Raw genomic sequence first — 288,358 nt, 5'->3', positions numbered from 1 at the left:
ATTGTTAAAACAGATGGGACTTCCTTATTTTGCTAGTTCAGGTAAGCTGGGCCCCTTCTATTAGTACTGTCACTCTTGTTTTTTTGAAAATTGGTCCACTCAGAGTTGATTGTGTGGCACCTAGTCGTGTTGCCTAGCATCAGTGACTGAATTCTGGTTTTGTCTGGTCTTTTGGGCCTAGTGAAGAAATTTGGTCCAAAACAATGCCCTCCTGTAAATTTCATTGATCAAACCCATGTTTTTAAAAATATAAATGTTAACACTGAAATAGAATAAGCTGAGAGACTTATATTAAGAATGCTGACAAACTTTTTCATTTGTAAGCACAAACTGATTATTAAAAGAAAAAGCACAGTGGGAAGGACGTAAATGAGCTATTAATTGGAAATGGAAACATTAAAGAAGGCTACAAGACCTGTACCTGTCCGTGTGACTTTCTACTCTGCTGTTTCTAAGACTAATGTGTACCAAAATTTATCACTGTAAATGAAATTAGTAGAATAACTACACAAATGGAGACTAGCTCTTCTCAAGAAGTGTCCATTTCATCAGGAGTTTTACCTGGGCATGCCAAAAGATAATCTCTATTTAAACTTTAAATAGAGGGCTGTATTTAAAAGCTACTATGTGAAATTTGTTTTCCTGGCCATCCCTTATATAGATTAGATGGGTAGCTACATAGCCAGATAGATAGATATATAGACACATACGTAGATACACACATAGATATGCACATAGATACATACATAGATATTAAGCAGGGAACAATGGATACTTTTTAAAAAATGTTATTTTGTCAATAATATTTTGGGACTTTTCCTTTCTTCTTGTGTTCATAAATCCAGTGAATATGGGATCAATTAATATACAAAATGTTTTCTTTCCTCTTCGCACCCCTAAGCCAACTTCTAGGCATTTAAAACAGAAAAATAATCACAAAATTAACTGTTTTCACCCTTACTTTTACCTCTGAAGTTACCCAAACAAAATCACATAGCTTGAATGCTAAATATAATCAATAAAGAAGACAGTAACAGCATGTTCCTGATTGTCCATAAGAACAGCCATGCCACAGGTTGCTGCTTTCTTGGTACATGTTTACCAGGACAAGAAATGGGCTGGAGACATTGTGGTGCTCATAATTCTCAGGAGACTTTCTGGCATGGAAGAATGTTTTACTGTGCTCTAGATTTTGGAGAGCAATCATGCCATTTTTTTCTTATTACATGTGAATTTACCTGTAAATTCTTTTCCCCTCTAGTGACAGTGCAGTCACAACACATTTAATGTTTATCACTGCAACTATGTATCCTTCATTGTTAGCACCTCTGTGGTTTGTACCACCATAAAAATAATGGGATTAAAGTTGACAGATTCAAAAACTATGTAGAAAACATAATAGGGAAAACTATTTAGAAAACATAATATAGCAAAAGAGAATATAACAAAATATGAAAAAGCCACATTCCTGAAAAATGACAGTAATATATAAATCCTGGCATATTTAAAACAATTACCTGGTAGTGTCATGTGAATCATGTAATCATATATATTAGATTTTTGTTCTTCAAAAGGAATTAGTAACATACAAGAATTTCATGTCCACATAAAAGAGGGTAGAAGAAGGTATCTCTTGCCAAAATCAACTCTGCTACATCTGACTTCAGCTGTTTAGTGTAACTATACTAATTAGTAATTTTGTTAGTGGTTTGTAATGCCTTAGCAGAAAACTGAAACAGGACCCAAAGGTTTTCAGCTTGAAAACCGTGGTTTCATGCTGTTATTCTGCTAAAGTTCTGTGCTTGACCATAGCCACCACTTCTTAATAGCAGTGCTGAGATTTAAAAAAAAAAAAAAAAAAAAAAGACTCCTGATTCCAGTCTCAGACAATGTCTCCCATACTGCGAGGATTCCTTCTCAGTGAGCCTCATAAGGGCCTTTCATTAGGGAAACTTTAAATGCATTATGTAAGTGTGAATGCAGTCCTCACATTTACCTAAGTAACAAGTACAATTTGAATTATGGTGAAGTGGATCTAAATCAGTACTGAGACCAGTCTACTAACCCATGTCTACCTAAGAATTCATTTTCTATAAGCTAACATCCAAGTTAAAATGAGTAAGTTTATATATATCGTTAACAATTCAAATCAGCATTAACTTTCTGGCAGGGGAAAAACAAAGATTGACAGAAGAGATTTAAAATAAATGTTTATTTTGTATATTTTGTTCTCTGGGTTGCTATTATATATCTTTTAGAAAAAATAATAGGGGCCGGGGTAATGGCTCATGCCAGTAATCCCAGCATTTTGCGAGGCCAAGGAGAGTGGATCACAAGGTCAGGAGTTTGAGACTGGCCTGACCAAGAGACCAGCCTAGCCAATGGTGAAACCCCATCTCTACTAAAAATACAAAAATCAGCCAGGCATTTTTGTATTTTTACAGGTGGCAGGTGCCTGTGATCCTAGCTACTCGGGAGGCTGAGGCAGGAAAACTGCTTGAACCCAGGAGGCGGAATTTGCAGTAAGCCAAAGATTGAGTCATTGCACTCCAGCCTGGTGACAGAGCAAAATGGTGACTCACACACACACAGAAACACACACACAAAAGAAAGAGAGGAGAGAGAGAGGGAGGGAGGGATGGAGGAAGGGAAGGAAGGGAAGGAAGGGAAGGAAGGGAAGGAAGGGGAGGAAGGGGAGGGAGGGAGGGAGGGAGGGAGGGAGGGAGGGAGGGAGGGAGGGAAGGAAGGAAGGAAGGAAGGAAGGAAGGAAGGAAGGAAGGAAGGAAGGAAGGAAGGAAGGAAGGAAGGAAGGAAGGAAGGAAGGGGTAATGAATGAAATCAGTAAATTACACAAAATATAAACCAAGGGCACTTTTTGTTTTGTTGTTAATATTCCACAAACTGATTTTTAAGTTGTACTAGGAAGTTCTTATTGTAAGATCTTTCCTTTTTTATACAAGCATTAAAAGTCCTGGGAACTGAAGAGTTTGCTTATTTTTTTGTTTTTGCTGTTATAACTACTATTACCGTAAGCTTAAATAAGAGTAATAGTACTTTTTCTCCAGGTAAGTACATCCTGTTCATAGGATTCATGCTTGCCGTGCACACAAACAAGTTTGTTTTCATTAAGACAAATACTGTGCGCTTTATTGATCCTGAGAATTAACATTTCCAGAATCTGAGATGCTCTTTTTCACATAAGAAACTAAGCAACATGGGTAATATGGTTCAGAATCCTTAGACAAATTAACACATTAGTCTTATGCAGAGTCTAAACCATATGTTAGTGTACATTTAAAACAGGAGCCTATTATGGTATAAAGGATGATTTATAGAATAGTCACTCATGATTTTATTCATTAGTATACCTCTAAAATGTCGAGAACAGTAAGACATTCTTCCAGGCCACAAAGTCTCCTGAGAATTTTGAGTCCCACAATGCCATCTGCCCATTTCTTGTCCTGGTAGACATACACCAAGAAAGCAGTAACCCAGGCCCAACTTTGAAGTGGAGATGGAAGTGGGTGACGGAGGAATGTGGAAAGAGATGGGAGAGGAAAGAACTCTGTATCAAGAGCTGCTTTACCTGAAGAAAGCTAAAACAGATTCATTACCTTGACATGGCTACCTAGGCTGCTCTAGGCAGCTCCTGAAGTAAGCAGGTGATATTCATATTGAGACCCCTGCTGATTACCAAACTTAAAAATGAATTGGGCTATTAGAGGGAAAAGAACTCAAATAGCAGCTGCCACAGACACAACACCAGCAATATTTGGCTGTGCTGTCTTGTAACAGGTCTGCTTAGAAGGCCTTCTATTGCTAGTAAATAAAAGAAGGGTATTCTTGTGCTGGTAAGTATACGTTTAATAGAAGGAGAAGACTGCTAAACATAGTTGTTATAAGAAATGCTACCTTTGGAGATAGCATAGACTAGCAGAGTACTCTTGGTTCTGTTTGGTAAACATGTAAAATTGGTATAAACTTAGCCAAGGAATACATAGTCTTGTCCTTTTACAATCCTTTAACAATTCAGGAAAATCGAGGTTTGCAAATGTTAATTTTTTGCACTTTCACAGAAGATTAAATGTTTAAATTCACCAGTATAATTCATATTTTTGTTCCCTATTTTGCCATTTTATTTGGAAAAGTTGTGTTCCTTGGTAAAATTCTAACACTGTATTCAGTAACAAACATGTTCAATAGTCCATACTGTGGTTTTTATTTTGTCTTTTTATTACCAAGTATTTGTCTTTAATTATATTATTTTCTTCGATTGCACTTACTTTTCCTTTTATTAATTTTCCAAGCTGCCAAAATGGTGTTGAAATTGCCACTGAATATCAGTTATGCAGCACTGATTATCAGTTATAGAAAATGAGAAAAAAACTAATTTGATTAAATATATTCTTATATATTTTAGTAGATTTAATATATTTATATTTAGTAGATTGGTTTTGTTTCATTTGTATTTGCTTTTGCTACTAGAATAAAAGAATTTTAGACCAATGGAACAGAATAAAGAACCTAGAGATAAGCTTGCACACTTACAACTATCTGATCTTTAAAAACCTGACAAAAACAAGCAACGGGAAAAGAACTCCTTATGTAATAAATGTGCTGGAATAAGTGGCCAGCCATACGTCCAAGACTGAAACTAGATCCCTTCCTTTCACCACACACAAATATCAACTCAGGGTAGATTAACAACTTAAGTGTGAAACTAAAAACTATAAAAAGTTTGAAAAACAACCAAGGCAATACCATTGAGGACACAGGCACAGGCAAAGATTTCATGACAAAGATGCCAAAAGCAACTGCAACAAAAGCAAAATCTGACAAATGGAATGGATTAATCAAGACAGCTTCTGCACAGCAAAAGAGACTATCAACAGCGTAAACAGACAACCTACAGAATGGGAAAAAAATTTACAAACTACGCATCTGACTAAGGTCTATTATCTAGCATCTACAGGGAACTTAAACACATTTGCAAAGAAGAAAAACAACTCCATTAAAAAGTGGGTGAAAGGCCAGGCGCGGTGGCTCAAGCCTGTAATCCCAGCACTTTGGGAGGCCGAGGCGGGCAGATTACGAGGTCAGGAGATCGAGACCATCCTGGCTAACACGGTGAAACCCCGTCTCTACTAAAAAATACAAAAAAACTAGCCAGGTATGGTGGCGGATGCCTGTAGTCCCAGCTACTTGGGAGTCTGAGTCAGGAGAATGGCGGGAACCCGGGAGGCAGAGTTTGCAGTGAGCAGAGATCGCACCACTGCACTCCAGCCTGACAACAGAGACTCTGTCTCAAAAGAAACAGAAATACCATTCAAGCCAGCAATCCTATTAGTAGGTATTTATCCAAAGGAATAGAAATCATTCTATCATAAAAGCACATGCATTAGGTTCACTGCAACACTATTCACAGCAGCAAAAACATGGAATCAACCTAAATGCCCATCAACGATAAATGGATAAAGAAAATGTGGTACATATAGACTGTAGAGTGCTATTACGTAGCCATAAAAAAGAACAGTATCATATCTTTTGCAGGGACATGGATGGAGCTGTAGGCCATTATCCTTAGCAAACTAATGCAGGAATAGAAAACCAAATACAACATGCTCTCGCTTATAAGTGGAATCTGAATGATGAGAACTCCTGGACACATAGAGGGGAGCAACACACACTGGGCGTTTCAGAAGGTGGAGGGTGGGAGGAGAGAGAGGATCAGAAAAATTAACTAATGGATACTAGGCTTAATACCTGGGTGATGAAATAATCTGTGCAACAAACCCCCAGGACACACATTAACCTATGTAACAAACCTGCACATGTATCCCTGAATTTATAATAAAGTTTGAAAAAAAGAAGAGAAGTATTTTGTTTTTATTAACTTTCATTAGTAAACCATGCTCACATGAAAGTTAAGCACACATGCATAGCCAGAGGTTGCCTGCCTGACAAATTTCCATAGATCTACATCTTAGGAAAACGAGTTTTATCGATTATTCTTTCATTGGAGGAAAGCACTCCTACCTTTGGGTGAACATTTTTCCTAATAGAGATTTTTAATATTGTGTTTATTGTAAACCACAGTGAAAATACTGTGCTTTTAAGTAACAGCAAAATGTATGTCCATATGATGAGGTGATTATAAATTAATAAACTATCTAAACTTTAGCAGTTAATAGCTGACATTGTAAATTTAAAGTAAACTACCTAAACATTAGTAGTTAATACCTGACATTAAAATAATGCTATATCCTATTTGAAATTCCTGTAGAAGATATTAAAATGGGTAAGAAATTTCTCTCCTTAGCTTGTCAAGATAAACAGATTAAGTTCTCAACTGTTTTGATGTCTGCCCATCTCCATTGGAAAGATGCTAAGAAGAATTAACTCAGTCTCTTAGTCCTCATCATTACACTTCTGATCTCCTTTGTATACGGCTGTGTCTAGATTCTAGGTTTAGTGACCTCAGTGTCATTATATCAGGCTCATTAGAGACTCTTATCAATAACAGGCCACAAACAAGTGTAAGAATCCTAAGACAGTGTTAAGAAGTACTGCTGCAAAGTATCTGAAGGCATCAAACCTTTTAATTTTTCCCCAAGAATCTGTCTCTGTCGACCAGGGACACCATTTTTTGTTTCCCCATTGTTCTATTTCTTCACTGTAGATTTAGTATTCATCAAATCTTATAATGACCAGTATCAGTAAGACAAATTACAATTCAAATGTTTTTCAAGCATTTTCTATACACAAGGTACTATATCAGTGGATGGACTATAGTAATAAGGCAAGTTCACATTCTAGTCAAGGAGCAAATGTTGACCAAGTAAGTATTTAATCATTGTACCTATACATCTCTATTTCTATACTTCAGAACCAGCAAAATAGCTTTTTAAACTTCCAAAATGCATCCCCTGCTTGAGGTTCATTGTATATAACTGAACTTATAAAACATGTTGAATCTTTAAATAGGAAATGAGAAAAAATTAATTTGTAATGCAAAAGTCAGATATGTATTGGTACAAGTAAAACTGGGCTCCAGAATTTGGTTCCAAAGAATTTTTTGAATATAAGGTATCAAGCAAAGAGTCATGAAAGACCTCTGTTAGGAGAATGAAGTTAAAGTAGGTTCTGGGTCTTCTTGTTAGCCTGACTATAGAAATACCAACGAGTAGCTTAGATTATAAAAGCTACTGGTAACACGGCACCTCTCATGGACTTATCCTGATTAGTTCTGGAACAGACACAGATAGGCCTGGGCGTTGGAAATGTGTTTGCTAAAGAATGTACATTCTTTTTCTACTTTGTCCACATCCTCCATAGTATACTTCCCATATCCTGGAGATGACTAGTAATGCACATTGAATAGTTTCTATGGCCAGTGTTTGTTGTACAAATTTGCCATCATAGGGAACAATGTCTCCTTTGTTGTGAAATAGGTTTTGTCTCATACTTACACATAATACACTGAAGTTTGATTTTGGCTAATTCTGGCAATGATACAAAAACAAATACAAAAAGATAACAAATTCAACTGACTTCCACAGGCTGCTTCTTTCCCCTTTGCTCATTTCACCTTCAATCCCTCATCCTGTGGAATGAACCTCTTCATCACCTGCAAAGGGAGTCCGAGACCTTAAAGGGAATATATGCATACTACTTTGATCTAATAATTTTCAACAATAAAACTGATGAAAATGATTAGACATCTGGAAGAAGCTGTTGAGTTCATAGGCACAGACCCTCCATTGGTCCCAATCTCCTAGAGACTAGATAGCTGAAGGATTTTAGTATAACTAGAAATCATCTCTTCCCTTGTCATTATCAGTCCTGTTTCAGCAGGTCTAACTAGAGACTCATTAGTTATAGTGTTACCTAAATTTACAATTATTGTCATACTCAAAAAAAAGAAGGAAAAAAAAGTAATTTAAGGAGACCATATATTTTAAAATTAATTCTCCTAAACTTTAATATATATTTCAGTGTACAAATTATTCAATTATTTGGAATGATTAGAGATAACTGGAAATCATAGCTTTTTATTGTCAAGGCTCCAATAACTGCACAAAATAGCTGCTTTCTATAATCCATATTATTAATAAAAATTATCTTTTATTAATAATAAAGTCTTGAACTGAGAACACTGCACTTTTTAGTCTGATTTTATCGATTAAAAGGTTTTTCTTAATTTATTTCAAATAGTGATAAAGTTACAGCATCTTAAAAAATTTTTTTTTTCACATTCTTTCATGTAACTTCCAGATGTGTTAATATAGTCTCTTTACAATACTCTGAAAATCTTTTAAAGATATAAAGTTGAGTCTTGAGTAACGCATGTCAGATCACTGTGCCTGTACCAAAGAAGAAAATCTGTAGTCTTTTTAAAAAAATACTTTCTATCCTTATTCTAGAAACAAAATGTATAGTCTTTTATCAAAGTATATTCTATCTATGGCATACTCAGTGGATATAAAATGTCCTATAACTAAGCTATAAACCCATAATCTCTTAAACTGGGGGAAACCTTTTTATAACTTACTTTTACTACTAATAATTATATAGTGAAATATATTTGTAATTTTGTCTCAATTTCATTTTTGTAAGATTTTGCTTTTTTTTTTTTTTTTTTTAGACAAACTCAGGCTGGAGGGCAGTTGCACAATCTCAGCCCACTGCAACCTCCGCCTCTTGGGTTCAAGCGATTCTCCTGCCTCAGCCTCCCAAGTAGCTGGGATTTCAGGCTATACCACCATGACCAGCTAACTTTTGTATTTTTAGTACAGTCGGGGTTTCACCATGTTGGCCAGGCTGGACTCAAAGTCCTGATTTCAGGTGATCCACCCGCCTCAGCCTCCCAAAGTGCTAGGATTACAGGAATGAGCTACTGTACCCTTCCAGATTTTATAATTTTGGAACTTATTATCTGAAAGTAATATTTTAATTAAGCAAAGAAATGCAGATTTTTAGTTGATTTTTTTTACTGCAGCTTCAAACCTTTGGGCTTAAGCCATCCTCCCTCTTCAGCCTCCCAAGTAACTAGGACAGGCAGGCATGAGCTACTGAATTCAGCTCAGATTTTTCGTATTTTAACACAAATCAGATTAGGTATTAGCTCTCAACTGAATTACTCCAAATAATTCATCTATCAAAAAATGCAAACTTAAAATTAAGCTAGGAGGACAGTTTGAGTAGTTTTAAAATATACATACTTACTCATGTGTTCAATAATTAAACATAATTGAGTTCTTCATTTTATTATAGATACATCTAGTTTTACCAGCCAATAATCTTTTATATTTTAGAATTTGTTGGTGATCCTTTAACTAACAGAAGACCAAGGAATGAATAACAGTTGGCAGGACAACAAAATAATCTGAAATAGCACAGTTTGGGTTACTTGTAGAGTTGCTTCTGTTCCCTCTTGCTTTATCCTTGATACAAGAGAACAATCATTTCATATTCATTTAGAAACTGTGTCATGATTTTAACTATCCTCCTGCTGTCAGAGGCATTCAAACCAGAGTGACTCCATCTTGAGCATGGGCTGGGTAAAATATTTTACTCCCTTCATATCCCTGTGTCATCAACCTATAAAACTTTTAAGGTCTGGCCATGTATTCCCTTCCTTGGTGCCCCACCTTCCTCATGAAGTGTGTCACGGTAAAGAAAACTTTTCTTTTTGCTTGTACTTGTTGCCAAATCCCACAAGACAGTTGAGATAGGGCCAATATGAGTAATTTCATAATTCTCAACTACTGCAGGCTTTCTTTCTTTCTTACACATCCTGGAATTTTTTTTGCCCTGAGATGTGGCCAAAAAAATAAAATCAATTTCTCATAGGCTGCCTCAAAGCTTGGCTACATTTTGATAAGCATCTCTCATCACTTTCTCTGCCAGATATCATTAATAAACCTATTTTAATTTCTAATCCTATGCTTTTCAGAAACAGACACATAACTTCCCTGGACCTCTCATGTCACTAGAGAGCTGCAGTCTATCTAGGTGAGGGCTCTTAATTCCTAAGGGAAGCTAGAAATCTCTTGTAATAGTGAACAAAATGCTATGAGATGAGAGCATTGGGTCATTCTAAGACAAAGGTGGCACCACATGAGGCCACTGAGAATTTTATTTGAATTAGAGAATCCACATGAAACCCCATGATGTAGCATGTATTTGCTTCAGTCAACACCTACCTTATCTAGGTCCAATAAAAGCATCAGAGCTTAAACGTATGTACAATGAAATTCCTAGGGCTTCAGCCTCACTTCTTTGGTTTGCCAGTAAAAAACAAAAACTGACAATCCAGCTTGATAGATGATGATTACATCCTCGAGGAGCAGTTTCTAGCCTGCTATTAGCACCCCTGCACCTGGCACTGGCAATTCTTGAGACCCCATAGCATCATCAAGGATGACAATGATTGGGAAATGATTCAGAAGAGTGTCTGATGCTCCACCACCCAGATTGCTTTTGGCCTAGTCATGTGGAAAGAGAGTATTATTTTCCAGGACAACATACTGGTTGACAATTTCATCTCACAAAGAAAGGCAGCTAATATCACTGTCCTCTTTGCCATCTCTGACACAATGGGCAGGCAAAAATTATCCAAAGAAGAGCTGGTAGTACCAACAGACAGGTTCTTAACTTCCTGTGCCAATGTTCCTCAATGGTGACATGGAGCCACTAATACTACTGATTTCCTAAGTTTAAGACGAAATACAAAGTTCTTAGGAATGCTAGAAATATTCCACATATTGATCTAACTGTGAGTTTATAACAACAGTGTATTTGCCAAAATTCATGGAGCTGTTTATGAAAGGTTTTATAAAATAATACTTTTGGGGAAAAGTCATCTACAAAATACATCTGGTAAACAGAAACATGCATGCATAGTAAATGTACGGCTCAATGAATTACAAGGCGAACATCTATCTCTGAAGTATACCTACAAAAAGAACATCACTTATCGACACCATAAAAACCCTCTTTGTAAACATCCCTTCAAGGCATCTATAATGATAGTTTTACCATTTAAACTTTCTATACATGGAATCATACAGTATGTACCATTTTGTATCTGACTTCCTCAGCTCATTAGTCTGAGACTAACCACATTATCAATCCTCATGAATATGATGCAGGAGGGGTGGCGGGGAAGTGCTGGGTAGAGAAAGTCGGGGTCCCTGGTGAGGGCTCCACCTTCAGGCCTGTGCCCATGAATCCAGGTGAGGACCAGCACTGTTTTCATGCTCAAATGTTGCATTTTCCAAGACCACCCTGGCCCACCACACCCCTCACACTGTGCCTACAAAAACTCTGAAACCATAGTGGGGATACACACAAGTGGCTGGATGTCAAGAACACCACACTGGCAGAAGAACACACAAACATCAACAGGCCATCAACAGTGGAACAATGCAGACACTGAGGGAAATTCAGCCAAAGGCAGTACAAGGAGAACCAGACCAATGAGTGGCCCGACTCTAGTGGAAGACCACCTTCCCACTCCATCCCCCTTCTGGCTCCCCATCCATCCCGAGAGCTACTTCCACCACTCAATAAAACCTTGCACTCATTCTCCAAGCACACGTGTGAACTGATTTTTCCTGTGGGCTAGGGAAAGAACCCCATGATATAGAAAGCCCTCTGCCCTTGCAATAAGGCAGAAGGTCTTATTGAGCTGATTAACACAAGCTGCCTGCATACTGTAACACATACCCACTGGAGCTTCAGGAGCTGTAAACACTCAGTCCTAGACACTGCCACCATGAGGTTGGACCCCACACTCCCCACAATCTGCCCATCTCCATTCTCCCACTATGGGTTTGAGCTGCGTTGCCACTGAAGAGGACCACTCCCCGAGTCTAACACCCTGACAGGGGGATAAGGGAACTTTTCCTGTTTCAACTAGGGGCTCATCTGGGATCCCAGAAGGTGAGAGCAAATGTGAAACTGTCAGATCTGCCTTTTTTCCAAAACCCTGCGACCTCTCTTTCCTGCAGGTAAAAGGATGTTTCAAGATTTAACTTCCCTAACTGGGCTGGTCAAAACCCCAACTTTGTCTCTTCTCTCTCTCATGGTTTGAAACGGCTATTATCTCTTCGTTTATAATGTTGAAGAGTTTTGCTACAGGCTGCAGCAGTGCTTAGCTGCCGAAAGTGCAAATCAGACAAATTATTCTTAGAGGTGCCATCTCTGCCTCCACCCTGACAGGTGCAGACACAGGCAGCTCAGGGAACCTCCCCTTTCTCCTCCCAGCTCAGGCACCTAGACTTGTTCACAGCATGCTTAACAGCCACCAGCTGAGGTAGGTGAGAGAAAACCACAGTGGTAGCCGGGACCTCACAAAGTGGGCACTTCTGGCCTGTCATGCCAACAGAACCTTTCTTTTCTTCCCCTGGCCAAGGAAGTCAACACAGCGTGAATATGGAAAAGGACACAAGGATTAAAGGGAACGCCTTGCACTGAGCAAGGAGTTCTTTCCCCAGGACATCCCCCTTTTGACCTTTAAACAGTTTTTCCATTTTTTTCCTTTTCTAAGTAAGAGGACTCCCTCTTCCCAACACTATTTCTGATAGGGAAGTTAACAAAGGAACATCCCTTGCTGGCTAATAACTGCAAATTCAGCAGCATTCATTTGAGACAATATCTAAACAGAAACAGTCTCTGAAACACCTTTTCAGCCCCAATCCTGATTCTGAGCTTCAGGCTGAGACCTTAGAAAGACCAGGTTGGAGGGATCCAAAGCCAGGCAATAGGCACAATGTAAATAGGCAGGACCAATTCCTGTAGACTAAACCCTCCACCCATGGAAGGAGGCCATACTCCATGGCATAAACAGGCCCAGGGAACTCAAAGTTTGCCAACAGCAGGGAGAAAGAGAGGCAGAGGTGAGGGTGATTAATTCCTATTCTTGAGGTTTTCCCTGATTCATGGGTACACACCACATTGGTACCTATGGCCAGCACTTGCCAAGGTCTCTGAGACTCAGGGTTAAGAGGTGGAAGGAAAGCGAAGTCGCTAGCTTTCTTTCTCCATCACACCGAGTTTTTGCTTCAGCAAAACCAACGAAAGGAAATAAATGCCTCTATTTCCTGTCTTTCAGAATGGGCAAACAGTTCTCTTCACCAACCCAGCTTCTATTCCTCTGCAGTGTGTCCTGAACCATTGAGACTGCTCTGACCCTCAGAATCTGGAGGAAAAATGCCTCATATCCCTTTGCACAAAGGTTTGGACAAATTATAAAGGACTGGGTTGGCTCCAAGAAGAAACTACTCACCTCTACCATCCAACAGTTGGAAATTTTTTGTAGACGTGAGGACATACGGTCTGGGGCCCCACACATGCAGGCTTTCTGTACCTTGCAAGGCAATCCAAACTTTGCCAACAGTGTAGGATTGATCGCCATCTCAGGGAAGGCTAGAAGGGACAAGCCCAGGGAATTAAAGATCTGAGTCCCAGAAGCACCCTCTGCAGAGAAGCCACCTCCCTCCAGTTCTGCTCCTCTGGGTACACACCAACCTCCCTACCCAGCTTCAGCCTCTCACTTGCCCCCTCCTAGAAATCCTTCCACTGAACAAGCCCCAGTCCCACTCTTGCCTCTCCAACAGATGTCCAGTGAATTTGGCCCCATTAAGGTGCAGGTCCCCTTCTCCCTATAACACTTAAAGCAAATTTTCAGAATTTCACCCAAGTATTTGAACTCTCCTGGACAGACATTATGTTACTTTGGAATCAGATCCTGATGGACACTGAGAAGCAGGCCGCTCTGCAAGCAGCAGAGAGATTTGAGGATGAGCTTTGCATTACATATAGTGTCAGGGAAGGGAGCAAATATTCAACTGTAAGAAAAGCAGTATCAGTGAATGACCCTAAATAGGATCCCAGTGATGAGATGAGAGACTGGAAAAGGAGATACTTTCCAGTGTGCATAATGGAAGTCTTACACAGGATGAAGACCAAGCCTCTCAGTTATGCTAAGTTGTCCATGACTGACCAGGGATTTGATGAAAATCCCACTGCCTTCTTCGAAAGGCTGAGAGAGGCCTTGGTAAAGCACACCTATCTCCTGATTCAATCAAGGGACAGCTAATCCTAAAGGATAAATTTGTAACTCAGGCAGCCCCTGATATTATGAGGAAGTTGGAGAAACAGTCCCTGGAGCCAGGTAGTACATTAGAGGTCCTCCTGAAAGTGACCACCTCAGTCTTTTACAATAGAGAAACGGAGGCACAAGAAAGAGGCTTTAATGACCACCAGACAAGCCTACAAACACCAGAATTTCCAGGCAAGATACACTTGTTAATTGCTAAAGATATGGCTGCAAAGCTACCTCTCTTACAAAGTTTAACTGACCCTATTCAAGATTTAATTTCTTTCACCAGGGTAAAACAGCTTAGGATACAATGTTGTTAGTATATTTCATTTCCTTTTTTTTTTTGAGACGGAGTCTCACTCTGTAGCCCAGGCTGGAGTGCAGTAGCTGGATCTCAGCTCACTTCAAGCTCTGCCTCCCAGTTTTACGCCATTCTTCTGCCTCAGCCTCCCAAGTAGCTGGGACTACAGGCACCTGCCACCTCTCCCGGCTAGTTTTTTGTAATTTTTAGTAGAGACGGGGTTTCACCATGTTAGCCAGATGGTCTCGATCTCCTGACCTCGTGATCCACCCATCTCAGCCTCCCAAAGTGCTGGGATTACAGGCTTGAGCCACTGCGTCCAGCCCTTCTCTGTAATCTTTGGCATTAAATTTTTCCTTGTATAATACACATGTAACCCATGCATACTTAACCTTACAAAATTTTTTTTCTCTCACACACACAGAGGCCATCAAACTCCAAATAGGCAGGCAACCAGAGCCTCAGACAATGTGAAGCCTTAGACCCATGTCTGGGAAGAAATGACTGCTCTTTTCCCAAAAATAATGCCCCATCAGCAGGAAGCAGCTAAGACTGGTTGTCTCCATATTTTAATGGCAGTTAGATGTACCTCTTCAGACGGGTGAAATGATACCAGAAAAGGGCAGAGAAGTGCTGGGTAGAGAGGGGCAGGGTCCCTGGTGAGGGCTCCACCCTCATGCCCACAGCCCTGGGTGAAGACAGGCACTCCTGTTTTCACACCCAAATGTTGCATTTTTCCAAGACCATCCTGGCCTCCCACTGCGGGCACCCCCATCCTGTGCCTATAAAAACCCCCAAGACCATACTGGGCACACACAAAAACAGCTGGACATCAAGAGGAATACACTGGCAGAACACAGATGGCAACAAGCCACTGACAGTGGAATGACATGGACACTGAGGTAAATTCGGTAGATAGGGGTCAAAGGAGAGCCCAGGCACTGAGCAGCCTGACTCCAGGAGAGACCATGTTTCCACTCCATCCCCTTTCTGGCTCCCTATCCACTTAACTGAGAGCTACCTCCACCACTCAATAAAACCTTGCATTCATTCTCCAAGCCCACATGTGATTGGATTTTTCCGGTACACTAGGGCAAGAATCCAGGACACAGAAAGTCCTCTGTCCTTGCAATAAGGTAAATGGTCTGAGCTGATTAGCACAAGCTGCCTGCAGATGGCAAAACCTAGAGAACACACTGTAACACACGCCCACTGGGCTTCAAGAGCTGTACACAATGGGTCACAGCCCACACTCCCCAAGATCTGCTGTCTGCATGCTCCCCCTAAGATGTGGAGCTGCAGGACACTTAAGAACTGAGCCACTCCCCAGTCACACACCCTGTGAGGGGGATACAGGAACTTTTCCTATTTCAAATACATAGTATCTCATTATAGAAATCTACTCATCCCCCGTTGCAACTATTAAATAAAAGCATCATTTTGAATACGCTCATCTCTGTAAACATATTCAATGATTGTCTTTGAAGTTCTAAAAGAGCTCATTTTTCATATAGAGAACTGCTACATAGCACACATCAACACCATTTCAAGTTCACATTTTCTTGCAGGACAGATTTAACTTTTCTCCCGACTGCTGTAGAGATGTACCCATTTCATTTGTCCAATAGAAACGAGATCATTCCAGCTCTACTTCCTGCCATGGACCGCAGTTCCTAACTGATCAATTATTCTCTGAATCTAAAGAACTCATACTTCTAAAAATGGGCATTACACTACTGTGGTCTTCAAAGGACAAATACACATACTTGGGTGCAAACACACGCACACTCAATTTCTCAGCCCTAGGTTCCAGAAAAGACATATACAACGATTTAGTGCAAAATCACACCTAAAAATGGCCTGAGCAGGAGGGAAGGAAATGGGAAACCATTTCCATTGGTAGAAAGAGTTACCATAATTTGGTCACTATTTGGCTGATTCACTGCAGAATTTCCATAGTATGTGTTCTACAAATATTATTTACTAATCTTCAAACATCAATGTAAATTGTTCACTAAACTGTGCTACCATCAACCAACCTGAACAACTTGATAATTGCAAATCCAATTTTACCTACATTGTATCTTTTATCCAGAGATTGCAGTTCCCAAAAATCAGATCATTTACTAAGTATGCCTGTAATTGATAAGGACAAATTCTTTTTAACTGCATGAACCTCAACACAGCTCAAGTGTTAATCGTTAGTCATCACGATGATAAATACAATTTAAAAGTTAAGATAATAACATACCTACTTATATAAGGTGTGCAAGAAACCAAGTAATGGTGAGAATGTAGAGCAACCAGAAATGAACTGAGACAAAGTGCAAAATGGCGTTAACAACTTCTGAAAACCAGTAGTATCTACTGAAAACATGTAGGACAGACAGGAGCACTGGCATTTACCAAAATCACGAGAAGTTTGTTGCCGCTGGGCATGGTGGCTCACGCTTGTAATCCCTGCACTTTGGGAGTCCAAGGCAGGCGATCACGAGGTCGGAAGATCAAGACCACCCTGGACGGTGAAACACCGTCTCTACCAAAAATACAAAAAATTAGCCATTAGCCGGTCGCTGTGGCGGGCGCCTGTCGTCCCAGCTACTCGGGAGGCAGAGGCAGGAGAAAGGCGTGAACCTGGGAGGTGGAGCTTGCAGTGAGCTGAGATCATGCCGATGCACTCCAGCCTGGGGCACAGAGTAAGACTCCATCTTAAAAAAAAAAGTTTGTTGCTGCTGCTACAAACCAGAAATTAGGTGCTATTTACACAACAGGATTCCACACAGCAATCAGCATGTTACAATTCGAATCCTAAGTAACAATGTAATTTCATCTCACAAACACCACAAGTGCAAGAAGTAACAACAAAATAAGCTGTAGATTTCATTTACACCAAGTTTATCAGACTAAATCTTATGTGTGCTGTTAAAAGAACAGTGCTTACCCTTTGCAGTTTGAGGCTGGTTGCCAAAAGGGGACACAAAGGGACACTGAGGTTCTTGACTTCCCTAAAAAGACCTATATCAAACGTGCAACATTAGATCATTTTGCCTATGTTTGCTAACTGGCACTAACTGCTGCAATGTGTTGATGGGACTGTCAGCCACCAGAAAAAAGAAGTTGGACAAAAGGTGTGTATGTGATTCTCAGCTATCATTAACCTACTCCAATTAACTCTTGACCTTCAGTAGACAACTACTTACAATCAAATAGTAATTTGTTGGGCAACTGACTTTTTACCCAATTCATTCTTACTTCAGCCATCTTTCACATCAAAAATGCTTAAAACCACCATCACACTCATATTAAGTTGCTTAGACCAAAATGCAATACATGCTGCGTGTACAGACCTTTTAGTTTTCCATCAGTCAGAATAAAATCCTGCCTCTGTACTCCAACCTTCTACCACCTTCATCATTTATTCAAACATGTAAGGCAAAGTACTTCCAGCCTCAGGATGTATTTTGCAAACAGCTTTGGTAGTCAAGAAATCAGATTTCCAATCTTCAGGTTAGGAGCACAAATTCATCTTCAACTCAACATTAAGCTACAAGTGACAGCAAAAAAGATTTTTGAACTTTTTATTTTAGTAAAATCAGAATAAACAGAGCACATGCAGTGCCAGCATCTAAAACTAATACAATAAGCAATTACTAAAATTTTACAGTGACTCGAGGTTCAACGGTTACATTCAGCAATTCCATTCTTTACTGAAAATACTGCTGGCTGATAAAACTGAATGTAAGTCACTGAAAAAATAACCACATGTTTGAGGACTGTAAATATGCCAGACAATCACCGAAGATCAAACAAAACAAAACAAAACACATAACAAAACTCAGAAAACTGTTGTGGATGTGGACACTTCCTATCAGCATTCAGAAGTGTTTCATTAATATCTTAAGACAAGTATATCAAAACCTTGGCATGTTTTAGTTTCAAGTTGACAATTTTGTCTTAAATTTTGTCAGAAAATTACAGCTACATTGCCAATGCCAGGTCTGCTTAATTTGACTCAAGTTTAATAGGACTTAACATTAAAAGCTCACACTACCCCGAAATATATTATTTCACATACGGTGACATTCAACATTCAAGTGCCAGTGTGTTTTTGTACTGTCTTTTGGTCAAGTTTCTTTAAACTTTCAAAGAATCATTTTTAGGCTTACAAAAATAAATATTTGTCAAAATTTTCAATAAATATTACACAACTAGCAGCAAAAAGTATCTAAAATCTGTTGTGTGCAAATAGTTTTCTTCTCAACTACCATTCCATGGTCCCCAATAAAATTTTAGAATCTACTGCTTCACTGGCTGCATTCAACAATCTCCAAGAAACAAAATAAGACTGGAAGGTCGAGGACACGCACACAAGACATATATATATAAAATTCTCTGAATGTGCAATAAAATAAGTACTTTGTAAAAAGTTACGGGAGAAATGTACAAGAGTCTAAACCTATACTAATTGAAATAGCACCTTAACAAATGACCTCAATACTGTCAAGTGCACCTACTTGTAAGTTTTAGAACAAGGCACAATACACTTGAAAATCTATTGCACTTTAAGAAATTTTTGCCAACTTCTTATGCCACTGAAAAGATGTTTTTAAAGATCATTGCATTCTGGCCACAAAATCAGTACAGAATTCCAAGTGGGAGAGGCATTTTTAGTGGTGGACAATCATCTTTGGCCAAATTTAGCACAAGAGACTATAAATACCATGGAAACCTATGCAACTAAAATACACTAAAACTGCACATAGAGCATACACACCTTGTGCAGTTTAGTACATATTTGCAATCTGTGTGATATCAAGAATTTGTTAGTCTCAGCTTTACAAAGTCTACAAGTGTAAGCCATTTTAACATTTCAATGCAGCTTTAACAGCGCAATATGACTCTACATTAAATTAAAGCCTGCTGCATAATCCTTCCTGTTTAAACCCTTCTTGACCAAAAAACATCAACACTAGCATGCATAAAAGACCAGAATCCAACCAGGCCTATAGTGAGGCCTGGTCACTGCCATGGTCAGCCATTCTAACATTTCAAATTTTTATAGCAGGCATTAAAAAAACTATGAAATCTCCCCCATTGTATCAAAGCTTTAAATCTTTCCTGTGATAGTATGCCCACAGTTGCCTAGCTTAGAATAAACTCTCTAAACATTAAATGAGAAATTGCTGTATTTACTTGAATTAACCTAAAAGAGCTCTTTCAAAAATATTAATGGGTATATTGATACATTCCACCTCGTCATGACTGGAATGGCTTAAAGAGTGTAAGTTTCTAAGTGCCTATCCAGGATAGAGTGAGCAAGTCAGAACTTTAGTACAGGTTGGCCATATAAAAAACTATGCTTTAATGCTTTAAGATGTTCTCCCAACCCCCAAGTCTGCAAAAATCCAACAGTCCTAACGCAGGCTACTGCCTGAAGTTTTTTTTCCTTTTTATATTTATGGATGAATTGATGATTCCTGTTAAAGTTGTATCATACCTGTGTGCCAAGGTTTGATTTTAGGCCAAGTTTAGTAAATTTATTTTTGTCAAAACAATTGGTATCGTGAGCATTACTGAGCCAAAAGGACATCAAAGTAATAAGTTGTCTAAAGTTAAAGTCACAGTACGTTAACAAACGAACGATCCTCAGTCACAAAATTATAAATGCAGTTTGGGGTGGGAATAAAGCAGGAGGGGAAGAGTTAAATCCAAACTATAGCAATCACATCTTCAAACCAATTTCTTAATAGGGCTGCTGTTTATTCCTTTCATTTTTCTTCTTGTGACTTTGAGCTCCCTTGAATTATCAGGAGAATCATAGCTGGTAATGTACTGCAAGTTCTTGAAGCTACACGATACAGTCTGGCTAAGTTACATGTGGTTTCCATATTAGCTTGTTTGTAAGGGTGACTTTGCTGCAAAGCAGATTCAGTTGCCCCACCAGTCAACCCCCTGGGAGTTATAATTTCCTCCATATCCATCACTAGTGTAGAAGCCTCCATAGCCACCTATCAAGAAAAATGTTTAGAAAGAAATTAAGTCATCCATTAATACCTTTTTTTCTCAAGTACTTCAACATAAAACCAGTAAAAGAAATCTAGTGTTGGATTTTTGTGTCCCTCAGAAATCAAATTTCCCCAATAAATTACTCTTTGAAAAAGAGAACTCGTAAGAAAAACAAAGAGCCCAGGCCAGGCACAGTGGCTCAAGCCTGTAATCCCAGCACATTGGGAGGCCAAGGTGGGCGGATCATGAGGTCAGGAGGTAGAGACCAGCCTGGCCAACATGGTGAAACCCCATCTCTACTAAAAATAGAAAAAAATTAGCTGGGCATGTTGCCATGCAACTGTAATCCCAGCTACTTAGGAAGCTGAGGCAGGACAGTCACTTTCAGTGAGCTGAGATCAGGTCACTGCACTCCAGCTTGAATGACAGTGTGGCACTCCATCTCAAAAAAAAAAAAGGAGAAAAACAAAAAGCCCTTCCTAAAAGAAAAATTAACATTAATTACCTCCACCAAATCCTCTGCTGTTGCCGTAACCACCTCCACCACTGCGGCTGCTGCTTCCACGACTACTACTAAAGCCAGAACTGCTGGAACCACTACTCTGTCGATAGTCTCTGGCACCAAATCCTCCACTGAATCTATTATTGTAAGCAAAAATATGGCATGGCAGTGTTAGTATAAAGTTCAATTAAATTGAAAATTCCTGCTTAAACTTTGCAATTCCCAATTTGATTTTTCAGTTCAATTTCATTATGTTCCAATGGGAACCATCCCATTAACGTCCCAACGTGTTCTAACAGTGTTTCTAAAGGACTCAGCAGTGAGGAACTGACACTTAATTCCTTGTCACCCTTTCTAATAATCATCCCTTGCCCAAAATGTTTATGTATTATTGTTAAAAGTAACTGTTTAATACTTTTAACTCTGAAAGCTTCTTGCCCCTAGTAAGTAGTAACAAGAGTGAAGGCTCAAAACAGCATGTACCTTTTAGATCGTCCACGATTGCCACCCTTGTAGTGGTGTTCATAAGCCATATTTTCCAACCAAGAAGGCACTTCTTGTTTAGCTTCTACAAGAAGATCCAACAAATCCTTTGTAATATTCATATTTTTTTCATTAAAGAATGAGGTGGCAAGGCCTAAAGTGTTCAAAAAAAGCTCATGAAGTTTCCATAAAATAGTGGGGTATTCTTATATACCTACATAAATTATAGTAAGAAACTAAAATATGATATTGTAATTTGTAATATAACCACATCAAAGAGAGTGGAAGAAAAACTTTTACTTGGCTGATTAATATAAAATTTTTCCTCAGAAATAAAGGTTCTATTTTTAAGATTCTGTGTCAAATCTCGGCTATATGCATCATAATTAAAAAAATGAAACCGTCGGCTGGGCGCGGTGGCTCACGCCTGTAATCCCAGCACTTTGGGAGGCCAAGGCAGGCAGATTACGAGGTCAGGAGATTGAGACTATCCTGGCTAACACGGTGAAACCCCATCTCTACTAAAGATACAAAAAACTAGCTGGGCGTGGTGGCGGGCGCCTGTAGTCCCAGCTACTCTGGAGGCTGAGGCAGGAGAAAGGCATGAACCTGGGAGGTGGAGGTTGCAGTGAGCCGAGATCACCACTGCACTCCAGTCTGAGTGACAGAACGAGACTCCGTCCCCAAAAAAAAAAAAAAAAAAGAAACTGTCTTTAACAAACTCCTTACCCAGGTTTCCTACACGTCCTGTACGGCCAATACGATGAACATATTCTTCAATATCACTTGGCAAATCAAAATTGATAACATGTCTCACATTTGAAATGTCTAGTCCTCGTGCTGCCACCTGAAAAATAACTTTTATTTAAAAAAAAAAACAAAACAAGCACTATACACACATGATTAATTAGAAAATAAAATATACATACAGCTGTAGCCACTAGAATTGGGCTTTTCCCTGAGCGAAACTGGTGAAGGGCCTCCTCTCGATCTCTCTGTGACCGGTCTCCATGAATACTGGTACAAGCGTATCCTTCATGGTATAAGAAATCCTCCAGGGAATCTGCTCCCTTTTTGGTCTCCACAAACACTAAAGTCAGCGAATCCCTCCCTGAAAAATTGTAAGGCTTTGTTTACTCATAGAGAATTAGCATCACTACTTAATCTAAATTATTAACTGGCTTAATTCTAGTCCTCGTGCTAGAATAAATCTTGGAAGCATGCAAACAGAGCCACTTAATGTAAGCATTGTTTTATCCATGTTTAGAAAGAGGAGAAAGACAGGAGGAAAAGCCAGAAAATACGTAAAGAGATTCTCTTCACATGTAACTGACTATTCTTATTCATAATTTTACCTGTTGCACCTAATAGGTCCAGCAAAAATGACCGTTTATCTAAGTCTTCCACCCAAACTACTTTCTGTGTGATGTTCTCAGAGGTAGAGCCTACTCTGCCTACAGCCAAAAAGATATATTCATCCAAAAAGTCACGAGCAAGCATCTGAAATGTGAGAAAAATACTCAATTACCTATTTTAATACATAAATTATCTGAATATAATGAATAAACACAAATGTTCTGAATAAAAGTTCAAACATCAAATAGTACCTGTATTTCCTTAGGAAAAGTAGCACTAAACATCATGGTGTGACGAACGCCCTTTGGTGGCATAGTATCTTGTTCAACTATACGACGTATCTGAGGTTCAAATCCCATATCCAGCATCCTATCAGCTTCATCCAACACTAAGTACCTATTAGAAAATCCCTCAGTTGATACTGGATCATTAGATCTGAGAAACTAATTACTATATATAGTTGTATAATTAATTACACTCATGTAGTCACTCAAATAGTAAATATCACAGTGTCACAATTTGACACACTCAACAAATGCATATATACATACACACACACACACACACACACACACAAAATCATGAGATAAAAAGCTCAAGGTGACAACCAAATTACCCAGGCTGACTGTTAAAATGAAGCTCAGCCTCAATTAAAATTTCACTTACTCTTTAACAAAAACATTAACTGCAATTTTCAAAACTATATAGAAAATTAAATTATTAAAGCAGTACTAGTAAAATACAAGAGTAATCAACTTTAAATACAATGAAATATTTTTGTATAAAATGAAATATTTCATATTATATATTATTTATGTATATATAATATACATTTTGTATAAAATGAAATATGAAAACTGACATACTTGCAGAAGTCTAATCCAATCTTTCCTCTTTCCATCATATCCACTAGACGTCCTGGAGTGGCTACTAACAAGTGGCATCCACGTTCTAAGTCCCGAATCTGCTGACCAATATCAGCACCACCATAAACTACACAAGGACGAACTCTAGATCGGTAGGAAAACTATAAGCAAAGAACATGTCAGTGGCTATAAAAACATCATTTGATAAATGAGAAAAGCAGTAATCAGTAAAATGAGTATTTTACTTTTCTAGCTTCCTCATAGATCTGTACAGCCAATTCTCTTGTTGGGGCTAAAACCAAGGATATTGGGTATTGTTTGCGGCGCCCATACCTTCCATTTTCCTAAAAAATAAATACAATTTTAAATTTTAAAACCCAAAACTTTATTTGTAAAAATTCACTCTCTCTTTATAATTTACAGATTACATCTATAAACTTATTTTCAGTGGGTGAACGGGGTAAAAAAAATGAAAATAAGGTATACCTGGCATTGGTTAGAGAAGTCAACAGCGCTTTACAAAGCTTTATAAAACAAAAATGTCTTATTTTATAACAAGACCTTTACCTTTACAGCCTTCAAAGCTTCTCCAGGACCATCTGTATATATCTGACTCAGTATAGGTAAAAGAAATGCTGCAGTTTTCCCAGATCCTGAAAACAAAACAATGACTTATCATTTCTGAATATTAATAGACAACAAAGTGTTCTAAATGCCCTTGGAATGTAAGAAATTTTTTCTTACTTTATTTCCAATTTTCTAGGAAGTTACAGTAAATTTATATGGCAAACCTAAGATTGTAAAGTGACTACCGTGCTTTATCTTTAAACAATGCATTTTAATTTGAACAAAACACAAACATTTTTTCTGAAAAGTGGCATCAACTTTCAGTTCAACATTTCTTTGTAATCACTATATACTATTGCAATGTAAAGCAGGGGCCAGTAAACTTTCTGTAAGGAGTTACAATGGCTCTTGCAGGCCAGTCTCTGTGCCACATCTCTGGCTAATCTCTACAGCAAATGGGTATGGCTATATTTGAATACAGCTATTGAAAAATAAGTAAGTGCTAGGTTCGACCTGAAGGATGCAGTTTGCTAACTCCTGTGGAGTTAACTGCAAAATATGCAATTCTATTTCTTAAATAAGAATTTGCCATAAGCTTCCTCAAGATATCCAAATGAAAACACTAGTTTCATCCCAAGGATCCAAAGGTAGAGACAAAAAGACACATCCCTAGCTAATCTTTACCTATCTCAAATGCTAAACACAGGATTCAGACATCCCTTCAGAACATACTACTTTTAAAGTAAGTCCAATCAGGTATTCTTAACTTTTACTTTGTATCAAGCAAGCTTACCTGTTTGGGCACAAGCCATTAAGTCTCTTTTTCCCTTAATAATAGGAATGGCATGTTTTTGCACTGGAGTAGGACGAGTATAGCGAGTAAGTTCAATGTTCCCCATGATAATTTCTCCCATGTCAATATCGCTAAACTGCAAAGAAATTCAACCAGGTTAATCAAATACAACTAAATACAGAAATAAACATAGCAGGCATAAAACACCGTATCTGTTGCAATTTCTGTTTTATACTAACATATTAATGGAAGTAACCAACTGTCTGATTTGTTTTACAGATGCTATGATTTCAGTAAAAGATTCATGGCATTTTTTAAGAAAATGCCTGGGTTTGTTCTACACTGAAAGAAGTTTTTGGAGGCCGGGCACGGTGGCGGATGCCTGTGGTCCCAGGACTTTGAGAGGCTAAAGGCATGAAGATCACTTGAGATCAGGAATTTGAGGCCAGCCTGGCCAACATGGTGAAACCGTCTCTACTAGAAGTACAAAAATGGGCTGGGTGTGTTAGTGCGCGCCTATAGTGCCAGCTACTTAACAGGTTGAGGTGGGAGAATGGCTTGAACCCAGAAAGTGGAAGATGCAGCAAGCTGAGATCATGCCACTGCACTCCAGCCTGCGAGACACAGCAAGACTGTCTCAAAAAAAAAAAAAAAAAAAAAAAATTGGATGCTTTTAATTCCAGGATTATTCTTAATAATGACATTAATTTTCTTCATAATCCAATGGGTCTGCATTAATAACTTTAAAAGTCAAACAAAACACTTACATTTTCAATATGTGGAGGACAGTTACTGCCAGTTGCCTCTACTGGTATATCATCGTATTTCTCAAAGTTAATCCCTGTGTTTCCTCCAGAAAACAGTTCTCTGAAATCAAACAATTATTACATATATGTTATATTAAGCAATAAACTTCATAACAATTAACATACATTTCAAAAACTTACTGCTCCAAGCGTTCACTTGGTGGAAGTGGTTTTGACCAATCATCTTCATCTGACTTGTCACACCACCGACTGTGTCCACTCCGTTCAAATCTGCCAAAGCCAGTTCTGTCACGACTGCCAATACCATCATAGTCACTCCGTCCACGATCATCAAATCTGAATGGCACAAGCAATCGAAAGTACATGATTTAGCCAATGTTAGATTATCATCTCTCTAGAAATGTACTCGGGTATCAGTACATTTGCTCAGTAACTGAGCAAAACCATCCTTCAAAGATACCAGCAATTCAGTATTTGTTTCTCATGTGAAGTAAGGACCCTAACTAACTAGTATTGATGTGTAATTTATGTCTTCGTTTTTAAGAAAATTATAAAAATTTTTATAAAATTCACAGCTTTAATCTCACATGCTAAGAATCAGGTTTTTAGATACTTATAACTAGTACGTATTTTACATCTTCATTTAAAATAGTATCATCTAAATATATTTACTGGTAGGAAAGCAGGAATAACACTTGAGTTTTTCCTTTATATAGAAGTAGACATGTGAGAAGAGAGTATTTTTAGAGTTTTATTCCTATTTGTGAAAAACAGAAGACAAGATTAAATATAGCTATTAGGTTTTTAAGATAGACTTATAACATACATCAAAAATGAAGTGTTTAAAGCTGTCACTACCTGTATCATTTAAGTTGAAACAGATTTCACTGTATCAAATACCATATTCATCTAATTTAATAAATTAATTTTAGCAAAGACCTCTTACTGCTAACAAAACAATGAGTAAACCAACATTCTGCTTTAAATCCGTTAGTAGTCTGTCAAAAACATGCTTGACCATTCAAAGTAAGAAGAATGAGAACTTACCAAATTCAGATTCTTAAATTGCTACTGTACACACATACAAGCTGAGATTTACCTTCCCCTTGATCCACTTCCACGTTCACTGAAATAACCAGACTTTCCTCTAGAATCTCGAGACCCAAAACTGCTATATGCATCCTTATCTTTGCTGCAACTCCAACCTGAACTGTCTTTATCATGGAAGCCTTCAATAAAAAAGCAAAAATTAGAAAGTGACAAGACTTTTACATAATTTGCATCTTTCCAAATATGAAGTCCTTCACATGTAGTCTTCCTTTATCTTATGGGACCAAAGGTCAACAGGTTCCATAAGCAGAATTTTTATTCTGAATAATACAAAAGGTGTTAAACCTAAACACTTAACATATGCTATATATAATACACATTTTGGGAAGGCCCAGCTAAACAAAACATTACCTCAGAGACTGTGGGTTACCTAAAGAAAAGCTTGAACTAAGAGAAGAGATCTACATAATCAGAAGAAATATGTCAGATGTATTCAGACAGACATGGCTCACACCTGTAATCCCAGCACTTTCAGAGGATAAGGCAAGCGGATCATGAGGTCAGAAGATCGAGGCCATCATGGCTAACACAGTGAAACCCTGTCTCTACTAAAAATACAAAAAAATTAGGCAGGCGTGGTGGCGGGCACCTGTAATCCTAGCTTCTCAGGAGGCTGAGGCAGGCGAATGGCATGAACCCGGGAAGGTGGAGCTTGCAGTGAGCTGAGATCGCACCACTGTACTCCAGCCTGGATGACACAACAAGACTCCATCTCAAAAAAAACTCCAACTCTATGCACTTTATGACCAAAAACTACTCATATGTAGTAGTATGTAGCAACTGTATGTAGCAAGCATCATGGTAAACAAGGACTCATCAATGAAGAACCTGGAGAAGGCAACTTGCTACCTATCAACATCAGTATAAACAGGACTAGTTAGCTGAGCATCTGAATGCATTTTTTTTCAATCTAGCTTTGTCTAGTAACATCAAAAAGAAACAGATCAACTAAATGGAAACAGTCAATACAAAACAAGGAATTTCCATGCTGTCTACTTTGCTCCACCAGACCTCTAAGATAGCCTCAAATTCTAAGCGTCCAAAAGCAATTGTGTAGTCTTAATATGCTCAGTGAGAATAAAGCATACTTGATTTAAAAAACAAAAACAAAAACAAAAAACCCTCTATGTTGCCTACTTTTCCAGGTCTACAAACTGATAAAAAGAAAAATTACAAAAGTAAACTTGCTCCACAACCACACACTTGCTTAAGCTGAGGGATTACCTAAACTCAAACATTTCAATAAATGCTTAAAGTTGCAAGTTAATAAAGTTATTTTCCCCTGCTTTTAAATCTCCAGTATTAGACAAATGAATTGTACTTCCGAAATCTAGATCTATTGTACTAAATCGACTGTACTTCCCAGATTTAGGAATTTAGACGTTTAAGGTCTCTTCCATCCCCCCAAATACTAAAATATTGCTAACTCTCCTTAAGGCACTTAATAAACCTTGGATGCAATTCCAGCCAGATACAATACTAAGAATACCTGTGATAAAAGAAAATTCTGCAGTTACTCTGAAAAAAGAATACAATCAACAGCTAATTGGTCTTCTGATAAACAGACTTATACAGAGGCTACAGACTAAACATAGAAGTACAAACCCACTCCACACCCCTTTATTATCTTCTTTCCTTTTGGTTTTAAATACTTTTCCTGACCTTTTCTTCTCCTAGAATTTTTTTGATGTATACGCAGCACTCAAAACATCACCCCAATTAAACTTTTCTGAATTACAAATTTAACAGTAAACAATCCTAGGTGTTTTAATGTATTTCACACAACACCTTTCAAATGAAGTTATTTAGGCTGAAACCAGACAATCTCACCAACTTACTTACTGGATGTGGCCAAAAGTGGTAATCTTAACAACGAACTGTTAACTAGTTTGAAAAAAAAAAAACACCCATTTTCACTGTGCCAACTTTTCAAGATGGCATCAAGCAGGACCTTATCACTATACAGTTTATATTACATAAGGCATTCCCACAAATACACTGGTTTCAAATTTCAAAACATAAATGTTCACAAACAGATAAAGCACTATAGTTAACCTATATAAAACCCAGATTTTTTGGGCTCAATTTGCCAAAGGAAGCAAGAACTATCCATCATTCAACATTACATGAACTTTTCCAAAAACAGAAAATGTTACTTCTTAAAGACAGTCCAAAAGAGGCACAGGAGGGGACAAAAAACGTTTATAGACTTACTAAAGTTACTTTTTTCCCTAGGCTTTGATTACCTGCTAAAGGTTAGGTCTACAAAGTTGCCTTAAAGACGTACCTTTAGATGCTTCTCTGTTCCTTAAGTGAGGAGGTATATAGCGCCCTTCTAAAAGAGAAAATGTAAAATTAGAAGCCCATGACATCACCAAGATACTGCTTTTTTAGAAAATGTCTATTAAAAAATAGGTCCTGGAAAACAAACTTTTAAAACCTACAATAAACTACTTTGCAAGAGAAGGCGAAAAAAAGGTTACTCTAAAATACACTGCAAACCACATATATTTCAGTAGCTAATGGCTGTTATTTAACAATCATGTTTTAAAAGGCTCTATTTCCAGTAACTGCTACATGAATCAACACTGATCATTAAACATGATCATTACTCCAATATAACAGCCTACTAGGAAAAAAAAGACTATGGACTATACTAAATTACCCTGTAAAAGGCTTTTTAAAAATCTGTACTGGGCTGGGCACAGTGGCTCACACCTGTAATCCCAGCACTTTGGGAGGCCAAAGTGGCCAGATCAAGAAGTCAGGAAATCGGGACCATCCTGGATAACCCGATGAAACCCCATCCCTACTAAATACAAAAACTTAGCCAGGCATGGTGGCGGGTGCCTGTATTCCCAGCTACTGAGGAGGCTGAGGCAGGAGAATAGCGTGAACTGGGAAGGCATAGCTTGCAGACAGCGGAGATCACACCACTGCACTCCAGCCTGGGCACAGAGCGAGACTATGTCTCAAAAAAAAAAAAAAAGAAAAAACAAAATCTGTACTGGTAAAGTGATACCATAAAAACACATGAAAAGTTGGAAAGTGAAAATGATCTGGAAAACAAATTAAGGGTTTTAAGTGAAATTAACAGCCCAGTCTATGATTAAGAAGTAAAATAACTTATCAAGCAGATGGAAGTCTACTTAACTGACCACCTGATTTTCCTACTCAAAAATCCAAAAAAATCCAAATTTGAACTAAATCTCCTACTTTTAGATTTAACTAAATATCCAAAACTGTCTCTACCAGTTAAATCTCTATAATGTTCATATAATGACAAAGTCTAAATAAATTAATAAAACTTAAAGTGTTTCGTTTTGTTTTTTCAGAGCATACCAACTGCTTTCCTTGTTGAACAACAGGAAGAAACATGGACTCAAACCAGGAATACTACCAAACAATCACCAACCTTACCCTCCTATCCAAATACTAACCACACAAACTTCCAAAAAGAAATGAGACCAAGTGTTTCAAAAAGTATTTGTAACTAATTTTCTTTCAAAGAAATATAACCTATCACCTTAAAATCAGATGAGCTTGGTTTTATCACTGAATATTAGGTTCTTCAAGAGCAACAGCAGTAGATGCAGCACATAAATACACAGGTTTACTTTATTAGGTTTAACACAATGCAGGTCAATTCACAAGGATGGGCTTATACCCCATGCTGGGCCAGAAATGAATGGCACTGCTTTTCTAAAAATAATGTCTATTACATTAAGGTCCTTGGTTTCTGGGTTTTTTGTTCTTTGTTTTTTTTTTTTTTTTGAGTCAAAGTCTCTGTCACCCATGCTGGAGTGCAGTGACCTGATCGCAGCTCACTGAAGCCTCCAGTCTCCCAGAGTCAAGCAAACTCTCCCATATGAGTAGCTGGGACTACACGAAGGTACCACCACGCCAGGCTAATTTTTTGTATTTTCAGTGGAGATAGGTTTTGCCATGCTGCCCAAACTGGTCTCGAACTACTGGGCTCAACCGATCCACCAGCCTTGGCCTCCCAAAATGCTGCAATTACAGGCCTGAGCCACCGCATCCCACCCACTAAGATTTTTCTTAAATTGCTTTAACTCAAAAATAACACAACAGTGTATTCTATTACCCAGACATACCAAAGTATCTCATATTTTTACACAGTCAAATTGAAGACAAAAAAAAGTAAATTCAAAATTAACAAGTCCAATAAGATATTAACATTAAACTCAGATAAATATTCCATTTTTAAAAAAACTTTTACTTACTGCTCGCTGTACTTGCTCCTCCACTCTGTTTTTCAGAGGAGTTCAGGTCCAGATTAGCAAGCTAGAAGAGATAACAATAGCTCACACGCTGACACACAAGAACAGATAACATCACAAAAGACAAATGAAACCTAGATTCCAATCTTATCCTGTACCACACACTTAGCTGCCATGTCGGTCTGGCATTAGGTTTTAAAGATGCCTAAGTCTACCAACCATGACAAACGCAAATGGCATCACCTGAATACTAGCAGTTTCACAGTAATGAGTTCAAATTCATTAACTCAAAACACATTTTCTTTAACAATTTTCCATAGTAAAAGCTTTCCTAACTAAAAAAATTTACCACCAATTTCTCAGTAACTTAAACACCCAATTTAGCTAGTCATAATAGTAAAATGTTCCCAATGACAGTGGTTTTCTTGATATTCGAACCCTAAAAATAAAAGGACATTAGAAGCATTTGAAGATTCCTTAATTTCTCTTTGCCCTAAAGACTGTAAAACTATTTTTAATGCAGATAAATTCCTAAACATCGAAAGTTAAAAACCAACTTCTCTATGTTTTGAGTACTATGCGGCTTTACACAACTGTCATTTAATGTTTGATACTCTATGATGAAGACAGTAGCACTTATTTCTCCCATTTTAAACATCAAACTCGGAGGTCTTTGGTTACAAAGTTAAAAAGCGACACATCTCGTATTTAACGTTCCTAAAATGACATATGCAATCCCAATTCCTGCCTCCTTATACTGATGGATTTTTAAACTGTAGAAAAAAGATTATTTCACTTGAACGGCTTCAACATAATACCTTACCTAGAACTACCCTGAAGCAGTGGGGAAAAAAAAACACGTACGTCAAAATAGATTTTTTTCAAAAAACAGGTTAAGACCAATGCCAAGAGCAACTTTGTCACCTCTTTGCACAAACTTTCTATGCCGTAACATGCTTACATATATATTAGAAGCTCAAGATACTATCACATTACATTAATCATCAATTAAGACAGTGTCTTAAAAATTTTGCCGTCTGAATTTGGTTACTACTTAATTCTAGTGAACTAGAGAGCACGGTTTATCAAGAGTTAAACGGATGCCAATTACATAGAAACATAAATTCGTATTGCCCAGGCTCTTAATTTTCTATTTCTGTGGTCTATTTAACACATTGTCAGTAAATAGAAGGCGTCAGTATGTCGTCAGTGGAAAAACAACTTTCAAACGCAGACCGCTAAATCCCTCAAACGACACCTGACAGCAAAATTTAAAATCATTTAGCATCACTAACCTTTAATCACAACTAAAAAGTTCGGGCAGTATTTTTTGGCTATATATTGCTCTTTTATTCATTCTCTCCCCTAGACTTTGGGGGGCAGAAATGCAGGGATAATCTTGCAAACGACTGGAGTGCCAAATGCAAAAGCGCGGTAGGTTCCTGACACAGAAAACGAACCTGATCTAACACGCAGACCACATGTTCTCTGCCTCATGGCCCAGACTTCCGAAGTAAAGGATCAGTCCTTAATGGAGACAGAGTTAGACCTGTATCCACATTCCATCAGCGGTAACAAGTAAACCACAAATAACCTGTCCCGCTAATCAATATTCGGGGTTAATTTTCTACCGGACGACTTCTGCATGTATCGGCTAACGTAAAGGTACAATACTATACAAAAACCGCACAGCTCTCGGCTAGGCAGCTATCCAGTGACTGAATTAACTGAATTAAGAAAGGAGTGTAGTGCAATGCTGGATCCCTAACCCTCCAAGTGTCTTTCCGCTGGCGTCCAATTTCCATTATTTCTACACGGGTCGAGAAAAGCACGCGGCAGCCATCCTTCCCTCCCCTTCCCACCATCCCTTTCCGGTACTTCTGCGTCACAAAACTTTCCACACCGGAAGCCCGGTTTCGGCACGCTCAGCACCCAGGCAACGGTTATTCCGTGGCTAGGGGACCCCGCCAGAAACAAGATATAAGGTACTTGTTTCATTGTGCTTTACATCACTCCTCTTCAAGAATTCCACAGGCCTGGTCCCTCCGCTGAAGCACCACAGCGCTGCCCAGTCATACAATCGTATACAAAGACTCTCGCCATTTGCCCGAGCAAAGACCATACTCTCGTTCCTCTCTACACACACTGGGTGGCCTGAAATACACTTTGTTCTTAACAACGACACTTTTGCGAATACGTCAGGGAAGCCTGGTGAGGGCCTAACCTCTAGACATAAAAATGGTCCCCTTTTGCGAACCGCCTCCCTCTCCCGCCCTTTGTAACAGGTCCGTGGTCGCACATGCGCGTCTCCACGCTACCGCTCAGGCAAACACAAAAGCCGCCATTGCGTGCGGCCCAGTACTACACCGGTATACCCGCGTAAACAACCATTAACGTTACTGCCATCGTCCGGTCTCTTCCGTACGTGGTCTAATCATGGTCTCATGCAGTTTCTCTCCCCATTTCTCTACAGTCCCAGTCACACAACACACGAACCCACAAGAGGCGAAACTGAAATATCAATTAGCAGTGCGCCACAAACCGTTAAGCCAAGTAAAAGATCCCCTTAGAAAGCCTCAGGAGGCTTACTTTGACTCACCTGCTGGTCCAGTTCAGGGTCATTTTTCACCCCCACATGACTCATCCCTGAAGAGAAGCGAAAAATCGTATAGTCCACTGTAAGTGCGAGACCGAGTAGCTGAGCTCTCACAAGGGAACTTCAGCTGTTAAGTACACTGGTTAGCCTACGCGGTAATATGGCCCCTCCCACACTATACGTCAGCACGCACCACGTGCGACCTCGTTGGCTCCACCCCTCCACCACCACCATCCAATCCCTTTATCGCTATCATTACTTCTGCCTAAATCGCGTTGGTTTAGTCATAAGATCGCGGGATTAAGTAGTCCCAACACCTCTCAAAATTCGCGAGATCTTTGCTATCCCCGCCCTCTCTCTGTGTCTTCGAATTCTAGGGATCTGACAAGAAAGCGTCTTTCGCCTTTTTCCCCTTGGGGAAATCTTAAACACAGTGATAATCTACCGCTAACTCACTTTCCCTCCTCGTTACCCACCCTCAACTTCCCTTCTTCCTTAAGCACTCTCTCTTCCCTTTTACTTTCGAGAATTGGAGGTTTTGTAAAATTTTTCCGTTCTAGCTAGCCGTCGCCTACCTTTGACAAACTTCAGCGAAGTTGGAACTAGTCAAAAAACTCTCTGAAGCCAAGACAGATCAGGGTTACGGGATCCCAAGTGTCAGGCGCAGTGACCATTTTACGTGAGCGATCCACGATGGTTTCAATACAATCCTCAGGTTAGGGAGGTGAAAGAACAGGTCCGCAGTCGGTCCCTCTGCAGGATAGACCTGACTGCACCTGCGGAAAGTAGAGTGGATTCCGCAGCACGTGTGACCAGCCACAAGCTCGACAGGCTTGACTGGGTTACGCTGCTGGGGTTCAGCTAGGAACCCAAGACCCCTCTAGTTTTTCTAGCAGTGTGCCTGCGCTTTATGAGCATACGGCTTTAGCATCACAGGATGAGGAAACAATGAAACAATTATATACTGAATGACGCTGATGATAACACACCTACCGGGGGACCTAGGCCCTTAACGAACACTGGCATAGGTCCCTTGTTTTGACGAAATAATGAAACAATTATATACTGAATGACGCTGGTGATAACACACCTACCGGGGGACCTAGGCCCTTAATGCACACTGGCATAGGTCCCATGTTTTTCCGGGCGCTCTGCAACTCAGTATAGGTTAACCAATGCTATACTGAGTCCCCAAAGCCAGCCTAGCCATGGGATTGTGAAAGACTCTTTTGGTTGCCCAAAAGAATTGGGGTTGAGGGGGATCGGCCTCCTGAAGGAACTACTATACCGAAGTTGTCCTACCTTCGTAACAACTTACAGGCGGCTGCAGTGGGTGGGAAATAGTCTTTTGCCCTAGAAGGAGTTACTTTTCTTGGCTAAATTCTCAGTCCTCTCTCTAATCCAGATTCAGCGGACAGATAGGGGGAAAAAAAAGCGTAGAACGAGATCTACGAGCATAGCCATATGCGTAGTTTTACAAACACTTCTGCCGTCTGAACTCTCAGTGAAACCAGATTAAATATACAGGTTTTACACCATCCTTCAAAGGGTTTCCTAGTGCTGAAATTCCAATACCTGCATTGTCAAAACGTTATCACAAATATTTCTGCTTTTCCGATTTTAAAAACATTCAAAGGGATTGGAACATACATATTCTGTTCAGTGTTCCCAGAGTGAAGTTGCTTTACTGCCTTGGCAAGTTAAAGTTGTCAACTAGATTTCCTTGTTCATAACATGTTTTGTGTCGACACCTTTACCATTCTCAAGTAAATTCATACGTGATATAAAATAAATTTATTGGCCTTGTCCATTTTTGACCTTCCTTTTCTCTCTCCTTGCCTCCCAAAGAAGTAAGTGATGCACAATGACACCCCTCTGGCCCCTAACAAGCCTGTTATAGAATTAAAAGAATATTTATAATAATATGTGTATTTTAGCATGGAAATGACTGCCACTGCTACACTGACAAATACACAAGACAAGTGGTTGCCTAATTTGACTGCAAATACAAACAGAATGTATTCACAACTCACTGTATTATGAACAGGGTTGCAAACGGTAATATTTCTAAAATGGGTAACAATATAAATTTATACAGTATTTGCCTTTTTGGGGGAAAAAACAACAACCCCTGTATGTTTAAACTATTCAAAAATCCTTTTGGTTGGTTGGTTTGTTTTTGTTTTTGTGACAGGATCTCACTTCCTCTTCCAGGCTGGAGTGCAGTGGTGGGATCTTGGCTCACTGCAGCATCCACCTCCCACACTCAGGTGATTCACCTCAGCCTCCCAGTAGCTGTGACCGCAGTTGCACACCACCCCCCATGGCAGGCCCACCATGCCAGGCTAATTTTTTTTTAAATAATTGAGAAGGGGTTTTGTCATGTTGCCCAAGTTGGGCTCAAACTCCTGGGCTCGAGGGATCTGCCTGCTTTGGCCTCCCAAAGTGCTAGGATTACAGACACAAGCCACTGCAACCGGCCTAAGAATACTTTTTTTGGGTTTATGTGTAAAGCAATTTTGTAGGTTTAAATGTTAACAAAAGTATTTTCTACTGTGACTGTCCCTGAATTACAGGACATCTAACACCCTGAGCCCTGCCTGCTAAAATGTCAGCAGCCCTTGCCAATCATTCTGATATTCAAAACTGCTAGCATCAGCTTACAAAATATGATCTTGAGAAACTAGGCTTGAAGACCTCAGGGTCTATTCCAGCTCATTTATGAGATTCGTATTATGGAGAACTGTTAAAGTACGTTTTTGGCCTCACTTATTTCCTTTTTGTATAGACCAGGGTAAACATGAGCTTCTGATATTCAGAAGCTGTGAATTCTGACACCTCTCATTTGTATATGAAAATTAGCAATAAGTAGGACATAATGACTAACCTGACTCTAGGTTACTTTCGAGTACTTCTGAAATTCACATCCTGCAATAGGAGTACCTAAAAAAAGTTATATATATTATACACACACATATATATATATATCAGTTTCCTATTTTCAGTTATTCTAGAAATACTCAAATCCAAACAACTAGTTTGGCTTGTTAATTAGTGTATTATTACACGAGTATCAAATTAGGAAGAAAAAAGATAAACTTTTGTCTTAGAATGCATACAGGCTAAAAAAAGTAAAGTTACATACTTAGGTAGGTAAGTGAACAAACTTTCATAGCACCTCAAATGACTTTTATTAAGCAATCATTCCCACTCTATATTTTACTATGTTGTATTTGTCTTTTTTCACTACTCTGTGGTTCCAAGTCTCTTCCTATCCATGTAATATTGAGATATGTAAGAAGCTGAAATAATGGTAATCATTGTTATAGATATTACTGGGATAAACTGAAATGATGAAAATGCATAATGTGGTTAGGTAAACAAAATCATGCTGAAAAAAGGTAATAACAAAAGGCATAGTAAAAATAATTTTTGGTGGGGCAAAGTGGCTCATAACAGTAATCTCAGCACTGTGGAAGCTTAGGTGCTTGGTGAGTTTGAGATCAGCCTGAGCCACATGACAAAAGGAGCAATAGTATTTGATTCTCACTTACATAGAATATCTAGAATATGCAAATTAATAAAGACAGAAAGTAGATTAGAGATTTGCCAGGATCTGAGAGGAGAAGGTATTAGAGAGTTATTGTTTACTAGTTACAGAGTTTCTGATTAGGGTGATAGAAAAAGTTTTGAAAATTGATAGTGGTGACAGTTATACAACATTATGTCTATAATTAATGCCACTGAATTGCACACTTAAAAGTTATTACAATGACCGGGTGCGGTGGCTCACTCCTGTAATCCCAGCACTTTGGGAGGCTGAGGCGGGTAGATCACCTGAGGTCAGGAATTCGAGACCAGCCTGACCACTGTGAAACCCTATCTCTACTAAAAAATTAGTCGGGCGTGAGCTAGGCGCGGTGGCTCACGCCTGTAATCCTAGCACTTTGGGAGACCGAGGAGGGCGAATTATGAGATCAGGAGATCGAGACCTTCCTGTTGAAACTCCCTCTCTACTAAAAAAGAAAAAAAAAAATTACAGGTGGGCGCATGTAGTCCCAGGTACTCTGGAGGCTGAGGCAGGAAAATGGCGTGAACTCAGGAGGCGGAGCTTGCAGTGAGCGGAGATCGCGCCACTGCACTCCACTCTGCGAGACAGAGCAAGACTCCGTCTCAAAAAAAAATAAAATAAAATAAATTGCCGGGCGTGGTGATGGGCACCTGTAATCCCAGCTACTCGGGAGGCTGAGGCAGGAGAATTGCTTGAACCCAGGAGATGGAGGCTGCATGAGTCAATACGGTCTCACTGCACTTCAGCCTGGGCGACAGAGCAAGACTCCGTCTCAAAAAAAAAAAAAGGTATTACAATGGCACATTTATGTTTTATATGTGTACTACAGTTTAAATTAGTAATTTAATAAATTTTGATATACTATGTTAATAATATATATTGTTTATACTATAATATTTATATATAGTGCACTGAAAGTTATTAAATTTAAAACTTTAAATAGGTGAATTGTATGTATACTTCAAATAAATATAATTGTGTTTGAATATATCTCAGTATTGCTGTTTTATAAAAGTTAATTGCAGACCTAAGATCTCCTAGATTTTCTCCTTTGTCAGTTTTTTTTTTTTTCTTTTTGAGACAGGGCCTCACTCTGTTGCCCAGGCTTGAGTGCAGAGGCACAGCTATGGTTCATTGCAGCCCTGATCTTCTGGGCTCAGATGATCCTCCCACCTCAGCCTCCAGGTGGTTGGGGCTACAAGCATGCACCAACACACCTGGCTAATTTTTGTATTTTTTGTAGAGATAGGGTTTCACCATGTTGCCCAGGCTGGTCTTGAACTCCAGTGCTCAAGCAATCCTCCCACCTCAGCCTCCCCAAAATGCTGTGATTACAAGCCTGAGCTACTGCTCCCAGTCTCCTATGTCTTTTTTAGTAAGTTTTATAGTTATTGGGTTTATAATTAGGTCTATGATTCATTTTGAGTTAATTCTGTAAAAGATGTAAAGTCTGTCTTGTTTTTTTTTTCTAATGGACGATTGTTTCACTATCATTTGTTAAAAACAGAATCTTTTTCTTTTTATCTTTGCTTCTACGTCAAAGATGAATTGACTGTACTTGTGTAGGTCTGAGCTGTCTCTCCTCTATTCCATTCATCTGTGTGGCTATTCTTTAGTATGCTAAGCAAAACAATATGATTCCTATAGCTTTTTGCATACTTTGAAGCCAGAAAGTGTGAGTTATCCAATTTTGTTCTTCACTATTGTGTGGAATTATTATTATTATTATTGTTGTTGTTGTTGTTGTGGAATTATTATTATTATTGTTGTTGTTGTTGTTGTTGTTATTATTATTATTATTATTCTGAGACAGAGTCTCACTCTGTTGCCCAGGCTGAAGTGCAGTGGAGCAATCTTGGCTCACTGCAACCTCTGCCTCCCAGGTACAAGTGATTCTCCTACCTCAGCCTCCTGAATAGCTTGGATTACACACACCTGCCACCATGCCTAACTAGTTTCTGTATTTTTAGTAGAGATGGGGTTTCACCATATTGGCCAGGGTGGTCTTGAACCTCTGTGCTCAAGTGATTCGCCAACCTTGGTCTCCCAGAGTGCTGGGATTACAGCTGTAATATTAAGTGTTCTTGAGTAATTCTTAGAAAATTATCCCCTTTATCATTATTTATTTAAAACCAGTTACTGGTATCATTGTTTAGCATGTTACCCTAGGTTGTTGTTTCACAACTTAGAAAATTAAGAAGCATGGATGCAAAGGGTGAGGTTGGAGTGAAAGTTTAGTAAGCAAAAGTAGAAAGCTCTCCACAGTGCAGAGGTGATTCCAAGTGGGTTGCAGTTTTACTGTTGAGTGCAAAAGCTTTTATAAGAAACTCCTGTCACCTCTGTAGCTGTTTGAATAACTTTTCTTATCTATAAAGCCATCTGCACAACTCCCTGTTTATTCAGTTGTGAGATGTCTTTAGGTAAGCACAAAGAACAGCTTTTCTTGTTTATATAATTGTGGGTTTGTTTTAGGGAAGTCCTTCTCCTCCCAGTGCAAGTTCCCATAGACCTCTCCATGTATATGCCTGAAAAGAAAAGGAAACTTCTTCCTGAGAACCCACTAATCACTCAAAGAACAAAAAGGTTTCCATGCTGAACCTTGCCTGCCTTGTCTGCTTATCTCTGTGCAGGTGTAGCCTGAGTTTACCCCAGGCTGCTCTATTTTTGCACGTACCTGTGATTTTTCAGGCAGGAAGATTCTCCAATGACTAGTGTTAGTGTTTACCCAATTGATTCTTCCTTTTCTTCTCCTTCATTTTCCCCCTCAGAAGTGGAGACCCTCACTGCTGTTAGGGAAGTTGGGCAATGGTCTTTGTAGCTACTTCCTGCTGGAGAGGGGCATTGTGTGGGGAATAAAAGCTAGAATTTTCCTGGGGCTGGTCCAAGGGTCCTTGGAACAATGCATGTCCATGTGGGGTTCCATTTGCACCACCATTTGGAGTTTAATAGCCTCAGGGAAGAAGAAACAATTTGGGTTATAGCATTGACTACACACGCTCCAAACATTAATGCAAGACATTAAAAAAAAAAAAAAAAAGTCCCAGTAAAGGAGATAATCATGTTCAAAAAGAAGATTGAGATCCTCCAAGGAGGGATCATAGCCAACTCAGACTAGAGCACACTCCTCTCTTAATATGGCAATGATTCTGATTTGATTCTTAAGTACCTATAAATTTTCTTCCACTTGACTAGAAGTGTTGATCCAAAAGCAACATGTTTTATTTAAGAGTGAATAGTGCCCCCTACTTCAGCTGTAAGGACATCTAGGACTCTTCTATTTTCCATTACCACTGAGGCGAGAGAGTTTATGGATTGCTGTTGTGCCTCTCTGGCTCCTACTATTGCCTTCCACCCTCACTTCATCATAATAGAGCTATGAAGCACTGATTTCTCAAGGAGAGGAATGTTGGCAATCGAAAATGGCCTGTAGCTCTAGCATGTCTCATCCCTGGTCTTCTCAATTTAGGATTGTATTGTGTGTGTCCTCCCCAGTTCTCTCTCAGTTAGATCTCTGTACAATGGCATAGAAATGATAGACGTCTTTGTTTGCTGTGCCCAAGATAGGTCACTTTCTAGAATGGAGCCTAGATTAGAAATTCCACCAGATGATGTTGCCATGTTAGAGGAGTTTAAAAATAATAGGTCAGGGACCACTGCCGCTATAGTGCATATTCCCATCCTGTAACTAGGAAGGATTAGGTGTAACCAGGAACCAAGAAGAAAATAAAGCAGTGTTCCTTGAAGTGAGGGTTCTAGGTTATAATGTGTAATAGATGCAGCTTGTCTTTGCCCAGGGCTCATAAAGAGGTTTCCCATACCTTTAATGGGAACATCTTTGGTATAAGGATCATCATAAAAAGTATAGTCATTTATGGTGCTATTTAGGAGTATACACACTAGGTGGGAAGGATCTTCTGACAGATGGAGTTTTGGAAGATTATGGACGTAATATGTTCTGGCCAGTGTCTCAGCTGATTCTTCCTGCAGTGGCTCTCAGTCCAGACATTTCCTTTCCACCCACAAATGTATAGGTCATTATTAGTATCAAATATCGTACAGAGGTCCAGGATTCCCTGAGGGGGCATGTTTGAGAAGGACCATGTGTTATTTATTATTGTGACATAATAGTGGTAAGAGGAGTTATTCAGGGGCTTCCACTCAAATTTGGAATTCCAGTTAGGAGGTATGGATAGGATTTTAAAGGTTTTCCAGAAGTTTACCTTGTGTGTTAGGTTTGCTTTCTCCTTTTTTGCCCTCCAGACCTCATTTTCAGAGATTGTAAATGTAATGTTGCAATATTTGAGATACCCCAGGTACAGTCATTTTCCTCTGCTTTAAAGTAGAGGGAGGTGTTTATTACTATTCTATCAAGTGTGTCTGGTCTAAGATTCACAAGGATGTGAGTCTTAGATATGTCTTCCCAGGTGGAGTTTTTTGTTTTTTGTTTTTTGAGAAAGAGTCTTAGTCTGTCGCCCAGGCTGGAGTGCAGTGGCCTGATCTCAGCTCACTGCAAGCTCCGCCTCCCAGGTTTACGCCATTCTCCTGCTTCAGCCTCCCGAGTAGCTGGGACTACAGGCACCCACCACCACGCCCGTGTCGATCTCCTGACCTTGTGATCTGCCCGTCTCGGCCTCCCAAAGTGCTGGGATTACAGGCTTGAGCCACCGCGCCCGGCCCCCAGGTGGAGTTTTAACTGGTATGGGGTGCTCCCATATCAGGTTCCAGTTATATCTGACAAGTTCTTGATGTTTAGGGGCAAAGCTATCAAAGGGGACCCCAGGATGGTGAGTTCAGGATCATCATGAAGCTCCCTAGTTTTGGTGTTATTAAAATGAGCAAATTGTTTAGGACAAGCCAGGCAATTAGTTTTGTTGTATACATGGGCAATGGCTGACATTGTAGGGGCCAAGGGATGAGAAGCATTGCTGCTTCTAACAGCCTGATAGCAATAAAGTCTTCACATTTGCCTCTTACCTGTTACTACTATCCCTGCAATAAGAAGAATAACTAAATAAAATATTATAGCAGTGAGAGTTTCTGTTTGATATTCCACTCAGGAAGTACCACAGTGTATAACCCCAGCACAAAAAGCAAAGTAAACAAGATAATTCCTGCAATTAAGAAGTAGTAGATGATTTCCATCTGAACTTCTACTTCTCAAAATATTGGATTTCCCTGTGGGCATCTATGAAGTCACAAATTTGGTCCCACAGATAATTAAAGTTTTTCTGCAAATATGCATCAAAAAGAAGCTGCAATGCCTGATAGCGGCTCTCAAAATGAAAAATGGAAATAGCTGAAAGAATCTGTTAAAGGTGGTAAAGGTGAGATTGAGGACAGGTAGTCCTCAATCATTTACTTATCTTTTGTAATTCTCAGTTTGAAGTTCCCAGGTCCTTTACCCTGATATCGAGAATGTTCTTCTGGACCATCAGGGGTTGCTCCTTCTGCATTCCAGGCCTTGACTTGAACGTGATAAATCCAAGAGTTGAGTCCCACAACCTTCACCACCAAGGGGGTAGAGAGGAAGATGATGTAAGGTCCCTGGAGTAGAGAGGGGAGGAAAAAGAGGGGAGAGCCTTCACCACTACCAAGTCTTCTGGGTTGAATAAAGATAGTCCTAATTATTGAGGTTGGGCTTCTGATAGTTGTTTTAATTCTTGCTGGAAGTGGGCCACAGAGGTTATATGTTTACCCAATTTAGAAGTTTACTGGTTTAATAGAAGAAAATTATTGGTAAGGAAAGGCCAACCACATGTTATTTAAAAAGAGCTTAAACCCAATTAGAAGGTATGTTCCTCACCACAGTAAGGTCATGGGAAGGAGAGTAACCCAAGGGAGGTGAGTTTCTTGAGGCAGCTTTCTGAGGTTCCTCTTAAGGACATTATTTGTTTTTTCTGCTTTTCCTGAAGTCTATGGTCTCCAGGCGCAATGTAGATGATATTGTATGCCCAGTGGTTTTGTTACTCAGAACCTCTGAGTAACAACCTCCTTGAATGAGGGGCCACTGTCACTTTAGTTACTTGGGGAGTCCAAATCGAGTTATCTCATTAATTAGCATGCTCATCACCTCAGATGACTTTTCTGTTTGGTATGGAAATGCCTCCACCCTGTTAGTAAAGGTATCTGCCCATACTAAAAGATATTTAATGCCTTTTACTTTGGTATACGAGTGAAGTCTATCTGCCGGTTTTCCCGCAATAACTCCCTATCCATTGAATTCAGGGCTTGAGGGAGGAGCTGCCTGAGTTTTTTTTTTTGTTTTTTGTTTTTTGTTTTTTGTTTTTTTTGAGGCGGAGTCTCGCTCTGTCGCCCAGGCTGGAGTGAGTGGCGCCATCTCGACTCACTGCAAGCCCCGCCTCCCGGGTTCCCGCCATTCTCCTGCCTCAGCCTCCCGAGTAGCTGGGACTACAGGCGCCCGCCACCGCACCCGGCTAGTTTTTTGTGTTTTTAGTAGAGACGGGGTTTCACCGTGTTAGCCACCATGGTCTCGGTCTCCTGACCTCATGATCCGCCCGTCTCGGCCTCCCAAAGTGCTGGGATTACAGGCGTGAGCCACCACGCCCCGCCGAGGATATTATTTTTAAGGCAAGTTTCACAAGCATTAGCAACCTGTTCGGTCTTTAGTAGTCTTTCCCCAAAACAACTATCTTGGGGCACCCTGATAAGCTTTGTCCCTACCTAGGTGAAATGTTTGGTGGTTGAGTTTAACAACTTTAGGCTGACAGAAGGCTGGCAAATGTAGTTTGCTATCCTCTAATTGTAACCGTCCCAAGGGCTAAAGAGTGTATCCTTGAGAGGTGGCCCATTCTATCTTTGCAGGAGAATACTGAGGTCTTATTTTTCTTATAGAGCTCTCCCAGATTAGAGGGGTGTCAAGTGTGTCAGACCTCTCGGGTCTTTTTGCTGCTGATTTGGCTGCTTGATCTGCTAGTCTATGTCTGGCGGCCATGTCATCAATCCCCTTCTGGTGTCCTCTTCGTGGGTTACTGTCACTCTCCATGGAAAGAAAACTGAAGATAACAGTCTACCTATTTCCTTGTGGTATTGAATGGGAGATCCATTAGCCATGAGGAAGTGTTTTTTCTTCTAGATAGCACCATGGGCATGAAGAACAAGGAAAGCATACTTAGAATCAGTATAAATGTTAACTGCCTTTCCTCAAGGGCTTAATTCAAGTATTCTGTGAGAGTGACTAGCTCAGCTAGTTGAGAACTTGTGCTCGGTGAGAGGGGCATGCTCTCAACAATGTCATCCTAGGTGACTACTGCATATACTGCCATGTTCTGCAAAGGAACTTCAGTCTGTAAAGAGAGTCCAGTCTGAGTTTTCTAGGGGACTTTCTCCAAGGTTCTCCCTGACTGCATAGGCATGCACTACTATCTGTTTACAACCTTGTTCAGGTTCTTCAGTTTCCTCTGGGAGGAAAGTGGCAGGGTTTAGGCAAGGTCAGGTGTTTAACTGGATGGCAGATCCTTCTAGCAGCAAAGCTTGATATTTGAGGAGGCAATTTGTCTATTAGCCAGAGACTCCCTTTAAAAGATAGCAGTCCTGCTATATTATGTGGAGTGTAAACAGTCAAGTTATTCCCCATGGTTAATTTGGTGGCCTCTGGCACAAAGTCACTGCAGCAACTGCTCAGAGGCAGGCTGCCCGTCCTTTAGCCACCAGGTCAAGCTGTTTCCTTGGTAACCAACTGGCTGCTGGGCTGGACCTCGGGCCTGAGTTAAAACTTCCAAGGCTACTCTTTTTCTTTCTGAGACATAAAGTTTGAATGCGTTTCCTGTGGGAAAACATAGGACAGGTGCTTTAAGTAAAGCTTGCTTTAGCTGGTTAAAGTCTTTTTGGGCTTCAGGTTCCCAGGTCAAAGAATGAGTTTAACTGCTTGAGTTTTTTATATGGTGATCTGTTTCACCATACCCAGGAATCCACAATCTGAAAAATCCTGTATTACCTAAAAATTTCCTTAGCTGTTGGAGAGTTTTGGGAAGGGGGAAAGAAGGAATGGGCTTAATCCTCTCTTCAACCAGCATTCTTATTCCCTCTGACTGGAGAAAGCCTAGCTACTTCACTGAGCTTTGACAAAACTGGGCCTTCAATTTTGAAACGTTATACCCTCTGTCAGCTAGAAAATTAAGAAGAGGTTAAGTGCCTTCCTGAGAAGCACCCCTCAGATGAAGAACAAAGGAGAATGTCATCAGCATATTTTATTTTAATTTTAACTTAAGAATGAGAGAACTCAGCGAATTTTAACTTAAGGATGAGAGAACTCAGAGATGTCTCATGACAATGCACAATCAAACAAGCAAGGGCTGCCTCAGAATCTCTGAGGCAGTACCATCAAGGTTAACTGGGTGGTCTGTTGGGGGGTAGTCCTTGAAGGCAAACAAGTATGGGATTCAGCGTACAATGGTATACAGAAAAAGGCATCTTTCAAGTTTAGAACTGTGAAAAATTTTGTTCCCTCAGGAATTTGAGTTAGCAATATGTAAGGATTAGGAACCACTGGATGAATTGGTTAATGGGACAGAGGTCCTGAACAAGCCTCCATTCCCTATTGGGTTTCTATACCCCTCACACTGGGGTGTTACAAGGGCTGTTGCAGGGCATAAGGAGGCCTTGCACTTTTAGATGATCAGTGACGGCTTCCAGCAATTTTCTAGCTTCTGGCTTTAGGGTACATTACTTCTGGCTAGGAAAAGAAGTAGGATCCTTAAGGTGAATTTGGACTGGTATAACTGTTGTAGCCTGGCCAGCCTTTCCCTGAGTTGCCCATACATCTGGGTTAATAGTGGTTTCTACTAAGGGAAGGTAAAGAGTTTGTTCTGGAGTCATTAGGATGGTGGCTCCCGTACAAGCAAAAATATCCCTGCCTAGCAAAGGAGTGGGACTTTCAGGCATAATTTAAAATGCATGGGTAAACAGCAGGTCTAACTGTTGGATAGTATTAAAGTTAACACTTCCGTAAAGAGGCTAGGCTATTCCACCCTGGCCCTGATAAGAAGGCCATGCCCTTATACAAAAGAATATGAGTTACTTTTTCTTCAGGGTCTGAGGGTCAAAGAAGCCCCAGTGTCTCAGGATGCATGTGAGAGGAGTACAGGCTGAAGAGGATTTGTTACACATTTAGAAAAGAAAAAGAGAAGGCATTCATTAGTTTCCTCCTTCTTTTTGGAGTGACCCAGGTTGGAGAGAAAAAGGCCAAAAGGGCATCCCCTTTCACCCCTTTCCTCCCATCCTCTGGGTCCTGGTGACCATTACGGGTGCCACCCATGGACGCCTGTATGACCTTCATTCATGGATTTGGAGAAGTTAGTCAATAGGAATAGTTATGGTTATCTGTACAACAGTCTAGTCACATACTAGTGTATGGTTATCTGTACAACACCGTAGTCACACACTGGTGCTTCCCCTTTAATTACCTAATTTTGCATGAATGGTATGGTCCCCAGGTCCCCCAGGTAGAGGGATCATGGAAAAAAACATGTAATAGTTGTGCTTGGGCCAGGCCCCCTAATGAAGGGAAGGTTCTGCTTGTAACATGTTAATTATTCTTATTTTAAATTCCAGGTCTCATAGTTCCAAAAATCTTGAGTTTTATCTAAGTCTAGTTTCAATGCTTACTTGCTCTCCTCAGACCGCTTTTTCTTGCTGCTTGTAATGCTTTATAATTTTTGGTTGAAAGCCAAACATGACATATGTGATAATAAGTTTTGAATTAATTAGACCTTTAAGTGTAAGGTTTTGTTTGGTTTTGTTTTTGAGACAGAGTCTTGATCTGTTGCCCAGGCTGGAGTACAGTCATGCAACCTCAGCTGACTGCCACCACCACCTCCCAGGTTCAAGCAATTTTCCTCCCTCAGTCTCCCAAGTAGCTGGGAGAGTTTAACCTTACAGTGTTAAAAGAATTTTGCGTGTGTGACTACATTAAAGATCTTAAAATGGAGAGGTATCCTGGGAGATCCACAGTCAATGCACTGAAAGACAATAATTTTTTTCTTTCTTTTGAGGCAGAGTCTTGCTCTGTCGCCCAGGCAGAGTGCAATGGCAAAATCTCAGCTCATTGCAACACTCTGATCCAAGATCAAGGTGTTGAGATCAAGCAATTCTGCCTTAGCCTCCCAAGTAGCTGGGACTACAGGCACATGCCACCATGCCTGACTAAAGTTTGTATTTTTAGTAGAGATAGGATTTCACCATGTTGGCCGTGCTGGTCTCAAACTCCTGGCCTCAAGCAATCTGCCTGCCTCAGCCTCTAAAAGTGCTGAGGCCCAAACCTGGGCCATGTGTAAGGTTTTATGTTAAACTGGGTAAGGATTGAGCTATGTTTAATGTTTATTGTAGCTCTAGATATCAGGAGCTTCCTCTAGTATTCTGTTTTTCTATGCCCTTTTATATTTGTGTTTCCCCAGTAGCTGCTTCTTCCTTTTCTTTTTTTCTCCATCCTTAGCTCCTTCTAGGAGTATACAAGTGCTGCTTCTTCCTTTTCTTTTTTTCTCCATCCTTAGATAAAACACAACAGCTAAAGGAAGATTGAGCATGGTGGCTCAGGCCTGTAATCTCTGTCACTTTGGGAAGCTGAGGAGTTTTGAGACTAGCCTTCCTAGCTGACCCTGTCTCTCAGGAAAAAAAGGGAGTAAAACCAAAAAACCAAAAACAAAACAAATAAAACCACCACTAGGCATGATGTCATGCACCTGTAGTCCCAGCTACTCAGGAGGCTGAGGCAGGAGGGTCACTTGAGATCGGGAGGTCAAGGCCGCAGTGAGTTATATGATCACATCACTGTACTCCAGCCTGGGTGACAGAGCAATTCCATGGCTCAAAAACCAAAACAGGAAAACAAAAGGCTACTGGATTTTGGTAGTTGCCCTCTGCCTAAGTAGAATAAGTTTCTGTTAGTCTTTTCACATGACTATAGATCTCTGTGATGGAAAATGTCCTAGATATTTTTCCATTTTTCATGACAAAACCAGGAGGTCCTTTTTCTGAGCTATTGAATTTTAAAAGTTGATGGGATTTCTGTGGCCAAAATCCATGAAATTGAAGCCACTTTCCCCCACTCCATTCACTGTAAGACAGCAGTTCCAAGAGGTTTCTCACCCTTAAGCTCGTCTAGACATAGCCTCCAACAATTCATTAAAATTTTTATTTAATTGTTTCTACAGTTTTATAGCTCCAATAGCTTCTGCTTCAAGTAAACTGAACTCACATTTTCCTGCATTTGCCTGTAGATCCAGATTTTAGGGTCACAGTTTGCCCTGCAACCTTCTTTTTCTAAATTGAGAACAGTCATTTATTTTCAGGTTTTGGGGGCCTTTTTCTTGTTGGAAGGATGGAGTGACAACTTCCAAGCTTTTTACATGCTGGAGGTGAGACAGTAAATTCTTGAAATCCATTTTATATGTCCTTTATAGCACACAGGCTAACCTGTCTCACATTATGTGTAATAGTACACAACTCTGTTTTTGCCAGTTACATATTGACTGACAGCAGAAAGTATTTTTATGTTTTTATCTCTGTGATAATATTCTCTTTATAAGTTCTGTCACTGATACATAAATTTTTTTGCCTTGCTGTTATTACAGCTTTGCAGGTACATTATAACTATTATTTTGTATTATTAAAAATTTAAATTAAAAAATCTTTAACTCAACTTGTTGGTTCAATTTAGTCAACAGCCCATTCGTTTGCATTCTCTTTTGTATTAGGTTGGACAGATTGTAATACTTGCAGATTAAATGAAAGTTTGTTTCTATAAACCTTAATTTAAATAATGTTTACTTATGTGTTACTTTATGCTATAAATAGAAAAAGTAAGCAGAGCTTTGTTTCTTGTAATAATTGCGTTAGAAAAGGGAAAATGTTGCCATTCACAAGTTGGTACTCCATTCTTCTTAAAATATTTCAAATCATATATTTTCACACAATTTAATCTATAAGAGGAAGTGCTTAAAAATGTAACTTTTTAGTAATTTTGATAAAATCTGAATGTAAGTAATAATAAGACATAATTTTATCATAGCACCTAAGAGTGCTATGTAAACATGGCACCATAAAATTATGTCTATCTTTCATGTATGAAGCTGGAAATCATCATTCACAGCAAACTGACACAGGAACATGAAAGCAAACACTGCGTGTTCTCACTCATAAGTGGGAGTTGAACAATGAGAACACATGGAAACATGGAGGGGAACATCACACACTGGGGACTGTCAGAGTGTGGGGGGCTAGGAGAGGGACAGCATTAGGAGAAATACCTAATGTAGATGACAGTTTGATGGGTGCAGCAAAATACCACAGCACGTGTATACCTGTGTAACAAACCTGCGCATTCTGCATCTGTATCCCAGAACTTAAAATATAATTTAAAAAAAGAGAAACAAATTATATCTATCTTTATTTCCAAAACCATTCAATCTACATTTTAAATAAAATTTAAAATAAAGTATATTTGGATGAAGAAAAGCATCAATGATTCACTAAGTGTCTGTAACAATTTATTGCACCATTGCTTCTTCAGCTTCCCCCTCTATACAATAAGGATAATGAGAACTATTTCATGACATAATGAGAAATTTGCTTATGTTCGTGGTAGAAAAATCAATTCAGATTACTGTTGCAAGCAACAAAAAGATTTTTATAAACATTATGGTAGAGGAGAAACCGGTAAGTTTAAAACATTGCTTTTCCATCATAAAACTGAGAAAACAAGATATATAAGCATAAATAATATTTAAAGTACTATGAGGACATATGTGGTAAATGTCATCTAGATTGAAAACAGTTTTATATTGAAACCTGCATCTTATTTACCTTTGTAAATGTAAGAAATGTATAGTAGAAATTATAGCTCTTTAAAGGAGGAGGATATATCAAACCACTGGGCAGTTAGAAAAGTCTTATAGTTGTTAAGATTTTAGTCAAACCTAAAAACACCAGAAGGATTCAGGTTTTTAAGCAGAATAAGAAAGATTAGTTTTAAAATGGTGGCAATGGAGATGAAGAAGACACTGGGATGTGCAGAAGGAGGGAGAAAGAAAGGGAGGAAAAAGGGAGGGAGAAAGGGAAGGAGGGAGGCAAGAAGGGAAGGAAGGAGGAAGGAAAGGAGGGAGGGAGGGAAGAAATGGAGAATCCACAACACATTCCTAGGGGCCGGAAGTATAATGTGATAGACAAGACATTTGAGTTCTTGACCTAATGAAGACACTTTCAATGTTTTACTTGGAAGAATGTCTGAAAAAGTACTGGAAAACAAAACCTGGAATGTTCAATTCATGCTTGTAATGTAGTATATAGTGTGTAAGAATTTAATGTTATAAGCAGTGAGAAGTATGTGAAGAATTCTGAACAAAGGACTGACAGGAGGAAATGCAGTGTTTAGATTATCTATCAGTGTTGTATACACAGTTAATTAGGGCAGAGAGAAGCTAAGGCTAGGACTTAGGGGGATGTTTGATGTCTCAGGTGAAAATGCAATAGGTAGAAGAAGGATGAGAATTTAAGCAACCACATCACACAAAACTGACAAAATGGGAAATGGGCTACTCATTTGGTGGGAGACAAAAAAAAGCATTATCAAGTTGCAAGCCTCAAGTATCTGTTATAATGATAATTCAATTTCTTGCTGTTAGTTTTTTCCAATATTTTATGGTAGTAAAGAAAAAAGAGTTAAGAAAAGTGAACCAGGCCTAAGGATCCCGTGGAATGCAAATCAAGCATAAAAACATAAACATTGTGAGAGTATCCAAAAAAAAGACAGGATAGAAAAGGGAACTGAATGAATATTTGAAGAAATAATGATTGAAAACTTCCCAAATTTCATGAAAAACATGAGTATAAATATCCAAGGAGCTTAGCACATTTCAAAAAAGATTAATTTAGAGATAACTTCACCAAAACACATTACAATCAAATTTTGAAACTCAGACAAAAAAAAAAAAAAAAGAAACTTGGAGGCAGCAAGAGAGAAGTGATTCATCACGCAGAAGTGATCCTCAATAAGATTATTAGCAGATTTCTAATCAGAAATTTTGGAGGCCAGAAGGCAGTGGATTGAAATATTCAAAGTGCTAAAAGAAAGACTATGTCAACCAAGAAGCCCATGTCTTGAAAACTGTCCTCTAAAAGTGAGAAGGAGGTTGGGCATTGTGGCTCACACATGTAGTCCTGGAACTTTGGGAATATGAGGCAGGTGGATCATTTGAGTCCAGGAGTTTGAGATTAGCCCTGGCAACACAGTGAGATCATGTCTCTACAACATAAAACAAAATGAAAAGTTAGCCAGGCATGGTGGCATGCCCCTGTAGTCCCAGCTACTCAGGAGGCTGAAGTGGGAAGATTACTTGCGCCTCGGAGGTCAAGGTTGCAATGAGACATGGTTGTGCCATTGCACAAACAGTCTGGGTGACATGGGAGTCAGGCAGAGTAAAAAGAAAGGATGCTAGACAACAACTTGAAGGCTTATGAAGAAATACAGAGCTCATTAAAGGTAAATATATGCCCAATTATAACAGCTAGTGTTATTGCAACAACCATGGAGTTATATTTTACGTTTTTAAAAAAGCTATTTTAAGTGCTAGTATTATTGTAACTTTTGCTAGTAACTTTATGTTTTGTTTTCTACATAATTAAAGACACTAATAAATTTTTTTAAATTGGTAGGTTTAGATTTTGAAGCACAAAGCATATAAAGATGTGATTTTATGACATCAATGAGAAACGGTGGGACACATTGTAAAGAGGCAGTTTTTGTATGTTTTTCCTGTGAAGCCGGTATAAATTTAAATTTATATTATAAATTATATTATAAACTTACAATATAAATTTAAATGTATATTATAAATTTATTAAATTTATTATTTTATTATTTATTACATATTTTATACATAATATATTATATATATTGCATTCTGAAAATGAATCCCTTTTGGTTATGGATATAGTGTACAACTCTTTTAAAATGCTGATTTTGATTTGCTAGTATTCTATTGAGGATTTTTGCATCAATGTTTATAAAATATTAACATGTAGTTTTCCTTTCTGGTAGTGTCTTTATAATCTGGTTTTGATATCAGTGTAGTGTCTGATACATATATATAATATAATATATGATATATTATATATCATATATAATAGAATATATATCATATAATATATTATACATATATATAATTATAAATAAATTTAAATTGATAATATAATTTAAATTTAAATTATAATAAATTTTATAATAAAATTTTATAATTTTATATATTTATATAATTTTATATATTTCAATATACATTGTATATTATACACATATTATATTTACACATATTATATTTACATAATATAATATTTACATAACAATAATATAATATAATAATAATAAAATTATATAAATTTATATATTTATATATATAAAATATATATAAAATTTTATAATAAAATTTTATTTAAAAATATAATAAATTAAATTTAAATTATAATAAATTTAAATTTAAATTATAACTTTGGAATATTACCATACGTTAGGATGTTAACCACAAAGAAAATAGTTAAGGAATATGTACAATAATAAATTAGAATGGAATTAAACATTTTATTATTAAAAATAACAACACAAAAGTAGACACTAATGTAAAAAATTAGGGTCAAAGACAGCTATAATGCATATAGGAAACAAGTTGCAAAATGACAGAGGTAAGTCCTTCTTATTAGTAATTACTTTAAACATAAACAGATTGAACTCTGCAATTAAAAGGCAGAGACTGCTGAATGGACAAAAAATATGGTTCGACCAGGTGCTATCTACAGAAACTCACTTTAGATCCAAAAACACAAATAGATTGAAATATATTAAAAGGCTGTAATCCCAGCACTTTGGGAGGCCGAGACGGGTGGATCACGAGGTCAGGAGATCGAGACCATCCTGGCTAACACAGTGAAACCCCGTCTCTACTAAAACTACAAAAAACTAGCCGGGCGAGGTGGCGGGCGCCTGTAGTCCCAGCTACTCGGGAGGCTGAGGCAGGAGAATGGCGTGAACCCGGGAGGCGGAGCTTGCAGTGAGCTGAGATCCGGCCACTGCACTCCAGCCTGGGTGACAGAGCGAGACTCCGTCTCAAAAAAAAAAAAAAAAAAAAAGAAATATATTAAAAGGAAGAAAAAATATTCCAAGCAAATAGTAACCTTCATCCCTGAGAAGTCTGAGCAGAAAAAAAGAAATAAGTAAGAGCAGAGATGCAGTTAGACTAGAAAGCAATGTACTAATATCAGACAAAACAAGATTTTAAATTAAAAAGGCTGTAAAAGATAAAGACAGACATCATATTTTAAGGAAAAGTTCAATAGAGGAGGAAGAGATAATTATAAATGTTAACAATTTTTTTAACCTAATGACATATCTTCAAAATACGTGAGGCAGAAACAGAAAATTGAAGGAGAAATAGATAATTCTGCAATAGTTGGGGACTTTAAAACCACACTCTCAATAAATTATAGCACCAGGCAAAAGATAAATAAGAAAATAGAGGACTTAACGCAATAAACAAGTGGATCCAAAAGACATACAGAATACTCCACCCAACAACAACCGCATGTATATTCTTCTTAAGTATGCATAGGACATTTTTCCAGGATATGTTAGGCCACAAATAAAGTCTCAATAGGATTTAGAAGATACAGGTCATAAAGTATCTTCTTCAACTACAAAAGGAAAAAGAAATCACTAACAGAAATAAAACTGGAAATTTATGAAAATTCAATAGGATACTTTAAAACAACCAATGGATCAAAAAAATCACAAGGGAAAGAATAGAGATGAGAACACGCACAAACTTTTGGGCACAGTAGAAACGGTGGTAAGAAGAAATCTATAGCTATTACAGCATATATTAAAAAAACAAGGAAGACTGCAAAGCAACAACCTCACTTTGAAACTTAAGACCTGAGAAGGCAAACTAAACCCCAAACTAGCAGCAGAAGGAAGTAATAAAGATTAGAGTGAAGGCCAGGTGCGGTGGCTCAATCCTATAATCCCAGCACTTCGGAAAGCCAAGGAGGGCGGATCACAAGGTCAGGAGATAGAGACCATAGAGACCATCCTGGCTAACACGGTGAAACCCCATCTCTACTGAAAACACAAAAAGAAATTAGCCGGGCGTGATGGTTGGGCAGCTGGAGTCCCAGCTACTCAGGAGGCTGAGGCAGGAGAATGGCGTGAACCTGCGAGCTGGGGCTTGCAGTGAGGCAAGCACTCACAATCTAAATGAGGCTTTTTCCACAGTACCTGCTAGAATGCATAAAATAACAGTACACAAGCCTTTTTGTTTGTACCTCTGGGATATTTGTAGGTTTCCTAAAGGGCAACACCGCTTTGCATAGCCCCTTATTGCTTAGTAACAGTCCTTTTGTACTTATTAACCTGCACGTGTAGACAGCTTTCTATGTTAAATTCTAGCACAACCTCTGCCTAGTTGTGGTAACTTGAGTGTGTAATAGCTTCTCTTTGCTTGTTTCATTATTAAATGAAGAAGAATAATAGTACTACTTCATAAGACCTATGTGAGAATTAGATAGGTTGATACATATTATAAAGGCACCTGAAATGTGCTAAGTGGCCAATATATTCTGCCCTTTTAATTTCACTTCTGTGAGGGGTGGTATAGCTAACAAAGGAAATGGACAGTCTTAACGGGGAAAATACTAGTCAGTCATATATTCAGCATATATCCTATGGTGGAAGTAGCGGTGATTGTGGGCCCAATGCTATCTACTACTCATGCTTCCTCAACCAGGTTATGAAGTATTGTAAATGAATACTTTCGCTTGCTTTTGGTCACAATTTGCAACATTTCTGGCAAAACATAGCCATTAGCTATAGATGAGTTTCACAGAAGTAGCTTGAAACATAAGTACCCCTAACATCACAGGAACAGCACGTATTTTATACTTCTGCCTCAGTGACTTTCCTAATACTTCATAGTTATTTGGACAGCATTTTATATTCAGAAGAGGCTAGTGGATAATCTCAAAATCATGGTGTTTCGAATAAAGTTACACAACAATGTTAGAAAATAAAATATTGGCTGAGTGTGGTGGTGCATGCCTATAATCCCAGTGCTTTTGAAGGTTGGGATTATAATCTTTGCTCACTGCAACTTTCACCTCTCAGGTTCAAGTAACTCTCCTACCCCAGCCTCCTGAGTAGCTGAGATTACAAGCGCCCACCACCACGCCCAGCTAATTTTTGTATTTTCAGTAGAGACAGGGTTTCACCATATTGGCCAGGCTGGTCTCAAACTCCTGACCTCGTAATCCACCTGCCTTGGCCTCCCAAAGTACTGGGATTACAGGCATAAGCCACCTCACCCAGCCACTTCTGTTTCATCTTTAAATTATTTTTAAGGTAACATTTTTGATAACTCTCCCTTCAAACGATGAATTTCCCTCTTCTTCAATGTGGACTGTATTTAATGTTTTCTTTCTGTATTCATCAGGGTTCTCCAGAAAAATGGAATCAGTAAGACCATAGGGGGTGTGTGTGTGTGTGTGTGTGTGTGACTTATTATGAAAAATAGGCTCACGAAATTATGAAAGCAGAGAATTTGCTACATCTGTAGCCAGCAAGCAGGAGAGGAGGTGTAAGTTCCAACAGAATGATATCCCAGTTTGGCCTACATGCCATGACTCATGGCTATAATCCTAGCACTTTGGACACCAAGGTGGGCAGACTGCCTGAAATCAGGAGTTCTAGGCCAGCCTGGGCAATGTGGTGAGACCCCCACCTGTACTAACAATACAAAAAATTATCTGGGCGTGGTGGTGCAGTCCTGTAATCTGAGCTACTGGGGAGGCAGAGGTGGGAGGATTACTTGAACTTGGCAGGCAGAGGTTGCAGTGTCGCAATCTTGGCTCACTGCAACCTTTGCCTACCAGGTTTGAGCCACTGTATTCCATCCTGGGCAATAGTTAGAATATGTCAGGAAAAAAAAAAAAAGATATCCCAGTTTGAAAGCAGTCAGACAGGAGAAATTTCTGTTAACTTAAAGGAGAGTTATAATTTTTTGCTTAACTTCAATTGATTGCACAAGGCCTCTGTCTTAGGCAAGCTGATCTATTTTACTTAGTCTACCCACTTACATGTGAATTTCATCCAAAAGCACTCTCACAGACATACCCAGAATAATTGGCCAGAGATCTCATGGCCCCATCAAATTGACACAAAATTTATAATCACATCTCCTAAAAATTGAATGTTGCAAAAGTGTCAGGTACCACACACTAAATGCTTCCTCATAAATATTTAATCTGGGCCGGGCGCAGTGGCTCAAGCCTGTAATCCCAGCACTTTGGGAGGCCGAGACGGGTGGATCACGAGGTCAGGAGATCGAGACCATCCTGGCTAATACGGTGAAACCCCGTCTCTACTAAAAAATACAAAAAAAAAAACTAGCCGGGCGAGGTGGCGGGCGCCTGTAGTCCCAGCTACTGGAGAGGCTGAGGCAGGAGAATGGCGTGAACCCGGGAGGCGGAGCTTGCAGTGAGCTGAGATCCGGCCACTGCACTCCAGCCTGGGCGACAGAGCGAGACACCGTCTCAAAAAAACAAAACAAAACAAAAAAATATATTTAATCTGGAGTGAACTTTGGGGTTGATCTTTTTGGAGGCTTTTTACAAAAGGAACCTAAAAATATACGCTTACATGTAAAAAGACAGACATCTACATTTCAGTTATTGTGGGTTTGCAAGCATCAGTTCATTAAAGTCAGCCCCTAATGACCAAAACTGTGAAGTAAATAACTTTATTTCCAAACCCACTGGGCCAAAGGGAATAGTTAAGCTTGGAAAATGGGTCACACAGACACTCTTTTCTAAATAGAGAGCTACAAAACAGTAGGCCATATAATCTCCCCAGGTGGCCTCTGTCTTCATGACAATGCAAATGAACAACTTATCTTTTCAAGTCTAGAGGAAGAGGAGCCTAGAAATCATGGAATCCTTGTTTGACTTTTTTCTCTACTCCATGTTGACTTTACGTTGTGTAAAGTGCGGATTTACTGAGTATGAGATCAATATAGAATTGTGTTTTTCTACCCATTCCCTTTCACATGCAACATGTGGAATCAATGAGTGCTAAACAAAGCCTCAAGAGAATACAACCAATTGTCTCACTTGTCTGCCTGCCCCCTTTTTTCCTACCTCCCTTGCCTCTTGCCCACTTTTTTTCTCTTTAAATATTGAAGCCCTCAAAACCCTCTTTGGAAAAAGTGTGAGCTACATATCCTACTGTGGCCTGTGTTTCTTTTTCCCAAATATGTACTCAATCTAGGCAAAATAAACTGCTAAACTAATGGAGAATTGTGTCAGATACTTTTTTAGTTCTGTTCTTTGGAGATCTGTTCTTACTTTTGGAGATCTGTTCTTACTCCAGAATTATGGAGTTTGCCTTGAATTCAGGCTTCTTAAGTTTAAATCTACAGTATATCGCTTATGGGTATGGGATCTCTACCCACTCCATGTCTAACTTTTCTTGCAAAGTGGGAATAGGAATTCATATCCATTTAGAATGATGTATGCAAAATGTTTATAGCATATTAGCATATGACTAATAGTCAAAGAATGCTGGCTGGTTTTTTTTTTTTCATCCAGATTAGTGTATTTATATACAACATTTTAAAGTTGTTAAAGTAGTCTAAACACTGGACTCTTTCATTCATATCTCTTTTATTTGTGAAATAAATTATTTTAATATGGAGGTAGCTCACATGTAGCTAAAGAGTTAATATCACACATAGCTCAAAAGTTATTACCAAAACCTATTAACACTTTTCCCACAATTAAGTACAGGTGGATGGTAACATTAATAATGAAGACAAATGGCAGGCGTGAAGACAAATTGGCTTAAAGGAAGCGACTTCCTAAAGTGATTGTTAAAAAGGCTGATTACAATTAAATAGAGCTATGAAAAAAGATTAGGGAAATTTTAAAGCTACATTAAAAAAAAAAAGGGAATTAGCATTAAAGCACCTAGGCATAGGAAGTGGCTGGGATGGTTTTTTTAAAAATGATATTTCAACATGGTTACCTATCTTGCATATTTATACCTGGTTGCAGGAATAAATGAAGTGTTTCCCATAACAATGGAAAATACCGTTACAGATCGCTCTGGGCTATGTTGAAACAAAACGCGGTATGTGTACGGTCTTCAATTTATCCTTGAAGTACAAAAAATGTCTAAACTAAACAGTAAGAATAATATGAAGATATATGTGTTTATCATATGACAAGCACTGTTTTTAGCTCTTTGCATACTTTAATCCTCATATATTTATCCTAATTTTACAGGAGAAAAATGAAGCACAGAAATGATCCCCTAGCTGCTGAGTCCAACAGAGCTCCTATTGCTAATAATAGAGCTCCTATTGCTCTTAACACTTACATGCTGGCTTTAGAATAATGGCCACAAATTGTGGGTTTTCTTAATTGTCCTTAGTCATATTGATTTCAGATAAGGGTAAGAAAGAAAGTCAAGAGAAATCTATGGTAGTTCTGCATACACTGGAAAAGCACTATTAACTAATTTAGTTACCTTATGGTCTTGCTTCTAGTACAGAGGGACCAGAAAACAGGTGCAGTAAAGTTTGATTTAGTATGATGCCAAACACTCAGAATGTTTATAATGATATGGTTAAAAGATGAAGGTACACAACAAGAAATAACGTAGTTTTGGAACAGTTTCCAAACTTACTACCTTTTATTTGCAGCTTTCAGCAAGAAAGTACTTCTTGCCATAAAAAGACTAATAGAAGCCAAACTAAAGCTGCTTGGCTTTAATTCTAAAATATATTTCTTTTTTTTTTTATTTTTTGAGACGGAGTCTCGCTCTGTCACCCAGGCTGGAGTGCAGTGGCCGGATCTCAGCTCACTGCAAGCTCCGCCTCCCGGGTTCACGCCATTCTCCTGCCTCAGCCTCCGGAGTAGCTGGGACTACAGGCGCCCGCCACCTCGCCCGGCTAGTTTTTTTGTATTTTTAGTAGAGACGGAGTTTCACCGTATTAGCCAGGATAGTCTCCATCTCCTGACCTCGTGATCCACCTGTCTCGGCCTCCCAAAGTGCTGGGATTACAGGCTTGAGCCACCGTGCCCGGCCTTATTTCATTTGAAAAAAATGATATTCTTGAACACGGAGTTAGAAAAGTATTTCAGATTTTGTCTGGGACTCATAGCATTGCTAATCTTAGCATTTAGTAGAATGATGAATAGACAATAAAACATGACAATTGTACTTCTCATTATTTTATTTTTAATTAATTATTTTATTTTATTAATTTTTTGGAGACAGGGTCTCACTTTACTGTTGAGGATGGCAATGCAATAGTGCAATCATGGCTTACTGCAGTCACGACATCTAGGGCTCAACTCAACCTTCTAACTCAGTCTCCCAAAAGAGTAGCTGGTACAACAGACATGTGCTACCCTACCTGGCTAATGTTTTATTTTTTGCTATATTGTCAAGGCTGCTCTCAAATGCTTGGGCTCAGGTGATCTGCTCACCTCGGCCTCTTTTGGTGCTGGGATTATATGAGTCACTGTGCCAACCCTCATTATTTTAAATGGACTAAAAACAGGTGTGGCTTACTGGGTACATAAGGAAATACAAAATGACAAGTAAGCTAAATATACAATCCCTTGGTTAATGTTGTCTGTAATAGCTAAAAAGAAAAGTAAAAGAGTGTTGGGGCAAATTCTAATCCTGGGCCAAGCTCAGATTTCAGCCATGTTTACATTTCAGTCTCAGCTTTCACTGATAGCCTGAGGGCTACTATCAAAGGGGAAAATTGGGCCGGGTGCGGTGGCTCATGCCTGTAATTCCAGCACTTTGGGAGGTGGAGGCAGGCAGATCACGAGGTCAGGAGTTTGAGACCAGCCTGACCAATATGGTAAAACTTCGTCTCTACTAAAAATACAAAAAAAATTAGCTGGGCGTGGTGGCAGGTGCCTGTAATCCCAACTACTTAGGAGGCTGAGGCTGGAGAATCATTGAGCCCAGGAGGTGGAGATTGCAGTGAGCTGAGATCATGCCACTGCACTCCACCCTGAGCAACAGAGAGACTTCATCTCAAAAAAAAAAAAAAAAAAAAAAAGGGAAAATTGTATCAACACAACAGCCAACACATCTAGGACTACACATCACCAAACCAATTGTGTAGGTAATCACTTCTTAGCCTCTTGACTAAGATCAAGTGCAACACTCCAAGTAAAAGAAGGGTAGAACCAAGAAGCTACAAGAAGTAACTATAGAGTGAAAAAGGATTTTATTGTTTTGTGGATTGCTATTGTCAGTTTTCTAAAGAATCTTGACTGAATGGATTGTAAGAACAACAAACTGCTCCTAAGAGCAGTGCATTTGGTTTTGAATGCTATTAAATAGAAGACCGTGTTTTGATTGATTTAAGATTCATAGTTCAGTATTGAACAACACGGAACACTGTATGTGATTTCCAAGAGAAAGTTAGCTTCTGGATAAAAGCCACTGTACAGTTTGATTACCATGAGAAGTCGTTCTTCTTCCATCTAGGACAAGAGATATACTCATGGGCATGCAGTTCTACACTGGCCTCAAGATGATCTAGATATTCATCTACTGAGTAAGAGCCCTTATCCAGCTCATAGCAAATGATGTCTTACTGGGGGGGAGTCCCTTTTTATGGATATATCCTATAGTCTTACTGAAACAAAACTGAGGAACAGTCCTAGAAGTCATATTGGATATGTTGTCTCGGATTCATTTTATGGGGCTTATAGGTACTCAGAAGATTCATAGGAAAGGGAAAAAGGAAAAGGAGGGACTGTGAATCACAGACTGATTCACAGAAAAGAGATTTTCACAGAAAAGGAAAGGAAAAAGGGCCCTAAATAAATCTGCACAATTTATCTCAGTTTCCACGTATTTAAAAAGCCAGGAGAAAAAGATAACAATAAGAAACTTGCCTTTGAATTGTCTGGGTAGTTATCTGACGGATAGATGAATCGAGATGAAGATTGACATAGGGTCAGGACATACTGATTTGATCCAAGACTGGGGACCCAAAGCACATATATAGATGAAATGTGCAGAGGATAAATATTTTTCTGGGTTTCAATGCCATGGGAATACCATGCACTGTGATTCCAAGACCTGGTGGGGACTACAGTTAAGAGGGTAAGTGCATCCAACAGTGATTAATTTAAGGTGAATATCTGCAAGAAAATTTGAGATGAACAAAGTTTGTGATGTGGTTTGTCTGACTGTGATGGCATGGGCCTATCCAACTTCTCCAACTTCTCCCCAGTCTGGCTCCATCATCCACGTTGGACAGCAGTGGCATGATCATGGGTCACTGTGGCCTTTACCACCTGGGTTCAGGTGATTCTCTAACTTCAGCCTCCCACGTAGCTGAGACAAAAGGCAACTGTCACCACATCTGGCTCATTGTGTGCAGAAATGTGGTTTTGCCATGTTTCCCATACTGGTCTCCAATTTCTGGGCTCAAGCAATCCACCTGTCTTAGTCTCTTGAAGTGCTGGAATTATGGGCATGAGCCATTGAGCTCAGGCTGTGCTACTTCTTATAGTAAAATAGAAGGCATGAAATTTGCCCTCAGGCCAGTCTTGATTGATTACATTAAAATGGGAACAACTAGAACTATCTGTGTCATAAAAACTGTTGAAACAGTGTAGGATACATTGTGGACAAAAACAATAAGACCCCAAACAAAAAACTCTTTAATTAATTTAATTAGAAACCAAAGGACTAGTGCTGAATTATCTAGAGTAAGCTTTTTGCGACCTAGAAGAGTTGATGGAAACAAATCTGGAATAACGTAGTGCTGCATGTACCATCAATAGTGTCTGACATTCCTTTCCACAGTACAAAAGAGACTATAGGATAGTGATATTCATTCATCTTGCAAATGTTTTTCTTTGTCTCAATCTTGCAAGAGTCAACTCCATGGGGAAAAGATCCCAACTGACATTTACATAAGGTGACTATCATAAGTTGGTTATGAGAGATCTGGGCTTGATGCAATTCTTGAATGTAATACTACAACATAGTGAAGATGACATGTTAAAATCTGAAACTGAACAGCAATCTAACAGAGACTTTATATATGTTGATTCACAGGACCAACAAAGAGAGATCATAAATCCAGCAAAGATCCAGAGATGCACCCAAATGGTGGAATTCTTAGAAAAACCTGGAAGGATACATTGTGACACTTCACAGGTGACCTAGAATGAATTTCTGTCATTACATACTCCTAATCAAAAAGGAAGCCCAGCATTTGGTTGAATAGGATTTTGGGGATTCACATTACATATCTGAAAATATTTCTAGCTCCTTTCAAGAACACTACCCAAAAGAAGTTTCATTTAAGGGACATTATGTTAATTGAAAAAATCCAGGAAATATAAAGACCAAGTATTGCATGTTTTCATTCGCAGACAGGAAATAAAAAGTTGATCTCATGAAGGTAGAGAGTAGAAAGATTACCATAGGCTGGGAAGAACACTGGGCAGGGGAAGAGATAAGTTAGTTAATGGGTACAAATACCCTAAGAAGGAATAGGTTCTAATGTTTGATAGTATAGGAGGAAGATTATAGGTATGAATAATTATATTTCCATATAACTGCAAGATTAGATTTGGAATGTGCTCAACACAAATAAATGATACATGTATGAGGTGACTAATACACCAATTACCAATACACTAATATACCAATTAATGATTTGGTCATTACTCATTGTGTACATGTATCAAAATATCATTTGAACCTTGTAAATACGTACAATTATAATGTGTCAACTTAAAAAAAGAGAGTGGGGTCTATTTAAATAGGAAATTGCACTAAGACACGCCATGTCTGAATTTCAAAAAGTGCTGTCAATATTTTGGGGTCTTATAATTCACATTCTGACTCTGGAAGGGCTTGCAGGTTCTTAGGCAGACTGAAGCTATGGTTAAACAAACAAAAATACTGCACATGCCACTCTGCAGCAATAGCTGGGAATTTTGGACCAGGAAGTTCCTGGATGCCAAAACACGTGCCATTTGAGAGATAATTACTAACTTGCCTTGCATTGGTGTAGCTTGCCTAGACAAGCTAATTATTAGCTTGTCTTGCCTGCTTCTGAGACTGAAGACCATAAAGTAATCCTAAAACCTGAAACACCCATAATGTGTTGCATGAATTAAGAAAACATTCTAATGAAGAAGTGCTCAGAAGAGTTCCAAAATAACATGGAAAATGGGTTTACACAGGAACATGTTACCAGGAAATTGCAAGGAGGTTCTCATCATGTTAAAGAGCAGGTAGTCTTTTTCCTATGATCAAGTTTGGAACCACTTCAGGAACTACTGCATCCTACTGTTGCATGGACAATACCCTTTGAATAGCTCCCTACTGAGCAAGAAAGACCTGTTTGGTTTACAGATGGCAGTTTCAAGGGTGGCAGCCTTTCATAGAGACTAGAAATGAAAAGACTGATTGAAGATGGAATAAACAAATTAGTTTAATGGTTGAACTGCATGTTGTTTTCTTATGAGTGTTAAAAAATTTACAATTTTTTTTAAACACTGCATTTGTTTGAATTCTTGCCAATTCATGAGTAGTGACTGATGGCTTGGCCACAACGACAATGGAAAACTGAACTATTAAGCAGATGCCAGCATGTGACACAGCCCTTTGGAAAGTACAAGGTGGAATTTAAGGGGTACGTTGAAGAAGGATATGTTGACATCCACCTGAAGAACCCTCTCCAGGATGATGGGGAGGTGATTAGAACCAGCAAGTTGATATCCTGGTGGATTCGCTTGAGGTGGCCACGTTATGGAGATGAAGCAGTAATGCACATGGGGTGAATCTAGACATATTCCTCTTGTACTCTGTGAGGAACAAAATCCCAAGATATATTTCTAAGCAAGAAGTGAGACCAGACCGCAAATAACTATGGCCTGAATAGGAAGGAACTTAACATAGCTGGATTACAATGGACCAATGGCAGTGGCCTTGCCAGGGCATTAATGGGTCCTGACTACTGTATTTGCAGAGGTCAATGATAATTCTTAAAATACTATATATATAAAAAAATTATAACCAATTTGGGCAAACGAATTGCATTTCTTCATAGCAACACATTCCAGGGTCTATCGTATCCAACAATGGGCAAAGAGCTATTACATCAAATGAACATATTACATAGGTTACAGAGTGGTAGTTTGGGAGAGTATGAGCATTTCAAATATTCATTGTATAAAACAGTTCAACATTTGCTAATTTGGTATTCATGGTGACTTTATAGAATATGTACTACTGTGAATAACAATAATCAACTATGTAAAAATGTGTCAAAAGCATAAAAATGATTAAGCTAGAAAATTTTTTTTCAAGGTCAATATCTTAATGTTTTTTCTTTTTCTAGGTCCTTAGTGAAAGGCCAAGGGCCAATTTTTTTACGCATAAAAACTCAATGTGTCTGAAATGCTGAATTCAGTGTCATGCCAAGGCATGCCATGCAAGTAATTAATTTAAATGTGTAGTCCTTAAGAATACTATAAGAGAGTAAAAGAAACAAAAACACACAACAGGACAAAATTCTTCTTAAATTTTATTTGTGAATTCAGCAAAATAATTTCTATAAAACAAAACAGCCAAACTTTTAAATAGTATAGGATAGGCTGTATCTATTTGTAGGTATATTTGGTTTTTAAACAGGTTCCAAAATATTACACACATTCAAAATTTACCAATTCTCTTTTAAATACAGTATTAACTCACAGGTTTCTGGAATCTCAAAACAAATGTTTATTCTAAAATTGTACCTCAGAATTATATTAAATAAGCATGAGCTTATATCTTAATTAAATCTATCTAACAACAAGAGTTTTAGAATAATGAAATGACAATTCTTTCTTTCAAGTAAAATTGTGACTAAGAATTCAGTCAGACATCTTGGTGCAACGGTACTTCAAAGTACTATGGATTCTTATGATGTACACTTCACTGGGATCAAAGCAAAGTTTTAGGAACTTCACTTAATAAATTCTATGTTAAAAAAAAAATCCCAAGCACACCAAATGCAATCTATTATGCTCCACACATTCTGACATAGGAAAATTTTGTGTATTGCTTTTAATATTTTACAATTCCTATTATTGATACTTTGATATTCTTTAGCTCAAGAAATTGAACTATCAAACATTAAATGTGAAGAACATGTGTGCAACGAAAAACTGCTTGTCTGTCACATTTTCTCCCGATTTTATATTTATTCTAGGTGTAAGAAATAAAAGCTCTTAGCAATACAGCTGTCACTCTGGGCAACTACTGTCATTCATGTAATTGTCCTCTTGGCTACACAGAGTGTGAAGCCATGCTAATTGTTCCAGCACAAGAATAGCTTTAAAGTAGTTAGCCTAAATACCAGAATAAAAAGGTAATGAAAAATATCTAGAAATGTTACACTGCCAATTTTCCATATCAATCTTATAATTCAAAAGTGACCACCAGTCTTATATATCCAGGAAAAAAGGATTAACAAAAAACTATTGGTGTAAACGGACAAAGATGGGCTCTTTTATGTTCCCTTTTTTGGGGGGAAGTGGGTAAAGTTGATCAAACTGCACAAAGCAGACAATATCAATTGCACAATGCAGTGAACATAACAAAAAATAATTGTGTGATTGTGTAGATCTGACTTGTTTTCATCAAAAAAAGTTTCTTGCTTAAGAAGTAATAGTCAGACATTAACATAGTATATGTACCTTTGTCATTTATAGATTAGGACCAGTCATTTATTACAAAACACTGTACACTTCCCCCTGCATGTGTCTTACACACTGACAAGTTGCAAATTACTGCAAACGAGAGCGAATATGCTCTCTACTCCATGTTGGTTTGGAATAGTTTATCTAGTTTTCAATACTAGCCAGGCACAGAGAAAGTTTGGACTATAAGGCCTTAGTGCGTGGTCATAAAGGAAGCAGTTAATTATGTGCTTTTCCCTGTTCCTTCATCTGAGGTGAGGATCCTTCTTCATTGACTTCATAATTTTCTTGTGTTTGTTGGCCAGTTTTCTGAGGGTTGTTCAAGTGATGTGCTGCTGGTCCTGTATATGGCTGTCCATGCACATGATTATTCTAAGGGTGAAAGAGACCAGCATTGTAACACTTTTCAGATATTAACCATTAAAAATTTAAAACATGGGGTAAATTTGGTCAAAAAGTAGATATTTTTAAACCTGGATCTTTAGAAAAAAAAAAAGAACTTACAATCTGATTTTTATGTTTGAAGAAAAGTATATGAATAAAGTGTTTTGAGAAAGTACACACACATAAATGTAATAAATGTATTAGCTTCTGATAAAAATTCATTTCACCTCCACAGAGAATGTATTCAAGAGTCTTGGCCGGGTACGGTTGCTCTCACCTGTAATCTCAGCACTTTGGGAGGCCAAGGTGGGGGGATCACAAGGTCAGGAGTTCAAGACTAGCCTGGCCAACATAGTGAAACCCTGTGTCTACTAAAAATACAAAACTAAGCTGGGCATGGTGGCACGTGCCTGTAGTCCTAGCTACTTGGGAGGCTGAGGCAGGAGAATGGCTTGAACTTGGGATGTGGAGGTTGCAGTGAGCTGAGATCATGCCACTGCACTCCAGCTTGGGCAACAGAATCAGACTAGGTCTAAAAAAAAAGTCTTGGATGGCCAATTACTGTGCTAAGCGGAAAGGTTTTCCATGTGTTTTCCGCAGAGCAGCAACACTTGGAAATCTGTAAGAAATCCCAATTCTTGGCCAGGTGCGGGCACTCACACCTATAATCCCAGCATTTTGGGAGGCCAAGATGGGCAAATCACAAGGTCAAGAGATTGAGTCCATTCTGGCCAACATGGTGAAACTCTGTCTCCACTAAAAACACAAAAATTAGCTGGGCGTGATGGTGCTTTCCTGTAGTCCACCTACGAGGCAGGCTGAGGCAGGAGAATTGCTTGAACCATGGAGGCGGAGGCTGCAGTGAGCCATGACTGTGCCACTCTACTCCAGACTGGTGACAGGGTGAGACTCTCTCAGAAAAAGAAAAGGAAAAAAAAAAAAAAAAAAGAAATGCCAATTCTTGAGCCCCACAATAGCCCTATAGAGTGACAATTTCTGGACCCTGCAATTGCTGTTCTCAATCACTGCATTTACATGATTATGAAGTACATTAAATTTAAGAATAAGAACCACGGCCTTAAAATGACTGCATTAGTCACATTTGTGGCTAGTCTTCCCAGAATCTTTTCCCAAATATACATGTTTTGCAAAATAAGTTATTACAAAGTTTATCTGTATTTTTCCTAAGTTATATTTTTTCAGTTAACCATCTATTAAAGCCAGTCAAACTGAATTTTTACTGCCACTGAATCTCAGATACTTTATGCTTTAACATTTCTTCAACTATTACTGAAATATCACACAATTTTATTAACCATAGCAAATAGCAAAAGGGGGTAGTACCTGGTTACAAAGAAAATACCACAATGGCAAAATAAAACATTAACTCATTCCAACTAACCCTCTACTGATCATCTTGTCAAAGCTGTTCTAGATAATTTATTACTTTACAGTCACAGTAGATCTGTCTCCAGTCCATGTTGGTTTGGAACAGTTTATCTAGTTTTAAATACTAGCCAGCACAAAGAAAGTCTGAACTTTCAAAATATTTAAGAAAATAATAATTGAAGACCTTTTAAGTAAAGCATCAAACTGGGTTTGGGGGGACAAAAATGAAAAATCCTTTTTACCTGTTGATACTGACAGCCAGGTGAATGAGGATATAATGGGGCATCTTCTGATGGAGAGGGCTCATGCTCATCTGGGGCATCCTGGTCATCTGGCTCCTAATTTTAAATATTTAAAGAGATTAAGCATTAGATTTTAAAAGTAATTTCAAGTTTATATTTAATTTCCTTCATTTAGAATAAACTTTTAAAAAATGCACAAAGCTGGCCTCTTTAACATCTTTGTATTTACTGCAAATATTTTAAAATATTAAGAAACAAGCCAGGTGCAGTGGCTCATGCTTATAATCCCAGCACTTTGGGAGGCCAAGGCAGGCGGATCACTTGAGGTCAAGAGTTTGACACCAGCCTGGCCAACTTGGTGAAACCCTGTCTCTATTAAAAATAGAAGAATTAGCCAGGCATGGTGGTGGCTGCCTGTAATCCCAGGTACTCGGGAGGCTGAGGCAGGAGAATCGCTTGAACCTGAGAGGTGGAGGTTGCAGTGAGCTGATATTGTGCCATTCTGCCAGCCTAGGCAATAGGGTAAGACTCTGTCTCAAAAAAAAAAAAAAAAACAAAGACAAAAAACAAAAGAATATCCGAATTCTCTTAGATATGTGATTTTTAGACACCTTCACAGAAGTTTTTTCCAAAAGGAAACTCTTTTGCTAACTTAAGATCAAACAAATCAAGCTAACCATTAAAGCAAACAAAACTGCAACATGATTTTTTTAAGCACAATATTAATAAACATTGGCCTACACATTAAAAAAATACTTTTCTTTTTCCCATTTCTATCTGCTGTCCATTAGTGGCTTTTTTTTTTTTTTTTTTTTTACCTCTTCTGGACAGAGTTCACAAGCTTTTGCAAGTGTCATCCTAGCACTATGTGATCTTTCTAAGAAATAACCATTTGATGTTTCATTGCTTTGTACTGGAGGAGACCAATTGTGGTAAGTATACTGAGGATTGCCAGTATATGGTCGTCTTTCAAGTTCATCTCCTAGCCATTCCACTGCCCAGGTCCATTTTCTTTTAAGATCTCCATTACCCTTCAGAAGAAAATAAAACTATTTAGAATTTAGAATGATTTTCAGTATCAGCTTAAAATGCGAATTAAAAATTTTCATGATTATTTCCTTACTTGTGACAGACGTTTCTACAAATTTATAAGAGAAAACAAAACCCTCACCTGTAAGATTTGGTAAGCAACAGGACAACTGCTAAATAGAGCTACCATACATTTTATGCACTGATACGCTCGTTTTTGATAGTGATTCTTTGAGCGCTGTATTGTATCGAACAGCCCATCTCGGTCATCTGGAATTCCTTTAAGTGCATTATGAATCCTAAAACACAAACAGATGTAAAAATTTGTGATATCCAATAGTAACTAACATTTAAGTGCCTAATTATGTGCCACTTAGTACATGTTTTTGATGTAATCATATAATCTAATTAACATTAGAGTTACTTTCCTAAGTAGGTAAGAACAAATTAAAATTAGGAACACTTAACAAATGAGAAAAGAAATACAGAGAGCACAAATAGCTTGCCAAATATTACCGATCTGGCAACTTGAACAGCTGGTTAGCAATCTGACTTAAAAGTCTGAGATCTTGCCAAATTACCAATCCAAAATGCTTTCACTAAAATTACTAAGAACAAATTAAGGACAATGATGCTACATAATTTTTCATAGTTTTTTCCTTTCTTTTTTCTTCTTCTTTTTTTTTTTTTTAAGAGAGAGAATCTTGCTCTATATCCCAGGCTGGCCTGCAGTGGCATGATCATAGTTTGTGGCTCACTGTTGCCTCAAACTCCAGAATACAACGAATACTTTCACTTCAGCCTCCCAAGTAGTTGGGATTACAGAAACACAACACTGTGTCCAGTTCACCACATTATTTCTACTAAAGCTATTAAACAGTCTTTTAAGACTACTTTAGTTAAAAAAAACTTACTGATTGTGGAATAGTCACGTAAATTGGCAGTATAAAATTAACTTGAATTCTGATACTATAAAAACACATACATGATGCGTAAAGCAATTTTCACTGACAATGAAAAAATCTGCCTGATTTGCTAATGATCAATTATTTTATTTCAGGACTGCCTAACTACAACATATTTACACAGCCAAATGTTCCCTGTTTCTCCTTAATAGTCAATTTAAAAACTTGCAAAGGTTGGGCGTGGTGACTCATGCCTGTAATTCCAGCACTTTGGGAGGCCAAGGTGGGTGGATCACTTGAAGTCAGGAGTTCGAGATCAACCTGACCAACAACGTGAAACCCCGTCTCTACTAAAAATGCAAAAACTAGCTGGACATAGTGGCGCATATGTGTAATCTCAGCTACTTGGGAGGCTGAGGTTGCAGTGAGTGGAGATCACCCCACTGCAATCCAGCCTAGGCAACAAGAGCAAAACTCTGTCTCAAAAAAAAGTTACAAACAAAAATATGCTTGCTTTCTTTTGTGTCATTACCTACACAGAAAAATAACTTGAATTTCTTTTATCTCTATACCATGTATCTTACTTAACAAAGTATTTTTATATTCCACGTCAGATATCAGGTGTTTTTGCTTGCTTCAGAGACATTTATAATACAAATTTTGTTTGAAAAGGGCAAATTTTGAAATCTAATCATTTCAGACAAAAAATAACATGGATACACTTCCTGCAACACTTATGACATATATATTCCATTTTCTTATTCTCTTACAGTTTATAATGAAGTGATAATAACAGTGCTTGGCACAGGCACACTGCAGATGTTGATATATATCTATTGAATACTGTTTATTGAACAAACTCAATATTCATTATACAAAACATTTCAAGCTTATGTTCATAAGGACGATATTTTGTACAAAAATCCGCTATTTTTCAACATTAATCCAACATGTGTACCTTTACTATAATCATTTCCTTGGATGAGACAAGAAGGCTAAAAATGTGATTTAGCTAAATTTAGAGCAACTACAAGATGTACATAGTTGGCTGGGTGCAACTATGTACACCTTGTATATGTGTAATTCTAGCTCACACATGTAATTCCAGCACTTTGGGAGGCCCAGGCAGGCGGATCACGAGGTCAGGAGATCTAGACCGACCTGGCCAACATGGTGAAACCCTGTCTCTACTAAAATACAAAAAATTAGCTGGGTGTGGTGGCACGTGCCTGTAGTCCCAGCTACTAGGGAAGCTGAGGCAGGAGAATTGCTTGAACCTGGGAGACGGAGGTTGCAGTGAGCTGAGACTGTGCCACTGCATTCCATCCTGGTGACAAAGCAAGAAAGAGTCTCAAAAAAAAAAAAAAAAGAAAAGAAAAAGAAATCACATAGCAAACAATATTTGTCTATAAATTCTTCCAAACACAGTAAAACCTTCTTAAGAAATAAAAAATTAGAACGCATTAAAACAAATGGGATCTAATATAAAACATTACTGATCTAATGCCACTTTTACATTATTTGATCTGCTTGATGATGGACTGAACCACAATTTGAGAATTTTAATTGTTGAAATCTAATATTTTCAGTTCTCTAAAATTCACAATTACAACGATTTACCTTTAAGTACTGTGTTCTGCAGCTTTGTAATAAATGTGTTTTCAGGTTCTTTTGCTTATTATTATGTCTAATGGGTGTGTTTGTGTGCATGTGTGTGTATGTTTGTGCGCGTGTGCGTGTTGTTTGTGTGTGTTCCTAAAACAAGCTAGTATATTAATTCTCAAGAGAAGAGTTAGAATTTTCAGGCAGAGTTAGGCAACTAATTCTATGGTATAATTCTTAAGACTGATTTTACTGAAAAGAACATAACTGAGGATTCTAGGCGTATGTTTACAGACCTGTTAGTAGCATAATCTCAGTTCTGAAAAACTACTACTCTGATTTCTTATATACTAATAAAACTACTTAGAGGAGATAATTCTAGAAAAAGTACCTCATAATCTTAAAATATTAACAGAATTTAAGGAGGTATCAAAAGCCTTACTGGGTTCCTTAAAAAAATAAAAACAGTAAATGGAAGACAAAACCTAACATTAAGTATGAAAGTAGAACATTAAGAGAAAAGAATGCGATGGAGAAATAGCAACAGCTCTGATCTGCAGCTCCCACTGTAACTGATGCAGAAGATGGGTGATTTCTGAATTTCCAACTGAAGTACCTGGTTCATCTCACTAGGACTGAGTGGACAGTGGGTGCTGCCCACGGAGAGTGAGCCAAAGCAGGGCAGGGTGTCACCTCACCTGGGAAGCTCAAGATGTCTGGGGATTTCCCTTTCTTAGTCAAGGGGAGCCGTGACAGACTGTACCTGGAAAAATGGGATACTCCCACCCAAATACTGTGCTTTTCCCAAGGTCTTAGCAACTGGCAGACAACGAGATTCTCTCCCATGCCTGGCTTGGTGGGTGCCACATTCACAGAGCCTTGCTCATGGCTAGCGCAGCAGTGTGAGACTGAACTGCGAGACAGCAGCCTGGCTGGGGAAGGGGTGTCCTCCATTGCTGAGGCTTGAGTAGGTAAACAAAGCAGCCAGGAAGCCTGAACTGCTTCTGCCCGCTGGCTCCACCCACCACAGCTCAGCAAGGTCTACTGCCTCTAGACTCCACCTCTGTGGGCAGGGCTTGGCTGAACAAAAGGCAGCAGACAACTTCTGCAGACTTAAATATCCCTGTCTGACAGCTCTGAAGAGAGCAGTGGTTCTCCCAACACGGTGTTTAAGCTTTGAGAACAGACCAACTGCCTCCTCAAGTAAGTCCCTGACAGCCATGTAGCCTAACTGGGAGACACCTCCCAGTAGGGGCCGACAGACACCTCATATAGGTGGATGGCCCTATGGAACGAAGCTTCCAGAAGAAGGATCAGGCAGCAATATTTGCTGTTCTGCAGCCTCCGCTGGTGACACTCAGGCAAACAGGATCTGGAGGGACCTCCAGCAAAGTCCAACTGACCTGCAGCTGAGGAAACTGTTAGAAGGAAAACTAACAAAAGAAAGGAATAGCATCAACATGAACATAAAGGACATCCACACCAAAACTCCATCTATAGGTCACCAAAGACCAAAGGTAGATAAAACCACAAATATGGGGAGTAACCAGAGCAGAAAATCAGAGTGCCTCTTCTCCTCAAAAGGATCGCAGCTCCTTGCCAGCAATAGAACAAAGCTGGATAGAGAATGACTCTGACAAGTTGACAGAGGTAGGCTTCTGAAGGTAGGTAATAACAAACTTCTGCAAGCTAAGGGAGCATGTTCGAAACCATTGCAAGGAAGCTAAAAACCTTGAAAAAAGGTTAGACAAATGGCTAACTAGAATAAACAGTGAAAACCTTAAATGAACTGATGAAGCTGAAAACCATGGCACAAGAACTTTATGACCCATGCACAAGCTTCAACAGCTGACTGGATCAAGTGGAAGAAAGAGTATCTGTGACTGAAGATCAAATTAATGAAATAAAGCAAGAAGAAAAGATTAGAGAAAAAAGAGTAAAAAGAAATGAACAAAGTCTCCAAGAAATATGGGACTATGGGAAAATACCAAATCTAAGTTTGATTGCTGTACACTTGAAAGTGATGGGGAGAACGGAACCAAGTTGGAAAGTACTCTTCAGGATATTATCCAGGAGAACTTCCCCAGCCTAGCAAGGCAGCCAACATTCAAATTCAGGAAATAAAGAGAACACCACAAAGATACTCCTCAAGAACAGCAACCCCAAGAATGTAACTGTCAGATTTACCAAGGGTAAAATGAAGGAACAAATGTTAAGGGAATCCTTAAGGTCGAGTTAACCACAAAGGGAAGCCCATCAGATTAACGGCAGATCTCTTGGCAAAAACCCTACAAACCAGAAGACAGTAGGGACAATATTCAACATTCTTAAAGAAAATAATTTTCAACCCAGAATTTCATGCCCAGACAAACTAAGCTTCATTAAGTGAAGGTGAATAAAATCCTTTACAGACAGGCAAATGCTGACAGATTTTGTCACCACCAGGCCAGTCTTATAAAAGCTCCTGCAGGAAGCACTAAACATGGAAAGAAACAACCGGTACCAGCCACTGCAAAAACATGCCAAATTGTAAAGACCATCAAGGCTAGGAAGAAACTGCATCAATTAATTGTCAGAATAACCAGGTAACATGATAATGACAGGATCAAATCCACACCTAACAATATTAACCTTAAATGTAAATAGGCTAAATGCCCCAAGTAAAAGACACAGACTGGCAAAATGGAGAGAGTCAAGACCCATTGGTGTGCTGCATTCAGAAACCCCATCGCACATGCAAAGACATGCATAGGCTCAAAATAAAGGGATGGAGGAAGGCCTACGAAGCAAATGGAAAGCAAAAAAAAAAAAAAAAAAAAAAAAAGAAAAGAAAAAAAGCAGGGGTTGCAGTCCTAGTCTCTGATAAAACAGAAACTTTAAACCAACAAAGATCAAAAGAGACAAAGAAGGGCACTACATAATGGTAATGGGATCAATTCAACAAGAAGAGCTAACTATTATAAACATAAATGCACCCAATACAGGAGCATCCAGATTCATAAAGCAAGTCTTTAGAGACCTACAAAGAGACTTAGACTCCCACACAATAATAATGGGAGACTTTAACACCCCACTGTCGATACTAGAAAGATCAACAAGACAGAAGGTTAACAAGGATATCCAGGACATGAAATCAGCTCTTTAACAAGCAGACCTAATAGACATCTAGAGAACTCTCCACCCCAAATCAACAAAATAGACATTCTTCTCAGCACCACATCACACTTATTCTAAAATTGACCACATAGTTGGAAGCAGAACACTCCTCAGCAAATGTAAAAGAACAGAAATCACAACAAACTGTCTCGCAGATCACAGTGCAATCAAATTAGAACTCAGGATTAAGAAACTCAATCAAAACCAAACAACTACACGGAAACTGAACAACTGGCTCCTGAATGACCACTGCATAAATAACGAAATGAAGGCAGAAATAAAAATGTTTTCTGAAACAAATGAGAACAAAGATAGAACATACCAGAATCTCTGGGACACATTTAAAGCAGTGTGTAGAGGGAAATTTATAGCACTAAATGCCCACAAGAGAAAGCAGGAAAGTTCTAAAATTGACACCCTAACATCACAATTAAAAGAACTAGAGAAGCAAGAGCAAACACACTCAAAAGCTAGCAGAAGGCAAGAAATATCTAAGATCACAGCAGAACTGAAAGTGATAGAGACACAAAAAGCCCTTTGAAAAATATCAGTGAGTCCAGGAGCTGATTTTTTGAAAAGATCAACAAAACAGACCACTAGCAAGACTAACAAAGAAGAAAAGAGAGAAGAATCAAATAGACACAATAAAAAGTGATAAAGGGGATATCACCACTGATCCCACAGAAATACAAACTACCATCAGAGAATACTATGAACACCTCTATGCACAGAAACTAGGAAATCTAGAAGAAATGAATAAATTCCTGGACACCTACACTCTCCCAAGACGAAACCAGGAAGAAGTTGAATCCCTGAATAGACCAATAACAGGCTCTGAAATTGATGGAATAATTAATAGCCTCCCAACCGAAAAAAGTCCAGGACTAGACGAATTCACAGCCAAATTCTATCAGAGGTACAAAGAGGAGCCGATACCATTCTGAAATTATTCCAATCAACAGAAAAAGAGGGAATCCTCCTTAACTCATTTTATGAGGCCAACATCATTATGATACAAAAGCCTGGCAGACACATAAGAAAGAAAGAGACTTTTAGACCAATATCCGTGATGAACATTGACACGGAAATACTCAAGAAAATAGTGGCAAACCAAATACAGCAGCACATCCAAAAGCTTATCCACCCCGATCAGGTTGGCTTCATCCCTGGGATGCAAGGCTGGTAAAACATATGCAAATCAATAAACATAATCCATCATATAAACAGAACCAACGACAAAAACCACATGATAATCTCAGTAATCTCAACAAAATTCAACAGCCCTTCATGCTAAAAACTCTCAATAAACTAGGTATTGATGGAACATATCTCAAAATAATAAGAGCTATTTATGACAAACCCACAGCCAATATCATACTGAATGGGCAAACACTGGAAGCATTCCCTTTGAAAACCGGTACAAGACAAGGATGCCCTGTCTCACATCCTATTCAATATAGTGTTGGAAGTTATGGCGAGGGCAATCAGGCAAGACAAAGAAATAAACGGTATTCAGTTAGGAAATGATGAAGCCAAATTGTCCCTGTTTGCAGATGACATGATTTTATGTTTAGAAAACCCCATTATCTCAGCCCCAAACCTCCTTAAGCTGATAAGCAACTTGAGCAAAGTCTCAGGAATCAAAATCAATGAGCAAAAATCAAAAGCATTCCTATACACTAATAACAGACAGAGAGCCAAATCATGAGTGAATTCCCATTCACAATTGCTACAAAGAGAATAAAATACCTAGGAACCCAACTTACAAGGGATGTGAAGGACCTCTTCAAGGAGAACACACCATTGCTCAACAAAATAAAAGAGAACACAAACAAATGGAAGAACATTCCATGTTCATGGACAGGAAGAATCAATATCATGTAAATGGCCATACTGCCCAAGGTTATTTATAGATTCAATGCCATCCCATTAAGCTACCAATGACTTTCTTCACAGAATCAGAAAAAACTACTTTAAAGTTCATATGGAACCAAAGAAGAGCCCGCATTGCCAAGACAATCCTAAGCAAAAAGAACAAACCTGGAGGCATCACGTTACCTGACTTCAAACTATAGTACAAGGCTATAGTAACCAAAACAGCATGGTACTGGTACCAAAACAAATATATAGGCAAGTGCAACAGAACAGAGACCTCACAAATAGCCCCATACAACTACAACTATCTGATCTTTAACAAACCTGACAAAAACAAGAAACGTGGAAAGGATTCCCTATTTAATAAATGGTGCTGGGAAAACTGTCTAACCCTATGTAGAAAGCTGAAACTGGATCCCTTCCTTACACCTTACACAAAAATTAATTCAAGATGGATTAAAGACTTAAATGTTAGACCTAAAACCATAAAAACCCTAGAAGAAAACCTAGGTAATACCATTCAGGAGATAGGCAAGAAAAGGACTTCATGACTAAAACACCAAAAGCAATGGCAACTAAAGTCAAAATAGACAAATGGGATCTAATTAAAGTAAAGGGCTTCCGCATGGCAAAAGAAACTACCATCATAGTGAACAGGCAACCTACAGAATGGGAGAAAATTTTTGCAATCTACCTATTGACAAAGGGCTAATATCCAGAATCTACAAAGAATTCAAATAAATTTACAAGGAAAAAACCACCCCATCAAGAAGTGGGCAAAGGATATGAACACCACTTCTCAAAAGAAGACATTTATGCAGCTGACACACACATGAAAAAATGCTCATCATCCCTCGCCATCAGAGAAATGCAAATCAAAACCACAATGAGATACCATCTCATACCAGTTAGAATGGCAATCATTAAAAAGTCAGGAAACAACAGATGCTGGAGAGGATGTGGAGAAACACGAACGCTTTTACACTGTTGAGAGGAGCGTAAATTAGTTTAACCATTGTGGAAGACAGTGTGGCAATTCCTCAAGGATCTAGAACTAGAAATACCATTTGATTCAGTGATCCCATTACTGGGTATGTACCCAAAGGATTATAAATCATGCTACTATAAAGACACATGCACTATTCACAATAGCAAAGACTTGGAACCAACCCAAGTGTCCATCAACGATAGACTCGATAAAGAAAATGTGGCACATATACACCACTGAATATTATGCAGCCATAAAAAAGTATGAGTTCATGTCCTTTGCAGGGACATGGATGAAACTGGAAACCATCACTCTGAGGAAACTGTCACAAGGACAGAAAACCAAACACCACATGTTCTCACTCATAGGTGGGAAGTGAACAATGAGATCACTTGGACACAGGGCGGGGAACATCACACACTGGGGCCTGCTGAGGGGTGGAAGCAGGGGTACGGATAGCATTAGGAGCAACATCTAATGTAAATGACAAGTTGGTGGGTACAGCAAACCCACATGGTACATGTAAACCTATGTATCAAACCTGCATGTAGTGCACATGTATCCTAGAAGTTAAAGAATAATTTAAAAAAAAGAAAAAATAATGCAAATAAGTGGCATTTTTCCTTCATATGGTTTTAAAGACAGAACATTAAGCAGAGCACCAAAAGATAAAAAATGTATTTGGCAACTGACAATTCCAGTTATTTCAAGAACCTGGGAAACTGTAATTATTCTGATGGCAAAAGTGTATTCACCTGTGAGTCTGCCAGGAGTCCTCAATCAGTAAAATTTCCAAAAGTAGATCTAAATATGGCCGAAGTTCATAGGTGTATGAATATGCAACCTACAATAGGTAAGAGATAGTGAATTACGTATTTTTAAAAAATGAGTAAAATTACAGATACAAGAATGTTTATTTTTCTTTCACCTGCCAGAGAAGTTCGCTGAGGACAGTAGATGAGAACTGAGGATTCTCCCAAGAGCAAAAACGAAGTAATTTGATGGTATCCTCTGAGTTACTGCAGTCTTCAATAATTTTCTTCACATAACTTGTTCTCACAAATAAAATGTCTGCCACATTCTGCTGAATTGGCATTATAGGCTGTGATAAACTGGGGTCACCAAAAGGATTGGGGAGAGGGGGATTACCTAGAACAAATTTGTTATCCATGAAAAACCAATAGAATTTCTCACAAAATTATAATAATAAATTTATCTTAAAAATATCTGATTTTAAATTAAATTAAATTAAAAATTCACCTAAATGGTCAGCAATATACCAAGATGAAAAAATGCAAAAATATAAATGCTGACACTAAAGACAAAGTTTATCATTCTTACACTAAGCATTTCATAAGATATCATAGTACCCTACATTTAAAAATTAAACTCCTTATTAAACATATGAAAAAGCTAAAACTTAAATACAATATTCTAGAATATAGGCCTTCAGACTAATTTCATTTTTATAAATCTTCAGAGCTACTTTTAATCAAGTGCTACATAAAGCTACCATTATTTTTAAACTGCTGTAAAAAAAATGGAACATGCTACTTTACCATTGATTGAAGACTGCATTGTTGATGACACATTGCAACAACGAATCAGTTGAGACACTACTGAATATAACTTGCCTAATTCAGCATACTGATATTTGATTGGAGGACCTGGTCCTTCATCTAAAGACACAAGCATAAAGGTAGCAGGTACATTCAATTTCAGAAGCTGTGTTTTTTCTGCTACACCTATAAAAAAGGACAGAAAAATATGTAGAAAAAAAAACAGGGTAAGTACTGCAATAATTTAAAATTAATTATGATCACTCTTTGTGAGTTATATTATTAAAAGCTTTCTCTTTGCTTAGAATATAAACAATACAAGCAGAATGCTGACAGAACAGAAAATACACTGATATCATTAAATAAGATAAATTATCATAACTGTGAAATAATGATCATGACTATGGCATTTCAGTTAGCCTAGGTACTAAGAGAAATGTATATTTTCTAAGGCCTAGAGAAGCTGGAAAGACCTAGCTGAAGAACAACTTTCAACATAAGAAAGTAAGACAGAAACTAGCTGGGAATGGTGGCTTACACCTGTAATCCCAGCACTTTGGGAGGCCAAAGTGGGTGGATCAACTCAGGTCAGGCGTTTGAGACCAGCCTGTTCAACATGGTGAAACCCCATCTCTACTATAAATATAAGAATTAGCTGGGCATGGTGGTGGGTGCCTGTAATCTGAGCTACTTGGAAGGCTGAGGCAGGAGAACTGCTTGAACCCAGGAGGTGGAGGTTGCAGTGAGAGGAGATCGTGCCAATGCACTCCAGCTTGGGCGACAGAGTGAGACTCCATTTCGAAAAAATAAAATAAATAAAAATAAAAATAAAGACAGAAACTAAATTAAATGAGCCATAAAAATTCTTCTAGAAAAAGTTTCCATTCTAGGACATTCCCTTACATGGCTTGTTTTTTGTAACTACGTCTATAGTAATAGATGTATCCAAATGATTTTAGATGATTCCAAATTCTGGACATATGTATCCCACTACCAGATTTCTTTATATAGGTATCCCATCTGCTTTTAAAATGCAATCTGCTCACACGAGTCCTTTTTCCTCTATCAGTAAATGGCACTACTATTTTCTCAGTTCATCAAGTCACATCTTAATATCTCATTCCTGCTCCACTTCCTCAAATATCAAATTACCAACTCCTGCTGATTCTAACTCATAAAAAGCTCCTGGATCTGTTCATACCTGTCTTACACACTGCCAGTTTCCCTAATACAAAGCAGCCACAATCTTTTTCTACAGAAAATTTTTAATACTTTCTTATCTTGGTCTATTGTAAGCTATTCTACGTTATAGCCAGTATGATGTTTTTAAGTGAAGACTCTTGTGATCCTCTAGTGGTTCATTCATGCCCTCCTGATAATGTCCAGGGTACTTTACAAAATCAAAATAGCATAATTAGAAAATCCTGCAAATCAGTCCTGCTATTCTGTATCCTTCACTGTATGAAGTCACACTGAATACCTCACATTGTGTCTAAGAAGCAAAGTTATGTCAGTGTAAGTCTGCACACACTATCCACTCAGTTTAAAAAATCCTAACCAACCCCTTCCTCCTGGCAAGCTACTTCTTCCTCCCTTGAAGGAAATATTCATTACTCATCATAGAAATATTAGTATGTTTGATTGTAGGATACTGCCTGAAGTCTTACTGGGAATATTACACAATGTGTTGCAAATGCATTGTCTCATTTTTCTCAAATCCAAAAACTTCTAAAACCTAGAAACATACTGCCGTAATTACTTAAGAGTCATAAATCTATACTAATTCTTGGCAGGGAAAATTACCATTAAGTTATATTATAAATCATTAATGTGTTGTATATGAGCAGCCAATATCTAAAATAAAATGGTATAAAACAGGATTTTTGTGAGTGTATAAATTTAATACTTTTACATTTGAAATATAAAAGTGACTTCATTTATGTTTGTGTAATATCTGTTTCTTACTCTACTACAAGTATCCCAGAATCTCATATGCAGTCAGGCAAGACAGAGAAAGAGAAAAACACAGAGATGATCAGAGAACGAAGAATAACTGGTAAAACGTTCTTCCTGTTGAAGTCAAAGATTAGTAACACAGATAACACTTTCATTAGAGGAATGTATGACTACAGAACTTAACTTTAGGTAGGAAGATATTTGTGACTTTTAAAAGTTATTCAACTAACTTTACCACAGATACAAAAGTGTATATAGATACACAGTTATAAAATTTAGCTGAATAGCTTCTATAGTTATAATATAGAAGGCATAAAACAACACTGAAAACATTACAATGATTTTGATGTGTATTCTGGCAATCTATCCATGCGTTCAACGATGACTGAGTACTACTATGCAATACCCATCTGTTGCAAGAATTCTGCTAACTAGTTGGGGAGTAAGGCAAATATTTTAAAAACCATCAAACACAATGGAGTAAGACAGAATTTTTTAGGTAAGCATTCTAGAGGCACTCAAAAGAAGAAATAAATAGGTTGATGTCAGAAAAAGCAGGCTACCCTAAGAAAGATATACTGAAAATCACATTTCTTAATTGATATTAATATCAATATCAACAGAAGAATTAAAGTGGATTATATATCTGCATTATTACTAATTTCAACTCAGTTTATTTTAACAAAAACATATGTATGTGTCAAATTCTTCAAAGAAATAATTCTTAAACTTGACAAGCAACACAACCACTCTGGGTCCTTTAGAAATATGGATTCCTTATCCAAGCCCTAGGAATTCTGATTCAGATGGTGTGGGATATGACCAGGAAGCCAGTATTTTTCAAAAAGCAACATTAAGAGATAACATCAATCAGACAAAGTATCTGATCTTAAAGATTATCAAAGAAGTAAAACAAGTGCATAAATTACCATATAATATGAGAAATGCCATTAAAGTTACACAGAAAATTTGCAATGCATTTTGAGAATATGAATATGGTATATTGCTTCTACTTCAGAACAAATTACATGTAATCACTTGATTAAAATGGGCTTCATATTTAATATTTAAAATGGAAACAATCATTAATATATTTATGAAAAATTCTTACCTAAATTGGCATACATTACAAACAAATTAAAATATTGCTGTAAATGACGTCCATGATCTGACACTTCCCTTCTCAAGAGATTTAGTGTGGCTCTTAGTAAGTGGTCACTCAAACTCAAGTTATCACATGCCTGTGAAACATGAAGTATTATTTTATCAGCATCAAGATGCAGAAACAGCTTTTATTTGCATATGAAAGGTCTTGTTCATATACATAGCAAATCTTTCAGAAAGAAAATTATTAAATATAGTTGTTCTTTGAGAGAGAGAATGAAGAGCTCAGGTAGACTTCATTGTAGATCTTGTATATTGCTGTAATTGTAAAACAAACAAGCAAACAAAAAACCCCGCAACTTCAACAGAAGAATGTAAGTGCATTATTTATTTACATTATCACTAATTTCAATTTCATGTTACAGTGTTTCACTAAAAAGCTTTTAATTTGCTTTTAATAAACGCAAATCTTAAAAATGTAAAACTTAAGGATTTATGAAATAACTAAATAATTGAATACACAAAAGGAATTTCTCTTCTTTTTCAGAATGCCCAGCAATCACTATTACCATGAAATAATTTTACAAACTTACAGGTGTTATAATGTATGTATGCATTTGTTTATGGCGAATACATCAAAGAGAGGAACATAACTTTGCTGATGTGAATTTGCAGAAAACAGAATTTACTTCTAAGTATTTACTTGCTTTTTTAAAAAAAGAAGCCATGCAATTACCTGACTAGAAAGTCCTGGAGATGCAAAAGGAGAAGGACAAGACCCATCTTTCAAGGAAAAGTGTGCAATAAACACTATAAGTTTTGCAAATGCACCCCTCACTTCTGCACTAGGGCACTCCAGAAGGTATTCAGAGAAGCGATTTGATACATTAAAAAGGACATTATGAGCAAACCAAAAACGTACATTCTTGCTGTGACGGAGGAGAATGCACAGTGCATCATACCTAAAACAGAAACATCTATGAATGTCAAATTTTAGTAATGTGTTTATTTTGCTTGCTATATTGAAGAAACATATTTTTATGAACCAAACAGTGATCTAAGATGTTCTCTCCAATTAATGGTCAGTTGGTTTTAGTACAAATATCAGACTGATAAAGCTTTGTGACTTTAGTACAAGAGTCAAAAAAATGAATGAAATACAAAATAAGTGTAGCTCTCTGCAAATCCATGATCAAACTCTCCCCAGTGCAGTAACATTTCTTTAAGTATCTTTCAATAGAAACAATGCTAAGAGTTGTTAAATCAAGGTATTACAATATATCCCATACTTTTATAAATAGTAACTTCAAACTACACAGCCATTTTAAAATTGTCTTTTTTTAATTTTTAAAGAGGCAGAGTCTCTACTGACCAAGCTGGAATAAATGCAGTGGTGCAATTATAGCTAACTTCAGCTTCAAACTCCTGGGCTCAAACAATCCTACTGCCTCAGCCTCCCAAGTAGCTGGCTCTACATGAATAAGCTACTAGATCTAGCTAATTATTTTACTTTTTTTTTGTATAGAGGGGATTTTGCTATGTTGCCTAGGCTAGCCTCAAACTCCAGGCCTAAACTGATCCATCCATCCCAGCCTGTGGTGGATTAGGTGGATCCTAAAGTGCTAGGATTACAGGTGAGTCACCACACCTAGGTAATTTACCTTTTGGTGAGATGAGGTTCACTATGTTGCCCAAGCTGGTCTTAAATGCCTGGCCTCAAGTTCTGCCACCTTGGCCTCCCGAAGTGTTGGGATTACAGGTATGGGCCACCACACCTGACTTAAAAATCATCTACTTTATCGGCCGGGCGAGGTGGCTCAAGCCTGTAATCCCAGCACTTTGGGAGGCCGAGACGGGCAGATCACGAGGTCAGGAGATCGAGACCATCCTGGCTAACACAGTGAAACCCCGTCTCTACTAAAAATACAAAAACTTAGCCGGGCGAGGTGGCAGGCGCCTGTAGTCCCAGCTACTCGGGAGGCTGAGGCAGGAGAATGGCGTGAACCCGGGAGGCGGAGCTTGCAGTGAGCTGAGATCCGGCCACTGCACTCCAGCCTGGGTGGCAGAGCGAGACTCCGTCTCAAAAAAAAAAAAAAATCATCTACCTTTTTAACTATAGGTGAGAACTTACCTCATCTAGTAAAAATAAAATAATTTAATGATGAAATAGACTAAGATGTGATACAAATTCACAGAAGTAGGAGCCAATCTTTAAAGGCATATTTAGATTAGGCAATTTTAATTTTAATAAGATTTATCTCATGACTATTGCCAAGATTTTTATTCTATATTTGACATTTGAAATGATATTTTCATGGTTAGGAAAAAATAAAACAGTATAATAAAGAACTAAAACAACTATAAGTACTATATGAATGAAATCCAAAGCCATGTACCAGTCACTGGCAGGACCACGAACTATTTTCTTGGTATGAAATCCAGTGGTAAAGAGGAATCTAGCAGCAAGCTGAATACTAATCATAGTAATTTCTTCTGCTTCAGGCAACAAATAATCCTGCCCTTTAAATAAAAAGTACATATATGGTTAAAAACATTTTTATCTTCAAACTCCATGTTAAAAAATCTTAGTTAATTCTTAGTGATTATCTTACCACTTCCCTAACCCGTATTTCAAACTAATGCTTGAGTAAAAAATAGTAATTACTATAATAAATGCTTTTCTGTATTTCCATATATTAAGAATCACTCTTCAAAGGTACAGATATCCTAGATTTTTCATTTTAAAATAACTAAACCAAAAAAGCCAACACAGTCATATAAAATGAGGCTAAAGATTCTATGAAAAAATAAAAGAAAACTGAAGAAAAAGATAAAACACATTTGATGCCTTGTAAGAAATCCTAGATGCCAAATAAAAACTATTCTTTATTAGTAAGAAGCTACTTCCAAAGCTTACCTGGAGCAAGGTTTAAATAAACACCATTACATGTAAGCAGTTTTTTCACAAACTGAAAATACTCTAAACTATATTGCATTCGGTTATGCATAAATTGCACATTTTGTTTCCGTACACTTCTCTCAATGGCTGGTGACATAATGATCTGATGGGGTCTTGCAATAGTTAGCTCTGATATATATCTTATCATCTCATCATCTTCATCTATCATATCCATTTGTTCATAAAAAAGTATGTAAGCATTCCACCACCTCTTCTGCCGCCTATATGACATGCGCTTCATCATGTGATCAAATACTTCTCCCATGTACTCTCCACCAAAACACTGATTTTTCATTTCTTCATCATCATCCATTTTGCATTCTGACACATCTCCATCATCAAACTTATACCAGTGATCTTTCTCATCATCTTTACCATTCCTTTGAATGATGTAAGAATAATAATGCCCACCGCTTGCTTGACCACTGTGTACAAGCACACCTATAAGTCTGTACTTTGTGCCTCCTGTAGTTTCATTTTCAGACTGCTCTTTCTGTTCAATCAACTGATTTTCTGAGTTTATATTATCCCTTTCCAGCTTTGCAACACCTGTTACTGTGTAAGGTCCCATATCCAGCTCTCGAGGAAATTCAAAATAATCATTGAATTTAATTGCACATTCTCTTTCCCAGTCATAGTCAAATCGTTTGAGTTGGATAGCAAGAACCTGAGGCAATTTTTTAATTAGCAGGCGCTTTACTGTGTCAACCTATAATAAACAGAGAATATAAACAGATGTTCTCTTGTAACCAGAACAGAAACTAAAACAATTTCATGTTAATTTTAAAGTTTATGATCTATTTAAATTTATTTATAAACAGATGATTAAATAATAATAAACACCATCAGGGTAATTACGTCATAACTGACTTAATCCTTACTTACCAAAGCTAAAAATATATAAATATACTTATCTTTTGGTATCTGTAGGGGACATAAATATCAAAATCTGTGTCTGCTCAAGTTTCTGATTTTAAATGGGGCAGTATTTACATATCATCTACAGACATCCTCCTGTACAGTTTAATCCATCTCTACATAACTTACTTAATACAATGTATTAAGTATGCTATGTAAATGGTTATTACACTGTAATGGTTTTTTAATTTATATTACTTTTTATTGTAGTACTGCTATTTTTTGTTTTCAAATATTTTTAATACATGTTTAGAGGAATCGGTGTTTGCAGAAGCTATGGAAATGAAAGGTCCTCATTTCTTGCAAACTGGAAAACATTGCTGATAAATACACTGATGGCTATGTGGTTCCATATGGCCACTATTACTTGACTGTGTTACTCCTCTGATGTTTTCTTTTATGTTAATCAACAGAATTTGCTGTGAGTAAACTGAAGACATACGATAAGCAATTTTAATAGCACCTAATGTTTATAGCAGTTAAAAACCAGGTAATATACTAAGTGCTGCACACATATTAATGAATTTAATCCTGTCTTATAAAAAGGTACTACCTATATATAATTATTTTAAAATATGTGGATTAAGAGTAGCAGAAAGGGTAAGAAGAAATTGTCCCAAGTGTCAGAAGTGTGGGTAACAGGCAGTATGGCTTTATAACAAACCACGATCTAAATGGTGTGTAAGTTCAAAACAACGCAGGCAGCTTGAAGATGAGGGGTTATGAAGGTCAAGGAAAATATATACATGATTTAATGTATAGTATCGTCAAAGACATGTTATCATTCCATCTCCCAAACTAAGTGCCAGAGATAAAAATTAACTGGCTAGGCCTAAAAAATGAAATCTGGGCCAGGCGCAGTGGCTCACGCCTGTGTTTCCAGCACTTTGGGAGGCTAAGGCAGGCAGATCACGAGGTCAGGAGTTCAAGACCAGCCTGGCCAACATAGTGAAACCCCGTCTCTACTAAAAATACAAAAACTTAGCCAGGTGCGCTGGCAGGGGCCTGTAATCTCAGCTACTTGGGAGGCTGAGGTGGGAGAACTGCTTGAACCCAGAGGCAGAGGTTGCAGTGAGCCAAGATTATGCCAATTGCACTCCAATCCACATGACAGTGCAACAATCCATCTCAAAAAAATAAGATAAAATAAAAAATAAAAAAAAAAACGAGATCTGTTTGTGAAAATACATGTGGTTGTGAAAATCTGATATAACCAAATAAAATTAGCAAACTTCCCTACTTCAAGAGAAAACTAGAGTAAGAAAATAATGTTTTCTACTATCAACTCTTCAAGATTGAAGCACTCAATTGCAATTGATTAAAGGGCAGAGATGGAAAAACTTGTGAGATTCTGTGACTTTCAAAATTATTCACCCAATAAAAATGTTTTGTTTTTTTTTTCCTAGTCTGCCACTATATTTTGTCAATATTATTTAGCTTTAAACCGGTTATCATCTTGACCACCTCTCTGCTACCACTGTAACAGCAGAGCTAAAGCAGAAGTTAATTGTGAAGATGAGCATAAACAACTCCAATGTCTTTCTGTTCTGTTCAATGCAATCATTACTTTTCAAAAGTAAAAAAAAAATACCTTTTTATCACATTTTTCGCAACGATATGCATTTGCACCTTCCAATAAATCTCCTTTGATATACTGTTCCAAAGAATCAAGAAGATTTTGATGATTTCTAATGTCCACATTCAAAGTTGTAAAAGATTCTTCACATTCATACCTAAAGATAATATGAATGAAACAAATTAAAAGAATGTATTCTATAGGTTTAGGTTTTTTTTTTTTTTTTAATTTTTTAGAGACAGGGTCTTGCTCAGACTGGAGTACAGTGGCACAATCATAGCTCACCGTAGCCTTGAACTCCTGGGGGTATTCCAGGGATCCCCAGCCAGTACTGGTATGTGTCCTACTGGGAACCAGGCCGCACTGCAGCCAGTGAGTGGTGGGCAAGCTGGTGAAGCTTAATCTATATTTCAACCACTCCCCACGGCTAGCACTACCAACGGAGCTTCATCTCCTGTCACATCAGGGACAGCATTAGATTCTCATAGGAGCAAGAATCCTACTATGAACTACACGTGAGCGATGTAGGTTGCGCACTCCTTGTAAGAATCCAAAGTGTGATAATCTATTACTGTCTCCCATTGCCTCCAGATGGGACCGTCTAGCTGCAGGAAAACAAGCTCAGAGCTCCCACTGATTCTACATTATGGTCATTATGGTGAGATGTATAATTATTTCATTACATACTATAATGTAATAATAACAGAAATAAAGTGCACAATAAATACAAGACACTCGAGTCACCCCACTACTATCCCCTCATCCTCAGTCTGTGAAAAAAATGATATTCCATAGAACTGGTCCCTTGTGCTAGAAGGTTGGGGACAGCTGCCCTTGGTGATTTTCCCACCTCAGCCTCCCTAGCAGCTAGGCCTACAAGTGGGTATCACCATGCCCAGGCAATTTTTTTTTTTTTTTTTGTAGAGATGGGTTCTTGCTGTTGCCTATGCTGGTCTTCAACTCCTGGGGTCAAGTGATCCTTCCGCCTCGTCCTCCCTAAGTTCTAGGATTACATATGTGAGCCATCGTGCCCAGCCTGGTTTCTAAATCTTATCCTTCTGGGTGCCATAGCTCATGCCTGTAATCTCAGCACTTTGGGAGCCCAAAGCAGGTGGATCACCACAAGTCAGGAGTTCATGACCAGCTTGGCCAACATGGTGAAATCCTATCTCCACTAAAAAAAAAAAAAAAAAAAAGTATATATATATATGTAAAGTAGCCAGTGGTGGCATATGACCGTAATCTCAGTTACTTGGGAGGCTGAGGCAGGTGAATCACTTGAACCCAGGAGGCAGAAGATGCAGTGAGCTGAGATTGCACCACTGCACTCGAGTGCCTGGGAGACAGAACAAGACTCTGTTTCAAAAGTAACAATCAATAAGTAAATCTTTTCCTTAATTGTGAACTTGATGAAAAATACATATGCAGTATTTAACACATCATGTCAAATACATTAATCATACAATGTTATTTTTTTTTTTTTTTTTTTTTTTTTTGAGACGGAGTCTCGCTCTGTCGCCCAGCCCAGGCTGGAGTGCAGTGGCGCGATCTCGGCTCACTGCAAGCTCCGCCTCCCGGGTTCACGCCATTCTCCTGCCTCAGCCTCCCGAGTAGCTGGGACTACAGGCGCCCACAACTGCGCCCGGCTAATTTTTTGTATTTTTAGTAGAGACGGGGTTTCACCGTGGTCTTGATCTCCTGACCTTGTGATCCGCCCGCCTCGGCCTCCCAAAGTGCTGGGATTACAGGCACCCGGCCACAATGTTATTAATAAGTCTTTTATCAGTTGCTTATTTTGTACTAGGCACTGTATTAGATTCCTTACACAGATTACAGCTCATCTTTACCTTCATAAAAGCCACGTTAGAGGTACATATCCATCCCTACTTTAAAGCTAAGACAATGGGGTTGGGTACAGAAGTCAAAAAGAATTAATTTGATACAGTTTATGAGGTGGAGTGATGCTTTGAAAACCAGCTTGTGTGGCCTTACTTCTTAAGTTCTTTATGTTTTATCACACTATGACACATATTATCTGTTTAAACAGTAATTCATGAAGAGGTAAAAATAAGAACTAATCAAACTCTAAAAAAAGCCTATTCTAAACCATTAAAGTACTTTATTTTTAAGTGTCCCTCAATTTGTGTCATAAACACTTTCCTAATGAGTAAGTTCAAACACTTATCATGCTTAAATGCTTCTGGTGTTCTTGTCTATAAAGTCATAAACATAAGGAGAGAGCCAGGTGTGGTGTGGCATTTGCCTGTAGTGCCAGCTACTCAAAAGGCTGAGATAGGAGGGTCACTTGAGGCCAGGAGTTTGAAGGTGTTGTGCGCTATGATCACACTTTTGAATAATCACTATACTTCAGCCAGGAAACATAATGATACCCTGGTCTTAAACAAACAAACAAACAAATGGAGTAGAGAGTAAATAATGCAAGACTGAGACAGCATCACAGATTATGGTAATTTCCTACAAACTCAGAAAATAAGATGGGGCAGGCATGTCAACCATCAAATCCATTCATCTAACCATTATTTTCAAAATGTCTAAACAGTATCTCACTCTGTTGCACAGTCTAGAGTACAGTCGTGCAATCTCGGCTCACTGCAACCTCTGCCTCCTGGCTTCAAGTGATTTTCCTGCCTCAGCCTCCTGAGTAGCTGGGATTACAGGAGCCTGTCACCATGCCCAGCTAAGTTTTTTGTATTTTTAGTAGAAATGGAGTTTTACCATGTTGGTCAGGCTGATCTCGAAATCCTGACATCAAGTGATCTGCCAGTGTTGGCCTCCCAAAGTGCTGGGATTACAGGTGTTAGCCACCGCCCCTGGCCAGTTTCTCACAGTTGGAAACTTTTCATTTATTCAGGAAAAACAAGACAGTCACAAAAGTAAAATTACATTTGTAAATGACTTATGCAAGTTGCTTCTGATCACGAACCACCCCATAGTGGAGAATAAGGCTATCTTAAAGAATAAAATAATTAAAAGTTACTACAATTAAAAGTGATACTCTGGCAAGGTGTAGAGGCTCATGCCTGTAATCCCAGCACTTTGGGAGGTTGAGGCAGGAGGAAAGCTTGAGCCTGGAGCTCGAGTGCAGCCGGAGAAACATGGTGAAACCCTAATTCTACAAGGAATACAAAATTTAGCTGGGTGTTATGGCATGTGACTATAGTGCTAGCTACTTAGGAGGCTGAGGTGAGAGGACTGCTTGAGCTTGGAAAGTTGAGGCTGCAGTGAGCTGTGATTGCGCCCCTGCATTCCAACCTGGGTGACAGACCGAGACTCTATTTCAAAGAACAATACAATACAAAACAACCCCCATGCCTTATAATACAGAAGTCTTGGGACGCTAACAAGAAGTTTAGTTAGAATATATATTTTATTTATGTTACAGATATTTGTACTGTTTCCTGTCTTGTCAAATCTTGCTAAGTGGTTTGATGTGCAAGCATATGTAACACTTCCCAAGAATAGTAAGAATTGACAGTAATTTAAGTCATTTAATTGTTATCTCCTCCGGAGATACGTTTCAAAACCCCCAGGAGATGGCTAACACCTCAGACAGCACTGAACTCTATATACTGTGTATATACTATGTTTTCTTCCTAAACATACGTAACTTAAGTTTGATTATGTTCAATTTATAAATGATGCACAGGATTAGATTAGGAGCTGCTCTTAGCCTTTTGTTTGGCATGTCTGAATTACCAGAATATTACTAAGTAAAATAAGAGGTATTTGAACGTAAGTTGTGTGATACTTTGCCAGTCAATCTGACAACTGAGACAGCAACTAAGTGGCTAACAGGCACAAAGACAATATGGATATGCTGGAAAAAGGGATGATTCACATCCTGATAAGGACAAAGCAGGACAGCCCCAAATTTGATCACACTATTTAGAATGGGACACAGTTTAAAACTTGTAAATTGTTTATTTCTGGGATCTTCCACTTTTTTTTTGAGAGTAGCTGGTATTACAGGCACATGCTACCGCACTCAGTTAATTTTTGCATTTTTCTACAGGCAGGGTTTCACCATGCTGGCCAGGATGGTTTCAATCTCCTGACCTCGTGATCCACCCGCCTCAGCCTCCCGAAGTGAACAATGATGTGGAAAGTGAAACCATGAATAATGGGTTACTACTCCAGTTTTGCCAATTATGTTTGGAAGTTCCATTTTAATATTCTGATTGCTAGTTAGAACATAAAAAGAAAATGTCTATTTAAAGAATAAGTGTTGATTTATGGAAAATGCCATTTTAAGACATAGGGTAAGACGAAGCAAACAAGAATGAATTGAGAAAGTAATAAAGTAGTAACCAAACGTTCCTGGGAAGAATAAAATCAGAATAGTGTAGTATGCATATGAATGTAATTCATTCACAGTCCTAGGCATTTGGTACATTCTGCTTTTACGTAAGTACTAATGAAAGATTTACATTATTATTTTTAAAAAAACTATGAAGTACACATTAAAAACATAATTAGCACTTACCTATGTGGGCAGCCTTGGCAGATCTTCTGATCAGCAAATGAGCCTCCTAGGACTTTACTTAGTATAGCTGGGTGTCCTAAAGCTTTTAAAGCTTCATCTAAACTATCCACCAAAGAATTAAAAAACTCTAAGGCATCATGTTGTTCACGGAGATTAACAGGTTCACCCCAAAGCCTAAGAAGGAAATGAAATGAGTAATGTAATACATGCCTAGAATATCCATATTTTATAACAACAAAAATAACAATGACAGAAACGTAAGCTGAGATTTTAAACTACACAGAAAGGAGAAATGTGCATTATGTTTGCAGAGGCAACACAATCGAAGTGCTTACAGTAATAATGAAACTACAGTGTCAAAAAGTTATCACAAATGGTGTGACTAAGCTGCATAGTAGGTTTAGAATGTTTGCTTTATAGAGCATAGTATATTCAACAAACACTTTCAATTCAAGTAAAAAATGACATTTACACGAGAAAGAACCTAATGCTTATGTAGATGCTATAACTACTGCCTTAAAACTTTATTCTGCTTACTTTGGTGATATAGTGAAAAGATCCTACTACTTAGTTAACATTGCCCATGAAAGCAATTTTTCCAAGTGAAAAGTGAAAGGTTTTCCCTGTTCTAGAGTAAACGTAGGCATAAAAGGTGAACCAATCCTAAGAAAATACCAATGGTGAGTATAGAAAATGAGAACTAATGCTGCCTTGGAAGAGGTTGTTCTGGAAGCTATCAAGAACATCTAACAATATTTTCATAATAATAAGCATCAGAAAATGTCATTTTTAGCAAAATGTATGGCAATATTTTGAATTTGCTAAGGTGGTACACTATGTTTTTCTTTGTGGTGAACTTTCACAATTAAAAAATTGTTGTAAATTTAAAAATAAATTTTAAATACTAATACATAAAATTCACATACAATAGAAGGTACTCTGTTGAAGCCATAGGATGTGAGTTTTACAAATGGCAGCCAGCTGTGTAACCACCACAATTGGAATATCAAACAATCCCTTAAATACCTTCCAAAATTTCCTAATAGCAGCACTTTGTAAGCCAAATGAATCTCCTGCTATTAATTCCTGGCAACCACTGATCTGTTCTTCACAAATCTGGAGTAGCCTTTTCCAGAATGTTATATACAGGAAACCATAAAGATTTAGTGTTTCCCTCCTTTTTATTATTGTAATGGCGTTTACATAATTTACTTTTTATGTTTTTTAAAAAATACATTAAATCTAATTAGGAAAAATGTAAAATCTGATTAATTTAGAAATATGACAGCAAATTAAATGGAGAGGAGTACAGCACAACTAGGATTCTTTACAAAACCAGATTTTAGTTCGTCACTACAAATCAACAGGACAATGTAACTAATAATGGGGTAAAATGCTAATGTGTTTTACATAAAGAGAAATCTGGTGCCAAATCTGGAGTATTCATTCTATTTTAAAGCCACCCTTTAAGAATACTGATGAACTGGAATGTGCCTTTATTCTTTTTTTTCTAATTAGTATTACTGTGGTCAAATAAATACAACACAATATTTACTTTTTAAATCATTAAAGTGTAAAGTTTAGTGTAATTAAGAACATTCATGGCCAACTGCTGTGACTCACGCCTGTAATCTCAGCACTTTGGGAGGCCAAGGCAGGCAGATGACAAGGTCAGGAGATTAAGACCATCTTGGCTAACGCAGTGAAACCTCGTCTCTACTAAAAACACAAAAAATTAGCCGGGTGTAGTGGCGGGCACCTGTAGTCCCAGCTACTTGGGAGGCTGGGGCAGGAGAATGGCGTGAACGCAGGAGGCGGAGCTTGCAGTGAGCTGAGATTGTGCCACTGTACTCCAGCCTGGGCGACAGAGCAGGACTCCGTCCCCACCCCCAAAAAAAGAACATTCATGATGGCTGCTGTACAACCATCACCACCATCCATCTCAGACCTCTCTTCATCTTGCAAAACTGAAATTATACCTATTAAACAACTCCTAAAAAACTCCTAAAAACTTCCTATCGACAACCTCTGAAAATCAGCCTTCTTTTGGTACCTATAAATACAATCTCACATAAGTGGGATCTAATATAATTTGTGTTTTTATAATTGGCTTATTTCACTTAGCATAATGTTCTCAAGGCTCATCTACACTGTAGCCTATTACAGTATTTCCTTCAATGGTGAATAGTATTTCATAATATGTATATACATTTATCAACTTATCAGATAATGCACACCAAAAACATTTTTCCATTTATCAACTGTGAATGTCACTATGACTACCGAGTGTACACTAATTCTTTTGAAACCCTGCTTTCAAATCCTTTGGGTATAAACCCAAAGGTTTTGGGAAATAAGAAAAACTGCTGGAGCATATGGTAATTCTACTTTTTCTTACTTATTTTTCAGACAGAGTCTTGCTCTGTTGTCAAAACCAGAGTGCAGTGGCGCAATCTTGGCTCACTGCCACCTCTGCTTCCCAAGTTCAAGCGATTCTCCTGCCTTGGCCTCCTGAAAAGCTGGGATTACAGGTGTGTGCCACCATTGTGGCTAATTTTTGTATTTTTAGTAGAGACACGGTTTCACCATGTTGACCAGGCTGGTCTCAAACTCTTGACCTCCCAAAGTGCTGGGATTACAAGCGTGAGCCACCACACCCAGCTGTCCTTCTAACTTTTTTTTTTTTTTGAGACGGAGTCTCTGCCGCCCGGGCTGGAGTGCAGTGGCCGGATCTCAGCTCACTGCAAGCTCCGCCTCCCGGGTTCCCGCCATTCTCCTGCCTCACCCTCCCGAGTAGCTGGGACTACAGGCGCCGCCACCACGCCCGGCTAATTTTTTGTATTTTTTAGTAGACACGGGGTTTCACCGTGTTAGCCGGGATGGTCTCGATCTCCTGACCTCGTGATCGGCCCGTCTCGGCCTCCCAAAGTGCTGGGATTACAGGCTTGAGCCACCGCGCCCGGCCAGGAGCCATTTGTATGTTTCTTGAAAAAACATTTACTCAAATCTTTTGCTCATATTAGTCTGTTTTCACACTGCTGTTAAGTACTGAAACTGGGTCATTTATACAGAAAAGAAGTTTAACTGACTCAGTTCAACATGGCTGTAAGGAAGCAAGACTGAGAGGCCTTAGGACACTTAACATCATGGTGGACAGTGAAGGGGAAGCAAGCACATCTTACATGGCAGAGCAATATAAATCTTTAACCACCTTGGTTGAATTAATACCTAAGTATATATATTTTTTTGATGGCTATATAAATGTTTTCATATTCTTTTTGGGACTGTTTACTGTTGCTGTACAGAAATGCAACCAATTTTTGTCCGACTTTGCATTCTGCTACTTTACCTAATTCAATTATTTACTCCAACAGTTTTCATAGGAGTATCTTCAGAAATTTATAATACATGTAAGATCACAGCATGTGTAAACAGAGATAATTTTTCTACTCCTTTTCCAGTGTGGATGCCTCTTCCTTTTTCTTGCCTAATTGTGCTGGGTAGGACTACCAGTAGTATATTAAACAGCAGGGGTATAAGTGCGCAGCTTTGCCTTGTTCGTTATCTTAGATTAAAAGCTTTATATTACAAATACCCTTGCTCAGAGTTTTTTAAATACGGCTCTTACTAAGCTGAGGCAGTTTCCTTCTGTTCTGTATTTATTGCATGTTTTGTATCAGGAAAGGAAGTTCAGTTCTGTTAAATGCTTTCTCAGTCTCAATTGAGACGACAATGTGCTTTTTTCTGCTCATTTATTAAGGTTGTATATTACACTGATTAGTTTCACATGTTGAATCATCCACATATTCTTAGAATAAACCCCACTTGGTCATGATATAATATTCTTTTAACATGCTGCTGACTTGGATTTGCTAGTATTTTGTTGTGGAATTTTGCAATTACAGACCAGTATCAATGGATACTGTTCTATAATTTTCTTGCATCATCTTTGTCAGACTTGTATATGTTAGATGTATATTTGAGGCTTTCCTTTAGCATAATGAAAGTGAACCTTTAATTAAGCTCAGTGTGTCAATAGCTTAATCCTTTTTCTATGCTGTGTTGCATTTCAACATATGAATGTACCAGAGTTTATTTATCTATTAGCCATTCAAGGGACAAAAGTTGTTCCCAAAATTGCTGGGACACAAGCAACTTACCACTGCTGAAAAAGCCACTATAAATACCCACATACAGAATATACCTTAGTTTTCATTTTGGTAAATATCCAGGAGTCAGCCTGCTTAGTTGTACATTAAGTTTATGAATAAGTTTGTAAGAAACTGGCAGTTTTCCAAAGGATCATAACTTTGGAAAATTCTATCAGTAAATGGTTGAGTATCATGTGCTCCTGATCCAAACCAGCATTAGAAAAAAACAGGGGTGTAGTTGTATCTGTTGTGGTTTTAACATAAAAACCCCTAATGAATAATAATGTTGAACAGTTTTATACCATTTATCATCTTTGGTTAAGTTTTCAAATATTTTAAGAATTTTAATTACGTGCTTTTTAATATAGAGTTAGGAAATGCTTTGTTATGTATTTTCCAAATATTTTCCCATGGTATGCCTTGTCTTCTCATTTTCTTAATGTCTTTGGAAGAGAAAACAGCTTTCCTTTTGATGAAGTCACACGTGTCAATATCTATGAATTCAGAATCATCTAATGTGGCTGGGAGGAACAGCTATTTTTCCTGTTCTTATGAGAATCTTAACTGTTTCCTCTAATTCTTTCATGTGTTTCTTTCCTTACCCCAAATTGTTTCCGGACTTACATGTAGTGCTTAGTTCTCTCTTGAATATTCAAGGAGAAATAAAGATTACTAGAATTAATGCAGCTCTCCAATGTACTACCACAAACCTTAGATGCTTTAGTCTCCTTGGATTCTCCACAATGTTTCAAGTCAGGAATTCCATTGTTCCGACTCAATGTCCCACCCTACACTGTAGTCTAAGGCTACTGCAGGGCTCTCATTTGTTTCCTATTTCAAGAATAATATTCCTTTTTTGTCTGATATCTATGTGTTGAAGCCATAGTTTAATGTACTTTATCCGTATATTAAAAAAAATTTTTTTTCACCAAAGGAGGCAAATTAAGTCCAAATTACTTCAAATTGACAAGAAGTAAAAACGTATCGTTTTCATTTTTGGCACTACTCTAAAGTTTCTTTCTTTATTACTCTTTCCCGCACCCCCGCCCCAACTTCATTGGTTTCTAGTACTTCTGAAATATCTTTGCTTGTTTCGGTTTTAATTTACTATTTTCTCCACTGTATTTTTTCTTTCCTTTTTTTTTTTTTTCATTTTTCTTTTTTTTGAGATAGAATCTTGCCCTATTGTCCAGGCTGGAGTGCAGTGATACAGTCACAGCTCATTGCAGCCTCAACCTACCAGGCTCAAGTGATCTTCTTCCCTCAGCTTCCTTAGTAGCTAGGACTACAGGTATGCACTACCATGCCCAGCTAATTTCTATATTTTTAGGAGAGACGGAGGTTTCACCATGTTGGCCAGGCTGGTGGTGAACTCCTGGGCTTGAGTGATCCGCCCACCTTCGCCTCCCAAAGGGCTGGGATTACAGGCATGAGCCACCACACCCAGTTGCTCCCCTAGTTTTAAGGCAAAAAACAAGTTAATAATTCCTACATGAAAATATACTGTTTACTGGCCGGGCATGGTGGCTCATGCCTGTAATTCCAGCACTTTGGGAGGCTGAGGCTGGTGGATCACCCAAGGTCTGGAGTTTGAGACCAGCCTCACTAACATGGTGAAACCCCATCTCTACTAAAATTACAAAAAATTAGCTGGGCATGGTGGCAGATGCCTGTAATCCCAGCTACTCAGGAGGATGAGGCAGGAAAATCGCTTGAACCTGAAAAGCGGAGGTTGTGGTTAGTTGAGATCATGCCATTAAACTTGAACCTGGGCAACAAGAGCAAAACTCCATATTAAAAAAAAGAAAGAAAATATACTGTTTACCATTCAACTATTCCCCACTAATTTTGGTAATCATCAGTGAATCTTTCTTGCATCAGTTACTACTGTGATGCTCTAATGGTGTTACTCTCTTTCCTTCATTTATTTACTTATACAGTTATTTGCTTACATCAGTATGAGTATTTATGCTAAGTGTTACAATCTATTATTTATCTTTTTCCTAAAATTGTTTCAATATTAAACATGAGAGCTTTTCAGTTGGTTCCTATGCCTACTTGATATTATTTCTTTTCTTTTTTGACAACTTCCTTAATGGCTTGCATCTAGGTCAATATGCTCATAGTCATCTGCTCCTGCCTAGGAACAAACCAACTTTCCAAGTAGATCTGGTTTCTTTTATCGGAAAATGGTATTTACAAATTAAGCTCTAGATACCAACTGCTAGATACTTATGTTATTGGGGTCATTATTTTTAGACATTCTCAGTGTACAGAACTTGGAAATAGATTTGTGTATACCACATCAATGCTCACACACACACATCTCTATTGCTATACGTATCTGTATGTATGTGTCTAAACTTAAAAACATATATACAGGACAGCATGATGGCTCAGCTCAAGCTGTAATCACAGCACTTTGGGGGGCTGATGGGGGCAGATCACTTGATGTCAGGAGTTCGAGACCAACTAGCCAACATGGTGAAACCCCATCTCTACTAAAAATAAAAAAAAAATTAGCTGGGCCTGGTAATGGGTACCCGTGATCCCAGCTATTTGGCAGGCTGAGGCAGAAGAATCATTTGAATCTGTCAGGTGGAGGCTGCAGTGAGCTGAGACTGCACCACTGCATTCCAGCCTGGGTTACAGAGCAAGACTCTGTCTCAAAACAAACAAACAAACAAATAAAAACAAAACCACCAAGAAGCATACATACATATCACACCACATATGTAGTTGAAAATAAACATGACTGCAACTGAATACCAGTGTTCACTCAAGTCATCTACCTTCCCTTACCTGTAACTTATCTTTACAAAAATTACAATCCTGGCTGTTATTATCTATACTAGATTTGTTCACCCCTAATAAACATCTAAAGTAGTTCTAGAATTGGTAACACTTGGAACTAGAATTGCAGCGATTAGTATTTCTGTACAGTTCTTTTTATTTAGCTTCACAGTACCTACTCAATACACTGTTTTCCAAAGTTACTTGGGATGGTTCTTTCAACTTTTCTTGGTTAGTGATTTCCTATTCTCTTTTTCTAGGCTTGGATTTTTTTTTTTAAAGTTGAGATAATTGTAAAATCACATGAAATTTTAAGAAATAACAGAGATACTGTTTTCTCTATTTTAATAAATAATAAAGATATCTTTTACCCAATTTCCCCAGCAACAGCATCTTGCAAAACTATGTAATATAATATCACAATTAGGATACTATTATTGGTACAAGCCAAAATCTTAAATTAGATTTCTCTAGGTTTTAGTTGTACCTATTTATGTATGTTTAGCTATGTCTGTGTAATTTTACATATACACACACAAATATATGTATGTAAATACATATATAGAATATACATATAAATTATATAGTTACTTTATGAATTATATTATCACAGTGTTAATATTTTATCACTTCCATTAAGATACAGAAGCTTCACAGCCAGATAATAAACATTTACTTTTCTCCATATGCAATTGTCAAACATACTAAAACCATACATAATTACCCCTTAATGTTATTTTTACTTTCAATACTCATAGAAATTTAAAGAAACTAGGAAAGAAAAATAAGACTTCTATATATGCCATTTTCCATTTGTATTATGTCTTGCAATTCCATGTGTCCCTGTGTTTTAACTACTTTTCTGCCAAAACTTTGAATAGAATTCAAAAATTTCCTCACAAGTTTCCTTTCTTGTGAGAATAAATGTATATCCCAGTAACTACTAAGATATATTTTCACTGGACATCACAATATGACTTAACATATTCTTTATCTACTTTTTTTTCTGTTGTCTGTACTTTTGATGTAATCAAAGAAATCACTGCCAAATCCAATACCATAAATTTCCCCCTTAAACTTTTACAATTTTATTTCTTATGTTTAGCTTTGGTTCATATTGAGTCAATATTTAAACATGGTCTAAGGCAGGATTGTCCAAGGGAGAGAATATACTCATGGGTTCTGAGTTTCTGTTTCTTGATGGGCTGGCAAAGTTCCTTCCTCACCCTCTTTCACCTTATCACTAGACACAGAAACTAAAAACCCATGGCTTCAGGCTGCTTTTAGCCTAAAACAAAACAAAACATAACAACAAAATGAGGCAGGTTGGACAAGCTGGTCTAAGGTAAGGTTCTAATGATGAAAGATTAAACTTTTCCTCTAAGACCAGGAACAACCCAAATATATCCATTTTTACCACTTCTATTTGACAAAGTAATTCTCCTAGAACAATCATTAAAGAAATAAGAAACAAAAAGCATCCAAATCAAAATCCTAAAGATTACATGCAAGCATACATCACTGTGATAAAATAATTCAATAAAGTTTCCAAATCAGCACCCCAAAATTAATACAGGGATATGAGAGACTTATTACTAATGAATATAAAGTTTCAATTTAAAAGAAGAAAAACTGGCAGGGTGCAGTGGCTCAGCCTGTAATCCCAGCATTTTGGGAGGCCAACCCAGGCAGATTACCTGAAGTTAGGAGTTCCAGACCATCCCGGCCAACATGGTGAAAGCACGTCTCTACTAAAAATACAAAAATTGGCTGGGCGTCTTGGCAGGCACCTATAATCCCAGCTACTCTGGAGGCTGAGGCAGGACAATTGCTTGAACCCGGGAGGTGGAGGTTGCAGTGAACCGAGATCACGCTACCGCACTGCAGCACGGCGACAGAGCGAGACCCCATCTCAAAACAAAAAGATGACAAACCTTTGGATATAGTGGTATAAAGGTATATAATGCCAGTGACCTGGACAACTAAAATCTATCAAAATGGTGAATTTTTATGTTATGCACATTCTGCCATGATTAAAATAGTAAATTACAGGAGGAGCCTGAAAATGAAAAGAAAAAAAAAGCCAACTATGATTTCATCGAAATTTAAAACTCTTGACTGGGCGCTATGGTCTGTAATCCCAGGACTTTGGGAGGTCAAGGTAGGTGGATCACCTGAGGTCGGTCAGAAGTTCAAGACCAGCCTGGCCAATGTGGTAAAACCCCATCTCTACTAAAAACACAAAAATTAGCTGGGTATGGTGGCATGGGCCTGTAGTCTTAGCTACTTGGGAGGCTGAGACAGGAGAATTGCTTCAATCTGGGAGGCAGAGGTTGCAGTGAGCCAAGATTGCACCACTGCAATCCAGCCTGGGTGACATAGTGACTCTCTGAAAAAAAAAAAAAAAAAAAAAAAAAAAGAAGAAACCTCTTATGCATAAAGTGCACTATAAAGATACTGAGAGGATAATCCACAGATGGGAGAAAATATTTCTAAATAACTTATCTCCAAGGGCCTACTATCACAAATACACAAAAAAGATACAAAGAAGTCTTACAACCCAACAACAAAAGGCAATCAAAAAATGAGAAAAGTATTTCAATAGACATTTCCTCAAAAAAGTACAGAAATTACTAATAAGTACATGAAAAAATGCTCAACAGTACTTAACAGTCATTAGGGAAATGCAAATGAAATTCAAAAGAAGATATACTTCACATATTTCAGGATGGATATACTTAAAAGTAAGGTAATAGGTGTTGACAGATGTAGAGAAACTGTAACCTTCATAACTTGCTGACAGAAAATGTAAATATCTGGGCCAGACCTGGTGGCTCACACCCGTAATATCAGTACTTTGGGAGGCCAAGGTTGATGGATCATCTGCGGTCTGGCGTTTGAGACCAGCCTAGCCAACATGGCCAAACCTCTTCTCTACTAAAAACCCTGTCTTTACTGAAAATACAAAAATTAGCTGTGGTGGAGTGCTGGTGGAGCATGCCTGTAGTTCTAGCTACTCAGGAGGATGAGGCAGGGAGGAGGAGGCTGGAGAGTTGCTTGAACGTGGGAGGTAAAGGCTGCCGTGAACTGAGATTGCACCACTGCACTCCAGCCTGGGTAACAGAGCGAGACTCCTTCTCAAGAAAAAAAAAAAAAAAAAAGAAAAGAAAAGAAAAGAAAATGTAAAATTCTTACAGGAACTTTGGAAAGCAATTTGGTGGTTCCACAAAAAGTCAGACATAGAATTATGACATGACCCAGTAACTGCATTTCTAGGTCTACTCCAAAAAGAAATGAAATGAAACATGCATCCACACATAAATGTGTTCATGAATTTTCACAGGGCACTATTCACAATAGCTCAAAGACAGAAACCATCCAAAGTTAATCAGTGGATAAATAAACAAAACGTGGTCTAGTCATACAATGAAATATAATTCAGCCATAAAAAGAACAAAGTGCCAATACATGTTACAGAATGTACATACTTTAAACACACCATGTTTAACACAACATGCTAGACAGAAAGGCCACATATTCTGTGATTAAATTACAAGAAATATAAAAAATATGCAAACCTATATAGAGAGAAAAGTAATTTTTTGTTGCCAGGGTGGGAAGAAGAGAAAAATGGGCTGACTCTTTAATGAGCAGGGAACCTCTTTTTTAGTGATGAAAATGTTCTGGAACCAAATGATAGTGAAATGATAATGAAATATCAAATGATAATAACCAAATGATAATGAAAATGTTCTGGAACCAAATGATACTTTCACAAAAAATTCTGAATGTACCAAAAACCACTGAATTGTACACTATTAAATGGTTGAAATGGTGAATTTTATAAGAACTTTACCACAAAAGAAAAAAATGTATTAGGAACCTATGTGTCTAGATTGTGTGTAACACAAATGTGTTAGGACAAATTGTGAGCTCCACACTTATTTGGAGAGAATCACCGAGCAGACAAAAACATACATATTTAAGTACAAACACATTATAGCTTAATACATTTAAATACAAATTATAAAGAAGCAAAATGATACATATCTATATACGTGTGTATGAAATTCCTCTATAATGTATATAATTATGTAACTATGTATTCAATTATCACACATATATGCACACACATAAATTAAGTACAAGATTTGAAGATAGAAACTTAAAAGTGTTATAGTAAATTGGAAGAACAAGAACAGAAATGCTGACTAGATTGCAGAAAAAAGTCTTGAGGTAAAGAAAGCATAAGCTAGGGAAAGAAAAAATAGCTGAAACAGGTAAAAAGGAGAGCAAGGCACATCTGAAGTTATATAACTGAAAGAAGAAAAAAGAATTATAAATGTATGCATTTATAATTATAACCTAGGCTTACAGCTCAACTATAGAATATAGAAATTTATACTGAGAGACATAATGGGGAGTCAGTGTACTATAAGTTTGTGACTTTCAAAAGAAATGAAAGTGATATGCTAATACATATAAGGGTTGCTGCCATAAATGAAACAGAAAAAGCAGCTCAGAAATCAGAAGAAGCCTTTCCTTTCCTACCTCTGAGCTATCCAGGAAGTACCTTGTTGAAAGAACTCTAAATTCTTATGAGGGACAGCAGTATTTTTCTACACACTAGGAAGAGCACGTATTACAGTATATGGTAAAAAGTTGTGCTACAGTGTTTAGTACCATGTATGACAGAAAGTAGGCCTTGATAAAACAGGTGAAACAAACGAACAAAAAAAGATAAGTTTAAGATGTAACTGAGCTCTTTGTTTCTTGAGACAGGGTCTCACTCTGATACTCAGCCTGGAGGGCAGTGGCTCCATCACAGTTGAGGTGATCCTCCCTCAGTAGTTGGGACTACTGGCACAGGCCACCACACCCAGCTAAGTTTTTGCATTTTTAGTAGAGATGGGGTTTTGCCATGTTGCCTAGGGTGGTCTTGAACTCATGGGCTCAAGAGATCTGCTTGCCTTGGCCTCCCAAAGTGATGGGGCTATTAGTGTGAGCCACTGCAGCTGGCCTAATTGAGGTTTTCCAAATCTAAAGAGGCCAGATTTTATTGGTCACTTTTGAAGGATGTTAGGGAATTATTACTTTACAAATTTGTAAAGAAAAATATACCCATATATAAAAATAGTTATAATTACATATAATATACACAGTATATAATTATATATAATATACACATATAATTTTTCTTGCCAGGCTAGGAAGGGGGACTTCCTTTCTAGTGGTGAAAATGTCCATTTGTTTATGAGTAATGCTGGTGTTCAAGGTGAGTATGATACATCATCTTGGGGATCAACACTGCTCCAGAGACCAAAAGATATCATTAATGCACTAATCTAACTTATAATGCAAGAAGCTGAAAGAAACTAACACCAAAAGTTAGTGAATGAAATGATTTTCCACCCTTCAAAGGAGCTGAGACTACAAGGCTCATATTACCATGCCTGACTACTTTTTGTATTTTTTTGTAGAGTCAGAGTTTTGTCATGTCTTCCAAGCTTATAAAATAATTTTTATTATATGTGATAATGTACCATGATCATCTTTTTAAAGAAAAATGTTAGAAATATATAAAAAATCTATATAGATAAAACAATATATTTCACATTTGCTTTTGCAGAGAGCTGTTTAAGCAAGGGAATGACTACATTTTAGTATTTTGCTTTTATGTAATTTTTTTGAGATGCAGTTTCCTCTTGTTGCCCAGGCTAGAGTGCAATGGCACAACCTTGGCTCACTGCAACCTCTATCTCCTGGGTTCAAGCGATTCTCCTGCTTCAGCCTTCCAAGTAGCTGGGATTACAGGCATGCGCCACCACATCTGGCAAATTTTGTATTTTTGGTAGAGACAGGGTTTCTCCATGTTGGTCAGGCTGGTCTTGAACTCCTGACCTTGGGTGATCTGCCAGCTTTGGGTTTCCAAAGTGCTGGGCTGACAGCCATGAGCCACTGTGCCTGGCTGATTTTATATAATTGGTAAGTCCTCCAAAATGAAGAAGTAAATTGTGTCTTAAGAGATTAAAGAATACAGTGCCTTTCTTTACTGTGACAAATTTTCCCTCTTTCTACTGGTATAATTAAAAAAAACTATGACCAAGAAGGATAGTTAGAACATTAGTATAGTTTAAATATTAAATACAAAACTAATTATTCTAAGATACATTTTAGAAGTTTACTGTATTGAGGTTTTTATGAAACTTAAATGATCATCCACCCATAATTTACCTGAACTGTTTCCAAAATCCTCTGGGTACATAGTATTGTAGTCGGGAAGCAGCTAAATGACCAAAGATGATCTGAAGGTGTCTTAGGACACCAATATTGTACTCTTTCCTATCTTCTGTCTTACTTAAAGCTGGTTTGTCTTCAAATTGATGAGGATATCCAAATACATCATCTCGGGGATCAACATTACTCTAGAGACCAAAAGACATTGATGAGCTAATCTAACTTTGATAGTATAATGAAAGAAGTTGAAACAAATACCAAAAGTTAGTAAATGAAATGCTATTCATTTTTTCATACTTCTTACTTCCAAAGCAGTTAATTTTTAATATTAGTCCTCATTTCACAGATGGGTTATGATAAAATATTTCACAGATAAGTTATTATAAAAGAATAGTTAAAAAAAATTAGAGGTAGTGTAATATAGTAAAGTTTGGTCAAGTAGACAGGACTAAAGACAAATGAGTGCTCTGCCATAAGTAACTTCAGGGGAGTAAGTTACTTGGTCTTCCTAGGACTCAGTATCTTCTTGTGAGGACAATGCATTTTCTCAGATTACATGAGATAGTCCATGTAATGTTATCACAATTATTAAAAATAAATATGGTTATTAAGACTAGTTGTGGAAGGAACAGGAGCATACACAAAAGCTCCAAAGGTCATAATCTCAAATACAGCTGCTTTACTAATGTCTAACATGTTTCTATATGCTTTGCTCTGTATCTGATATTTGTGTTACAGAAATAAATAATACCCAGTTCCTGCCCTGGAAAAGCTCACTGCATAGAAAAAGTAGGCATACCCATGCATGCCACAGTACAGTGCTGAGACAACATAAAGCACAAGCAACCAAGCACAAAGGTGGGTGACCTAACTTGAAATTTTATGTTCTGTTGGCCTCATTTACTTTTTTGTCAGTATGATGAGCCATCTCTATCTATTTTAGATTCAACACCCTATGGGGGGTTGAATGAGCTATAAAAGTAGGACTTAATTTCCAATTTCCTTCCAGTAGTGGCTCTTAACCTGGTATTGGTGAACAATCCACATGGAGATTCTACTACAAGTATAGCTACCCAGATGGGAATGCCTAGATGGTGTGATTCATTAGATCTTGAAAGGCAGAAGCAAGTGTCTGTAATCTCCATAAATGATACACTACAATCTGAAACTCAAACTATTTCAGACCACTGAAGGGAAGAAATGTAGAAACTGGAGAACCATTTACTGCAGTTAAAATTTTTGATTTCTGTATTTAGTTCCTATCAACATAAGTAAAAGATAAACAGTCTGAGTATAAACGTGACCAAGACCGGGCATGGTGGCTCACACCTGTAATCCCAGCACTTTGGGAGGCCAAGGTGGGCGGATCATGAGGTAAGCAGATCGAGACTATCCTGGCTAACAAGGTGAAACCCCATCTCTACTAAAAATACAAAAATTATCTGGGCATGGTGGTGGGCACCTGTAGTCCCAGCTACTTGGGAGGCTGAGGCAGGAGAATGGCGTGAACCTGGAAGGTGGAGCTTGCAGTGAGCTGGGATTGTTCCACTGCACTCCAGCCTGGGAGGCAGAGCGAGACTCTGGCTCAAAAAAAAAAAAACATGACCAAAACTTTTTTTTTCTTTTCAGATGGAGTCTCACTCTGTCACCCAGGCTGGAGTACCGTGGTACGCTCTCACCTCACTTCAACCTCTGCCTCCTGAGTTTAAGAGATTCTCCTGCCTCAGCCTCCTGAGTAGCTGAGATTACAGACGTGCACCACCACAGCTGGCTAATTTTTTTATTTTTAGTAAAACTGGGGTTTCACTCTGTTGGTCAGGGTGACCTCCAACTCTCCACCTCAGGTGATCTGCCTCCCTTGGCCTCCCAAAGTGCTGGGATTACAGGCATGAGCCACCATGCCCAGCCAAATATGAACAAAACTACATTTTCTCTATACACGTACTTAAGAGCTACATCTTAAATCTTAAATATGTGATCTGTCACTAAAAACTAACTTTTTTACTGCTTTATTTTCAACTGGATATATTTCATAGACAGCCTGATTACAGTTGTTAACTAACATTGTTAACAGGTCAATGAAGCATTATTTGAGAAACAAATTTGTTTCCTTAGCAGAAAGAGCTCTAATTTGAGAAAAATAGAGAATCCTAAAAATAAGTCCAATTTATGAAACAGACAATATAAAAAGTGAAAGAAATTAAATAACACATTTTAAGAAACAAGACAATGAAAATGTAATTATTAAAAACAAATAAATTCATCATTTTTCAAATACCGAATTACATTTACCATGTCACACAAAATGCGATTATATTAACTGTGCTTTGGAGACAAAAAAACAGTGCTAAAAATTATCAACTGGAGTTTCAAGTCTATTAGATAGTGAGTACTACAAGTATGCCAGACATAGTATCTCAGAGATTCTGCCTGGATTATCAAAATGTAGTCCCCACAAAATCCCATGAAAGTATAGTAATCTGAGGGAGAACAATAGCATCTGCTATCAGAATCTTCAAAGAAAACAGTAATTAAAATTTACCTCACCGTCCTGCTTCTCATCCCCGAACATATCATCATCTAAATCACTACCTGTGCCTTCAATTGCAAGAATACTGTTCCTGATAGAAGGAATCATGTATAGCTGCTGGATCACAGAGTTCATGTAACATGTAGCACCAGCATTTTTGAGTCCCACAAATCCTTTTGGTGGGCGGGGTCCAACAGGAGGCAGATATTCCCACTCAGTAAGTGCTTCACAAGCTGAATTAAAAAGAGAAAAGATGCTTATACTATGAAAATGGTGATTCTGTTCACCATTTTCAGGCTAACAAATTAATAACAGCAACACCTCCTTTACCACCACAGCCACTTTGAAACAGTATTTTAAATGTTCACATCAACGATATGAGCCACTATACAGATTCTTAGCTACAGACCTTGTTGATGTTTTTAATGATACTGCTTCTGTAATGGTTTGAAGCGTCATGTAAGATGGTGTAATACTGGCCACTGCGGTGCCTCACGCCTGTAATCCCAGCAGTTTGGGAAGCCAAGGCAGGTAGGTCACCTAAGGTCAGGAGTGACCAACATGGTGAAACCCTGTCTCCAGTGAAAATACAAAAGTTAGCTGAACGTGGTGGCACGTGCCTGTAATTCCAGTTAGTTGGAAGGCCGAGGCAGGACAATCGCTTGAACTCACGAGACAAAGGTTGTAGTGACTCCAGCCCGGGTAACAGAGAGAGACTCTGTCTCAAAAAAACAAGGTGGTATAGCACTAAATTTCCATTTGTTAAACACAGGCTTAGTGTTAACCATTATTATTTTACTAATTAAAAACTTCTGGCTGGGCATGGTGGCTCACAACTGTAATCCCAGCACTTTGGGAGGCCGAGGTGGGCAGATCATGGGGTCAGCAGTTCAAGACCCATGTCTGTACTAAAAATACAAAAATTAGCTGGGTGTGGTGGTGTGCGCCTGTAGTCCCAGCTACTTGGAAGGCTGAGGTAGGAGAATCACTTAAGCCCGGGACGAGGAGGTTGCAGTGAGCTAACACTGTGCTACCGCATTCCAGCCTGGCAACAGGGCAAGACTCCTTCTCAAAAACCACAACAACAACAAAAAACTTCTATATCTAAGTGTATTGAATTCACTGTGGTCAGAACTCTCTATAAAAAAAATACTATGGTTTTCTCACTTTTTATTGTATATAAGAGCACTGTCTTATTTACAATGTAAGTATCGTATACAATACAAACTTGACTTTGACTCAAGTTGTGGTTCTCTTTTTTTTTTTTTTGAGACGGAGTCTCGCTCTGTCGCCCAGCCCAGGCTGGAGTGCAGTGGCGCGATCTCGGCTCACTGCAAGCTCTGCCTCCCGGGATCACGCCATCCTCCTGCCTCAGCCTCCTGAGTAGCCGGTACTACAGGCGCCCGCCACCGCGCCCAGCTAATTTTCTGTATTTTTAGTAGAGACGGGGTTTCACCGTGGTCTCAATCTCCTGACCTTGTGATCCACCCACCTCGGCCTCCCAAAGTGCTGGGATTACAGGTGTGAGCCACCGTGCCCGGCCCTGACTCTTAAAAAGTATAACCTTCACGTAAATATGTTTCCTTCCTTAGTAAATAGTGATAATTGCTTTGCCGATATCTAGTTTTATTGTGAGATAGTCAATGAGATGTGTATTTGAAATAACTGCGAGAACTATAAATCCTTCTTTTCCTTGCATGAAACCAAAACAACTTAAACATCAATCACCATCAGAGATGAATTACATAAATTGGAGCACACTGAACTGCAAGTTATGTAGCTAATAAATAGAATTATACAGATCTTCATGTGCTGACAGGTGTGTTACTAAGTACAAAACAAAGTTAACAATATTGTATTTTGTACATTTTCATTTGTACAGAACAAATAGCTATACATACATACAAATGCATAGACAGAGATAATTTCTGGACTGGAAACATAAAACCTGTAGGAAGTTAATAATTGTTAACACGTATCCTCTTTTATATTTGAAAATCCATATTTACCAGGTATAAACACTAGTAAAATAAACAAGTGTTTCTGAAAAATAAACTCTTTTGAAACTACCTACTTTACCACATAAATACATTAGTTAAATTAACAAAAGAAGCGTTTTTAAAAAAGAAACTCTTGGCCGGGCACGGTGGTAGCTCACACATGTAATTTCAGCACTTTGGGAGGCTACGGCAGGTCATCACCTGATGTCAGTTCTAGACCAGCCTGACCAAGATGGCATAACCCGTCTCTACTGAAAATACAAAAATCAGTCAGGTGTGGTGGCAGGCACCTTGAATCCCAGCTACTCAGGTGGCTGAGGCAGGAGAATTGCTTGAACCCAGGAAGCGGAGGTTGCAGTGAGCTGAGATCGCACCACTGCACTCCAGCCTGGGGAACAAGAGCGAGGCTTTGTCTCAAAAAAGAGAAGAAACTCTTCTCTCTATGCAGATTCAACGGAACAACAAAAAAAAAATCTGACCTTCTAAGCAGGGAGTTTAGGTAGAAACTCCTACAATGTGATTGAAAATATTCTCACCCAGGGAAATACATAAGCAAAGTTAAATTTGTATTTATTAATTAAAGATTTATAATGCATGCTGTTGTTAATTATATTCTAAGCCTTGGTTTTTTCCTTGAAATGAACTAAATTTTATATTATTATCTGTTATTTTAGTTACACCCACCTCCCACTCTGAGTTTCAGTTCTATGTAAGATCTGAAGGGAGCTACTCACTTTACGGCATTGATGCCGTAAATGATCTGGGCATTTAGTACTTAGTAAAATACACTCAAATTTCTCTTCTTACATTGTGATCTTTAAAACTATACCTTCCTTAGAATTCAACAAAAATAACATTAAGCAACCTCAGTGTTAGGATTAGGAAAATCTTTTTAATGCATGCATTTTAAATATAAACTTGTTATGGCATTAAATTGCCTTCCTATTACTCTGAAGTTTCGGTTTTATTTCACATATGACTAAATAAAACTCATCTAAACAAAGCATAAAGGAGCATTTAAAAGACACATCTAAAAATTTTTTCTGAATTAATGTTCTCTGACTAAAACGATTTTAATTATATCTGACAACTAAAAATGTTAAACTCACTGGATCAAAAAAATCCATCACAAGTTAATTTTTCTAAAACATCAAATAAAATTTTAAACTGAAGTATCATTAATGAACAATACAGCTTTATAATTTAAAATACTCACTAGTTATTGCTGTGCCTATGTAATACATTTCAGTCAAACAGTCTACTATCTGTCTGAGATTCCTTACACAGCCAATAGCTAATGCTACAAGTAGCTCAAAACCAGCATTGATGGTAACGGGTGAACTACAGACTGGAACAGCTTGCTCAGCTGGCAGTTCTCCACTTCTTAAATATTGCAGGTAAACTTTGGATGCAGGAAAGATGAAATCATCAATTAATTCCTAGTAAGTTAGAAAAAGACATTAGATGTTATTAGTAGAAAATATAGGTTAGGAAAAACATGTCTCTTCAAAGGAAATACTTTAATAATTATTTGACATAATTAAATATCTCATTATATATCTCAAAACAAAACAAAACTCTATAAAAACCTCTGAGAACAATTAATAAATGTAATCAGTTTTCCAGATCAGATTTTTTGAAGTGATTTAAACAATTTTATACCAAAGAAAAGAGACATTCTAAATAAATTTAACTTCTTTAATCAGATATAAACAGAAACAAATTCATTTCAAATAGGAACAGAATGCATCAAAGTTATATTCTTTTTCTTGAATTGCATGACATACAAAAAGCTCACCAAGAAATACTGTATAAAAAATGAAGTTTTGCAAGATGGAAATTTCTCTCATTTAGAAATCTAGTCAAGAAAAACTGAGATTATTCAACATGAAAATCAATCAATGCTGCTTACTGACTTTTCATACCACTTTATCAAAACTCTGATTTGTAATTACAAAATCTCTTCAAGTGAGGTACACGTTTTAAAGTTACTCTAACCTCTTCAGAGATCCTTTTTAAAAGAGAAGTGGGACATGAAAAAAGAAAAAACATCCAGATTATGTCTCAAAGACATTATACAGAGTTCAATCAGATACATTTGCTAACAAACATTTATAAGGTCATGATAAGAAGTTCAGTAACAAAATTCAGAACCTACCTTAGTGAGGCCGGGCGTGTGGCTTACCCACTTTGGGAGGTGGAGGCGGACGGATCACTTGAGGTCAGGAGGTCAACACCAGCCTGGCCAAGATGGTGAAACTCGGTCTCTACCAAAAATACAAAAATTAGGTGTGGTGACACATGCCTGTACTCCCAGCTATTTGGGAGACTGAGGCAGGAGAATCGCTTGAACCTGGAAGGTGGAGGCTGCGGTGAGCTGAGATGGCACCACTGCACTCCAGCCTGGGCCACAGAGTGAGATTCCATCTCAAAAAAAGAAAAAGAAAAAAAAAAAAAAAGTACTTACTTTAACGAGATTAGCACCTCCTTTTTCACAACCAAAGTGATACTTTTTCTCCGAAGTTTGAAAGGCCAGTAACTCTTTTGTTACCCCAAGGTGGCCTTCCAGTATCAGTTCTTCAACACCTGTTTCACCTGTGCTTTTAACATTATCCTGAAAAAGGAAAAATATTATAGGCCCAACTATAACATGGAGATAGAAAAGGACAGGGAGTTAGGAGAACAGAGAGCTAGAGGGAAATGAGATCTATACAATTTCCCCAAGCCGTACAAGTGGTTTCCTATTTCTTTTTTAGAAGTCTCTAGAACAGTAAATGTAAGCAATTTTGCTCCCACAAGACACAAACATATTTGGGATTTACAACCACGGGGAAAGGAGGTTACTACGGCACTGAGTGGAAGAGGCCTGAAACACTGCTCAATATCCTACAATGCACAGCAAAGCTCCTCCCAAAAAGGAATTATCTGGGTACACAATGTCAATAGCCAGGGTTCAAAAACCATGTTCTGTAAGTAAGCTTTATAATCTACTAGAAGAATGCTAACCTGAAGCCCAAAGCCATATACTTCAGAAATATACTCTCATAGAACTCTGTGAAATAAGACATCAGATGGTTCAGTGAAAATACCAAGCTCTCAAATTTGATCTTTTAAAAAGTCTTCAAATGCGATAATTTCCCAAAAAAACACCAAAGTGAAAGAAACGGAATTATCAGCATTCCAAGTTTCAAGAAAAGTAAAACACACCGAACAAAACTAGCTATGTGTGTTTCTATGAATCTAAGTTACCAACTCACCAGTGAAAAGTACACATTTTGTTTGCATTCATTCTCAGAGGCATTTTGAGAATTTATTCTCCTAAGTCATCAAATAAAAATAGAAATTAAATAAGATTCCAAACCTCCTTTTAATAAGACAGCTGATTTGATTGTGACATAATAAACTGAATACTATTCAACTTACCCGAATCCTTTTGAGCCAATCAATTTCATTGATAAGAAGAACTTCTGCATTGGGTATGTTAATATTGCCATTGTAAGCATAATTGAGAAGGTGCCGTAAAAGTGTGAAATAATCACCTGAATATTTACCCCTCTCTCTTGCTGTGCTCTGAAATATTAAATTAAAACAACATGAATTCACAAGTCTATACTCAGAGTCCATATAATTTTTTTTTTTTTTTTTTTTTTTTGAGACGGAGTCTCGCTGTGTCTCCCAGGCTGGAGTGCAGTGGCCTGATCTCGGCTCACTGCAAGCTCCGCCTCCCGGGTTCACGCCATTCTCCCGCCTCAGCCTCCCAAGTAGCTGGGACTACAGGCGCCCGCCACCACGCCCGGCTAGTTTTTTGTATTTTTAGTACAGACGGGGTTTCACCATGTTAGCCAGGATAGTCTCGATCTCCTGACCTCGTGATCCACCCGCCTTGGCCTCCCAAAGTGCTGGGATTACAGGCTTGAGCCACCGCGCCCGGCCCATATAATTTTTTTTAAACCCAATTGGCAATACTTCATATCAATGACAAAAACAGTAAGCTCTTTATTTTTCCAAGACATACTATATTTGTCTCAAGAACTGTAAAAAAAGTCTATAAATAGTAAAAAACTATAATACTGCATTTATTAATTATGCCTTTTTAAATATAATAAAAGCTATCTAGTAACTTTCTGAATGTCTGTCATGTTAAGAATGCATTATACTGGTAAGTTCATCTGAAAACATCTCACCCCCAATATGGTAAACAGTAAAGTAATGAAGAAAAGCAGAGGCCTGTGTCCCATGCAACATCTGGTGCACATTAAAAAGAACTGCTCCTGTGCCAACTGACGAACAGTTCTGAAATAAAAGCACAAAGTAATTCATGAACAACAACAAAATAATTCCAACACTGATGTATCTTTAATAGGATGTATACATCAACAGTAAAATACAAGGTAACCCCCATTTTAGCATTTGGCTAGCAACACAGAATAAATGAGTTTAAAATATTTGACAGGGAGCTAATCCTCAAATTGTCACCGAGAGACTGGGAATATTACTACTTACTATTTATTGTTCAAGTTTCTTAATGTATGATTTCTTAGATCTTCTAATATTTACTGTGAATCAGGGGTCAGGGTGAATCAGGTCATAGGTAAGCATCAATCAATAAAATACAAGCCTCTTATTTTGCAGGACATATTTTTAACAACCTCTCTAGGAAATGTCTGGAAACACCCTCTAGATACTATACAAAGGTGCTATGCATTAAGCTTCTATATATCTTTTTTAGCCTCCCCAGAATCACTTTCAAGGAACTGTGCATTGGAGCAAGCAACTCATAGATATGTAACATGGGTAAAGATATGTCTGATTGTATCAATGATTCTCAAATGTGATTATCAGACCAACAGCATTAATATCATTTGAGAACCTCTAAGATATGCAGCTTCTCAGATTCGATGCAATGCTTACTGAGTCATGAACTCTGGGAAACAAACTCAGAATCTCCCTCTCTTTTTCTCTCTCTCCCACCCCTCACCTCCCCCAAACTTTAATCAACTGAACTTTTCAAGGGCTTACAAAAGTCCCTCCTATTTATGAAACTCACAGATGGGGCTCAGAAATCATCAAACTATAGTATCAAAGAGTTCCACATGTATGCCTTTCTTCACAATTTTCTGAAGAGATGGTCCAACTGTGTTAAATTCCTAAAGGTGTCTGAGACTCTAGATTTTAGGATATTTAGCAGCATTTCCAGCCTCTCACCACTAGATGCCAGTAACAACCTTACTAATCCCACTTCCAGTTATGAACCAGGCTTAAAGTAAAATCTAAAGTACTATCTATTGAACCATATAAAACATGACCTATATAAAACAATCACATGGATTGTCCGTTATCTCTATGAGCTCTTCATACATAATTGTTCTCCTTTTTCATCCTGCCTCGGCTACACCAACCTTGTTATGTTTTCTAACAAGCTAAGTAGGCTTATGCCAGGAATCTTCATACTTGTTGATCCTGCTGCAAACTTACGTGATTATTCCCTTATTCGTTCAATTAGGTATTTACTTGAAAGTCACCCTGGCAACAAAGTATTTTGTGATTGTCCTATATAAAACCAAACTGTACTTTATAACGAACGAATCCTGCCTCATGCATTTTATATGGAATCAATAATCTCACTTAAAAACAAAGCAAACAAAAAGCTTCATACCATATCCACTAAAACAAAAACCTAACATCTAGGAACCCAAATTAGGAGGTTAACATACTATTTAAGTATTTTAAGGAAAATTTTTAAGGAACAAAAACGTATGAACTCTGAGATCAGAAAACAATCAGTGCTTCATAAATTACACTGAAAGCAAAGCTACAGGACAGATACTTTCAAACCCTCCAAAGAAATAGCACACCAACCCAAAACTGACAGGACCCTGGAAATCAACAATTTATATCAACCAAGCAAACACTGAGCTGAGAGATAATTTTTTTTTTTTTTTGAGATGGAGTCTTGCTCTGTCGCCCAGGCTGGAGTGCAGTGGCCAGATCTCAGCTCACTGCAAGCTCCGCCTCCGGGGTTCACGCCATTCTCCTGCCTCAGCCTCCCGAGTAGCTGGGCCTACAGGCGCCCGTCACCTCGCCCGGCTAGTTTTTTGTATTTTTTAGTAGAGATGGGGTTTCACCATGTTAGCCAGGATGGTCTCAATCTCCTGACCTTGTGATCCACCCGTCTCGGCCTCCCAAAGTGCTGGGATTACAGGCTTGAGCCACCGCGCCCGGCCGAGAGATAATTTTTAAAATGGTAGGAAAGTCTTGGTGGTATTGCCATACCACCTCCCAGGTGCAGCTGAAGCCTTCATAACTGCAAACCACGTTCCCAATGTGAGGCCCTGATCCCTGATTCTGGAAGGAGTAAAGAAGACCTTATGTGCTAATTTATTGTGTCTTATGTCTAGGAGTTACATAAAGAATTGGTGAAATACACGTATCTCTGTTTTGCCTAACTCGGAACTCACTCATGGTTGAAAATGCCAGGCATTGGTCACAAACATCTAGGTTGCTGGGGGCAAAGTATACAGTTAACCCATAAAACAGACAACTTGCAAAAGGGGGCAAAAGCTGGAGAGATCTTTCTTTTGGAGAAATCAGGATATTCGAAAGCAGTGAAATACACTAAAGAATTTAGAAAATCATGCACATGCTCATGACAGGAGATATTCTCAAAAACATGTAAAACTGTTAGCCCTCAGGCTTACTTACAACTTTAATGTGAGAAAAACACGAAGGCTGAGGCAGAATTATAAACAGTCTCCCTAAGTATTAAAAGGGGTGTGTTAATACAGATCCAGTTTTAAAAACTGACAGTTTTTATATTATACTCAGTCAAAACACTGGTGAAATGCAAGCTAAGCCTTCAATAACTAAGAAGACACCTTGGAGAAATGAAGAAAACTTCCAGAGTTAACACATTGTAAGATTTGAATATAGTTTTCTAAAAAACAACAAACAAACAACAAAAAAACACAAAACAAACTGGAAAGTATGACCAAGGTGAAATGAAAAGCAGAAACTGAAAATGTCCTGAACTTTATACACAAAGACTATAAAAAACCAAGTTTTGGCCGGGAGCGGTGGCTCACGCCTCTAATCCCAGCACTCTGGAAGGCCGAGGTGGGCAGATCATGAGATCAGGAGATCGAGACCATCCCAGCTAACACGGTGAAACCCCGTCTCTACAAAAAATACAAAAATGAGCCAGGCATGGTGGTGTATGCCTGTAATCTCAGCTACTCGAGAGGCTGAGACAGGAGAATTGCTTGAACATGGAAGGCATAGATTGCAGTGAGCCAAGACTGCGCCCCTGCACTCCAGCCTGGGTGATAGTGAGACTCTGTCTTCAAAAAAAAAAAAAAAGAGTTAAGCCTAAAGAAAAAAAAAATAGACAAATGATAAAAGAACATGAGAGTATCAATGAGACAAATTATAGAAGAAAATATGGACTATCTAAAGATAAAAAAGCACAATGACGGAAATGAAAAGTTCATTAAAGAAGTATAACGGCAAGTTTGAGCAGGTAAAGATTAAGCCTGAAGAAATGAAAATTGAAATAACCCAGTCTAAGAACAGAAAAGAAGAATTTTAAAAGTGGGAAAAACCTAACAAGTACACAGAACACCATGAAGTAGACCAATGCATGCAATATGGCTGTCCCATAAGTGCAGAAGGAGAAGAGGCAGAAAGAATATCTGAAGACATAAATGGCTGAAAATTCCCAAACTTGATGAAATATCTCAATGTCCAAATTCTAGAAGGGTAGTAAAAAACCTCCAGGAAGAAGTTAGTCAAAGACAGCCAGCCACACCAAGAAAATTATAGTCAGTCAGTAGCCAAGACAATTGTAAAAACAGAAAGGGAGAAGCAATTTGTCATGCAGAAGGGAGTCTTGATCGACAACAGTCAGCTCAGAATGCATGGAAAATATGGAAGTCATTTGTTATGTAGAAGGGAGTACTGATTAACAACAAACAGCTCAGAAAGCATGGAAAACACAGAAGCCAGAAGGCGGTAACAAAGTGTTAACAGAAAAAAGCTATCAAACAAGCAATCTGTATCTGGCAAGTGATACTTCAAGCAAAAATGCCTAGATACAGAAAAGCTAAGAGAATGGGTTACTACCCCTGCTCTACAAGGATTGGTAGGAGGAAACCATCAAGTTAAAATGAAAGGACATTGGACAGTGATCTTAAGCCACAGGAAGAATTAACATTGTAAAGAAAGCTGCTATTACTATTACAAAACTGGCAAAGGTAACTATTACTATTGTACTTCTGGTAGGTAGCTATTTTACATAAGACAATTACAAATCCATTTTAACAGACACTCTGGATACAGATATACTCTGAGACAACAACATAGATTAGGAAGGATGGAAAAGTACAAAAGCAGCTTATTTATATACTGTTGAAACTAAACTTCATATTATTCAAACAAGTTAGCCTTATTCAAAGTAGGCTATTTTAAGTTTAGGATATTAACTGAAGTCCCAAATATAATTAATAAAAAATATAAAAAATACAGAAAAGGGAATAAGCACATTTTTAAAAAACCAACCAAATTTTTAAAATGAGCAATGGAGGAATTGAGGATCAAACAGTATAGAGAACATGCAGAAAACAAGCAGGTAAATGTCAGAGTAAGCCATTCCTTGCTTGTAATAACTTTAAATGTAAGCTCTGTGTGAAAAGGCACAGACCAGTGAAATGCACTTTTAAAAAATGGATTCACCTATATGATATTTATGCAAGTCTCACTTTAGGTGTAAAGACACAGAGGTTAGAAGAAGATGTTACAGGGTTCTGGGAAGAGACCAACAGTGAACTACAGAGCACTGTGAATCTGTCTCTCCGACTAGACAATAGGTGCAGTTGGTAGAATCGTGTGATATAATTATTTTGGAACCCTACAGTCTATCTGAACGTTTACAGCTTTCAAAAGAAGACTTGGATGGTAAACTACAATTAAATTTGATCAATTTCATAACTTAGCTTAACAGCAGCTACCTATGCTCCATCAACTACCACTGTGGTATGCTGCCTTGCAAACACTTCCGGAGCAGCCTGCAATAGCCAGGACGGACAGAAAGAACCCTGCCCTCCAAATCTCAGGAAGACTTGTGCACCAACTGTCACTTCTGATTAAGATGGTCCGGACGGAGGTGGGCAGTCATTGTTACATTCCCCAACCATTTTGCAGGAGCTTCCTCCTCCTGCTGAAGCAACTTTCAGGGGATTAAAAGAGCCAGAGCATTTTCCTCTCTCATTTTTGCATTCAGATTTGAGCAGCTAGAAGGGGGGAAAAAAGCACACCTAAAGAAAAGGCACTTAAAATTATCAAGTCAGGAAGAGAGAGAAAAAATAATAAAGAAAAGTGAACACAGCCCAGGAACCTGTGGGAAACCATCAAGCAGAGCCTACCTACACATTTTGGAAGTTCAAAGAGAACAGAGAAAGAAACAGAGTATTTAACAAAACAGTTGTCAAGAATGTCACAAATTTTAGGAAATAAACACCCAAGAAGCCCAAGAAACTCCAAGTAAGATAAACTCAAAGAAACACACACAAAGATACACGCTAATTAAACTGTCTAAAACAAAGACAATCTTGAAAGCAGCAAGAAAAGTGACTAGTCATAAACTAAGGACTGTCACTGATAATCAGTGGATTTCTGGGTTTTTTTTTAAGATGGAGTTGCGCTGTCTCTCCCAGGCTGGAGTGCAGTGGCGCGACCTTGGCTCACTGCAACCTCTGCCTTCCGGTTTCAAGCGATTCTCCTGCATCAGCCTCCCCAGTAGCTGGGATTACAGGTACCCGCCACCAAACCAAGCCCGGGAATTTTTGTGTTCTCAGTAGAGATAGGGTTATGCCATGTTGGCCAGGCTGGCCTCGAACTCCCGACCTCAGACTACCCACCTGCCTCAGCCTCCCGATTGTCAGCAAATTTCTTATCAGACACCTAAGAGGCCAGAAAGCAGTGGCCTAACATATTGCAAGTGCTGTAAGGATAAACTGTCAAACAGAAATCTTATGTCCAAACAAACTGCATCAAATGTGAGAGAGAAATTATGACATTCCCAGATAAAAGATGGAGAAGTTTACCAGTACACTACCCTTCGAGAAATGCTTTATGGCATACTTCAGGGTGAAATGAAAGGACACTGGACAGCTGTTTGAAGAAATAAAAATTAAGGTAAAGATAAATATGTGGGCAATTATGAAAGCTATCCAAGCTTTCAACAAAGTGCAACTCCACTATTTGTTTTCTACATGATTTAAAATACTAATATATTAAAAGACTATCACCAGCTTATGTTTTTGGACATACAATACATCAAAGTGTAATTCTGAGAACTGAATAACTGACATGACGGGGTCTGAGCTATTAAGGAGCAGGGTTTTTGTATGCTACTGAAGGTAAACTAGTGGGACTTTAAAAGTGTTATAACTTTCTTAAATTGTTATTGTCATAGTAACCACAAAAGGAAATAGTAACAAGCAGGTAGGACGCTTTCTGCATAATACCCGAGAGCCCTGCTCTTACCTGAGGCAGCTGCCCAGCCCTGCATCATGGGACCATGGCCCCAAGCCCACGCTGGCCCAACAGGGAGTAAGCGTGGAGAGCCAAAGGCACACAGTATAGCAGTTTCTCCACACAACTTCTTCCGAACCTGTGGCCACGAAAGCAGAAGAGGTTCATCTGTGCCCAGTGCCTAGTAGAGCAAGGAAGTGGTGGCTAAGTGGAGATGTAACTGAAACAAAGCGTTGGCCAGCCGGCACAGCATCTGCCCCAACCCTGTCCCTCCCTCCATGGTTGCCCAGCAGTTTGAGGTTGAAACGATCGTTGACAAGACAAGAAAGGGAAGAGAGAGTATTTAGTTTGATGGAAAGGCAATGACAACAAGGACGATACTTGGGAACCAGAGCCACACCTCGTGAACTATGAGCAATGTATTCATGATTTTAACAGATGCCACACCGAAAAAGAGAAAGAAAACACACTGGCCAGAATAGGTAGAACTTCTTCAAACAATGCCAGAAAAGAAATCACTAGCCCTACCAAAACCAACTTTTCTAAGAACTAAGACGCTAGCGATTAGCAAAGACTACAAGTCCAAAAGCAGCCAGTTGTCTGCTGCCAGCCAGAACTTTAGGAGAAGCACAGCTTCATCTCTCTCCAACCCAAATAATATGGAGCTAGTAAATTCAACTATCAAGACACTTGCACCTCAGAGCCCCAATAACACTAGGAACAGAGTGGGTGGCTTTCAGGAACCTGAGAAACTGGACCCTGTTGAGCCAGATCAGCAGGACACAGTGGTGCTTAAGGTGGCAACAGAGAAGCCAGGCAGAGCTTTATCAGATCCCAGGGAAGAACAGGTTGGGATGGAAAAACAGGCTGGGATGGAGAACAGGCCCCAGATCCACCCACTAATGCGTCAGATGTCTGGCCTGATGACTGCTGCCAGGGCCACAGGTTCAGGTAACCAGGAAGAAAGTACATTGCTATTAATGGATCCATTAACAGCCCATGGAGCAGCAAACACGCAAACATCTGTTCCAAGAGTGAGAGGTGGGAGAAGAAAGGTTATTGATGACAAGCCAGGTGCAGTGGCACACTCTTGTAATCCCAGCATTTTGGGAGGCCAAGGTGGGTGGATCACCTGAGGTCGGGAGTTCGAGACCCACCTTACCAACATGGAGAAACTCCATCTCTACTAAAAATAAATTAGCCGGACATGGTGGCACATGCCTGTAATCCCAACTACTCGGGAGGCTGACGCAGGAGAATAGCAGGAACCCATGAGGCAGAGATTGCAGTGAGCCAAGATTGTACCATTGCACTCCATCCTGGGCAACAAGAGTGAAACTCCAGAAACTCCATCTCAAAAAAAAAGAAAGAAAGGTTACTGATGACAGAAGAGACCAGCCCTTTGTCAAGAGGGTGCATTTCAGCACAAGGCTAACAAAGTGCCGACAGATACAGAGACACTGTGATGAGGACTAAAGATGACTTCACTCAAATCCTGCTATAAACTAGATCAACAGAGACTAACTCACTAAATACAGAAGTAACGAAAGAAATTCAGGGTCCTCTGAATAGGCCTGCTGCCAATGACAGCAAGCTCGTGCTGCTTAGCGCAGTTGACAGCGTCTTTGGCTGTGGCCTTGATTTTGTGTTCTTTGTGAAGCATTTAAGAAATGACAGAAAAAGGGCAAGCATTAAAAGAGTGGATACTAGCAAAAACTTTGTGAATATTTTCATTTAGTGTAAGAAGCCTATTGTTTTATCAGTTAATGGCCCAGCCATTGGACTAGTCACATCCATACCGCCTCTTTGTGATATGGTTTGGGCTAATGAAAAGGCATGGCTTCCAACACCTTTGGTGTTTGGAGGCGTGTACCAAAGGCCTGGTCTCTCAGGCGTTTTGGACTGCAACTTTCGCCCAGGAGGTTATGGTTCAAATTAAGGAGCTTGCCTTCTACATCCTGTTGTGCTTGAGGAATAAAAAGTCCCTGTGTACTGTTAACATGAAGATTGGGTTGGAACAGGTCAATGAGTGTGTAAACAGCTGAAGAAAATCTGGGGCTCGGCACAAGGGATAGAATCTATGTTAAAGTATGTGTAGAGGAAAATCTATCAGTTTTGATTGTCAGTCTGTCTGCTCATGACATTAGAACTGGGCTGAGCAGAATACATCATTAGCTGCAAGACGCCCTAATCAGCCTCATAGCCTGAAACAAGTTCAGCCATAGTTTAACACTTGGAAGCAGGACTGGAAATACCCAAGTGATTTATTTAGTATTACAAGGCATTTTTAAGCACTGTGACTTTAAAATAAATAATGACAAAGCTTCTTTACCCAATTGTCATTATTTTATGCACATATACACCCAAATATAAAAGCATACTGGTGAGCAGTAGACTGTTCTTGGAAGCTCTAATTTTTATCTATAGCCAGTGACCCAGTGCTATATAAAAGACCAGAATTGTGTTTTATTACTTTTGGATGACAGAAAACTCTGAAATGATGTTGGTTTTTCTTTCTTTTTCCTCCTAGAATGCCCCGAGTCTAAAGGGGTATGAAGCAGCCTCCCCCAAGCAGATACACAGAAACAACTGAGATATTGCCTTTGTCTTTATGAAGATACAAAATACATCAGAGACAGAAAGTTCTAAATCAAAAGCCTTATTTTTTACAATAAATATTTCTGATAAAAAATACACTGATGATCATTCCCCCAAACCAAACATATGCTTAAGATTCACACTGACATACCAACTGATTTTCCTTTCTTTTTAAACAGCTTGTTGTTATGCAGTTAACATGAAGAAACCATTATCACTCTAGAATAAAACTTATTGTGCAGTATTAATCAATCATGGAATCGTTTAGATATTGCTGTGGGATTTTTTAAGGAATCAGAGAGACTGATGGGGTTCAGGAGGGTATTTATTATTTAGGTGCACTGGCCCAGTTGGATTAACATCCAAAGGACTGAGCCCTGAACAAAGAGTTACCTTTTAAGCATTTCCTGGGGTGGGGGAGATCTGTGTAGCAGGAAGCATATTACAGAAGTGAGAAACAATGACAGCTATTCAATTAATTGAGGCATGCATTACATCATTTCTTACTTAACGAATAACATGTTTTGTGACTTGAGTGTATCTGTCTAGCGACCTTGCAGCTGCACAGCTAGAGAACCAGGGTCCTCACCATGCCTGGGAAAGGAGGAAAGATAAGGCTCACTAGCCACAGAAAAACAGGCAGTTACTTTTTAAAGGACTCCAGCTCTTTCTCTTCCTTAGGGGAAACTGGGTTTTCTTACATACAACTGAGTTTTTGCTTACACTCTCTATTTTCTTTTAATTCCTGTTCCAGTATAAACATCTGTTATAAGGTTTATAAAGTGTAGTTTTTAGGTTCAGTTGGAGTATTTTTATTTAATAGGTTAAAATTCTTGAAACACTGTTAAATGCAGAAACTCCCTTCAAAACAAAACAAACTACCTTACATTTGGCATTAAAGTTTCTTGATGTCTGCTTTTATGTGTACACAAGCCTCCAGGAAACTACATATTCAGCTATCCAGAAGCTCTCTGAAGCCTGTCTTCTTGGTTTTCTAAGGAGGTTTCATTACATAGGCTTGAATAAATAACCTACTGGCCACCAGCAGTCAACTTGACCTTCAGATGCTCTCCCCTCCTAGAAACTGCTCCCTGGGGCTAAGAGTACCAACCCGCTAATTGTCAGTGGTGGGTCTTTGTTCTTAGAGCTCCCAAGATGGTGGCAGGCTGCTCCCAAGATGGCAGCAAGCCTTCTGTTCTTTGACCTGTAGTTCTTGGCCTCACAGATTTTAAGGAATGGAACCTTGGGCCATGCAGTGAGTGTTACAGCTCTATTAGGAGCCATGGCTCACAGAAGACAACCGTGGAACCCAGCGACTAGTGTTCAGCTCAATTAGGACGAACCCAGGCACTTGGCTGTGCAAGAACAATGGCGAGCCTCTAGCCCAATGAGGAGCAGCAGTGGGTGCCTCCCTGGATCAGAAATGCAGTGGATACCCTGCTAGATCTGGAGGGGTGGAAGTCAATGTTGGGTCTGCAATGGCGGCATTCAGCAGTGGTGGAAGGTGAGTGGAAGCTCAGTTTGAGCCAGAACAAACGCAGACCAGAAAAGTGTGCAGTTGTGAGATTTAACAAGAGTGAAAACAGAGCTCCCATACAATGGGAGGGGACCCAAACAGGGTTGCCACTGCCAGTTCGAATGTCTGACTTTATATCAGATCATTGTCTCTCCCCTCTGTGCTCTCAGGCGATAGATGATTTAACTATTTCTTTATGTCCAGCTTTTAGCCTAATTGGTATTTTAGTGAGTTCTCTTTACTCCCTGATTGGTCAGGAGTAAGTTGAGTTACAAGCCCGTTAAGGTGGGCACAGTCACCTGTCCCAGATAGGCTTAGGAATTGTTAGTTGGCCTAGGAAATCCAGCTAGTTCTGTCTCTCATAATCATGCTTTCCTCTTTCCAGTCAACACTAGAATATAAAGAGACAGCACTTTGGTGACTCCAAAAGAGTCTACTCCAGGAAAAAGGGACAAACACCAAACACATTTCACAAGCTCACATCTATCAAAAAGAAAACCCCAGTGATACAGGAGTTAAGAAAAAATTACTCAGGCAGATAGGTGTGGGAGTCCTTGATAAGGCTTTTCTTTTTCATGAAAAGCAGCCCCAAATCATTTTCCAACAAAGAGCAGCCTGTAAAGTAGAGTTGCAGACATAGACAAGCAAGCTGGAAGCTTGCACAGGTGAAGGCAGGCAGGAACAAGGGACTAGACATTTTCAAGATGGTGGCTCCATCTTACCTTCTCTGCCAGCCAGTGTACAGTAAGGAGCAGACAAGATGGCTTCGATCAACTGGTACAGCCCAATTTGCATAATAACCTTAGGGTGGGGCCTCTGGACGCAGTGGCTCACCCCTGTAATTCCAGTAACTTTGAGAGGCCCAGGTGGGAGGATCACTAGGTCAGGAGTTGGGTAACAGCCTGACCAACATGGTGAAACCCCATCTTTACTAAAAATACAAAAATTAGCTGGGTGTGGTGGTGTGCACCTGTATTCCCAGCTACTGGCTACTCAGGAGGCTTAGGCAGGAGAACTGCTTGAACCCGAGAGGTGGAGGTTGCAATGAGCCAAGATTGTGCCACTGCACTCCAGCCTGGAGGACAGAGCAAGACCCCCTCTCAAAAAAAAAAAAAAAAGAAAAGAAAAGAAAAAAGAAAAAGATTAGGGTGAGGCAACCAGCCTTCCTTGCACACTATGTAAACCTCATACCTGATCAAACCAATCTGTGAGTCCTATGTAAATCAGACACAGCCTTCTCCAACTGGGCTAGAAAATCTAGTGCATGGGCTGCCAGCCAGTCCTTTCCCCTTGGAGACCCCTCTCTCTATAGAGACAACTGCTTCTCTTTCTCTCTTCTTCTGTCTATTAAACCTCCGCTCCTAAACACCATCGGTGTGTCTGTGCCCTAAATCTTCCTGGTGCATGACCATGAGCTCCAGGGTGTATACACCAGAAAACATAGCTGGTTCACCAGGACCAGACTGTTCAATTGTTGAAATCTATCAAATGTTCAAAGAGTTAAAACAAATTTTTCCCTTTTCCAAAATCATTTATTTTAAAACAAGACAGTACAGGTTGACCATCGCTAACACAAACATCAGAAATATTCTCTAATCTGAAACTTGAGTGCTGACATGACGCAAGTGAAAAACTCCATCCCTCAATCTATATACAATCTTTGTTTCATGCACAAAACTATTAAATATACAAAATTACCTTCATGAAGGTAGATGAAAAACAAATGAATTTCCTGTTTAGACTGGTTTCCCATCACCAAGATATGCAAACATTCTAAAACTCAAAACACTTCTGAGTCCCACGCATTTCAAATAAAGGATACTCAACCTGTATTTCTTAACTTATAAGACCAATACTATTCACCTAACAAAGCTAGACAAATATTTTTCCAAAAAAAAGGAAGGAGGGAGGGAGGGACTGAGGGAGGGAGGGAATCAAAAGGTAAGGAGAAAGGAAGGGAAGGAGGGAAGGAAGGGGAAGGGGAAGGGGAAGGTAGAGACCAACACAATACATTTTAACAATAAGAACTAAGGTCTGATAGTTTTATGTTGCCCAAATTCCTGTCTAAGGGGTCTGGGGAGTCATTCCCTCAAATCATAAATCCTCGTCAGATGGGTTTTATTTAACCCGATATATCGTGACTTACTTTCCAGTATGACTCTGGCATAACATTATGATATAAGGAAGAGTATCAAAATATTTTACCCCAAAACATGTTTCTTAGCTATGTCTTGAAACAGCTCTGCAGCTTTCCTTCGAGGGAGAAAATATGCATCTGTAAAAAATCTCTATTAACATAGCTAAGTGTTTTTCTTCCAAGTCCTGTTAATTCTAAAGAGATTAACTAAAGGTCTAGCACCTTTTCAAGATCTGAATAGGAAACATTTGTCATTTATTGTTTCTAAGGGCAGCCACTATAAAAAGACTTCAAAAGAATCTTGATCTCCACAATCTTTTATCTTAAATTGAACATGTGCTTTCTATGATCCCAGGTCTTTCAATAAAACCAAATGTCAACCAGAAAATGTTTAAATTAGCCAATACACTGGAAGCCCCCGTCATCCACTTTTGAGTTGTCCCACCTTTCTGGACCAAACCAGTGTATTTCGTAAATGTATCTGATTGATGTCTCATGCCTCCCTAAAATGTATAAAACCAAGCTGCACTCCAACCACCCTGGGCACATGTTCTCAGGACCTCCTGAGGGCTGGGTCATGGGCCATGCTCATTCATATTTGGCTCAGAATAAACCTCTTCAAATATTCTACAGAGTTTGATTTTTTTCATTGACAATAATATACATCCAAAAATCCTCAATAAAATACTAGCAACAAATACGGCAGCATATTAAAAGTACGAGGTACCATAATGAAGTGTGGGATTTATCAAGACGTAAGGGTGTTTAAACATATGAATTGATTCTTAATCTATTGTCAAAAGCCTCTGAACCAGACCAATTCCATCTTGAACAGAGGCTAGGTAAAATAAGGCTGAGACCTTCTGGGCTGCATTCCCAGAGGGTTAGGCATTCTAAGGCAAAGGACGAGACAGAGGGAGGCAGAAGATACAAATCATAAAGACCCTGCTGATGAAACAGGTTGCACTAAGAAAGCCAGCTAAACCCCATCAAAGCCATGATGGCAATGAGAGTGACCTCTGGTTGTCCTCACTGCTGCAGTCCCACCAGCGCCAAGGCAGTTTACAAATGCCATGGCAATGTCAGGAAGTTTACCCTACATGGTATAAAAATGGAAAGCATGAATAACCCACCCCTTGTTTTGCATATAATCAACAAATAACCATATAAATGGGTAAACAGTAGCCCTCAGGGTTGCTCTGCCTATGGAGCAGCCATTTTTCTATTCCTCTACTTTCTTTTCCCCTGCCCCTCCCACACCCCTTCCGGAGGGAGTCTCATTCAGCCACCTAGGCTGGAGTGCAGTGGTGCAATCTCGGCTCACTGCAAACACCGTCTCCCAGGTTCAAGTGATCCTCTGTCTCGGCCTGTCAAGTAGCTGAGATTAGAGGCACCTGCCATCATGCCCCGCTAATTTTTGTATTTTACGAGAGACCGGGTTTCACCAGGTTGGTCAGGCTGGTCTTGAACTCCTGACCTCAAGTGATCCACCCGCATCGGCCTCCCAGAGTGCCAGGATTGAGCCACCGCACCCAGCCTATTCCTCTACTTTCTTAATAAACTTTCTTTTACTTTATGGGCTCGTCTTGAATTGTTTCTTACATGAGACCGAACAGTACTCTCTTATGATCTGGATCAGGAACTTTTTGCAGTAACAACATCATCAGAAATACAATGAAGAAAATAACAAGGCTATCTCAATTGATTAAAAAAAATTATTCAAACTAATGTAAACACCTTTTCATAATAAAACTGATTTCAAAAACTAGGAATATAGAAGTTTCTCAACTGCATAAAGGCCATATATGAAAAACTAATAGCTAACACAGTCACAGGTATTTGAACCACAGTGACTCCCACAGGAAGTCCACACAAAAATGCAGGTCACAAAGACCCTGCTGATAAAACAGGATGCAGTAAAGAAGCTGGCTCATCATACACTAATTATAAAGCACTAGCTTGCTAAAAGACACTCCCACCAGCACCATATCACTTTACAAATACCATGGGCACCATCCAGACTTTATCCTATACGGTTCAAAAAAGGGAGAAACCCTCAGGTGGGTTGGGAGTGGGGAGTAGCAGATTCCCACCCCTTTTCCAGAAAATCCATGAATAATCCACCTGTTTAGCATAAATAAACCTTGTTTTGCATGTAATCAAGAAATCACCATAAACATAACCAACTAGCAACTCTCAGGGCTGCTCTGCCTATGGAGTAGCCATGCTTTTGGTTCCTTACTTCTCTATGAACTTGCTCTCACTTTACTCTGTGGACTTGACCCAAATCCAGGAACCCTCTCTAGGGGTCTGGATCAGGAATAACAACATCACTAAATGGTGAAAGACTAACAGTTTTTCCTAAATCAGGAACAAGATAAGTATGATTGCTCTTACTACTACTAATCAAGGCAATAGAGTAGTTAGGCAAAAAAGGGAAGATATAAAACTGGTCCAAAAAAGAAAGACAGAAGTAAAACTATGTTATCTGCAAGTGACATGATCTTACTGTAAAAAAACCTCTAATCCATAAAGAAATTTAACAAAATTGCAGGTTGAATAAAATTAATACAAAGTAATTAGTTGTATTTCGATATACTAGCAATGAATATCCCAAAAGAAAATTAAGAAAATAATTCCATCCACAAGAGCAGTAAAAAGAGCAAGTTAGCACTACAGTACTTAGAAATAATTTAGCAGAAAAGAAATAAGAGTGTTGAAGAAATAAACAGAACCTAAGTAAATGAAAAGACATATCCCATGTTCATGACTTGGAAGACTTAATACTGTTAAGTGGCAATCACTTTTTTTTTTTTTTTTTTTGAGACGGAGTCTCACTCTGTCACCCAGGCTGGAGTACGGTGGCGCGATCTCAGCTCACTGCAAGCTCCACCTCCCGGGTTTAGGCCATTCTCCTGCCTCAGCCTCCCAAGTAGCTGGGACTACAGGCGTCTACCACCTCACCCGGCTAGTTTTTTGTATTTTTTAGTAGAGATGGGGTTTCACGGTGTTAGCCAGGATGGTCTCAATCTCCTGACCTCGTGATCCGCCCGTCTTGGCCTCCCAAAGTGCTGGGATTACAGGCTTGAGCCACCGCGCCCAGCCGGCAATCACTCTTTTGAGAGAGATTCAATACCATCTCCGACTTAAAATTTATATGGATTTCTATAGAACCTAGAAAGGTCTAAATAACCTCAAAAACAAATAAAAACCTATGGAAAACCAAAACACAAATGAACAAAAGAAAAACCCCAACAAAGTTGAAGGACTTACATTCCGACGTACTATAAAGCTAAAGTAATCAGGAGTGTGGCACTGGCCTAAGGACAGGCATATAGACGAAAGGAATGTAATTTTAGAGCCTAGAAACAATCCCTTGTATCTTCAGCAAGGTGCCAATACCACTCTATTCACAATGATGGGAAAGCTGGATATCCACATTCGAAAGAATGGAGTTGGACACTTGGCTTCAATTATTCACAAAAATCAACTCCAATGGGATGAAAGACCTAAAATTAAGAACTATAAAAATATAAAATTCTTAGAAAACAATGTAGGAGAAAATAGCTTTTGCTCTGAATTTGCCAATGATTTCTATCTTGAGGATGACAGAAATACAGGCAACCAAAAAAGACACAAATTAAACTTCATTAAAATTTAAAACTTCTGTGAATGAAAGAACATTAACAACAGAGTGGAAATAAATTCTGGAGAATAGGAGAAAATGTCTCTAAATCTGGTAAGGAATTAATATCCAGAATATATACAGAAACTCACTACAAAAAATAATGAAATTCAATAATGGTATAAAAACTGGAATACACATTTCTCTAAAGCAGATATACAAGTGAACAGTAATATCACAAGAGCCGATGCTCAATATCACTACATTAGTCAAGTCATGAGGAAAATGTAAATATAAACCACAATGAGGTTCCATCTTATATACATTAGGATGGCCATTAACAAAAGTGAAAATAGTGTGGGAGAGGATGTGGAGAAACTTAAGCCTGTGTAAAGTGATGTTGGGAGTGTAAAGTGCTGAAGCCAATGTTAAAAAAGTTCAGCAGATCTTCAAAAAGTTAAACACAACTTACCCTATGACCCAGCATATCCATTTCTAGAAATAGACTCAACAGCTCTGACAACAGGAACTCAGAGATCTGTGCTCATAGTAATATTCACAATAATAGTACTCAACAGCTAAAAGGTAGAAATAATCCAGGTGTCCATCAACAGACCAATGTATAAAAACATCTAGTATACACATACAAGAGAGTATCCCCTGAAAATGAATCAAGTTCTGACCATGCTACAACATAGATGAATCTTTAAAACATTATGCTAAGCTAACAAGCTAGATACAAAGGCACAAATTTGTGTGATTCCACTTATATGAGGTACCTAAAATAGTAAATGCATAGAAACTGAATAAATATTTTAAGTTACTATAGATTGGAGGGTAGTGAAAATGGGAGTCATTGATTAAAAGAATTTGTTAGACGGTGAAAAAATATTTTGAGGGTGATAAAATATTTTTGAGATATTGCAATCATTCAACATATGCCAGTCATAACTGCACAATATTGTGCAATTAATGCCAATAAACAAAACTAACTTATAAAAGAGGTTAAAGTGGCTAATTTTGTGTTATGTACATAATTACATGTTTTACTACAATAAGAAAGGCCAAAGAAAAAAAAAATCAGTGCTGGCATCTTGGAGAGACAAAAGTTTAGGTGAAGTGGAACATGTTTTTTAAAAAACTCTTCTACACTTCAAGGTGTTACATGGGCAAGTAAAAGCGTTCCTTCCTTCACTTCTGGAAAAAAATTTTCTTTAGAAGTCATTCATTTCTGCTTGAAATGGTAAGGTAAGCTTTCCTTCAAATTAAATATAAAAATCACATACTTGCTTGGACAGTGCAATAGTAAGTCAATGATGAAGGTCTGCCAGGCTTTTTCTTTACTAAGCGCATCCAATGCTGTTGGAAGTAAAGCAAAACATAAGGTCATCACTTCCAGTGCTTCACCGCAAACTTGTTCATCTTCCACTTCCAGCTCATTGCTTCCATTGGTGGTCTGGAAAATTAGAATCAGGAGCAAGTTACCTAGAGACATATTCAAGAAGAAATTCACAAACTCTCTAGTTACCATTTACAATTGCCTACTCAGTAAAGACCATGCAGCCTCAGACTCTTCACTTGTCGCTACAGAAGCTCTTTGGGATATACTCCAAGTGGGATTTAAGAAGCACATTCGATGATAGGTACTCCTCACTTTTTATGTTCTTCTGGATGTGAGTGATCTGCTTCAATCATAACTGCTACTACAGAATCACTTTGGCACTGTGGTTTGGGTCTTTGACTAGTTCTACCGTACAGTCTACCTACAAGTCATTTCATTCAAAAATCAATCATAACACAAATGTTCAGGAAGCCCATGGAAGACTTCTGCAACCTGAAACATAACCAACTAGGTAGCTAATAATTTTTAATCTGCCACTATCCATCAAAATGTAACTAAGACTTATATATCTGGAACAGAATAACCATCCAACTATTCCAAAAAGGGAAGTTGTATAATACCATGACTCACTTTCTCCTTTTAACTACACTAACATATATTTAAACCCACTAATGTGTATTTTAACGGAGACCATCAGGGTTCTATAGGGGTTGGTAAATATCATAGATGTCAAAGAGCCAAACACAGTCTTATTTCTATAAATAGCTTGCTTAATGTACCAGAAGGCTGGTGATAATACCTAAATGGTAGACATTCTTCCTGCTTTTGAGTGTTCTAAAAGAACCAAGTAAAATTGATTGATTGATTGAGACAGAGTCTTGCTCTGTTGCCCAGGCTTGAGTGCAGAGGCATGATCTCCACTCACTGCAACCCTCTGCCTCCTGGGTTCAAGCAATTCTCATGCCTCAGCTGCCCACATAGCTGGGATTACAGGTCTGTGCCACTACGTGCAGCTGATTTCCCCCATTTCCCTTCCCCCCTTCCCCCACCCCTCACCCGCTGGAGAGATGGGGTTTCACCACGTTGACCAGGCTGGTCTCGAACTCCTGACGTCAGGCAATCTGCTCACCTCAGCCTCCTATCGTGCTGGGATTAACAAGCGTGAGCCACTGTGCCTGATGCCAAGTAAAATTTAAATGCCATAATTCCCAAAGAGACAATTAACCAAAAATTTACACAGGACAAACTCATGAAGAATGAAGAATGGAAGAAAATGGGGAGAGGTGGATTCACTATGGTATAACTATATTTGAGTCAATGAGAAGTCTTTTTAAAAAGAAGGAAAAGAAAGCTGCCTCATGGCAGGCTCCTATTTTATTTTCAAAATAAAACTACATATTCTATTTATAAGTAGAAATTAATTTTAAACTATTAGATACAAGCGACTTGGTCTATAAGGTGACAGAAATGATGAAAATTTAATCACATGTACAATCAAGCAACATTTTCTTAAAATCGATTTCTGTAACAATTCTTACCATTTCATAAATTTTAGTTATTTCTTCATTTGGGCTAAATGCTAGTCCTAATGCCCCACATGCTGATGCCCAGATAATTTTCTGTATAGCTCTAATTACACAAATATCAGGCATATATCTTGAAGCCTGCAGAAAAGAAAGAAATAATTAAAAGTGCTGACAGAACGTTAAAGTGAATAATCAGGAAAACAAAACATCTCTCTTTGTGAACGAAGTGGAAATGGCAGTAAAAGTAAACATCATCAGACCTGCCTTTAAAGACAAAAGTTCCCTTAGTCTCATTTTTAATATCTTAACATGAAGTCAAAAAATATGACTTCCCATATGAAGGGAAGATATGGCAATATCCACAAAGTGTGCTTCAGGTTCAAGCCTCATATGGCTTTATCCTATTTTTCATAAAATTTTAAAAATAAAAACAGTCAAATTACTTAGCTATGCAGAGGTGGTTATCCAAGAGATACAAAAACATATGTCCACAGAAGCACTATGACTTGATGAGCTTCCTAAAAATTTTATTCACAGAAGTCAAAACTAGACTGTTGTGAATAATCCAAATGTCCAAAAACACATGAATGAATTAGCAACATGTGGAGTAACCATACATAAACTATTACCCAAAGTGAAATAAGCTACACAAATATATAACAACATGGACGACTTTCACAATTTTGCTGATAGATACAACCCAGACCCAAAGGGGTACAATGTATATGATTCCATTTATGTAAAATTTAAGAGAATAAACATCACAAGAAAACTTCTGGAGCCAATGTAAACATCCTATTCCTTGCTTGTGTGAGCAGTTTAAACATATACCAAAACTTACTTGATCTAGTTTGTGCAATGTAAATTAAAACACAAAAAGCTTATTTAAAAATTTCAAAATTTCTGAAGCTGTAATATTAATATTAGCAGCTATCAGGTCAAACATAACCTTATGAAATTTTAAATAAATAAATAGAGATACAGACTGAAGTGTTTTGGGTCTACAATATTTAGCCTCAAATTCTCACAGCTTAATTTATTTATGTGTTAAGAAGAGATCATTCAGGATCCCAGAACTGTCAAAATTTCATACTAACCTCATCTGATATTTGCTGAGCAAGAAGTACTGACTTATTTCTAAGTATGCACTCGGATGAGGGATTAGGAATGCTCTGAAGAGCACTTTGTAGCACCACTGCTTGATCATGAGTAGCTTGGTTAATCTGAAAAACGTGAATCATTTTACATCAAATGAAAAAACTATATACCATAATCCCTAAAATTTTTACATTAAAAAATTTTTTACTCCTCATCCATCATCACTTCTTCAGGATGTTATTCCTTCACTTATCCCCTGTACAGTTTATGGGGGTTTGCATAAAAATTATTTCACATTGCCAACATTATGGAGCTGTCCTTCAAAGTAACAGAGGTGCGGAGGTGTTTACCCAAGAGATATAAAAGCATATATCCACAGAAGCTCTATGATATGTTGATGAGTTTCCTGACAGTTTTACTCCCATTAGCCAAAACTAGAAATAATCCAGATGTCCATCAATAGACAAATGTTAACAAAATGTGGAATTACCATACCTTGAATACTGAACATTACTCAAAGTGAAATAAACTACACACATAGTGACACCCTGGAAACTCCAATTTGAGATGAACTCTATTATTATTTCTGCACTTGGGCTCATTTGCAGGAGAAAAATGATACAACGTGTCTCTGGGTAGAAACTTCTCCTGGTCCCCCTTTTTGCCACAGGTGACTAGGCCTACCATAATACAGGCCTATGGGGATACCAGTAAACTGTCCTTTAAAATCTACAAACTTAGTCTTTAGGATGCTCCTTATTTTGCCCAAGGCTGATTATGCCACCTGCATTCTAATGCTCATTTCACAGCAGGCTAAAAGTTTCTCACAGCTTAACCTACCATCCTCTCTACAGCTGTTATTTGCACAGTAAAGTTTTATTTTATTATTTTTTTTAATTTGAGAAAGAGTCTCAATCTGTCGCCCAGGATGGAGTACAGTCATGAAATCTCGACTCACTACAACCTCTCCCTCCTGGGTTCGAGCGATTCTCCTGCCTATGCCTCCCGAGTAGCTGGGATTACATACACACATCACCACACTCGGCTAATTTTTGCATTTTTAGGAGAAAACAGCGTTTCCCCATGCTGACCAGGCTGGTCTCGGACTCCTGACCTCACATGATCTTCCCCTCTAGGCCTCCCAAAGTGCTGGGATTACAGGCATGACACACTGCAACTGGCCCAAAGTTTAAAAAAAGTTTAAAAACATCATATTAAAACAGATATTTTAAGAATTTCAAGAGTCTAGGGGAGGTATTACTGCAATTGTCAGGCGGGCAAAATGTTAAGACCAAATAGATCAAATACTTTCAGCCACTGTTTCCAACTTCAACCAATGAATTTTAAAATTTATCTGTTACTTATATTATTTTCATTTTAAAATAAATTTTTCACAAATGATTTGCCAAGTGATACTACATAAAATTTCACACACAAAAACACTAGTATTGCAAAGTTGGTAAAAATATAGTTGCCAAGTCAGCAGCTTCACTGAATTAAAAACCTCAGCTGGCTGGACATGGTGGCTCACGCCTGTAATCCCAGCACTTTGCGAGGCCGAGGCGGGTGAATCACCTGAGGTCAGGAGTTTGAGACCAGCCTGCCCAACATGGTGAAACCCCTGTCTCTAGTAAAAATACAAAAATTAGCTAGGTTTGGTGGCACGCGCCTGTAGTCCCAGCTACTTGGGAGGCTGAGGTAGCAGATTCACTTGAACCCGAAAGGCGGAGCTTGCAGTGCACCAAGATGGAATCACTGCACTCCAGGCTGGTGACGGAACAAGACTCCATCTCAAAAAAAAAAAAAAAAAGAGACTCCATCTCAAAAAAAAAAAAAACAAATTCTCAGATGACGGTTATCATCTTGGACCAAGCTACTTCATGGCTCCAGGTCTCACTTTTCACTTACAAAACAGAAAGTAATAGCCAAGGCTCAACAAATATAGTTATCTTTGTGATTAATGGAGATAAAGCACAGTGACTGGCATACAAGAGCTTGATATATTTTGATCATCATTATCCAATAAATTAATCTGCATGCAGATAGAAATTATGTCAGGTGAGGTCTACATTGCATCTGTAGCAATAGCTGGTTTATAGTAGATATTAAGTAGATACATAATATCAATTACTTGTTGAATAAAAAGTTACACAATGCTTTAAAACTGCAAATTGAATTTTGCTAATCTAACTAGAGTTTTTCATGTCAGCAAGGTCTTGTGTTACTTGTTCTTACACTGAAATTGTCTTGTTACCATTACTGTTGATACAATAACTCTCCAAAAAGGATTAGGAATGCTCCAAAGTGAAAAAATAACAGTGTTTACTCTAATACTGGCAGAACCAAATATTCTCTATTGGAAGCTTCTCCATGGAAAGTAATTATGGTAATTAAGGAATAATAAGCGTGGAATGTGCAAAAAGTAAATCTTACTTAATAGTATAAAAAGTTTTTAAATCTATGAGAGAACCCCCTAAGAATTTTCTTTGCATTTTCCAATTTCTTAAAATGTAACCCTCTTGTATGTATTACAGACAGTGGTATATTAAACATATTTTAAAGACTAATTTTCCTTAAGCTCCTTACTAGGATATGATTAGAGATTAATATATATCTGTGTCCTCTGGTAGCACACTTCTTAAACATGCACACAGAAAGAAATGTGTAAAAAGATACCAAAAATATCGTTTGTACTTCAGTGAACTCCCACAACAAGGACCATGATAAGAACTCTACCTCTTTTTATGTAAATATGCATGAAGCCCACGACATAGAAAGCAGTAAAACTTACTCAGGATGGAGACAGAGCTCTGTAAATTATTACCTAAATTGACATGCACAAGACTACTTTCTTCTTTTGGATGAAACATTTCAAAAAATATATAAAAGCAGAGAAAATATAATAAATCCTCAAATACCCATTATCTAGCTTGAATAACTATTAACAAAAGTTTAAACTGCTTCACCAACTCCCCAAGAAATAAACACAGAATTATACTACCCCGGAATTATTTTGAAGCAAATCTCAGACATTTTATTTTAGGTCAATTATGACAGCATGACTCATACCCAAAATAAACTTGATCAATCTAGAATATACAGACAATCCAGTCACTATCCAAATTTCCCTGATTAACACCTCACACATACCTAAACATAATAATCTGTGTTATTAGTACACAAATTAGTAAAACCATCCTTTATAACATAAGTAAACTCAACGTTAGTTAGAATTGAATTCATCTTCTGCATCCAATCTAAGCACTTCTTGAGAACTGCTGATGATGCTGCTCAAGTCTAACAGCAAAGCAGAAAGAGATTTATAGTCGTGGTGGCAAGAGAGGTTTGCTGCATGGCAATTATATACTCTCCTTTATAATTAACTGTCTTTATGTATCTTTCTGGTATGATTTAACAAAAGATTCAGGTGACGTTTACATTAAACAACTGAAAGTAAAAAAGGATTTAAAGAGACTGGGGAGTTCACTCAAAGTAGCATAGTCAGTAGTCAATCTTTACATTTTGAAAACAAATACAACTTAATAGAAAAAACTCCTAAGATAACATGCTATTTTTTTAATTATTTCCATCATCTACTTAAAAGACACAGAGTTTATATTTATTAAATATTAAGGACTAAATATTTTTAAAAGTTTCTTAACATTTATTACCGGTGTTACGGGGTCTGTACCATCTACAACTGGCTGACAAGCTTCCGCTACAGCTCGAACACGGCCATAGCCAATGGCAGTTAACAACATTTTGGCTATTTTAAGAGCATTTAAATAAACACCCCTTCGAGTTTCCGTATCTGTATTTGGCAAGAAGTTATTTCTTATTAGCATACTCAGTACAAGGGGTAAGCCACCACTTTTCAAGAAGTGAACTTGAAAGTCAGAGGACCCATCAGTTAGAGGCGCACCAGCAGGCATTAACAAGGCATAAACTACCTGGAATAAAAAAAAAAGGAGACTATATTAAAAGGGATTTTAAAAAATAACTTAGTAACGTCTATTTCTCCTCTGATCATTGCTAAGAAATTCTTGACTATTTTAGAAACTTTCTTTACAGTCTTATCAGTGTTCTTGACATTACCATATAATATAAAAATTATATTTTTGCAAAGGCAAAAACCAACCTCTGTTAGGTATAGAACTTGGGAGGCAGAAGGACCAAAGAAAAGAGAGTCAAGAGGTGGACTACGTTTGCCTTCTCCAACTTTTGCATGGTCCAAACAAACAGCTTGTAATTTTTCTACAGCTGTTCTATCTGCAAAGGAAAAAAAGACACAGACTAAAATAAAACGTAACTCATGTGCTATTATTGTTTCACATTTGCCGAAGAGTATTATTTTACATAAATAAAAATCATATCCACAAATCTCAATTAAGCTGAGATCAAATATTATAATTTATAACTAGAACTGGACGGACTGATTAATGATCAATCAGGACTCCTTAACTGCCAACACAAAATATGAAGGGAAGGGTTTCCTATCCAGAGACTTCAAGTCAATATATCCTCCTTCATCCACTGGAGACAGAAAGGAAAAAAAAAAAACCAAACAATGGAAAGAGAATACAAGCATTGACCACATATAACTGAATAATAAAATGACAAATAATCAATTAAAAATGAGCAAAGGATGTTAACAGACATTTCTTCAAAAATAGACAAATGGTTAGGAAGCAAATGAAAAACTGCTCAGCATCATTAGTCATCAAAGAAATGCAAACAAAACCATATTAACATATCACTTTAACACGAGTAGAATGGATAATCATATTTGAAAAAAAAAAATTTTTAAGTAGTATTGGTGAAGATGCGGAGAAACTGTAACACTCCGACCTTACTGGGAGGATCATAAAGCAGTACAGTCACTTTGGAAAAACTCAGTAGTTTCCAATAAGTGAAACATAGAGTTACTGTCATCCAGCCATTTGAGTCCCAGATACACAACCCAGAGAATACAAACATAAGTCCCCAACAAAACTTGTACACAAATATTCAAAGAAGTATTGTTCATAGTAGTTCAAAGCTGAAAACAACCTAACTGTCTATCAACAGATGAGTGGATCAACAAAATCTAGTATACACAAACCATGCTATATTATTCAGCCTTAAAAACAAAACAATTCTGCCACATGCTAAAACATGATGAACTCTGAGGACATTACTGCGTGAAATAAGCTAGTCACAAAAAGAAAAATACTGTATTATTTCACTTACATGAGCTATGTAGAGTATTAAAACTCAGAAAGAGAAAGTAGAATGATGACTGTGAGGGCAGAGCAGCAGGAAGAAATAGAAGAGTTGTTTTTAGTGCATACCAAGTTTCAGCTTTGTGAAAAGAAAAAAATTCTGGAGATTGGTTGCATAACAACGTGAAAACACTTATTACTAATGAACTATACAATTTAAAATGGTTAAGATGATAAACTGTACAGTAACTTTTCCATAATTTCTTTTAAAAAGTGAATTGCCTGCTAATGATAATAGTCAGAAGGCATGCAAGCCCAGTTTGAGGAATATTGTACAAAACTGGTCTTTTTCAATAATGTCAATGTCATCAAAGGTGTTATAATTCCTGATACTGATAAATTCTTCTGTGGTTATATATGAGAATGTTCTTGTTCTAAGGAAACACACTGAGACAGTTAGGTAAAAAGACGTAGGTTATCTGTAACTTCTTCTCCAAATGTTAGAAGAATTAATTATATGGAGAAAGAATGAACAGCAGGTGTGACAATGTTTTAACAGGTGCAGAATCTGGAAGGGTATATGGAAACACTCTGTATTATTCATGATGACTTTGACACTATTACAATGTCAAAAGTTGGTTATATTTTAATAGAAGAAAAAAAAGTTTCAGTGGATCGGGGCAACCATGCAGAAAAGAAAAAACCAAGCAAAACTCAGTAATTGCACTGGAGAAATAAGCTTGCTTGTTGTATAACAACACATTTCTGTAACACCAATTAGCTCATATCCAATCCAATTGGCAAAGAGGATCATAATGTTAGTATAATGTGTAAGCTAAGCTTGGCAGATGGGAAGGCCTCCTCAGCAAGAAGAGTCAGAGAGTAGAAGTATAATTTTCAGATAGAAAGCCATTAGCTTGAGTGCTACATATGTAAAAGCTTTCAGCTCTACTTTAGGAAATTAAAAGGGAACACCTATTCCCATCCTTGCAATGCTCTCAGCTGCTAATGCTTTTTATGTTCCACCTATATGGCAGTCACTCTGTTTCAGAATATTCTTTCATTGAGAATATGCTTTATCTCAATGCTGTTAAGCCAACAATTTCTCTTTTCATTTTGTGCATACTTAATATTTTCCAAAACAGGAGATAATCACACTGAGGTATCTACCTGGGCCATCCAAATTATGCATAGTCAGTTGCTCTTATTTCTAGTAGTACTCTGCTTAAATTGCATGTTGAATGGCAGCCGGGCATTTGAGGCTGAAGCCTGAGCTAAGTGAAGAGGAGGTTATCCAGGCAAGGAAAAGGTTGGTAGAGAAGATAAATAATTGGTAACTATAGGATTAATCAAGTAAATATATTAAAGAATAATACTCAGCCAGGTTCCTCACTCCTGGAGACAAAACTTTCATATAAGGAAAGAGAAAAGAAACAAAAAGAAGCCTGTGGAACTGGACTAAAATTGGAGGTACTGATGTGATCTCATTCATAGATAGATAGATAGATAGATAGATAGATAGATAGATAGATAGATAGATAGATAGATAGACAGACAAGCCTAGCTTTATTATGCTCTGCTTCACTATGCTTTGCAGATACTGTGTTTTATACAAATTGAAGGCTTATGGTAATCCTGTGTCCAGCAAGTCTATCAGCACTATGTTTTCCATAGTATGTGGTCATTTTGTGTCTTGCGTCACATTTTGGTAATTCTCAGAGGATTTCAAAGTTTTTCATTATTATCATATCTGTTAAGTGATCTGTAACCAGCAGTCTTTGATGTTCCTATTGTAATTGTTTCGAGGCACAATATACTGCACCAGTATATCACAGCAAACTTAATGAATGCTGTGTGCACTCTGACTGCTCCACTGACTGGTCTTTCCCCATCTCTCTTCCTTGGGTTCCCCTAAACTGATATACAATAATGCTTAAATTAGGCCATTAATAACCCTACAATGTTCTAAGTGTTCTGGTGAAAGGAAGAATCACACATCTCTCACTTTAAATCAAAAACTAGTGATTAAGCTTAGTAAGAAAGGCAAGCCAAAAGCTGGAACGGATCTCTTACACCAGTTAGCCGGGTTGTGAATGCAAAGGAAAAGTTCTTGAAAAAAATGAAGTGTTGCTCCACTACACACAGGAAAGATTAGAAAGTGAAACAGCCTTATTGAAAAGAAGAAAGCTTTAGCTGTCTGGATAGATCAATAACAGCCACGCCTTCCATTAAGCCAAAGCCTAAACCAAAGTGAAGCTCTTACTTTCCCCAATTCTATAAAGGCTGAGAGAAAAGAATGCTGCAGAAGAAAAGCTTAAAACTAGCAGAGGTTAGTTCATGAGGTTTAAGGGAGGAAGCAATCTCTAAAACATAAAAGTACAAGTTGAAGCACCAAGTGCTGACGCTGAAGCTATAGCAAGTTACCTAGAATAGGGAGCCAAGATAATTGACGACGGTGTCTAGAGTAAATGGATTTTCAGTACAAATAAAACAGCCTTGTAGTAGAAGAGGACTCCATCCAGACCTTTCTTAGCTATAGAGGAGAGGTTAATGCCTGGCTTCCAGGCTTTATAAAACAGGCTAATTCTGTTGTTAGGGGCTAATGTCACAGATGAATTTAATTTGAAGCCAATTATTTATTTACCATTCCCAAAAATCCTAGAGTCCTTAAGAATTATGCAAAATCTCCTTCATCTCTGGCCTACAAGCAAAATAACAAAGCCGGGATGACAGCACATCTGTTTACAGGATGGCCTATTGAATAGTATAAGCCCACTGTTGAGATCTACCATGCAGAAAAAAAGATTTTTTTCAAAGTATTACTGCTGATTGACAATGCATCTGGCTACCCAGGAGCTCTGAAGGAGATGTACAAGAAAATGAATAGTGTTTTCATTGCTTGCCGACACAATGTCCATTATGCAGCCCATGAAGTAATTGTGAGTTTCACTTTATCACTTAAGAATAGCTTGGTATGGTAGCTTACACTCATAATCCCAGAGCTTTGGTAGGCCAAGGCAGGCAGATCACTTGAGGCCAGGAACTTAAGACCCAGCCTGGTCAAAACAGTGAAACCCCATTCCTACTAATGATACAATAAATAAGCTGCACGTGGTGGCACTCACCTGTAATCCCAGCCACTTGGGAGGCTAAGGCGGGACAATCGCTTGAACCTGAAAGGTGGAGGTTGCAGTGAGCCAAGAGGGTACCACTGCAATCCATCCTGGGTGACACAGTAAAACAGTCTCAAAAAAAAAAAAAAAAAGGATTACATTTTGTATGACTATAGCTGCCATAGATAGTGATTCCCTGTTGAATCTGGGCAAAGTACATTGAAAGCCTTCTGGAAAGGAATTTCCCTTCTAGATGCCACTAAGAACATTCACGATTCATGGGAAGAGGTCAATATAACAACATTACCGGGAGTTTGGAACAAGTTGAATGACTTTGAGACATCTGCGGGGGAAGGAACTACAGACACAAGTGGAATAGCAAGATAACTAGAATTAGAAGTGAAGCCTGAAAATGTGACTGAATTGCTGCAATCTCACAATAAAACTTTAACAGAGATGAACTTGCTTCATACAGCTGAGCAAACAAAGTGGTTTCTCGAGATGAAATCTACTCCTGGAAAAGATATTGTTATGAATACTGTTGAGATGACAACAAAGGATTTAGAATATTACAATACATAAGCTTAGCTGATAAAGCAGGAGCAGAGTTTGAGAGGATTGACTCAAGTTTTGAAATAAGTTTTACTTGGGGTCAGATGCTATCAAATACTATCCCAAGCTACAGGGAAATCTATCCAGAAAGGACAGTCAATAGCAGAAAAGTTCACTGTTGTCTCCTTTTAAGAAATCACCACGGATGTCCCCAGCTTCAGTAACCATCACCCTGATCAGTTAACAGCAGTTGATGTTGAAGCAAGACCCTTCACTGGCAAAAAGTTACAATTCGATGAAGGCTCACATGATTGTCAGTATTTTTTAACAAAAAGTATTTTACAGACTACAGTACAGTGTAAAATAACTTTTATGCGCACAAGGAAACAAAGAAACTTCTTCGACTTGATTTATTTAGAGGTACACTTTATTGTGGTGATCTGGTAATGGAAACCACAGTATCTCCAAGGCACATATATAGACATACACATATGGTAGATTTTATTTACATGTTAAGAGAGCCCATATTTTATCTTCTACGTAACATTTTACACTAAAACAATCAGTGATCGGTAAATGGCCAATTTAGTCTTGGAGCTGAAAAACTGGTGCATTTGTAGGCCAAGAAATACAGGCCATTTAATGACAGTAAGTTAAAATCAGATGCTATTTATACAAAAATAGCAATTTCTCACAGCTAAAGAAACTACTCTTTCAACTAACCAGATCTGTTGATTACTTGGTACACACAATAAACAAAAAAATCAAAATAAAACTACCATTCCAAGGCACTTCATCATTAGATTTCAGAACTAAAGAGTTAAAAACAAAGCTTCTAGAGAGAAAGTTAAGACACAACAGGCTCAGACGTCCCAGCAACCAATATTGCTATGAAACTGCCGACGTTCTACTTTCAACTCTATGTTCAACCTACTCCAAGTAAAAAAATAGAAAAAAACAAAACCAAATAATAAACTATTGCATGTGGGAGTTTAGCTGTCCCAAAAAGCAATGTCTTAACAAAAAAATCTTAACTTCCATGTATCAATTTTTAGGAGGGTGTGCTTCAGCAAAATGAAGACTGACTCAAGAAAGATGTAAGACCAAGGAGAACAAAAGATCACCAAAGGAAAAGCTGTATACGTAAGTTCTAGAATGACAGCTGTGTCAAAGAGAACAAAGCACAAGGGAGCAGGAAGATGAAATGCTCCAAGACAACACGATATAACACATTTGACCACATGAACAATTGTTTTAGGAAGTTACTGGAAGGAATATGAGAAAATACAGTAATTAACACCAAGAAAACCAAGCAAATGATAAGGGCAATATTAAAATCTAGTATAATGAGGTGTGAGTAACTTAGGAGACTGTAGTATTTTCAAATTGTCTTAAAAATGTGAACAATGCAGATAGATTTAAACAAAAACTGTGACATGACTAGAGAGGAAGGATATGGTAATGTGTAAGACATACATTTTCACAAGTCAATATTTAATATCGAAAACCTGACACACAAAAATAGCAAGGGCATAGTGCTTAGAAATAAACCGTTATATCCAGAAATGAAAGTTAAACCTTGTAAGACCTAGTGATCCATGCCAAGATGGCTGAAGAGGAACAGCACCGGCCTCCAACTCCCAGCATGAGCGACACAGAAGATGCGTGATTTCTGCATTTCCAACTGAGGTACCAGGTTCATCTCACTGGAGAGTGTTGGATAGTGGGTGCAGGAAAGTGTGTGCAGCCCAAGGAGTGAGAGCCGAAGCAGGGCAAGGCACTGCCTCACCCAGGAAGCGCAAGGGGGAAGGGAATTGCCCTTCCGAGCCAAGGGAAACCATGACACACAGCACCTGGAAAATCAGGTCACTCCCACCCTAACACTGCACTTTACCAAGGGTCTTAGCAAATGGCACACCAGGAGATCATATCCCGCACCTGGCTCGGAGGGTCTCATGCCAATGGAGCCTCGCTCATTGCTAGCACAGCAGTTTGAGATCTAACCTCAAGGCGGCAGCGAGGCTAGGTGAGGGGCACCCACCATTGCTGAGGCTTGAGTAGGTAAACAAAGTGGCAGGGAAGCTCAAACTGGGTGGAGCTCACTGTAGCTCAAGGATGCCTGCCTGCCTCTGTAGACTCCACCTCTGGGGACAGGGCATAGCCAAACAAAAGACAGTAGAAACCTCTGCAGATGTAAATGTCCATCTGACAGCTTTGAAGAGAGTAGTGGTTTTCCCAGCATGGAGTCTGAGATTTGAGAATGGACAGACTGTCTGCTCAAGTGGGTCTCTGACCCCCATGTAGCCTAACTGGGAGACATCCCGCACTAGAGGCAGACTGACACTTCACACCTCACAGGCTGGGTGCACCTATGAGACAAAGCTTCCAGAGGAATGATCAGACAGCAACATTTGCTGTTCAGCAATATTGACTCTTCTGCAGCATCTGCTGCCGATACCCAGGCAAGCAGGGTCTGGAGTGGACCTCGAGTAAATTCCAACAAACCTGCAGCTGAGGGTCCTGACTGTTAGAAGGAAAACTAACAAACACAAAGGACATCCACACCAAAACCCCATCAGTACGTCACCATCATCAAAGATCAAAGGTAGATAAAACCACAAAGTTGGGGAAAAGGCAGTACAGAAAAGCTGGAAAATAAAAAGCACACCTGCCCCTCCAAAGGAACACAGCTCCTCGCCAGCAATGGAACAAAGCTGGACAGAGAATGACTTTGATGAGTTGACAGAAGACTTCAGACGATCAAACTTCTCTGAGCTAAAGAAGGAATTACGAAGCCAGCGCAAAGAGACTAAAAACCTTGAAAAAAATTTGATGAATGGCTAACTAGAATAACCAATGCAGAAAAGTCCTTGAACGACCTGACAGAGATGAAAACCATGACACGAGAACCATATGACAAACGCACAAGTTTCAGTAACTGACTCGATCAACTGGAAGAAAGGGTATCAGTGACTGAAGATCAAATGAATGAAATGAAGTGAGAAGAGAAGTTTAGAGAAGAAAGAGTAAAAAGAAATGAATAAAGCCTCCAAGAAATATGGGACTATGTGAAAAGACCAAATCTACGTCTGACTGGTGTACCTTGAAATGACAGGGAGAATGGAACCAAGTTGGAAAACAGACTGCAGGAGATTATCCAGGAAAACTTCCCCAACTTAGCAAGGCAGGACAACATTCAAATTCAGGAAATGGGACACCACAAAGATAATCCTCGAGAAAAACAACTCCAAGACACATAATTATCAGATTCAACAAAGTTGAAATGAAGGAAAAAAAATGTTAAGGGCAGCCAGAGAGAAAGGTTGGGTTAACCACAAAGGGAAGCCCATCAGACTAACAGTGGATCTCTCGGCAGAAACTCTACAAGCCAGAAGAGATTGGGGGCCAATATTCAACATTCTTAAGGAAAGGATTTGCAACTCAGAAATTCATATCTAGCCAAACTAAGTTTCATAAATGAAGGAGAAATACAGTCCTTTACATACAAGCAAATGCTGAGATATTTTGTCACCACCAGGCCTGCCCTACAAGAGCTCCTGAGGGAAGCACTAAACATGGAAAGAACAACCGGTACCAGCCACTGCAAAAACATGCCAAAATTTAAAGACTATCGATGCTAGGAAGAAACTGCATCAACTAATGAGCAAAATAACCAGCTAACATCATAATGACAGGATCAAATTCACACATAACAACATTAACCTTAAATGTAAATGGGCTAAATGCTCCAATTAAAAGACACAGACAGGCAAATTGGATAAAGAGTCAAGACCCATCAATTTGCTGTATCCAGGAGACCCATTTCATGTGCACAGGCATACACAGGCTAAAAATAAAGGGATAGAGGAAGATCTATCAAGCAAAAGGGGGAATAAAAAGGCAGGGGTTGCAATCCCAGTCTCTGATAAAACAGACTTTAAATCAACAAAGATCAAAAGAGACAGACAAGGCCATTACATAATGGTAAAGGGATCAATTCAACAAGAAGAGCTAACTTTCCTAAATATATATGCACCCAATACAGGAGCACCCAGATTCACAAAACAAGTCCTTGGAGACTTACAAAGACACTTAAACTCTCACACAATAATAATGGGAGAACTTAACACTCCACTGTCAACATTAGACAGATCAATGAGACAGAAAGTTAAAAAGGATATCCAGGAATTGAACTCAACTTTGCACCAGGCAGACCTAATAGACATCTACAGAACTCTCCACCCCAAATCTACAGAATACACATTCTTCTCAGCACCACATCGCACTTATTCCAAAATTGACCACATAATTGGAAGTAAAGCACTCCTCAGCAAATGTAAAAGGACAGAAATTATAACAAACTGTCTCTCAGACCACAGTGCAATCAAACTAGAACTCAGGACTAAGAAACTCAATCAAAACCGCACAACTTTATGGAAACTGAACAACCTGCTCATGAATGACCACTGGGTACATAACAAAATGAAGGCAGAAATAAAGATGTTCTTTGAAACCAATGAGAACAAAGATACAACATACCAGAATCTCTGGGACACATTTAAAGCAGTGTGTAAAGGGAAATTTATAGCACTAAATGCCCACAAGAGAAAGCAGGAAAGATCTAAAATTGACACACTAACATTACAATTAAAAGAACTAGAGAAACAAGAGCAAACATATTCAAAAGCTAGCAGAAGGCAAGAAATAACTTAGGTCAGAGCAGAACTGAAGGAGATAGAGACACAGAATATCCTTCAAAAAAAATTGGTGAATCCAGGAGCTGGGTTTTTTAAAAGATCAACAAAATTGATAGACCACAAGACTAATAAAAGAGAGAAGAATCAAGTCGATGCAATAAAAAATGATAAAGGGGATATCACCACCAACCCCACGGAAATACAAACTACCATCAGAGAATACTGTAAACACCTCTATGCAAATAAACTAGAAAACCTAGAAGAAATGGATAAATTCCTGGACACATACACTCTCCCAAGACTAAACCAGGAAGAAGTTGAATCTCTGAACAGACTAGTAACAGGTTCTGAAATTGAGGCAATAATTAATAGCCTCCTAACCAAAAAAAAGTCCAGGACCCGACGGATTCACAGCCGAATTCTACCAGAGGTACAAGGATAAGCTGGTACCATTCCTTCTGAAATTATTCCAATCAACAGAAAAAGAGGGATCCTCCCCAACTCATTTTATGAGGCCAACATCATCCTGATATAAAAGCCTGGCGAAGACGCAACAAAAAAAGTGAATTTTAGACCAATATCCCTGATGAACACTGATGCAAACATCCTCAATAAAATATTGGCAAAATGAATCCAGCAGCACATCAAAAAGCTTATCTAACATGATCAAGTGGGCTTCACCCCTGGGATGCCAGGCTGGTTCAACATATGCAAATCAATAAACATAATCCAGCATATAAACAGAACCAAAGACAAAAACCACATGATTATCTTAATAGATGCAGAAAAGGCCATTGACAAAATTCAACAGCTCTTCATGATAAAAACTCTCAATAAATTTGGTACTGATGGAATATATCTCAAAATAGTAAGAGCTATTTATGACAAATCCATAACCAATATCATACTGAATGGGCAAAAACTGGAAGCATTCCCTTTGAAAACTGGCACAAGACAGGGATGCCCTCTCTCACCACTCCTATTCAACACAGTGTTGGAAGTTCTGGTCAGGGCAATCAAGTAAGACAAAGAAATAAAGGGTATTCAATTAGGAAAAGAGGAAGTCAAATTGTCCCTGTTTGCAGATGACATGATTGTATATTTAGAAAACCCCATTGTCTCAGCCCAAAATCTCCTTAAGCTGATAAGCAACTTCAGCAAAGTCTCAGGATACAAAATCAATGTGCAAAAGTCACTAGCATTCTTATATACCAATAACAGACAAACAGAGAGCCAAATCATGAGTGAACTCCCATTCACAGTTGCTTCAAAGAAAATAAAATACCTAGGAATCCAACTTACAAGGGATGTGAAGGACCTCTTCAAAGAGAACTACAAACCACTGCTCAGTAAAAGAGGACACAAACAAATGGAAGAACATACCATGCTCATGAATAGGGAGAATCAATATCGTGAAAATGGCCACATTGCCCAAGGTAATTTATAGATTCAATGCCATCCCCATCAAGCTACCAATCACTTTCTTCACAGAATTGGAAAAAACTACTTTAAAGTTCATATGGTTCATACTTTAAAGTCCTAAGCCAAATGAACAAAGCTGAAAGCATCATGCTACCTGATTTCCAACTATACTGCAAGGCTACAGTAACCAAAACAGTATACTACTGGTACCAAAACAGAGATATAGACCAATGGAACAGAACAGAACCCTCAGAAATAATACCACACATCTACAACCATCTGATCTTTGACAAACCTGACAAAAACAAGAAATGAGGAAAGTATTCCCTATTTAATAAATGGTGCTGGGAAAACTGGCTAGCCATAAGTAGAAAGTTGAAACTGGATCCTTTCCTTACACCTAATACAAAAATTAATTCAAGATGGATTACAGACTTAAATGTTAGACCTAAAACCATAAAAACCCTAGAAGAAAACCTAGGTAATACCATTCAGGACATAGGCATGGGCAAGGACTTCATGTCTAGAACACCAAAAGCAATGACAACAAAAGCTAAAATTGAGAAATGGGATCTAATTAAACTAAAGAGCTTCTGCACAGCAAAAGAAACCACCATCAGAGTGAACAGGCAACCTCCAGAATGGGAGAAAATTTTTGCAATGTACCCATCGACAAAGGGCTAATATCCAGAACCTACAAAGAACTCAAACAAATTTACAAGAAAAAAACACACAACTCCATCAAAAGTGGGCAAAGGGTATGAACAGACACTTCTCAAAAGAAGACATTCATGCAGTCAAAAGACACACGAAAAAACGCTCATCACCACTAGCCATCAGAAAAATACAAATCATAACCACAATGAGATACCATCTCACACCAGTTAGAATGGTGATCATAATAAAGTCAGGAAACAACAGGTGCTGGAGAGGATGTGGAGAAATAGGAACACTTTTACACTGTTGTTGGCACTGTAAACTAGTTCAACCCTTGTGGAAGACTGTGGCGATTCCTCAAGGATCTAGAACCAGAAATACCATTTCACCCAGCCATCCCATTACTGGATATATAATCAAAGGATTATAAGTCATGTTGCTATAAAAATACGTGTACACGTATGTTTACTCTGGCACTATTCACAATAGCAAAGACTTGGAACCAACCCAAATGTCCATCAGTGACAGACTGGATGAAGAAAATGTGGCACACATATACCATGGAATACTATGCAGCCATAAAAGAAGATGAGTTCATGTCCCTTGAGGAATATGGATGCAGTTCGAAACCATCATTCTCAGGAAACTACCGCACGAACAGAAAACCAAACACCGCATGTTCTCACTCATAGGTGGTAACTGAACAATGAGAACACCTGGACACAGGAAGGGGAATATCACACACCGGGTCCTATTGTGGGATGGGGGAAGCGGGGAGAGATAGCATTAGGAGATACACTTAATGTAAATGATGAGTTAATGGGTGCAGCACACCAACTTGGCACATGTATACATATTAACAAACCTGCACATTGTGCACATGTACCCTAGAACTTAAAAGTATAATAAAAAAGAAAAAAAAAGACCTAGTATTTGACAGCACAACAGGGTGACTATAGACAATAATAATTTAATTGTATACTTTAAAATAACTAAAAGAATATAATTGATTGTTTGTAACATGAAGTATAAATGCTTCAGGGGATGAATACCACATTTTCCATGATGTGACTATTATACATTGCATGCCTATATGAAAACATCTCATGTACTGTAATAAATACATACAACTATGATACCTAAAAAATTAAAAATAAAAAAATTTTAAAAGAAACCAACAACAAAAAATAGAAGTTACTTGAGGGCTAGTTTTTGACAGAAGGGTGAGGTAGAAGACTGTTGTTCTTCACTGTAAGCCTTTAAAGATCCTGAGTTTCTGAAGTATTAGTTTTCTAAAAAATTACATGCTTCGGCCGGGCGCGGTGGCTCAAGCCTGTAATCCCAGCACTTTGGGAGGCCGAGACGGGCGGATCACGAGGTCAGGAGATCGAGAGATGATCCCGGCTAACACAGTGAAACCCCGTCTCTACTAAAAAATACAAAAAACTAGCCGGGCGAGGTGGCGGGCGCCTGTAGTCCCAGCTACTCGGGAGGCTGAGGCAGGAGAATGGCGTAAACCTGGGAGGCGGAGCTTGCAGTGAGCTGAGATCCGGCCACTGCACTCCAGCCTGGGTGACAGAGCCAGACTCTGTCTCAAAAAAAAAAAAAAAAAAAAAAAAAAATTACATGCTTCTAAGTATTTCCCCATCCATGAAAATATTTTCATTAGTAATACCATGAAACACACATGATCAACATTATACACTATTCCACAAGGTATATTAGATTTGCAAACAGAATTTATTAAAATTTTCTTTTTCATCCGTCATGTAGTTATGAGCATTCTTTCTCCAGAGTAGGGGGATGGACCATTTACTTACCTGGTGGCATAAGTTTCATAAGTACTCTTGCTCCATCTCTAAGAAGTGGCATATTCAGGTTGCTACCTAAGTCTGCAACTTGCCAAAGGAAAGAGATGTATCTGGGATGCATTGACATTATCTAGAATACAGAATGTATAAAATATTTACCTGCAAATGGTGCCACAAAAAGGTTTTTGTTAATGAAAATTTACTCTCTACTCTTCAAATAAGGTTTCTATTGGTCAATCATATTTTTGGATATACCATTTATACTACCCCAAATGACTATTTTCACTTTGAAAAATCCATTGATTCATCATGCAAATTTAATACATTACATATTAAGCTTTCTAATATACTTTGAGTAATTTCATTGCAACAGTTTTCCTATTGTTTTGTAAACTACAGTTTCACATAGTACTTGGAAGCTGATCATACAAAAGGCACCTCACTCCCTCAGGAATTAAATTCCTAATCCAATTTTTTCAGGGACTCAAATCTCCCTAATGCTGAAGTGACTGGTATAACTGCAGGCACAATTTTTAAGAGGCTGAAGGAAAGGCTAAGAAAGGTGTAAGTTGTTGTTCCTTTACATATGAGATATATTTCTAAGAGTCATAGAAAGATAATATATCCAATTTTTCTTTAAAACTGTCCTAAAAGACTGAAAATACAGTACCTTATAGAGCTATATAATACCATAAGCTATAACAGATTAATTCTACCGACATAATTTTATTATAAATTCCTACAACTAAGAAATTCACTCAGAAGTTAACAGTTGACTATACCATTGACATTTTGACCCATTTATGAATCTCTGTAAACCTAAGAAGCTCCTCAGAAAAAGAACTGTTCTACACATTTCTTCATATTTTGCATAGAGAATTACTCACCACCCCAGGCAAACAATTTTCCACCTCTAGATTGGGACCATCATTGTAATGATTACAGTGGTTTCCAGGAGATGCAGTTGACGAATCGGAAGAGCTATCAGGACTTGATGGCATGTTGGAATTTATTTGCGTAAGTTTGGCTGTAATTAGCTGAAGATAATAGTGTGTTTAGTAGCAAAGACAAGGGAAAACATTCCTAGAATTAATGGAAATTAGATACGTTGAAAGGTTAAAATACACCTTATGCTTTAATTTTAGAAATACACTTAAAAATTACTGACATAACCATTTAATTGTATTTCCTTTAAGTTCTGTGACATCTGTCTTATTCAAGGTTATTATAATCTAGATGCCAACACAGAAGTTTGTACATAATAGATGCCCAACAGACATTTACTAAATAATAAAATATAGCCTCAACATTTAAATTTCATGACTTATTTAAAAGTTGTATTTACTTACAGATTTATCTTTTAAGTTTAATTGTCCAATTAGCTTTCTGTCATCTTCAGAATCTATCAGCTCACCACCCACAAAAAGTTCAATTTTTGTATGGGCTACATTGGCTTTAATACGATTAACAATACATCGCCGTACTGAACCAACTGTGTCATTTGTATGAGACCATATATCCAACTCATCAACCTGTCTGCTCTGGTTTGGAAACCGAACTATAAGAGACAGGTGTTTGCCACGAAATGCTCTGAAAAATAAATAAGTAAATAAAAAGAATTTTAGAAACAGAAAAAACCGCAATTCTATTAAGCAGACTGCTAAAAAAAACAAAACAACAACAAAAACCCTGAAAATTTAGTATTTTCTTATTAAGTCAGAAGATGATAGTTAAAACAGCTTATTTTGTTTTTAGGATCTTTAGAACATCATGCTGCTTTTAAACAGTGAACAAACATCACAATCTTGGAAATGCAATAATCAAATTCTGTTGTTAATCGTATCTCTATGGAGGTTGAAAGAAGCTTCCTACTTATGATAGCTCATAACATACATGAATAATGCTTCAGTTATTTTCATGCCACAAAACTCAACTCACTAAGACAATTTTCAAACACAGAATAGGAGTTTTGGCTTGAACATATCAACAAAAATGCTAAAATGCATGTTTCTGTCAAAATGTACCCCAAAATATTTATTTTGGTAAAATCTTGTTATTTTATTATCTTCTGATAGGTAAGATGCAAAATAAAAAAACAGCATTAAAAAGTAATTTTACAGTTTTTCAGTTAAAAAAGTGGAATCAGGCCGGGCGCGGTGGCTCACGCCTATAATCCCAGCACTTTGGGAGGCCGAGACAGGCGGATCACGAGGTCAGGAGATCGAGACCATCCTGGCTAACACGGTGAAACCCCGTCTCTACTAAAAAATACAAAAAAGTAGCTGGGCGAGGTGGTGGGCGCCTATAGTCCCAGCTACTCGGGAGGCTGAGGCAGAGAATGGCGTGAACCCGGGGGGCGGAGCTTGCAGTGAGCTGAGATCCGGCCACTGCACTCCAGCCTGGGTGACAGAGCGAGACTCCGTCTCAAAAAAAAAAAAAAAAAAAAAAAAAAAAGTGGAATCAGATTTTCAAAAAATGTGATTGTGCTGGTTCTGTAAACTTTCCCCAAAAGTGGAATTGCCATTAAATTGTTAAAAAGTAACTGACTTTAGTTATGCTTACATGATTTAGTTATACTTATATGATTATTCATATCACATGCTATAGAATTTGTATATAATTTGTGATTATATTAATATCTGACTATTACATCATCTGGTTATTTTATGGTAATTAGTTTTTAAATTTAAAGAAATTTTAGCAAACACCATTTAAAAATATTCCTTCTCATACTGGCTGAATAAGCAGTTCTTAATTTTAAAGAATGTTCAAATAAAAAAATCATCCAACGCAAAGTAAGTGTATCACACTTAATGAATAACAACTTGGAAAAATAAAAAAGACACTATTAACTAATGAGTGAAATACCTTATAAAAATATAAATCAAAATAAAAACATACCCTATCAAAAAACATCTACTTTTTTCAAAGTAAGATATAGTTGTTTTTAAAGGCGAGAATATTGGAATTCAGAAATGAAAACATTCCTCACTTTCCTTTTAACTTATTATTACTTTCCTAAGTAACTTTCTAAGAAAATATCAAATAATTGTAAATTAACACTAGTGATCCACTTCACACAAACCTGGACATAGGTAGAATCATTCTTTCCTTGTGATAATCACTGTCACATTCATTAATGTACTCTTTTAAAACAGTTAATACTCTAACCATTCGAATGGCTTCTTGTCTTGCACAATTAATACTGTTTTTGTCACCATCCAAAACACACAGTGTATCATATGACGCTTTTAAACGGTCAAAGCAAGACTGAATGAAGTCTTCATGGATAACCACCTATAAATAATGGGCCAAATACAGATAATCCAAGTTGTTTACAAACTTAAAAATGAATTGTGACATCAATCTAATCAAAAGCAGTAAAATGTCAATTTAAAGGTAACTCAATCAATATTTACCCAGTAATAAAACACAAGTTTCCTGAAAAGGGAACTGATTACATGAAAACTAGCAAGTATAAACCAATTTTGTTTTTAAAAACTGAATGTCAGCTAGGCGCAGTAGCTCCCGCCTGTACTCCCAGCTCTTCAGGAAGCCGAGGCAGGTGGATCACCTGAGGTCAGACGTTCAAGATCAGCCTCACCAACATGGTCAAACCCCGTCTCTACTAAAAAAATACAAAATTAGCTGGGTGTTGTGGCAGGTGCCTGTAATCCCAGCTACTCGGAAGGCTGAGGCAGGAGAATCGCTTGAACTTGGGAGGCGGAGGTTCAGAGAGGTGAGATCCCACCACTGCACTCTAACCTGGGCAACAAGAGTGAAACTCCATCTCAAAAAAAAAAAAAAAAAGTGAATGTCCAGTCAGGCACATGTGGCTCATGCCTGTAATCCCAACACTTTGGGAGGCCAAAGAGGAAAGATAGCATGGGCCCAGGAGTTAGATGCTAAGTGTCTGGCAGCACAGTGAGGTCTCATCTGTAACAACAACAACGGAAAAAAAAAATTAGCTGGGTGTGGTGGTGTGTACCTATAATCGGAGGTGGGAAGATAGTTTGAGCCTGCGAGTTCCAGGCTATAGCTGAGCTGTGGCTGCACCACCGCATTACAGCCTGGGTGACAGTGAGACCCTCTCTCAGAAAGGCAAACAAACAAAAACAAATGCCTAGACAAAAAGCCAAACTAAGATAAAATTCTGGCCATCTCAACATATGATAACAAATAATTACATTTAAAATTATTTCAATCGGCCGGGCACGGTGGCTCAAGCCTGTAATCCCAGCACTTTGGGAGGCCGAGACGGGCGGATCATGAGGTCAGGAGATCGAGACCATCCTGGCTAACCCAGTGAAACCCCGTCTCTACTAAAAAAGACAAAAAACTAGCCAGGCGAGGTGGCGGGCGCCTGTAGTCCCAGCTACTCGGGAGGCTGAGGCAGGAGAATGGCGTGAACCCGGGAGGCAGAGCTTGCAGTGAGCTGAGATCCGGCCACTGCACTCCAGCCTGGGTGACAGAGCGAGACTCCATCTCAAAAAAAAATAAAATAAAATAAAATAATTTCAATCACCTAAGGATAATTATTAAACCAACATTCCTTTAGTCAGCATTGGGTAAGGGAGAAAAGTGGATTAAATAATGAAAAAATATTTTTGATAAGAGTTAAAAAATTATTTTCTAGTTATTTTCAGGTTAAAAAAGATAGTATCCAACAATTTAACCCAACTGTTGCGGATCTTTTTAAGCACTTCAATTCTCACCTGATTGACTTTTAATCTTGGGCCAAGGTTTGTGTATATGTCTTTAAGAAGATCTATAGCTCTGTTAGCAATCTCGTCACTACTCTGAATCACAACCTGGTTCCAAAAATATCACAGTATTAAAACCATTCAAGATACAGTTTAATTTGGTATTTAAATTTAAATCATATCCTTAATTATTTTTAATACAATCTTCAATAATTTAAAGATAAGCTGATTTTGACACTCAAATAATGTCAGTGATCTTAAGAACTGAATGATTAATTAAAAATACAACTTTTCTGAATAAAAGCTGTTTGCTTAAGAATGAAAAAGACACAAATACTTGAAGTGATATTATTTAACTCCTCAACTTGGTAGTCAAGCTCTCAGGTTTTCAAGGGGTAATTCAAATACACTAAAAAGAAGGTGCGAGAAATACTATTTAACATAGAGCTATCCTGATCGCCCCAGGAATTTTTGCACATCTTTACCAATCATTTAATAAAATCGTGTTTTTCAAACTAAGTTTAGAATCCGTACACCTTAGAGTATTTCAGGAATGAAAATTTGGGGAGTTTGAAGAGAGAAAAGAAAAGAATAATGGGAAACTAAGCAAAGAAATGCAAGCGTTCGTCTCTCACTTCAACTACCTGTATATAATTTTTTAATTGACAGGAGTTACTACTAGCTTCAAAACCACTGGGTTTTAATGGAACACCATAGCAAACTTCTCAGTTTACATAAAGTTTGTCCACAGAATAAGTAAATAATAAAACCCAAAATACAAGCTGTGACACAACAGATTAGATATTTCAAGATGGCAACAAGATATTTACACTATTAATACGGGAAAGTTAGCTTTATGAGCATGCAACATTTATTCCAGCTATTTAAATATATACAAAGTGAACAGTATCAATAAAGGCATTGATTCATAATCATATCCTAGTAATAGTCTTCTGTCCATCATTCACGTCAGCATTAAATATAAATAAACTTCAAGACCTAGCTTATATAAAAAAGAGAGAATAAAGGACGGGAGAATAAAAGATGTAGTTAGCGTGTAGAGGGTTACTATAATTCTTTTTTTTTTTTTCTGAGATGGAGGCTCCCTCTGTCCCCAGGCTGGAGTGCAGTGGCATGATCTCTGCTTACTGCAACCTCCGCCTCCCGGGTTCATGTTATTCTCCTGGCCTCAGCCTCTCAAGTAGCTGGGACTACAGGTGCCTGCCACCATGCCCGGCTAATTTTGTTTTTCTATGTTTAGCAGAGACGGGGTTTCACTGTGTTAGCCACGGTGAAATCTCCTGACCTTGTGATTCCCCTGCCTTGGCCTCCCAAAGTGCTGGGATTACAGGCATGAGACACTGCGCCCAGACTACTATAATTCTATACATCTGAAAAGGGTGATAGATTCTAAGTAAGTACAACAGGGTGAGAGAAAAAAACCAGTAATAAAATATAAGAAGCTAAAGAAGAGCAATTACCCTTGCACACCTAGATTTCTAGGACAAGCATCAAAACAGAATACATACATAAAATTCTCAGGCAAAATTACGACTCTTGAATTATTTTTAAAAAGTAACCTCAGGTACAATGTTGACAAATGAAAGTTCTTACTGCTCACTTACCCTCCAAAGGTAGTCTAGTCCAATTAATTCCAAATCATCCATCATATAGGATCTTCTTTTTGCTATTAGTTTCCCTTCCCGACAATTGACAGCTTTGAAAAATCTTTCAAAGCATTTCATTCCATTTTCAGTTAAAAGGGAAGGATCGAGTTGAAGCACATTACTTTCAAAGAAGTCCTTATTAATATCAGGATCTAAGTCTGGTTCATCCCCCATTAACTTGGAATACCACTTAAAACAGGCTTCACGATCACAAAGATAAACTGCATTCTCTGCTAAGCACTTCCATATTTGTTTTGCCTGAGGAGCACAGAGCCACAGTTGGCCATCCTTCAGTAAAAATCTGGGAGAAACATAAATCAGTAATTAAGGTCAACATACTTTTTTCCTGCAAAGCAAGTTTTGACAGGCACAACATAATATTTCACCACAATTACATTTTAATTACAGCTTTAAAAATATTTAAAAATTTGTTTAACACATATGTGGAATTTAAAATGTGTCAGGTATTCATTTGTTTAACAAATATATATGAGGCAGCTACGAAATGCCACAACTTTGCTTGGTGATGTGCCCTAAGTAAGAAGACTTCTTGTCACTTTCCATTCACCTTCTGAAACTCAATACTGATTTAGCTCTCTGCTAAATTGTATCATTGCAAAATGAGGTTATTATACTAAATGACTTTCAGAGATAACTAAACATCACCATGAATAAACTGCTCACATTTCTGAAAATACTGCAATCATAACTAGCCATATTAAACAAAAAATCTACAAGTAATTAAAAATTATGTGTATCTCTGTAAGCATTAGTGTGTCCTCAGTGATGTCCTCAAGCTTCTTAGTTACTGTTTCACTATTTATTAGTTCACTACAATAAAACAATGATTAGTCTGCTTTACGCTGTCTCTTTATTTGGTTGGCTTCTATTTTCTCTTAGCACTCTCCCACCTACTGTACTAGTAATTTCTATGAATGACGATGAAAGGAAAAATAAGTTTATTTTAACTTGAATAATAACTTCACAGTTAACAAAATGATAGCGGCTTTATTCCCAAAAAGACTGTAGCGTTTTTATTTAATATCAGAAGGTTTCTTCTTCTGGATCTTAATTTTTTTTTTTTTCTGAGACAGACTCTCACTCTGTCGGCCAGTTGGGAGTGTAGTGGCACAATCTGGGCTCACTGCAACCTCCGCCTTCCAGGCTCAAGCAATTCTCCTGCCTCAGCCTCCCGAGTAGTTGGGATTACAGATGTGTGCCACCACACTGGGCTAATTTTTGTATTTTTATTAGAGACGGGGTTTCACCATGTTGGCCAGGCTGGTCTCGAACTCCTAACCTCAGGTAATCCGCCCACCTCGGCCTCCCAAAAGTGCTGCAATTACAGGTGTGAGCCACTGCATCTGGCCTGGATCTTAATTTTAGGTTGTTAGTATCTCCGTAAGAGTGCTGAGCATGAAAGGACCATCTAGATTAAATCTACCTAATCTCTCTCGTCGTAATTCATAAATGAGCAACAAGAGATCGAGTAAGATGAAACACAGCAGTTTGTAAACTAAGGTTTCAATGTAAATGTCTGAAAATTCACTGGTGTGATAGGGCAGACACTTTTAAAAACGTCTATGATAGGGCAGACACTTTTAAAAACGTCTATATGGGTAATCTCTATCATACACCAGCTGTGTGATTTCAAAGCACTTTGTTTTCCCCAAATGGAATCTCAATGGGGAGTTAACAACTGCCTCACAAGGTTGTCATGATGAATAAAGTGATTAGCACAAGGCCAAATATATACAGGTGGCATTGCTCTTATAGCTTCCCCCTTTGACTAATTGTAGTACTGTAATAAGAACTCTGGAAGATCATCTGATTCTAAACTTTACTAATAGAATGAATAAATTCTAACTAACTTTTCCAATCCAATAAACCTAAGTAACACATTTACCAAAAACAATGGCTCACTTTGGAAGACATACTCAATACAAGAGGCAGATTGTTTTCCTATGTGGTTAAAAAAAAGGTACAGGGTCAGAAAACCGGACATTAGAATATTTTGCAAATTGAAATCATATAAATACTTTTATCTATAAAGACAAGATCAACCTGGCACACCATAAAATCCTTAATAGTTATGAACTGACTGAATTAAAAAAAACAGACTTTTTGTCAAACATTGTCCCATACATTATGATTCAACAGCAAACAGAATTATATGCTCTGTAAAAAGAAAACTAATCCCAGAATTAATAGAGAAAAATAATGAATTCAATAAATTTTATAAAACACTGATAGTTTTGGAAACTTTTCTTAGTATACTTATTATTCAAATACTTTTCTTGCTATGGTATGGTAACTGTATTTCTAAGAGAACTCTCATTATCCAACCTATACATACAAATACACGTCATTAAAAGCTACGTATTACTCAGTAAATTCAGTTTGGAACACAGGTTTGGCTTACAGACAATTTTCCTTGTCCCATCTAAAGTAATGTTATTATACATAGTTAGAGGTGGCTTTTGTCTATTATTGTTAAAATATTCACAAGCTACTCAGGAGGCTGAGATGGGAAGATCACCAGAGCCTGGAAAGGTTGAGGCTTCAGTGAGCCTAGATTGCCCCACTGCACTTGAGCCTGAATGACAGAATGAGATCCTGTCTAAAAAAAATAAATAGAGAGTAACACTGCATTCCTTATCACCGCAGTCCCTTAAAATAGCACTCGTTGTTTAAAACAAACCTAAGGAAGTTAAGTCGTTCTTGAACTTCTTGAACATGACTATATCGACTTCCAAGCCTCACTGTTTGTGGATCATAGTCTTCATGATCTGCAAATAAACCAAAATTATGCATTATATACATGTATATCCACATTACTGACTTAGGTGAAAAGAAATTATTAAGTTAATCACTCTCATTAACAGACAACGTGTAATTATGGTATGTTTATTTAAACCCTTTATTCCCACAAAAATAGTCACTTTTTACACAATCAAAAGAAAAATATAACCTGCTGAACATGTTATCAAAAATATTTTTTAGCCTAACTCTACCTTCATTCATTACACACACTGGCGCAATTTCTGAGTACAGCCTATGTTTTTATACCATCATATTTCTATTTTCCTTCTTTATAAGCAAAGTATTTCCTTCCTTCTTTGTAGGCAAAGTATTTCCACATTAAAAATATCATTATTTTATTCACTCAAAAAATTAAGATGAGAGAAAATGCCAGTGTATTTGATAAAGTTATCAAACAAGTATCTCAATCACCAGCGTATGAACTGGCTCAGTCTCAGATACTCAGAAAAACCTACCTTGTCATTATGATTATAAATACCTGTGCTGGAAACTAGGCCTCACCTATGTCGGAAATCTTTATTTTTTTAATATAAAATTGGTAAATGTTTTTTATTTAGTTTATTAACATCACGTACTGGGTGGAAATCTTTCAGTATTTTGTAAATAATTTTTTTTTTTTTTTTAAGATGGAGTCTCGCTCTGTTGCCAGGCTGGAGTGCAATGGCATGATCTTGGCTCACTGCAACCTATGTCTCCTGGGTTCAAGTGATTCTCTTGCCTCAGTCTCTTAGCTGGGGCTACAGGCGCATACCACCATGCCCAGTTAATTTTTGTGTTTTTAGTAGAGACAGGGTTTCATCACGTTGGCCAGGATGGGTCTTCATCTTTTGACCTCGTAATCTGCTTGCCTTGGCCTCCCAAAGTGCTGGGATTACAGGCATGAGACACCATGCCTGGCCTGTAAATAAATTTTAAACAGCTAAGATTAAGTTCAAAGCTACTGTCCTGGCCAGGTGCAGTGGCTCACGCCTGGAATCCGAGCACTTTGCTAGGCAGAGGTGGGTGGATCACAATGTCAGAAGATCTAGACCATCCTGGCCAACATGGTCTCTACTAAAATACATCACATTAGCCGGGTGTGGTGGCACAGGCCTGTAGTTCCAGCTACTCAGAAGGCTCAGGCAGGGAAATCACTTGAACATGGGAGGCAGAGGTTGCAGTGAGCTGAGATCACTCCACTGCACTCCAGCCTGGGTGACAGAGCCAGACTCCAACACACACACACACACACACACACACACACACACACTCTCTTATTCAAAAAGTAACACTCAACTAAAACATGAATTTATTCCAACACAAAGCCATGCTGTTAAAGAAAAATACCCTAAGGTGGCTTATCCCAACACCTAGCAAAGTAAAAGTAACAAAACGAAAGCATTAGAAGAATACGATAAAAACCGTATGCCTAAAAATCACTCAATTAGTTTGTGAGATTAAACAGAAGACAGCTGAAATATATGCCAATACCAAGTGTTGTCAGGAATGAAAGACCTTTATTCTGAAACTTTTAAATGTATTACAGAGAAACATGCTGTTTTTCTTTTACAACAGACACAGGTATTTCTCAGGTATACATCTCTTGGACCTTGTAACGTTCACACTTCATATCAAAAAAATGTTAACTGTGTGAGTTGCTACTGGAATTGGGAAAAGCACCCAAATCTTCAAAATGGAAAGATTTGTTTATTCTGTGAAACTTCAATTAGAAGCAAAATCTTGACTTGCATAAAGATGGAATAGAATATTTAGAATGTGCACTATTTAGTGAAGAAAGAAATCTCACATATTTTGACTCATGGCTTTTTACTTCTATATACAGGAACACTTGCCAACAGTTGTAAAAATGCACAGCTTACTTTCATGAAATCGACAGTTTGCAACAAATTGCAGACCCTTGAGTTTTCTTTAAAAATCTGAGACAATATAAAAAGACTTTTAGTTGCATGTAAGTTTTCTTGTTTTTCAGACCACTGATATTGAAACATCTGATTGAACGTCAGACTGGCACTTGAGGTACTTTTTCATCCCCTACAGCCTTTGAACTAAAAGCTATTTTTTTTTTTGAGGGGGAGTGTGTGGCACGGAGGTGGTTTATGTGTTTACATTTTAATGTAACTTCAAAATAGACAAGGTGCAAAAATAATACATGAATGACTCTTTATCCAGATATACCAACTGTTTAGATGTTGCCTATTTGTTTTTACAGGTATCTCTGTTTATATATGTCATCTTAATGAACCATTTGAAGGTAAGCTAGACACATCATCTAATTTTATTCCTTAAAGTTGTGTTTATTTCCCAATAACAAGTACAGCTGACCCCTGAACAACATGGGTTTGAACTGCACTGATCTACTCATTAATTTATTCCATGGATCTTTTTAAATAAATGATGAGTACTGGAAAATTTTTAGAAAATTTGTGACGTTTAAATAAAACAGATGGACAACATAGCTTAGAAATATTGAAAAAAAAATTAGAAAAGGCTGAGTACGGTGGCTCATGCCTGTAATCTCAGTGCTTTGGGAGGCCAAGGCAGACAGATCACCTGAGGTTAGGAGTTCCAGACAAGCCTGGTCAACATAGTGAAACCCCATCTCTATTAAAAATATAAAAATTAGCTGGGTGTGGTGGTGGGTGCCTAATTTCAGCTACTCGGGAGGCTGAGTCAGGAGAACTGCTTGAACCCAGGAGACAAATGCTGCAGTGAGCCAACATGGTGCTACTGCACTCCAGCTTGGGCGACAGTGAGACTCGGTCTCAAAAAAATAGTAATTTTTTTTAAGAAAAAATTAAATGTCATGAATACTTAAAATATGTTTATTTCAGTGAGCATCAGTGTTGCGAGTCTCCACTTAAAATGCTGTGTGATTCTAAATGCTGTGTGATTTTAATCTCCTGAGTGAGCAGTTAAGTCTCTTCAGTAAATTATGTACCATGGTTAAAAAAAAAAAAAAGTAATCTCTTGGCTGGGCGTGGTGGCTCATGCCTGTAATCCCATAATCTCAGCACTTTGGGAGGCTGAGGAGGAAGGATCACAAGGTTAGGAGTCTGAGACCAGCCCAACCAATGTGGTGAAACCTCATCTCTATTAAAAGTACAATAATTAGCTGGGCGTGGTGCCGCATGCCTGTAATCCCAGACACTCAGAAGACTGACGCAGGAGAAACACCTGAACCCAGATGGTAGACGTTGCAGTGAGGTGAGATCATGCCACTGTACTCTAGCTTAAGCTACAGAGTGAGACGTTGTCTCAAAAAAAAAAAAAAAAAAAAAACAACAAAACAGTCTCTTGCAGTTCTCATGTATTTTTTGTGTTTAGTGCAGTAATAGAAACAATGAATGACACCAGAGAACCCAAATGATGTGCTCCCCAAAAAAGTGAAAATCATGACATCACAAGAAAAAGCTGAACTGGTTGATATGCATTGTAGACTGAGGTCTGCAACCATGACTGCCCCCCATTTCACGATAAATTAATTCCGCATAAGGACTTAAACACACACACACTTCATGAAGCTGTCATTGCATCTATGCCAGTAGGAACAAACTGTACTTTTGGGAAATATCTTCAATTTTGTATTGAAAAATGCACTTTTTTTGAGCATGACTGCTATAAAAAAGGTACACTTATAGACTAATATAATGGGAAAAATCAAAGTCATTATGACAAATTAAAGCAAAAGGGGTAGAAGTTTGGTCAGGGTGGTGGGAGAAATTATAGGAAAAGATGCAAACGTTCTTGGAAGGCTAGGAGGTTTTGCAAAAGCTTTGAAAGAGAATTTGGCTGAAGGCAGCCAAATTGTCTTATCCACAGCCTGAGAGTAAAAGGCAGATTACAAGAAACTGTAAAGGAATTGATCTAGGTAAGTTAAGTTTACTTAGGCCTCAGAACTTGGCCTTAATCATCCGTGTGCAGGACTGCTCTCTCCGGGTAATTACCCACAAGTTGTGTTGACTCAAAGCCTTTGTCATTAAATCTGTACTAAATAAATGCCCACTTGTCGGGGCTGCAACTGCTGTGACTCTTTACAGTACCCTCCTTGGTGTCTGTGAGTGGCTCAGTCCCCTAGCTGCACCCAGGCAAAAAAAAACCTGTGTCTGTGTACATTTCTTCATCAGTCGCTTGGCAAGAGTCTGCGGGTCAGATCCAGCAAAAAGAAGGTGAAGGATTTGAAACTGGAGAATTGCCAGCTTAGGATGATGTGATAACTTCAGAAAGCAGTTTATCTTTAAAAATATCAAGATAACAGGAGAAGCAGCTTTTGCCAAGCAAGAGGCAGCAGGTGAGTTCCCAGATGACATTTGTAAAATTGTTGAGGAGAAAAGTATCTGCCTCAACAGGCTTTTAATGCAGATGAAGGTGCCCTATTCTGGAAGAAAAAAAAAGGCACAGAGGACGTTTGTTAGTAAGAAACAGGCAACTACTAAGATTTAAGGCAGGAAAGACTATGCTAACTATAAATGTAGTCAGGCTAATGATCAGATGGCTCTTTTAATATAAAGTGTTAACCCTCCACCTTGAAAGGAAAAGACAAACACCAGCTGCCAGTCTTGTGATTGCATAAGAAGGCTTGACAACTAGAACACTTTCTCTGGGTTGGTTCCATCAAAGTTTTGTCCCTGAAGTCAGGAAGTATCTTGCCAGTAATTGGTTACCTTTTAATGTTCTTTTGACATTAGACAGTGCCTCTGGCCACAGGCATCAATGTGGTCTGCTTGCCCCCAAACACATCTCTAATTTAGCCTCTAGATCAGGAAGTCATAAGGAACTTTAAGGCTCATTACATATGGTACTCCCTAGAAAGGACTGTCAATGCTGTCTAACAGAACCCTAACAGAAAGAACATCATGAAAGTGTGTAAGGATTACACCACTGAAGATGCCATCATTGTAACAGAAAAGGTGATGAAACCCATCAGGCTGGAAACAACACATTCAAAACTATGTCCAGATGTTGCGCATGACTTCACAGGATTTACAACAGAGCTCATTCAGGTAATCATGAAAGAGATCATGCAAACAGCAAAAACCATATGTTGGTTAACAGTTTCATGATATGATTCTTGGAGAAATTCAAAAGCTAATAGACAACATACCCAAGGAATTAACAAAGGACAACTTAGTGGAAATGAATGCTTCTGAACCAGTGGCAGACGATGAGGAAGTAGTAGAAGCATTGACAGAAAACAAACTGACATTAAACAAGCTGGCAGAGGATTCCGATTACTCAAGACTGCTTTTGACTTCTTCTATGACATGGACTTCCATAATATAGGTACTGAAATTACAGCAAATGGTGCAGGATCAATTGGTACTGTATAGAAGCAGTCCCCAACCTTTTTAGCACCAGGGATAAGTTTCTTGGAAGAAATTTTTCCACAGACAGGGGTTGGGATGGTTTTGGGATGAAACTGTTTCACCTAAGATCATCAGGCATCAGGTGCAATGAGCACTCAACCTAGATAGCTCTCATGTGCAGTTTACAATAGGGTTCCTACTCCTATCAGAATCTAATGCTACCATTGATCTGACAGGAGGCAGGACTCAGGCGCTAATGCTCCCTCACCTGCCATTCACCTTCTGCTGTGTGGCCCAGTTCCTAACAGGCCAGGGACCAATCATGGTCCTTGGCCTAGGGGTTGGGGACCCCTGCTGTATACAAACACTTTTTGAGACACGACAAAGCAAAAACATCAGACAGAAATAATATTTCCCTAAAGTTACAGTGTGTGCCCACCTTTTCTGCCTCACATTCCAATTCTTCCTCATCTGACACCTCTGAAACAGCAAGACCAACCCTTCCTCTTCCTCCTTGTCCTCAGCCTGCTCAATGTGAAGACAGGAAGAAGGCCTTCAGGGTGATGCACTACCACTTAATGAACAGTAGAGGTATCTTCTTCCTAACAATACTCTCAGTGACATTTCTTTCTTCTAGCTTACTTAATTGTAACATAGTATATAATATGCATAATAGATAAAATATGTGTTAATCAGCTGTTTTGGTTATCATTAATACTTTCCAGTCAACAGTATGCTATTAGTAATTAAATTCTGAGGAAGTCAAAAGTTATACATGGATTTTCTGACTTTGTGGGGTGTCAAGGCCCCTAATTTTGTGTTGTTCAAGGATCAACCATATAACATCTTTCATAACCACAGTATATTTACCAGGTTTTAAGACTCCAACAAGACTGCTCTCAGATCCATAGTGTATTTAGAAACTTAATGAATTGTACCAGTAATGTCATCACTTTATGCCTTCTTTTCTGCAATTTCAGGATAAAACTCTGGCTCATATACTACAAGTAGCTTTCTTTCACCTAAAGTTTTCTTGTATCTTTTTTGTGTTTCTTTGTCTTGACCATTTTAAAGAATGAAGTCACTTAATGCCACTCAATTTGCCTTCTGTATTTTCTATAGATTCAGGTTGTGTATTTTTTTAACAAAATACTCCAAAAGATATCCTGTGTTCATTTCACATATTATCAGAAGCCATGTCAGTGTGTCCTACGTAATAACTATGTTTTAACTTAGATCACTTAATTAAGGTGTTTCTGCCACGTTTCTCCACTGAAAAGTTAGTATTTCTCTCTTTGTAAAAACTTCTGGGAGGATACTTTGACACTACGTCAGTAAACCATTTCTTATTAGACTTTCAGCTACTTTTATCACCTGTTGTTTTTTCCCTATGTTTTTAGTTTGCATTGTTCTCCATTTATTTTTATCAATATCAACTAAAGGACTCATATTGTAAAGCAGTTATGTCCTAAGTATAATATTTTGATGCTCAAATTGTTACAGATTTGGCTACTGAGAGGTGAATCCTATGTCTTTTTTGATATGTCAATATGATTTTCTAAAAACTTCTTACAATTTCTGGCACAGAAGGATGTTTAAAGTTCATCCTGTACTTTCCAGTACAAAGCCGACACTGTCAAAGAGTAGTGACAGAGTCAAAGAATAATTTTACTTCGGGAAAATAATCACTTTAGTTCAAAATACTTTTTAAATCAGAAGAACCCACACCAAAGATTTAATAGTACTTCATAGCTGGCATGCAAAAATGAGGTAAGGACAGGCACAATAGCTCACATCTGTAATCCCAGCACTTTGGGAGGCCAAGGCAGACAGATCACTTGAGGCCAGGAGTTCAAGACCTGCCTTGCCAACAGGATGAAACTTTGTCTCTAATACAAAAATTAGCCAGGCATGGTGGCTCATTCCTGTAATCTCAGCTACTTGGGAGGCTAAGACAGGAGAACCTGGGAGGCAGAAGCTGTAGTGAGTAGAGATCATACTGCTGCACTATAGCCTGGGTGAGAAAGTAGGACCCTGTCTCAACAACAAAAAAAAAAAAAAAAGAAAAAAAAAAGAAAAAGAAAATGAAGTAGAATTAGTAAGTGAATCAAAGCCAGATTCTGCATTAAGCACTGTCGTCGTTGAGTGACACTTGTGAAGAGACTTTTTTCCTGTGGCAACGGGTCCCCAAAAGAATCAACTGTTATAATGAAAGCAGAAAGAACAGAAGAGGTCTAAAATGACAATTCTTAGAAAAACACATTTTCTTGAACAGTAATGTGCCCTGTAATTAGTGTAAATCCTACAAATTTTATTCAGAAATCAGGAAAAATGACATATAAAACTGTCTCATAAGTAAATCAGTAAAAATACTGTCCTTTCAATGAGATAAACAAAGTGGCTGATAGTTTGTTGATGCACATAAAGGTTTTTTTTAAAAATGTGAGTCAGGAAATATTCCTTGCTAAATTCAAGTAGTGAGACAACGGCACTCGTTTCTGCCATAAGTAAAATCTTAATGTTACTTTGTTATCTAAAATAACATGAAATTAGCTGACCATGCCACTGGGGAAATGTTTTCACAAAAATAAACAACTAGTAGTATCGTACATAGTCAGAATAGAGACTAATGAAATGATTATCAGAAACTAAGAAAACATTAGTGAACTGCAAGAACTTCAAATCTATTTGCATATCACATGCTATGCTTTAAGAAACTGCTAAGATGCAATCACCATAGTTTTTGTTGGTATTGGTTTATACAATCCTAATCACGTAAGTTTTAGTAGGAGAAATTTTATCGGTATATTTAAGAACAAACTGACATTATTCAGCAATATTACTCAGAATGAGCAACATCACTCAGAAACGGAAAATATTAAAGGTAAATGATTATTTCTAGAAAACATAATCAATGAATTCAGGAGACCGTATAATTATAGAAAACGTTCAAGCAAGTGCTGTATACTGGTAACATTCTGGCAAATACTATGTTCTAGAATGTATTAACTCATTTATAAAATAGGTATACACTACTGTTATTCTTGTTTTACCAATCTGGTAAATCCTAATCACAGAAGGCTTAAGTACTTTGCAAGTCACCCAGTTGGAGGTAGGTTTAACTATACAAACTAATTGTGTATTTAACTATATAAACTTTATAGCAGTTTAACAATAAAGCCTATATTCCTATCTTCAATTTTATAAACAAATAATATGAACATGAGGAAAATGAAGAATGTGGAATTTCTTTATTTCTTGACTCATGATCACAAGACATCAGTCAAGAACTCAAGTAGAATTTGAACAAATAAACAGAGTACCCTAGTGAGGCTGGAATGCACCTATGCCTTTCCTCTTGACCGAATTGGAAATTAGGTCTTCAATTATTGACAATAACATTACAATTACAGATAAAACCACCAAAATGAATAAAATTATCATTGGAGTTAAGTGTCTAGTTGTGATCACTTTTGGGGACGGTCTTCATTGGCATGTGGGAGGGCCCTTGTATCTTCAAGAAGATAGAAGACTTGAGGTGATACAGAATTTAAGAGAATGATATGCAAATTTTATGTTGCTTTAACTTTTTTAGCTGCTCTTAATAAAGAAAGGGGCCATCAAGGTTGGTTGCACGCCTATATGGGCTTGCCTGTCCTACGACTTTTGCCTTCGAGCTTCTGAACCTGACTGGGAGGATTGAAATGCATGTAGCACCTAATGCTCAGATTGCTTTTATAGTTCCACAGCAAGGGTAAAAAGAGTGGGTAAAATGTGAGAGGAATAGAAGCCACTGACATAATCACAGGTAAGTGGAAGTTACTTAAGTTTTCTATTATTTTATTGACTTCAAAAAGATGTATTAAGTAAAAACTTGAGAATTTTTACAAACTCAACCATACCAAGACTCTTACTATATTTTTCAAACAGTTAATAATACAAATATCCACATTTTCAACATATGATTGATACTAACATAGCGAATCAATTAAGCAGCAATTTTGGTTCAACATTATGGTAAATCTTGCCTTCAAAATTGGCCAATAAAATTTTTTCTCCTCTATAATCATAAAAATTGGGCCTGTGAAGTGGTTGATTTGGGACGCAGATGTTTTATGAACTTTTGGGGAAGGGGGATACAGCTATACCTGCAGAAAGACTACTATGTGCTCCAGCACACATAAATGTATTAAAACTGTTAAAGGACAAATAACATTGGAATTAGCCTTCAGTGTGCCAAGATAGATCTCCGTATAGCATATACTAAAAGGCTGACTGTTGAGAAGTATAATACAAGAAATAGTTTAAAAATATTTCATAGTCTAAGAAGCAATGACACATCTAGTGATTACAAATCCAGTGAATTTCTAATAAGCTCTTTAAACAATGGATAACAATATTTCAGAATTATTAAGAACTATAATATATGTAATAACAGAATCAGGCAAAATTAACAACAAATTAAGCAGAACATGGTGGCTCAGCCTGTAATTCCAGCACCCTGGGAGGTCAAGGCAGGAGGAACACTTGAGCCCAGGAGTTCAAGATCAGCCGGAGGAACACTTGAGCCCAGGAGTTCAAGATCAGCCTGGTCAACATGGCGAAACCCTGTCTCTGCTAAAAATATAAAACAGCAGGGTATAGTGGTGAGTGTCTGTGGTCCGAGCTACTCAGGAGACTGAGGTGGAAGGATCACTTGGGCCCGGAAGCAGATGTTGCAATGAATCGAGACTACCACTGAACTTCAGCCTGAGCAACAGAGTGAGACTCTGTCCCCCTCAAAAAAAGAGCAAAAGCTTAATGCTTCAGTACACACCAAAGAGACCCAAGAGAATTACAACCTACCAAAGGTACTAACAGGCAGAACTCCCAGGTATGAAAGAAAAAATACAAACAAGAAGGATGAGTAAGTACACATGCATTTAATAAAGACACTGGGAAAGGTGGCCTGGAGTTTAGCTTGCCTAAGATTTGGGATCTACTTTGCCAAGTAGATCATATTCCTTAAGTGAATGCAATCTGAAGTATCAATCCACTTCTATTTTTTCTCATTCAAAAATAAATGTCATTTCTTAGGTTATTAACATTTAGAGTAAAACAAAGTTGATTCCCCATAGTTAATTTTAGCTCATCATACATACCTCCAGCATACAATCTGATGCTATTCATGTAGGTTGCAAGGTTTTCTGCTACCAAAGTAACTAAAGCATGATTTTGTTGAAGCTGGTTGATTAAATCATGGCGATAAAATATGTGATGACTTCGCTGAGTTTGGCTGAAATAAGAAGAACTTAACAGTACAATAAGGCAAATGAAAATTGCTATAATTAAGAGAGTTTACAGAAGCTAAATTCTAGCTACTACTTTAAAAAATTTTAATGCTATACATTCTTAATAAAATGTGTCAATATCCTCCCCTTAACAAAATATCAAACTGTGTAAAAAACATAATCCATGCCTCCAACCAAATATCTATTTCAGTATTCTTATTCAAAAATAAAAAGTATCTATCAGTATGAAAACACATATATTGCATGATGAAGAGTATCAGACGTCCAGGTACATTCTGGAACAATGAGTTCACACCATTTTATCTGGAGATATCACCAAAAATATCTAGCTCTCTTTTCCTTCCTAGTTTGTCATTATTGACTAAACCAATCAACTCACAATCATTACTAATCTATTGGTAATGAGGTCACCAGTCTTGAGAGAGTATATGTACTGCATCTATCTATAGTAAATAGATATGTCTGATAAAAGACAAATGGTATATATAAACAAAATCAAAATATGTCCTTCATAAGTATTTTTTCCAATGTTTATTCCCATGAAACTTTCAAATTTCCTTTAATATTTCCAACATTAGAAAAACAGAGTCAAAAGTCAACTTGAAAAAAATCACAAAACATAAATGGCATTTTAAGCTTCTATTAACACAAAAATTCTCCTTGGGGCATAATTTTATCAATCTAAAGCTGTAAAGCATCTTGATTAATCATCATCTGATACACAACACAAATGTTCTTACACCATGAGACAATCTTTTTTTTTTTTTTTGAGACAGAGTTTTGCTCATGTTGCCCAGGCTGAAGTACAAGGGCGCAATTTCAGCTCATTGCAACCTCAGCCTCCTGGGTTCAAGCGATTCTCCTGCCTCAGACTCCTGAGTAGCTGGGATTACAGGTGCCTGCCACCACATCCAGCTAATTTCTTGTATTTTTAGTAGAGATAGCATTTCACCATGTTGGTGAGGCTGGTCTTGAACTCCTGACCTCAAGTGATCTGCCGGCCTCGGCCTCCCAAAGTGCTAGGATTATAGGCATGAGCTGCGGCACCCAGCCCACGAGGGAATCTTTCTAAGATTACAGCTAGTTAGATAAACCTGGAGTTCACTACTGGGAATCTTAACTGCACTGTGAATATACTTCAACTAACATAGGTTTCTCCATCCCCGTGTTATTTTCCTTTCATTTCATTAATTTTCAGTATCTTACAATAAAATAAAATAGATTATTTAATATTCAGCCAAGACAGAGTTAACTGTCGAAAGGATAGCCTAAAATGAGGAGCAAGATAAATATATCTGATAAATATCTGATACATCTGCTGAAGTCAGAGACAATTCTGACAATTCTGAACTAAGACCTAAAAGGCGGTAATGTGGCTATGATACTTAATTGCTATTTAGTACTGAATATATCACTTACCTATCTGTCATAAAATACAAAGAAGTTGAACATGATCAAGGATCCTTATTTTGTTGTAAACAAACTCTTAAAAATTTCTTGTTTTCCCACCATGGTTTTCTTTCTTTAAAATTTGCTTTCATGTACCATTTTCAACATAACATACAAATAAAAATTAAAAAAAATTATCTATTAAAAAAGTCTTACCTCAAATTTTGAGGTGCTTCACCAAACAAACTACAAATTTCTCTTATTTGTTTCAGAGCAGGAATTACCCACTTGTCATTCCCGCGAAGTTCTTCTATAAAGTGATCTATCCACTGGATCTTTTGTGCATCTCGATCCTTATACATGAAAAAAATTTATACTGTAAGTGGACCAATACTCATATTAATTCTACCTTCAAAATTATTTTGAGATTTACAAAATGGGAAACCTTCTAAACTTAGCATCACCAAATTTACAATGTAATTGTAAATGTGTTCAAACAAAATGCTCTAAATATATTATTTTGAAGTTATAATGAAAACACCAAAATGTAAGGCACTACTATAAATTTAATGTTCTATGAATCCGAAATATCTGTACCAAGACACAATTTCCAAGTACCAGCACATTTATAGGAAGTATGACTTTAAAACATTTGTCTGAATAGTGGGTATTGCATTTCATTGAGTTTTGTGAAGTTTTGTCATAATATTTGGGAAAGCATGCAATCCCAATTATAACCATATATACTGAGTTTGGGTAGGATAGTTTTCTAATCAGAGCAAAGAAAATGGAAAATTTTTATTTCATCAAGAAAGTAACAGTATAGTAATTGAGGTTAAAAAATCAAAATAAATCAGTATACATACAAAGAAAGTTACAGAAAAAAGACAAACGTGTTCAACGAAAAAATAATTAACGACTTTTTTTTTTGAGATGAAGTCTCGCTCTGTCATGAGACAGGAATATAGTGCCGTGATTGCAGATCTCGGCTCACTGCAACCTCTGCCTCCTGGGTTCAAGCTATCCTCCTCCTCAGCCTCCCAAGTAGCTGGGACTACAGGCACATGCCACCACGCCTGGGTAATTTTTGTATTTGTAGTACAAGCGGGGTTTTATCATGTTGGCCGGGATGGTCTCAATCTCTTGAACTCATGATCCACCCCCGCTGGCCTCCCAAAGTGCTGGGACCACTGGCATGAGCCACCACTCCCATTCAAGAATATTTTGAGAGTAAGATTTTTCAAATATTCCTCTATGGTTGCTACAATCTTTCACACTGCAGTGACTAAAAATCAAAATTCTGGTTTAAATATCTAATAGATTTTTAGCTGGAAGAATTCCATTTCTGCACACATTCGCAAAAGGTAAATTTTTTTATTTCCGTAATACTTAATTTAAGGGATGTTGTAAGCACACGCATGTCTTTTTTTAAACAAAAACTGAACACACGCTTTAAGTGTCTTAATTAAATGCGGACACCTTTCCAAACTACTAAGGGATTTTAATGGCTGTACACACTATAAAAACATTCAGTTTAAGTGGTTTCATTGTGTAAACAATAAAGAATGTTTCTGTACAAACTGTGCTGTTTTCAGATCATTTCCTAGGAAAAATTTCCATTAATAAATGTGCCCATTTTTAAGGATTTAAAAATACTCACACGTGTATTTTTTAAAATTTTATTTATTTATTTTTTTGAGATGGAGTTTCACTGTGTTGCCCAGGCTACAGTGCAGTGGTGCGACCTCGGCTCACTGCGACCTCGACCTCCTGGGTTCAAGGGATTCTCCCGCCTCAGCCTCCCAAGTAGCTGGGACTACAGGTGCACCCACCACGCCTGGCTATTTTTTTTTCTTTTTCTTTTTAGATGGAGTCTCACTCTTATTGCTAAGGCTGCTGTGCAATGGTGCAACCTTGACTCACTGCAACCTCTGCCTCCTGGGTTCAAGTGATTCTTCTGCCTCAGCCTCCCGAGTACTGGGATTAAAGGTGCCCGCCACAATGCCCAGCTAATTTTTTGTATTTTTAGTACACATGTGGTTTCATGTTGGCTAGGCTTGTCTCGAATGCTTCACCTTAGGCAATCCACCTGCCTCGACCTCCCCAAATGCGGATATTATAGGCGTGAGCCACTGTGCCTGGCCAATTTTTTTGTATTTTTACTAGAGACAGGGTTTTGCCATGTGAGCCAGGCCAGTCTTAAACTCCTGATCTTAAATGATCTCCCCACCTTGGCCTCCCAAAGTGCAGGGATTACAGGTCTGCAGCACTGCACAAGGCCCATACATGTATACTAAATTAAAAGTACTTTAGGTGGGAGGGCAAGAGGAATCACAGACTTAATAGTTAACAGTAACAACAGCAAACAAAAACTGAAAAGGCAAAAACCCTTACACTAAATTTAGTGAAATTAAGCATTAATACAGCAATGTAGAAAACAGTGTGCCAGGCAATAAAATGAATAATAAACAGTAGGTGAGCATTTATAACAAGTATATTACTTTAATTCTCTGTAACACTTTTCTATTTAACAAGACAGCATCTCAACTCAAGATCCTCATAACCATTTTACCTGCTGCATAAGTACTTATGAGCAGTCAGAATCAACCACAGTATAACACTGTCATCTGATCATAATAACCCAACTGACACTTTTTATTTCCATGCATCTAAAGCTGCAACTGCATTACTGCAAGTCCAATGTATTACTGACTACTGGGATTGGAAAAAGTATTGTGTTTTTATTTGTATGTGGCAGTAGCTGTAATAAATTTTGATTTGTATTTTCTTCACAATTAAAAAAAAATCAGTTTTACATGAAAAGCTGGGACTAACTAGTCCACAGACTGTGAATGACATCTTCATTTTTGAAGTATTCCAGTTTTATGAATGTTCTCCCTTTGATTTACCTAATTATACATATGATTTTGTATTAGTCCTTTTTTGATGATGGCAACTGATGAAGCAAATGCTTTTATGCTTCACAGTTATATGGCTTTCAAAACCCAAGAGCATCATCTTGACCTTACTGAATAATTTAAAAAAATATTTTCTATTTCATTGTTTTGAGACAGGGTCTTACTCTGTCACCCAAGCTGGAATAGGTGGCACACTCGTGGCTCACTGCTGCTTTGGCCTCCCAGGCTCCAGGAAGCCTCCTGCCTCAGCCTCCCTAGTAGCTAGGACTTCAAGTGTGCACCACCATGCCCAATTAATTTCTTAGTTTTTACAAAGGTGGGGTTTCCCCATGCTGCCCAGGCTGGACTGAACTTGTAAACTCAAGCGACTGTGCCCTCCATGGCCTCCCAAAGTGCTGGGATTAGAGCAGTGAAAAACTGCCCAGCCAACCCTGATTAATTAGATTAAGCTTAAGTCCAAGTGAAAGCAGAATGCTTGCCCTGCAGAAACAGAAACACCCTGCCTGTTCATTTTTTTTATTTTTTAAAAAGGAGTATCATAATTAAATTACTGAACTGACCAATTACAAGGATAGCAAAAAGCTGCTAATAAAAATCCATCAAGAGGTTCAAGACTTCAGGCAAAACTAGCAAAACATTAATACGTAAAATTAGTAACATAAGGCACATCAGTTAAACACTGGGAAGCTGTTGTGATTTGCTGATAGGGAAGCCAATAAGTTCTGTTAATCTTACTAACTTATTAGCAAATAAAATGTAATTACCCTTATACCTCTAAAGTCACTATTGCTTTTAAATCTTTATGATCTGTATTAGCACTACATATTAAGCTGCAATATGACTATAATAAGATGTTCTACCTATTAACATTTTTGTCTCAGTGAGGCAAAAATGCTTAGTAATTGATATATAAAATATGCCTGGAAAACGCAAGGGTGGAGAATAGGAAGCCAGGCTTATATGACAAAGTATGTCAATTCCTCAAGATTACTTCAGAAATAAAAAATGATGGGCTGGGTGTGGTGGCTCAGGCCTGTAATCCCAGCACTTTGGGAGGCTGAGGCGGGTAGATCACGAGGTCAGGAGATCAAGACCATCCTGGCTAACACAGTGAAACCCCATATGTACTAAAAATACAAAAAATTAGCTGGGCGTCATGGTGGGTACCTGTAGTCCCAGCTACTCAGGAGGCTGAGGCAGGAGAAGGGAGTGAACCTGGGAGGTGGAGCTTGCAGTGAGCCAAGATTGCACCACTGCACTCCAGCCTGGGCAACAGAGAGAGACTCTGTCTCAAAAATAAATAAAAAATAAACAAAATGATAGAAGAAACTGGAATCATCTTGTAACTAACTTATCCTACTTGTGAAGGAAAGTCAGAAAACTGAACAAGGAAACACTCCCATACCTGGGAACAACTATAATCTAGTATTTTTATGTGGGCACTGAGAGCAAGGTCCATGATATCTACAGGGACATCATCACTATGAGCCAGGTTCCAAAGAAGGTTCAACACTTTATGTGCCATCACACCATCTTTATCATCTTCTGCAAGACGACGTATCAACTCAAGGAGCTTTTCACGTTGCTTCTTACTTGCATTTGTCCAACTCGCCTAAAGAAAGTATTTAAATGATATAAATACCACATAATTTATGTTTGCTTACATTAAGTAAACACTGCTTTAAGTCTTTGAATAAACTACATTCATCACATACATACACACACACACACACACCAAGCGCATATCTGAACAAAACTGTTACTGAAGGAAACCAAATAGTACTCACAAGACAAAGTAATTGCAATTCCAGGGAAAAAATCCTCTATTTCCAATATAAACTTTGTTACTTTTGACTTTAAAATTATGTAATTAAAAAATAACAAGGGATATGTGACTCAAAAATGCTATGGTATACATAAAGAGATATGATTAAGTAATCTGCATTAAACATTTTACAACAGAAAGCAAACATATGAGGTGAAGAAATGTTTGTATCAAATTATGTTAAGACTAAAAAATCCAAACAACAAAAACCTCCAGCTTACAAATAAATGATGAACAAATGCTATCTACATATAGGAGATAAAATACTCACTAAAAAGAATTAAGATCATTTTGATTTGTGAAGATGAAATAGATGTTTCATTATTCTTCCCATTAAATACAACCAAAACTCCTGGACATTAAATATAAGGAACAAGAAGGTAGTGAATTCCCAGAATTTTCTTTTATTTCACATATTATAGATTTGAAGCTAAAAGATCTAGCAACCTGTAAACATTAGTAGGTGCAGATAAGAAAAGCACCCTCCCTCCCCACAGCCACCCCTATAGCCTATGGATCAGGAAACATGCAAATTGGCATGATAGAAAACTTAGAAATGTCCAGCAAAAACTATAGAAAGAACTATGACTCACTCCCCATGCATACCACAAAAATTCAGTGAAAACCCTAAAGTTCCTAAAGCTGTAACAAAGCATGCCCAAATCTGTGGGAAGATAAAGAAGGCCAACTAGTGAGCAGGTGTTTCTATGGAAGATAAAGAAGCCAAGTAGTGAGCTGGGGTTTCTAACTCCGCTTGACAGTAACAAGGAGCCAGCACCTGCCTGATTCTGCTGGAGTGGTGCCTAAAAGAGAATCAGAACTTTCATCCCGTTCCAGTGGAAAAAAAGTCACTCCCTCCATGGTAGAAGCTACAAGTGTGGACCACACAGGGGGTCAGAAATTCCTCCCCAAAATAGCAGTAATAAGGAACACCCCCTTTCCAGTGACAAGGAAGACAACAAAAGGAACTTGGAGTTCTACTTCCAAGCGGTAACAACCAAGGGTACCCCTCCCTTCCCTTGCCTGAGTGGCGCGAGACAAAAATCAGGAAAATAGAAGTTTCAATATTCTTTGAGTCTAATAACATAATATGATTATCTCTGGGTTTCAACTGAGTATTACTTGACATATCAAGAATCGAGAAGATAGCAAAATAAATGAAAAAAAGAACTGACTGGTGCCAACACAAAGAAAACAGATGTTAGAATTATCAAAGTTTTTTTTTTTTTTTTTGAGACGGAGTCTCACTCTCTGGCCCAGGCTGGAGTGAGTGGCGTGTTCTCACCTCACTGCAAGCTCCGCCTCCCTGGTTTACGCCATTCTCCTGCCTCAGCCTCCCGTGTAGCTGGGACCCGCCACCACGCCCGGCTAGTTTTTTGTATTTTTTAGTAGAGACAGGGTTTCACCGTATTAGCCAGGATAGTCTCGATCTCCTGACCTCGTGATCTGCCTGTCTCGGCCTCCCAAAGTGCTGGGATTACAGGCATAAGCCACCGCGCCCAGCCTGAATTATCAAAGATTTTAAAGTTACATAAACAGATACAGTAATGTAACTACAGAAATTTTAAAAACGTTCCAATAACCCTCCAGAACGCAAGAAAATAAAAACAGAGAAATGAAAGAACAGAATAAGCAGAACACAAAAATACGATAGCAAGGGTAACAGGGATTCTTTGTATTATTAAGGGTAAGAAAATAGGCAGGTTGAGGCCGGGCGTGGTGGCTCACAGCTGTAATCCCAGCACTTTGGGAGGCCAAGGTGGGCGGATCACCTGAGGTTGGGAGTTAAGGCACCAGCCTGACCAACACAGAAACTCCATCTCTACTATAAATACAAAAAATTAGATGGGTATGGTGGCAGGTGCCTGTAATCCCAGCTACTTGGGAGGCTGCGGTAGGAAAATCACTTGAACCCAGAAGGCAGAGGTTGCAGTCAGTGGAGACTGAGCCATTACACTCCAACACAGGCAACAAGAGCAAAACTCCGATATCAAAAAAACAAAAAAAGAAAAACAGGTAGGTTGAAGGCAGAATGCAAAAAGATATAACAGGCAAACATTAAAGGAAAGTAGAAATAGTTATTTTAACATGAGATAAAACAGATTTCAGCACAAGAAAAATGTCATAGGTCACTATACAATGAAAAAGGATCACTCCATCAAGACATGACACAGCAGTTCTAAACATGTATGCACCAAAATATGTATACTGTAAAATATGTGAAGCAAAAACTAAGATGATCAAACGTGAGACAAAATCACGGAGAGACATCAACACCCCTCTCTAAACAAATGACAGAACTACACAAAAATTTGCAAAAATATCAACAAAAGCTCAATCAACAGCATTTAACTGACATTTATTGAACACTCCACATAACAGCAGGATACACCTTATTTTCAAAGTTCCTACAAAAGAAAATACACAAGATAGACCATCTCTTCAGTGAGAAAACAAACTTCAGGAAATTTAAGAATGAAAATCATACAATCACACAGGAATCAAACTATAAATCAATTACATTATGATGACATGAAAACTTCCTATTAATTATTGTTCAAGTCCTAGTTCTATGTTCTCACAGAGTCATCTTCACAGAAATTAATATAATTAAGGCTAGGCCTGATGGCTCATGACTAATCCACCACTCTGAGAGGCCAAAGAAGGAGTATCACTTGAGCCCAATAGTTTGAGGCCAAGAAGTCTGAGTCCCAGCCTAAAAAACCCAGTGAGATTTTTCTCTATAAAAAATTTTAAAAATTAGCTGGACATAGTGATTCACACCTGCAGTCTCAGCTACTCAGGAAGCCTGAAGTGGGAGGATTGTTTGAACCTGGGAGGCAGAGACTGCAGTGAGTGTGACTGCACCACTAAACTCCAGCCTGGGTGACAAAGTGAGGCCCTGTCTGGAAGGAATAAATACACATACATACATGCATACATACATACGTGCAACATGTATGTGTATATATGTTTATTATATGTATATTATACTAGTATATATAGGTATATGTATATACGTGAGCCCATATATGTGATCTCATATATATGCATATATATATATACATAAATCTGTTTGCATATATATATGTGGGGAAAAAAACAAAATTGAGGTAAAATATGCAACATTTAAACATAGTGGAAGACAGAAGTTCCTAACACCAAACACACAGATAAGAAGAAATGCTGACGTGAACCACCTTAACTCCTACTTCAGGAAACTACAAAAAAAGAGTAAAATAAGCTCAAAGAAAGCAGAATAAAGGACACACTGAAGAATTAACGAAAATCCATAAAATTTAAAAGAAACAACAGAGTAAATTAATGAAACAAAGACTTGTCTGTACAAAAGGATCTAGAATTAAACTTATAGCACAACGGGCAAAACAAATCTTGTTAAAGAGAATACACAAATTACTAACATCAGTAATAAAACAGCTATGACTGAAGACTGTGCTGACATCAAAAACCAGTAAGAAATACTAGAAACAATATATAATTTGACAGCTTAGACAAAATAAATGACATCTCTTAAAAACAAATTACAGGAACTCAATCAATATAAACAATTATAAAAGAATAATAATGATTAAGAAAAACTAAACTTATAATGTTAAAACTCCCCTAAATAATCACCAGACCAGATGGTTTCAGTGAGGAAAAAAAGAGGAAACACTTTCCAATATTTTATAAAGTAAGTAATGCTCTGACTGCAAAACCTGAACATTACAAAGAGAACTACAGACTGCATCCCTGATAAATATAAATGCAAAAGTCCTTAACAATTATTAGAAAAGGAAAGTCAACAATACACAATAATGATATATGATTAAGTATGGTTTATTCCAGGGATGCAGGCCTAACTAAATAATCAAAAAACAATCACTGTAATCCACCACATTAAAAGGGTACAAAAGAAAAATTGGGCTGTATATGGCTGTTCATACCTGTAATCCCAGTGACTTAGGAGGCGAAGGTTTGGGGGAACAAGTGTGGGCATGACAGCAAAACCCCACCTCTATAAAAATAAAGATTATAAAAAACGTTAGCTTAGTGTGATAGGGTGTACCCTTAGTCCTTGCTACTCAGGACACTGAGGCAGGACGATAGCTTGGGCCCAGGAAGTCAAAGCTGCAGTGAACTGTAATCACGCCACTGCCCTGTAACCTGGCTGACAGAGTGAGACCATGTCTTTTAAAAAAAAAAAAAAAGTCACTATCACAGCAACAGATACAGAAAGAAACACTTGGCAAAACATCCATTCATGACAAAGAGTCTCAGAACAATGATGAAATGCAACTTTTTCTCAAACCAATTAATGGCATCTACAAAAAAGTGGGGGGGGAGGGAGGGAGGGTAACATTATTCCCTCCCCACTTGCTTTTTTGCTCTAAAACAGACAGGGTGAGATCATAGCTCACTGTAGCTTCCAACTCTTGGGCTGAGGCAATCCTCCTCCCAACACTCACAGTGTTGTGATTACAGGTGTGATCCCAGCTAACACTATTCTTAATGATGAAACACTGATAGTTTTCTTACCGTGAAATCGAAGGAAGACTAAACTGCTCCCTCTAGCAACTTCTATTGAGGTTTATACTGGCAATTCTAACCACCACAATGAGGTAAGAAAAAGAAATAACAGGCACACACAAGAAGAAGGAAGAGGCAAAATTCTTCCTATGTGCAGGTAATATGATTTTCTATATATTAAAAAAAAAATGGCAAGGATCCTCAAAGAGGAAAAAAAAACCTCATGGACTTTAACATGATCGCAGGACATAGAATATACATATAAAAATCAAACCTATACATGAGTAGTAATAAATTTATAAACATAGCATCAAAAACATTCACAATTACTCAAAAGTAAAACCAGACACATAAATATTTAGGTGTAAATTTAACCAACATGTATAAGGTTTGTATGTGTAAAACTACTCAGCACTGAATAAATAAGTCAAAGGTCTAAATCAATGAAGAGGCATACAGTATTCTGGTGCTCAAAAATCTGAGCAAAAACTCTCCCCAAACTGATATACTGCATTTTATGTACTAATTTTTAGTACATAAAGTAGGATTTATGTACTTTATGTACATTAGTGTACATAATTATGTACATAAGTAGTGTACATAATTCTACTTATGTACATAAGTAGTACATAAGTACTACTATTTAAATTACTATACTTCCTATTACTGGGAAGCAGATATCTAAAATGAAGATCAGATTATCTAAAATTTTTATGGTAAGCAAAGTATAAAAACAACTAAATAATTTGAAAAAAGATCAAGTGGGATGAGTCTGTTTACCTGATTTTAAGTCTACATTATGTATTTGCAGTAATCACAATTCTGTGGCACAGGAACAAAGATCAATGAAGAAAACAAAATACGTATAAACCCATACAAATGTGCCCAACTGATTTTTGAAAAAGGCACAAGAGCAACCTAATAAACTAAAAATGAAAGACAGCCTTTCACAAAATGGTTCTGGAATACCTGGGAGAAAAAAAAAGAATTATCAATCTAAGTCTCACACCTAAAGAAGGGAAGAAAATATCACTCAACTGGATCAGACCTGAATGACATAAGTAAAACTTTGAGAGAAACAATGTAAGAATATACAGGATTTATGGGTAGGCAGTAAGTGCTCAGAATTTGACATAAAAAAGCATGATCTCTAAGAATGAATAAATAAGTGGGGCCTTATCAAAACTACAAACTCAACTGGTAAAACACCTGTTAAAGAGGACAAAAAGATATGCTATAGACTGGCAGAAAATATTTGTTAACTGTTTATAATAAATGATGATCATCTAGATAAGAACTCAGTAATAATAAACTTAAATTAGCAAATGAACAAAAACCATGAAAAGGCATTTCACCAAAAACTCCACGTAGTAATTAAATATATGAAAGATCTTCAATATCAGCAGTCATTAGAATAATGTAAATTAAAACCATTAATGGGATTTCATTTCACACCTGTCAGATAAAACAAATTTAAAAAATAGTGTCACCAGGGCAGGCACGGTGGCTCACGCCTGTAATCCCAGCACTCTGAGAGGCCGAGGTGGGTGGTCAGGAGATCGAGACTATCCTGGCTAACATGGTGAATCCCCACCACTACTAAAAAAATACAAAACTATTAGCCCGGCATGGCTGCAGGCACCTGTAGTCCCAGCTAACTTGGGAGGCTGAGGCAGGAGAATGGTGTGAACCCGGGAGGCGGAGCTTGCAGTGAGCCGAGATCATGCCACCGCACTCCAGCTTGGGCGACGGAGCAAGACTCCTGTCTTAAACAAACAAACAAACAAATAAATAATAATAATAATAATAGTATCAACACCAAAATGTGGAGCAGATGTGGAGAAACTGGATTATTCATATTCATACACTATGGGTAGAAATAAATAAGGTTACAGTCATTCTGGAAAACAGTTTGGCAGTTTCTTAAAAATCTAAAAATGTCCTAAACAAAATAGAAACAAAATGTGGCAACAAATAAAAAGATTATAGATCATGACAAGTATCATTTATTCCAGTTTAAGAAGCAACATACATAAAAAAGATTATACACCAGGACAAATATAATTTATTCCAAGAAGTATAAACCTGGCTGAACATAACAAAAATCAACTAATGTAATACAGGACACAAAAACATGTAACATCTCCATATATGAAGACAGTTAATAAAATCCAATATCCTTTCATGATAAAAACACTCAATAAACTAAGATTTGAAGAGAACTTTCTAAACACAATAAAAGGCATTTACAAAAGCCCTCCTTTTTACATTGTATTTTATGCTGAGAAACAGAAAGCTTGCAAATTACAATCAGGAACAAGACAAAAATGACTGTTCTCACCATTATTTTTAACATTGTACTAGAAGTTCTTGTCAGGGAAATCAGGCTAGAAGGAGAAGTTATACAATTGGAAAAGAACAAGTAAAACTAACTGTATTTGCAAACAATATGATCCCATACATAGAAAAATTTAAGAATCAATTACTACAAGAAAGAAATGTAACAGGTTTCAGGATGCAAGATCAATAAACAAGATACATGTTTCTTTACATTAGATGTTAAAAAATCCAAAATGAAATTAGGAAAACTTCCATTTATATTGACAACAAAAACAAAAAATTATTTTGGTATCACTTTAGCAAAGTTGCACTGAAAACTAAAAAAAAATATTGCTAAACAAAAGTAAAGTAGACCCAAATAAATGGAAAGACATTCCTAAATAAATGGAAAGACATTACATGTTCCTTGATTGGAAGACTAATACTGTTAAGATGGTAACACAATACAGACTGAATAAGGTTTATCACAATTCCAGCTAACGTCTTTGCAAAAATCAACAAGCTAATGCTAAAACCCATATGGAAGTTCAAGGGAACTAGAATAGACAAAACATTCCTAAAAGGTAACAGAATTGAAGAACTGCCATTTCGTAATTTGTAAATGTTCTATAAAGCTGCAAATCAATGCAATTCTGGTTTAATGACAGATATATTCAATAAATGAAACAGAACATAAAGCTTGTAAATACTTCCATCTACGATTGACTTATTTTCGACAAAGATGCTCAACAATATTCCCAAAACAATCTTTTAACAAATGCTCCTTGGACAACTGAATATTCACATGAAAAAAGTAAATCTGAAACTCTTATCAGCATACTATACACGCAAAAACAATTAACTCAAAATAGAAAACAGACCTTACTAAATAATTATGATATTTAGTTAGATCAAAATACAGGAGAAAATCATTTGCAATCTTGGATTAGGCAATAATTTCTTACATATGAAAGCAAAAAACAAGTAACAGAAATATTGTAACTTATTCTGTGAAAGTGAAAATTACTTTTTAAATTAAAAATTAATTTGTGGAAAAAAAGTAATTTTTGTCTTAAAAAGGACACAAAGTGAAAAGACAATGTACCCAGGAATAGAAGAAATGTGCAAATCATGTCTGATAAGGGACTTATATCCATAATATATAAAGGACTACTGTAACTCACAAATAAAAAAAAATGTGTAACCGATTTCTTCAAGGAAGATATCTAAATGGCCAATAGGCACAAGAAGTTGCTCAACATCATTAATCACTAAACAAATGAAAAATCAAACTAAAAATGAGTTATGAATTTAACCCCGATAGAACAGATACAGTAAGAAGGATCAGAGGAGAAACTACAGTCTCATACACTGCTGGGAATATAACATGGTACAGCCATTGTGGACTCTGTCAAGTCCTCAGAATGTTACACAGTTATTATACGACCCAACAATTCCACACCTACGTACATATATCTCTAAGAGAACAGAGGACATACCTCCACATAGAAATCTGTACACCAATATTCATAACAACATTACTCATAATAGCTGAAGAGTGGGAAATACCTAAATGTTCATCCACAGAATAATACATAAATGAAGTATCATCTGTACCATGGAATATTTTTCAGTAATACAAAAAACGTATGTCCCAACAAAAACTTTTACCTGAATTTTCAGAGCAGTCATTATTATTCACAATAGCCAGAAGAGGAAACAACCCAAATGAGAGTTTACTGATGAAAAGATAAAGAAAACTAGTATCCATAAAATTGAACTCAGTTCATCAACAAAATGGAAAGAGGTCTGAAACATAACATAGATGAAACTTTATTTAGTCAAAGCAGTCAGTCAAAACCAGACTCATATTTATATAAAATGTCTGGAATAGGAAAATCCGTAGAAACAAAGTTTAATGGGTGCATGACCTGACACATGATAAAATGAGAAGTGACTGCTAAAATGAATGGAGTTTTTTGTTGTTGTTGTGTGTTTGTTACGAGATGGGGTCTCACTCTGCCAAGCTGGAATGCAGTGGCGCCATCTCAGCTCACTGCAACCTCTGCCTCCCAGGTTCAAGCAATTCTTCTGCCTCAGGCTCCCGAGTAGCTGAGACTACAGGCCCATGCCACCACAACCGGCTAATTTTTTGTATTTTTAGTAGAGATGGGTTTCACTCTGTTAGCCAGGATGATCTGCATCTCCTGACCTCATGACCCACCCGCCTCGGCATCCAAAAGTGGTGGGATTACAAGCGTGAGCCACCACCCGGCCCATGGAGTTTTATTCTTAGTTAATAAAATGCTCTGAAATTAGATAGTAGTGATGGCTGCAAAATTATGAGAATAGAGTACAACATAGTGAATTGTACACTTCAAAAGTGTACATTTTAGAGTTTGTGAATTACATTTTCGTAAAGCTGCTGTTAAACAAATACATATAAATTATCATTCAATTTTAGTGAGGGAGAAGGAAAGGAACATTCATTTGGGAAAAACTCAGTTTGCACGGGCACACAGATTAGCAACTTGTATATAATTAGGGAATTCCTACTTGAAAAGTTTCCTCCCCTTTTCAAGCAAATACATAGTGGAAACCTGCACAGGTAGGAGGGAGGCTTATCTAAAACAAACAGTTAAACAAAGAAGAGAAACAGCACTTTGTGTTTGTCTGGAAACAACCCCACCTTTGTGTCTGCATTCCTTAATTTTCTTGGATATAGGACAAAGAACCTGAGGTACTAGTTCAGACAATGAGAAACTGCTATATTAAGGTGCCTTGGTAAGACTGCAACATATTTTGGTGTGTCGCTGGGAGGAAGGGAATTCATCAACATGGTAAGAGTAGACCTTTAACCCATTTCTGCAGCTTCCTGTCTATTCCAATCCAGTTTCCTTTTATGGAGGGCAGGAGGTCCCAGAATAACCGAAGGCTTCTGGCTGGGGCTACGCCACAGTGGTCCAAACTCCCATCAGGACGTGGTGGGTTGTCAGGAAGTCAGCAGAAGGATTTCATTTTTATTCTATTGCATTTCCTTCTTTCTTTTCATGGCTATTATGTCTGTCTCTTCTTTCTATGTAATGTTGTGGCTGTTTTCACAATCTGGGCATGTAATCTTTTTGAGTGAAGTCAGCCAGTGCCTTAGTAATCAGGAATATAACTTCGAGAATAGATGTGTCTAGGATTTCCTTGAGATGGGAGGACTTCAAAATTTCAGTGGAAACTTTCACCTAGTTAAGGCTTTCTGTCCCCAGTGACAGACATTCATGATACTGTATAAGCGGGTATTTCACCCTCTCAATTTGGATTGATTCCTCCATTGGGTTGTTTCTTCCCTCCATATAAAATCCCAGCACTGTCTCATGAAATTAAACAGTTCATTTATTTATGAGACAAGTTAATTTCCTTCTTCTGGGAGGCATACTATGGCAACAGCCTATTAAATCCCAAACCTCTCTCATTTCTGCTGAGAAAATGGAGTCAGAGCATTTAATAAACTATTCAAACCCTGCAGTGAGGTGGGAAGTTAAAGAAAGAAAAATAAAATTAAAAAGGAGAAAAACAAGCTTTTGGTATTAGGTTGCCTCATCCTGAAGGCAGTAACAGGCAAAGCCCAGACCCAGGCAGTCTTGATAACATTATCTAAGAAGCCAGGGCCCAAAGGAATGTGCTCTTGAGACTCTCCCAGCAATCTCTTAACATAAGGATAAGAAAAACAAACTTTCCTCTCTCTTTAGTATAAGTAAACTTCCCCTTCGAACCCCAACCCACTCCATGTGATTGTACCTTGCTCTGCAAGTTTTATGAAGTTATAGATTCCTGTTTTCTGTAACCAGTAACTTCAAGTATTCTGTTTTTTTAATCTGAGCAACACAGTGAAGGTCATAAGACACGCCTGAGCAGGAATGGGCCGCACAGCAAGAGTCACACATAAGCCTGAGTTATGAACCTGTCACAAATTATTAACTAACTTTGTTCTGCCTCCGTACACTAGCTTTCATGCCACTATGCTTCATGCCACCGTCAGCTTGTTGCAAACTACCCACCCCTTTACAACAGTGTGTGTATAAGCCAAGCCCTGTCCTTGTTCTAGGCCCAGTCTTCGGATGTTAATCCACTGTATCTGAGCCTACTCAATAAAATCCTCCTCTTCCACCTAACGATCTCTCCAGTCTCCTGATTCTTGCAACAGCAGGACCACCTAGGGGGATGGGATTTTTTTTCCCTCCTCCATGTGGAGCCTTGTGGTCCCCTTGTCTAAAACCTCTAGTTCCCCAATTCCTCTCCCTCTTACATTCCTTTATTAGGGACTAGGCTCCATTCCCCATGCCTGTAATCCCAGCTACTCGGGAGGCTGCACCTGCACATAGAATTGCTTGAACCCACGAGGTGGAGGTTGAAGTAAGCTGAGATTGCACCACTGCACTTCAGCCTGGGAGAAAACAGCAAAATTCTGTCTCAAAAAAAAAAAAAAAGTCAATCAGTTCCATTCTCTGGAGTTTCAATATTTCACGAGGGCCATAGTAAGGGAAGCCAGAGATAATATTAAAACACTCCCTACAGGCTAGGCGCAGTGGTTCAGGTCTGTAACCCTAGCACTTTAGAAGGCCAAGGCAGGTGGATCACCTGAGGTCAGAAGTTCAAGCCTGGTCAACATGGTGAAACCCCATCTCCACTAAAATACTAAAATTAGCTGGGCATGATGGCAGATGCCTGTAATTCCAGCTACTCAGGAGGCTGAGATGGGAGAATCGCTTGAACCTGGGAGACAGTGGTTGCAGTGAGGTAAGATTGCGCCACTGCACTCCAGCCTGGGTGGCTGAGCGAGGCTCCATCTCAAAAAAAAAAAAAAGAAAAAAGAAAAAACACCACTCCCTCCATTAAGGGGCCTTGCTGAAATGCACCAAATGCATTTCTTAGGTAGTATCTCATGAGACCCACCCATCAAGGAGTCACACAGACCACGTAAGTCTAGCAGGTCAAAGGGTAATCACCGGCACAGCACTAAGGCCACATGGGTGAGCATGACTAACCCCACTGCTTTGCTCCTCTGGTACCATGGTTTGGGGGTGGCACATTCAATATGGTGCTGGGACACAGTAACCAAGGAGGCAAAACAGTTGATGGTGGGTTGGGGTGCTGCTCTCACTGTCTTCCTCTCCACTCTGGGTCACTGAAAAGAAAAGACTGAGGGATGCCTCTTGTCTCTTTTCTAGATATATAACACCCCATCCTCAAGCCTGCAATCCCCTTGAACAAGAACTGGATCTCCTTTAATCCTCAGACCCTAAAGTACACTCTGGGAAAGTCCCACTTTCACTCACGTATAAAGGCCTTCCAGGATGTAAGCCGAGTATTTAAACACTCTTCGAAGGATGTTCCAGGGAAGACAAAGTTATGAGAAAAGTAGCAGTGACCTTAAAGGACTCTAAATGGGACTATGATGATAGCATCAGAAAATGGAGATGGAAACTTTCACAAATGTGTATACTGAAGGACTTGCAGGGGATTAGAGCCAAACCTATTAACTACTCCAAGGTTTCCACGATAGATCAAAAACTAGATAAAGTCCTTTCAGCCTTTTTGGAAAGAATGAGAGAAGCTCTAGTGAAACACACCTCCTTCTCTCTCCTCTGCTGGTTTATTACTCAGGCAGCTCCTAATATGGGAAGGAAATTAACGAAACAGACCCTGTTGAAAAATCTAATTTTTCTCACCCGCAAGTTAAAACTTTGCAGTGTATAAATGACCCTCTCCTCTGTGCCCCAATTAAGGAAGTCTCAGGAAGGCACTGAGGCTATCCTCAATCTCTTAGCTGAAAGGGTCTCCAAATCTAACACTCAGCTCTGTCAGACTTCAGTAAAGTCACTAGGTCTACTCTTTTCAGAAGCGACCAGAGAACCAGGTGAGGAAAAGATTGAGTCTATTTCCTTTACTGTTAATACTAGGTATTACCGGATTTTGTAGACTGTGAATACCTAAGTACAGGGAAATGGCTCTCCCTTATACTACCTCTTAAGAGAAACTCAAACAGTTAAAACTCACCCCCACAATTTGGGACACTGAGGCTCAAAAAGCCTTTAACCAGCTAAAGTAAGCCTTACTTAAAACACCAGCCCTCAGTCTTCCCACAGGGAAAGCATCCAGTCTCTACGTATTAGGAAAGAAAGGAATGACTCCAGAATTTTTAACTAAGGCTTAAGGTCTGGCTCAACAGCCTGTGGGTTACATAAGGAACTTAACTTGTTGGCTAAAGGATGGTCAGCCCACCTGCAACAGAATTAGAATTACCACCTGTAATTAGAGGTAGTAAGTCCTTCTAATCTGTCTTTGTCTTCCAGCTATGCTTATTTACTAGGCACAGGAAACTGTACTCCTAGCCCTGCTCTTAAAAGTGCTCCACCCTAAGCTGTTGGATCTTCTTCTGTGTAGTCATGTATGTGATATGTATGTGATGTCTATAAAAAGAGCTCTAATTAAATAGCCTAAATAAATAAGCACTTAGGTCAAATATTTTTAAGGAAAAAGCAAAAGCTGTGGTACCTTTCAGTTCACGTGACTTACATCTTTAAAAATAAAAAGTCTTGGCTGGCACTGTGGCTCACGCCTGTAATCCCAGCACTTTGGGAGGCTGAGATGGGCAGATCATGAGGTCAGGAGATCAAGACCATCCTGGCTAACATGGTGAAACCTTGTCTCTACTAAAAATACAAAAACTTAGCCAGGTGTGGTGGCATGTGCCTGTAGTCCCAGCTACTGGGGAGGCTGAGGCAGGAGAATGGCATGAACCCGGAAGGTGGAGCTTGCAGTGGGCCAAGATCACGCCACTACACTCCAGCCTAGCTGACAGAACGACACTCGGTCTCAAAGAAAAAAAACAAAATTCCTAAGAGTTACCATTTTGACATCTAATTGAAACTACTGGAAATAGATTTACATGCAAGGTATATAAAAACAGTAAAATGTGTTTTTAGTAAAAGATTTTAAGAAGGCAAGGAAATGTACATTGTGCCTAAGAATAAAGGACTGTCTTAGATTAGATAAACTAGAAGGTTTAAGCAAATTGAAAAAGACTGCAAAAATTAATCTTACAAAGAAAACTATGTATATGAACATATTAACTAAATTAAAAAGGGTATTTATGTTTTTTCCCTGTAAATTAAACATTGAAATAAAAGCACAACAAGGTTTTCTTAAGATCCCAATCTGTTCTTTAGCAAAACTTGTAAAGTGTTATAAGAGGTTTGAGAAAATTTCACCTCATGGTCAAACTGGTTAAAATGGAATAGGATTGCCTGTGAGGTTTCATTAAAAATCGAGGCTAACATTAATAGTAAACTAATGCAAGGGTGTAATTTTAACTTTCTCTCTTCAATAGGATTTCTATGTAATAATAAAGGCTGATGGGATATCCAAGGTTGTAGTCCCCAAATATGTGCTGTTAATTGCAATTAAGGTTGTGAGTTATTGTAAGCCATGGAAATAATCACATTTGTCAATCATGTTCTTGACTATAATCACCTTGGACATTTTGTCTTTACAGGCAATTGTTGTCTTGTTTGAATCTCATTCAAAAAAATAGTTTATAATCAGCTGTGGAACTTTAACAGGTGCTCTCAAATGCAGGTTTCTGATAACAGAAAAATGTACAGGACTCATGAAAAGCCGAAATGTTTACAAATATCAAGTAGAACCAAAGTTAACAGAACAGACTGAACTAACAGAGAACTAAAGCAATCTTTTTGGTTTATGATTGGAACATTGCTGATCCTTATTTTGTTTTTCAGAGTCAAGGAAACTTGTCTTGAGCTAGCTACAGCCTTTAACAACCAAGTAAGGTATACTCTTGTGAACAAGGTTTACAGCATATTTGTTTTTTTCTGCCTAGTTCCTTTAAAATTCAGAAAGTTGTTTTAAGTATTCTTGACTCATAATATGGTTGTCTGCATCGGTGCAGTAAGAATCCATTTTATTTTGAACAGGACACAATTGGAAAAACTGGTTGTTTTACCAAGGCTTTGACTGGAGAGTGTGTTTCCGTTGAAGGAGTCAGTCTTGACTTACAGAGCCAATAAAAGCCCTTTGGGAAAAGTGGTCTCACACCTTGTCTACACAGCCTCCATACAAGCTTCCTAATTTGCGGTAACGAATTTACTTTCTCACAGCCCTAGGAACACCATGCTCTTGGAACCTCAAGAAAAGAGAAGTTTACCTAACTCACAGGTATCTGAGGGTACAAACCCATGGCTGGACTCAGCTTCAAAGTCCCATCCGAGATTCCTTGTGGACGAAAGTTCCATCAAAGCCTATCTAAAAGGCCTGTGTACAAATAATTATTCTTCCTGCATTTTATGCAAATATCAGACCAACTTTAATTTTGCAAACAACACAGTCCTATTTGTTTTTAACAGAAATAAGGACGGAAAGAGGGTAATTATGTTCCAAACTTAACACATATCTGTCATTGACTTCTAGAGCATTAGTTGTTTTTATGTTCTTGCCTACATTTTAAACTAATGCTGCTTATTCCTGTACAGTAACCAGTCATCTCTGGCTGCAGCTCCGTGAAAACAGAAAGGGATATGTAATGTAAAAATCTGGAACAATGTTCTAGAATTCAGGGCAATTATCCTAAAAATGCTGCCAGGTAACCTATAACCCAAAAGTTTCCTTTCTGAGAAAATAAGACCAAGGAAGCGCCACAAAGCCAAGCCCCATGCACCTAAAATCTTAACAGGCATACTTACAGCCACCAGTTATTAGGGCATGTTAAAAGCCTCGGGATTTTAAAACTGTCTTTCCCCACTCCTTGTCTCATTTTAACACATGTCCACTAGTAATCCAAATTGTTTCATTTCACTTAGAGCCTACCAAGCTCCAAATGGTAATGCAAATGGAACCAGGCATAAACACTCCTTTCATCTGAGTCCCTTAAACCATCTCCTTGAGGAATCCTAGCTTCTGTTCCCCATACAATGCCTGTCTCCAGCAGGAATTAACCAGAAAGATCAATGCTCAATCTTCCTAACAGCAGTTAGGGTTTCCACTCCTGAAGCAGGGAATGAGGGAAAAGCAAAGGAAAAACCAGTTTGTAAAAACATAGGCTGCACCTGCACATACATCAGCAACTTTGTATAATTAGCCAGCTCCCAGGAAAAACGTTTTCAGGCATATAAACAGTGAGATCTTACAGAAGGAGGTCAGGAGCTTATCTAAAACAAACCCTAAGTTATACAAAGAAGAGAAGTGGCACTTTGTGCTTGCCTAGAGACATACCCACAACTGCTTAAGATACGAGGAGTTGCACAGACATCTTTACTGATAACAGAAGTTATTTAAACTGCTACGGAGATGAGAAGAGTTTCTTATAAAAGCTGTTAAATTCAGCTATTACCCAGCAATCCACTTGGACTCCTCTCTACTGCAGAGAGCTTTTTCCTTTCACTTATTAAATTTTCACTCCAATCCCACCTTTGTGTCCACATTCCTTAATTTTCTTGGACACAGGACAAAGAACCTGGGGTACTGATATAGGCAATGAGAAACTGCTACATTAAGGTGTATTGGTGAGACATTCCACATTTCATCTCACCTAGAGAAATAAGTATTACATCAAAACACACACACACACAAAAACAAAACAAAAATAAGCCAAAAACCCTGCCTACCAGCGTTCACAGCAGTTTATAATAGCCCCAACCTGAAACACTACAGACATCCATTCATGGTGAGTAGTTCATACCGAGTACTACTCGTCAATAAAAGAAACAAATGTCAGATACAGTATAACTAATGTGAAGATCTGAAATCCAAATGCTCCAAAATCTGAAACTTTCTGCATGGTGACATGATGTGCAAAGGATATGCTCCTTAAAACATTCTGGGCCGGGCATGGTGGCTCAGCTGTAATCCCAACACTTTTGGAGGTTGAGGCAGGCAGATCACAAGGTCAGCAGATCAAGACCATCCTGCCTAACACGGTGAAACCCTGTCTGTACTAAAAAAATCCAAAAAAGTTATCCAGGCATGGTGGCAGGCACCTGTAGTCCCAGCTACTCGGGAGGCTGAGGCAGAAGAATAGTGTGAATTCGGGAGGCTGTGCTTGCAGTGAGCTGAGACTGTGCCACTGCCCTCCAGCCTGGGTGACAGAGTGAGACTCCATCTCAAAAACAACAACAACAACGAAAAAAAAATTCTGGATTTTAGATTTTTAATGTAGAGATGCTCAAGTAGTCAGTATGAGGCAAAAGCTCCAAAAAAAAAAAAAAAAAATCCACAATGCTTCTGGTACTAAGCATTTCAGATAAGGGATACTCAACCTGATATATATCATTGTAGTAAGCCTGCAAATAATTAAATGGAATGAAAAAAACTAATCTAAAAGGATATATTGTGTTCAATTCCCGTGAGTACACGTTTAAAGTAAAACCAAAAGCAAAAGACCTTTAGAAATTGAACTGACTGGCAGTCCGGTTAGTTGCCAGGGGTTAAGGAGGAAGTCGGGGCAGAAGGCAAGTGGGTGTTGCAATAAAGGGGCACCATGAGGAATCCTTGTGGTGATACAGATGTTCAGTATCTTGATGGAAACAATGTCAAAATCTTGGTAGTGATCAAAATCTTGGTTGCAGTGATTTTTAAAGATGTTAACACTAGGAGTAACAGGTTAAAGAACGTGGGATTTTCTGCACTACTTCCTAACATGGTACATGAATCTACAATCATCTCAGTATAAAAAATTTATTAAAGTAAAACAGTGTTCTAAATGTCCAGCAATTCAGAGGAAGCTGTACGTAGTATTTTATTAGTCAGTAGTTACTATCAAGAGCTGAGCTTCTAGGTTAGATGGGGACTTGGAGAACTTTTGTGTCTAGCTAAACCATTGTAAATGCACCAAACAGCACTCTGTGTCTAGCTAAAGAACTGTAAACACACCAGTCAGCACTATGTAAAATGGACCAATCAGAGCTCTGTAAAATGGACCAATCAGCAGGATGTGGGCCAGGCCCAATACGGGAATAAAACCTGGCCACCCAAGCCAGCAGCAGCAACACACTCAGGTCGCCTTCCATGCTGTGGAAGCTTTGTTCTTTTGCTCTTCACAGTAACTCTTGTTGCTGTTCACTCTTTGGGTCTGCACTACTTTTATGAGCTGTAACACCACAAGGGTCTGCGGCTTCATTCTTGAAGTCAGTGAGACCAAGAACCCACTGGAAGGAATAAATTCCAACCACACTAGAACTAAAGAACTGAAATCCACTTAAATATCCAATAATAGGAGAAAGGACTACATCACCTTAAGCTAGTAACTATACAATAATTTAAAATGATAAATACAGAATTTCTTAGGAAGACAACTGTAACACTTGCTTTTAATTCCCTCTGGTGTCCAAAAAATTCCCATTGAAATAATAAAAGGAATACAGAAACTGCTAACAAAACAGCAAACGATTAATATTATTACAAGAACAAAAATAATGAGACAACTATAGAATCAAAGAGGAGTGATTACAATAAAACTATACAGTGAGGAATGTAGTTGGATGCTGATTCAAACAAACTGTTAATAAAACCTATGAGAAACTATTTGTGATATGGTTTGGACAATAAGCATTTAGATACACAAAAACTCTTAGGAAACAAATTAGGACAATTACTGGACAGGAAAAATAGACATATTCTAAGAAGGACGTAAGGACAGCTCAAACACATGTAAAATTTTTCAGTCTCAATATCTAGAAATATTAAAATTAATGACCACAAAGAGAATCTCATAACCACAAGACTTTCAAAAATTAAAAATTATGCCAAAAATAAAATGTTGGCAAGCACTGAAAATTAGTACCAACATCTCAGAAGACAAAGGCTTACTTAGAATTCAAATCTTTATCACCTAGAGTTTGACCAAGTACATCAACTATAGGTAACTGCGAAGAAAGATAAACTTCGAATCATCCAGCTGCAACCTACAAAGAATTGATAATTGGCGTATACTCATTGCCTCCTTAAAAGCACCTTAACAAAGACCTTTCAAGACACACTGGCATGCTGTGTAAGAACTGCCAGATTTATCAACACCTCAAAAAAGCAATGCTTGTCATTTAATAACAGACACTTCTGATAAACAACAGATAAGCCAAACAGCAATACAGAAATGACAGGTTTTTTTTTCTTTTGAGATAGTCTCCCTCTGTTACTCCTTCTTTTGAGGCAGTGGTGTGATCTTGGCTCACTGCAACCTCTGCCCCCCAGGTCCAAGAGATTCTCCAGAGTAGCTGGGATTGTAGGCATGCACCACCACAACTAGCTAATTTTTTGTATTTTTAGTAGAGATGTGGTTTCATCATGTTGGCCAAGCTGGTCTTGAACTCCTGACCTCATGTGAGCCACGCTCCTCAGTCTCCTAAAGTGCTGGGGTTACAGGTGTGAGACACCATGCCCAGTCAGATAATATATTTTTTTATTTCAATTATATTAAGGTCATCTTGAGAATTTATGAATTAAAAAGGAGAGGGAGGAAAAAAAAGAGAGAAACTGACCAGATCCTCCATCTATCATTATGGCTGTCTTGGTGCATCACTGTTTCAGAAATTATCTCAGAACTAAAAGCAATAGGAAATTAAGAGTATCAAATGTAACTTCTCAATATTGATGTCCTTGCCTACCTTTGATATACTTCCAACAGATTAAAACATATAGTCATCTCAAACAAATTCTTATTATGCTGACATGACTGATTAAAAGTCTCCTAGTCCCTTTACATGGTAATTCTGATTTAACACATCTGGGATGTTAAGTCAGAATTCAAAGTGTAATGCTTGTGAAACTATTATCCAGGTCACTTCTGACTTCCTGTATATAATTTTATTCCTTTTCTCTACCTTCTCCATAAAGGCAAGATCGATCTATGTGCTAAATTGTTACAGTGTGTTAATTTTCATTGTCACGAAGTGTTCCATATAAGAGGAGTACACAGTTTACTTATCTTTTCACAATATATCGACATTTGTTTTCTTCAGTTTGAGACTAATAAAACAATCCTGCTAAGATACTGTTGAACACATTCCTTAGTAAATATATTCATGAGTTTCTCTAGGGCATATATTCAGAAATAGAATAGTTAGGTGACAGAATGTAAGAATCCACATTTTAAAAGAACAATGCCAATCTATTCTCTGTTGTAATTAGCAACTAAAGCTCCCACCAAAAATCTAATTACTATTTTACTGAAATATTTATTCATGAATAATGACATACGGATTTATATTCTTCATTTATAAATTCACCAACTTTAAAAACCAGCTAGACCATAGTGCTAAAATGCCTTTAAACGTAACATTATGATATCAGAAACCTCTTGCTTTTTGAATTTCATTTCTATATGCCATATACATAACTCCAAAGAACCAGAATGTTTTATGCCTTATTTTCCAATTATTCTCTGCATTTCTACAGGTTATTTTAACCAAAATCAAAATGAAAACTACCAGTGGAAATGAATTCAAAGAAATAATCAAAGTGAAAAAACATTAAGATTCTGCATTTGTGATGAAAACTATTATAAAAAATTATTGTTAAGCTCTGATTGGAAGAAACAACAATGATCAATTCTTTTTCATCAGAGATTCTTCGATGAAAATGTTAGTTAAGCACACTAGCTATAAGCAAAAGCAATCTAACTAATTAACTTTACTTACAATTAACTGGCAATACTTTACTATTTCAAGCTACTACCTTAAAGCAATCAAAAAGATGATCAAGTTGTCCAGGAGAAAAATCCCAAGCCAACTTTGCTAGCAGATCATGTACATTCTTCACAATAGCTTCATGTTTTCCTGCCTGTTGAAAAAACAAAAATAGAATAAATAAATGCAGACAAAAAAATTATAGCATACTTACATTTTAATAACAAAAAAATAGTTGTACTATAACAATCTCCATTACTTAATAAACACTCCTACTTCATTTGAGGTAATAACGGAATTCTTAATATTTGAAATGCTTTAGAACCTCATTTAATACTTGACAACTCAGTTTTTTAGGGAACAAATAGTAAACTTTGGAAGTTAATATGAAAACTTACTAGAAGGTATTTACAAATAAAACTAAGAGAAAAAGAAATCAAAATATTGGATTGTTTCAAAACTCAAAGCTTAAGGGGTCAATAAAGGCAAGATTAAGTATTCTGTTGTTTCTCTTTTAAAAAAAGGCAAAAAACAAGCTTTATGAGCTAGTGCCTAGCAATACTCCCCAAGTGACCCAGGAGTAGAAACCTACTATTAAGATAATGTAAAAACATATGCATTAGTATCTCTGAAACCAGGGTTTTTATTATGAAAAGTCACAATCTGGGCCGGGCGCAGTGGCTCAAGCCTGTAATCCCAGCAGTTTGAGAGGCCGAGACGGGTGGATCACGAGGCCAGGAGATCGAGACCATCCTGGCTAATATGGTGAAACCCCATCTCTACAAAAAACTAGCCGAGTGAGGTGGCGGGCGCCTGTAGTTCCAGCTACTCGGGAGGCTGAGGCAGAAGAATGGCATGAACCTGGGAGGCGGAGCTTGCAGTGAGCTGATATCCAGCCAATGCACTCCAGCCTGGGCGACAGAGCAGAGCGAAACTCCGTCTCAAAAAAAAAAAAAAAAAGGAAAGTCACAATCTTCTATAATAATCGTATGTTTTTTAAAGTCACAGTAATGGAACTCTTGTGATATTTGTTTCTTCTATGCATTACTTAGGTGAAAGCCTCCAAATACAGATTATTTATACTCTTTCAATAATTGTTCCTTTAATGACAATTATTTTGCTCTATTTTGTTCGTTTAAAACCCATCTATGGGCGAGTGCAGTGGCTCACGCCTACAATCCCAGCACTTTGCAGGGCCGAGGACGGTGGATCATGAGGTAGGGAGATCAAGACCATCCTGGCGAACACAGTGAAACCCCGTCTCTTCTGAAAAAAACAAAATATTAGGCGGGCCTGGTTGTGGGCACCTGTAGTCCCAGCTACTCTGGAGGGTGAGGCAGGAGAATGGCATGAACCCAGGAGGCGGAGCTTCCAGTGAGCTGAGATTCCCACCACTGCACTCCAGTCTGGGAGACAGAGCGAGACTCTGTCTCAAAACAAAACAAAACAAAAAACAATCTATATAAGCTGCTGCCGTTGAGTATATACAAAGACAGAAAAATGTTACTTTTTGTTTAAAAATTCTTGGTAGGATTTCTCTACATGAACAGCACATGCATTGGTAAAAGTCAGGCAATACTAAATTGCTGGCCTTACATAAGGGTTACCACAAAACTTCTCCTTTTCGGTATCTTTCTTAGAAAATAGCTATCATCTCACTCTCTTACCTGTGCTGCCCAGATATTATCAAGGTCCTGTAATGTAAGAGCCTTTTCTTTAATCACAAAACGAAGAATTTTCTCTAGCTTTTCTACATATTGTGGTTGATGAAGACTGTCTTGCAAGACTATGGATAAGATACTATTTTGCTGTATCCATTCCTAAATGTAACACAAAAATTCAATGCAGAAACTAAAAAGAAATTTTTTTAAAAAGCAAAACAAAAATATGTCTCTGACTTCTAAATAACGTTAAGAATTCAAAAGTCCAAATTATGTATACATTCACAAATTACAGCACGGTTGTGTAATATTTAAGTGTTGCGTTAATTCAAAATTAAATACTAAAATAACTTATTTCACAGAATCTGGCATACAAAATCTTCCCATAGGTGTGCTAGATTCACCAATTGTAATCCACTAATATAATGAATTATGTTGGTGTTTTAATTTGCAATTAGTAAATATTAAAATAAATAATTTTACAGAATTTTATTTCTGCTCACAAAGACTCCCATATGTGATACAACAGTACACTTCTCAAACTATCCATTGAAAACAACCAGTTTTATATTTCCAATCTTAGATTCTTCTGCAAAATACAATAAAAGTGCCACAACAACGTGAAATTTTGCTAAATACTTTCACTATTGGTGACTCTCAAGAACCAGTAATAATTCAAGGACTAGTGAATATACTGAGTAATTCTGTTTAACATTGCACAAAGCAGGCAAATAGCACTGAGTATGAACGTGGGTCTAAGTAAACACCATTAGTACCACCCAAATGTCCTTAGCGTATCTTTTTTCACATTATAATCCTTTCCACTATCGCTATAGTGTTATTATTTTCAATAATCCACTGAAGATTATTTTATGGTAAAGATTATTCTACAGAAATGATCTCCACTAGTAGCAAACCACATACACTCAAAAAAAGACTTTTTAATACTTTGGTAAACTATTTGTTATTTATTTCAAAACTAAAATATATGAAGATATCTATGGTAAACAGTTTCATTACCTGTCAAAATGACATATATAAGTGATTTTAAAATAAAATTATTAAGAAATTAATCTTACACTTTGGGAGGCCGAGGCAGGTGGATCATGAGGTCAGGAGTTCAAGACCAGCCTGGCCAAGATGGTGAAATCCATCTTGTATTTTTGTAAAAATACAAAATACAAAAATTAGCCAGGCATGGTTGCAAATGCCTGTAACACCAGCTCATCGGGAGGCTGAGGCAGAGAACTCCTTGAACCCAGTATGCGGAGGTTACAGTGAGTGGAGATTGTACCACTGCACTCCAGCATGGGTAATGGAGCAAGACTTTGTCTCAAAAAAAAAAAAAAAAAAAGAAATGAATCTTAGTATTCTTAAAATCATGGTAAAGCACCACTCAATTATCCCATTAGTTATAATCCCTATTTATTAATCTCCAAATTGAATTAGGAAGTGATCACTATGTTACTTCATTCACTAGACTGCAGATCCACTCAACCCCTCTGAAGATCACATCTATATTCAGCAATAATAAATTTACCAGAGGAAGAATTGTTACCTCAACAAACAACTAATCATTTATTAAACCTTTTATTATTATTATAAAAAGATCTTACAATTACTCATAAATCTTTCAATTTTAGTTTTTGCTACTGTTGCTTCTAACCGTAACTGGTAATAATGTAATTTTTTATAAGCAGCATTTCATTCACAATAAAAGACTTAAGAGGCTTACTGCCATTCGCTCAGCTGTCAGCCATTCTTCCTCCTCAGGATTACTATGTCGATGAGTATAATATGATACACTAGATATAACTTTATTTATTTCATTCAGTGCATTCATCTTTCCATTAAAAGAGGAAATCTGCAACAATCTATGAGAAAAAATTGGAATAAACGTTATAACCTTATTTATTTCATTCAGTGCATTCATCCTTCCATTAAAAGAGGAAATTTGCAACCATAAATGAGAGAATTTTGGAGTAAATGTTATATCAGAATTCACACAGATAATAATTTAAGGTGGAAAACATCTTACCTGAGTATCATCTTTAACCTAAAAATTTCCAAATTTTGTATGGTCTCATCTTGTCCTGAAATTCTTGAAGCTAAGTTCTTCAAAGATTTAATAATCATTGAAAGGGCATCATTTTTGGCTTCATTCTTTGCTTCTTTTTTCAGTTCTTCATCAGTTAAGTTTTCTAATAAATGTGGAACTATTTCTATAACTGGAATGAAGTACTTTTTCACTGTATGTTGACTGAGAAACTCATAGCATTGTCCAAATGGTCTGAAATATGAAGGACACAAAACCTGTTTAATATTCAGTTTTTTTAAAAGAACTAAACTTGCCAATTAGTTTCAACACTTAAGACAACACAAAAACAGGTCCTCATTTTACAATGAGACACAACCCACACTCATTTTACAATGAGACACAACCCACACAATATTCACATGAAAACATAACTTACTTAATAAGAGCTGCAATTATTTGAACATTTAATGCTGATCCATTAAAAAAACGATCATGCAATATCTGGAACCCATTTAATGTGCCAAATTTATTGATGAGATCCACTAGCCAACCCTGTAATACAGTTAATAATAAAAATTAATTCCCCCCTTTCAGAAAAAAAGTTACTATTTGAAATGCATTTGTGTGAAGCATACTAGAAACAGAAAATTTAATTTAAAAATTATACTAAATTATCTTTTAAAAGAGTACAAGACATGTTTGTTATATGTACTTAACAAAGATTTAAAAATTTTATATTGTATTTTGTTTTCTGTATTCTTTTAGCTGGACACAGGATAGGCAGAAATTATGTCACAGTTCACAGTGACACAACTGGTATTGTTTATATCTAATGTAGCTGGTGAGTAAGAATTAGGTAAAGGTTGTATATCTAAAAACATTTCTAAACATTAAGATGCAAAATGAATTAAAGACTTCAGAAGTTATGAAAAGAATTAATAAACTAAGAATTAAGAAATACAGTATAATGAAAACTTTTATATCTTGTTTTCTAGAGCCAAGTTTTAGGAAGCAAATTAAAAAGGGGGAGAGAGAACAAAGGATGTTTTACTACCAATCTTTTCTTCTTCTTCTTCTTTTTTTTTTTTTTGGAGACGGAGCCTTGCTCTGTAACCCAGGCGGGAGTGCAGTGGCATGATCTCAGCTCACTGCAACCTCTGCCTCTCAGGTTCAAGTGATTCCCTGGCCTCAGCCTCCTGAATAGCTGGGATTACAGGCACCTGCCAACACACCCAGATATTTTTTGTATTTTTGGTAGAGATGGGGTTTCACTATGTTGGCCAGGCTGGTCTCAAACTCCTGACCTGAGGCGATAACACCCACCTTGGACTCCCAAAGTGCTGGGATTATAGGCTTGAGCCACCGTGTCTGACCATACTACCAATCTTGGGAGAAATAATTTCTCCATTTTCAACAGAAAAACATATTCAGGATATGTGGAAAATGCAAAATAAAAAATAACTTTTAAAGAATACACAGGTATAACTCTAAAGCTAGGTTTGATGTGATGAAAAACTAAATTTTAAAACCTTTGGTAAATATCATATTTCTGAATTTACAATATTACATTTTCCTATCTTTTTATTATTTAGTTTTAAAAAGTCAATTCATGGAGTGACATCAGCAAGATGGCGGACTAAAATACTCCAAGGCCTTGTTTCTGTTAAAAGAAAAAACTTCACTGCAATTCTGAAAATCAGTCAAAAGTATACAGCTATGAAAAAAATGCCCAATCCAAGAAAAAAGCATATTCAAAGGGAACAGGCAATTTTGTAGTTATTTTTACTCATCCTTGCTCACTCCCTTCCTACCAGGGTACAGTTTGGGGAACCAGTGACCTGATCACTAGTTCTGTATGAACTGGAGAAATCAAGAAGGCTGGATTTACAACTTTCTAAATGTGTCTGCAGGCTGCCTGTGGGATTAGTCTCTGTATACTTAACCTGAAGGGCAAGAGCCCAACAGTGGCTTAAAACTCCGACTAAGAGAAGCCATGGGAAGACAATTTGTAAAGTCTCCAAGGGAATTACAAACCTGCAGACTACTGAGGCAAACTACTGACTGAAGAATGCAACATGACAGATAGGGCATCACAAAATAAGCAGAGGTGAGGCTCATGGAGGAACTGGGAAATTTTCAAAGCAACCATCACGGAATGGAATAAGCAGAACCATGTGAAATATATGGGTAAAAAAGATTCACGGAAAGGCTCAAGAAACCTAGAAAAGGTTAGAGCAGACTTTAAGTCTGCAAGTTGAGCTGATTTAATAAAGGCATTCCCCTGTACAAACCAGTCCACAAAGACTGGGGAATATAAGTGCCTTTTCAAATGCTCAAAATGACTCCGCAGGCCAGCCACGGTGGCTCATGTCTATAATCCCAGCACTTTTGGAGGCTGAGGCAGGTGGATCCCCTGAGGTCAGAAGTTTAAGACCTGCCTGGTCAACCCGGTGAAACCCCTGGCTAAATACACAAAAATTAGCTAGTGTGGTGGTGGGTGCCTATAAACTCCGGTACTCGGAAGGCTGAGGCAGGAGAATTGCTTGAACCCAGGAGGCAGAAGTTGCAGTGAGCCGAGATCACATCATTACACTCCAGCCTGGGCAACAAGAGCAAAACTTGGTTTTAAAATAATAATAATAAAATAAAAATAAAAATACAAAAAATTAATTGGGAGTGGTCGTGGGCACCTGTAATCCCAGCTGCTTGGGAGGCTGACACAGGAGAATTGCTTGAACCCAGGAGGCAGAGGGTGCAATGAGCTGAGATGGTGCCATTGCACTCCAGACTGGGTGACAGAGCAACACTCCATCTCAAACAATAAAAAATAAAAATAAAAATAAAAAGATGACACAGCATACTAAAAGTAGGACAAGATAAAATAAATCTAAAGAAACTGTCCTTGGAGAAACACAGTCAGACTCACTTGACAAACACTTTAAAATATCAGCGCAGTGTCTCACGCCTGTAATTGCAGCACTTTAGGGGGCCAAGGCAGGCGGATCGCCTGAGATCAGGAGTTCAAGACCAGCCTGACCAACATGCTGAAACCCCATCTTTACTAAAAATACAAAAACTTGCTGGGCATGGTGGTGCACATCTGTAATCCCAGATACTTGTGGTCAGGGAAAGCTGAGGCAAGAGAATTGCTTGAACCAGGGAGGCAGAGGTTGCAGTTAGCCAAGATCGTACCACTGCCCTCTAGCCTGGGAAACAGACCAAACTCTGTTTCAAAAGAAAAAAAAAATTAAGAAAAAGTCAAATATACCTAATGAACTAATGAAAAAGGAGGCTAAAGAAAATTAGAAAAATGATATACAAATAAAATGAACATGTCAACAGAAAGAAAAACTAATAAAGAATCAGGGCCAGGCACGGTGGCTCCATCCTATCATCCCAGCACTTTGGGAGGCCAAGGCGGGCAGATCACCTGAGGTCCGGAGTTCAAGACCAGCCTGACCAAACATGGAAAAGAAACCCCATCTCTACTAAAAATACAAGTAGCTGGGTGGCCAGGTGTGGTGGTTCATGCCTGTAATCACAGCATTTTGGGAGGGTGAGGCAGGCTGATCATGAGGTCAGGAGATTGCTACCATGCTGTCCAACATGGTGAAACCCCATCTCTACTAACAACACAAAAAGTTAGCGAGGCTTGGTGGCGCGTGTCTGTACTCCTAGCTACGCAGGAGCCTGAGGCAGGGGAATTGCTTGAATCCAGGAGATGGAGGTTGCAGTGAGCCGAGATCACGCCATTGCATTCCAGCCTGGGCAACCACAGCAAAGCTCTGTCTCAAACAAACAAACAAAAATGTAAATTCTGTAGATGAAAATATGGAAACTGAAATCAAAAATTCACAAAATGGGCTCAACAGGAGACCATCAATAGGCAGGACTGACAATCAGGCCTTGAGAAAAGGTCATTTAAAATCAGAGTAAGTGGAGGAAAAAAAGAAGTTAAAAGTGAGTAAGCCTGAGAGACCTACGGAACACCACTATGTGGAAAAATACAAACATTATGAACATTCAAGAAGCAGAAAATAAAGAAAAAGAGATCTTATATGGAGAAATGGTGGCCAAAATAGTGGCCAAAACTGTGCCATATTTGAGGAAAGACATGGACGTAACAAATAAAAAAGACTCAGTACCTCCAGCGAAGGCACACCCCCAAAGACCACCACCTAGAAACATTATAAAAAGAAAGAATCTAAAAATTAGTAAGAAAAGTAACTCTTCACGTAACAAAAACAAAACAACAGCAACAACAAAAAGCCTTCAAAAATAGCTAACAGCTGAATTATCATTAGGAAGTACTGAAAGGAAAATACTATCAAATAAGAATTTGGTACTTGGCAAAACAGTCCTTGAAATTAAAACATTTCTAGACAAACAAAAGTGCTAGAGTTCATTACTGCTAGACTACAAAAATGCTAAATGGAGTGCAGGTTGAAACACAAGGGCCCTCGGTGATAACTCAATGTATTAAAAAAAATTAACAAACCTGTGGTAAAGAAAACCACAAAATTTATAAAACTCAGTATTACTGAAATTTTGTCTAATAAATCCACTTTTTATTCTCTTCCAGAATTTGACAGGCCAAAGAATTAAAAAACTTATGTCACTATTACACATAAAAAGATACCATTTGTGATATCAATAACATAATTGGAGTAGCTGAGGTGTAAAGGACATTATGTATGCAACTGAAATCAAGTTGGTATGGGTTTAAAATAGACTGTTACAGCTATTATATACAGGCATACCTCATTTTATTATGTTTTGCTTTACTGAACTTTGCAGATACTATGTTATTTTTTTTTTAGAAGTAAAATTTGTAAACACACATATTTCTTAGCAATGAAGCATTTTAAAATTAATTTTTTAATACAGTACATTTTTTAAAGACATAATGTTACCACATACTTAACAAAGTTTAGTGAAAATTACACATACACTGAGAAACAAAAAACTTGTGCAACTCCCTTCAATGTGGTAACTGCTTTACTGCAGTCGTCTGGAATTCAACCTGCAATACTATCTCCAAGGTATGCCTCTATGTAATCTGCATGGTAAACAGGAAAAATGTATTTATGGAACATGCCTAAAAGGAAATGAGAAGAATCACAGTATGTCCATACAAAACAATCTGAAGAATTGAAATTATGAAAATAAAGTCAGTAGGTAAGAAAATTATACAGAAAAAAGCTGTAAGATATCAGAAAACAACCAAATGGCAGTGGTAAATCCTTCATCACTAATTACTCTGAATATAAAGTAGATTCAACTTCCCAATCAAATGATACAGATTGGCAGAATAGATTTAAAAAACAAAAACAGAATCCAAGATACACTGTCTACAAAAGACTCACTTAAATACAAGTATGCACACAACTTGAAAGTTAAGAATACAAAACATTTGGGAGGCCAACGATTACCTGAGGTCAGGAGTTTGAGACCAGTCTGGCCAACAAGACAAAACCCCATCTCTACTAAAAATACAAAAATTAGCAGGGTATGGTGTTGCACACCTGTAATCCCAGTTACTTGGGAGACTGAGACATGAGAATCACTTGAACCTGGGAAGCCGAGTTTGCAGTGAGCCAAGATTGCGCCACTGCACTCCAGCCTGTGCAACATAGCAAGACTCTGTCTCAAAAAACAAACAAACAAAAAATTCCACACAAATAAACTAAGACAGAATGTATTTTGCTAACATGAAGCAAAATAAATTTTAGGTAGCATCTCTCACAAGAGGCAAAAAAGGATGTTATATAATCATAAAGGGGTGAATTTGCCACAATTATAAATATGCTTACACTAACTTCAGAACAGCTGACGGTGTGAAGCAAACATTAAGAGACCTAGAGAGAAACAGTTGTACAAAACTAGTCAGACACTTCCATACCATATTTCCAATAATCAGTAAACAATCAGACAAAATGTCAATAAGCCAAAGCAGGAGGATCACTGGACATTAGAAGTTCAAGACCAGACTGGCCAACATGACGAATCTCTGTCTCTTATTAAAAATACAAAACTGAGGCCGGGTGCGGTGGCTCAAGCCTGTAATCCCAGCACTTTGGGAGGCTGAGACGGGCGGATCACGAGGTCAGGAGATCGAGACCATCCTGGCTAACACGGTGAAACCCCATCTCTACTAAAGAAATACAAAAAACTAGCCGGGCGAGGTGGCGGGCGCCTGTAGTCCCAGCTACTCAGGAGGCTGAGGCAGGAGAATGGCGTGAACCCGGGAGGCGGAGCTTGCGGTGAGCTGAGATCCGGCCACAGCCCTCCAGCCTGGGCGACAGAGCGAGACTCCGTCTCAAAAAAAAAAAAAAAATACAAAACTGAGCCAAGCATGGTGGCAGGTGCCTCTAATCCCAGCTACACAGCAGGCTGAGGCACGAGAACGGTTTGAGCCTGGGAGGCAGAGGTTGCAGTGAGCTGAGATGGTACCACTATACTCCAGCCTGGGTGACAAGAGCAAAAAAAAGAGAAAAAAGATCAATTAAAAAAAAAAAAAAGGCCTTGCACAACAGTAGAGAACAAGTTGACCTAACAAACATTTATGGAACACTCTACACCGAAGTAGCGGAATAAACATTCTTGTCAAGTGCACTTAGAGCATTCATCAGGATACATTACATAACAAACAAATCTTAACATATTTAAGATTGAGCTCATACAAACTATCTTTCCAGATTAGGATGCAAGGAAACTAGGAATCAATAGCAGAAGAAAAACTGAGGCCAGGCGCGGTGGGTCGTGCCTATAATCCCAGAACTTTGGGAGGCCAAGGCAGGCAGATCACTATGTCAGGAGATCAAGACCATCCTGCCTAACACAGTGAAACCCCGTCTCTACTAAAAATACAAAAAATGAGCCAGGCCTGGTGGTGGGCGCCTGTAGTCCCAGTTGCTCAGGAGGCTGAGGCAGGAGAATGGTGTGAATTTAGGAGGTGGAGCCTGCAGTGAGCCGAGATCGTACCACTGCACTCAAGCCTGGGTGACAGAGAGAGATCAAAAAAGAAAAGAAGAACTGAAAAAGCAGCTTGGCACATTGGGAGGCCAAAGCAGGAGGATCACTCGAGGTCAGGAGTTCAAGACCAGCCTGGCCAATAACGGTCAAACCTCATCTCTACTAAAAATACAAAAAAATCCGCTGGGTGTGGTGGCACACACCTATAATCCTAGCTACTCCGGAGGTTGAGACAGGAGAATTGCTTGAACCCAGGAGGCAGAGGTTGCAGTGAGCTGAGATCACCGAGATCACCGAGATCATGCCATGGCACTCTAGCCTGGATGAAAAAGAGAAACTCCGTCTCAAAGAAAAAAAAATAGAAACTGAAAAATGCATAAATAAGTAGAAATTAAACAACACATCTTAATCGACCCATCCATCAAGGAGGAGAACTCCAACAGAAAGTATAATATTTGAGGCAAAGAAAAATGAAAACATATCAAACTTATGAGATGCAGCAAAAGCTGTGCAAAAAGAGAACTTCATAGTACAGAGGATTTTTTAAAAAGGATCTCCAATCAACAACTGAAAACTTATATCTTAAAGAACTACAAAAAGAAACTAGGCGCAGAGGCCCATGCCTATAATCCCAGCATTTTGGAAGCCGGTGGGTGGATCATCTGAGGTCAGGAGTTTGAGACCAGCCTGACCAACATAGTGAAACCTCACTTACTAAAAACACATAAAATAGCAAGGTATTGTGGTGAGCACCTGTAACCCCAGCAGCTATGGAGGCTGAGGCATAAGAATCACTTGAACACGGGAGGTGGAGGTTGCAGTGAGCTGAGATCACGCCACTGCACTCCAGCCTGGGTGACAGAGCAAGACACTGTATCAAAAACGAAAACAAAAACAAAAAAGAACTACAAAAAAGATAACAAAATAAACCCAAAAATAGCAGAAGAATAGAAATGCAAGAGATTAGCAGACAGAGCAAAAAAATACAAAACTAAAATGTGGTTCTTGAAAAAATAAACAAATTGCCAAAATTCTAGCCTGTTTGACTAAGAAAAAGAGAGAAGACTCAAATAACTAATAGCAGAAACAAAAGAGGAGACATTACTATGTACATTATAGAAATAAAAAATTGGATAACCTATATAGGAGGACAACTTTCTAGAAATACACAATCTACACAAGATGCAACCATGAAGAAATAGAAAATCTGAATAGGCCCATAACTAATCAGACAGAATCAGCAATCAAAAATACCCCAATAAAGAAAAGCCGAAATAAAACCCAATCACTTCACTGGAGTATTCTACCAAACACTTAAAGAACACCAATCATCCTCAAACTCTTCGAAAAAACCGAGGAGTTAAGAACATACCCAAACTCATCTATGAAGACAGTGTTACCCTGACATCAAAACAAGACACAGAAACTACAAAAAAAAAAAAACCCTATATATAAATATTGATCCCTTATAAATATGGATGCAAAATTCCGCAATGCTATACTAACAACAAAATTCAAAACATACTAAAAAGATTATATTCATGACCAAGTGGGACTTTTTTTTTCCCTGGAATAAAAGACACTTCAACATACAAATATCGATCAATATGACACACAATCTTAAGAGAATGAAGGGGGAAAAAAAAATCACATGATCATCTCCATCAACGCCAAAAACAAATGAGGAATAGAAATAACTGACATTAACATAAGAAAGACTTTATGTAAAAAGCTCTTGGCTAACATCATAGTCTATGATGAAAGACTGAAAGCTATTTATCTAAGATCAGGAACAATCAAGAATGCCTCCTTTTGTCATTTCTATTCAATACACTACTTAAGTCCTGCCTCTGGAAATAACACAAGAAAAAGCAGTAACAGAATTTAACCAACTTGAACCAATGGGAAAGAAAAAAGTAAATTATCTCTGTTCACAAAAATTTTATACTACTTTAAAGGAATTCTGTATCATTTTATCTTTTTGGATTCTGTGAGTTTGTGTGTTTGCGTGTGTGTGAGCACACGCACATGTGCATATGCAGTATACTTGTCAAAGCCATGTTCTATTTTCTTTTTCTACTGCTGGTTAAGTTTTAAGTGCTTAAATATTAATTGAATTTAATATGATCAAACTGACTTTGAGATATGAAATAGCCACTACAGTAGTATGAAAGATACTGACACATTGAAGTGAAAATAAACAAAACTGGGTGACTTTTCCATAGCCTTGACTGCTAGTGCAGTAGTTTTCGCTGTTTTTTCTTTTTTGTCTTTTTTGGTGTATAATTAGGTTTTGTTTTCTTCTATCCCACTTCCTTGAGAAAAACTGTAATTCTGATGAGTATAAAGCAGATCTAACTTCCCTCTGAGGTACACTTACAAAGATTACTTACATGATTCAAGATTTAGCTGTTGAACACTGAGCCATCTTCTCCTAAGAAAATTAGGCATTACAAGAAATGCCTAATGGTATGTCATGAAAGCAAAACAGTACAATTTTTAAATCTCACTAAGTTTATACGGTCTGTAAATATATGTAAGTATTCTGCTGTTTTAAAAAATATATACACACAGTACAAACAAAGAACAGTCCATGCTTATTTGCAGTAATTACAGTCTCTAAAGTAGCTGTGAACAATGAATTGGCAAATACTGACTTCTCCTCAGAGAAACACAATGCTATGCTTCAAAGGGCATATTCAACCAACCAATACATAATAAGCCCTGTTCAAATGGCATGAGTTTTATGGTTATTGACCATGAGTTCAAGGCTATACATATTAAATAACAGGCCTTTAAACAGAATCCCACAGAAAACAAGATTATGTATTGACTTGTTGATTATTATTTAAAGAGAGGTTCACCTCACTAACGGTTTGTGGCAAATACAAACAAAAAAAATTAATATTTAATCTTGAAAATAACAAACCAACACACTTTTGGTGTTCGAGGATCTGAAGAACAAGCAAATAATTCAGCTTCAGGCAACTGAGCATTTGAGGAAATTAATTCACATGGACGTGTACCATTGTAGATATGAAACTTGCAATGAGGATTTAAGGCCATGGCGAGAAGTTCTAGAAGTGGAAACCAATCTTGGGACAACTTGGCCACACAAAGCTCCACTAGGCGATGAGTATTGTTAATAATACATCTCTGTTACATGGATAGGATATAAGACAGTTTATAATAAGAAAACATTGCAATTTCAAACACATTTAATTTTTGTTAATAATCTCTTTCCATTTTTCTGCACTAGTCATCTTAATTTGGCTTATTTCACTAATATCGTGATCAAAGTAATACACTGATAAAGATAAATTAATATTTATTTCATAAATTTGCACCTAATTTCAAAAGCTATTTGAGAAAGATAACAAAGTAGGTACCACAGTTTGTCTATTTCTGCTTTATGTCCACAGGACACACATCAATTTCCACTTTTCTCTCTGGAATTTCTACTTAAGAGGAAATATTTTCAAAATTTCAATTTCCACACCTAAGAAAAAGTTACAGGTCAATTCAGAGCTGCTGGCATATGTATGCCATGGTCATTTGTGGAAAATATCTAAGTTGTATTTTTTAGGTTGAGGTCATCAAAAAGTATGTATTTGATTCATAACTTTTGGTTAACTGCATTTTCTAAATAAGAACCAGAGGCCTGAAGTATGTACAGTAATTCAGTAAAGATACCTTATTTTTTGTAACTTTTAAAATCTCTGGAATATGAAAGGATCTTAGAATCAAGATACTTGGCAGACTGCCATATATATCCAGGTATCAGACTTACAGTATTACCTGAGATTAGTTGTTTCCTTTTACCCATCACTTGAAGATACTACTAAGCTGAGAATATATTAAATTCTATTTGACTCTTTTGGCATCAAAACTCTAAGTCTGAACTCATATTACAAAATTATGTGAGTACTGGTTTCTGGTCTAAGTTTTGAAGACAGGGGTCTTCTTTCTCTACCAATCTTCCTTCTTTCTTTCTCTGCACATCACATAACCGACTTTCGAACTATTACACTCTGGAAAATAGTTTCTTTGCTTTACATTTGTGCAGAGTGAGTTTCTTTACCATTTACATTTGCACTGAAATTACATCCTTTGTTATCCCAGCTACATTGAGAATCTGCTTAAATATTTTTTATCTCAAGTGGTACAAAATAGTAGGGCCTCTTCCAATCAACACTATCATGCAATTGATTAAATACACTGTATTGTGTGTAAGGTTACAAGGTCATTGAAATTTCAGGGGACAGGTTAAACCAAGGTTTACTAAATCAAAACTACAAGCTCATTTTTAAAGACCATGGTAACCTTCCATTATGCAGTATCTATCAGCAGACTTGATATGTTAATATGTTACGCACTGAAGTACGTGCGTACTTCAAAAACGAATCCACGGGATGTAAATCTGAGTCCCAGAAATGAAATACAAGACTCACATGAATTTCAAACTTCCAGCCACTCACAGCCTCATCCGTAAGAATTTTAGTGAAAGATATTGTCAGTCCATCTCGAAAAAAACGTTGGCATGCTTCACTTTTAACATCAAGGCCTAAAACAAGAGCCAAACAAAGAATGTTTAAAAAAAAAATTATTTGGCCACTTACATGATTAAACATAATAAATTGCTACAAACTATTATGGTCTCCAATTCACAAATAGTGTTGTGGCTTTTGAAATGGGACATGACATTATAAGATGTTAAAAAGGTGAAAAAACATGGGATTTCAGAAAAACGAATGAAATATAATATTCAGTAAACTTCAGAAACAGTTGTGTAAACTACATCAAATCAAGTAATGAATTGAAAGCTTGAAAACATGACATTGGAGTTAAAGAATGTTTACTAGTAGACAGGGAATTGAACCATTTCACAGCATTTTAATTACTGAAATACGGTTCAAAAACTGAAAATTAAAAAGTGACAATTTAAAAAACCTGATTTTCCTGGTAAATTACCCATTTATCATCAAATTTAAGAGACTAATCCTAAGTTTCTCGCTTCTTTTTACCTTTACTTGATTTAAGAAAAGCAAGATCCAGGTGCCTCGATCAAAAAAGAAAACTTTTTTCTTTTGAAACAGAGTCTTGCTCTATTTCCCAGGCTGGAGTACAGTAGCACAATCTTGGCTCACTATAATCTCCGCTTTCCAGGTTTAAAAAATTCTCCTGCCTCAGCCTCCAAATAGCTGGGATTATAGGCATGCACCACCACTCCTGGCTACTTTTTGTAGTTTAAATACAGACAGAGTTTTGCCATATTGGCCAGGCTGGTCTCAAACACCTGACCTCAGGTGACCTTCTGGCCTCAGTCTCCCACAGTGCTGAGATTACAGGGATTACAGGATCACTGCACCCAGCTAGAAAACCTGTAACTCTTCAAGCAACTCAGAACATATTAAATAGGTACAAGGATATATATTTTGATTTGAATTATATACATACTATGCTATCATTTAAACTAGTTTAATCTTACAGTATCTTACAGTAATCATGATCCCAGAAAAAAATGACAGAGGCAAAGTCCCTGCAAATGACATACATTCACTGAATATCAACGCTATAAACTGAAATACCATTTCCAGTTTCTGTTCATTTTGTAGTGTTAGACCCTAGAACATACCCAGTACAGAAGTCCTTGACATTTGCTCAATTAATGAATAAATATGCAATTAACAAAAGAAATTTAAATGAGGAGAAATATTTTCAATCTGATAAAATATTTTCAGAGGTCACTAGATCACATATTGGTAAGATCAATAAAACAACATGACAGTCTTTAAATGACTGTAGGATAGTTATTAAATGAAAGTATTAATATCACCACGGAGTCAGACTCAGCAACAGAAACATTTAACAGAATACCAAAGGAATTAAAAATTTGTCTAACAACACTGACAGTTAAGTTCCTGTTGAATGGCACAAAAATTAAATACTTCTAACCTCTCTTAACAGCCTTCAAAACTCCTTTAAAAAAATACACAATATTGGCCAGGGGCAGTGGATCACCCCTGTAATCCCAGCACTTTAGAAGGCCAAGGCGGGTGAAGCCTGAGGTCAGGAGATCGACACTATTCTGGCTAACACAGCGAAACCCCGTCTCCACTAAAAACACAAAAACAAAATTAGCCCGGCATGGTGGTGGGCGCCTTTAGTCCCAGTTACCGGCGAGGCTGAGGCAGGAAAATGGCGTGAACCCTGAAGGCGGAGCTTGTAGTGAGCCAAGATCGCGCCACTGCACTCCAGCCTGGGCGACAAAGCGAGATTCCGCCTCAAAAAAAAAAAAAAAAATTAAGTAAAATAAAAAATTAAATAAATAAATAAATATAAATAAATACGAAATATTACAAAATCTGCTCATCCATTAATTTTACTGCACCTACTATTACAACAAAATCATCCAAAATGCTTCATTCATACCCAAAGCTTGTACTTGTGGCTGAGAGTAAAAATGTCAAATTTTCTTCACAGGTTGTTTTTTTAAAAAATTAAGGCTTCATGTTTCAAGAGTTTTCTCTTCTTGAGAAAAACCCTTCAACTCTGTGTTAAGAAAAAAAAAAAAAAGCTAGGCCGGGCGCGGTGGCTCAAGCCTGTAATCCCAGCACTTTGGGAGGCCGAGACGGGTGGATCACCTGAGGTCAGGAGATGGAGACCATCCTGGCTAACATGGTGAAACCCCGTCTCTACTAAAAATACAAAAAACTAGCCGGGCGTGGTGGCGGGCGCCTGTAGTCTCAGCTACTTGGGAGGCTGAGGCGGGAGAATGGCGTGAACCCGGGAGGCGGAGCTTGCAGTGAGCCCAGATCAGGCCACTGCACTCCAGCCTGGGAGACACAGCGAGACTCCGTCTCAAAAAAAAAAAAAAAAAAAAAGCTAAATATGTAAGCTAGACAGTTTATTAAACATATACACTCAATATCAGTGAAATACTGATTTCCACGTTAAGAAAAAAAAAAAAGATGGGGCTGGCCAGGTGTGGTGGCTCATGCCTGTAATCCTAGCTACTTCGGGGAGCTGAGGCTGGAGAATCACTTAAATCTGGGAGGCGGAAGTTGCAGTAGCTGGTATCACACCACTGACTCCAGCCTGGGTGACAGAGCAAGACTTTATCTCAAAAAATAATAATAAAATAAAAATTATTGGCAAAATTATTTCCAAATTAACATATTTCTCAATCACAAATTAACACATTTCTCAATCACATGTGACTTAAGTATAAAAAGGTCACCAAATGTGATGTCATACAATAAACCTCTATGCAGTACTTTTTAAATTGTAATATATGCTTTAATGTACATTACTTTATATAGCAGACTTTAGAACTATCATATTCTGGAAAATATTTTCTAACTTCTGGATAAGAATCTTTTTTAAAATTTAAAAAATAGGCCGAGCGCAGTGGCTCAAGCCTGTAATCCCAGCACTTTGGGAGGCCGAGACGGCAGATCATGAGGTCAGGAGATCGAGACTATCCTGGCTAACACGGTGAAACCCCGTCTCTACTAAAAAATACAAAAAACTAGCTGGGTGAGGTGGCAGACGCCTGTAGTCCCAGCTACACAGGAGGCTGAGGCAGGAGAATGGCGTAAACCCAGGAGGCGGAGCTTGCAGTGAGCTGAGATCCGGCCACTGCACTCCAGCCCGGGCGACAGAGCAAGACTCCGTCTCAAAAAAAAAAAAAAAAAAAAAATTAAAAAATATATATTCTCACCTTAGAAATACGGTTAGACATATAAAATTACATATAATAGTTAAATGGCTCCAAGTATCTCTAAAGGCTATCTACAGATTTCTATGGACCTTTACTATAGGGAAGTATGTATATTTGTGTGTATGTATATATGTAATAAGTATACATAATATGCATGTATATATGTAAAATAATCCTTACCAGGAAGATTTGTGAGATATTATAAACTAGGAATAAACAGTACCTTTGTAACAGAGGGACGAAAAGCCTTTAAAAACAAGGTGTAAGTATATATAGGAATACTTATTATAGAAAATGTACATCCAAACTCACCTTTTACACTAAGATCAATAGCGGCTTCTAAAAGAACTTCTAATTCCCCTTTTGGCAAAACAGGAACCACCCATCGAGGCCTAAGAATTATTATAAAACAAAAAGAAGCTTTACTGGTTTCATATTAATGAAACACTGTAAGTTACCTACCATAATTACTGTTACTATGAAAAAGTGAGAAATTCCGACTATATTATATTCACCATAAACACTTTTAAAAGGAAGTGGGCAAATTATCTACATTGCAAAATTAAAAGACATCTATTGTGTCTACATACAAAATTTTTTTTAGGCACTGTCAAATGAGATACAGCAATGGCAGGGAATTCTTTCAATAGCTTCCATAGAACACTAAAACTAACCTATTCAATTATCAATTAAATGTATACAATTTATTAGTAGGAAAATGCTCTTTGGGGGCTCATATTTACTAGTAAAAGGATACAGTGTGCCAAATGTTTTCTTTTACTCCCTTCACAACGACAAAAGAAATTAGGAGATCTCAACAAGACATTTATCTCACCTTTTCCTAAAGATCATGTCTCAGGTGTGAGCCTCTAAACCTACTGTCATAGGTACATTCCTATATCAAAAGGCAATACAGAAAGCCTCTATGCCATCTTAAGTACACTCCTACATTAAAAAGTGATGCAAAGGGCACCACACACTCACCTGGTACATTCCTTAGTTTTATAAAAAGTTCAGCTTTCTGCAACTACGTCTACTGACTAACCCCCACTACTCCCCTGAAATAACTTTCTTTCATCTGTCCCTTAATCCCTATACTAAGAAACAGCAAAATTCCCAAATATCTGTTTTCATTTTTAAAAAGATGCCTCAATACATATAATCTATTAAAGGTAAACTGGGCCAGGTGCGGTGGCTCAAGCCTGTAATCCCAGCACTTTGGGAGGCCGAGACGGGTGGATCACGAGGTCAGGAGATGGAGAGCATCCTGGCTAACACGGTGAAACCCCGTCTCTACTAAAAAATACAAAAAACTAGCCGGGCGCGGTGGCGGGCGCCTGTAGTCCCAGCTACTCGGGAGGCTGAGGCAGGAGAATGGCGTGAACCCAGGAGGCGGAGCTTGCAGTGAGCCGAGATCGCCCCACTGCACTCCAGCCTAGGAGACAGCGAGACTCCGTGTCAAAAAAAAAATAAAACTAAAAAAAAGGTAAACTGATTCTATCCTTTTTGTTGCTTTTACATGGACACACAAAAAAATTCTTCCTGCCACTAAGGATTTACTAACAGTTTCAGTTCTCTAGTCCTTATGAAAAACACACTCTAACAGAAATCAGCAACCACTAAACAAAACAGAGAAAGAAGCAATACAACCTTCTGCAATAAGGTCCCTGCTGTAGCAAATGGACATTCCACAACCGAGAAAAGTTCTCCAGAACTCTGGTACGAAGTTGTTATCAAAGAGAAATGTTTGTAAACATTCAAAACAAAACACCTACCTATTTGTCTAGGCTACAAACACAGGAAGGGTTCATAGAGCATCATTAATTTGAAACTGTATTCATATTGTCATTACCTTCCAATATTTAAAATCCACAAGAAATGCCTGCACTAAGTACAATGAGCTGCAAAGTGTTCAGCTAGGACTAAAATGTTCAGACTATTAAAAGAGTAAGACTTGAGACACTACAAGCTACTTTTTTCTTTTTCTCATTTACTCCTAGTTGCAATGCTGGTAGTAAGTAGTTTTGCTTTTCTAGTTTACGGCATCCATTAATAAAACAAATCCAAACAAATGCACCTGTTGATCATGTCATCCAGCTTTGCCAGGTCAGTATGTGGAAATGCAGGATCTTCATCTTCGTGCTGTGGTGGGGCATCACCTTGCCCTTGTTCCTCTGGGGGAGGAGTTGCTATGGAATTCTCATTGGAAGAATCAGGTGATGAGGTCTTAATTAAAAATTAAATATTCCAAATTTAAACCACAGATTAAGGAAAAATATCTATTTTTAAGTGTCCATATATATGCTCAAATATTTAATACAACTAGGGTCACACTGTTTATCTTTTTAAATTTTAATAAGGTTAATATAGAAGTATTTTCCCTCATGATTAATAATCTTTCTTGTTGGTGGCGGCAATGGAGTATCACTCTGTCTTACCTGGGCTGGAGTGCAGTGGCGCAATCTCGGCTTACTGCAACCTCTGCCTCCTAGGTTCAAGCAATTCTCCTGCCTCAGCCTCCCAAGTAGTTGTGATTACAGGTGCCTGCCACCACGTCTGGCTAATTTTTTTGTATTTTTAGTAGAGACGGCATTTCATCATATTGGTCAAGCTGGTCTCGAACTCCTGACCTCAGGTAATCCACCTGCCTCAGCTTCCCAAAGTGCTGGGATTACAGGCATGAGTGAGCCACTGCACCTGGGTGATTAAGAATCTTAAAAATTAACTAATGGTGGCCAGGTGCGGTGGCTCACACCTGTAATCTCAGCTTTTTGGGAGGCTGAGGCTGGAGGATCACAAGGTCAGAAGATTAAGACCACCCTGGCTAACACAGTGAAACCCCGTCTCTACTAAAAATACAAAAACAAAATTAGCCAGGTATGGTGGTGGGCACCTGTAGTCCCAACTACTTGGGAGGCTAAGGCAGAATGGCGTGAACCCAGGAAGTGGAGCTTGCAGTGAGCCGAGATTGCGCCACTGCACTCCAGCCTGGGTGACAGAGCAAGACTCTGTCTCAAAAAAAAAAAAAAAAAAAAAAAAAAAAAAATTAATGGCTACAAATTATTGCATGAGTTGACTAAGCAAAAATTAAAATTAGAGGGTATGTTTTTGTCATGTTTACTGTTAATAAATACACTCATAATAAACCTTATGAATTATCTCCTTAAGGATAGGATATTGAAGTAAAATGATTAAACAGGATAAACAATTCCTTTTAAGGCTATATTCCCAAACTACATTATAAAAGGTAGCACTAATCTTCACCCTTACATGCACCGTTGTGTTTACTTTAGTGTCTTCACCAATTTAGCTTCTAATAAATTAGTTTGACTACATACTACATAAATTCTGTAGAAGCCTGCTTTTTTAAACTTATTTTTACAGATTATAGATAATTATAGATTCACAACCTATTCCAAAAAAACTCTACATTCCTTAATAATAACCAATAGTTTAGACACAAAAATTCATAACTAGGGATTACAGGTTCCTATTGCTGTTACTTTTCTTCTTCCTCAGTTTCTCTTGAGAGAGACAAACAAGAAAAGGCAATAAAGCTGGATTCCTCAAAACATCAAGAATTAACACCTCATAATTAAAGAGATTAAAATATTTAACTTAAGCAACATATAAATTTCTTCCTTACAAATACCAATTATGGTTTAGGAAGATTAAATTGAAAAGTATGTCTGGAAGAGGACTGTATAGAATTGACCTCATTTCTTAAATGTTTAATAGAACTTGCCAATGTTTTCTTCATTGCAAGGTTTTAAAACTATAATTTCAGTTTCTGTACTCAGAACCATTATACTGGTGGTTACAAGTCTGTACTCAGAAACTGAAATTACAGTTACTTATTTCTTTTTCAGTCTTTCAGTCACCCAACTGTCCTTCAACAGGCAAATGGACAAACTAGTACATTTATGCAATAAAATACTACTCAGCAATTGACAGGAAAAAAACTTTTGTTGCAACATTAACAACATGGAAGAATACTAGATGTATAATGCCAAATATCAAAAGATTAAGTCAGCATGATGCTTATACAAGAGTTTAGAAAAAACAAACTATGCAGCATGGTAGCTCACATCCATAATACCAGCACTTTGGGAGGTGAAGATGGGAGGACCGATTAAACCCAGGAGTTTGAGACTAGCCTGGGCAACATAGGGTGACCCCATCTCTAGTTAAGGAATCAAAAGAAAAAGAAAAAGGCAAAACATACAAATGAAAAGCAGATCAGCATTTGCCAGGAACTGAAAAGGGAAGAGTTAAATATACAGGGACAGTGCAAATAGATTTTTGTATTTTACATGTTCATTATACTGGTGGTTACAAGTCTTTCATTTGTCAAACCCAGTATTTGTATATACTGCATCCCAAGTGACGTTTACTGTATATAGCCAAACGAACAGAAATTTCAAAAGCAAGAGAAACAAAAAGCACATGCATGTGGGCTTCAACTTCCAAGTCAGATGTGGTATTTGCAACAGATTACTGCGTCTCTCTATAACTGAAAAGTGGCTAAAATTAACTGATTGTTTAAAAAACTGCAGAAGCTACCTGGGTAAGAAAAAATACTCCAGAAACATACAGACTAGATAACTGCAATTAATGATTTCATTCCAATACAATTCTGCCTACAATGGATATGGACAGCAGGCTTAGAACTAGCTCAAAATCCACGGCAGATGCAAGTGGAAAGTCACAGAAAGTGTGGGAAGATAAGCTTCAGTAAAACTTTAACACATTATTTACAAGGCTTGAAGCAGAATGTTTGATTTCCTGTTAGGATATATTCTGGATGTTCAAGTGCCATAGATGGGAATAATAAAACCTAATGGAGACCTCCAAAGAAGAGAGTGAAACATTTCAGCACTGTTTCACTGAAACAATGGAAAGAGCCCCACTATAGTCTGTTGGAAAGTAAGAACAAAATAGAAGACCACTGAATCTTACCTATCTCTGATTCAACAGTCTCTAAGCTTGAATTAACCAACCCCATTCTGGCCAGTGAGAAAACAGTTATATTCTCTAAAATAGAAAGGTAGTAATAATATAAGCAAACTTTCAGATTAATGATGCTATATGAACGTAACCCTTAGGTGTGTTTCTGACCTAGAACATACAGGTAGGATACTGTGGAAATGACAATGCGACTTGTGAGTCTAGGTCATGAAAGGTACTATGGCTTTCTCTTCCCTCTCTTTTGGATCAGTTTCTCTGGCAAAGGTTAACCGCCATGTCTGAAGTCACTCAGGCAGCCCTATGAGGGGATTTACATGGTAAGAAACAGGCCTCTACCCATCTGCCATGTGAGTAAACCACTGTGGAAATGAACCCACCACAGTCACAGTCAAGCCTATCCGTACATACCTATGATAAAGTTAAATTTATAAATTAGGCACAGTAAGAGATTAACAACAATTAACAATTTTTCCATGGATGGAGCCAGTCGAGGGGTGGAAGGGTTTGGGATGAAACCTGATCATCGGAATCTAGATTTCTCATAAGGAGCATGCAACCTACATATTACGAGAATCTAATGCTGCCGTTGATCTGACAGGATGTGGGGGTGGGGTTCAGATGGCAATGCTTGCTCACCTGCCTGATGCTCACCTTCTGCTGTACGACCCGCTTCCTAACAGGCCACAGTGTGGTAATGGTCCGACCTGGGACTGGGGATTCCTGCTCTACATTCACAAAAGTAGCAGAATGCACATTCTTTTCAAGGGCACATGGAACATTCATCAGGACACACAATGCCACAAAATAAATCTTAACAAATATAGGAAGACTTAACTCATAAAAGTTTCTTTTCAGATCAGGATACAATAAAAGTAGAAATCAACAGCAGAAGAGACCAGGCACAGGGGCTCACGCCTGTAATCCCAGCACTTTGGGGGGCCGAAGTGGGCGGATCATGAGGTCAGGAGATCAAGACCATTTTGGCTAGCACAGTGATACCCTGTTGTCTACTAAAAATACAAAAACAAAATTAGCTGCGCTTGGTGGCATGTGTCTGTAGACCCAGTCACTTGGGAGGCTAAGGCAGGAGAATGGTGTGAAGCCAGGAGGCGGAGCTTCCAGTGAGCTGAGATCACACCACTGCACTCCAGCCTGGGTGACACAGCGAGACTCTCCGCCTCAAAAATAAAAAAAGAAATCAACAGCAGAAAAAAAACCCCAAAAATCCATACATAAGTAGAATTTAAACAATACGTCTTAAATGGCCTATCCATCAAAGACGAGAAGTCCAATAGAAACTATAATATGTGAGGCAAATAAAAACGAAAAAATACCAAACTTATGGGATAGAGCAGAAGCAGTGCTGAGGGAACCCTAAAGCACTTTAAAAAAAGATCTCAAATCAACAACCAAAATTTGCACCTTAAAGAACTAAAAGAATAACAAAATACATCCATGCTCCACAAAACATTTCATTCAAGATGAACTAAATATACAATGGTCATCTCATAATATTGTAATATTCCATTTTTACTAAATTTTTTTTATTTAGAACTTACCACTGTATTATAATTACCTGCCATATTCAACACATGCTAACAGGTTAGTCACCTAAGGCAATAACTGGCCTACATGTATAGTAGGTTATACCATCCAAGTTTGTGTAAGCACACTGTGATGTTTGCAAGACAGTGAAATCACTGTCAATGCATTACTTGGAACATATGCCTTCGTTAAGTGACACATTAAAGCAAAAGGAAGCACAGATGTAAACAAAACAGAGAATAGAAAAACAACTAAGAAAAACCAATGAAATCAAAATTCTGTTCTTGAAAAAGATAAAGAGCTGCCAAATTTAGCTAGATTGACTAAGAAAAGAAGAGCCAAATAATTAATATTAGAAACAAAAGAGGCGTTACTATAGATTTTATACAAAAAAAGTTAAGGATTATCAGTGCATCCTATAAACTACTGTATCCCAGCAAACTGCATAACCTGGAGAAAAAAACAAATTCCCAGAAACATACAATCTACACCAAGAACAAGTTATAAAGAAATAGACAATCTGAGTAGATCTTAAGCCTCTGTGGCAACCAGTCCCAAAGTATGAAAACCTAACCTGTAATTAAAGAATTACTGAAGGCTCCTGGTAGGAAGTATGCAATGCAAGTTAAAAACTAAGAGGCCAGGCATGGTGGCTCATGCATGTAATCCCAACACTTTGGGAAGCTAAGGTGGGTGGATCATGAGGTCAGGAGTTCAAGACCAGTCTAGCCAAGATGGTAAAACTCCATCTCTACTAAAAATACAAAAATGAGCTAGGGCTGCTGGTGGGTGCCTATAATCCCAGCTACTTGGGAGGCTGAGGCACAGAATTGCTTGAACCTGGGAGGCGGAGCATGCAGTGAGCCGACATCGCACTACTGCACTCCAGCCTGGGTGACAGAGCGAGACTCCATCTCAAGAAACAAAAACAAAAACAAAAACCTACTAAGAAGCCAAATTTTATGGGAATGCACAATTTTTTTTTTTAACTTTTCCCTGAAAAGTCCCCTTGAGCTTCTCGGAGGGAAAGATGCAAAGTTGCCATTTTGAAATACAGAAGAACATTCTGTTCTATTAAAAGTAAGCCCTCAAGAGAAACTAGTTTATCCTACTAAGGTTTTTTAATGCCTAAGTGACCTAAAGGAAAAAAAGATACTCAACTCTAGCCTGCTATAGCATTCTACATGGTAGAATTAAAAACCCCAATTCCAGCTCCCTATACCCATCATGTTCCATGTAAGCCACAGTCCAATGGCCACAGGCTCACAAAGACATTGAGTCTTAATGATATAGATTACAGACTGCTTCCCCTCCCCAAATACCTTACCAGTACATTAGAGCCCATCTACCAAAGTTCCTTTCTACATAGTACTTTATGTGCATCTCTCAAGAAAAAATTACAATGCATACTAAAAGGCAAAAAAAACTGAAGAGACAGAGCAAGCATCAAATTCACACTCAGATTTAACAGGAATGTTAGGTTTTTCAGATGGAGGCTAGACACAGTGACTCAAGCCTGTAATCCCAGCACTTTGGGAAGTGATTGCAGGTGGACAGCTTGAATCCAGGAGTTCAAGACTTGGCTGGTCAACATGGTAAAACCCCATCTCCACCAAAAAAAAAACAAAAATCAGCCAGGCGTGATAGCACATGCCTATAGTCTCAGCTACTTGGGAGGCTAATGAGGGAGGATCACTTCAGCCTAGGAGGGAGAGATTGTGGTGAGCCAAGATTCCACCACCATACTCCAGCCTGGGGAATAGCGTGGTAGCACGTCTCCAAACAAAAAGATTTATCAGATGGAACTATAACTACCATTAATGCACCAAGGGCTCTAATGAATAAAGCAGATGACATGAGAGGAAAGACTGTTAATGTAAGCAGAGAGAGAAATTCTAAAAAAGAATCAAGGTGATACAGGAATGAAGAACGTCTTCATTCCTGTGCATTTTAATGATGCACTCATTAAAAAAATTAGATCTGAACACTGAAAAGCAGAGAAAAATAGGCTGACAAAAAAAAAGTAGGCCTGGCATGGTGGCTGTAATCCCAGCACTCTGGGAGGCGGAGGCGGGTGGATCATGAGGTCAGGAGTTCGAGACCAGCCTGACCAACATGGTGAAACCCTGTCTCTATTAAAAATACAAAAATTAGCCAGGCATGGTGGCACGTGCCTGTAATTCCAGCTACTCAGGAGGCTGAGGCAGGAGAATCACTTGAACCTGGGAAGTGCAGGTTGCAGTGAGCCGAGGTCATACCACTGCACTCCAGCCTGGGCGACACAGCGAGACTCCATCTCAAAAAAAATGTGTGTGTGTGTGTGTGTCTTATGAAACAACTTACATGTCTTATGAACAACTTACATGTTCATAAGACATGTAAGTTGTTCATAATTGTCTTATGAAACAACTTGCATGTAATGGAAATAGCCAAAGGAAAAAAAAGAGAAAGAAAACCAGAAGCAATTATAACTAAAAAATTTCCCCAAATTAGTGCCACACAATAAACAACAGATTCAGGAAGCTCAGAGAATTCCAAGCTAGATAAATGCCAAAACAAACAAACAACCAACAACAACAACAAACAAAAAGAGTACACCTAGAAATACAAAGTGCAGAAAATCAAAAATAAAAGGTTTGAAAGATGCTACAGGAAAACATCTTATCTATAAGCAATGCAATGATAAGAATTACACTGGGTTTGGTCTAAGATATCATACAAGCAAGAGACTGGAATAAGATATCTAGAAGTGTTGCGAGGAAACAACTACCAATCTAGAATTCTGTATTCTGCAAAAGTATACCTAAAAAGTGGAGAAATAAAAACTTGGTCAGACAAAAGTCAAGAGAATTTGTTGTCAATGTATCTGCTCTGCAAGTTTTTGAGACAGTAGAAAAATGATATACAACAGAAACATCTTCAAAAGAAAAGCATTCTGTAATGAATGCGTGAAGATAACATAAAAACTCTTCTTTTTATCTTAAATGATCTAAGACATAATGGTTTCTCTAAAATAAAATTAGCAGCTGGGCACAGTGGCTTCTGCCTGTAATACCAGTGACTCAGGAGGGCTGAAGTGGGAGGGTTGCTTGAGTCCAGGAGTTTGAGATTAGCCTGGTAAATATAGTGAGATCCTCTACAAAAATTAAAAAAAAAAAAAAGGAGCCAGATATGCTAGCACATGCCTGTAGTCTTAGCTACCTTGGAGGCTGAGGTGGCAACAACACTTGATCCCAGGAATTCAACACTACTGTAAGCTAAGATCATGTTACTGCATTCTAGCCTGGGTTGACAGCGATACCTGTCTCAAAAATAACAAACTAAATTAAAACAGCATTAACAACAATGTATTCAAGGATTACAGCTTATGTAAAAATGAAATGAAAGACAGCAATGATACAAGAACAGGAGGAAACAATTACAGATATTTTGTTATGACAACACATGGACTCCACACTGGAAAGCGGACTTACGGATTTGGTATAAATGCCTATTGCAAATTCTAGGGCAACCACTATAAAATTTAAAAATAAAAGTCTATGATTAATCTAAGAAAAGAAAAAAATATATAAAATGTTCAATTACAACCACAAAAGGCAGAAAAAATGGACACAAATTAATAATAAACAATAAGGGTAACAAATGGAGAACAATAACAAACAGTGTAGATACTAACCCAACTATATCAATAATTATCTTCAATATCAATGGCCTAAATATACAATTAAAAGATTATTATAATAGATCAAAAAACAAAAGCCAACTATATGCTGTCCATAGGAAACCCACTTTAAATACAAAGATGTAGATCAGAATTAAAGGAATGAAGAAAAACACACCAAGGTAACACTAATCAAAAGAAAGGGAAATTAGCCATACTAACTTCACAAAGTCAACTTCAGAGATACTAACTTCACAAAGTCAACTTCAGGGAAGGAGAATTGTACAAGGAAGAATGTAATATATGTGGTCAATTCAACAAGCTGGAAATATCTTTAATGTATATGCTCCTAACAATATGGCCCCAAAATATGTGAGGCAAAAACTGATAGAAATGCAAGGAGGACTAGATTGATCCACTAAGATAGTTGAAGAGTTCAACACCCTTCCATGAGAAATGGACAGATCCAGCAGACTACATCAGTAGAAACAGAAAAAACTCAACAGCATCATCCATTAACTGGATCTAACTGATATCTTTAGATTATTTCCCCCACAACAGTGAGTATACCTTCTTCTTAAGTGCAGTGGGAACATTCACCAAGATAACCCGCTCAGGGGCCATAAAACTCACCTTAATAAATTTAAAATAAAAATAATGTAACACATGCTTTCAGGCCACAATAACATTGACACAGAAATCACTAAAAGACAGTTGTAAAATCCTAAAATGTTTGGGTACTAACACACTTCTAAATAACATGAGTTATTTAGAAAGAGAAAGGGCTGGGCACGGTGGCTCTTGCCCATAATCCCAGCACTTTGGGGGGCTGAGGAAGGCAGATCACAAGGTCAGGAGTTCGAGAACAGCCTGACCAACATGGTGAAACCCCATCTCTACTAAAAATACAAAAATTAGACAGGTGTGGTGGCGCACACCTGTAATCCCAGCTACTCAGGAGGCTGAGGCAGAAGAATCGCTTGAACCCAGGAGGCAGAGATTTCAGTGAGCCAAACGCCACTGCACTCCCAGCCTGGGTGACAGAGCAAGACTCCGTCTAAAACAGAAAAAAAAGGGAGAGAGAAAGAAAGCTCAAGAGAAATAAAAATAAAATTTGCACAAAGTGAAAATTCAACTTAAAATCTGTGGAATACAGCAAAAGCAGAACTGAGACAAAAATTTATACCACTGAATGCATATATTAAAAAGAAACATCTAAAATCAATAATTAAACCTTCCGTTAAAAAAAAAGTAGCAAAAAGTATGAATTAATTCCAAAGTAAGCAGAAAAGAACTACAGCAGGAATGAAAATGACAAGAAATTAACAGAAAAATCAGCAAAACCATACATGCTGGTTCCTTGAAAATATCAATAAGCCTCTAGTCAGGCTAAGAAAAAAGGAAACATAAATTATTAATTACAGAATTGAAACAGAGGACATATAATACAGATGCCATAGTCATTAATGGATCCCCAAACCCCAGGTCACATACTGACTGGTACCAGTCCGTGGCCTGTTAGGAACCAGGCTGTGCAGCAGAAGGTGAGTGTCAGGCAAGCCAGCATTAGCACCTGAGCCCGCCTCCTGCCATATCAGCAGACGCATCAGAATCTCACAGGAGCCTGAATCATATTGTAAACTGGATCCGTGTGAGGGATCTAGGCTGCATGCTCCTTATGAGAATCTAACTAATGCCTGACGATCTGAGGTGGAACAGTATCATCCCAAAACCATTCTACGTCCCCCCATCTGTGGAAAAAGTATCTTCCACAAAAGCAGTTGCTGGTCCCAAAAGGGTTGGGGCTGCTGCACTGAAGGATTATAAAGGAATACTACGAACAACTCTATGCCTACCAGAAATTCCTTTAAAGACACAATCTGCCAAAACTCAGAAAAGAAACAGATCATTTGAATTGGCAATATTTTCTAAATAAAGTGTCAATAAATAACAGTCTTCTGAAACAGAAGGCACAACACCCAGAAAGGCTCAGTGATAAATTCTCTCAAATATATAAAAATAAAACCCTATCAATTCTCTACCATTTTTTTCCACCAGATGGAAGCAAAGGGAATACTTTCTTTCTCGGCCATTCTATGAGGTCAGCATTACCCTCATACCAACAATCAAATATATCGCAAGAAAACTAGACCAATATACATCATGAACATAAATCCAAGTATCAACAAAATACTGCCTCAAGGAACTAGAAAATGAGCAGCAAACAAAACCTACAGAAAGCAAAATAATGAGTCATAGAAAAAGAAAGAAAAAACACACAAATGGGAATTAAAAAGCCAAAACCCCGAAAACATTAACTCAATGCAATTAATGACTCACCCTAGGAAAAAAGGCAAGAAAAAGTAAAGGCAAATTACTAACATTAGAAGCTTCATGTATCTTACAAAAAATCTACCAGGATAGTAAAAGAAGTAATTATTTCCAAATAGGTCAGCACAGAACTTTGATATTAAATCTATGTTAACTAAACCTTTTAGAAGTATTATTTTACTTATCCTTGTTTTACAGATATGGAAACTGAGGCTTAGATATTATAGCAGTTAGAGTCATAAGATAATCTTATAAAGTGGGGTTTGAATATAAATAGCTGCCTGATGTCTGTACTTATAACTAAGGTTACAATGATTAACTGAATACTTTTGCCCTCAGATTCACATGGGACCTTAGAAACAGAAAAACACAGGGCTACATTCTCAACCATGTACAGTAATCAAGGTTTCCTTTCACTAAGAGCCAGAGTCACTTTTTTTTTTTTTTTGAGACAGGGTCTCATTCTGTTACCCAGACTGGAGTGCAATGCCTTGATCACAGCTTACTGCAGTCTTGACCTCCCAGGCTCAGGTGATACTCTTGCCTCAGCCTCCCAGGCAGATGGGACTGTCTGCATGTGCTACCATGCCCAACTAATTTTTGTATTTTCTGTAGAGACAGGGTTTCATCATGTTGCCCAAGCTGCTGTTCAACTCCTGGGCTAAAGCAATCCTCTCTTCAGCCTCTGAAAATGCTGGGACTACAGGTGTGAGCTACCACACTCAGCCCATAGTCACTCTTTTCATGTGTACCTTAAAATAACCACATATTTTATGATTACTTTACAAATCATTTAGGACACGTTTCACTTTTTGTATTCCACAGTACCCAAAACAACACAGTCTTACTCCTCCTACCTGGTTCTGTTGGAAGAGATGCTGAGACTGTCCATCAGGAACCTGGCCCTGGCTGTCATTCCCTCCTACTGGAGAGCCATGAGTGATGGCTGTCATACTTGACACAGAAAGATCTTTGCTATTTTGTCTCTTTATGTAGTTGTCCTAAGGGAAGAAATTATAGACCACTTATAGAAGATGAAGTACCAGCATATGTCAGTCTTAAAAATCTCCAATTCAAGCACTAAACATCTTGCAGAGAACATTTCATAACCTAAAAGGAAAAAGGTACCACTGGCCTACATATTAAAAAGACAAGTAAGAGTCGGGGCACGGTGGCACATACCTGTAATCCCAGCACTTTGAGAGGCCAAGGCAGGTGGATCACCTGAGTTCAGGAGTTTGCGACCAGCCTGACTAACATGGTGAAACCCCATCTCTGCTAAGTACAAAAAAAATACAGCTGGGCGTAGTGACACATGCCAGTAATCCGAGCTACTTGGGAGGCTGAGACAGGAGAATAGCTTGTACCTGGGAGGCAGAGGTGGCAGTGAGCCAAGATCACACCTTTGCACTCCAGCCTGCCTGGGCAACAAGAACAAAACTCCGTCTCCAAAAAAAAAAGATGAATAGAAATAATTACAATTTTAATATGTATAGTAACATCACCAGTCTTCACAGTCAATAACAGAGGATTATAAAAGTAAGAGAAATAAAAAGTTAAATTTGTATTAACAGTTTTACTCCCCTTAAGAAATTGATACTATTGTACAAGCAGTAATGCCAGGAAACATACAATAAATAATATAACATTCCAGAAAAATAAGTAAGGTTCTTGGTTGTCATTTTTAACTTACAGAAGAATCTGTGAAAGGCCTATCAATTGCTGCCTTATATATACTGTGAAAATTTAATACCTAAACACAAGGAAACTAGTATTACATTTTTACAAAGAATTCAAGGCAATGCACAGTCAACAGAGAGCATTATAAATGGTTTTTAAGATAATTTTTAAGTGATTTAAATATAAAATTTAAAACTTTGGGGTAATTTTTCTTTGGACGGGTTTAAACTACACCATAGTTCTCTCCAAAACCATCAAATCTGTCAAGTGACCTCAGGTTTCCACTTTTGACAAGTCTTTTTCAATAGTCCTTTAGGAGAAACAACAGTATATTCAAAGAATCTTAACAGGACTACAGGACACAGAAATTGAATGGTGACGGTCCACTGCAACCTGACAGGAGTATGGAAAAATGCCACCAAATCCTTTACATTCCATATTCATTAGTCCAGTGGTTTTCATCCTAAACTGCAAACTAGCATTTCCTGAAGTACTTCTAGAGGATTCCTAATGCCCGAGTTCCAGCGTAGACCAAACACAGCAAAACATCTGAGACCTAATAATTGGTACTTCTTCAAAATCTCCAAGCTTAATCTGTTGTGTCACTGATTGAGAACTAGGTTTGTTTCCATAAAAATTAAAAGGTAGGGTGCAGTGGCTCACGCCTGTAATTCCAGCACTTTGGGAGGCCAGGCGGGTGGATCACAAGGTCAGGAGATCAAGACCACCCTGGCTAACAAAGTAAAACCCGTCTCTACTAAAAATACCAAAAATTAGCTGGGCATGGTGGTGGGCACCTGTAGTCCCAGCTACTCGGGAGGCTGAGGCTGGAGAATGGCGTGAACTTGGGAGATGGAGCTTGCAGTGAGCCGAGATCGTGCCAATGCACTCTAGCCTGGGCAACAGAGTAAGACTCAGTATCAAAAAAAACAAAAACAAAAAACTAAAACTAGAAATCAAAGCAAGGTAGAAAAGAATAATCAGTGATATCTATGTGTCCAAAACACATTGCCAAAAAAAGGAAGGGAGGGAGGGAAGGAGGGAGGGAGGGAGGGAGGGAGGAAGGGAGGGAGGAAGGAAAAGGAAGGAAGGAGAGAGAGAGAGAGAGAGAGAAAGAGAGAAAGAGAGAAAGAAAGAGAGAGAGAGAAGAGTAAGGCACAGTATATAAAACATTAAAGTAAAACAAATCAAATAGGCCGGGCGCGGTGGCTCAAGCCTGTAATTCCAGCACTTTGGGAGGCCGAGACGGGCGGATCACGAGGTCAGGAGATCGAGACCATCCCAACATGGGCTAACATGGTGAAACCCCGTCTCCACTAAAAAAGACAAAAAACTAGCCGGGCAAGGTGGCGGGCGTCTGTAGTCCCAGCTACTCGGGAGGCTGAGGCAGGAGAATGGCGGGAACCCGGGAGGCGGAGCTTGCAGTGAGCTGAGATCCGGCCACTGCACTCCAGCCTGGGCGACAGAGTGAGACTCCGTCTCAAAAAAATAAAAATAAAAATAAATAAACAAATAAATATGTGTATAACAAATTTAACAGCACTTTTTAGAAGTCAGGCACTATGTGAAACACTTAATTTCACTCAACAAATCCATTTAGTAGAACAAATCCTTCACAGGTAAACATACAGAGTAAAAAAAGCAAATTGCTGGGCCAGGCCTAGTGGCTCACGCCTGTAACCCCAGCACTTTGGGAGGCTGAGGCGGGTGGATCACCAAAGGTGGGGAGTTCATGACCAGCCTGACCAACAAGGAGATACTCTGTCTCTACTAAAAATACAAAATTAGCTGGGAATAGTGGCACATGCCTGTAATCCAGCTATTCGGGAGGCTGAGGAAGGAGAATTGCTTGAACCCAGGAGGCAGAGGTTGCGGTGAGCCGAGATTGCACCATTGCATTCCAGCCTGGGCAACAAGAGCAAAATTCTGTCTCAAAAAAAAAAAAAAAAAAAAGTTAATTGCTCACATCAGTACATAGTGGAAAAAAGGATTCTAACACAGGAAGTCTGCCATGATTAAACCACTACACATACGCCCTTTCAATCTCATTAAAAATCAAGACAAAACAAATTATAACAGTGCAATACTATTCTGTTTTTCCTGATAACACTCGTCAAAAAAAAATAAAGACTGGTAACTAAACACTTAAGTCAGACATATATTGTTCTTTAATAAATAAAATCAAAAACCAAGTTACAAATTAATATTATTCCATAAGGGTAGGATTGAAAAGAAAATGGACAAAAACCAAACGTGAAGTATATACATACACAAAAATCTACCTCTATGTGGTCATCTTATCATATAGTCTTCTCTTTCATTGTTTTTTGCTACATAAAAATTCTCACTCAAAATGTTTTATATGAAACACGCTTTAAAACAAACTAAAAAAACTCCCTACCGTTTTCTATTTTAGTTCTGCTGCTAATAAAAACTACTTAAGTAAGTTTTTCCTGCAACTAAGAAAGAAACCAGCCACTTTACTCTATACTACTCCAAACTTGCTCATGTCTGTTCCTTTTGTCCCTTACCTGGGCTTCTGATGCCACATATATGCCCCACATATGAAAAAAACTTGCTCTAATCTTCTATTTTCTCAATTTCTTCCTGGATTCACTTTTCATAGCCTATAAAATATGTTCAAGGCTTCCCTACTGAAAGTCACCAAAATCTGAACTTCCTCTTCTAGAAAATTCTTGAAAAAGTGGCAATGTCTTTCCTTTTCCTCATCGATTGCCTTGTATCCAAGCTGCTTTGAGTCAGGATGGTTTTATGATTTAGAAATGATAACCAATTGCCCTAAAAGTACAGGCAAGCTTTCTGTGGAGTGCTTTTTTTTTTTTTTTTTTTTTTTTTTAGGGAGGAGAAAGATGAAGTTACATCAATTTACTATGTAACTCTCTACAGATCACAAGATCCTATTGCAGTTATAACCAGAAACAAAATATCTGCAGAATATATACCAATGAAAATTAAGAGAATCAAACCACATATCACTACCAAAAAATAAACAAAACACAAAAGGCAGTAAAAGAGAAAATAAGCCAAAAGCCACAAGAAATACAGGATAATGGTAACTAACTGACAATATAGATACTTTTCTTTCAGTAACTACTTTAAATGTAAATGGATTCTCCAATCAAACACACAGATGAGCTGTAAGGTTAAAAAAGCAAGTTCAACCTTATCCTTCCCTGTAAGAGACTCACAAGGTCCTACAATAGACTATGAGATCAAAGAATAACCATAGCTTCAAAGTGAAAAAATGGAGGAGGATATTTCATGCATATAATAACCACATGAGAGCAGAGTTTGTTATAATAGTATCACACAAAATAGACTAAATAAAAAAATTCCACAAGAGACAGGGAAAAACACAATCATAAAAAGGTAATTCATTAGGAAGATAAAAAATTGTAAATATGCAACAAAAAGCAGAGCTCTAAAATATATAAAGCAATATGGATAGAATTAAAGGAAAAAATAGATAGTAACACAATAACAGTACGAAATTTCGCTAACTCACTGTCTACCCAAACCAGACCAAAGAAAAAAAAATTAAACAAGGAAATAGAGGATTTGAACAATAAAACAATTAGACACATGCTGAACACTAACCCAAAAACAGCAGGATACACATTCTTTTCAAGTGTATACAGCACATTCCCCAAGACAAATCTCATATCAAAGCAAGTATTAATAAGATTAAAATAACAGAAACCCACAGGAGGTATCTTTTCAGAAAACAATGGAATGAAAATAGAATCAACAGCAGAAAGAAAACTGGAAATCCACAAATACGCGAAAATTTTAAAAAACGTTCTGAACCAATGGGTCAGAAAAATTACAATGACAAATAGAAAATATCTCGAGAAAAATTAACGAGAAAACATACCAAAACTGATGAGACACAGCAAAAGCAATGCTAGAGGAAAGTTTATAGTTTTAAAGTTTATAACTTTAATACCTGTAAATGCTGGCATTAAATCTGAAATTAACAACCTAACTATAATCTTAAAGAAGGAGAAAAAGAACTAAACCTGAAGCTAACTGAAGAAAGATCATAGCAGAGATAAATAAAATACAGAATAGAAAAAAAAGAAAAAAAAAAAATCAACCAAACCAAAAAGAGGCTGTTTGAAAGATCAACACAACTGACACCACTACTTACATAAAGAAGAAAAAAATAAAACCTCAAATAACTAAAAACAAGAATGAAAGGACATACAACCAATGCAAACAGAAAAAAAAGGAGTTTAAGAAAATACTTTGAACAACTATATGTCACTAAATCACATAAGCTAGAAAAAATGAACGTAAGTTGCTAAAAACACACAATCTACCAACACTAGATAATGAAGGATTAGAAAATCTGAACAGATTTATAACTAGGTAAGGAGGCTGAATCATAATTTAAAAACTTTCCAACCAAGAAGTCTGTGATCACATGACTTCACTGAAGAATTACACAAAGATCTAAAGAATACGTTATCACCAATCCCAAAAGTCTTCCTGAAAAATAAAGAAAACACTCCTAAATTGACTTTGGAATAAAGCTAATGCAGGTCCTCTTAGACTAAATCTGTGCTTTCTTTTCCACTAAAAAGAAACTAGAGACCAACATTCCTGATAAATATAGATGCAAAAATCTTTAACAGAATACTAGCAAACCAAATTCAGCAGTATTGTGAAAAAATTATAAACAAATGGGATTTATTTTTGCAATGCAAAGTTAGTTTAATACATCAATACCAATCAATGTAATATACCTTGTCACCAAAAAAAGGAGAAAAACTGCATGACCTTTATCTTGATGTAGAAAAAAATAACTAAATTCAACAACCTTGTATTACCATTCAACAAAACACAACATAAAAAAGGGTGACATAGCCAAGATGGTCTCCATCTCCTGACCTTGAAAGGTGAAGCCAGCTGGACTTCCTGGGTTGAACGGGGACTTGGAGAACTTTTCTGTCTAGCTAGAGGATTGTAAACGCACCAATCAGCACTCTGTGTCTAGCTAAAAGATTGTAAATGTACCAATCAGCGCTCTGTAAAAACACACCAATGAGTGCTCTGTGTCTAACTAGAGGATCGTAAACACACCCATCAGCACTCTGTAAAAATGCACCCATATGCGCTCTGTATTGAGCTAAAGGATTGTAAATGCACCAATCAGCACTCTGTGAAATGGACCAATCAGCAGGATGTGGGTGGGGACAAAGAAGGGAATAAAAGCTGGCCACCCTCAGCCAGCAGCAGCAACCCACTCGGGTCCCCTTCTACACTGTAGAAGCTTTGCTGTTTCACTCTTCACAATAAATCTTGCTGCTGCTCACTCTTTGGGTTCACACTACTTTTATGAGCTGTAACACCGTGAGAGTCTGTGGCTTCATTCCTGAAGTCACTGAGACCACGAACCCAATGGAAGGAATAAATAACTCTGGACACACCACCTTTAAGAGCTGTAACACTCACTGCAAAGGCCTGCAGCTTAACTCCTGAAGTCAGCAAGACCAGGAACCCACTGGAAGGAAGAAACTCTGGACACATCTGAACATCTGAAGGAACAAACTCCAGAAACCATCTTTAAGAGCTATAACACTCACCACGAGGGTCCACAGCTTCACTCTTGAAGTCAGCAAGCTAAGAAAAAATAAAGACAGAAATACAGGGAAAGACCTCTAATGTCCAGGTGTTACAAGACTTACTACTGTTATCAGTACTACCCAAAGCGATTTACAGATTTGACACGATCTCCACAATATTTTTTTGCAGACAGTAAATTCCATATTGAATATACTGTCAAGGAACCTCAAGTACTACATACTTCTACTGTTCAAATTAGAACAACAGAAATTTCTCATAATACTTTTTCCATGCAGGCTACAATAGATAATTCCCTAGACCTTAACACAGGTACCCTTAGCATGACAGCCACGGCTTGCCCCAAACACTGAAGCAGGCTTACAGGTATGTCCTTACAGCAAGGAAATACTTCTTGCCAACTGCTAGCAATGAAATCAGCCCTTCTGTCAGCAATCATGTGAGTAAGTCATTGTGAAAGTGGATACACCAGCCTTCAGATAAATAACTGCTACCCACAAAAACTAAAACATATGTTTTTGTTTTAAACTGTTAAACTGTGAGTGATTTTCTTATGAAGTAAAAGACAAAAGACAAATATCCTGCCTCAGCTTAGTAATTAACTCAGTGACAAAAAAGAAAAAATCATATTAGCAGCCCCTCTATCAGACCACTGTAGCCTTACAGGTCTCTCACTCTTCAATTTTATTCCACAAAACATTTCTGTAAACATCTCTTACCCAAACTGCTAATATTATTGTTTTAATTTTTCAGCTAGCAGACTCACCTCCAATACATCCTCCACACAGCCACCAGAATTATCTCCAAGCTCTCTGCAAATCAAAAAGCAGATTTTTATCATGAATCCTTTCTTTTAAAAGGAAAAAGTCCCACTTCAGTGCTTAAAAGTAAAATCTCAGTGCCTTAATCTGGTACTTGAAATCATTTATGATCCGTCTCATTCAAACCATCTTTTAGTTTCATGTCCCCAATTCCCTCCTAAATATCTGGTGTGTCTTCCTCATTCTATTAATAGTACCATATACATCCTTTAAACTGTTTCCTTTCAGTGGCAGTATCTGACCTAATTCATAGAATCACCAAAATACCAGAGTTTTTAAGACTAGCAAATAGTATTCTACCTCAAACTATGATTTTCTTCACCTCTTCTACATTTCACACATGTATTTCAATACAGCAGTTATCAAACTGTATAAATAAGTACCTATTTGGCCACTAGAACTAGAGCCTTAAAAGTGGAGACTAGTCATTTTTACATCATGAGTAAATGAATACAATTCATAAGCTGCCCAATAATGACTAAGTTCAGTTCTATCACTTTACAATTTCAATGAGGTTAAACAATCTGCTCACTAACTGGTGGAAAAGCTACAATAATAAATCCAAGTTTCTTACCTAACTTGACAACTCTGTTAATCACTACACTCTCTCAGTCAGAAATGCTGCTTATACACAAGGGTCAGTTTCACCTCTGAGGAAACAGCCCAAAGAAGTCTTTCCACACCATGTATAAAAACATTGTTTCATTAGGTTTAAAATGGAATTACCACATGCACAAACATGGAGAAATAAACAAATTTCAATTATTCAACAAAGTCTGATAGCTACAGGAGCCAGTCAAATGCCCAGACGGGGTGTGGGGAACAGCGGGTTCAAGTCCCTGGTGAAACCCCACCTGAAAGCCAAAAACAGGCCATAGGGCTGAAAGACCTGACTGCTGATCCTGTATGAAACTTACCACCCAGAATGAGAACTTCTGTTCCTTTTTGCCTGCCCTTTCATTCATGATTGATTCTTTCTGAATAATATATTTTAAACAATTGAATGTTGACTTTTCCAATACTATCTATGGCTTGCCCCTCCCCCATTCTAAGCCCATAAAAAGCCTGACTCAAGCATATTGGGGGACCTTCCTGCCTTTGGGTAGGGGGACAAACGCCTTGTCCTTTTTCAGGTTTGCTTGACTGTTTCAACACTCAATAAAACTTCCTACCCTGCCCACTCTTTGTTAGCACATCCTTATTCTTTCTGGGTGTGGGACAAGAGTTTTAGAATCACCAAAAAGGGGTACAAGCTATAACACACGTGAGTTGGAGCATGCCAGCATGGCCACGCAAGGCCCAGGCAGGGCATCCCCAGCCAGGGGTCACCAGCTTATGAAGTGACTGAGAAGAAAAATCCTCTATCATTTTAGGGGTTCACTCAGGATACCTGAAGGGTGAGTAAATATGGACCTAAATTTCACTTTTTTCTGAGACTTCCTGTCCACAAACATTTTTCTGAAGGCAGATGAAGCACCAAACCTCCAGTGCGCTAGTTAAGAACAATGGCACAGGCAACTACAGAGTATAGGATGCTGGAGAGGACCCTCCCTCATCACTCTTGGGGTTAGCGAATGTTGGCCTCATTCCAATCCCGTTTTTCCTACGGCAATTTGTCTTCCTGTTTTTCCGTGGCTGTTATGGTACCTAGCTCTTTTACAATGTTACAAGTGTTGTTGCAAACTACAGAAATATTATTCAGTGGAAAGAGCATTTGGACCAGCCATCAGATAGGCAATTCAGAACAATGCAATTTCTGCCTGTTCCTAGAGGAAAAGAGGAAAGAGAGGTTAGGAGTCTCTCCCTGCTCTAGGAATCCATTTGCATAGAAGCTTTTTCAACCTCAAGCACCTTCCCTGCCCTGCATGTAAGCCGTTTTTTTTTTTCTTTTTTCTCTGCCACATCAGGAGTTCACATTGCCATGCAAATACAGGGAGCTTTTCTATGCAAGAGGTCTTGTTTTCTTTTGGAAGGCATCTTACTAGGTCAGATCCCCAATTCTCCCTTTCTCTCCATTGTCTGAGTACAAACCCATTTGCACAGCTATACCTGAGTTTTCAGCTTATAAGAAGACAGCGAAGTAGCCCTGACAGCTGCTAGCTGCAGTCTGGTGAGGGCCACCTGGGACTTAATGAAACCATGCACCTTCCTGAGGCAGTTCCTTGTCCCAAACTGAACTCCAAGCTTCAGGATGAAGCTCTAGAAATGAAAATGGATCTGAGGGATCCAGCGGCAGACAACACACAGTCAAACGGCACAGTACAGGTGGACTAATTCCTGTCAACTGGAATCTCCACTCCACCGCCCATTTTACGGATAGAGGTCATGCTAGCATCCATGGCATAGATGACATTACAGACAGCAGAAAAATTAGGCACGGGATAGGTGAATGCGGATAATTCCTGTTACACATGGGTGAAAGGACCCTGCTGAGTCACTGGGACTCAGGGACATAAAGACGGAAGAAATAAAGGGGACACCTTTTCTTTCTCTCCCTCGTGTACCCCAGGTATCCACTGGAAAGACACAGGAACTAAGGGATGCCTTTTTCCCCTCCTTCCAGGTAAGTAACCAGCCACCTTCAGTCTGCACCTATCCTGGATACATCCTGAATCACTGGGACTCCTTTGAAAAAGAAAAAAATAAAATAAACCTTCTTTTTCCTTTTTCCTCTTCTGTTCTCTTTGCAGATGAATAATTGTGTCCCCATACCACAGAATCCCTACGGATTCATCCCCCAGATTGGGAAAAGTCAATTTTCCCCAAACCTCAAACGGTTTTGCTTAAAAATAAACAAGGAAGGCTGGGCACAGTGGCTCAGGCCTGTAATCTCAGCATTTTGGGAGGCCGAGTAAGGCGATCACGAGGTCAGAAATTCAAGACCACCCTGGCTAACACGCTGAAACCCTATCTCTACTAAAAATACAAAAAATTAGTTGGGCATGGTGGCACACATGCCTGTAGTCCTGGCTACTCGGGAGGCTAAGGCAGGAGAATCATTTGAACCCGGGAGGTGGGGGGTTGCAGTGAGCAGAGATTGTGCCACTGTACTCCAGCCTGGGTGACATAGAAATTCTGTCTCAAACAAAACAAAAACTGGGCAGAAAGCACAAATCTGAGTAAGTATCTTGAGGAGGGACAACTTTTACAGTATCATTGTCTACTTCCCTTCCCCAAGACTCCAGGATAGATAGGGCTTCACAAATTGGGGGAAGGGACATCAAAAGCCTGACAGAACAACAAAAAACGTTTTTCTTACCAAACTTCTGGCCTCACTCTCCCTGTGTAACCTGGCAGAATGAATTATAAAAATCACTATTTAAATCCTCTCTAAAATTTTGATTAATAGAAAAAAGGATTTATGAGGCTAGTCTTAATTTTTAGCCAATCTGATATGCTTTATGTGTCTTTCTATATGGTTCTGCCGTGACAGTACCTTAGGATAGAGCACGGCCTATGACCCAGTAAGTCCACTGTTCAAGCCAGGCTATCAAACTGGTCAGTAACAAATTTTGCTGCAGGTCGCCCTTGTTGTAAGCCCCTGGGAGCTTGACCTTGTAAGCATGTGGCAGTAATTTCTTTGGGTCTCTGCCATTTTACAATAGCAGCCCTGGTTCAATATTGGTGTAGGCAATATGTACTTTCTGGTTAGTGTGTGAATTTTACCATTTGGTGATTCTCCTCCCTTCCAAGAACGACTTCTAGCTTCCTTTTTTTTTTTTTTTTTGAGACGGAGTCTCGCTCTGTCGCCCAGACTGGAGTGCAGTGGCACGATCTCCACTCACTGCAAGCTCCACCTCCCAGGTTCATGCCATTCTCCTGCCTTAGCCTCCCGTGTAGCTGGGACTACAGGCGCCCACCACCACGCCTGGCTAGTTTTTTTGTATTTTTGGTAGAGAAGGAGTTTCACCGTATTAGCCAGGATGGTCTCTATCTCCTGGCCTCGTGATCCACCTGTCCCGGCCTCCCAAAGTGCTGGAGCTTCTTTCTTAAATCTTCCTATCTCTGAGCTACCTTTAAAAAGTCTAGATTTTGTAAAAAACTGCTTACCATCTCTTTGAAAATACCACATACACTCATCATTAAGTCATAACTTTGAGTTGAGGCTTGTTGGTTTCACCTGTGAGGTTACTTTCCATGAAGGTCAAAAGCCAAAACACTGGCCACTTGGCATAGCTAAAGTTGAGTCACAAGGGGCTTTAAATTGTTTTCTTAAATACTGCTATGGTTAAAAGTCAGCTTCATTAAAACTGGATATCCAGGCTATATATTCTTGACCTCATGGTCTGCCTGCCTCAGCCTCCCAAACTGCTGGGATTATAGGTGTGAACCACCATGCCTGGCCCAGGCTATAGGTATATTTAAAAGGCATCTATGTTTTTTTTCCCTCTTCTTGGAACTTGTTTTTCTGGAGAAAGTTTTTTTTTTCTTCTTAAGTCATCTGAATTACTTCATTTTATTGTGCCACTCTTAATGCATGCATGCTAGGCACTGAGATAACTTCTGAGAGAGCACCAGGCTGGCTTGGAATAAAGAGAAAATGTGACATGGACCCGATTTCGGGAAGGAAAAAAACAAACAAAACTTTGTTTTCTCATGGAACCCCAGAAATTAAAAGTGAATAGATCCCTCTCAAAATCTGCTTTTGGCCTCCAGTTATAGCTGTTCATTAGGCCCTAAAAACTGCATGTTTTCCTAGCCCTGTTTTTGGACAGGCTCTACCCAGTGGTAATTGAATTAGGAGATAAGCAAATTAAAAATCTTACAACTACTGGAACTTCTGTTTGTGTAGTGTTATATATCTGTGTGTTATGTATGTTATGTTTATATAAAAAAGAGGTCTAATTAATTGGCTTAAAGAAAAATACGTGCTTAGATGAAATATTTTTTGAAGGAAAAAAGCTATAATGCCTTTTTAGTTCACAACTTTAATCTCTGAGAAAAACAGTTTTAAAGGTTTTTGGTAAAATACATTGTCTTCAAAATGTAAATATGTAGTCTAAATTATGCAGGTCAGATTCTAGGTTTGCTAAATGCAAGGTTATAAACTGCTTCTTTGGCTTTTGTGAACTGTTTGATTTGCCCATTCCACAATCTGGTCAGGCCTGGGGACATAATTAACCACGCTCCTAACTATGCCATAAAGACTCAGACTTTATCTGTGCCTGGTATTACATAATCAAAATAGCTTAACCAGCTGGGCACGGTGGCTCACATCTGTAATCTCAGCACTTCGGGAGGCCGAGGCAGGCGGCTCACCTGAGGTCAGGAGTGCGAGACCAGCTGGCTAACATGGTGAAGCCCTGTCTCTACTAAAAATAGAAAAAGTTAGCCAGGTGTGTTGGCAACTGCCTGTATCCCAGCTTCTCTGGAGGCTGAGGCAGAAGAACTGCTTGAACCTGGGAGGTAGAGTTTGCAGTGAGCCAAGGCTGCACCCTATAGACTTGGCAACAAGAGGGAAATTCTGTCTCCAAAACAACAAAAGAAGAGCTTACCAGGTTTCACATTAAAATTATTAAAAATTGCTATTAATTACCCTTATAACATGTAACTGAAGCTACTGAAAACAGATCTACACTAAAGGTGTGTAAGAAAAATAAAATGTGTTAGCAGTAAAAAATATAAAAAGGCATAGCAAAATAAATTTTTCCTTAAGGTAGGAGAGTGGAAGCATTATTATAAATTAGATAAATGGGCTTTGTCTATTTTAAATTAGTTTTGTAAAAATTAATCTTGTAAAATAAATTCTGTATGAACATACTGACTAAATTCAAAAAGTATTTGTTGGTTTGTCTCTAATTTGAGCATTTAAATAAAAACACAACAAGGTGTTCTTAAGGCACTGATAACAAAATTTGTAAAGGGCTATGAACGATTTACAAGATTATCACCTCACAGTCAAACTGGCTAAGCTCAGAGAGAATTATCTGTAAGGTTTCATTTAAAAGTTGGGATTGACATTAACTGTAGACTAAAGCAAGGGTGAAATTTCGCTTTCTCTCCCTTGAATAAGATTTTCATGTCATAGAAAAGAATAAAGATTTTTGTTTTCACCTTGAGAATAAACTGCCAAAAAATAGGCGGTTAAGACAGGAACAGATTGGAAAGCTGACTCTTCCCTCTTAATGAGTAAAAGGTTTTTTGCCTTTTTAAAATTTTCTGACTCATCATTTTGGCTAATTAAATGACATTATAATCTGGAATTCTACTTCATAGTATCAAGTGTGTTAAACATTTAACATATTTAACAAGCTTCCGAAAATCAAATTTGAGTTTCAAGGTTATCTTTTCTGACCCCTAACTTTTGGATGCTACAGAGGGCCCATGGGGAATCCAAAAGAGAAGTAAATAGGATCATCTGACATGTTTAGTTACGTGGGATTGGCAAAATAAAAACGTTTAATCTTCTCCAGGTTATATGTTAGTAAATTATAATGTATGTTCCAAAATTGTATGGGAGTTCTAAAATTCTAATGTTTGAGTATATGTCATCAATCATAATTAACATTATGATTTAAAGTTATTGTAAACCACTAATAACCTAATTTCTTTGTCAATTTTATTTGTAATTTTGTCATTTTGTCATTCACAGACAATGGCCTTGTCTTGATCCTCTTCAAAAGATGGATTATCGGCCGGGCGCGGTGGCTCAAGCCTGTAATCCCAGCACTTTGGGAGGCCGAGATGGGCGGATCACGAGGTCAGGAGATCGAGACCATGCTGGCTAACACGGTGAAACCCCATCTCTACTAAAAAATACAAAAAACTAGCCGGGCGAGGTGGCGGGCGCCTGTAGTCCCAGCTACTCGGGAGGCTGAGGCAGGAGAATGGCGTGAACCCAGGAGGCGGAGCTTGCAGTGAGCTGAGATCCGGCCACTGCACTCCAGCCTGGGCGACAGAGCGAAACTCCGTCTCAAAAAAAAAAAAAAAAGATGGATTATCATCAGCTATAGAACTCTGTCAGATGCTTTTAAATGCCAGTTTCTGATAACACTGGAAACAGTGACACTTGAATAGAGGAAAAATGTATAGGACTCATGAAGAACTAAAATGTTCATGAATATCAAGCAGGACAAGTTAACTGAATGGACTGAAATAAAAAAACTGAAGGAATTACTTTTTCGAGACGGAGTCTCACTCTCTTTCCCAGGCTAGAGTGCAGTGGTACGAGCTAGGCTCACTGCAAGCTCTACCTCAGGGGTTCACGCCATTCTCCTGCCTCAGCCTTCCGAGTAGCTGGGACTACAGGCACCCGCCACTATGCTCAGCTAATTTTTTGTATTTTTAGTAGAGACGGGGTTTCACCATACCATGTTAGCCAGGATAGTCTCAATCTCCTGACCTTGTGATCTGCCCACCTAGGCCTCCCAAAGTGCTGGGATTACAGGTGTGAACCAACGTGCCCAACCGGGAATTTTTTTAACTTTGCTTACAGCATTGTTGATCCTTGTTTTTTGTTTGTCAGAGTCAAGGAAACTTTCAAGCTATCTATGATTTTTTCTTTTTTGAGACGGAGTCTCACTCTGTTGCCCAGGCTGGAGTGCAGTGGCCAGATCTCAGCTCACTGCAAGCTCCGCCTCCCGGGTTTAGGACATTCTCCTGCCTCAGCCTCCGGAGTGGCTGGGACTACAGGTGCCCACGACCATGCCCAGCTAGTTTTTTGTATTTTTCAGTAGAGACGAGGTTTCACCATGTTAGCCAGGATGGTCTCGATCTCCTGACCTCGTGATCCACCTGTCTCGGCCTCCCAAAATGCTGGGATTACAGGCTTGAGCCACCGTGCCCAGCCGCTATCTATGCTTTTAACAATTGAGTAAGTTATCTTCCTAAGGACAAAATTTATAGCACATTTGTTTCTGTCTGGCTTCTCTAGAATTTGGAAACTATTGATGAGTATCCTTAACTTAGGGAAATATAGTTACTTGCATTAGCCAAGTAAGAATCCATTTTATTTTGCAACAGAACACAGCTGGAGAAACTGGTTGTTTCGCCAATGCTTTGACTCCAAGGGTGTGCTTCCTTTTAAGGAATCAAGCTTGACTTGCAGTGTCAATAAAAGCCCTTTTGAAAAAATGGCCTCTTACCTTATCCATGCAGTCCCAGTACATGGCTCCTAACCTGTGGTGAGTAAAGAATGTCACTTTTCACCAGGCCCAGGAGCCCCACATTATCTGGGGACCACAAGAAGACAGGGAATTTACCTAACTCACAGATATTTGAGGGTACAAACCCCTGGATGGGCTCAGCTTTAAAAGGTCTTGTCTAAGATTCCTTGTGGAGCAGAGTTCCGTCAAAGACAATTTAGAAAGCTTATGTGAAAAGTAATTATCCTTGCTACTCTTTGTACAAACAAGCAGGCCAAGGAAAAAAAACTAAAGTATTCTTTTGCAAACAACTCAGTCCCACCACGATTTGTTTTTAACAAATATGAGAACTGGAAAACGCAAAATTATATTTCAAAATTTATCATACTTATCACTAAATTTTAGTCTCATTAATTGTGAAGTTTTAGCCTGCATTTTAAACTAACCTTGCTTATTCCACTGAACCAACCAGTGATCTTTGGCTGCAGCTCAGAAGAAACAAAAGGGATGGGTAATATAAAAATCTGGATAAATACTCCAATTCTGGGCAATTATCCTGCAAATCCTGCCAGGTGATAGGAGTAAACAGGGTGCCCATAACGCGGAGGTTTCTTTGGGAAAATAAAACCAAGGGAACCAACCAAAGCCAAGCCCCATTCACCCAAATCTCAACAGGCATACCAGTGGCCACCCAGTTATCTGGACACGTCAGCAGCATCCACATTTTTCAGTTGTCCTTTCCCTCTTGTTTCATTTTGATACATGACTTCTAATAGCCAGGTTTGTGGCTTCTAATCTCCAGGGTAAAAAACTCCAAACGGTCAAGCAACAGGACACCTGGACGATGGCCCCTTTTACTGAAGACCCTTAGGCAGGCCTCTGAGAAAGATCTGACTGCCGTTTTCCCTAAATAGCACCCATAACAGTAGGAAGCAATTAAGATTGGTCGTCATCCCTATCCTAACAGCAGTCAGATGTACCTCTTCAGAGGAGGGAACTTCTAGCAGTAAGAGGCAGCCAAATGCCTAGGTAGATAGGGAGGTCCCTGGTGAAACCCCATATAAAGCCAAAAATGGCCTGAAGGCTAAAAGACCAGATGCTGGTCCTGGATAAAATTCAAGACCAAGAATGGGAATTTCTCCAGCTGTCTGCCCATCCTTTCACAATCAATTCTTTCTGAATAGTGCCTTTTAACCTATCGAATGTTGCCTTTTCCAATACTACGGAGGGTCTGCTACTCCCCCATTCTGAGCCCATAAAAAGCCCCAGACTCAGCCATATTAGGGATACTTTCCGGCCTTTGTGTAGGAGGATCATCCCCTTGTCCCCTCTCCACTAAAAGCCATTTCATCACTCAATAAAACTCCCTGCTTTGCTCACTCTCTTGATTGTCAGCATATCCTCATTCTTCTTGGGCGTGGGACAAGAACTTGAGAACCAGTGTGCAAGCCAGACTGGGCCTGGGGAAGCATATGGGGTGGGGTACCTCCTGTGGCAGGTAGCACGTCCCAAGCAAGGACTCCAGCATCAATGTCCAGAGGTCCCCAAGTGGCAAAGGGACCAAGAAAAAAATCCTGCATCACTGTTACTGGGCTAGAGACCATGCTAATAGTCATAAACTTAAGTTCCAGTAAAAGACAAAAACACAAAAGATTAAATAAAGTAGAAAGTGTTGCGTTCATGAAAAATTGCAAGCAGAGTTCAAAGCGAGTGTACATCATTACCAAATAAAGACAGACAATATTTCATGAAGATGGCATATGAACTGGGCCTTGCAGGTCAGACATAATTATGACATAACAAAGGCCAGGCAAGCCAACCACTAAGCTTATACTAATAAGACGGAATAAAAGAAAGGTCAGAGCATGCACATCAATTGTGGATAGTTTTATTAGATGAGAGAATATTAAGTAATTATGAGACTAACTGGAAGAGAAAGCTTCCTTGAGGAAGCTACTTCTTGTTTTGTGTAGCTAAAAGGAAATCAAAGAAGCCTCCCATGATTGTCTTTTCACTAATATAATTCCTGCACTGAGCCTGTACTTACAATTACTAAAATAATCCTCAATAAAAGGAATACACTTTCAGACAGGTGATACTTATGTGGCTCAGATAATAATACCCTTTATATCAGGCAAGGAACATACACATACAATGACCCTCATTTTAAAATTATTACAGGTATTGTTGGCTTGGACCTGGTAAGCTGGAGCAAGAAGGACTAAGGGTTACTATATGTGTATATGCTAAAAACTTATACATTATACTAATTATACTGAGTAATTCTGTTAGAATATATGTATATTCTCAAACTATGAGGCTCAAGGCTAATAAAAGAAGTGAAGTCTTATACAAAGAAATCACAATAATCTTGCAGACCAGGGTGTCTCAGCCTTGGCACTGTTACCATTTTGGGTCAGATAACTCTGCAAGTGGGAGAATTCTGTTCACTGTAAGATGTTTAGCACTATTCGTGGACTCTACCTACTAGATGCCAAGTACTAATCACCGTCCCCTCACATCATAACCAAAAATGTCCCCGATATTGCTGACTGCCCCATGAGAAGGCAAAATCAGCCCCAGTCAGGAAGTACTGCTTTAGACTGACACTATAATAATTATAATAACAATCAAATGATCATTTATTATCATGCTTAATTTATTCCTAAAATTGTTAAATGACATAATATACCGATTAGTTGATGAAATGAGATTATCTGTAATTTTTTTCAGTAGAGTCTAGACAACCACTTTACCGAGACACTAGAATTCTGTGTCATTGCATAATGCGTTCTTGAAAACATGACAGAAGTAAGTCAAGAATAAATGACAGACTTACACATTTTTAAAGACTTTCAACTCTTAGAGTACAACAAATAACATAAAATCCCCTGTAACGCCCATAGTGCCAGCTTGTAAAATGGCTCCCCATGATGCAGCCTCCTGACAGTCATGCTTTTGTCTAATAATCACTTTCTGATGAATTTGGAGCTAACCTAGTGATTTGTTTTTAACTATGTCAGTTCCACAATTAGATTATAAAGACTTTCATGTTACTTGTTTTTGCTGCAGCTTGTCTTGCTTGCTTGCCCTAATGAAGCAAGCTGCTATATTGTGACTTGCTCCATAAAAAGGGCTGCCTGGCAAGAATGCACTATAGTAGATGGGTGAAGAAATGAGACCAAGAACCGAAAAGGAAATTTATTAATTAATTCTTAATTCTGCCAATAATCACCTGAGAGATCTCAAAACCATACTCAGTCAATCTTTCAGGTGATGACAAACACATGAAAAACCTGATTACTGCTTTGAAGAGATACTGAACCAAAGGACACAGCTAAATCATGCCTGTATTCAAAAGAAACTGTGAGATGAAAATTGTTTTATCTTAAACCACTACAGTCTAAGGATAGTATGTGACATGGCTTGGATCTATGTCTCCACCAAATCTCATGTGGAATTATATTTCCCAATGTTGAACAGAGGTGGACCTGGTATGAGGTGACTGGATCTTAAGGACGGCTCTTTCATGAATGGTTCAGCACCATACCCTTGGTGCTGTTCTTCTGACAGTGAGTTCTTGCAAGATCTGGTTTTTAATTTTAATTTTATTTTACTTTTTAGGCACAGTCTTACTCTGTTCACCCAGGCTGGAGTTCAGTGGCACAATCTCGATTCACTGCAACCTCCGCCTCCCAGCCTGGATCTCCTGACCTCATGATCCGCCTACCTCTGCCTCCCAAAGTGCTGGGATTACAGGCGAGAACATTATTTTCTAACAGACACAGAAACTCCAAGTTTATCTTGGAACCCCGAGAGGAGAGAAAATCAACCCAACTTAGATATTTGATGGCACAAATCCATAGCTTAAAAAAATTTTATGTGGGGTTCCTTCTGTGGAACAAAGTTCCATCAAAGTCAATTTAAAACCTATGTAAAAAAATAATAATTATTCCTGCTGCACTGGAATACAAATAATCTGGCCTGTATATACATAATCTGGCCAAGTATATAATACAAGTATTTAATATACTTGTATACAAATAATCTGGCCAAGTATATAATAGAGCAAACCAGCCCTACCATAATTTGTCTTTAGCAAAAATAGAAACTGGAGAGAGAAAAATTGTGTTTCGGAAAACTATAGTACACCTGTTAGATTCTAGACTTGCCTAATGTTTTTCAATTTTTATTATTTCTGCAGTTTGGGCTGAATTCTAGTTTTTTCTTGGCTACAAGTCTTCAAAATGATGTTTCTAATTTTTGTTTTTCCTCCTTTTCCCCATTTTTTAAAATTCAGAGTCACTGAAAACTAAGCTGTGCTTTCTTAAACTCCTGTGAACTGAAGCCAGACAACTTAAACCTCAGAAGAAAATAACAGCAACCTGTTTATTTACATAAGCCACTTTCATACCTGCCTACTGTTGTATAGACTTCAGAGTAATGTGGCCTCTATCGATTTTCCAGGAGTGTTCTTTTGTTTTTTCTCCCTTCCTCCCATCTATTTTCTCTTTACAGGACACAAGACTTAACAGCCTGCTAAAAATGAGCTTTTAGGACCTACCCATATAGGAATAAACCATCCTAGCCATGAGGGATCAGATGAAATCTGAGACTAGAGACTCATTTTGTTGTAAAATACCTTCTCCAAAAGATTTTATAAAATAAAAGGGAGGGGGTGGATATGAAAGGAAAATAAATCTTGGGGCCCCCCAAATCACTAAGCTAAAGGCCTAAGTTAGAAACTGTTTAGGGCCAACTTACCGCCATTCTATTCAAATTCACCCCTCTGCTCACTGAGATAGATGCATATTTGATTGCCGCCTTTGGAAAGGCTAATCAGAAACGCAAAAGAACGCAGCTGTTTATCTCTCACCTATCTATGACCTGGAAGCCCCCTCCTCAGTTTGAGTCTTCCTGCCTTTGCTTCACTTGATCCCTGCCTTTCCAGACTGAACCAAGATACTTCTTACATATGTTGATTTATGTCTCATGTCTCCCTAAAACGTGTAAAACTGGGCCCCAACCACCTTGGGCACATCTTGTTAGGACTTCTGAGACTGTGTCACAAGTTTGTGTCCACAACCTTGACAAAATAAACTTTCTAAATTAAGTGAGACCTGTCTTAAATTTTTGGAGTTCCATCAGATACGCATTTGTCTCACCTGAGTATCAAAGGGATGATTTTGAGTTCTCTGTGTTTTTTTGTCCACAGGAATTTCCTTCTGGGCAAATCGTGAGGGAAGGATGTCATTTTTTTATGTTTGTAGCTATTTCATTTAGGAATAACTAAACGGGAGCAGGTTTACCTGAATCAGTTCCTCGCTTGACTTCCCTTTGGCTTAGTGATTTTGGAGTCCTGAGATTTATTTTCCTTTCACATACCTATTTTATTTGTGATGGTTTATGGTCATTGAACCTTGTAACACTGATTACATTTCTTTTTACTGGTCTTTTTTCTTAAGTACATAAACTTATTACTGGGGCAGTAGAGAGCACAGAAATTATATTAGGTACATAGCCTGCACTTAAATAGAATATTTAAAATACATTTTGTCCACAGAGCTGGAATTCTTTGTAAATAAAAACCAAATTTTACTTAGTTTTTAGAGATAGGATCTTGCTTTGTCACCTAGGCTAGAGTGCTGTGGGGGCAATCACAGCCCACTGCAACCTCACATTCCTGGCTTAAGCGATCCTCCCATCCCAGCCTCCTGGGTGCTGGGACCACAGACATGACACCTTTCCTGGCTAGTTTAAAAAAATTTTTTTTTGGCCAGGCACGGTGGCTCAAGCCTGTAATCTCAGCACTTTGGGAGGCAAAGATGGGCGGATCATGAGATCAGCAGATCGAGACCATCCTGGCTAACACAGTGAAACCCCATCTCTACTAAAAAATACAAAAAAAAAAAAAAAAAAAAAGACTAGCTGGGCACGGTGGTGGGTGACTGTAGTCCCAGCTACTCGGGAGGCTGAGGCAGGAGAATGGCATAAACCCAGGAGGCGGAGCTTGCAGTGAGCTGAGATCTGGCCACTGCACTCCAGCCTGGGCAACAGAGCGAGACCCTGTCTCAAAAAAAAAATAACTTTTTTTTTTTTTGTAGAGATGGGTTTTGCATCTGTGGCCCAGGCTGCTCTTTAACTCCTGGGCTGAAGAGCTCCTCCAGTTTGGGCCTCCCGAAGTGCTGGGATTACACTGCTTCCAGCCTTAGTTTTTTAAATGTTTAACTTACTTATTGTTTATCTACTTCCAGCCTTAGTTTTTTAATGTTTAATTTATCTTATTTCACTTATTGTTTATCATTTAATGGAGAGCTTTTAGTGTTTGTCTTTTGAGGTGGGATCTTGCCATGCCCAGACTTGAAGTCCTACAGTTCAGTGATCTTTGCACCTCAGCCTCCCAAGTAGTGGTAGAGAAAATTTTATGTTACGTTCCTTTCTCTATGTATGTTTGTGGGAGGACATATGTCCATTTGTATGTTTGGGCGTATGTATTTTTTGTGTCAAAGTTATGCATGCTGTTATTGGTCAATATAAGAGGTTTAGAGGCCAGAGAAGAGAAATAAAATGGGAAACACTACAAACATTCTACCTCTCATGATACCATGGTGTAGAGGCAATCATACTATTTATGTATTTGTTACTTTTTTTGTGTTCATTTTTAAAAATTAGATAAAAATACTTTAAGTTAGAGTCTTCTTCTCTCTTTCACCTTTTTTTTCTAATTTAATTTTTCCCTAAGCAGGATTTTTAGGTAATACTTCATTTTATTGATATATCAAGATTTCTTTAGTTTTTCCGTTGGTGTCTTTAGGTTGTCTACAATATTTTTTGTCATTACGAATATGCTGTCATGAACATTTTAATGCTGGTTATTATCAGATTAGTGTGTTGAGTCAAAGCTTTCACCAGTTGGATTATGTTTCAGTTTAGTAAGTGATGCAAGCCAAAACTGAAACTCTAAGGCACCTTCTCGCCACCCAGCCAATCATCTGAGTAGACTTCCTCTTCAGCCAGGGCAGTCATAGCTCACTGCAGGCAGCCAACCCCTTTCCATTCCAGTATCCCTTTTCCTTTAATAAAATTTAAGGCCGAGCATGGTGCGTCAACACCTGTAATCCCAGCACCTGGGGAGGCCGAGGCAGGCAGATTATGAGGTCAGGAGATCAAGACCATTCTGGACAACAGGGTGAAACCCTGTCTCTACTAAAAATACAAAAGTTAGCTGGGTGTGGTGGCAAATGACTGTGGTGTCAGCTACTCAGGAGGCTGCAGAGGCAGAAGAATCACTTGAACCTGGGGAGGCAGAGGTTGCAGTGAGCGGAGATGGCACCACTGCACTTTAGTCTGGTGACAGAGTGAGACTCCATCAAAAAAAAAAAAGAAAGAAAGATTTGTGAGATGAATTTGTTTTGAAAATGTTAGCTTGTTTTCAGCTGTGATACATTTGAAGTTGGTACAGAGTCCATTTTCTTTTATGTGTTAATATGCTGACAATATAGTTGTGTTGACAACTTCTTTTCTTATTTCCAGCTCAGTCTTTAAAGCTGATAAGAGATTTCCTTGTATTTTATGGTGGTATGATTGGCCTTAGAGCACTTCAGTTTTGAGATCTTTGTTGTATTTGTAAACAAGTATTTTGTGTACCTATTTGGAAGGTCAGTTGATAGGATGAATGAAAAACAAAAATTGGAAGTAATGGCGCTAGTAATAAGTGGGGATTTTCATGTAGGTAATGGAGGAGGAACTGATAAGTCATAGCGAAGCCATGAATTTTTAATCTTACTGACTTTGGTTGTGTTCTTTGATTATTTTGGATAACTGTTTAATGGTCAATGAAATGATTAAAATGAAAAAGGAAATTAGTACAGAAAATATGTTTAAAATTATATAGGATGTCTTGTTTTAGGCATCTATTGCTAGATAACATGTGTCCATTCTTGTATTGCTATAAAGAAATACTGGATACTGGCTAACTTATAACTAAAATTGGCTCATGATTTGGCAGACAGGAAGCATGTTTCTGGAATCTGCATGGCTTCTGGAAAGGCCTCAGGAAACTTAGAATAATGATAGAAGGCAGAGGGGAAGCAGGCACATCTAACATGGCAGGAGCAGGGAGCAAGAGAGAGTGAAGTGGGAGGTGCTACACACTTTTAAAAATCCAGATCTCGGTCAGCCATGGCAGCTTATGTCTATAATCCCAGAACTTTGGGAGGCCAAGGCAGGTGGATCACCTGAGGGTCAGGAGTTCAAGGCCAGCCTGGCCAACATGGTGAAACCTTGTGTCTGCTGAAAGTACAAAAAGTAGCTGGGTGTGGTCGCACCTGCTCATAATCCCAGCTGCTTGGGATTATAAGCAGCGAAGAGAAATAAAATGAGAAAAGAGAAATAAAATAAATAAAATAAAAGAGAAATAAATAAAATAAAACAGAAGTAAAACAAACATTCTACCTCCCATGATACCCTTATAATCTTACGCCTACTTTTTCCACAACAGTCCCTGGGCCTTGAGGAGTTGAAGCTTTAATTTATTCCCCTGTGCCTCTCACAAATGCAGTTTATTTTGATTGGAATCTCCTACTGGAGTTGAAGATGAGACTTTAATCAGTGTTTAAGATTTAGCAGGACTTGGTGTTCTTTTTATATCCAGGAATCAAAGCCCTGTAACTCAATGTCACAAGAACTTTAAAAGCACATACAGGAAGATACATGGATGTAGATGTAATAACCCTAATTTTAAAAACATTAATCTCACTTTTTTGCCCTAAGTAAACCAAAACTTAGTATTTCAATTTTCTGGTTTGTCCTGAACACCCTTCTTTCTTAAACAACCAGACATTTTATTTTAGAACTAAAATTTACCGTATAAGGTTGTTTCTCACATAAAAGTATTTCTCTTTAAGCTTTCATACCATATACAAACAAAAAAAAAACTCCTTATTTTTATAACTTTCTTTACATCTCTTTTTATTGCCTGGTTCCTTTTACCTTATTTACACATAATCTTTAAATAAGCTTTGAATTAGGCAAAAATTTTTTGCCTTTTTTTAAAAAAGAATACACTTCCTTTGCTTTAGCAAGAATGTTTCTCTACAATATATTATTTATTAGAAAGTACTCAAATAATGAAGTATTTACTAACTTTATATTCAAAATTATGACCAGTTTGTCTACAAATATTTATCCCATTTACCTAATGATTTTGTTTACTTATTAGATTATTTATGAAAACCGTGATAGTCGTGAATTTAAAGCTATGAAACCGCCATTAACAAAATTACAACTGAGACACTGAAAAAAGATTTGACCTAAGTGACTCCACCTTGCTTTTTATCTCCAAGCTGTCCTTGTTCATTCCTGGGAATAAGCCAAACTAACCTTTGGAGGAACTTACTTTATAGTTTATCTTTGAAACAAAGATGGTAACAGTCCTTTCCCAAACCTCCTTACTGTGATTGCCTAAAGCCACAGGATTAGATGTTAAGGTAATCTTAGTAAATTCAAGATGCAGCTATTTTCATTAAACACGTATCAATGTGTTTTTTTTTTTCTCCCCCGGAGCTGTAGTTGGCTGTGTTGTTTGCCCAGGCTGGAGTGCAGTGGCACCATCTCGGCTCACTGCAACCTCTCTGCCTCCAGGGTTCAAGCAATTCATCTGACTCAGCCCTCCCAAATAGCTGGGACTACAGGCACGTGCCACCACACCCGTCTAATTTTTTGTATTTTTAGTAGAGATGGGGTTTCACTGTGTTAGCCAGATGGTCTCGATCTCAACCTCGTGATCCGCCCACCTCAACCTCCCAAAGTACTAGGATTACAGGCATGAGCTACCATGCCCGGCCCCTTCTAGTGTATTTAAAATTATAGGTTGGGGCTGGTGGCTCGTGCTGGTAATCCCCACACTTTGGGAGGCCAAAGTGGGTAGATCATGAGGTCAGGAGTTTGATACCAGCCTGGTCAATATGGTGAAACGCCATCTCTACTAAAAATACAAAAATTACCCGGTCATGATGGTGCGCGCCTGCAGTCCCAGCTACTCAGGAGGCTGAGGCAAAAGAATTGCTTGAACTAGGGAGGCAGAGGTTGCAGTAAGCTGAGATCCCACCACTGCACTCCAGCCTGGGCGACAGAGACTCTCTCTCAAAAAACAAATTTAAAAAAAAGAAAGAAAAAATTACACAAGCAAAAATCCTTCTGTTTTCAGCTGCGTTTAGTTTTGTAACCCCATGACAAATTTTGACACCTTATAATATCTGGCAGGGATAAGTATGATATTGCTTGATTAATAAATTCAAAACAAAAAATGTATGCTGACAATTATGACACTCATAATATTACTTTAACAAAAATTTTAAAGTTAGCTTATTAAGGATATTTTACTTAAGTTTCAGAAATCTGAAAAAGCATTTGACTAGTCTTTTTTTTCTGATACAGTATCTGATTTATGTGCTTTTATTTTAAGCCAATTACAGCTTTATATAGTTTTAGTAGTGAAACATTGTGTACACAATACAAATACACAAATGTATTAGGCATGCCCATGGAAGTACATTTTATAGATTCATAAAGACATCCCCCTTTTGTATAAGCGCAGTGACCCACGCCTGTAATCCCGGCACTTTGGCAGGCCGAGGCAGGCAGATCACGAGGTCAGGAGATTGAGACCATACTGGCTAACACAGTGAAACCCTGTCTCTACTAAAATTACAAAAAAATTAGCCAGGCATGGTGGTGGGCGCCTGTAGTCCCAGTGACTCAGGAGGCTGAGGCAGGAGAATGACACAAACCTGGGAGCCAAGATCAGGCCACTGCACTCCAGCCTGGGTAACAGAGTGAGACTGTCTCAAAAAAAAAAAAGAAAGAAAAAAAAAGACATCCCCTCCTTTTTGTTATCTTTGACATTCAGATTCTTAATAACCAGTTTTACAACACTAGGCAGTTGTCGGCTAAATAGCCTAAATTTGCATATTAAAGGAAACAACTCAGATGAAAATCAAATACTAAATTTACATCATAGAGTACAGAGAGAAAAAGTCTGGTGCTGCTATAGGAAGACACTTATAGTGCACTTAAAAAAAAATTTTTAAGGCATTTCTAAGTGTCTAAACTACGTTTTTCTTAAAAACCCAACAGTAGCCTCTGTTGCAATTAACTATTTTAGTCAAAAAAAACAACTGAAAACAGTATCAGTTAACTGAAAAAAAAAGACTTTTGCTCAAAAAGAGACAAGGTCTTAGGAGAGAAAAACAAAAACATGAAAGTCTTTTAAATAACATGTACACATACACGCATACACACACATATCTTGGACGCTGGCCTTTTAATGAAGCTGACTTAACCACTGAGCTTCTTTAAAAGAAAATTTTTTAAATATCATTACCATATTTCAGCTAGGACAAAATGCTGCTAAACTAGTAAGAATCACACAAATTATACAATTTCTGAGTGCTCTAAGTGTAAGCAGAAATTAACACCAGCTGATTGTTAATGCTAACATTAGTCATTTAAAAAGAATTTGAAAGACAGAGTTCCAAACCAGTTTCTTACCTGGTGATGGGTCTCAGGCTGTAGACTGGTCTCTACTATCCTAGAAGCAAGAAAAAAAAAACCTCATCTTCACCGCTGGAAGCAAGCTCAAACTCCATAAAGGAGTTAACTGCCTTCCATCATCACCGAAGTAGGAAAAAACTTGCCTTCCTTGTGCTGGAAGCAAGTAAAACTCCAAAATAAAAGAGGAGTTGTACAGCAGAATAAACTATAGGATCTCAATCAAATTTGGGGAGATCAGGGCTTCTAAGGAGGGGGTGCTCTCAGACCTCAGCAAATTATCCTATTGGTATGAGCCATAAAGTTAGCTCATGGTACCAAGCACTGACAGGAGACCTGTAAAAGGTCAGGGTCATCTCCACTCACAATCCCTCGTTGGTTACCAAAATGTGGATCCCGAAAATTTGAGACAGGTCTCAGTTAATTTACAAAGTTTATTCTGGTTGAGAACACATGCCTGTAACACAGTCCCAGGATGTCCTAATGACATGTGCCCATGGTAGTCAAAGCACAGCTTCATTTTATACATTTTAGGGAGACATGAGACATAAATCAACATACGTTAAAGGTTTGGTCTGGAAAGGCAGGACAACTTGAAGCAAAGGCAAGAAGACTTGAAGAAGGGAGGGGACTTCCAGGTCACAAATAGGTTGGAGATGAAAAGCCCATTCCTTTTGAGTTTCTGACTAGTCTTTCCAAAGAAGGCAATCAGATATGTATCTATCTCAGTTAGCCAAGAGGTGACTGTGAATAGAATGGGAGGCAGGTTGGCCCTAAACAGTTCCCGATTTGACTTTTCCCTTTAGTTTAGTGATTTGGGGGCCCCAAGATTTATTTGCCTTTCACATGTTTCCCTAAGCCAAACTAAGGCATAAGTGACTATTCCTCTACCCTCCGCCCACAGGTAAATTGTGTATTCACTGAAAGGCTAATCAGAGACTCAACAGAATGTAACTGTTTGTCTCTTATGTAACTATGACCTGAAAGCCCCCTCCCTGCTTCAAGTTGTCCTGCCTTTCTGTAAAGAACCAATGTACATCTGAGACATACTAATTTATGTCTCATGTCCCCCTAAAATGTGTAACACCAAGCTGTTCCCAAAACACCCTTTACAAGTGTTGTCAAGACTTTCTGAGATTGTGTCATGGATGTGTCTTGAACCTTGGCAAAGTAAACTTTCCACATTGGCTGAGATATGTCTCAGATATTTTGGGTTCACAAAATCAACAGTAAAAAATGGAAAGTTTGTGAGATGATAAATTCAAATCCAAACATACATAAAGTTCAAGAAGTTTAATATGGCTGTGTTCTTCCTCTTATACCAGTAAGGATAAAAGCTGACCTTAATTATTACTGTAGTCCTAGTTTCTATATTACTTGCTGAACAGATGTGTGAAGAATCTTGTGCCAACATTAAGAACCTGCACAGATTATACACTAGAGTTATTTCTCTCTTCCTTTCTGAATAGGGAATTTAGCACGTTCAACTATGAAAAAAGCAAAATGAGAAACAAGAAGTATTTCTATTTCAACAGCTGTATAAATACTGTAAACTTCACACATGCACGTGCATGCGCACACACAGTCATACACATCCACAAAAGTTAACATAGTTTGAAAAACTTTTGTAGATATTAAATCTGTTTTAAAAGCTGAATTAACTAAACTTTTAATTTATGGAGTGATACAAGTAAATGACAGGGAGACATATGCCCCAATTTTGCATCTTTTAGCAAGATTATGTTAATCAAACTTTTTTTTTTTTTTTTGGAGACAGTCTCACTCTGTCGTCCAGGCTGGAGTGCAGTGGCATGATCTTGGCTCACTGCAAGCTCCGCCTTCCGGGTTCACACCATTCTCCTGCTTCAGGATCCCAAACAGCTGGGACTACAGGCGCCCGCTAATTTTTTGAATTTTCAGTAGAAAAGACAATTTTTTGTATTTTCAGTAGAAAAGACAATTTTTTTGTATTTTCAGTAGAAAAGACAATGTTCTTATATTTTCAGTAGAAAAGACAATGTTCTTGTATTTTCAGTAGAAAAGACAATGTTCTTGTATTTTCAGTAGAAAAGACAATTTTTTGTATTTTCAGTAGAAAAGACAATTTTTTTTATTTTCAGTAGAAAAGACAATTTTTTTATTTTCAGTAGAGATGGGGTTTCACCGTGTTAGCCAGGATGGTCTCGATCTCCTGACCTTGTGATTCGCCCGCCTTGGCCTCCCAAAGTGCTGGGATTACAGGCGTGAGCCACCAAGCCCAGCCAACCCAAACATTTTAAAAGAGTAAACTCACCAAGTAAAATGTCCTGCACATGTTGAGATGCAAATGAAATGAGAATCTTATTCAATCTAAAGTTTTAACATCTCTGTGGCTAATCAAGACATTTCTCAAAGAGCAGACCATTTTAATCATCTCTATATCAAAATTACAATCAAAAATTTTTAATCAAACTTCAGGTGACTTTGTCATATAATCAAGTTTCATTGTTTAAGAAGAAAAAGCATGTAAATCAGTACATTAAATTATAATACACTATGTCAATAATTGGCATAATAGGAGTTGGAATACCCACTAGTTGAGCCTATGTATATGGAAATTAGTTTCAGATGCTTACTCAGCACTAGCATAACTAACATTCAAATGACAACTGTTGCTATATAAAAACTATTAATTAAAAAATTTTCTTGTTCATTTAAAAGGTTTATTCAAGCTCAGAAACAATAAACAAGTAATTCTTTGTTGTTCAGCAGTTCTTTTAAATATAACTTTTTCTAGGTCTCTTATTAGAGCAATTAAATGAGAAGGGGAAGGGAGGGAGAAGTATGAAGGACATGGTAAAGCTCTTTCAAATCACTCTATTATGTAGTCAGAAAAAGCCCTACATATTAACCTGTACCCAAATATTAATGCCAGACATGCAAAAAAATTTTTAAATGGTAGTTTTCAAGAATACAGTTCTTAAGAGAATCAAAGAGAAGATAAAAATCTATTTCTCAATTACTGAGATAGAGAATATAAGAGCCGTAATGTAATTAAAGCTACCAAAAAATGGTTAACTGTCATTAGATGCGCAATGGGAATATATTTAATACCACTGAACTGTACACTTACAAAGAGCTAAGATGGTATATTCTATGTTATGTGTACTTAACTACAATTTGGAAAAAAATTAAAGAAGTGTTGCTCCTATTTAGAATAAAAATTAATTTGCCCATTGCTGACAAAAGGACAGACTTACAGATCAACAGTACAGAACTACAAAAGTCCAGAAGGATTTACATTTATACAAAATGATTTTCAACAAAGGCACTAAAATCTTTCAATGAAGAAAGCAAAGTCATTTCAACAAATGATATTAAGACAGTATCTACATGCAAGAGAATGAATCTGAATGTGTACCTCACATGTCATACAAATATTAACACACAACATTGTAGGCCAAATGTAAGTACTATAAATATAAAATCCTTAGAGAAAAAAAATGAGTAAATCTTTGTGACCTTGTACACCAAAAATAAAATTCTAAGCCCCTCAACCATCTGAATGGATGTCTCCTCTCAGCAAGAACATTCCAATATTACCCTGAGGGACTCGTTCAAGCCATGATGCAGGTCAAAGGAAAGACATGCCTCATTACAGGCTCCTCTCTTTCAGAATTATTAATAAAACGTGCCTCATTACAGGCTCCTCTCTTTCAGAATTATTAATAAAACGGACTCTTTAAGTCTGAATAGAAACATTTACAATCTATTCTCTCTGAAGCCTATACCTGGAGGTTTCATCAGCATGACAAAACTCCTGAAAGGAGTTAGCCAGCTTGCAGTCGGCAGACACTAACAGAAGGGTCCCACTGAATCTCCAACCCATGTTTTGTATCAGCTTGTATGTTTGTAGGTAAAATCCCTTGGATTAAACTGTAAAGGGTAAAACCAGGAACCTGCTTTCAGGACCCCTCTCTAGGATGAGAGCTTTCCTTTTGCTTAATAAATTCTACTCTGAGTGTCCACATGCCTAATTTTTGCTGGTCAAGAGACAAGAAACCAAACCTAGCTTAGGTAAGGAGAGAAAATTCCTGCATCACTTTGGTCTCCACAACTCCTCAGCATCATAACCCAGATATTCTTTTATATCTATTCTAGGTCTTTAGATAATAACTTAACTCTTTCAACCAACTGCCAATCAGAAAATGTTTAAATCTACCAAAAACCGGGAAGCCCTGGCTTCAAGCTGTCCAGCCTTTCTGGACCAAAGCAACGTCCATGTATTTGATTGATACCTCATGTCTCTCTAAAATTTATAAAACTAATCTGTGCTGGCCAGGCACAGTGGCTCACACCTATACCAGCATTTTGGGAGGCCACGACTGGCGGATCACCTGATGTTGGGAGTTCGAGACCAGCCTGACTAACATGCAGAAACCCCATCTCTACTAAAAATACAAAATTAGCCAGACGTGGTGGCACATGCTTGTAATCCCAGCTACTCAGGAGGCTGAGGCAGGAGAATTGCTTGAACCTGGGAGGCAGAGGTTGCAGTCAGCTCTGATCGTGCCATTGCACTCCAACCCAGGCAACAACAGCAAAACTCTGTCTCAAAAAATAATAATAATAATAATCTGTGCCCTGATCGTCTTGGGCACATGTTCTCAGAGTCTCCTGAGGGCTGTGTCACAGGCCATTGGTCACTCATAGTTGGTTGACAATAAGTCTCTTCAAATATTTTAAAGAGTTTGACTCTTTTCTTTGACAATGATTTAGTGCCCAACATGAGGCATCAGAGAACACTCAGGATCACAAAGGAGTTGCCCAAACTCAGAGCTAAAGGCAGCAGCAGGGGCTCATTGAAAACCTCTCCAATTTTTTTTTTTTCTCTCTCTCTTTTTGTTGTTTGAGACAGTCTCTCATTGTCACCCAGGCACAATCTCAGCTCACAGCAACCTCCGCCTCCTGGGTTCAAGTGACTCTCCTGCCTCAGCCTCTCGAGTAGCTGGGATTACAGGCACCTGCCTCCACATCCGTCTAATTTTTTGTATTTTTAGTAGAGACTGGGTTTCACTATGTTGGCCAGGCTGGTCTTGAACTCCTGACCTCCTGATCTGCCCACCTCATGTTCCCAAAGTGCTGGGATTACAGGCATGATTCCCCATGCCCAGCCTGAAAGTCTCTTCAATTTCAAGCTTCTCCTCTGGCAGAACAGGTATGTGCTCCAGATCCCCCCAGTCTCCCTTTGATTAACAGTCCTTGATTTATTCTGTTTTTGTGTTTGTTTGTTTGTTTGTTTGTTTGTTTCTTCCGAGGAAACTGTTGTGTAGGATCCTCATTCTAGTTTGCAGATGTAATCTAAAGGGTCTTTTCCATTTCCTTTTTCTAAAGTCAGGGAGAACAATCTGGGCTCCTCAACTGGTTTCTAATTCAGAAATACATTCTAAAGGGTCTTCTCCATTGCTTTTTCTCCCAAAATTGATCTCGGGTGGCATGTATGAGCATTTGTGTGAGAAACTAAAGTGTCATTTTCATAGATAAGTGAGAGACTGAGTTTCCTCAGCTCCAAAGAAAAACAGCATTTTGTTCATCCCAGCTCAAACGTGCCCTTGAGTGACTGTGGATCAAGTGGGAATGTCTGGGGTACTGACCTCTCGTGACATGCAGGAGCCTTACAGGAAACCCCCAACAAAAATTACTTTTTAAAAAAATACAGGATTTGGTTAGGCATAGTGGCCCTCGCTTGTAATTCCAGTACTTTGGGAGGCTGAGGCGGATGGATCACCTAACGATAGGAGTTCGAACTCGAGAGAATTACTTGAACCCAGGAGGCAGAGATTGCAGCGAACCGAGATCGTGCCACTGCACTACCGCCTGAACAACAAGAGTGAAACCCTATCTCTCCTAAAAATACAAAAAAAATTAGGTGGACGTAGTGGCGCACATCTGTAATACCAGCTACTCAGGAGGCTGAAGCGAGAGAATTACTTGAACCCAGGAGTCAGAGATTGCAGTGAACCGAGATCGTGCCACTGCACCACAGCCTGAGCAACAAGAGTGAAACTCTGTCTTAAATAAATAAATATTTAAATATATAGGCTTTTTTGTTTGAACCCGGGAGGCAAAGGATGCAGTGAGCCTAGATCACACCACTGTATTTCAGCCTGGGCAACGGAGCAAGTGTCTCTAAAAAAAATTATATACATATGTGTGTGTATACACACGTATACATATATGTATATATACACATATATGTATATACATATATACACATATACACACGTATGTATGTGTATATATACACACACATATATATACAGTGTTCTCAGCACTCAGAGGCACTAGACTTCCAGAGGGAAATAGAGACATGCAGTGAGACACTTAAGAGGGCGGAAATAACTCAGGGGTGACATGCTGTGGAGTCCTGTTCATAACCAGCACACCCCAATTCATTACACTAAACCCTAGGCCACAGCTCAGTTGGTCCTTTTAAGTGGAAACACATAATCTAAGAATGGGAATCAAACCATCTAAACATGCGAAACATCTAAGAATGATAAAAACCATAGAGCCTCTATTTAAGTATTTTTAAGTGATGGACAAATTACATTAAGAAAAAATTCTCTTTCTCTATTATCTTTTCCACCTCCTTTAAATCTGCTGTTACTTTTCTAAGTAGAAGTTATAGGATATTTGTTTGGTTGAGTGTGGTATGTGTGTGTTTATATGTATATATGTGTAGTTTGTTCAGTTTTGGTCACAAAGTACCGAATTAGCTTAAAGTTACATAGTAAGCCTAAATGCTTTTCAGGTTCATGTGACTGAAGTAAAAATCTTAATAAATAGGCTAGCTTTAAAATTACAGATAAAATAGTATTAGAAATATCTGAAGAACTCTCAGCACGTTTTGTTTACATGCTGTTTGCAGCATATTTTGATTGAGAGGTTTCATACTTATCCTTGCCAAATCTTGTAAGGTGTTAAAATTTGTCAGAAGGGTCATAAAACTATATAAACCTAGCCCAAAACAGCATGATCTTTGTCCAATTTTTGTCAAATAAGATATTTAAGATTTTTGGTTTAATGAAAACAGGTAAATCCTGAGTTTCATATATTTAAACTTAAGTTTCTTACTTAGATATGCACCTGAAATTCATAGGCCATAGAAATATTAACAGGGAAATAACCTTAAATGATGACTGTCCTTATTAAATAATCAGGTAAATGTAATGGAATAAATGCTTGTAAACAAACTTGTCATATAATTAGAATGTAAGGTTATCTTAAATAATACATATTAAATTTCTGCGTAATTTCCAATTTAAAAATTAGAAGAAAACGTCTGGGCCGGGCGCGGTGGCTCAGGCCTGTAATCCCAGCACTTTGGGAGGCCGCGACGGGCGAATCACGAGGTTAGGAGATTGAGACCATCCTGGCTAACACGGTGAAACCCCGTCTCTACTAAAAAATACAAAAAACTAGCCGGGCGAGGTGGCGGGCGCCTGTAGTCCCAGCTACTCGGGAGGCTGAGGCAGGAGAATGGCGTGAACCTGGGAGGGGGAGCTTGCAGTGAGCCGAGATCACGCCACCGCACTCCAGCCTGGGCGACAGAGCCAGACTCCATCTCACCAAAAAAAAAAAGAAAAACAAAAAAAAGAAAACGTCTGAAAATTGTTTTCAGCTAGGCGCTGTAGCTCACACGCCTGTAACCCCAGCACTTTGGGAGGCCGAGTTGGGCGGATCACGAGGTCAGGAGATAGAGACCATCCTGGCTAACACAGTGAAACCCCATCTCTTCTAAAAATACAAAAATTAGCTGGGCGTGGTGGCACACGCCTGTAGCCCCAGCTACTCAGGAGGCTGAGGCCCAAGAATCACCAGAACCCAGCAGGCAGAGGTTACAGTGAGCCAAGATCGCACCACTGCACTCCAGCCTGGGTGACAGAGTGAGATTTAGCCTCAAAAAAAAATTGTTTTCTTATTTAATGGTAAATATTTTTGTCTAACGCAAAGCTTATTTAGTGGTTACACAAAAAACCAACCAGGATATAAGAGAGATGTAAAGAAAGTTACAGAAACTGAGTTTTTTTGTTTGTTTGTTTGTTTTTGAGACAGAGTCTCGCTCTGTCGCCCAGGCTGGAGTGCAGTGGCCGGATCTCAGCTCACTGCAAGCTCCGCCTCCCGGGTTCACGCCATTCTCCTGCCTCAGCCTCCCGAGTAGCTGGGACTACAGGCGCCCGCCACCTCGCCCGGCTAGTTTTTTGTATTTTTTAGTAGAGACGGGGTTTCACCGTGTTAGCCAGGATGGTCTCCATCTCCTGACCTCGTGATCCGCCCGTCTCGGCCTCCCAAAGTGCTGGGATTACAGGCTTGAGTCACCGCACCCGGCCTAGTTTTTTGTTTTTTTTAAGAGAGGTTAAAAGTAATAAAATATAAAAAAGAATCTTGTGTGGTAAATTTTTTGTCCTAAAATAAGGTAACTGGTTGTTCAAGAAACAGAGATATTTAGAACAAACCAGAAAGTCCAAGCATGCAATGAGCAACTCATGTAATTTGTAATAAGGTTAGTAAAAAAATTTTCTAAGTCATATAATTAAGTTGGCTGTATTTAAAAAAACTGTAATAGTATTTCTAGAAATTGAACTTATTAGAAATACACTAATGCAAAACTAAAGAAAGAGTAAGAACAAGGTTTTATTTAAAATGCTGCCTTCGGGCCGGGCGCGGTGGCTCAAGCCTGTAATCCCAGCACTTTGGGAGGCCGAGACGGGCGGATCACGAGGTCAGGAGATCGAGACCATCCTGGCTAACCCGGTGAAACCCCGGCTCTACTAAAAAATACAAAAAACTAGCCGGGCGAGGTGGCGGGCGCCTGTAGTCCCAGCTACTCGGGAGGCTGAGGCAGGAGAACGGCGTGAACCCAGGAGGCGGAGCTTGCAGTGAGCTGAGATCTGGCCACTGCACTCCAGCCTGGGCAACAGAGCGGGACTCTGTCTCAAAAAAAAAAAAAAAAAAAAAAATGCTGCCTTCTCTTAATGCAAGAATGTGTTGTTTTAAATTCTATAATCCATTTCTTTTTCAAATTCCTCAGATCGGTATCTCAGAATTTCAGATCTTCCTTTTGAAAAGGCCTGGGATAGGCTTGATGCAGTGGCTCACGCCTGTAATCCCAACAATTTGGGAGGCCGAGGCAGGCAGATTACTTCAGGTCAGGAGTTCAAGACCAGACTGGTCAACATGGTGAAACCATCTCTACTGAAAACACAAAAATTAGCTGGGCAAAGTGGCACACACATCCCAGCTACTTGCGAGGCTGAGGCAGGAGAATCACTTGAACCCAGGAGGAGGTTGCAGTAAGTCAAGATTGCACCATTGCATTCCAGACTGGGCAACAAGAGTGAAACGTTAGCATAATTAACAACAACAAAATGGAAACGGGAAAGAAAATCAAAGGACTTGCCCCAGAAGGGTAATATAACTCTTTAAATGGTTATTAATAAATAAAATGAAAATTGATAGGGTCAAAAACAAAGGAATTTACAATACTATCAAAGGTTGGGTGTACCAAAGGGAATCCCTGCTGGTCCCCTAACATTAAAAAACCCCAAAAGCACTTTGGGAGGCCGAGCTGGGCGGATCACGAGGTCAGGAGATCGAGACCATCCTGGCTAACACGGTGAAACCCCGTCTCTACTAAAAAATACAAAAAACTAGCCAGGCGAGGTGGCGGGCTACGGAGCTTGCAGTGAGCTGAGATTTGGCCACTGCACTCCAGCCTGGGTGACAGAGCAAGACTCCATCTCAAAAAAAAAAAAAAAAAAAAAAACCCCAAAAGGTAGTTTTCTACTATTTGGGCTGGGCCATATTAGGGAAATTTAAGAAGATCAAAGGTAAAACATAGTGAAAAAGCTGGCACTGCCTGGAGAAATGCTGAAGTCAATTAAGATAAAGATTGGGCCAGGCACAGTGGCTGACGTCTGTAATCCCAGCACTTTGGGAGGCCAAGTTGGGCGGATCACGAAGTCAGGAGATCGAGACCATCCTGGCTAACACGGTGAAACCTGGTCTCTACTAAAAATACAAAAAAACTAGCCGGGCGAGGTGGCAGGCGCCTGTAGTCCCAGCTACTCCGGAGGCTGAGGCAGGAGAATGGCGTGAACCCGGGAGGCGGAGCTTGCAGTGAGCCGAGATCCCACCACTGCACTCCAGCCTGGGTGACAGAGCAAGACTCTGTCTCAAAAAAAGGCAATAAAGATTGACAAAAGAGCCTGAGTCTCTCAGCTGGATCCCCTACTGGAAACCCAAATTCTTTTTTACCAGAAAAGGTAAAATGGTCTGGGAGTAGGAAAAAAAAGATTGCTGGGACCAGAACATAAAAAAATGTAAAGATTATGAAATCTGAGTGTTTAAACAGGCTTTCTGTAAAGCAGCTGTGACTCTTTTACCTAAACGTGTTATAAAAATGGGTACCAATGTATCTGACTCAGGGATGTTTCCCTTAACTAGTACCGCAAAACTGAAGGCATATATTCAACCTGAGGAAACTAAAGGAAGAACAACAACTGAAGGCACGTAAATCTGCCCTTTGAGAAACGTTAATTAAATTGGACATGCTAAATAGGAACTAGTAAGACTGCCTGAGCCCACAGAATGTAAGGTAGAAGCTGCAGTGATAGAACAAATCCTCCACTTCACAGGCTTTGTGGAGAGCTTCCTGGGGCTTCTACCATAAGCCTGTGAGCACTTCCCAATGACAATGACTGAACTAGAACACGTCCACTTGAGCGGAATTTACTGCCTTGCTATGGGATGTTAAATGAAGCTTCCTCCATGCTAATGGAAATAATGGTGCCCAAAAGTTTCAGGATAAATTAAAAATGCTTTACATAGAATACTGCTACCTGGAAAATACAAGGAGGAGATACTCATGAGCAGGGAGCCTCCTTTTTCCTTAAGACTTACTCTAACCATGTGAAGAGCTGTCAGACTGAAGAGCTGCCAGACTGTACAGTACCTGATAGCTCTCACCTGACAAGAGCTGCTAAGCATGTGACTAGCAGTTCCAAGGTACACAAATGGCATCTTGATTGTAAGGCTGCTGCTCTGGTTAAAGAAGACTCAAGGAAGTATGCTTACTTTGGATTATTTACAGTTTAAAACATTTGGGTAAAGTATGTTCTTATAAGCAAACTTACCTTCCACTTTGAGTTCTCCAGAATTCAGAAACTGATTTTAGGACACTGCAGTTATTTGCCTAAGTTTATTAAGAGCCTTTTCTCTTAAAACCAGACAACTGGAGTCACTAGTTACTTTACCAAGACTTTGACTAGACTAATACATTTTTAGGTAAAGTTCCAGCAAAGGCAACTTAAAAGGAGCCTATATGGGCTATCAATTCTTGCTGTATATTATGCAAACAATCAGGCCAAGTAAAATAAGCTTAACACTTATTTTGCACGTGAATTGGTCTTATTGTAATTCCTCTATAATGGAAGAGGAGGGCTGGAGAAACTGTTTCAAAGGAAAAGTTTACCATGTTACTAGATTTCAGCCCTGACTTCTGTTTTTAATTGCAGAATAAAGAGCATGAGTTATTTTTTGGGTACAATAATCCTCTAAAGATCACCAGATTATAATTTGTTTTCATATTTTTAGTTGGTGCCCTAATGGAACAGGTTGTTCGTTCTGACATGAAAATACTCTTTTGATTGTCAAAATACTAATGTTATGTATCTCTCTCTATTTTACTTCCAAAGAAACCAGACTCATGGTCTCCTGAAGCCTAGAGATGCTAATCTCCCTCATCTGGCATCTACTCGGCCCAGACTGTTTTTCTCTGCAAATGTCCTGCTGCTAAGACTATACAAGCACCCTCCCTTTAGGGCCAGGGACTGCCAAAGTGGTGGGCACATGAGATTCCAAGGACTGGTTTTGAGGAGCAGAATTAGGTCATACCCTCCAAAGTTAACAAGGGGTAAACAAATGCCTCAACAGCTAGTAAAACAAGAGACTTTGCCCTCTGAGCTATCATGTGGCGCCTTTTCATGCATTCTAACCATAAAGAATTTTCTGCTTTTCATAAAACTAAAAGAAAACAATTACTGACAGGGTAAAGATACCTCGTGACAAAGCCTCCCAGCTATGAATTGTACATCTAGATAATACAGTTTTTAATTTTTTTTCAGAACAATGTTTATTTTTGAATAGGTAATTACTGTAATTCTGTAACTAAAACCATGATTACTAGTGGAAAGCATAGAAGTTACAGATAAGTCAGTTTTGTAACCTCACCTTTGACTTCTTGCTAGTTGACTTTTTAACAAAACAATGTGGCCAGCACAGTGGCTCACACCTGTAATCCCAGCATTTGGGAGGCTAAGGTGGGCAGACCACAAGGTCAGGGGTTTAAAAACAGCCTGGCCAATAGGGTGAAACCCTCTCTCTACTACAAATACAAAAAAATTAGCCGGGGGTGGTAGCACACTCCTATAATCCCAGCTACTCAGGAGGCTGAGGCAGGAAAAATTGCTTGAACCCAGAAGGCAGAGGATGCAGCAAGCTAAGACCACCCCACTGCACTCCAGCCTGGGTGACAAAGTGAGAATCTGTCTCAAAAAAAAAAAAAAAAAAAAAAATTCAGAGTAATGAATGTGTGTCTGTATCCATCCCTTTTTTGCCTAAATATTCAACTGGCTGTAAGTCTTTTCACTCTCAGTTTCCTGGTAATAGAAGGATGGTGGGGAGTCCCAGACCAGACCAGACACCCAGGCCATACTGGGTTCATCTGTCCCAACTTCATGGGACAGAATAAAAATCTGGTGGCCACTGATGTTGCCTCTGGCAAATCCTGGCCTAGAGGGGGAGAATGTAAACCAAAAATAAAATTCTAAGCCCCCCAACCATCTGAATGGACCCTTCCTCTTGGCAAGGACACTCCAAGGCTAACCTGAGGGACTGGTTCAGGTCGTGATGCAGAGAAGAGGGGAGACATGCTTATTATATGCTCCTCCCTTTTGGAATTACTAATATAACAGACTTTTTTTTTTTTTTTTTTTTTTTTTGAGATGGAGTCTTGCTGTGTCGCCCGGGCTGGAGTGCAGTGGCCGGATTTCAGCTCACTGCAAGCTCCGCCTCCTGGGTTTACACCATTCTCCTGCCTCAGCCTCCCGAGTAGCTGGGACTACAGGCGCCCACCACCTCGCCCGGCTAGTTTTTTGTATTTTTAGTAAAGACGGGGTTTCACTGTTTTAGCCAGGATGGTCTCAATTTTCTGACCTCATGATCCGCCCGTCTCGGCCTCCCAAAGTGCTGGGATTACAGGCTTGAGCCACAGCGCCCGGCTAACAGACTATTTCTCTGATGAGAAACATTTACAATAGATTTTTTCTGGAAGCTTCACTTGCATAACACAACTTTGGTCTTCACAATGCCTCACCATCATAACCCAGACAGTCCCTTCTATTGACTTTAGGTCTTTAGTTAATAACTTAACTGTCAACCAACTACCAATCAGAGCAATTTTAAATCTACCAATAACCTGAGAGCCCTGGATTTCAGCTGTCCCAACTTTCTGGGCCGAAGCAACATACATCTTCCAGACATGTATTTGATGGATGTCTCATGCTCTGTAAAATGTATAAAGCTAGGCTGTGCCCAGACTACCTTGGACAAATGTTCTCACAGTATCCTGAGTGCTGTGTCATGGGCCATTGGTCTCTCATATTTGGCTCAGAATAAATCCCTTCAAATATTTTACAGAGCGTGACTCTTCATCAACAACTTTCAGTTCGGAAAATATTTCTTAGCTAGAACATAAAAAGCACAAGCAATAAAACAAAAAAATTAATAAAAGCTTTTGTGCTTCAAAATATGTCATTAAGAAAAAGTGAAGATAAGCTGCAGACTAGGACAAAATATTTGCATATCATATGTCTGACACAGGACATTATCTAGGCCAGTGCAGTGGCTCACACCTGTAATCTCAGCACTTTGGGAGGCCAAGGCGGGTCAATCACTTGAGCCCAGGAGTTTGAGACCATCTTGGGCACCAAGGCGAAACCCCAGCTCTGCAAAAAAGTACAAAAATTACCACCCTCACCAACATGGTGAAACCCCATCTCTATTAAATACAGAAAAACTTAGCTGGGTGTGGGTGCGTGCCTGTAATCCCAGCTACTCAGGAGGCTGGGGCAGGAGAATCCTTTAAACCCAGGAGGGAGGCTGCAGTGAGCCGAGATCACCCCACCGCACTCCAGTCTGGACAACAGAGCAACACTCTGTCTTAAAAAAAAAAAAAAAAGAATTACAAAAATTAGCTGGGCCTGGTGGCAAGTAGTCCAAGCTACTTAAAGGCTCGGGTAGGAAGATCACTTGAGCCTGGGGTATGGAGTTTACAGTGAGCCAATACTATGCCACTGCACTTCAGCCTTAATAGCAGAGCCTGTCTCTCTCTCTCTCTCTCTCTCTCTCACACACACACACACACGAAAGAAAGGAAAAGAAAAGCAAAAAAAGACATAGCCAAACAAAGAGCTTTTACAGCTCAATTTAAAACAAACAATAAATTTTAATGGGCAAGTCTGAACATTCTCTAAAGAAACACAATCAGAAAATGAGCACAAGAAGATGTTCAACATTTGTTAGCCATTAGGAAAATGCCAAATAAGGTACTACTGCACACCCAATGGAAAGAGTGTATCAAAACAGTTGATAAGAATGTGAAATGATGTAGCCACCTTAGAAAAACAATTTGGCAATTGCTTAAGTTAAATATAAACTTAAAATACAATACATAATTTTGTTACTACATACCTACCCAATACATAATTTTTTTTTTTTTTTTTTTGAGATAGAGTCTCGCTCTGTTACTAAGGGTGGAGTACCATGGTGTGATCTCGGCTCATTACAGCTTATGCCTCCTATGTTCAAGGGATTCCACCTCAGTCTTCAAGCAGCTGGGACTACAGGCCCGCACCACCACACCCAGCTATTTTTTGAATTTTTAGTATAGACAAGGTTTTACCATATTAGCCAAGTTGGTCTCAAACTCCTGACCTTGCGATCCACCCACTTTGGCCTCCCAAAGTGCTAGGATAACAGGCATGAGCCACCAGGCCCAGCCCTATCAATCGTCCTTAAAGTTCTTAAAACGTAACAAAGAAACAAAAACCCTAATTGTTCACACATAAAGCCTGGTGTACATTAGTGTTTCTAGCAACTTTATTTACAAAAACCCCAAACTGAAAACAACCCATATATACACTTGGTAAATGGGTAAACTGCATCCATACAATGATATACCATTAATATAAAAAGATGCAATATTTATCCATATTACAACATGAATCTCAAAAACATTATCTACATGGAAGATGAGAGATACAAAGCCTACATATTTTGATTCAATTTTTTTGAAACATCCAAAAAGTCAAATCTGTAGAGACAGAAGATTAGGGACTACCAAGAGCTGAAGATGTGAGTGGAGAATGGCTTGAAAAGGTGCAAGGATGTGCCGGAGTGAGGAAAATGTTCTAAAACTGGAAATGTTTCAGAACTCTGGAAATTTATTAGAAACCAGCAAGTTGTACATGTAAAAGAAACATTTAATATGTAAATTATACTTCAATAAAGCTGTTACACTAACTTATGCAATAAGCAAAACATATTTCCAGTTTATTGCACAAAAATATTTTAACTACCAATCCTTTAATGTACATTTTTAAAAAGATATAGATATCTTTAAATTATCTTTAAAATGGATAATTATCTTTAACAAAGGATGGTTTCCACATCAAAATGCTAAAACAAATATAAAAATTTCTATTGCAGTTTAAAAACAAATCTTATAAAACAACAAAAAGCTAAAAGAAAGCGTTAATTTGTGCAACAAACCAAGAAGTTCATGAATGTTGAAACTGAGACAAATACCTACTTTCTGAAACTGTAAGCTGCCTTATAAATACCTGATGAAAAAATCTATTAGAAGATGGCCATTAAAATATGTAATACTGGATACTGGAAAATGCATTTCAACATCCAAGAAGAAAAAAAGACCCACAGTAAATCCTTTTTTTTTTCTTTTTTGAGACAGAGTCTCAGCTTTATCTCCCAGGATGGAGTGCAATGGCACGGATCTCGGCTCACGGCAACCTCTGCTTCCTGAATTCAAGTGGTTCTCCTGCCTCAGTTTCCCAGGTAGCTGGGATCACAGGCAACCACCACCATGCCCAGCTAATGTATATATTTTTAACAGAGACAGGGTTTTGCCATGTTGGCCACGCTGGTCTTGAACTCCTAATCTCAGGTGATCTGCCCGACTCGCCTTCCAAAAGTGCTGGGATGACAGGCATGAGCCACTGTGCCTAGCCTGGAAAAGAAATCCTTCTTTTCCATTTTCATTGACAAAGCATGGTAACCATTCAAAAGCCCAAAAATTAGATGCACATACTCAGAATCCCCAAGCCTCCTACATTATCTCACCTATCAGTCGGTGATTGGGAGGCGTGGGTGGTTTATGGTCTCAATAATAGTAAATAAAATCTACTGTTAAAAATCATTTCTTTATTACATAGATTCTAAATTACGTTTTTGCTATTATGTAGTCATTACAAAAATTTTATCCAAGTTTAGATGAATAGTCATATATACATGTGTGTATATATACATGTATTTTTTTTTTTTTTTAAGTGAAGTTTCACCCTTGTTGCCCAGGCTGGAGTGCAGTGGCATAATCTTGGCTCACAGCAGCCTCCAACTCTTGGATTCAAGGGATTCTCCTGCCTCAGCCTCCTGAGTAGCTGGGATTACAAGCACCCACCACCCCGCTCAAATAATTTCTTTTTTTTTTTTTTTTTTAGTAGAGAGGAGGCTTCACCATGTTGGCAGGCTGGTCTTGAACTCCTCACCTCAGGCAATCCAGACGCCTGGGCCTCCCAAAGTGCTGGGATTACAGGAGTGTGCCACCACACCCGGTCCCAAAGTCACATATATTACTAAAACCAACCAGCAAAAGGAAGTATTATAACAGTAAGACAAGACTGACAGAGTAAACATTCACAAAATCACTGTTAACAGAAAACGGTAAGAAGAAATAATTAAAATAAGACAATCTTATTTTCAAGTCAGTGAAATAAAAAATCTTCGCAACTCACCCTTGAATCGCCAATGGCAAATACTTCAGGCTTTATTTCCAAACTGTAAGAATACAGTTTGAAAGGAGAAAGTTAAAAGCATGTGAGTTTTCTAATTGAAAAACAATTCCTGACACTTTTAAACAATTGCGCCTTTGCAGAGAAGAAAGTAGTGATTAAAGCAGCAAACTAAGAAAAATGTAGAGATTTATGGTGTGTATTTTAAAGTTTAACGGTATGGTTTTAGACAACCGTGGGACCTTGTGATTTGGTACTTAACTTATCGTATAATTACTAGTGAGAATGAACCCCAAAAAAAGAAGTCTTGAAAATTTCGTAGTGAAAGAACCTGTATTTCCTTCTTAATAGTGACCTTGTTTTGCGGATTTAGAGGATGAATGAGTTGCCCAATAAGAGAATGCCCCCTTAAAAAAAAAAAAAAAAAAAAAAGGGCTGAGCGCCGTGGCTCACGCCTTTAATCTTTGGGAGACCGAAGCGGGCAGATCACCTGAGGTCGGGACAGGGAGACCAGCGTGACCAACATGAAGAAATCCCGTTTCTACTAAAAATACAAAATTAGCCCGGCGTGGTGGAGCATCCCTGTAATCACTGGTACGCCGGAAACTGAGGCAAGAGAATCGCTGGAACCCGCGAGGTGGGGAGGCTGCGGTGAGCCAAGACCGCGCAGTTGCACTCCTGCCAGGGCAACAAGAGCGAAACTCCCTTTCAAAAAGAAAACCAAAACAAAAAATCAGCATTAGTAGTTAAGGGTTACGTATACATCTTTCAAGTTTAAAAATCTTCTGAACAAATAAGATACACTGGGCAGATACAAATTTAGTAAAGTTATAAGCGAATTTTAAAACATTCTTAATATAAACGTTTACAATTCCAGTGTAAATTTGTAGTTTGCAAAAAATTTCATACAAATTAGTAAAATATCTGCTCCGTAAGTCTAAGTTAATATTTTGAGATGCCGAAAAAGTACATCATGCGTAATGCGCTGTCACAAAAACAGGTTCAACTACTAATAGAGACAAGTTGTTTCTGTAGAGAACAAAACAGAAAGGAGATCCGATCCAAACTAAATCGGAACCGAACTGTTCATTAAAATACGTCATACTGCGTCTTCGCGTTGAGCAAAGTAGCGGAGAGGAAAAGGAGGTACAACGGTATAAGAGGGCAAAAACCTGGTGCAGACTCTCAGGTCAGACGGTGCGGGTGATTGCGGGAGTTGGATAAGTCTGGCCTAATGACCAAGGACAGCTAAGGCCTAACTCCGTTCTTAATCACTCCACCTGGGTAACGGCATTCGGTGCAATGAGCCCGTTTCGAGCCTGTGAAGGACCGTGGAGCAAGGACTGTAACCAGGAGCGGTTAGTCCCTGGCTCTGAGTGAGGCCCCGGGCATAGATAGGAGGTTCTTCCAGTGAAAGCAGAGATTTAAACCTCCCACTTCACCTTAGGTATTACAAGAAATAGGAAATGCGGGGGAGGTTAAGCGGCCATTTTTCCTTACAGTGCAAAATAGAGAGCAGTTCCGCCCGTGACTGCCCCAGCCCTCCGAAATAAGAAGTCTCCCGCCGAGTACGGGAAAAGAAGAAACGCAGATACTCAGAATCCCCTGAGCTTCCTACATTATCTCACATCTGTCTGTCAGTGATTTCCAAGGCGCAGGTGGTTTACCGTACAGGCGCCATGTCCACGTAATGGGGGAACCCGACGGTGGGAGACACAGACTTAGATTCAGACCTACACCTGGGAATAGCGGACAACAAAATACCAGTAAAACATTTTGATATTACTTTCTGGGCACGCAGTCGTGACTGCGGCCTGCGTGCCTGAGGAAGACAGTGCTCACAAATACCGGGATTTGGTCTAAGAAGCATCCACCTCTTTACAGAGGTGACGGATAACGCTCCCTCTGTCATTCAGTAGCTCTCTTTACCTGTTTTCGCCTCGCTGCTAGGGCTGTAGCTGAGCTTACACGGGCTCCAGTTGGTTAGTTTTTCCTGAGTCACCTTGTACTAATCCTGCAAAGGCGATTTCACTAGGCTTCACTTTTCTTTACTCGCGGTTTTCGGCCAGGTCTCTCCTGAGACTCACTCCTATCTCCCGGTCCCGACACCAGCATCAAGCCCTGAGGTGAACGTCCCCAGTAAGACAAAGGCAATCTCCGTCAACGCCTGCTAGCGGCATGAACGCAACTGGAGGGGTTCGGTTAAATTGTGTTTCCAGCGATCTATTAGACCCGTCGTTTTCAATATGGCGGATTGAATTCGGCCAACCAAAAAAAAGAGAAAAAAAGCAAACGAGAAAGACACCGCGCAGCCAGCTGCGCAGGCTCCCACCATCCCCAGCGCCGCGACCCTCCAAGACCCCACCCCCGGCAAGCCCCGCCCCTAGAACCTCTCCTGCCCTGGTCTATGTCTTGCTGTCTTTGCCATCGTCTCCTGTTCCTAATTTTCTTCCCTTTTCTACTCTTTCTATACCCAGAAGCAGCGGAACTGGAAACACTTTGGTGCCCTAGACGGAAACCTAAGTCCCGGCTGAAGTTTATCCATCGCCAAACACTGGGATAGCCGTATAGAGGGCCACACAATAAAAATAGCCCAGGAAGGCACTGGCTATCCGCTGCCCCTTCAGGGGCTGCTATATATAGAATTCCTATCCTTAATCGCTTTTCTTTCTGTAGCTGCTTGTGGAAACAGCTGACTACTGGACAGACGGGAGTACGAAAGGCGATTAGTGAGACTGCAAATCTGATGTGAACTGGTAGGACGCAAAGTGTATGACATAGTCAAGAAAGGAAGTCAACGCGAGGTGCTATGGCTGATGATCTTGTGTGGCCCAACTATGTTACTCTGACGCTTTCACTTGCACCACTGGTTTTTACTTCATCGTTAATCTCTGCTCTGGCTGATAACAACTTGCATGAAAATATCACCAGTTTTCAAGTTTTTCCCAGGATGAACAGTACAGAGAAAAGTGAGCCTGAATGCTGAGATCCTGAGACCGTGCTGCGGCGCCTGGGCATTCATAGAGCAGCTCGTCAAGTGCCTGCGCTTCTCGCATCGTGTGCGGTGCAAGAAAACCTACCCTATCCTGAGACCCTTGCCCGGTGTGACTGGAAGAGCTGCTTCTGTAGAATCTTGGGCCAGGCCGTTTGTCTGGATGAATAAGAGAAAAGCCTAGTTGTTGTCTCCTGCAAGATGTATTCAGTTCCTATTTCGCCTTTGTTCCTTAATCTGTTTGTATGGTATATTACATCAATTAATTTTTCATATTAAATCAATCATGAATTCCCATTATGAGCCCCACTTGCTCATGATTTAAAATATGTCTTATGTGTTGCAGATTCACTCTTGGTATTGTTTGTCCATTTTTGTACCTACCTAGCACACTTACGTAGAATTGCAGATTTGTTAGGATTAGATATCATGTAATACTACCTTATGAAGTTCTTAATACATGTATTGCTATCATGGGTTTTCCATAAAAAATTAGAATAAGTTAATTGCCCAAGATCATCAGCCAGGAATAATAAGAAGTTCAAGTGTTGGCCAGGCACGATGGCTCAGTCCTGTAATCCCAGCACTTTGGGAGGGCGATATGGGCAGATCACTTGAGGTCAGGAGTTTGAGACCAGCCTGGCTAACATGGCAAAACCCCATCTGTTTTAAAAATACAAAAAATTAGCCAGTTGTCAGAGCAGGCACTTGTAATTCCAGCTACTCAGGAGGCTAAGGCAGGAGAATTGCCTGAATCTGGGAGGCAGAGGTTGCAGTGATCCCAGATGGTGCCACTGCACTCCAGTCAAGGTGAAAAGAGCAAGACCCCATCTCAAAAAAAAAAAAAAAAAATAGAATGCAAGTGTTCTAAGCCCCTAACAAAGCTTACTTTGTGCTCTACACCTGTGCCTCATGTAATAATCATGATCAAAAGATTCTCTAGAACTTATTCCTGACTTGTACTTACTAACTTTACTACTCCTTTGAAGGAGAAGTCTTGATAGGTATAGATATGCAGACATAGGCTAATTTTTTTCTTTATTGCTGCTAAGATTTTATTGTATAACATACATCCTATAAACATCACAGCTTAATTTTCACTAAATACTAATACACTGTGTAATAATATACTAACAAACAGATCTACCAGTGTTACTACCACCGTCTTAATATAGAACTCTGTTGGATCTGGGATTTTATTTTACCTTATTAAAAGTTACAAGATTCACCTGTTACTATTTAGTGGATCCTAAGACAATATTTTGGGACTAAATCCACAGACTTTATGATGACAGAACAAGCAGTATCAAGGACTTTACTACTCATAGCAGAACAAGCAGCATGAGCATCATGTTTGCAGACTACCTATGCTTCTTAAATCCCGTAGGAGTGATGCAAAGGGGCCCACATATTTATGTGTCAGACATGCAGTGCAATGCAGTTCCTTACATTGCAGATAAGGAACAGCTTGGAATTCTACTAATTTTATACTAAGGCATAATAAGCAAGCTTGCTCTTTATCTGTTGGAAAGTACAGAAGGATATTACCTTATTGTCTAGGTTGCTAAGAACATAAATAAGCCAGGCGTGGTGGCTTACGCCTGTAATCCCAGCACTTTGGGAGGCTGAGGCAGGTGGATCATGAGGTCAGGAGTTCGAGACCAGCCTAGCCAAGATGGTGAAACGCTGTCTTTTCTAAAAATACAAAAATTAGCTGGACTAGGTGGTGGGCGCCTGTAATCTCAGCTACTCAGGAGGCAGAAGCAGGAGACTCCCTTGAACTCAGGAGGCGGAGGTTGCAGAGCCAAGATCATGCCACTGCAATCTAGCCTAGGCAACAAAGCAAGACTCTATCTCAAAAAAAAAAAGAAAAAAGAAATAACATAGATAAAGAGTTGTCAGGATATTGCATTGTGGCATACCCAGGAAGGCATATAAAGAATGCAAGATTGATAGAAGTCTGTCTCTCCCAACAAATACTGCTAACATGTCAGAAACACATCTTCCTAGTCCTTGCCTCTCCACCACCCCCTCAATTAAGTCTTCTGACTTCTATCGTTACCCAATTTTGATTTATATAAGTAGCTTCATGTGGGCTGGGCCCGGTGGCTCACGCCTGTACTTGGGAGGCCGAGGTGGGCAGATCACTAGGTCAAGAGATTGAGACCATCCGGGCCAACATGGTGAAAACCCATCTCTACTAAAAATACAAAAAAGTAGCCAGGCGTGGTGGCAGTCGCCTGTAGTCCCAGCTACTCGGGAGGCTGAGGCAGGAGAATCACTGGAACTCAGGAGGCGGAATTTGCAATGCGCCGAGATAGCACCACTGCACTCCAACTCTGGCGACAGAGCGAGATTCCGTCTCAAAAAAATAAAATAAAATAGATTCATGTGGCATGTAAACTTGTTACTGGCTTCTTTCCTTCATATGATATCAGAGAGCTTGATTTATGTAGTATAATATATAAAATATCAGAGCATATCTATCTCATTACTGTTGACGGACATTTGGGTCATTAATTATAGTCCATGTATTTTGGTAGACATATGTCCTTATTTGTACTAAGCCTGTTACTGGAATTCCTAGAGTATTTGAGTACATATATGCTTATCTTCAATGGATAGTGTCAAATAGTTTCCCAAAGTGGTTGTGTTTATTTGAATCACAAATTTCAGGGTTTGTTTGTATGTCAGAAGCAACCAATATTGATAATTGATAAACATTGATAATTTCATATGGTTTAGTGTGTAAAGTTATATCTCTACCAGTGTTGCCAGAGGGGAATATTCAACCAAATTGACCTCACCAACAACTCTCTTCCTGTACTCTAAAGAGCTACCCATCAAGCACCTTAATTCAGCATGGGTCTGGAATTGTGACACTTTCGATTCAATTAATGGCGTAAGAAATGAGGAACATATCTGAGTTAAAATAATACGTTAAATGGCAATGTAAAACACTTCAAATTAAAGTTTGTAAGTTCAGAGACTTTTTTCCCACTTCTTTTGTTTATATTTTTCTTCAGTGATTACTGCCTTTAACATTAATATTACTTCCTTACTTTCTGGTTCTGTATTTTTAGGAAAAAAGTGCTATTAGATTACATTTTAATCAAAATGACCCTCTTCATTCTTTTTCTACCTGGATGGCCTTGGTAAGTATACTTAACTCTTACTATTAAACCCACATTGTAAGATAGGTGAAAGGAAGGACTTTCAGAATGGTGGCATGAGGAGTTCTCCATCCCCAACAAAACAGCCATACTGGTAAAAGTTATATGGAAAAAAATTAATAATGACTGGGTGTGATGGCTCATACCTGTAATCCCAGCACTTTGGGAGGCCAAGGTGGGTAGATCACTTGAGGTCAGGAGTTCGCGACCAGACCAGCGAAACCCTGTCTCTACTGAAAATACAAAAATTAGCCGGGCATGGTGGTGCACACCTGTAATTCCAGCTACTCAGGAGGCTGAGGCACCAGAATAGCTTGAAGCTGGGAGGCAGAGGTTGTGTGAGCAGTGATTGCACCACTGAACTCCAGCCTAGGCAAAAAGAGTTAGGCTCTCAAAAAATAAAATAAATCTCTGGAAGTAGTTACAAAGGTATACAGCAAGTGGAAAAACACTTATTTAAGCAAATTTACAAAAGCTGAAAAAACACAGGTTTATGGTATTTGAGCCCCATTGAAATGAGAAATAGGCACTTTAGCAACTATAGTTGGAGATTTCTAATGCTACTTATAGTAATATATTAAGAGCAACCAGAAGAAGATTAACAAGGATATAGGCAGTGAAAACTATAAAATATCTGGGCCTCCCAGGGCTTTGAGAGGCTGAGGCAGGAGAATCACTTTAGGCCAAGAGTTTAAGACCATTCTGAGATCACAGTGAGATTCCTTCTCTGCAAAACTCTTTTAAACAAATTACCTGGGCATCCTGGTGCACACCTGTAGTCCTAGCTAGTCAGGTTGCTGAAGGTGGAAAGATCTCTTGAGCCTAGGAGACTGGGGCTGTAGTGAGATATGATTGCACACTGCTCTGCAGCCTGGACAACAGAGCAAGTCCCTGTCTCTAAAACAATAAAAATAAAGTACAGTAAAACAGAGAATAACGTGAATGACTAAATTAAGAATAGAAAAACAGAAAATATTGGCTGGGTGTGGTGGCTCATGCCTGTAATCCTAGCACTTTGGGAGGCCAAGGTGGGTGGATCACGAGCTCAGGAGATCAAAACCACCCTGGCTACACGGTGAAACCCCATCTTTACTTTAAAAAGTACAAAAAATTAGCCTGGCGTGGTGGCAGGCACCTGTAGTCCCAGCTATTCGGGAGGCTGAGGCAGCAGAATGGCTTGAACCTGGGCAGTGGAACTTGCAGTGAGCCGAGGTTGCACCATTGCACTGCAGCCTGGGTGACAGACGGAGACTCTGTCTTAAAAAAAAAAAAGAAAAAAAAAAAAAAAAAAGAACATCGATGAACCTAAAAGTTCATTCTTTGAACAATTAACAAAATGAACAAACATTTAGGTAGAATGACCAACAAAAGAAGTGACAAGAATCAAGTTTCTAAAATCAGAAATGGAGCTTAATGAAAGCAAACTTAATGAAAAATTTTAATTATACAGGAATATTATGAACAATTGCATGCTAACAAAATCAGTAGCTTAGATTCCTGAAAAGGCATAAACTTCCCAAATTAACTCAAAACATAAAAGAAGATTACAGTAACCCTGTAATAAGAGAGTGAATTAATACCATAAAAACTTCTCTCAAAGAAAAGACCAGGTCTAAATGAGCTTCCTCCTCAATTCTACTAACTTCTTTCTTTTTTTTCTTTTTTCTTCCTTTTTTTTTTTTTGAGATGGAGTCTTGCTCTGTTGCCCAGGCTGCAGTGTAGTGGTGCAATCCCGGCTCACTGAAACCTCTGCCTCCGCCTCCCAGGTTCAAGCAATTGCCTGTCTCAGCCTCCCATGTAGCTGGGATTACAGGCACCCGCCACCACACCCAGCTGATTTTTGTGTTTTTAGTAGAGACAGGGTTTCTCCATCTTGGTCAGGCTGGTCTTGAACTCCGGACCTCATGATCCACCTGTCCTCCTAAAGTGCTAGGATTACAGGCGTGAGTCACTGTGCCCAGTCAATTCTACTAACTTTTAGAGAATTAATACCAATTCTTTATAAACTCTTCCAAAAGTAGAACTGGCAGGAGAAATTTGCAACTCATTCTGTGAAGTCATTTATGATATAAAAACCAAAAACATGAAAAGAAGGCAGGGTTGGGGGGAAAGAGGGAAGAAGGAATGAAAAAAATTAAGCAAGAAGGGAGATTGGGATACAGGAAGAAAAGAAAGGAAAAGAAGGAAGGAAAATAACAGAACATATTTCTTTTTTCTTTTCTTTTCTTTTCTTTTTTTTTTTTTTTTAAGACAAAGTCTCCCTCTGTCACCCATGCTGGAGTGCGATAGCAGCACAATCTGAGCTCACTGCAACCTTCACCTCCTGGGTTCAAATTATTCTCCTGCTTCAGCTTCCCAAGTTGAATAACTGGGACTACAGGCAGGCACCACCACACCCAGCTATTTTTTGTATTTTTAGTAGAAACAGGGTTTCATTATCTTGGCCAGGCTGGTCTCACATTTCAAGGCCTCCAGCCACCTTGGCCTCCCAAAGTGCTGAGATTTCAGGTGAGAGTCACTGTGCCTGGCAAATATTTCTTATAAATATTCACAATAACATCTTCAAAAAAATACCAGGAAAGTAAATCCAGCAACATATAAAAAGAATTATAGTAGAAGGAATTTTAATAGAATAATGTCCCCAAATATGTTTACGTTATAATACGGGGCATATCAGAATACATTTCCTTACATGGCAAAAGGACTTTGCAAACATAATTGATGTTTAGAACCTTCAGATGAGATTATCTTGGATTGTTTAAAGTGGTCTAATCTAATGAGATTAGAGAATTCTATTGTCTAATAGAATTCTAATGAGACAATAGAAATGGCCACTAGCCATAAATAAAAGGCCTCACTCAGAGAGTCGCAGCAATGATAGAAGGGTCAGAGAAACAGAAAGCTAATGGCCTTGAAGATAGAGGAAGGTGGCTGCAAGCCAAGGAAGGTGATTGGCCTCTAAAACTGAGAAAGGCAAAGACTTTACCTTAAAAAGAAATATAGCCTTTAATTTAGCCCATTAAAAACTGTGTCATTGGGATAGGCAAGGTGTCTTACACCTATAATCCCAGCACTTTGGGATACCAAGGCAGGTGGATCACTTTAGGTCAGGAGTTCAAGAGCAGCCTGCCTAACATGGTGAAGCCCTATCTACTAACCAAAATTAGCCAGGCATAGAGGTATGCACCTGTAATCCCAGAAATTCAGGAGGCTGAGGTGGGAGAATCCTTTGAACTTAGGAGGAGATTGCAGTGAGCTGAGATCACACCACTGCACTCCAGCCTGGGTGACAGAGCAAGACCCTGTATCAAAAAAAAAGAAAAGAAAAAAATTGTGTCACATTTCTGACCTAAGAAATGTAACATGGTAAATTTATACTACTGTGACCCATGAGGTATAAGATAATTTGTTAAAAAGCAATAGAAGGCAGGGCACAGTGGCTCACGCCTGTAGTCCCAGCACTTTGGGAGGCTGAGGCAGGTGGATCACCAGGTCAGGAGATCGAGACCATCCTGGCTAACACGGTGAAACCCCGTCCCTACTAAAAATACAAAAAATTAGCTGGGGGCGGTGGCAGGTGCCTGTAGTCCCAGCTTCTCGGGAGGCTGAGGCAGGAGAACGGGGTGAACCTGGAAGGCGGAGCTTGCAGTGAGCTGAGATCACACCACTGCCCTCCAGCCTGGTGACAGAGCGAGACTCCATCTCAAAAAAAAGAAAAAGAAAAAACAATAGAAAACCCATGCACCGTGACTAAATAAGAGTTATCCCAGGAATGAAAGATTAGTTTACCATCTGAAAATCAACTAACATAATATACATATCAATAAAATAAAGGACCAAAGCAAAGACCATAATAACAAATATAATAAATAATTTGACAAAAATCCAACAATCTTTCTTGGTAAAAAAAAAAAAAAAAAAAAAATTAGGAAGTTAGAAACAGGAGGACATATATGAAAAACCCAGAGTGATATCTTTACAATGATGAAAGACTGAATAATTTTTCTCTCAAATCAGCAGCAAGACAAGAATATCTGTGCTTGCTATTTCTTCAGCATCATAGGGAGATCCTAATGAGAGCAAATAGGGAAGAAGGAGCAAAAGGCATTCATATTGGAAAAGAAGAAAAAAAACAATATGTACGGGTGATATGATTTGGTATATCATGAATTTGTAAACTTTGAAGCAACCCACCAAAACTCTGTCCTATGAGTCCCGTAAGGTTATAGATTAACATACAAAAATCAGTTGTATTTCTTTACACCTCCAAGGAACAATCTAAAAAAGAAATGAAACAATCTCATTCACAATAGCATCAATAACAAAAAAATTCTTAAGAAAAAATTTGGGCTGGGCACAATGTTTGACACCTGTAATGCCAACACTTTGGGAGGCCAAGTGGGTGAATCACTTTGAAGTTCGAGACCAGCCTGGCCAACATGGTGAAACCCCGTCTACACTAAAAACACAAAAATTAGCCAGGTGTAGTGGCATGTGCCTATAATCCCAGCTACTTAGAAGGCTGAGGTGGGAGAATCCGTTGAACCCAGAGACAGAGTCTGCACTGAGCTGAGATTGTGCCACTGCACTGCAGCCTGGGGGATGGAGCAAGTCTCTGTCTCAAAAAAAAAAAAAAAAAGAAAAGAAAAATTTAACAAGTGCAAAACTTACACTCTCAAAGTGACAAAATATTCTTGTAAGAAATTACAGCAGACCAAGAAAAATGAGATGACGGCCGGGCGCGGTGGCTCAAGCCTGTAATCCCAGCACTTTGGGAGGCCGAGACGGGCGGATCACGAGGTCAGGAGATCGAGACCATCCTGGCTAACACCGTGAAACCCCGTCTCTACTAAAAATACAAAAAACTAGCCGGGCGAGGTGGCGGGCGCCTGTAGTCCCAGCTACTCCGGAGGCTGAGGCAGGAGAATGGCGTAAACCCGGGAGGCGGAGCTTGCAGTGAGCTGAGATCCGCCCACTGCACTCCAGCCCGGGCTACAGAGCAAGACTCCGTCTCAAAAAAAAAAAAAAAAAAAAAAAAAAAAAAAAAAAAGAAAAATGAGATGACATCTCTCATCTATGAAGCATAAGATTTAATACTTTGATAATTGGAATACTCCCTAAATTAATCTACAGATTCAACACAATCTGGATTAAACTTTTCATTGGATATTTTGCAGCACTGAGAAATGGATCTTACAATTTACACACAGTATAAGAATAAGCACAGACATCTTGAAAAAGAAAGAAGTTGAAGAACTTACACTACCTAGCTTTAAAACTTACTATAGGGCCGGGTGCAGTAACTCACACCTGTAATCCCAACACTTTGGGAGGCAGAGGTGGGTGTATTGCCTGAGGTCAGAAGTTTCAGAGCAGCCTGGCCAACATAGTGAAACCCCATGTTGACTAAAAATACGAAAAATTAAAACCGGGCGCAGTGACTCATCCCTGTAATCCCAGCACTTTGGGAGGCCAAGGCTGGTGAAACAGGAGTTCAGACCATCCTGGTCAGATCGAGACCATCCTGGCTAACACAGTGAAACCCCATCTCTAATTTAAAAAAATGTATATATAATAAAAAATAAAAAAGCCAGGTGTGGTGGTGCATGCCTGTAGTCCCAGCTACTCGGAAGGATGAAGAAGGAGAATCACTTGAACCAAGGAGCGCAAGGTTGCAGTGAGCCAAGATCACACCACTGTATTCCAGCCTGGGCCACAGAGTGAGACTACCTCAAAAAACAACAACAACAAAAATTAGCTGGGCATGGTGGTGCATGCCTGTAATCCTAGCTACTTCAGGCACCTATAAACTCCACTTCAGGAGGCTGAGGCAGGAGCCTCAGCTTGAACCCCACAGGAAGAGGTTGCAGTGAGCCGAGACCACACCATTGCACTCCAGCCTGGGCAACAAGAGCGAAATTCTGTCTCAAAACAACAACAACAACAACCACCTTACTATAAAACCACAGTAATTGAAACAGTGTGACACTGGCATAAGGATGGAATTCAATGGAATTAAATAAAAAATCTGCTGTAAAAAGTCATTTTGAGTCTTTTTTCAAAGAGAGAACACTTGGCCAGGCATGGTGGCACATGCCTGTAAACCCAGCACTATGGAAAGCCAAGACAGGCTGATCACCTGAGGTCAGGAGTTTGAGACCATCCTGGCCAACATGGTGAAACCCCTTCTCTACTGAAAATACAAAAATTAGCCACGCATGGTGATGCACGCCTGTAATCCCAGCTACTCAGGAGGCTGAAATATGAGAATCACTGAAACCGGGGAGCTGGACGTTACAGCAAGCCAAGATTGAGCTACTGCACTCCAGCCTGGGCAACAGAGTGAGACTCTGTCTCCACAAAAAAAAAAAAAAAAAAAAAAATAGGAGAACACTTCCAATTCAATAATAAAAAGATAAATCACAATTTAAAAACTGGATAATGAAAATGAAAAGACATTTTCCCAACTAAAGGACAATAATTAAATAACTAAAGGACAATAGCACATGAGAAAATCTCAACACCATCAGCCATCAGGAAAATGCTCATCAGAACCGAGTAAGACACCACTTCTATCTACTAAGTTGACTGTAATTAAAAAGATACTACATTCTTGATAATAGCAAGTGCTGCCAAGAGTGTAGAGATGTTAAAACTCTCATAAACTGATGTTGGAAATATAAAATTGTGCAACTACTTTGACAAACTATCTATGATTCTGATTCTACAAAATTTTAACATAGACCCAGCAATTCCACACCTAAGTATGTACCCCAGGGAAGTGAAAACATATATTCACACAAAACATGTACACAAATGTTCATCATTGTATTATTCATTACAGCCAGCAAGTAAAATCACTCAAATGTTCATCAACTGACAAATGGATAAAATATGTTATTTCTTTTTTTCTTTTCTTTTTTGAGATGGAGTCTTGCCCTGTCACCAGGCTGGAATGCAGTGGCACGATATCAATTCACTGCAACCTCTGACTCCCTGGTTCAAGCAATTCTCCTGCCTCACCCTCCTGAGTAGCTGGGACTATAGACGCCCACGACCACGCCTGGCTAATTTTTTGTGTTTTTAGTAGAGATGGGGTTTCACCATGTTAGCCAGGATGGTCTCGATCTTCTGACCTTGTGATCCGCCCACCTTGGCCTCCCAAAGTGCTGGGATTACAGGCGTGAGCCACCACGCCTGGCCTGAGAAAGAGAGACACTTTAAAGAAACATACATTTTTAGCCAGGTGTGGTGGATTACATGTAATCCCAGCACTTTTGGAGGCCTAGGAGGGCAGATCACTTGAGGTCAGTAATTCAAGACCAGCCTGGCCAAATGGCGAAACCCCATCTCTACTAAAAAATAGAAAAATTAGCCGGACATGGTGGTGCACACCAGGAGTCCTAGTTACGTGGGAGGCAGAGGCAGAAGAATCACTTGAACCCGGGAGTCAGAGGTTGCAGTAAGCTGAGATCACACCATTACACTCCAGACTGGAAGACAGAGCGAGACTCCATCTCGAACAATACCAAAACCAAAATGTATACATACATTTTTAGAAACAGGACTGATGTCTGCTGGAAAATATGTGTATCATTTCACCAGGGGACTCTAATGTTCTCGTTTTGTTGTAACAATTGCATAATATTTAGCATTGACCTGTGGGCAAAAAAAAAAAACAAACCCAAGAATCAGCCTTGAGAAAACAGAAGAAGACAAGAGAAGCTAGCACCGTGGGTGCATATCTCTGATGTGCTTTCTTTCTTTCTTTTTTTTTTTTGAGATTAAAAAAAACCTTATCGAATATCTTCTATGGGCAGGTTATTTGTAGGCATAAGTGGTCACGGTGAAACTTTCATTTACAAAAATCAGTTCTAGGAAGACTAAAGATCAAATGTAAGATTAAAAGTTATGGAAGAAAATGAGTTTATGACCCAGAAATAGGAATTTTTTTATTTTTAATTTTTAAAAATTGACACATAATAATATGCACATATTACACATGAAAATTGAGGGTATCTAGTGATATTTTGAGATAGGCAATGCATAGTGATCAGATTAGAATAATTGTACATTCATTATCTCTAATATGAATAATGTATTTGTGTTGGGAACACTGAATATCCTCCTTCTAGCTATTTGTGACTATGTATTATTAACTATTGTCATTCTACTGTGCTTAGAAACAGGGGTCCCCAAGTTTTTTGTTACAGGGACCAGTTTGT

The 288,358-nt window shown here is 38.4% G+C and overlaps 2 protein-coding genes across 38 annotated transcripts; both read right to left on the bottom strand.

Moving 5' to 3' along the window:
* Positions 1 to 17,972: 17,972 nt before the first annotated feature.
* DDX3Y (DEAD-box helicase 3 Y-linked) lies at positions 17,973 to 33,899 on the bottom strand. 2 transcript variants are annotated; one of them, XM_074030471.1, is made up of 17 exons: positions 33,699 to 33,899; positions 31,103 to 31,163; positions 29,146 to 29,193; positions 26,848 to 26,977; positions 25,929 to 26,084; positions 25,749 to 25,848; positions 24,982 to 25,117; positions 24,189 to 24,274; positions 23,867 to 23,965; positions 23,622 to 23,782; positions 23,007 to 23,151; positions 22,755 to 22,899; positions 22,329 to 22,510; positions 22,129 to 22,246; positions 21,400 to 21,553; positions 20,920 to 21,053; positions 17,973 to 20,416 (listed from the first exon to the last, which is right to left on the bottom strand). In XM_074030471.1, the coding sequence occupies exons 1-17, from the start codon at positions 33,741 to 33,743 to the stop codon at positions 20,337 to 20,339; spliced, it is 1,980 nt and encodes a 659-aa protein (XP_073886572.1). In that variant the 5' UTR covers positions 33,744 to 33,899; the 3' UTR covers positions 17,973 to 20,336. The 2 variants fall into 2 exon arrangements, with proteins under 2 accessions (XP_073886572.1, XP_073886573.1); XM_074030472.1 differs by lacking the exon at positions 29,146 to 29,193 and having other exon boundaries at positions 33,699 to 33,863.
* A 30,992-nt stretch (positions 33,900 to 64,891) lies between these two features.
* USP9Y (ubiquitin specific peptidase 9 Y-linked) lies at positions 64,892 to 276,443 on the bottom strand. 36 transcript variants are annotated; one of them, XM_074030441.1, is made up of 49 exons: positions 275,898 to 276,035; positions 273,972 to 274,014; positions 256,840 to 256,879; positions 237,151 to 237,196; positions 236,387 to 236,423; positions 229,955 to 230,098; positions 218,670 to 218,818; positions 216,905 to 216,984; positions 213,321 to 213,433; positions 211,807 to 212,025; positions 202,331 to 202,446; positions 201,895 to 202,146; positions 201,592 to 201,730; positions 199,863 to 200,015; positions 198,245 to 198,349; positions 177,242 to 177,448; positions 173,135 to 173,271; positions 171,380 to 171,528; positions 160,814 to 160,901; positions 158,071 to 158,413; positions 156,458 to 156,553; positions 154,828 to 155,039; positions 153,092 to 153,332; positions 152,630 to 152,779; positions 151,752 to 151,872; positions 138,428 to 138,558; positions 137,961 to 138,239; positions 134,289 to 134,414; positions 133,204 to 133,329; positions 131,610 to 131,779; positions 114,105 to 114,213; positions 113,344 to 113,490; positions 112,388 to 112,534; positions 111,137 to 111,359; positions 107,933 to 108,153; positions 105,388 to 105,578; positions 92,210 to 92,383; positions 87,721 to 87,862; positions 85,170 to 85,920; positions 84,649 to 84,772; positions 82,989 to 83,214; positions 82,260 to 82,389; positions 79,193 to 79,378; positions 78,562 to 78,782; positions 78,389 to 78,477; positions 69,250 to 69,406; positions 68,897 to 69,109; positions 68,079 to 68,174; positions 64,892 to 66,435 (listed from the first exon to the last, which is right to left on the bottom strand). In XM_074030441.1, exons 4-49 carry the CDS (start codon positions 237,159 to 237,161, stop codon positions 66,283 to 66,285), a joined length of 7,794 nt encoding a protein of 2,597 aa, XP_073886542.1. In that variant the 5' UTR covers positions 237,162 to 237,196; positions 256,840 to 256,879; positions 273,972 to 274,014; positions 275,898 to 276,035; the 3' UTR covers positions 64,892 to 66,282. The 36 variants fall into 36 exon arrangements, with proteins under 36 accessions (XP_073886542.1, XP_073886552.1, XP_073886543.1 ...); XM_074030451.1 differs by lacking the exon at positions 236,387 to 236,423 and having other exon boundaries at positions 275,898 to 276,238; XM_074030442.1 differs by lacking the exon at positions 273,972 to 274,014 and having other exon boundaries at positions 275,898 to 276,238.
* Between the last annotated feature and the right edge of the window lie 11,915 nt (positions 276,444 to 288,358).

The sequence above is a fragment of the Macaca fascicularis genome, chromosome Y (genome assembly GCF_037993035.2).
Source record: "Macaca fascicularis isolate 582-1 chromosome Y, T2T-MFA8v1.1".
Lineage (NCBI taxonomy): Eukaryota > Metazoa > Chordata > Mammalia > Primates > Cercopithecidae > Macaca > Macaca fascicularis.
This window is presented reverse-complemented; position numbering and strand designations above follow the sequence as displayed.

Excerpts from the sequence above, each read along its gene's own strand:
- USP9Y (XM_074030439.1), bottom strand. Across the intron at positions 158,414-160,813 it reads GAACGACTTAACTTCCTTAG|ATTTTTACTGAAGGATGGCC; the intron begins GTTTGTTTTAAA and ends TGTTTCTCCCAG. Across the intron at positions 152,780-153,091 it reads TAAACTTAAAAGATAAATCT|CTAATTACAGCCAAACTTAC; the intron begins GTAAGTAAATAC and ends TATTATCTTCAG.
- DDX3Y (XM_074030471.1), bottom strand. The coding sequence starts at position 33,743 with ATGAGTCATGTGGGGGTGAAAAATGACCCTGAACTGGACCAGCAG. Across the intron at positions 23,152-23,621 it reads ATTGGATTAGACTTCTGCAA|GTACTTAGTGTTGGATGAAG; the intron begins GTATGTCAGTTT and ends ATTTTCTAATAG. Across the intron at positions 20,417-20,919 it reads CAGCAGAGGATTTGGTGGAG|GTGGCTATGGAGGCTTCTAC; the intron begins GTAATTAATGTT and ends TTTTCTTGATAG.